Genomic DNA, 288358 nt, shown 5'->3' on the forward strand with positions numbered 1-288358 from the left:
TTTTATGACTAAAATCCATTGAAGCCCATGTCCCCTGTAAAAACACCTAAAATAATAAACAACCATATCCCTCATCTGTCATACGTGAAGATAATCCACTTGTCTCTTGACTAGTCTAGCAGTTCATAACTGATTAACTCTATTCACCTCACTGACTTCACTTCTAGTGTCAAAAAGGTCTTTTTTTTACAGGGGACATGGGTATCAGAGGGTTTTCTTCACGTTGGACAGATGAAGGATATGGTTGTTTATTATTTATTGTTTTTTTACAGGGGACATGGGCTTCAATGGATTTTAGGCGTAAAAGTGAGAATAACTTTTACACATTTATTTAAAAATAAACAAGCAGGGTGTTGAGTTATATTTCAAATAAAGGATGTTTATTCTTGTTGTGTAATTATTTTCAAACTTTACTATGGGGTTAGTAATAGGAGCATCTTATAGACCCCTCTCCATTACTAACCCCTGGGCTTGATGTCAGCTGCCAATACAAAGCTGATTTAAACCCCAACCTTATTGCCCCACTTGCCACGGGGCAAGTGGAAAGAGCAAGGCTAAGCACCAGATTTGGCACTTATTATAAATGCGCCATTTCTGGGGTGACCGAGTACTGATGTTGGTAGCCTGGAAGGGGGGAAGGGGGGTAATATCTTTGGCCACTTGTCAAGCCATTAATATCAACCCACAGCTAACTGTTTAGCCTTTGCTTGTTTGAATTTACAGAGTGACCCTAAGTCATTTTTTTTCTATGGATCCACGTAAATTCACTAGTAAAGACTAAGCAAACAGCTGTGAGCTGTTATTATTAGCCTGGGGAGCTTTGAGGATTTTGTCCCTTTTCCCAGATTATTAACATCAGCCCCCAGCCATTAGTTTTCCCTCTGCTGGTTATGAAAAGTACGCTGGAGCCCACAACATTTTTTAATTTAATTCTTTATTTTACACAGGAGGGACACAATGGGTGCTGAATACAACTCACATCTTTGTTGCCTAGTCGCGCTGCTCACAGGGAGGCCAGGTGACAATCATGAGAGCTGCCTTTGGCAGCCGGGGCCTGGAAATAGCATGAACTGTACCGTTTCTTCCCAGGTGCCAGTACGTGTCACGCTGATGACACACGGATGACATCTATGTGTAATGAGTGTGCACATGTGCGACACACATTTTGTCTGTGCTGCTGCCAAAAAACTGATATCTCTGGGGGTTTTCACACGGACACACGGTGCGCAACACCATTGATTACAATGGGTGTGCGTGTGTCCGTATTTGCAGTCATTAAAAAAACAGACCACATACGGCCATAAAAAATGGACATGTGAAGGGGGCCTTAAGGTGTTATACACCAGGGCTTCCAAGCAACATGCTCACAGCTAGGTTGTATTTCTGCCCAGCCACTACACTGATTTCCTGTACCAGTCATTGCATTGGTTGCCCATTCGCTACAAAATACAATACAAACTTATCTTTCTCACCCACAAAGCTCCCCACAGCTCTCCTCCCTCATTGACGTCTATCACCCTACCCATGTGCTTCGCAACTGATCTAAGACTAACATCCTCAGAAATTCAAACTTCCCACCTCCATCTTCAAAACTTCTCTTGTGCTGTGCCAGTTTTCTGGAATGCACTACCACGGACAATCTAATACCTAGCTACCACATTTTTAAAAGTGTTTTAAAAACACATCTCTTTAGACAGGCCTATCACCTCAGTTCACCATTTAACTCTCACCTGTTCCCTCTTTCTAAATTTTACCCAAAACATGGTCCCTCCTGTGTCCATATCCTGGTCCCTCTGTGTCCACACCCTCCTTGCACCCAATAGCACTTGGCAACTGTACCAAGACAGATATTTGCTTGCTACTGGATCATGCAGTTTGTTTAAATGCCCTATTTATTATAATGATGGCAGGACCATTCATGGCAAGCACTTCATACCTATTCTGTTGCCCTATTTCCTTATAGATTGTAAGCCTGTGATCAGGAACCCGGCTTCTTCTGTAACTGTTGGACTATGTGTTACTTTGTGATGTCATGTCTGTACATGCCCCCGCATAATTGTAAAGTCCTGGGGAATATATTGGCCCTATATAAATAAAATTAGTATTATAGGGCTCAAAGTGTGCATTGAAGTGGGCAGTCGACAAGAGACATTCGTCTTCTCTATTGGAATGGCATAGCAGTCTTTAAATAACCAGTACCATTTGCCTTAAGGTACCTTCACACTGAGCAACTTTACAACGAGAACGACAACGATCCGTGACGTTGCAGCGTCCTGGATAGCGATCTCGTTGTGTTTGACACGCAGCAGCGATCAGGATCCCGCTGTGACATCGCTGGTCGGAGCTAGAAGGCCAGAACTTTATTTGGTCGTCAGGTCGGCGTGATTCGTCCTGTTTGACAGCAAAAGCAACGATGCCAGCAATGTTTTTTCACGGAGCTAACAACCAGCGAGAACGATAAGTACGTCACTGGATCGCTCCTGCATCGTTCTGGAGTTGCTGTTTGACATCTCTACAGCGACCTAAACAGCGACGCTGCAGCGATCTAGTTTAGGTCGGATTGTTGTCTATATCGCTGGAGCGTCGCTAAATGTGACGGTACCTTTAGTATACCAGTGGACGGGTGGCTAGACATACACATTCACATTCCTTTTGTCTACTCCCGAGCCCCCCCCCCCCCTACTTTGAGCTCCCTTATTGCTAACTAAGCTGAATTTAGATATCTTAGTCTTTGTTTAGTTTATCTTTAAAAAGAAGTGCTGCCCATATACAAAGGGTGCTATTAGGTGATAAGTACAATCTTTCAGTGACAAGTAAAAGACCCCCTACAAATTATAGACAAAATGTCATTTACATAACAAAATTCAGTAAACTATATTAAAAATAATCCCTCAACATATAGCAGATTAGAGTTCAGCTATCAGTCTATATACACATAAAAGACCGCCTCTAGGTTCTAATGAAATCCACTGTCCATTTGGGTTGGTCAAGGAAGAATGTTTATTTCTAGGGAAAAAAAACAGAATTGTAGTAGTGGAAAACCAGTTTGTCCAATTGGGAGAGTGTTCTAGTAGCCATAGGCATGATTATCTTCGGTTGCCACCAACATAACGCCAATGCTAAAGACCTGTCAATCAAGAAATGCTATGTAATATGTCAGAGCAAGGGTGCTATTAATCGTAAATTAAGAAGGACACTTTCTACACATGTATACATATATGCAATAAATATACCGCAAATATTCCACATATTAGTGTAGCTATGTAGATAGATAAAGTATAACAGCATATATATTTATATGCTGTTATTCGCACTCACATCTACATACCTACCCATAGATAACAGCATATTACTTTATGCCGAAAACTATATGTGTGTATGTATATATGTGAAAAAAATATAATGTAATTTATACATCATATAGTCACAACAAAAGGAATAACATTGTTTTGAACTTTTGATTTTCAGGCTCCATATCTTACCATCCACTACTAGTTCTAACATGAGGCTACCATTATTTCATAAACAATCACCTTGGATATCTCATACATAAATTTGACTTGCAACTATATAGTATATGATTAGTTATGCAGATTACTGTCATGTCACTGCATGGTTACTGTTTTCTCCTAAAAATTAAAATGTTTTAATTTTGTTAGTGTTTTGTAAATCCACCTTTTGGCTTTCAACAATGCTTGAATCCTTGTGGGTATACTGTTGATCAGATTCAAACATGTCTCGACTGAAATCTGATCCCAGGACTCTTCTACACGTTCCCATAGTTGGTGTGCAGCGCCCCAGGGTCCTGGTCGTTGCAGTAATATCATTCTCCTCCAGGGGGTAGTGATGTTACGTTTGGAGGCAATAAAGGAGATCTCTTTACCAGGTATCACAAACATACAACACATTTCATACTCCAGTCCACCAGGGGGAGCTATGCTCCTACTTATTAGGGCACTCTTCACAGTTAGGTAAAACTGGTGGCCTGGAGAGGAAGTTAGGCAGTTGCTGGCTGAGCTTTGGCTCAGGTAGTTGGTCCTTGACAGGGGTGGGAGCCTGACAGAGGCCTAGACAGAAGGTCACGGAGCTGCGCCTGCCCGACGTGCGGCAGTTCCTAAGAAAGGACACAACAAGAGAACTGTAATAATAATAATAATCTTTATTTTTATATAGCGCTAACATATTCCGCAGCGCTTTACAGTTTTTTTTACACACATTATCATCACTGTCCCCAATGGGGCTCACAATCTAAATTCCCTATCAGTATGTCTTTGGAATGTGGGAGGGAGGAAACCGGAGTACCCGGAGGAAACCCACACAAACACGGGGAGAACATACAAACTCCTTGCAGATGTTGTCCAAGGTGGGATTAGAACCCAGGACTCCAGCGCTGCAAGTCCACTGAGCCACCGTGCTGCACTGTATTGTAGAGAGGGTGAAGAAGTCATAGCAGAGGAGTGGATACCAGAAGGAGTTCTGCCCTGCACATGAGGTGCAGGATCCCGGTAGCCGGAGCACCGAGGGAGCAACAGTCCTTTATGCCTTGCTCCAGAGACTGGCTGGACAGCTAATTGCAAGTTACTGATCCGCCCTATACCCAGGAGGCAAGGTGGCACCCACGAGAGGCCGGGGTATAATAGAGTCCCTGTAAAATGCCTCAAGCCACCGGTCATACGTATTTGTCCTATCCATCTGGGGGACAGAGAGAAAGAGATAACATCGATAACATCTACAACATCTGTGAGGACCTTATGAGAGGCTTAGCAGTAAGGTACTACAACACCAAGGTGCTAGAGGAAGGCTTCGGATTTCCACCTGGATAAGGGGACTCTGGATTTGCCTCCAAAGCGGTCGGACTCTACCTGCCCTGTGATCTGGTGCTCTAGACTGTGGATGCTGAAGCCTTCAGTAAAAAGGTAAAGAGACTGCAACCTTGTGTCCTCGTTCTTCACTGCGCCTCTCACCATCCACCATCTACACACTGGGAAGCCCTGGGGATACACTTCACCTGTGGGAAGGTATACCATCTAGCTGCCATAACATCACCCCAGCGGACCCCTTAGCAGCATCGGTCACCCTGACCGAATACCTCAGGTGGCGTCACAAACATATCCCTTTAAAGACCTTTCCCTTTTACATGGACGTCCCGAGGGCCACGGACAGGGTCAGCCACCGTGACATCCCCCTGAGAACCGAAGGACCCGGTACCAAGTACCCCACGGCCCTTGGGGGCGATCCAGGTGTATACTAGTTGACTCGCTTGGGTATGTATACAGCTTGTTCAATTGGGTTGAACATCCGGGGAATGTGGGGGCCAATGAAGCACTTCTACTTAATAGACAAATAAATGGTTCATTGTGTATCTCATTGTATGCTTCGGGGCTTTTTCATGCTGGAACACTATGTCATCCTTTTCATACCCATAGTACGCAAGGGGCTCCAAAGGGGGCATGACTACGTGAGCCCCAGGCACCCGTGGTAAGTCCCCTTGAACAGGGTCAGAATGGAAAGTCCAATAAATAGGACTGAGCTGTAATGCTGGATACAGCTGTGATTATATGTTATATATAGTAGTTATATAGAAAATGTTCAGCACAGCCAAAGGGAGGAGGTGCACGGTCATAGGTTTCCAAGCCTTAATGTGTAAGTTACAAGTGACTGGCACACTCCAGAAGTGTTGTGATGCAAAATGGGGGTTTATTTTACATACAGTAATCACAAACGTTTCGGTCGTTACTGGACTTTCATCAGTGTGCTAAAGGGAAATATATACAGAATAAACAAAATAAACAAAAGTATATACATCACATAGGAAGATTATCTTCCTATGTGATGTATATACTTTTGTTTATTTTGTTTTTTTGTTTATGTTTATTTTCTATATCTTGTTCCTTTTGTTTTATTTCCCTTTAGCACACTGATGAAGGTCCAGTAACGACCGAAACGTTTGTGATTACTTTATGTAAAATAAACCCCCATTTTGCATCACAACACTTCTGGAGTGTGCCAGTCACTTGTAACTTACACATTAAGGCTTGGAAACCTATGACCGTGCACCTCCTCCCTTTGGCTGTGCTGAACATTTTCTATATATCTACTATATATAACATATAATCACAGCTGTATCCAGCATTACAGCTCAGTCCTATTTATTGCTTTTAGTTACAGTACCAAGAAAAGCCGCTTCTTTACCTACATAACTGGATCTCGTAGATAATGAAGGGATTGAGATGACCAAAGGCTATGGAACCTCATTCTGATGCTCCATAAACTATGCCTACAGCCACTTTTGGTTCTGCTGCGCAGCATGAGACACGGTGACTCTGAAGAGCGGTGACATCAGTAACGTCACCACCCTTCAGATATTCAGGGTCTTGCGCTGAGCTTGGCGACTGTGAATAGCGGTATTGTTACTACCGTCACCGCTCTTCAGAGTCGCTGGATCTCACCAGGTCTGGGCCAGTAGTGGGGGTGTCTGATAGACACCTCTCCATTACTTACACCAGGGATTGATAGCAGCTGACATTACGCAGCTGACATCAACCCTAAAAATCATTACACATACCAGAATTAAATGCTCTGGCGGCTGGGAAAAGCAGTAGAGTTAGCGCTATTCCCAGGCGCCGGGTGCTAACTACAACTGTCATCATCCCTGCCTGGCCTCCCTGCGAAGCATTTCTGCTGAATTTACATGCGCTAATCTCAGGCCGCTAAACGAGTGTGATCGACAATAGTGAAGTCGTTCGCTTGTTTCCCGGCCTTTTTACACCAACTGAGAAAGAATGATGGGGACAGAACAATCACAATTAGATCAATCTGTCCCCATAGAGCAGGGGTCCCCAACCCGTAGCTCGCGAGCCACATGTGGCTCACCTGCTCCAGGCATGTGGCTCGCCGACGGTCACTGAAAAAAAGTCCCCAAGGAGCCGCCCCGCCGGCTGTAATACCCGCCCCGCTGCGTATAATACCCGCCTGCCACCTGCTCCTGCTATGTGGGGAAAGGAGCCGCCCCGCCGGCTGTAATACCCGCCCCGCTGCGTATAATACCCGCCCGCCACCTGCTCCTGCTATGTGGGGAAAGGAGCCGCCCTGCCGCTTGCAATACCTGCCCCGCCCCTTGCAATACCTGCCCCGTCCTGCGTCAGCAACTGCATTCACTCCTGCGCAGTGGAGCGGGTCCCTGTGATCTGTTAGTCGCACAAAGTCTCGCGAGACTTCACAAATCTTGCAAGACTTTGTACTGGACTGGCCGGGTTCCTGCACCATTAATCGCTGCAATGTCCGGGTCTGTGTGACATTCAGATACCGGTACTTCAAATGCTCCTGGACTCCATATTATGTGCACTGGCCTCCAAATGTGCAGGGAGCCTCATTATCTCTGGAGCCTGTCACATGACCGCCATTCGCACAATATTAGTTTATGGCGCAGGGTCACCGGTAGTTTCGTTGGATGTAAATATAATGACATTACCTGTCCTGTAGGATTCCGGGATCACAGACAAGACGTCTGCATTTCATATAATCTCATCACCCCCATCACCCCCCAATATCCAGTGCTGAATCGCGTATTAGGCTACTTTCACACTAGCGTCGTGCACTGCACATCGCTATGCGTCGTTTAGGAGAAAAAACGCATCCTGCAAAATTGGGGCAGCGGATGCGCCGGAGAAATGCATCCACTGCACCCGTTGTGTGGCGCATCAAACGCTAGCGTCGGAACCTCGGCCCGACGCAATGCGACGGGCCGAATCCAACGCTAGTGTGAAAGTAGCCTTTGCCACACGTCGCAACCGTGGTGCGACGGTTGCGTCGTGTTGCGGCGGACCGTCGGCTGCAAAAAACGTTACATGTAACGTTTTTTGCAGCGTTGTGTCCGCCATTTCCGACCGTGTATGCATTCTGGCTCTCAACCAACTTTCATAGCGGAATGTGGCTCTCAAGGTAAGAAAGGTTGGGGACCCCTGCCATAGAGTATCATGTTATCAGCAGCACATCTACAGTTTACACCGGCGATGTGCTGCTGAGAACAAGGATTTCTGTTCCCACATAAACAATCCAAGCACTCGATGAATAAGCAGCATTTTGCTTGTTTAGTATAGTACACCCCATAGTCCTCCATATATTATAATGTGCACCTCAGTCCTCCATATAGTATAATACACTCCTTAGTCCTCCATATAGTATAATACACTCCTCAGTCCTCCATATAGTATAATACACTCCCCATAGTCCTCCATATAGTATAATACACTCCTCATAGTCCTCCATATATTAAAATATACTGCAATTTCTCAATATAGTATAATACACTCCTCAGTCCTTCATATAGTTTAATGTACTGCCACAGTCCTCCATATAGTATAATACACTCCTCAGTCCTCCAAATAGTATAATACATTCCTCATAGTGCTCCATATAGTATAATGCCCCGCCATTGTCATCCATGTAGTACAATTCACTTCCCATAGTATAATGCACCCCATAGTTCTTCATATAGTAATGTATTCCCCATAGTCCTCGATACAGTATAATGCAGCCCACATATAGTACAGTGATGCCACCCCAGAGTATAATGCAGCCACCCCACAGAATATATTGTAGCCCCTGAGTATAATGTAACCCCCCAGAGAATATAATGCAGCCCCCTCATATAGTATAATGCAGCCCCTGCATATATAATATGCAGCCCCCCATAGAATATTATGTAGCCCCTCCATAGAATATAATACGGCACCCCATAGAATGTAATACAGCCCACCTCCCCATAGAATATAATACAGCCCCCATAGAATATTATGTAGCCCCCATAGAATGTAATACAGCCCCCCATAGAATGTAATACAGCCCTCCCCATAGAATGTAATACAGCCCCCCATAGAATGTAATGAAGCCAGACCCCATAGAATGTAATGCAACCAGCCCCCATAGAATGTAATAAGTCCCCCCACAGAATGTAATACAACACAGCCCCCATAGAATGTAATGCAGCACAGCCCACATAGAATGTAATGCAGCCGGCCCCCATAGAATGTAATGCAGCCAGCCCCCATAGAATGTAATAAATCCCCCCATAGAATGTAATACAGCACAGCCCCCATAGAATGTAATGCAGCACAGCCCCCATAGAATGTAATGCAGCCAGCCCCCATAGAATGTAATGCAGCCAGCCCCAATAGAATGTAATAAATCCCCCATAGGATGTAATACAGCACAGCCCCCATAGAATGTAATGCAGCACAGCCCCCACAGAATGTAATGCAGCCAGCCCCCAAAGAATGTAATAAATCCCCCCATAGAATGTAATACAGCACAGCCCCCATAGAATGTAATGCAGCCAGCCCCCATAGAATGCAATCCAGCCAGCCCCAATAGAATGTAATAAATCCCCCCATAGGATGTAATACAGCACAGCCCCCATAGAATGTAATACAGCCCCCCCAATAGCCCCACAATCCAGTTATTACTCATTGATATATTTAAAAAAAAACAAAAAAAACACTTTCCTCACCTCTCCTCGTGTCCGCGCTGCTCCCGCCTCTGGTCTTAGCAGCTGCAGTCTGGCCACCCGACACACAGCAGGTGCGCGATATGAAGTCATCGCGCACCCGCAGTGTCAGAGGCAGAGCGGGGAATGATGGGAGATGAAGCGACAGCAGACTCTCTCTCCTCCATCATTGCATTCAACTGTACCCACGTCAGAAATGCCTGATGGCAAGCCGGCCCTAACTGAGCTATTAGGGAATGTAAGAACAACAGGTTGTATTTTGTACTATACAGGAAGAAAAAGATGTTTCCACCACCAGGAGCAAAACAGTAATAATGCAGTGACATGACAGATTTGTCAGAAAACCTTTAGTTGGAGTACCACAGTACAACACAAAACAAATGTGAGATAAGAACTGAGATGGGCTGAACCCAGCTAGTAATCACGCAGCCATAGGCCGGCTTCACACTCAGCGTATGAAAATACGGTCCGTATATTATGGCCGTAATACGCTGAAATGTCCCGAAAATAGTGGTCCGTAGCTCCTCCGTAGGCAGGGTGTGTCAGCGTTTTTTGCGCATGGCATCCTCCGTATGTAATCCGTATGGCATCCGTACTGCGTGGTTTTCTCGCAGGCTTGCAAAACCGACATACCGCTATAGAAATGATCCATGTGTCCCAAAAAGAAAAAAAAAAAAAATATATATATATACTGTCTATATATATATATATATATATATGTCAGTAGACACATATATGTATATATGTTAATATTTATTCCAGCGCTATACAGCTTGAAAGCCGGTAATTCAATTACCGGCTTTTTCTTTCTCCTTCCTAAAACCCGACATGATTTGAGACATGGTTTACATACAGTAAACCATGTCTTCTCTCCATTTTTTTTGCAGATTCCACACTACTAATGTCAGTAGTGTGTATCTGCAAAATTTGGCCGTTCTAGCTCTTAAAATAAAGGGTTAAATGGCGGAAAAAATTGGCGTGGGCTCCCGCGCAATTTTCTCCGCCAGAGTAGTAAAGCCAGTGACTGAGGGCAGATATTAATAGCCTGGAGAGGGTCCATGGTTATTGGCCCCCCCCTGGCTAAAAATATCTGCCCCCAGCCACCCCAGAAAAGGCACATCTGGAAGATGCGCCTATTCTGGCACTTGGCCACTCTCTTCCCATTCCCTTATAGCGGTGGGATATGGGGTAATGAAGGGTTAATGCCACCTTGCTATTGTAAGGTGACATTAAGCCTAATTAATAATGGAGAGGCGTCAATTTTGACACCTATCCATTATTAATCCAATTGTAGTAAAGGGTTAAATAAAAGACAAACACAATATTTAAAATTATTTTAATGAAATAAAAACAATGGTTGTTGGAGTATTTTATTCTACGCCCAATCCAGTCACTGAAGACCCTCGTTCTGTGAAAGAAAAAACATAATGAACCAACAATATACTTACCCTCCGCAGATCTGTAACGTCCAACGATGTAAATCCTTCTGAAGGGGTTAAAACAGTTTGCAGCAAGGAGCTTTGCTAATGCAATGCTACTCCTCGCCTGGGAGCCTGGGAGCTTTCTAGGTAATTTCCCACGATCTATGAACATCCAGCAGAGGGCGCCTCACCGCAAATGAAGCTAAATATAGCTCATTGATCTATATTTAGACTCATTCTCCGGGGTTTTGCAGCGAGGAGCAGCCTGCATTAGCAAAGCTCCTTGCTGCAAACTGTTTAAACCCCTTCAGAAGGATTTACATCGTTGGACGTTACAGATCTGCGGAGGGTAAGTATATTGTTGGTTTATTATGTTTTTTCTTTCACAGAATGAGGGTCTTCAGTGACTGCATTGGGCGTAGAATAAAATACTCCAACAACCATTGTTTTTATTTCATTAAAATAATTTTAAATATTGTGTTTGTCTTTTATTTAACCCTTTACTACAATTGGATTAATAATGGATAGGTGTCAAAATTGACGCCTCTCCATTATTAATTAGGCTTAATGTCACCTTACAATAGCAAGGTGGCATTAACCCTTCATTACCCCATATCCCACCGCTACACGGGAATGGGAAGAGAGTGGCCAAGTGCCAGAATAGGCGCATCTTCCAGATGTGCCTTTTCTGGGGTGGCTGGGGGCAGATATTTTTAGCCAGGGGGGGGGGGCCAATAACCATGGACCCTCTCCAGGCTATTAATATCTGCCCTCAGTCACTGGCTTTACTACTCTGGCGGAGAAAATTGCGCGGGAGCCCACGCCAATTTTTTCCGCCATTTAACTCTTTATTTTAAGAGCTAGAATGGCCAAATTTTGCAGATACACACTACTGACATTAGTAGTGTGGAATCTGCAAAAAAAATGGAGAGAAGACATGGTTTACTGTATGTAAACCATGTCTCAAATCATGTCGGGTTTTAGGAAGGAGAAAGAAAAAGCCGGTAATTGAATTACCGGCTTTCAAGCTGTATAGCGCTGGAAAAAATATTAATATATATAACATATATGTGTCTCACTGACATATATATATATATACCTATTCTATGTGTACACATTTATTCTACCTATTCTACTGTAAGCTGTCAGTGTGATATTTCTGTACACCGCACTGAATTGCCGGCTTTTCTCTCTAACAGCGCTGCGTATTTCTCGCAAGTCACACTGCTTGTCCGTGTGTAATCCGTATTTTTCACGCTTCCATAAACTTTCATTGGCGTATTTCTTGCGCAGTACGGTGACAAACGCAGCATGCTGCGATTTTGTACGGCCGTAGAAAGCCGTATAATACTGATCAGTAAAATACGGCAGATAGGAGCAGAGGCATAGAGAATAATTGTGCCGTATTTTTTGCGAGTTTTACGGACGTAGTTTCTGCGCTCTTACGTCCGTAAAACTCGCAAGTGTGAAGCCGGCCATAGGGAACCACATGAATATAATGCCCCGCTCAAACAAAAGGCAGGCCACACCTTTAAATGCACAGGGTGCAAACAAACTAAAAAATATATATATTCATGTAGTTTCTCATGGCTGTGTGTCTACTGGCCAAGTACAGTCTTTCTCAGCCTTTATCTCCATGCATGTCACTTGACAAACGGTAAGGTTTTAATATTAGAGGTTAGGGCAGTCCTAATTGGGGTCACCGTGATTTGGAGTGATGGCTTTTGCATTTTTTCATCAAAATTATGTTAACTACGTACCCTATATTATATTCATGCACTATCGCTGTTTATTCATTTACTGCAGAGTATTTTCTTTTTATGTTTATATTTTGGGTTTTCTCTGTTTAGTGGCAAGTGTGAACATGCACATCAACGTATAGCCCAGTTCATTTCTTTAGGTTTTTTTTTTTTTTTGCTGGGGCTCTGTATTCTGGAGTGATGAGACTGGGATAAATGTTTTTGGAACTTTATGGTGTTGCAAAGGGGAGGGATTAGTGATGAGCGAGTGTACCTCCGAGTATTCTTTAGTGCTCGCAGATTTAGTTTTCATCGCAGCAGCAAATTTTAAGCCACGCCCCTGACCACACCCATTCATAATTAGTCACACCCATATCCACATCCCAACCACACCCATTTAGCACTGCTGATCACATTGTTTCATAAACAATAATTATAAACAAAAAAATATGGCCACACAGTGCTCCATACTGTATAATGACCACACATGATGCTCCATACTGTATAATGGCCACACATGATGCTCCATACTGTATAATGGCCACACAGGATGCTCTATACTGTATGATGACCGCACATGATGCTCCATACTGTATAATGGCCACACATTATGCTCCATAGTGTATAATGACCACACATGATGCTCCATAGTGTATAATGACCGCACATGATGCTCCATACTGTATAATGGCCACACATGATGCTCCATACTGTATGATGACCGCACATGATGCGCCATACTGTATAATGGCCACACATGATGCTCCGTACTGTATAATGACCGCACATGATGCTCCATACTGTATAATGACCGCACATGATGCTCAATACTGTATAATGACCGCACATGATGCTCCATACTGTATAATGAACCCCACATGATGCTCCATACTGTATAATGACCCCACATGATGCTCAATACTGTATAATGACCGCACATGATGCTCAATACTGTATAATGACCGCACATGATGCTCCATGCTGTATAATGGCCCCACATGATTCTCCATACTGTATAATGACCGCACATGATGCTCCATACTGTATATTGGCCCCACATGATTCTCCATACTGTATAATGACCGCACATGATGCTCCATACTGTATAATGACCCCACATGATGCTCAATACTGTATAATGACCGCACATGATGCTCCATACTGTATAATGGCCCCACATGATGCTCCATACTGTATAATGACCGCACATGATGCTCCATACTGTATAATGACTCCACATGATGCTCAATACTGTATAATGACCCCACATGATGCTCCATACTGTATAATGACCCCACATGATGCTCCATACTGTATAATGACCGCACATGATGCTCCATACTGTATAATGACCGCACATGATGCTCCATACTGTATATTGGCCGCACATGATGCTCCATCTATATACATAATTGTCTAAGGGGTACTTCCGTCTGTCTGTCTGTACTTTTGTCACGGTTATTCATTCGCTGATTGGTCTCGGCAGCTGCCTGTCATGGCTGCCGCGACCAATCAGCGACGGCCACAGTCCGATTAGTCCCTCCCCTACTCCCCTGCACTCACTTCCCGGCGCCCGCTCCGTAATCCCCTCCGCTCACACAGGGTTAATGGCAGCGGTAATGGCCCGCGGTGTAACGCACTCCGTTACTGCTGCTATTAACCCTGTGTGTCCCCAACTATTTACTATTGATGCTGCCTATGCAGCATCAATAGTAAAAATATGTTATGTTAAAAATAATTAAAAAAACAAAAAACCTGCTATACTCACCCTCCGCCGCCTTTCCCACTCCTCGCCACGCTCCCGGGATCGCTCCATTGCAAGCGGCAGCTTCCGGTTCCGTCCCAGGGCTGGTGTGCGACAAGGACCTGCCGTGACGTTACGGTCATGTGACCGCGACGTCACCATAGGTCCTGCTCACACCAGCCCTAGGACAGGAAGCTGCCGCTTGCAATGGAGCAATCCCAGGAGCGTGGCGAGGAGTGGGAAAGGAGGCGGAGGGTGAGTATAGCAGGACTTCAACGGGCCTTCGGATGGTGAGTATATGTTTATTTATTTTTTTTTAAGTCTCTATACTACGTGGCTCTGTGCTGACCAATATACTACATGGCTGGGCAATATACTACGTGACTGTGCAATATACTATGTGACTGGCCAATATACCGTACTGCGTGGGCTGTGCAATATACTACGTGGCTGGGCAATATACTATGTGGCTGGGCAATATACTACGTCGCTGGGCAATATACTACGTGACTGGGCAATATACCACGTGGCTGGGCAATATACTACGTGGCTGGGCAATATACTACGTGGCTGAGCAATATACTACGTGGCTTGGCAATATACTACGTGACTGGGCAATATACTATGTGGCTGGGCAATATACTACGTGGCTGGGCAATATACTACGTGACTGGGCAATATACTACGTGACTGGGCAATATACTACGTGGCTGGGCAATATACTACGTGGCTGCGCAATATACCACGTGGCTGGGCAATATACTACGTGGCTGGGCAATATACTACGTGGCTGGGCGTTATACTACGTGGCTGGGCAATATACTACGTGGCTGGGCAATATACTACGTCGCTGGGCAATATACTACGTGGACATGCATATTCTAGAATACCCGATGCGTTAGAATCGGGCCACCATCTAGTACTGTATAATGACCGCACATGATGCTCCATACTGTATATTGGCCGCACATGATACTTCGTACCATATAATGGCGCCACATAGCACCTCGCACAAGCACGGCTCCGCTCCGTACACCTCGCACACACGCGGCTCCGCTCCGTACACCTCGCACACATGCGGCTCCGCTCCGTACACCTCGCACACACGCGGCTCCGCTCCGTACACCTCGCACACACGCGGCTCCACTCCATACACCTCACACACACGCGGCTCTGCTCCGTACACCTCGCACACACGCGGCTCCGCTCCGTACACCTTGCACACACGCGGCTCCGCTCCGTACACGTCGCACACACGCGGCTCCGCTCTGTACACCTCGCACACACGCAGCTCCGCTCCATACACCTCGCACACATGCGGCTCCGCTCTGTACACCTTGCACACACGCGGCTCCGCTCCGTACACCTCGCACACACGCGGCTCCGCTCCGTACACCTCGCACACACGTGGCTCCGCTCCGTACACCTCGCACACATGCGGCTCCTCTCCGTACACCTCGCACACACACGGCTCCGCTCCGTACACCTCACGCACACACACAGCTCCGCTCCGTATACCTCGCACACACACGGCTCCGCTCCGTACACCTCGCACACACACGGCTCCGCTCCATACACCTCGCACACATACGGCTCCGCTCCGTACACCTTGCACACACACGGCTCCGCTCCGTACACCTCGCACACACACGGCTCCACCACATCCACACTGTACACCTCCTGACCCCACACAAGGCAGCATACTTACCTCATCCTGCGTCTGCAGCACCATGTGGCAGCAAGTTGGCAACCAGCACAGGCAGCCGAGTCCTGCTGCAATCCACGGAGGTCCCGATCATGTGACCGCTGACTCCTCCCCTCCTGTAACCTCATCACAGGTCTTGTGCACAGAAAGCAGGCAGCCATACGGAAGGGTAAAGGCCCGGGGCATGGCTTAACACAAGGGGGCGTGTCGGTCCTGCTGTCTGCAGGTGCGGGATCAGAGCGTCCCGCGCTGGACAGCAGGGCAAAGGCTCAAAACCGGGACAATCCCGCACAATGAGGGACAATTGGGAGCTATGAGACAACGGAGCCTTTGGACTGGCTGGGAACGGCAGCAACACGGGACTGGCAGGATACGGCAGGAACACAGGACTCAGCAGGATACGGCAGGAACACGGGACTGGCAAGATACGGCAGGAACACAGGACTTGGCAGGATACGGCAGGAACACGGGACTGGCAGGACACGGCAGGAACACAGGACTTGGCAGGATACAGCAGGAACACGGGACTGGCAGGACATGGCAGGTACACAGGACTTGGCAGTACACAGCAGGAACACAGGACTTGGCAGGACACAGCAGGAACACAGGACTTGGCAGGACACAGCAGGAACACAGGACTTGGCAGGACACAGCAAACAGAGGAAGTAAGGAACACTGCGAAGATAACACGGATCAGAGCCAAGGAACCTAAGGGAATGCAGGCGGTTAACCAGCAAACGCAATAGACGCAAAGGCATCTAAGCAGGGCAAGCGCTGGGAAGAAGTACCAGACAGGCGCCGCCATATTGGAGGCGGAGCCGCCGGGTCACGACCTCCCAGCAGCCCCAGCGACGAAAGGAGCGCGTCTGCGCATGCGCGAAGCACAGGAGGGACGAGCGCCGGAAAAGCAGGAAGACAGAGAAGAGGAGGGAGCATCGGGAGCGCGCCGGCCGGACAGGTAAGTATGAAAAGGCGGCGTAACACTCCGGCTGTATAGTAGCTGTAAATCATTTAGCTGCCGCCGATGAAAACTAAATCTCCGAGCAGTCATTAATACTCGGAGACCACCCGAGCGTGCTCAGGAAAACCCGAGCAACGAGTACATTCGCTCATCACTAGGAGTCCACTTTGGAATTTCTGAAGAAGAACAGGGTGAAATTGACACAGTGGTCCAGTATATTTAAAAACTGTGGAGAATTCTGAAGATACAAGTTGAGCATCACTCTTCATCCAGCATCCAGCCTCTTGAAGAATGGAAAAAGATAGATGTTGCAATATATCGCCAACTTGTTTATTCCATACCTAGAAGATTTGGTGCTGTCTTTAAAAATAATGGAGGTCATAGAAAATACTAGATGTAGTAGTTTTTGATGTGCATAACTTATATATACCACATAACTGAATGGAGAAGACTAACCAGCACCTTGTATAACTCTATTCTCAAGCTAAAGAGGGACTGTACATTTTTTGTTTTAGAAAAAGAGACATATAGGGTAATATCAATCAGAAGCTCCATCTTTTTCTTCTGGTATGACCAGTAGCGTAGCTACTGGGGGGGCAGAGGGTGCGGTCCCCGTGCTCTGAGGGGGCCCACCCAGAGCTACGCTACTCTAACTGTATCGTGCACAGCGCGACAATACAGTTACAATCTGTGGCAAAGCAGGGAGATTCGATCTCCCTGCTCTGCCATCCAGCCGCTATGGGGCCCCTTGGCAGGCAGGGGGCCCGACGCCAGCAGTGGACCCCCCACCCGTCATTGCAAGTTCAACTGTATCGGCTAGATGCCGATATAGTTAGTAACATAGTTAGCATGGCCAAAAAAAGAAATCTGTCCATTCAGTTCAGCCTATATTCCGTCAGAATAAATCTCCAGATCTACGTCCTTCTAAAGAACCTAATAACTGTAAGATACAATATTGTTATGCTCCAGGAAGACATCCAGGCCTCTCTTGAACCCCTCGACAGAGTTCGCCATCACCACCTCCTCAGGCAAGGAATTCCAGATTCTCACTGCCTTAACAGTAAAGAATCCTCTTCTATGTTGGTGGAAAAACCTTCTCTCCTCCAGATGCAGAGAATGCCCCCTTGTGACCATCACATTCCTTGGTATAAACAGATCCTCAGAGAGGTATTTGTATTGTCCCCTTATATACTTATACTACTTATACATGGTTATTAGAGTGCCCCTCAGTCATCTTTTTTCTAGACTAAATCCTAATGTTGCTAATCTATCTGGGTATTGTAGTTCCCCTATCCCCTTTATAGTTGACCGCATTGGTGAGAGTGAAGAGTTATACTCCCTCTTCTATCAACCCCATTCTGCATCTGACGTCCCTGACACAGACAATGACAGGGGTCGTTATGATGCCACTATTCCGTGCCCGCGGTCCGGAGATGTGAGATATAGAGTCTGCCTATGGGGAGGGCATTATAATATAGCGTCTGCATATGGGGATTGCAGTATACTATAGAGTCTGCCTATGGGAGGCGCATTATAATATAGCGTCTGCCTATGTGGGAGTGCATTATACTATAGTGTCTGCCTATGGAGGGGTGCATTATACTATAGAGTCTGCCTATGGATGGAGCATTATTCTATAGAGGGCAGCGCGGTGGCTCAGTGGGCAGCACTGTAGCCTTACAGCGCTGGGGTCCTGGGTTCAAATCTCACCAAGGACAACATCTGCGAGGAGTTTGTATGTTCTCTCCGTGTTTGCATGGGTTTCCTCTGGGTTCTCCGGTTTCCTCCCACATTCCAAAAACATACTGATAGGGAATTTAGATTGTGAACCCCATCAGGGACAGAGATGAGCGCTATATAAAAATAAAGATTATTATTATAGAGTCTGCCTATGGAGGGGTGCATTATACTGTAGAGTCTGTTTATGGTGGAAGTGCATTATACTGTAGATTCTGTTTATGGGGAGGTGCATTATGATGTAGAGTATGTTTATGGGGGAGGTGCATTATACTATAGAGTCTGCCTATGGAGGGGTGCATTATACTATAGAGTCTGCCTATGGGGGGGTGCATTATACTATAGAGTCTGCCTATGGGGGTGCATTATACTATAGAGTCTGCCTATGGGGGAGTGGCATTATACTGTAGACTCTGTTTATGGGGAGGTGCATTATAATGTAGAGTATGTTTATGGGGGAAGGTGCATTATACTATAGAGTCTGCCTATGGAGGGGTGCATTATACTATAGAGTCTGCCTATGGGGGGTGCATTATACTATAGAGTCTGCCTATGGGGGTGCATTATACTATAGATTCTGCCTATGGGGAGGTGTATTATACTATAGAGTCTGCATATGGGGGTATGCATTATACAATATAGAGTGTGCCTATGGGGTTACATTTTACTAAATAGAGTATGCTCATGTGGAATGCATTAGAATCATAGAATCATAGAATGGTAGAGTTGGAAGGGACCTCCTGGGTCATCTGGTCCAACCCCCTGCTCAAAGCAGGATTTACTAAATCATCCCAGACAGATGTCTGCCCAGCCTCTGTTTGAAGACTTCCATGGAAGGAGAACTCACCACCTCTCGTGGCAGCCTGTTCCACTCATTGATCACCCTAACTGTCAAAAACTTTTTTCTAATATCAAATCTGTGTCTCCTCCCATTCAGTTTCATCCCATTGCTTCTAGTCTTTCCTTATGCAAATGAGAATAAAGATGAACCTTCTACAATGTCACAGGCCTTGAGATATTTGTAGACAGCTATTAAGTCACCTCTCATTCTTCTTTTTTGCAAGCTAAATATTCCCAAATCCTGCAACCGTTCCTCATAAGACGTGGTTTGCAGACCAGTCATCATTCTGGTCGCTCTTCTCTGAACTTGCTCCAGTTTGTTGATGTCTTTTTAAAATGTGGTGCCCAAAACTGGACACAGTATTCCAGATGAGGTATGACCAAAGAGGAGTAGAGGGCAATAATGACTTTGTGTGATCTAGACTGTATGCTTCTGTTAATACATCCCATACATTATACTATAGAGGCCTATGAGGAGTGCATTATACTATATGGAGGCCTATTGGGTGTGAATTATACTATATTGAGAATTATCTAGGGGGCCATCATACAGTGTGGAGATTACAGTGAAGGGGCCATCACACAGTGGTTACATGGTTAGGGGTCCACTCAGAAGTTTCACCCACCCTGAACCAAAACCCTAGCTACGCCCCTGGGTATGACCACTATTCTTAGACATGAACATTTGATCACTCCATACATGGTGAAATTATTAGGATATCAGAAAGGAAAGTACCACCATCTTCTGCATTCTTTGGGACGAAGCATAGCATTTTACTACCCTCGGTGGGGAAAAGGGGTGGAGGGCAAAAGCATATGTCAAATATTGTAATGTTTATCTATAGGCTTCTTTATAGAACTTCAAAAGAGTCAGGATAAAATGGCTGTCACAAAATAAAAACTGACAAAAATTACCACCAAAACCCATTAAAAAAGACCTCTAAACACATTTTGTATATCTTAGTTAAAATAATTTGGTAAAATATACATTTGCTGGGTAGGGGGTTACATGAAGAGTCAAGACAGATGTTGGAGAAACAAAGACTCAGGCATGTTAAATTTACGGTAAATATCTGATAATTTGTTCTCAACGGATATACTGTATTAATTTTCTCCAGAGGTGTCTAAAAGTGGCTTTTCCTCTCCCCAATAAATGAGTGTTTGTCTGACAGTTATTGAAGGTGTATGAGCACCTTTAGGAAATAGATCACTTGTGCTGACTGAGGTACAGTATAGACCAAACGTTTGGACACACCTTCTCATTTAAAGATTTTTCTGTATTTTCATGACTATGAAAATTGTAAATTCACACTGAAGGCATTAAAACTATGAATTAACACATGTGGAATTATATATTTAACAAAAAAGTGTGAAACAACTGAAATTATGTCTTATATTCTAAGTTCTTCAAAATAGCCACCTTTTACTTTGATGACTGCTTTGCACACTCTTTGCATTCTCTTGATGAGCTTCGAGAGGTAGTCACCGGGAATGGTTTTTCACCTCACAGGTGTGCCCTGTCAGGTTTAATAAGTGGGATTTCTTGCCTTATAAATGGTGTTGGGACCATCAGTTGTGTTGTGCAGAAGTCTGGTGGATATACAGCTGATAGTCCTACTGAATAGACTGTTAGAATTTGTATTATGGCAAGAAAAAAGCAGCTAAGTAAAGAAAAACGAGTGGCCATCATTACTTTGAGAAATGAAGGTCAGTCAGTCTGAAAAATTGTGCAGTCTTTGAAAGTGTCCCCAAGTGCAGTGGCAAAAACCATCAAGCACTACAAAGAAACTGGCTCACATGAGGACCGCCCCAGGAGAGGAAGACCAAGAGTCACCTCTGCTTCTGAAGATAAGTTTATCCGAGTCACGAGCCTCAGAATTCACAGGTTAACAGCAGCTCAGATTAGAGACCATGTCAATGCCACACAGAGTTCTAGCAGCAGACACATCTCTACAGCAAATGTTAAGAGGAAACTTTGTGCAGCAGGCCTTCATGGTAAAATAGCTGCTAAATAAAACTGCTAAGGACAGGCAACAAGCAGAAGAGACTTGTTTGGGCTAAAGAACACAAGGAATAGACATTAGACCAGTGGAAATCTGTGCTTTGGTCTGATGAGTCCAAATTTGAGATCTTTGGTTCCAACCACAGTGTCTTTCTGCGACGCAGAAAAGATGAACGGATGGATTCTACATGCCTGGTTCCCACCGTGAAGCATGGAGGAGGAGGTGTGATGGTGTGGGGGTGCTTTTCTGGTGACACTGTTGGGGATTTATTCAAAATTGAAGTCATACTGAACCAGCATGGCTACCATGGCATCTTGCAGCGGCATGCTATACCATCCGGTTTGCATTTAGTTGGACTATCCCTTATTTTTTTTAACAGGACAATGACCCCAAACACACCTCCAGGCTTTGTAAGGGCTATTTGACCAAGAAGGAGAGTGATGGGGTGCTACACCAGATGACCTGGCCTCCACAGTCACCAGACATGAACCCAATCGAGATGGTTTGGGGTGAGCTGGACCGCAGAGTGAAGGCAAAAGGGCCAACAAGTGCTAAGCATCTCTGGGAACTCCTTCAAGATTGTTGGAAGACCATTCCCGGTGACTACCTCTTGAACCTCATCAAGAGAAAGCCAAGAGTGTGCAAAGCAGTTATCAAAGCAAAAGGTGGCTACTTTGAAGAACCTAGAATATAATACATATTTTCAATTGTTTCACACTTTTTTGTTAAGTATATAATTCCACATGTGTTAATTCATAGTTTTGGTGCCTTCAGTGTGAATTTACAATTTTCATAGTCATGAAAATACAGAAAAATCTTTAAATGAGAAGGTGGGTCCAAACTTTAGGTCTGTACTATATATGTGCATTATATACAAATCTAGACAATGATGTAAAGAAAAATAAACTGATAGACATTTGCAATATGATTTTACATGAGGAAAATTTTAATGTGAAAACATTTCTCCTACTTAACTTTCTTTTTTACAGCAATTGCAAAGCTGAATTTTTACCAGATTTGTACTTACTCCATTACATAAGGTCCGGCTAACTTCATATCTTTAATATGACTCTGTAACAACCCAACAAACCGGTTGTTACAGTGGTATTGCCTTCCTCACGGGGAGGGTGATGCCATGCCTGGAAGCAAAAAGGATCCCTTTAACAGGTAACCTGTACACACAACACTGTTCTGTCTCAAGGCCAGAAGGGAGAACTCTAGACCCAGTTTCAGGGGAACTTCCCGAGATATATTCTGGCTGGAGCAGAAGTTAGGAAGTGAATCTGGTGAGAGAGGAGTGAGGAGTGGAGGGAGAGAGTCAAGAGGAGAGCTGGAGCCGTGCAGACACGAGGTTCTGCAGCTCCTGACAGGAGTCAGTCAGATTGTAGGTGACTGTGAGGGGAGAAGAAGCAAAGGAGAGGAAAGACATTGGAGAGGATCTGCGAGTGGGCTCCCTCCAGAATCAGCGCAGGAACCCGGACACCGGGAGTCCGAGGCTGTGTGGGACTGTATGCCCCACAGTAGAAACCGGAGGACAGGAGATTTCAAGTCACCTGTCTACAACTACACCCGAGGGCACAGCAGTATATAGAGCCCAGAGTCGCCGCAACTAGGGACTTCTGTAAGAAGGCTTGCATTGCCTGCCATGCGGGTACTGTCCTACATATAGGACAGAGAGGAGAGGACCTTGTGTGAAGCCTTAGGCAGCGAGGGATGCACATTACAGAGCAGAAAGGAAGGCTTCCAACCCCACCTGGTTAATCGGGCTTCAAATTGCTTCCAGGTTGGCTGGACCTCACCATTACCTGTTACCGGTACCCTGGACTGTGGCTGCATACTACCAGTAAAAGGTAAAGAGACTGCAACATTGTGTCCTCCAATTCTTCCCGGCACTACACTGTCTGTCATCTTTACCCACTACACCGGGAGCCCTGGGGATCAAGCTTCACCTGTGGGAAGCCATACCATCCCTGCTGTAATAACATCTTCCCCAGTGGACCCCTTTAAGTAGCATTGGTCATCCCTGACCGAATACCACAGATGGTGTCACGAACATTCTTTATTCAAAACAACCCATTTAAAGACCTTCCCTTTAACTTGGACACCCAGGGCCACGGACCGTGTCACTGCCACCGTGACTACCCCTTTAACGACCACCGGACCTGGGTACCTTACGGCCCTAGCGGGCGCTCCAACCCCCTTAGATTTTTTCTAAAGTTTGTAGTTGATATTAATTGAATTATTATATTATTATCTTAAAATGTTTTGCAGCAGGGTAGATTCAGACTTTTCAAGTAAACACATGATCCAAAATTCCCTTTATACTCATTTATATTTTTGGGTTTTCGCCTAGCTTTGGCTAAAAAAAAAAAAAACTCCATGAAAACTGCATTGAAGCTGCATGTGTGAGCCCATCCTCAGAAACATCTGTTTCTGAATGCTATAAGTGAAAATGTTACCCAGATGGAACAAAATGTGAGACATTATTAAAGAGGTTGTTCATTACTCGGACTACCCCTTCTCAATCACTATTATTATTATTATTATTATTATTTATTGTTATAGCGCCATTTATTCCATGGCGCTTTACATGTGAGTATTGCCTTATTGTAAAATAACACCTTATTCTCACCTCTATTATTATGGGCGCTGTTCCAGCGATGTCAGCACCATTGTTATGTCGCACAAACCCTGCAGCCAATTAGTGGACTCATCACTCTCACCTCCTTTGGATGTAACTGACATCCGGAGGAAGTCAGAGGTCAGAAGCAGCTCTTATTTCTTCCAGGTACCAGTTTTGTCCAAACGAAATGAGAGGGCAGCAGCGGCAGGGCCTGAGAGAGCAGGTGCCGAAATCGCTGGAACAGCGCCTGCACTGTAGTCGAGTATAGCTGTTACTATCTTATATTGTGAAAATATAGTGATTATATTGAGAAGGTGTTGTCCGAGTAGCAGACAATCCCTTTAATCAAGGCCTGAGAAGAGAATAAGGCTATGTATCTAGCTATCGCCCTATATCACTTCTCCCCTATGCCTCCAAACTACTGGAACAACACGTTTACCTTGAACTGTCCTCCCATCTCTCTTCTTGCTCCCTCTTTGACCGCCTACAATCTGGCTTCCGGTCACATCATTCCATTGAAACTGCCCTAACTAAAGTCACCAATGACCTCTTAACCGCCAAGAGCAAGCGACACTACTCTGTCCTCCTCCTCCTGGACCTGTCGGCTGCCTTTGACACAGTGGACCATTCCCTATTATTACAGACCCTCTTATCCCTTGGCATCACTGACTTGGCCCTATCCTGGATCTCATCATACCTAACAGACCGGACATTCAGCGTCTCCCACTCACACACCACCTCCTCACCTCGCCCTCTATCTGTCGGAGTCCCACAAGGTTCAGTCCTTGGGCCCCTGCTCTTCTCCATTTACACCTTTGGCCTGGGACAGCTCATAGAATCTCATGGCTTTCAGTATCACCTCTATGCTGATGACACACAGATCTACATCTCTGGACCAGATATCACCTCCCTTCTAACCAGAATCCCTCAATGTCTGTCCACTATTTCATCCTTCTTCTCCGCTAAATTTCTGAAACTTAACATGGACAAAACAGAATTCATCATCTTTCCCCCATCTCATGCGGTCCCCCCAATGAACCTATCCATTACAGTAAATGGCTGCCCACTCTCCCCAGTCCCACAAGCCCGCTGCCTCGGGGTAATCCTTGACGCTGATCTCTCCTTCAAACCACATATCCAAGCCCTTTCCACCTCCTGCCGACTTCAACTCAAAAATATTTCACGAATCCGTTCATTCCTCAACCATGAATCTGCAAAAACCCTAGTCCATGCCCTCATCATCTCTCGCCTTGACTACTGCAACCTCCTGCTCTGTGGCCTCCCCTCTAACACTCTCGCACCCCTCCAATCTATTCTAAACTCTGCTGCCCGACTAATCCACCTGTCCCCCCGCTATTCCCCGGCCTCTCCCCTCTGTCAATCCCTTCACTGGCTACCCATTGCCCAGAGACTCCACTACAAAACCCTAACCATGACGTACAAAGCCATCCACAACCTTTCTCCTCCATACATCTGTGACCTCGTCTCCCGGTACTTACCTACACGCAACCTCCGATCCTCACAAGATCTCCTACTCTACTCCCCTCTTATCTACTCTTCCCACAATCGTATACAAGATTTCTCTCGCGTATCACCCCTACTCTGGAACCCTCTACCACAACACATCAGACTCTCGCCTACCCTCGAAACCTTCAAAAAGAACCTGAAGACCCACCTCTTCCGACAAGCCTACAACCTGCAGTAACCACCGATCGAGCAAACCGCGGCATGACCAGCTCTATCCTCGCCTACTGTATCCTCACCCATCCCTTGTAGATTGTGAGCCTTCGCGGGCAGGGTCCTCACTCCTCCTGTACCAGTTATGACTTGTATTGTTTAAGATTATTGTACTTGTTTTTATTATGTATATCCCTCCTCACATGTAAAGCGCCATGGAATAAATGGCGCTATAACAATAAATAATAATAATAATAATAATGCTCCCACGATGAGCTTTTGGCAAGTTTTTGACACTGCAGAATTTCTGTACCATTTCTCTTTCTATTATTTAATTTAGGTTTCTTGCATTTTTATTGCATTTTGTAAGCTTTATCGTGTTTTTTTACGCTGCGTTTTTTGTCTTTTTTCTACCTGTGGATTTTCTGCACCTAATGCAAGTTTATGGGGAAAATCTGCACAGAAATCTCAGCGCTCCCATAGAAGAAATTGACATGTTGCGGAGTTTAGACACGAACCGTGGGTCAGTTTACATTGAGTAAAAATAAAAAAGCACAGTGGGCATGATGGGCAGGAGAGTTCTATAAATCCCATCCACTTTGCTGGAAATGTAAGACGCTGCGTTTTGACGCAGCAAAAAATATGCAGCATCAAAAATACACCAAAAGCTCATTGTGAGAACATAGCCTAATTCGCCTCTCCATCCACCTTTACCATTAATTCCCTGATCAAAGTGTTATTCCTGCCTAAACAAGGTGGATAGGTGTACCCACAATGATAACAATTATCAGCTATCCATCAAATAGGTGATAATTTCTTTAGGGTGGGATCCAAGGTTGCAAACTGTCCTGAAATTCCAGGACAGTCCGTAAAAATAGATAGATCTAAAAGAGTGCCCTATCTATCTTTAAATCTATTTATCCTTTAGAAGTAGAATTATTTCAATGTTCTGATAATTTGTGGAAATACATAACTTTTCATATTACCTGTTTGCTTTGTCCATTGCGATAGCCACCACATTTGACCAGCCATAATTACTATATAGTCGACAAAAGTAATAAAGGTTGGGAATGTAGTTTTACCAGTTTAACTGACCTAAAAGTTGGACAGGTGGATGATATAAAAGCCAAAATGTCCTAGCTTGATTATCACCCCCTAGTGTTAAAGTGAGTAAAAAACAAATGCGTTCTACAAAATGTACTACCCTTTCAGAGAAGAACATAATAATTTTATTTATATAGCAGAAACATATTTCACAGCACTATACAATTCAAAAGGATATATGTACAAGCAATATCAGACAATAGTAGAGATCCCAGAGTACAACTGACCATACACGTTAGATGGCTGTTGACAGGCCAAAATCGTTCATACCTGATTGACCTCTTCCCCGACAATCAGTTGTACTGGGCCACCATACGTATTAGACTGTTGCCCAAACCCGTTGATATGGGCAAACTAGGGCCCATGTCACCAGAACTTAAACTCTATAAGGAACCTGAACCCCATATAAGTCAACGGGGAGCCGAATTTTGGTGCTGTAAAATGGTAGTAGTAAGGGCTAGTGCAAAAGGAAACAAATTGGGGATGAGAGCAGGACAAACAAACGTGGATAGGAAAATGACTTAAAATAGCAGAGAATAAAGAAAAAAATAATAATCCTGAACCAGGAGGCGGAGGTCCAAGTGGAGCATTAGATCAGTGCTTGCATGTGTAGTTTACTATACTAGTTAATAAAGAAATAAATAAATGAAAAAACTGATGTGAGGTCTCCCTGTTTTTAATTACCAACCAAGGGATAGCAGACAACTGTGAGCTGAACTTCTAATACTGCTTGGAAATTGCCAATAACCAAGGATCTTCCCAGTCTATTAATATCAACTCACAGCTATCTGCTTTACTTTTGCTGGTTATAAAAAAATTGGGGACCCTGAAAAAATTAGTGGAGTTCTCCTATTCTTAATAACCAGCAAAGGCAAAGCAGACTGCTGGGGGCTGATATTAGTAGGTGGTGAAGGTCCATGGATGTTGGCCCCTTTACCAGCCTAATAATACCAACCTCCCCAGAAATGGCGTATCCATCAGATGTGCAAATTCTGGCACCTAGCCTTGGCTCTTGTTAATTGCCCTGCTGCGGTGGCAATTGGGGTAATGGTTTATGGGGTTGATGTCAGCTTTGTAATGTCAACTGACATCAAGCCCAGGGGTTGACTAAAACCAAAGTCAAACGAAATAAACGCACACAAAAGTCCTTTTATTTGTAAAAATCATCCCCTACAAGTTCCCTCTTTCCAGGACTTTCTCCTGACAGCACCACGACGAGGTAGTCCTGCTTATCCTTCATAGGGTCAGGAACGCAGAAATGGTTAAATAGCCCCTCCCCAACACCCTTCAGTGTTTTTCCATTTGTCATGTCCCTATCAGGGACAGATGCAGAAGAGGAGCATGCGCGAAGGTTTTCGTCATAGGCTTTACATACCTTGGAGCCTCGCTGACACTCTTTGAAGGAGACCCTCAGTATCCAGTTGAGCTAGGGGCTCCTGGGGATAGCCGCATCCCTCTCTAGAGGGCTCTGGACTTCAGAGGCCATGTCTGGGGAATCTGCTCGGGTAGGATTCTGGTGTATCACGCTGACACCTCGGAGGGTCCCTCAGCATTCAGTCAAACTGTGTGCTCCCGGGATTAGCCGCATCCCTCTCCAGAATGCTCTGGGCATCAGCTGCCAGTTTCAGTTCTCACGCGAGAATGGTCGGCTTCCGGCTGACAGCACGCGCTCCTGGGTAAATTTCCAGCAGACCACGTTATTGGTGGGCTGTTGTGAATTCGGTGGCAGAGCTCCCTCCTGTGGTCACAAGTGGTACTTCGGCTGATTCTCTCTGTGAGCTTCCGTTGGTGGAGGAAAGTGGTACTGCGGCTTCTGAGTTTCCTTCCTCAGGTGATGTGGTGAAGTCGTTAGGTGCTGCTCTATTTAACTCCACCTAGTGCTTTGATCCTGGCTTCCAGTCAATGTTCTAGTATTGGACCTGTTTCCTCCTGGATCGTTCCTATGGCCTGCTGCTCTGCATAGCTAAGTTCCGCTTTGCTATTTTGTTTGCTGTTTTTTTCTGTCCAGGTTGTCTATTTGTTTTTTCCTGCTTGCTGGAAGCTCTGGGACGCAGAGGGTGTACCTCTGTGCCGTTAGTTCGGTACGGAGGGTCTTTTTGCCCCCTTTGCATGGTTTTTGTAGGGTTTTGTGTTGACCGCAAAGTTACCTTTCCTATCCTCGCTCTGTCCAGAAAGTCGGGCCTCACTTTGCTAAATCTATTTCATCTCTACGTTTGTCTTTTCATCTTAACTCACAGTCATTATATGTGGGGGCTGCCTTTTCCTTTGGGGTATTTCTCTGAGGCAAGGTAGGCTTATTTTCTATCTTCAGGCTAGCTAGTTTCTCATGCTGTGCCGAGTTGCATAGGGAGCGTTAGGCGCAATCCACGGCTGCCTCTAGTGTGGTTGGAGAGGATTAGGGGATTGCGGTCAGCAGAGTTCCCACGTCTCAGAGCCCGTTCTATGTTTTTGGGTTATTGTCAGGTCACTGTATGTGCTCTGACCTCTATGTCCATTGTGGTACTGAATTACCTTATCATAACAGTACTGGAAGCCAAAAGTACTAATGATTCTCAATAGAGGGAAAAAAGAAGTTCTGAGACCTTTTTTTTTTTCTCTGCACTGTGTTTTGCCTTTTTTTTCCCCTAGACATTTGGGTGATTCAGGACACAGGTGTAGCGATGGACATTAAAGGTCTGTCTTCATGTGTGGATCAGCTCACGGCAAGAGTACAAAATATTCAAGACTTTGTGGTTCAGAATTCTATGTTAGAACCGAGAATTCCTATTCCTGATTTGTTTTTTGGAGATAGAACTAAATTTCTGAGTTTCAAAAATAATTGTAAACTATTTCTGGCTTTGAAACCTCGCTCCTCTGGTGACCCAGTTCAACAAGTTAGGATCATTATTTCTTTTTTACGTGGCGACCCTCAGGACTGGGCATTTTCTCTTGCGTCAGGAGATCCTGCATTAAGTAATATCGATGCGTTTTTCCTGGCGCTCGGATTGCTGTACGATGAACCTAATTCAGTGGATCAGGCAGAGAAAAATTTGCTGGCTCTGTGTCAGGGTAAGGATGAGATAGAGGTATATTGTCAGAAATTTAGAAAGTGGTCCGTACTCACTCAATGGAATGAAGGTGCGCTCGCAGCTATTTTCAGAAAAGGTCTCTCTGAAACCCTTAAGGATGTCATGGTGGGATTTCCTATGCCTGCTGGTCTGAATGAGTCTATGTCTTTGGCCATTCAGATCGGTCGACGCTTGCGTGAGCGTAAATCTGTGCACCATTTGGTGGTATTACCTGAGCTTAAACCTGAGCCTATGCAGTGCGATAGGACTTTGACCAGAGTTGAAAGGCAAGAACACAGACGTCTGAATGGGCTGTGTTTCTACTGTGGTGATTCCACTCATGCTATCTCTGATTGTCCTAAGCGCACTAAGCGGTTCGCTAGGTCTGCCACCATTGGTACGGTACAGTCAAAATTTCTTCTGTCCGTTACCTTGATCTGCTCTTTGTCATCGTATTCTGTCATGGCATTTGTGGATTCAGGCGCTGCCCTGAATTTGATGGACTTGGAGTATGCTAGGCGTTGTGGGTTTTTCTTGGAGCCCTTGCAGTGTCCTATTCCATTGAGAGGAATTGATGCTACGCCTTTGGCCAAGAATAAGCCTCAGTACTGGACCCAGCTGACCATGTGCATGGCTCCTGCACATCAGGAGGTTATTCGCTTTCTGGTGTTGCATAATCTGCATGATGTGGTCGTGTTGGGGTTGCCATGGCTACAAGTCCATAATCCAGTATTAGATTGGAAATCCATGTCTGTGTCCAGCTGGGGTTGTCAGGGGGTACATGGTGATGTCCCATTTCTGACTATTTCGTCATCCACCCCTTCTGAGGTTCCAGAGTTCTTGTCTGATTACCGGGATGTATTTGATGAGCCCAAGTCCGATACTTTACCTCCGCATAGGGATTGTGACTGTGCTATCGATTTGATTCCTGGTAGTAAATTCCCAAAATGTCAACTGTTTAATTTATCTGTGCCTGAGCACGCCGCTATGCGGAGTTATGTGAAGAAGTCCTTGGAGAAGGGGCATATTCGCCCGTCATCGTCGCCATTAGGAGCAGGGTTCTTTTTTGTAGCCAAGAAGGATGGTTCACTGAGACCTTGTATAGATTACCGCCTTCTAAATAAGATCACGGTTAAATTTCAGTACCCCTTGCCGTTGTTATCTGATTTGTTTGCTCGGATTAAGGGGGCTAGTTGGTTCACCAAGATAGATCTTCGTGGTGCGTATAATCTTGTGCGTATTAAGCGAGGCGATGAATGGAAAACTGCATTTAATACGCCCGAGGGCCATTTTGAGTATCTAGTAATGCCATTCGGACTTGCCAATGCTCCATCAGTGTTTCAGTCCTTTATGCATGACATCTTCCGAGAGTACCTGGATAAATTCCTGATTGTGTACTTGGATGACATTTTGATCTTCTCGGATGATTGGGAGTCTCATGTGAAGCAGGTCAGAATGGTGTTTCAGGTCCTGCGTGCTAATTCTTTGTTTGTGAAGGGATCAAAGTGTCTCTTTGGTGTTCAGAAGGTTTCATTTTTGGGGTTCATCTTTTCCCCTTCTACTATTGAGATGGACCCTGTTAAGGTCCAAGCCATCCATGATTGGACTCAGCCGACATCTCTGAAAAGTCTGCAAAAGTTTCTGGGCTTTGCTAATTTTTATCGTCGCTTCATCTGCAATTTTTCTAGTATTGCTAAACCATTAACCGATTTGACCAAGAAGGGTGCTGATGTGGTCAATTGGTCTTCTGCTGCTGTGGAAGCTTTTCAAGAGTTGAAGCGTCATTTTTCTTCTGCCCCTGTGTTGTGTCAACCAGATGTTTCTCTTCCATTCCAGGTCGAGGTTGATGCTTCTGAGATTGGAGCAGGGGCTGTTTTGTCGCAGAGAAGTTCTGATTGCTCGGTGATGAAACCATGCGCCTTCTTTTCCAGGAAGTTTTCGCCTGCTGAGCGAAATTATGATGTGGGCAATCGAGAGTTGCTGGCCATGAAGTGGGCATTCGAGGAGTGGCATCATTGGCTTGAAGGAGCTAAGCATCGCGTGGTGGTCTTGACTGATCATAAGAACTTGACTTATCTCGAGTCTGCCAAGCGGTTGAATCCTAGACAGGCTCGTTCGTCGCTGTTTTTTGCCCGTTTTGACTTTGTGATTTCGTACCTTCCGGGCTCTAAAAATGTGAAGGCGGATGCTCTGTCTAGGAGTTTTGTGCCCGACTCTCCGGGTTTATCTGAGCCGGCGGGTATCCTCAAAGAGGGAGTAATTGTGTCTGCCATCTCCCCTGATTTGCGGCGGGTGCTGCAAAAATTTCAGGCTAATAAACCTGATCGTTGCCCAGCGGAGAAACTGTTTGTCCCTGATAGGTGGACGAATAAAGTTATCTCTGAGGTTCATTGTTCGGTGTTGGCTGGTCATCCTGGAATCTTTGGTACCAGAGAGTTAGTGGCTAGATCCTTTTGGTGGCCATCTCTGTCGCGGGATGTGCGTTCTTTTGTGCAGTCCTGTGGGATTTGTGCTCGGGCTAAGCCCTGCTGTTCTCGTGCCAGTGGGTTGCTTTTGCCCTTGCCGGTCCCGAAGAGGCCTTGGACACATATCTCTATGGATTTTATTTCAGATCTTCCCGTCTCTCAAAAGATGTCAGTCATTTGGGTGGTCTGTGATCGCTTCTCTAAGATGGTCCATTTGGTACCCTTGTCTAAATTACCTTCCTCCTCTGATTTGGTGCCATTGTTCTTCCAGCATGTGGTTCGTTTACATGGCATTCCAGAGAATATCGTTTCTGACAGAGGTTCCCAGTTTGTTTCGAGGTTTTGGCGAGCCTTTTGTGGTAGGATGGGCATTGACTTGTCTTTTTCCTCGGCTTTCCATCCTCAGACTAATGGCCAGACCGAACGAACCAATCAGACCTTGGAAACATATCTGAGATGCTTTGTTTCTGCTGATCAGGATGACTGGGTGTCCTTTTTGCCTTTGGCTGAGTTCGCCCTCAATAATCGGGCCAGCTCGGCTACCTTGGTTTCGCCGTTTTTCTGCAACTCTGGGTTTCATCCTCGTTTCTCTTCAGGGCAGGTTGAGTCTTCGGACTGTCCTGGTGTTGATACTGTGGTGGACAGGTTGCAGCAGATTTGGACTCATGTAGTGGACAATTTGACCTTGTCCCAGGAGAAGGCTCAACGTTTCGCTAATCGCAGACACTGTGTGGGTCCCCGACTTCGTGTTGGGGATTTGGTTTGGTTATCTTCTCGTCATATTCCTATGAAGGTTTCCTCTCCTAAGTTTAAACCTCGTTTCATTGGTCCGTATAGGATTTCTGAGGTTCTTAATCCTGTGTCTTTTCGTCTGACCCTTCCAGATTCTTTTTCCATACATAACGTATTCCATAGATCATTGTTGCGGAGATACGTGGCACCTATGTTTCCATCTGTTGATCCTCCTGCCCCGGTTTTGGTGGAGGGGGAGTTGGAGTATATTGTGGAAAAGATTTTGGATTCTCGTGTTTCAAGACGGAAACTCCAGTATCTGGTTAAGTGGAAGGGTTATGCTCAGGAAGATAATTCCTGGGTCTTTGCCTCTGATGTCCATGCTCCCGATCTTGTTCGTGCCTTTCATATGGCTCATCCTGGTCGTCCTGGGGTCTCTGGTGAGGGTTCGGTGACCCCTCCTCAAGGCGGGGGTACTGTTGTGAATTCTGTGGCAGAGCTCCCTCCTGTGGTCACAAGTGGTACTTCGGCTGATTCTCTCTGTGAGCTTCCGTTGGTGGAGGAAAGTGGTACTGCGGCTTCTGAGTTTCCTTCCTCAGGTGATGTGGTGAAGTCGTTAGGTGCTGCTCTATTTAACTCCACCTAGTGCTTTGATCCTGGCTTCCAGTCAATGTTCTAGTATTGGACCTGTTTCCTCCTGGATCGTTCCTGTGGCCTGCTGCTCTGCATAGCTAAGTTCCGCTTTGCTATTTTGTTTGCTGTTTTTTTCTGTCCAGATTGTCTATTTGTTTTTTCCTGCTTGCTGGAAGCTCTGGGACGCAGAGGGTGTACCTCCGTGCCGTTAGTTCGGTACGGAGGGTCTTTTTGCCCCCTTTGCGTGGTTTTTGTAGGGTTTTGTGTTGACCGCAAAGTTACCTTTCCTATCCTCGCTCTGTTCAGAAAGTCGGGCCTCACTTTCCTAAATCTATTACATCTCTACGTTTGTCTTTTCATCTTAACTCACAGTCATTATATGTGGGGGCTGCCTTTTCCTTTGGGGTATTTCTCTGAGGCAAGGTAGGCTTATTTTCTATCTTCAGGCTAGCTAGTTTCTCAGGCTGTGCCGAGTTGCATAGGGAGCATTAGGCGCAATCCACAGCTGCCTCTAGTGTGGTTGGAGAGGATTAGGGATTGCGGTCAGCAGAGTTCCCACGTCTCAGAGCCCGTTCTATGTTTTTGGGTTATTGTCAGGTCACTGTATGTGCTCTGACCTCTATGTCCATTGTGGTACTGAATTACCTTATCATAACAGTGGGCGCGCCGGTGATGCGGCTTCCAGGGGCGTGTATACAGGGGATCATGTGACAGGCATGCAGCCGGGAAGTTTGTGCTGGATACTGGTGTTTCTCTCCTGCCATCCAGCATGCATTCCAGGCGGAGCACATGCAATACTGCCGAACACCTGCAGGGCACATCCATCGTGAATGGCAGAAGCTGGGGCTCGGAAGGATCTGACGACTCAGAGGTCCTGAAGCCGGGTAAGATGGATTACTTAAGGGTAAGGGACAGGTTGCAGCACTCTTACCTTACTATGGAGGGTGCTAGCCATTCTGACATCCAGTCCTTAGAGCGATCCTTCGATCATGTGAATGAAGCGTATTAAGTCACATTACTTGCCCTAGATCCAAATAGCCTACAGGGGTCTTTTCATATATTGTCTTTTAAGACAAGGAAACCCCTAGGCGGTCTACCTCAGTGACCAAAAGGAAGGCTAATAGATGTGCCATATGTCATGTCAGATTTCCGGAGAGCTATGGTAAGAAGCTCTTTGAGGATTGCATTAAGGAGAACAAGCCTCATTGCTAACCAGCATGAAAACCATGATTAGGGAAGAGGTACAGAGTACAGTTTCCACTCTAATGCCGTCTCAGTCCACTCAACCTAAAAGACCCAGGTGGGACGTGGACCCTAGCTCAGAGGAGAGTTGTCTCACTACTCGGATCCCTACATGGGTGAAGGCAAAAATTTCTCAATAGTGCTTCCTGAGGAAAAGAAAAAATACTTATTTTCCTCTGAGAACACGGATGTGCTCTTATAAGCTGTCAGAAGTGCCATTAAAAAAATCACAGTAATAAGCAAGTGCTAGTCAAAAGATGGAAAAAAACGGTATTTAGTTGATACTTTTTCTGCAAAAAAAGCATTCTAAGCTGCTCCACCAATCGTCAAGGTATACCCATATAGAGCAGTCCTACCTGGCAAGTGCTTGTCAAAAGATGGAAAAAAACAGGGTATTTAGTTGATACGTTTTTTTTTTCAAAATAATGTATGATAGCATAAGAAATAATGCTCGAGTGCAGCGAGGTGGGCTTTGGAGTTAAGATCGTGGACAAGGGATACCTAGTCCAAAAATAAATTATGTTTGATTCCCTTCTGTGGCCTATAGGTGTTTGGACCGGTCCTAGATGAGTTATTTGAGAAGGCGTCTGATAAAAAGAAAGGCTTCCCGGAAGAAAAGCTGAAAAGAATGCCGGCCTTTTGGAAAACTCGCTCTCATTCCAGACTGGACTATAGAGGGAAAGGGAAGTCGGGCAGGTGGAGCTACCCCAAGGGTGGCAGAGGAAGAGGCTCCCTTCAGGACCAAGTACCAAGACCCAGCAGACAATGATGCCAGGGGTGTCGGAGGGAGGCTTCAGTACTTCCTTGGAGTCTGGCAGAAAATTTACAAGAATCCGTGGATTCTGCAGACAGTCACTCAGGGGTACAAGATAGAGTTCACTCAGTTACCTCCCAGAAGATACTGTCTAACAACTACCCAGTCTCCAGCGGTCCACCAGAAACTCTTAAAGGACATAAAATAACTTATAGACTTGCAGGTCATAGTTCAGGTGCCACAGTCCCAACAATATCAGGGACACTATTCTAGTCTGTTCTCCATAAAAAAAGCCAGGAGGGGAGTACTGAACGATAATCAATCTGAAACCACTAAACCGGTGGGTGCTTAACAAACAGTTCAATATGGAGTCACTGAAGTCGATCATACCTCTGATAAAAAAAGAACTCTGTGATGAGCACGTTAGATTTGATTAGTGTCTACTATCACGTACCCATCCATACCTCGAACCAGAAATACCTCAGGATTGCAATAAAATATCGGGCAAAGATTCAGCATTTCCAATTTCGGTTTCTTCTGTTTGGTCTCTTCTCTGCACCCTGGATTTTCACCAAGCTCATGGTGGAGATAATGGCCTTCCTAAGAGAAAAAGAAAACCTCATCGTCCCATATTTCGACGACCTACTCCTGGTAGCAAACTCGCCAGAGCAAATGGAGTTGCATCTAACAATAACCATTAAACCATTACAATCCTGGAAAGTCTGGGATGCTTAATAAATCTAAAAAAATCAAGCTTCAGGCCAGAAAAAAGATAAGCGTTTCTGGGCATACTCATTCCTTCCACAGCACAAACAGCAAGCAATCAAGGAAGAAATGCAAACTATCCAGAAACTGAAGTATATTACAATCAGGAAAGCCATGAGAATCCTGGGTCTAATGACTTCATGCATCTTCAGCATCCAATGGAGTCAATTCCATTTGAGAGTCCTACAGCGGGAAATCCTTTCAGCCTAGGATGGCAAAGACGCCTCACTAGACAACAGGATGATATCCGAGGAGGGAAAGCAGTTTCTGTACTGGTGGACAAGGATAACAAACCTAAGGGAAGGAAGACCCTGGAAAATCTCACCATGCATAAGCATCACTACGGTTGCAAGCCACAGGGGTTGGGGAGCTCAAATAGAAGGGCGTTACCTTCAAGGAACATGGCCCGCATCAGTGCACAACAGCTCCTCAAACTACAGAGAACTCAGAGCAGTATGGGAGGCACTACAGAGATTTCAGTTACAGCTAAAGGATCAACACGTCAAAATTTTTCTGACAATTCTACCACAGTATCCTTCCTCCTTCATCAAGGAGGTCCGAGGCACCTTTACCTATAGGAGAGATCAGAAAGAATATTTTCCTGGGCAGCAGATAGTATCATAAGTCAGAGCAGTGCACCTGAAGGGCTCAAGGAGTCGGGTAGCAGATTTCCTAAGCATAGAAAAGGTTCAGCCTTCGGAGTGGTCTCTAAACGACAAAGTCTTTTGTCAGCTGACACAGCGCTGGGGTACCTCAGAAATAGATTTATTTGCCTCCAGGAAAAATGCCAAAACAATGCAGTCCTTTTCAATAAATCCATGAGACAATCTGATCGGGGTGGATGTTTTGGCTCAGAGCTGGGATATGGAGCTGGCATATGCTTTACCACCACTCGCATTAATACCAAAAGTATTGAGGAAAATCCAGGAGAGTAGGGTGGCTGTGATGCTAATATTTCCTTACTGGCCCAAGAGAAGCTGGTTTTCCCTATTGAAGTGGATGTCGTTAGAAGATCCGATTCTCATTCCATCAAGACAGGACCTTCTAAGTCAGGCCCACTTTTTCATCAGAATCTAAAAATGCTACACCTGTCAGCCTGGATCCTAAGAGGGAGATCCTGAGATCAAAAAGACTATCAGATTCAGTCATCCCTACAATCCAAAAGAGCAGGAAGCCTGTAACTTCTGCTATATACAGTGGGGAAAAAAAGTATTTAGTCAGCCACCAATAGTGCAAATTCTCCCACTTAAAAAGATGAGAGGCCTGTAATTGACATCATAGGTAGACCACAATTATACACCATAATCCAAATTATTATGCAAATTGGATTTAAGTGTCATAAAGATTTAATTGTTTTGTTTTCAAATAAACTCATGGATGGTATTGTGTCTCAGGGCTCAATGGATCACTGAAATCAATCTTAAACACATGTGCTAATTAGTTTTTCAGGTGATTCTAACTAAAGGAAAACTACTTAAAAATGATGTTCCACATTATTTAGCTGGCCAGTTTTCAAGTAATATGGGAAAGAAAAGGGATCTCTCTGCTGCCGAAAAGCATCAAATAGTGCAATGCCTTGGTCAAGGGAGGAAAACATTAGATATTTCCCGAAAATTTAAGCGTGATCATCGTACTGTTAAGAGATTTGTGGCTGAATCTGAGAACAGATGTGTTCGTGCTGATAAAGGCATAATGAGGAAGGTTTCTGCCAGGCAAGTTCATCGGATTAAGAGAGCAGCTGCTAAAAAGCCATTACAAACCAGGAAACAGATATTTGAAGCTGCTGGTGCCTCTGGAGTCCCTCGAACCTCAAGGTGTAGGATCCTTCAAAAGCTTGCTTTGGTCCATAAACTTACTATTCGGCCACCCCTAAACAGTGTTCACAAGCAGAAACGGTTGCAGTGGGCCCAGACATACATGAACACTAATTTACAAACAGTCTTGTTTACTGACGAGTGTCGAGCAACCCTGGATGGTCCAGATGGATGGAGTAGTGGATGGTTGGTGGATAGCCACCATGTCCCAACAAGGCTGCGACATCAGCAAGGAGGTGGAGAAGACATGTTTTGGGCCGGAATCATGGGGAAACAGCTGGTAGGTCCCATTAAGGTTTTTGAAGGTGTGAAAATGACCTCTGCAAAGTATATAGAGTTTCTGACTGACAACTTTCTTCCATGGTATAAAAAGCAGAAACGTGTCTTCAGGAGCAAAATCATCTTCATGCATGACAATGCACCATCTCATGCTGCAAAGAAAACCTTTGAGCCATTGGCTGTCATGGGCATAAAGGAGATAAACTCATGGTGTGGCCACCATCTTCCCCTGACCTCAACCCTATAGCGAACCTTTGGAGTATCATCAAGCAAAAGATCTATGAGGGTGGGAGGCAGTTCACATCAAAACAGCAGCTCTGGGAGGCTACTCTGACTTCATGCAAAGAAATACAAGCAGAAACTCTCCAAAAACTCACAAGTTCAATGGATGCAAGAATTGTGAAGGTGATATCAAAGAAGGGGTCCTATGTTAACATGTAACTTGGCCTGTTAGGATCTTTTGGAGTTAAATACCTTTTTTTTCAGTGAATGTGACCTCCTAATGCTGCAAATTCCACAAATGAGCATTTTCAGTTCTTTAAAACATATGAAATGTTTAGAAATTCTACTGTGCCTAATAATTTGGAACAGTGCATTTTGAGTTTTTATTCATTTTGGAGATTATACTGTTATCATTGGGAGGTTTCTTCAATAAAATTCAATGCATACTCTAACGGGTGATGACTTTTATTAGACTGACTGTCATTTGCACCGACCATTTAGGAAAATCCGAGAAAAATATAATTTGAATAATAATTTGGAACATGGTATAAGAGTCAAAATGAGAAAATAAATCCAGAAAATCACCTTGTCTGATTTGGCAAGATTTATTTTGCAAATTATGGTGGAAAATAAGTATTTTGTCGCCTAAAAACATGCAAGATTTCTGGCTCTCACAGACCTGTAACTTCTTCTTTAAGAGGCTCCTCTATCCTCTACTCATTATCTGTAGTAATGGCACCTGATTGAACTTGTTATCAGTATAAAAGACACCTGTGCACAACCTCATACAGTCACATTTCAAACTCCACTGTGGTGAAGACCAAAGAGCTGTCGAAGGACACCAGAAACAAAATTGTAGCCCTGCAGCAGGCTGGGAAGACTGAATCTGCAATAGGCAAGCAGCTTGGTGTGAGGAAATCAACTGTGGGAGCAATAATAAGAAAATGGAAGGCATACAACAAGACCACTGATAATCTCCCTCGATCTGGTGCTCCATGCAAGATCTCACCCCATGGGGTCAAAATGATCACAAGAACGGTGAACAAAAATCCCAAAACCACATGGGGGATCTAGTGAATGACCTGCATAGAGCTGGGACCACCGTAACAAAGGCTACCATCAGTAACACACTATGCCGCCAGGGACTCAGATTCTGCAGTGCCAGATGTGTCCCCCTGCTTAAGCCAGTACGTGTCCGGGCCCGTCTGAAGTTTTCTAGAGAGCATTTGCATTATCCAGAAGAGTTTTGGGAGAATGTCATATGGTCTAATGAAAACAAAGTAGAACGGTTTGGTAGAAACCAAACTCGTCATGTTTGGAGGAGACAGCATGCTGAGTTGCAGCCAAAGAACACCATACCTACTGTGAAGAATGGGGGTGGCAACATTATGCTTTTGGGCTGTTTCTCTGCAAAGAGACTAGAATGACTGATCCGTGTACATGAAAGAATGAAGGGGGCCATGTATTGTGAGATTTTGAGTGCAAACCTCCTTCTATCAGCAAGGGCATTGAAGATGAAACGTGGATGAGTCTTTCACCATGATAATTGTTCTGCCTTCCTCCACATATGATGCAGTGTGGATTCCAGCATACAGATAAACCTTTCATCCACTTCTCAATAAACAGACAGTATGGATTCCTAAGTCTATATTTATTGAGATGATAATGTGAACGATAACGGATGATAATGGATGACAATCGTAGTGGATGGTATTTATAATGGTAAAAACTACAAATAGAATAAACAGTGTATCAGTACTGCAGTTATAATATCTATCTAAGGCAAAGTACATGCAGCAACACTGTTCTGCTCTATACAGGAATGGATCTATCTGTATTCAGTGCAAAGAGCATTAACTAAACTAGAAGATACAGAGACTATACGGTGGCTGCACAGCTGATTCTAACACATACACAAATGCATTAGACTCTTACCAGGAACCACAGGTAAGGGGGTGATTGTAGTGAAGAGAGAGAGCCAGGACGCACATGTATCTCTTCAAAAAGCCCAGGAAACCATGTCTGCAAAACTCTTTCTCCTCGGAGAGCTGAGGGGGCGGTTCTGACCAGAATACACTGCTTACTTAAAGGAGAAAACACTCCTGTATGTAGAAACAGGATAAATCGCTAACTAATGACCTCTAACGGTTGTAACTGGTACTACGCTATGAATTTATTTTGCTGCTCATGAATGGGCAGAACAATAATGATCCTGTCATGATCCCAGTGCTGGGTTTCACCTGCACGCCAGGGGTTAATGTGTTGATCAGTGCAGGCTCTGACCTGCACACCTGGGGCTTGTTATTGGCCTCTCTTTGGTTCGGGGTGAGCTTCTTATAGTCCTGGGAAGCTTCAATCTCTGTCAGTTATACTTTTGCTATTGGCTGAGTGTGTTGACCTCTGTTTGCTTGTGCCTTGTGCCAGTATTGTAGCTTGCTTGTATGGTTCTGACTCGGTTCTGTTCCCTGGTGTGATTTTGCCTTCTGATTCTGTACTGTGTATCTGCTTCTCTGGTTTTCTGACTCCTGCCACGTCCCTGACTATTCTTTATTTCCTTGCTCCTTGTGTACTGCGTTTCCGTTCCCGTTTACTGACCTCGGCTTGTCTTGGATTGCGCCTCCCTCTGCCTCATCCTTTCCCTGGTGTCCGGTGACTCCCTTTCCCTTCTCCTGTACCCTTTGTTCCTGTAGTATCCTGCATACTCCTGCTACAGGACTCTAAGCCCCGCCCCCTGTTGTCACGTGACCACAGGTCCTTTCAGTACATTCACTACCTGGCGTTCTGCTCACTCCAGCTCAGCTGTTACGGTGTTTTCTTGCCCAGCTCTCGGGTGCTGTGAGTATAGCTGTCACAGGCTGTCTGAGACTCTGGGTTCTCACTGTCAGGGCAGCATAAACCACTGGGGAGTGCCACCTGGTGGTTTCTCCTGATAGATCCCAAGCATACCGCCAGGGCAATGAAGGAGTGGCTTCGTAAGAAGCATATGAAGGTCCTGGAGTGGCCTAGCCAGTCTCCAGATCTCAACCCCATAGAAAACCTTTGGAGGGAGTCGAAAGTCTGTGTTGCCCATCAACAAACCCAAAACATCACTGCTTTAGAGGAGATCTGCATGGAGGAATTGGCCATCATACCAACCACCAACAGTGTGTGGCAACCTTGTGAACTTATAGAAAACGTTTGACCTCTGTCATTGCCAACAAAGGATATATAACAAAATATTGAGATGAACTTTTGTTAATGACCAAATACTTATTTTCCACCATAATTTGCTAAATAAATCTTGCCAAATCAGACAAGGTGATTTTCTGGATTTGTTTTCTCATTTTGTCTCTCATAGTTGTGGTCTTCCTATGATGTCAATTACAGGCCTCTCTTATCTTTTTAAGAACTTGCTCAATTGTTGTCTGACGTTTTTCTCCACTATACATGTATCACTATATATATTTTTATATTATTCTATATTTATTATTTTTTATCATTCCTTTTCAGCATTATTCTTTATATATGCACATGCACTTATATTTCAACACCTTTTTTCTTTTATTTATCGATGTGTCTTTATATGTAATGTCTGCATCAATCTTGTCACGCAGTGCCTTGGGACTGTGGGCACTTACCAGGTCCTTAGAACTAAAGGTGCCTTTTGTCTATCCCTGTCCCAAGGATTAAGCCTGAAGGTGGAGACACCTGCCTTGCTATGCTCATAGCAAAACAGACAGGGATAAAGGAAAATAAAAATTATACACAAATACACTCACCAAACAACAGAGTGGGCACAGGGGAATTAAATGAATGTGAAACCAATGTGAAACCAAATAGGAGAGGATGAGGATGTGCACATAAACAAAACTCCAAGCAATACTCCAAACGCCAACATCATCCAAGAACAACACTTCAACTTCAAACCAGGCAGTAAGAACTAACAATGTAAATTCCTAAGTGCCAGAGGCCAGCATATATAGCAGAGTGGAATGGCAAATACTGAACAGCTGATATAATCCAGGTAGGAAAGCTCCAGGAGCTTCAACTGAACAGAATAACAACCCCTGCACTGCCAGCAAGGAAAAAAACTGCACTGTTTGATAAGATGGTGAATTACTTCTAACTAGTGCAGGAGTTTGTGAAACCAGATGCCGCTATCTTCTCGACTCACTCTGTTGCGCTATCCCTATGATAGTACCCCCTTCTAAGAGGGACCTCCAGAACCTAAGGGCCGGGTTTATCTGGGTGTGCCACGTGAACAGACTGTGAGGGGGGTCAGGGCCATAGTTGTGGCCCACAATGATAGCTGCTGGAGCACACCCTGGCCACCAGACACACACATACACTGTCCCATTTGCGGAGTACCTTCTGTAATGTTTCCACCATCAGGGTCCCCTCTGGTCTGCTCTGGGTTCACTCCTGCTGGTTCCACACAAAGAGAGACAGAGTCCAGTTTTAACTTATAAGAGACAACTTTACTTGAATTCCTGCGCAGTACGTCCATTTCAGTTACAGCAATCTCACAGAGAATATCACAGTATACATCCTTGTCTATTCCTGTGCTTTTCCATATTTCTTCTAGAATGCTCCCAGGTCATACCGTTTCGTCAGACACCACAGCGTTGCTTCTGTCCAGCTTTACTACTTTTAGATATTCCCTTGTCTGTTTTGCGCCAGACATAAGGGCATCAGCCCATGTAGTAAACTGACACATCTTGGTGCTGCCCTGCATTCCTCTGTTACTGTTACCTTCAGTTTCCAAGCCCTGGATGTCTGGGCTCCCAGCTTCAAACGTTACAGGGCCCACTGTGTTGCCCTGGCTCTAAGTCCCTATAAGACTGTCTGGGCTCCCTGGTCCTACTGGTCTCCAATCAGGAAATACTCCTGTCTTACCCACAGTAGACCCATCCTATGTTAACTACTTACTACTAATATGTCCCCATCATGTGGACTTACTGATCTACTGCACTTTCCCTGGCTAAACATACATTACACATATATGCAATATGCTAACATTATAACACCAAAATGAGAGTGGAGCATCCCATAATCTTGGTATACCCCTTACAAGACCAGACCAACCTAGGGCAGCATGGTGGTGCAGTGGTTAGCACCGCAGCCTTGCAGCGCTGGCGTCCTGGGTTCAAACCCCACCAAGGACAACATCTGCAAAGAGTTTGCGTGGGTTTCCTCCCACATTCCAAAGACATACTGATAGGGAATTTAGATTGTGAGCCCCAACGGGGACAGTGATGGTAATGTGTGCAAACTGTAAAACGCTGCAGAATATGTTAGCGCTATATAAAAATAAAGATTATTGTTATTATAACCTAATTACATGAAACTCACCTGCTGGTACCTACATTATTTCTTCAGGACCGTAACCCTTCCAGTGTACCAGATAGTGAAGAGACTGATAAACCTAGCGAGAATTTATAATGTTAGTTATCTGAAATTCCACATTCCCATCAACAATGACTGGGAAAGGTGGTGGTGGCGATGTTCAGAGAAAGTAATGTATTTTTTGAGTAGAGAATGATAAAACACATTATGAATCTTAAAGGTGGATGGCAAAGCAAGGTGAAATGCTACTGGATTGATACCGGCCACAATCTTATAGGTGCTTTCAACTTAATGTTCTTTGAGGACAACCACACCAAATAAACAACACCCTGGTCTGGATCCACAAAGGGTTTCCGATCAGCCACAGCCTTATATTTGAACCCCATCTTCTTCAAATTATAAAGAACACCTTGCCACACTGATGTAATAGAAGAAGAAAACCGTTCCTCCTCAGGTACTCCTGAAGAATGTTTCCTATTGAATGAGTAGAATTGAGGATGAAATCCATATGCCCCGAAAAATGGGGACTTGCCCATAGATTCATGACAACGGTTATTCACAGCAAATTCAGCTAGAGGTAAGTAAGGAACTCAATCCTTCTGATTCTCAGACGCAAAACACTTTATATGTCTCAAAATTCTGGTTTACAAGTTCAGTTTACCCATTAGACTGTGGATGAAAGGCTGAATGAAAATGAAAGATGAACCCCCAAACGAGCACAAAACGCTTTCCAAAGTTGGAAATCAATTGCACCCCTCAGTTGGAAAATATCAGAACGAATCCCATGTAACTACATGATTTCTTTGATAAAAATTTGCACTAAGGTCTTGGCATTAGGTAAAGTGAGTAGCGCAATTAAATGAGACATCTTGCTGAATCTGTCCACCACCTCCAATATAACAGTATTACGTGCCAATATGGGTAGATCAGTGATGAAATCTACTGACAAAATGATTCAAAGGGCTAATGGGAATCACTAAAGGTTGAAGAGTCCCACACAGACAAGTATGTGGGGTCTGTTCTAAGACTGTTCTAAGTCTGTTCTAAGTTTGTTCTGTTCTAAGACTGTTCTAAGACTGTTCTTCGCACACAAAAACTGCAGGCAGCTACATACTCCCGAACATCCTGATGCACCCCAGACCACCAAAAACAATAAGTAAGAAGATCTGTGGTAGCTTTATTACTAGGATGTCCATCCAAGACTGAATTATGATGCTCACTTAAAATTTTAAGATGGAGATTCACAGGAATAAACAGTTTGCCTGAAGGACAGGCAGAAGGGGAGTCCCCCTAAGCCTCTATGACCTTCCTCTCCAGATCAGAACATATAGTTACAATAACTACCTCTTTCTGTAATATAGGAACCGGTTCTCAATTCTGTCTTCCTCCCCAGAAAACAATGAGATAAGGCATCCTCTTTAATGTTCTTATCCCCCAGTCTTTATGTCACAAAAAAGTTGAATCTGGTGAAGAACAATTACCATTTTGCCTGTCTAGGTGTCAGACGCTTTGCAGACTCCAAAAAGAAAAAATTATTATGACTGGTGATTACCATGACTGGATGAACTGCCCCATCCAAAAAACGTTGCCACTTTATTGAAAAGAGTTTCCTATTACCAATGTCAAAGTTTTTTTCAGCGGATGACAGTTTCTTTGAAAAGTATGCACACGGACGCCATTTACTCGACGATGTGCCATGCGACAATACACCCCCAACCCAAGTTCAGATGTGGTAATCTCTACAAGGAATGGCTGAGCGACATCAAGCTGTATAAAAATCGTGGCAGAATCAAAACATTTCTTTAAAATATCAAATGCCTTACTGGATGGACTGTACCATTTGGAAAAGTCCATCCCTTTCCTGGTCGTATCTGTCACAGGGTTGACCACTACCAAAAGTCCAAAACCTAAAAACCTTTGTAAAACTTTTAAGTCTTCAAGACAATCCCAATCCAATACCGCCCGAACTTTCACCGATCCATGCGAAAACCGCTGGACGATAAGTAATAACCCAGAAAAGGGATCTCCTGACCTGAAAACATACAGTTATATGAAAAGGTTTGGGCACCCCTATTAATCTTAAGCTTAATGTTTTATAAAAATAGTTTTTTTGCAACAGCTATTTCAGTTTCATATATCTAATAACTGTTGGACACAGTAATGTTTCTGCCTTGAATTGAGGTTTATTGTACTAACAGAAAATGTGCAATCTGCATTCAAACAAAATTTGACAGGTGCATAAGTATGGGCACCCTTATCATTTTCTTGTTTTAAATACTCCTACCTACTTTTTACTGACTTACTAAAGCACTTTTTTGGTTTTCTAACCTCATTGAGCTTTGAACTTCATAGCCAGGTGTATGCAATCATAAGAAAAGCTACTTAAAGTGGCCACTTGCAAGTTGTTCTCCTGTTTGAATCTCCTCTGAAGAGTGGCATCATGGGCTCCTCAAAACAACTGTCTAATGATCTGAAAACAAAGATTATTCAACATACAGTGGGGCAAAAAAGTATTTAGTCAGTCAGCAATAGTGCAAGTTCCACCACTTAAAAAGATGAGAGGCGTCTGTAATTTACATCATAGGTAGACCTCAACTATGGGAGACAAACTGAGAAAAAAAAATCCAGAAAATCACATTGTCAGTTTTTTTAACAATTTATTTGCATATTATGGTGGAAAATAAGTATTTGGTCAGAAACAAACAATCAAGATTTCTGGCTCTCACAGACCTGTAACTTCTTCTTTAAGAGTCTCCTCTTTCCTCCACTCATTACCTGTAGTAATGGCACCTGTTTAAACTTGTTATCAGTATAAAAAGACACCTGTGCACACCCTCAAACAGTCTGACTCCAAACTCCACTATGGTGAAGACCAAAGAGCTGTCAAAGGACACCAGAAACAAAATTGTAGCCCTGCACCAGGCTGGGAAGACTGAATCTGCAATAGCCAACCAGCTTGGAGTGAAGAAATCAACAGTGGGTCAGAATGATCACAAGAACGGTGAGCAAAAATCCCAGAACCACGCGGGGGAACCTAGTGAATGAACTGCAAAGAGCTGGGACCAATGTAACAAGGCCTACCATAAGTAACACACTACGCCACCATGGACTCAGATCCTGCAGTGCCAGACGTGTCCCACTGCTTAAGCTAGTACATGTCCGGACCCGTCTGAAGTTTGCTAGAGAGCATTTGGATGATCCAGAGGAGTTTTGGGAGAATGTCCTATGGTCTGATGAAACCAAACTGGAACTGTTTGGTAGAAACACAAGTTGTCGTGTTTGGAGGAAAAAGAATACTGAGTTGCATCCATCAAACACCATACCTACTGTAAAGCATGGTGGTGGAAACATCATGCTTTGGGGCTGCTTCTCTGCAAAGGGGCCAGGACGACTGATCCGGGTACATGAAAGAATGAATGGGGCCATGTATCGTGAGATTTTGAGTGCAAACCTCCTTCCATCAGCAAGGGCATTGAAGATGAAACGTGGCTGGGTCTTTCAACATGACAATGATCCAAAGCACACCGCTAGGGCAACGAAGGAGTGGCTTCGTAAGAAGCATTTCAAGGTCCTGGAGTGGCCTAGCCAGTCTCCAGATCTCAACCCTATAGAAAACCTTTGGAGGGAGTTGAAAGTCCGTGTTGCCAAGTGAAAAGCCAAAAACATCACTGCACTAGAGGAGATCTGCATGGAGGAATGGGCCAACATACCAACAACAGTGTGTGGCAACCTTGTGAAGACTTACAGAAAACGTTTGACCTCTGTCATTGCCAACGAAGGATATATTACAAAGTATTGAGATGAAATTTTGTTTCTGACCAAATACTTATTTTCCACCATAATATGCAAATTGTTAAAAAAACAGACAATGTGATTTTCTGGATTTTTTTTTCTCAGTTTGTCTCCCATAGTTGAGGTCTAACTATGATGTAAATTACAGATGCCTCTCATCTTTTTAAGTGGTGGAACTTGCACTATTGCTGACTGACTAAATACTTTTTTGCCCCACTGTAGTTGTTCAGGGGAAGGATAGAAAAAGCTGTCTCAGAGATTTAACCTGTCAATTTCCACTGTGAGGAACATAGTAAGAAAATGGAAGAACACAGGTACAGTTCTTGTTAAGGCCAGAAGTGGCAGGCCAAGAAAAACATCAGAAAGGCAGAGTCGGTAGCGCATTAGTCTTTAACTACGCTAAAAAGGCAGATTTTGTACTTCTACTAGGGTAATGATGTACCTCTGTGTCTCAAAAATTTTGTATCATTTTATAATGATGCAAATGATGAATAAACTTCAGGCAACTGAATAAAAAATCACTACCACATTTTTGAGCAAACTGAAAAAATTAAAAGGACTAGCACACATAAAAAGGATAAAAAACAACAATGCATGCAATCCAAAATTTAAATTTTAAACAGGTGTAAAAAGAATAATGAATCGGAGCCAAAGTAAAGAAACTAATAGATGGTATAAATGAAGACTAGATCGTCTACAAATACCACAGCTTTATTAAACTGCATGAACAACTGCAATAAATCTGGCACATTTTAAGACTGCCTAGTCTAAGTTTACACTGTGTAAGAATTGGGAAGTTTTCAGAAATGTGCCCCGGTGTCTCTTTTTGTCAGTAGGTAGTTTTTTATATTTTTAAGGCAAGGTATTTCCTTCTTATTTCCACTAGATGGCAGTGCTGAACAAGGCTACGTCATGCATAAAAAGCAGAGCAGAGTGGAGTGCTGCGACCAGCAACCAATGAGCTTTTACATTTCACTTTCTATGATAAGATATAACTGTACGGCCGGGGTCAAAATTATGAGTGTGATGTGATAAATTTGCCTCAATACCCGGCGCTGCTGCCTGTACTCAGGACTGGAGTGTGTTGCTGCATGCGTTTCTATGCAGCTGAATGCTCCGGTTCTCAGTGCCGGGTATTGATGCAAGATGCTCGCTCGAGTTTCTCGCATCATACTCGCAAGTGTGACCCCGGCCGAAAGAAGTGATCTGACAAGTCTTCGAACTCTTTGCGCTGCTCTATAAGTGGTTGTGTGGGCAAAAAGAAAAGTTGCTCAGGGTCTTGGAGATGTAAAAATTACCAAACTGATATTCACCTACCGACACCTGTATGGATCCATCAAAGGGTTGCTCCGTCGCCTGCACAGACACAGGAAGAGGAGATGTCACCATTACATCAGCAGCCTGACCGCTGCGGTCTGTGATTGGCTGCAGCAGCTATGTGACATAAGCAGCACTTTATTCAATGCTAGTATTATTATTATTTTCTTTTTTTTTTTATGATGTGCTGTTCATGTCTGACCCATCCTCTTTTCTCAGGGAGATAAGCCATTGCTTGGAGTATTGGGCAGCCTCTTAGGGTACCGTCACACTATACGATTTACCTACGATCACGACCAGCGATACGACCTGGCCGTGATCGTAGGTAAATCGTAGTGTGGTCGCTGGGGAGCTGTCACACAGACAGCTCTCCAGCGACCAACGATGCCGAGGTCCCCGGGTAACCAGGGTAAACATCGGGTTACTAAGTGCAGGACCGCGCTTAGTAACCCGATGTTTACCCTGGTTACCAGCGTAAAAAAACAAACAAACAGCACATACTTACATTCCGGTGTCCGTCAGGTCCCTTGCCGTCTGCTTCTCGCACTGTGACTGCCGGCCGTAAAGTGAAAGCACAGCACAGCGGTGACGTCACCGCTGTGCTCTGCTTTCACTTTACGGCCGGCAGTCAGTGAGAGCGGGAAGCAGACGGCAAGGGACCTGACGGACACCGGAATGTAAGTATGTGCTGTTTGTTTTTTTTAACGCTGGTAACCAGGGTAAACATCGGGTTACTAAGCGCGGTCCTGCACTTAGTAACCCGATGTTTACCCTGGTTACAAGCGAACGCATCGCTGGATCGCATCGCTAGATCGGTGTGACACACACCGATCTAGCGATGACAGCGGGAGATCCAGCGACGAAACAAAGTTCCAAACGATCTGCTACGACGTACGATTCTCAGCAGGATCCCTGATCGCTGCTGCGTGTCAAACACAGCGATATCGTAACGATATCGCTGGAACGTCACGAATCGTACCGTCGTAGCGATCGAAATGGCAGTGTGTGACGGTACCCTTACTCCCCTCTTGTTATGAAAAACACCTGCATGCTCAGCCAAGCCGAGTGTGTATGTGTATGCAGGTTTGGGACACATAGCTGCTGTGATACTCCCAAAATGTACAGCTGCCCAAAAAAAAGGAAGTATATAGACCCAAATATAAAAGAGGATAATCTTTATTAAATGGTAAAATTAAAAAGAGAAATAGCTAAAATTTTTAAATTTACCCAGAGAGACAGATAAAGAGCAATGATGTCCAGCCCAGGCACAATCACAAATTAATATCAACATTTATACAGGTATATCGACAAATGGTGAATTTATACAGATATATCCACAAATGATGAATTTATACAGGTATGTCCACAAATGATGAATTTATACAGGTAAGTCCACAAATGACAAATTCATACAGGTAAGTCCACAAATGGTGAATTTATACAGGTATATCCACAAATTATGAAATTATACAGGTATATCCACAAATGATGAATTTATACAGGTATGTCCACAAATGATTAATTTATACAGGTATATCGACAAATGGTGAATTTATACAGGTAAGTCCACAAATGATGAATTTATACAGGTATATCTACAAATGCTGAATTTATACAGGTATATCTACAAATGATGAATTTATACAGGTATATCCACAAATGATGAATTTATACAGGTAAGTCCACAAATGACGAATTCATACAGGTATGTCCACAAATGGTGAATTTATACAGGTATATCCACAAATGATGAATTTATACAGGTATGTCTACAAATGATGAATTTATACAGGTGTGTCCACAAATGATGAATTTATACAGGTAAGTCCACAAATGATGAATTTATACAGGTATGTCCACAAATGATGAATTTATACAGGTGTATCCACAAATGGTGAATTTATACAGGTAAGTCCACAAATGATGAATGTATGCAGGTATGTCCACAAATGGTGATTTTATACAGGTATATCCATAAATGGTGAATTTATACAGGTATCTTCACAAAAGGTGAATTTATACAGGTATATCCACAAATGGTGATATTATACAGGTATATCCACAAATGGTGATATTATACAAGTATATCCACAAATGGTGATATTATACAGGTATGTCCACAAATGGTGAATTTAAACAGGTATATCCACAAATGACGAATTTATACAGGTATTTCCACAAATGGTGAATTTACTAGCTGTTTCCAGCCAGCTAACGCTCGGCACACTCATTGATATCTAATATAAACCTTGTGATATCTCTATCCTTATCAATCTGCTCAGGTGTTTGTTGTTGATAACCAATCCTACAATTTTGACGATATTGTTGTTGATCAGCTACTACATCGTTGTCCGGATTTTCCTGCGGCCTGTGAGATGGACCTGGCGACTCTTCTTGGCTCATTTTGTTTGGGAGAATGCGGATGCAATTAAATGTGCGTTTACCTTGGCTGAAGTGGTTGAATTACATAGAAAGGAAGTACTGCATGTGGCAATGTGGGGGGGCGGAGCCTCGTGTGGTAATGTGCGGGGATGGAGCCTCGTGTGGTAATGTGTGGGGACGGAGCCTCGTGTGGTAATGTGCGGGGATGGAGCCTCGTGTGGTAATGTGTGGGGACGGAGCCTCGTGTGGTAATGTGGGGGGACGCAGCCTCGTGTGGATATGTGTGGGTGCGGAGCCTCATGTGGTAATGTGGAGGGACGGAGCCTCGTGTGCTAATGTGTGAGGACAGAGCCTTGCATGGTAATGTGTGGGGACAGAGCCTTGCGTGGTAATGTGTGGGGACGCAACCTCGTGTGGTAATGCGTGGGGGCGGAGCCTCGTGTGGTAATGTGGTGGGGGCGGGATTATGTGGTAATGTGGTGGGGGGCAGGATTATGTGTGGTAATGTGGTGGTGGGTGGGATTATGTGTGGTAATGTGGTGGGGGCGGGATTATATGTGGCAATGTGGTGGGGGGTGGGATTATCTGTGGTAATGTGGTGGGGGGGCGGGATTATGTGTGGTGATGTGGTGGGGGGTGGAATTATGTGTGGTAATGGGGTACGGGGTGGGATTATGTGTGGTGATGTGTTAGGGGTGGGATTATGTGTGGTGATGTGGTGGGGGGGCAGGATTATGTGTGGTGATGTGGAAGGGCAGGGTTAATGTGTGGTGATGTGATGGGGGGCGGGATTATGTGGTGATGTGGTGGGGGGGCGGGATAATGTGTGGTGATGTGGTGGGGGGCAGGATTGTGTGTGGTGATGTGGAGCGGATTGTGTGTGGTAATGTGGTGTGGGGCGGGATTATGTGTGGTAATATGGTGTGGGGCGGGATTATGTGTGGTAATGTGGTAGGGGGCGGGATTATCTGTTGTAATTTGGTGGGGGCAGGATTATGTGTGGTAATGTGGTGGGAGGGTGCGATTATGTGTGGTAATGTGGTGGGGAGGTGGGATTGTGTGTGGTGATGTGGTGCGGATTGTGTGTGGTAATGTGGTGGGGGGCGGGATTATGTGGTAATGTGGTGGGGGGCGGGATTATCTGTGGTAATGTGGGGGCAGGATTATCTTTAGTAATGTGGGGGGGCAGGATTATGTGTGATGATGAGGTGGGGGGCGGGATTATGTGTGGTAATGTGGTGGGAGGGCGGGATTATGTGGTGATGTGGAGGGGTGGGATTATGTGTGGTGATGTGGTGGGGGGTGGGATTATGTGTGGTGATGCGCTGGGGGCGGGATTATGTGTGGTAATATGGTGGGGGGCGGGATTGTGTGTGGTGATGTGTTGGTGGCGGGATTGTGTGTGGTGATGTGGGGGGTGGGATTATGTGTGGTGATGTGGTGGGAGGGTGGGATTATGTGTGGTAATGTGGTGGGGGGGCTGGATTGTGTGGTGGTGGGGGGCGGGATTATGTGTGGTAATGTGGTGGGGGGTGGGATTATTTGTGGTAATGTGGTGGGGGGCGGGATTATCTGTAGTAATGTGGGGCGTGGGATTATGTGTGGTGATGAGGTGGGGGGGCGGGAATATGTGTGGTAATGTGGTGGGGGGCGAGATTATGTGTGGTGGGATGGCGGGCTTTATGTGTGGTGATGTGGAAGGGTGGGATTATTTGTGGTGGTGTGCTGGGATTATGTGTGGTGATGCGCTGGGGGCGGGATTATGTGTGGTAATATGGTGGGGGGCGGGATTGTGTGTGGTGATGTGTTGGTGGCGGGATTATGTGTGGTAATGGGGTGGGGGGCGGGATTATGTGTGGTGTTGTGTTGGGGGTGGGATAATGTGTGGTGATGTGGTGGGAGGGTGGGATTATGTGTGGTAATGTGGTGGGGGCGGGATTATCTGTAGTAATGTTGTGGGGCGCGGGATTATGTGTGGTGATGAGGTGGGGGGGCGGAAATATGTGTGGTAATGTGGTGGGGGGCGAGATTATGTGTGGTGATGTAGTGGGGGGCGGGATTGTTTGTGGTAATGGGGTGGGGGCGGGATTATGTGTGGTGATGTGGTGGGGGCAGAGCTACTGTGCAGGGGGCGGTATTAGCAAATACCTGTACAAATGGTGAATTTATACAGGTATATCCACAAATGATGATTTTATGCAGGTATGTCCACAAATGGTGAATTTATACAGGTATGTGCACAAATGGTGAATGTATAGAGGTATATCCACAAATGGTGAATTTATACAGGTATATCCACAAATGGTGAATTTATACAGGTATGTGCACAAATGGTGAATGTATAGAGGTATATCCACAAATGGTGAATTTATACAGGTATATCCTCAAATGATGATTTTATACAGGTATATCCACAAATCGTGAATTTATACAGGTACATGGGTACTCTGCACCAGGCTGTATTTGGTCACTGTGGACCAATCTATATTACGGGTACTTTCCACCAGGCTGTTAGGGCACTGTACACTGGGCTGTTAGGGCACATTGCACTAGGCTATTAATGCATGGTGTGCAAGGCTGTATTAGGTCACTGTGCACCAGACTGTATTATGGGTACTCGGCACCAGACTGTATTAGGTCGCTATTCAGTGCAGGCTTTCAACAAACTTTATTTGGCGTTTGGAATCGGACACTAGGTGCGCAATATGAACCCCGAACTTTATAGTTCGGTTATGCTCATCCCTACTAGAGAGGTATAAATTAAAATCAAACATGGCAGTCAGGTTTCATAGGAGAGATTTGCTAAAATAAGATAATGTTGACTATTGTACATCCCTCGAATCACAGTTCTTGTTTTCTTAATAAAAATTGTTTGTTTCTAATGCTACGGGAACGGGGTGTTGTTTATTGGAAAAGGAGATTAACCTTGTGCGATGGGGTGTACATAAAATGATGTGTGCCAAACTTTTATGCAAAATATTGCTGAAAATATTGCCATGAACTATACCAACCAATAACTGGTATATAATTAGACAAAGGTAACTAAAGATTAACTAAATTTATCAACCTCCATTAGTTACTGTTATAAATTTGGCACATTTAAAATCTGTCTTGTCTAAATTTGAGCTGTCTATATGGATCGTTAAAAACAATTAAGGGAACATTAAATCATATATGGGCAGTACGGTGGCGCAGTGGATAGCACAGCAGCATTGCAGTGTTCGCGTCCTGGGTTCAAACCCCACTAAGGACAACATCTGCAAAGAGTTTGTATATTCTCTCCGTGTTTGTGTGGGTTTCCTCCCACATTCCAAAGACATACTGATAGGGAATTTAGATTTTGAGCCCCATCGGGGACAGCGATGATAATGTGTGCAAACTGTAAAGCGCTGCGGAATATGTTAGCGCTATATAAAAATAAAGATTATTATTATTATATATTGGATTTCAATGAAACAAAGATTCAAGTTGAAAATCTTAATATAAATTGTGCAATTTATTGAGGACAAAATGACATATTAGCGGTTAATGGAAGTTGGCAACCAATTGAGGGCTGGATTCCAAATCACTCGAAAATGTAAGTAAAAAATGTAAATCACAGGCAGATCCAATTCCATCATAGCAGCTGATAATGTGACTCAGTGTTATGTAAACAGAGACAGAATAAGCAGCTTCACAGGAGCGCCAGGCTGGTGATGGGAGTTTTTTAGTGCAAATAGTACGCTGCAGCTCCGGCCGGATGCCTCAGAAGAGGATAAGACTGGATGAAGTAGAAATGGACCGGACAGCATTGCACGGCTAACGGACAGCATTGCACGGCGAAATTAACGCCATGCAACGCGTCCGTTAGCGCGCCCATTAACAGCAATGGGGACGCGCATCACTAGCGCGTGCCATTTTCGGCACGCGCTAGTGATGTGCCGGTGTTTTGTGGCGCGCCGCGGACGCTGCTTGCAGCGTCCGCGGGGCGCCCGAGGTCCGTTCCCCGCTCTCGCAGATCGGAGATCTGCGAGAGTGGGGACGTTTAACGCGACCCCATAAAACAACATTGCATTAGTGCAATCTGCTAGCGCTAGGCGCTAAACGGATTGCACTAACGCATTATGAACCTAGCCTTATCACTGCCACCTGAAGAAGACAGAACTATTCTGCTGAAACGCGTTGTGGAAATATTAAATGAAGACTTTTTAATACCAGCTGAACTGTGTCGCTTGCGCTCCATATGACCGGTCCACTTTTACTTCATTCAGTATTATGTAAGGCCCCCACCTGCTTGAATGCTGTCCCAAAAATATCTGTACATCTACCTGATGAGATGGCGAATAATGTTGTGAGGGATACTCCCCAAAGCTGGATCTGGGCATCAGTGAGCTCTTGGAGAGTCAGTGGTGTCTCTTGGCAGAATTAGATGCATTGATATATAATGTCCCACAAGTTCTCAATTGAATTAAGGTCTGAGAAAATTTAGAACCAGTCAGTGACATCAATTCATCATCAATGAAGTACTCGCACACTCTGGCCACATGGTGTCAGGCATTGTCAGGAAACCAGGGACCAGTGGACCAAGGGAAGGTCTGACAATGGCTCTGAGAATTTAATCCTGGTGCCTCAGCTGTCAGAGAGCCTTTGGCTATCACACTGAGCTTTGTGCAACACTCCAAGGATATGCCTCCCCAGGCCATCACTGACCAGCCACCAAACCGATCATGCTGGACAATGTCATAGACATCATAACGTTCTCCAGGGCCAGACCTGCCATATCTGGTGTTCTCTGCTCAATATTGATGCGCTGTTACCGAAGGTTCCACTACAATTTGATGAAAAACATCCATGCCACTGCCACTGAAGGTCATTTTGTAGGGCTCGGACAGTGTTCCTACCCTCTCAAAGAAGCAGATAGCGGTTCCGCTGCTGGGTTTATGCCCTACTATTGCCTGGTTCGAATCATGTAACTGTCAGTGTCCTGGTATCTGCTTCATGCTCTTAAGATTGGGAGACACAGCAATCCTTCTTGTAATGGCACATATGCATCCTAGAGGAGCTGGACTACCTGTGCAACCTAAGTGGGCTCCAGGTACCTCCTGATGCTGTGAGCAGGTTGCGGGATGCAGTGACGGACAGGAGGCAGAGTAAGGGTTAACAAGTATAACACTTTTACTGTAACGGGGTTAACTCCTCACAGTGAGGTGCAGGGTTAAACAGTGGATTAAACAGTTCAAATGGCAAAGGATATTGTGAGTTGAAGAACAACAGTTCAGATAACGTCAGTTCTGATGAAAGTCAGTGGTTCCTAGGTCCATGAATTGAATAGCGCTGACAACGGCTGGCACGGTGTCTTTTCCAATGGGGTCCTGTGGGCAACAATGCCCCATCTTCTGGCGGCAGCGGTTTATCTCCGGTACCTTCCGCTAGTCCATATGCTGCAGTGGCTGGCAAAGGTGTGGGCCACCGTACTGTACGAACCCAATGTGGCTATGCAAATATACACTGGCAAAGTCATGGTCTCCCGTGAGCTGGAAAGTAACATAGTAACATAGTTATTAAGGTTGAAGGAAGACTATAAGTCCATCTAGTTCAACCCATAGCCTAATCTAACGTGCCCTAACATGTTGATCCAGAGGAAGGCAAAAAAAAAACCATGTGGCAAAGAGTAAGCTCCACATTGGGGAAAAAAATTCCTTCCCGACTCCACATACGGCAATCAGACTAGTTCCCTGGATCAACGCCCTATCAAGGAATCTAGTAAATATACCCTGCAACATTATACTCTCAAGATAGGCATCCAGTCCCCTCTTAAATGTTAGTAATGAATCACTCATTACAACATCAAATGGCAGAGAGTTCCATAGTCTCACTGCTCTTACAGTAAAGAATCCGCGTCTGTTATTATGCTTAAACCTTCTTTCCTCCAGACATAGAGGATGCCCCCTTGTCCCTGTCTCAGGTCTATGATTAAAAAGATCATCAGAAAGGCCTTTGTACTGTCCCCTCATATATTTATAAATTAAAATAAGATCACCCCTTAGCCTTCGTATTTCCAAACTAAATAGCCCCAAGTGTAATAACCTATCTTGGTATTGCAGACCCCCCCAGTCCTCTAATAACCTTGGTCGCTCTTCTCTGCACCCGCTCTAGTTCAGCTATGTCTCTCTTATACACCGGAGACCAGAACTGTGCACAGTATTCTAAGTGTGGTCGAACTAGTGACTTGTATAGAGGTAAAATTATGTTCTCCTCATGAGCATCTATGCCTCTTTTAATGCATCCCATTATTTTATTTGCCTTTGTAGCAGCTGCCTGGCCACTAAATGTGAGTTTGTCATCCACCCATACACCCAGGTCTTTTTCATTGATGGTTTTGCCCAGAGTTTTAGAATTAAGCGCATAGTTATTCATCTTATTACTTCTACCCAAGTGCATGACCTTACATTTATCCCCATTAAAGCTCATTTGCCATTTATCAGCCCAAGCTTCTAGTTTACATAAATCATCTTGTAATATAAAATTGTCCTCCTCTGTATTGATTTCCCTGCAGAGTTTAGTGTCATCTGCAAATATTGAAATTCTGCTCTGTATGACCCCTACAAGGTCATTAACCCCTTTCTGACATTAGACGTACTATCCCGTCGAGGTGGGGTGGGCCCCTATGACCACCAACGGGATAGTACGTCATATGCGATCGGCAACGCTCACGGGGGGAGCGCCGCCGATCGCGGCCGGGTGTCAGCTGTTTATCGCAGCTGACATCCAGCACTATGTGCCAGGAGCGGTCACGGACCGCCCCGGCACATTAACCCCTGGCACACCGCGATCAAAGATGATCGCGATGTGCCAGCGGTACAGGGAAACTTCCCGCAGGGAGGGGGCTCCCTGCGGGCTTCCCTGAGCCCCCCGCAGCAACGCGATGTGATTGCGTTGCTGCGAGGGTCTTACCTCCCTCCCTGCTTGCTCCAGGCCCGGATCCAAGATGGCCACGGATCCGGGTCCTGCAGAGAGGGAGGTGGCTTCACAGTGCCTGCTCAGAGCAGGCACTGTGAAACCTGCAGTGCTGCATGTCAGATCGGTGATCTGACAGAGTGCTATGCAAACTGTCAGATCACCGATCTGTGATGTCCCCCCCGGGACAAAACAAAAAAGTAAAAAAAAAATTCCAAATGTGTAAAAAAAAAAATAAAAAAAAAAATTCCTAAATAATGAAAAAAAAAAATATTATTCCCATAAATACATTTCTTCATCTAAATAATAAAAAAAAACAATAAAAATACACATATTTTGTATCGCCGCGTCCGTAACGACCCAACCCATAAAACTGGCCCACTAGTTAACCCCTTCAGTAAACACCGTAAGAAAAAAAGAAAGAGGCAAAAAACAACGCTTTATTATCATACTGCCGAACAAAAAGTGGAATAACACGCGATGAAAAAGACATATATAAATAACCATGGAACCGCTGAAAGCGTCATCTTGTCCCGCAAAAAACGAGCCGCCAAACAGCATCATCAGCGAAAAAATAAAAAAGTTATAGTCCTGAGAATAAAGCGATGCAAAAATAATTATTTTTTCTGTAAAATAGTTTTTATTGTATAAAAGCGCCAAAACATAAAAAAATGATATAAATGAGGTGACGCTGTAATCGTACTGACCCGAAGAATAAAACTGCTTTATCAATTTTACCAAACGCGGAACGGTATAAACGCCTCCCCCAAAAGAAATTCATGAATAGCTGGTTTTTGGTCATTCTTCCTCACAAAAATCGGAATAAAAAGCGATCAAAAAATGTCACATGCCCAAAAATGTTATCAATAAAAACGTCAACTCGTCCCGCAAAAAACAAGACCTCACATGACTCTGTGGACCAAAATATGAAAAAATTATAGCTCTCAAAATGTGGTAACGCAAAAAATATTTTTTGCAATAAAAAGCGTCTTTCAGTGTGTGACGGCTGCCAATCATAAAAATCCGCTAAAAAACTCGCTATAAAAGTAAATAAAACCCCCCTTCATCACCCCCTTAGTTAGGGAAAAATTAAAAAAATGTATTTATTTCCATTTTTCCATTAGGGCTAGGGCTAGAGCTAGGGTTAGGGTTAGGGCTAGGGTTAGGGCTAGGGTTAGGGCTAGGGTTAGGGCTAGGGCTAGGGTTAGGGTTAGGGTTGGGGCTACAGTTAGGGTTGGGGCTAAAGTTAGGGTTAGGGTTTAGATTACATTTACAGTTGGGAATAGGGTTGGGATTAGGGTTAGGGGTGTGTCAGGGTTAGAGGTGTGGTTAGGGTTACTGTTGGAATTAGGGTTAGGGGTGTGTTTGGATTAGGGTTTCAGTTATAATTGGGGGGTTTCCACTGTTTAGGCACATCAGGGGCTCTCCAAACACGACATGGCGTCCGATCTCAATTCCAACCAATTCTAGGTTGAAAAAGTAAAACAGTGCTCCTTCCCTTCTGAGCTCTCCCGTGTGCCCAAACAGGGGTTAACCCCAACATATGGGGTATCAGCGTACTCAGGACAAATAGGACAACAACTTTTGGGGTCCAATTTCTCCTGTTACCTTTGGAAAAATACAAAACTGGGGGCTAAAAAATAATTTTTGTGGAAAAAAAAAAAGATTTTTTATTTTCACGGCTCTGCCCTGGGGGGTCTAGTTTCTAATATGGGGTCACTTGTGGGGGGTTTCTACTGTTTAGGTACATTAGGGGCTCTGCGAACGCAATGTGACGCCTGCAGACTATTCCATCTAAGTCTGCATTCCAAATGGAACTCCTTCCCTTCCGAGCCCTCCCATGCGCCCAAACAGTGGTTCCCCCCCACTTATGGGGTATCCGCGTACTCAGGACTAAGTGGACAACAACTTTTGGGGTCGAATTTCTCCTCTTACCCTCGGGAAAATACCAAACTGGGGGCTAAAAAATAATTTTTGTGGAAAAAAAAAAAGATTTTTTATTTTCACGGCTCTGCCCTGGGGGGTCTAGTTTCTAATATGGGGTCACTTGTGGGGGGTTTCTACTGTTTAGGTACATTAGGGGCTCTGCAAACGCAATGTGACGCCTGCAGACTATTCCATCTAAGTCTGCATTCCAAATGGAACTCCTTCCCTTCCGAGCCCTCCCATGCGCCCAAACAGTGGTTCCCCCCCACTTATGGGGTATCCGCGTACTCAGGACTAAGTGGACAACAACTTTTGGGGTCGAATTTCTCCTCTTACCCTCGGGAAAATACCAAACTGGGGGCTAAAAAATAATTTTTTGGGGAAAGTTTTTTTTTTTATTATTTTCACGGCTCTACGTTACAAACTGTAGTGAAACACTTGGGGGTTCAAAGCTCTAACAACACATCTAGATGAGTTCCTTAGGGTGTCTAGTTTCCAAAATGGTGTCACTTGTGGGGGATTTCTACTGTTTAGGTACATTAGGGGCTCTGCAAACGCAATGTGACACCTGCAGACCTGTTACATAGTAACATAGTAACATAGTTAGTAAGGCCGAAAAAAGACATTTGTCCATCCAGTTCAGCCTATATTCCATCATAATAAATACCCAGATCTACGTCCTTCTACAGAACCTAATAATTGTATGATACAATATTGTTCTGCTCCAGGAAGACATCCAGGCCTCTCTTGAACCCCTCGACTGAGTTCGCCATCACCACCTCCTCAGGCAAGCAATTCCAGATTCTCACTGCCCTAACAGTAAAGAATCCTCTTCTATGTTGGTGGAAAAACCTTCTCTCCTCCAGACGCAAAGAATGCCCCCTTGTGCCCGTCACCTTCCTTGGTATAAACAGATCCTCAGCGAGATATTTGTATTGTCCCCTTATATACTTATACATGGTTATTAGATCGCCCCTCAGTCGTCTTTTTTCTAGACTAAATAATCCTAATTTCGCTAATCTATCTGGGTATTGTAGTTCTCCCATCCCCTTTATTAATTTTGTTGCCCTCCTTTGTACTCTCTCTAGTTCCATTATATCCTTCCTGAGCACCGGTGCCCAAAACTGGACACAGTACTCCATGTGCGGTCTAACTAGGGATTTGTACAGAGGCAGTATAATGCTCTCATCATGTGTATCCAGACCTCTTTTAATGCACCCCATGATCCTGTTTGCCTTGGCAGCTGCTGCCTGGCACTGGCTGCTCCAGGTAAGTTTATCATTAACTAGGATCCCCAAGTCCTTCTCCCTGTCAGATTTACCCAGTGGTTTCCCGTTCAGTGTGTAATGGTGATATTGATTCCCTCTTCCCATGTGTATAACCTTACATTTATCATTGTTAAACCTCATCTGCCACCTTTCAGCCCAAGTTTCCAACTTATCCAGATCCATCTGTAGCAGAATACTATCTTCTCTTGTATTAACTGCTTTACATAGTTTTGTATCATCTGCAAATATCGATATTTTACTGTGTAAACCTTCTACCAGATCATTAATGAATATGTTGAAGAGAACAGGTCCCAATACTGACCCCTGCGGTACCCCACTGGTCACAGCGACCCAGTTAGAGACTATACCATTTATAACCACCCTCTGCTTTCTATCACTAAGCCAGTTACTAACCCATTTACACACATTTTCCCCCAGACCAAGCATTCTCATTTTGTGTACCAACCTCTTGTGCGGCAAGGTATCAAACGCTTTGGAAAAATCGACCTGTTGTGAATGGCAATTCAGTACCACAATGGACATAGCGGTCAGAGCACATACAGTGATCTGACAATAACCCAAAATCATAGAATGAGCTCTGAGACGTGGGAACTCTGCAGACCGCAATCCCTAATCCTCTCCAAACAACACTAGAGGCAGCCGTGGATTGCGCCTAACTCTGCCTATGCAACTCGGCACAGCCTGAGAAACTAACTAGCCTGAAGATAGAAAATAAGCCTACCTTGCCTCAGAGAAATACCCCAAAGGAAAAGGCAGCCCCCCACATATAATGACTGTGAGTTAAGATGAAAAGACAAACGTAGAGATGAAATAGATTCAGCAAAGTGAGGCCCGACTTTCTTAACAGAGCGAGGATAGAAAAGGTAACTTTGTGGTCTACACAAAACCCTAAAGAAAACCACGCAAAGGGGGCAAAAAGACCCTCCGCACCGAACTAACGGCACGGAGGTACACCCTTTGCGTCCCAGAGCTTCCAGCAACAAATTAGACAAGCTGGACAGAAAAAATAGCAAACAAATAGCAAAGAAGAACTTAGCTATGCAGAGCAGCAGGCCACAGGAATGATCCAGGGAAAAGCAAGTCCAACACTGGAACATTGACAGGAAGCCAGGATCAAAGCATTAGGTGGAGTTAAGTAGAGAAGCACCTAACGACCTCACCAGATCACCTGAGGGAGGAAACTCAGAAGCCGCAGTACCACTTCCCTCCACCAACAGAAGCTCACAGAGAGAATCAGCCGAAGTACCACTTGTGACCACAGGAGGGAGCTCTGCCACAGAATTCACAACAGTACCCCCCCCCCTTGAGGAGGGGTCACCGAACCCTCACCAGAGCCCCCAGGCCGACCAGGATGAGCCACATGAAAGGCACGAACAAGATCGGGAGCATGGACATCAGAGGCAAAAACCCAGGAATTATCTTCCTGAGCATAACCCTTCCATTTAACCAGATACTGGAGTTTCCGTCTAGAAACACGAGAATCCAAAATCTTCTCCACAATATACTCCAATTCCCCCTCCACCAAAATCGGGGCAGGAGGATCAACAGATGGAACCATAGCTGCCACGTATCTCCGCAACAATGACCTATGGAGTACGTTATGTATGGAAAAAGAATCTGGAAGGGTCAGACGAAAAGACACAGGATTAAGAACCTCAGAAATCCTATACGGACCAATGAAACGAGGTTTAAACTTAGGAGAGGAAACCTTCATAGGAATATGACGAGAAGATAACCAAACCAGATCCCCAACACGAAGTCGGGGACCCACACGGCGTCTGTGATTAGCGAAACGTTGAGCCTTCTCCTGGGACAAGGTCAAATTGTCCACTACATGAGTCCAAATCTGCTGCAACCTGTCCACCACAGTATCCACACCAGGACAGTCCGAAGACTCAACCTGTCCTGAAGAGAAACGAGGATGGAACCCAGAATTGCAGAAAAATGGCGAAACCAAGGTAGCCGAGCTGGCCCGATTATTAAGGGCGAACTCAGCCAAAGGCAAAAAGGACACCCAGTCATCCTGATCGGCAGAAACAAAGCATCTCAGATATGTTTCCAAGGTCTGATTGGTTCGTTCGGTCTGGCCATTAGTCTGAGGATGGAAAGCCGAGGAAAAAGACAAGTCAATGCCCATCCTACCACAAAAGGCTCGCCAAAACCTTGAAACAAACTGGGAACCTCTGTCAGAAACGATATTCTCTGGAATGCCATGTAAACGAACCACATGCTGGAAGAACAATGGCACCAAATCAGAGGAGGAAGGCAATTTAGACAAGGGTACCAGATGGACCATCTTAGAAAAGCGATCACAGACCACCCAAATGACTGACATCTTTTGAGAAACGGGAAGATCAGAAATAAAACCCATAGAGATATGTGTCCAAGGCCTCTTCTGGACCGGCAAGGGCAAAAGCAACCCACTGGTACGAGAACAGCAGGGCTTAGCCCGAGCACAAATCCCACAGGACTGCACAAAAGCACGCACATCCCGCGACAGAGACGGCCACCAAAAGGATCTAGCCACTAACTCTCTGGTACCAAAGATTCCAGGATGACCAGCCAACACCGAATAATGAACCTCAGAGATAACTTTATTGGTCCACCTATCAGGGACAAACAGTCTCTCCGCTGGACAACGATCAGGTTTATTAGCCTGAAATTTTTGCAGCACCCGCCGCAAATCAGGGGAGATGGCAGACACAATGACTCCTTCCTCGAGGATACCCGCCGGCTCAGACAAACCCGGAGAGTCGGGCACAAAACTCCTAGACAGAGCATCCACCTTCACATTTTTAGAGCCCGGAAGGTATGAAATCACAAAGTCAAAACGGGCAAAAAACAGCGACCAACGAGCCTGTCTAGGATTCATCCGCTTAGCAGACTCAAGATAAGTCAAGTTCTTATGATCAGTCAATACCACCACGCGATGCTTAGCTCCTTCAAGCCAATGACGCCACTCCTCGAATGCCCACTTCATGGCCAGCAACTCTCGGTTGCCCACATCATAATTTCGCTCAGCAGGCGAAAACTTCCTGGGAAAAAAAGCGCATGGTTTCATCACTGAGCAATCAGAACCTCTCTGCGACAAAACAGCCCCTGCTCCAATCTCAGAAGCATCAACCTCGACCTGGAACGGAAGAGAAACATCTGGTTGACACAACACAGGGGCAGAAGAAAAACGACGCTTCAACTCCTGAAAAGCTTCCACAGCAGCAGAAGACCAATTGACCAAATCAGCACCCTTCTTGGTCAAATCGGTCAATGGTTTGGCAATACTAGAAAAATTGCAGGTGAAGCGACGATAAAAATTAGCAAAGCCCAGGAACTTTTGCAGACTTTTCAGAGATGTCGGCTGAGTCCAATCATGGATGGCTTGGACCTTAACAGGATCCATCTCGATAGTAGAAGGGGAAAAGATGAACCCCAAAAATGAAACCTTCTGCACACCAAAGAGACACTTTGATCCCTTCACAAACAAAGAATTAGCACGCAGGACCTGAAAAACTGTTCTGACTTGCTTCACATGAGACTCCCAATCATCCGAGAAGATCAAAATGTCATCCAAGTACACAATCAGGAATTTATCCAGGTACTCTCGGAAGATGTCATGCATAAAGGACTGAAACACTGATGGAGCATTGGCAAGTCCGAATGGCATTACTAGATACTCAAAATGACCCTCGGGCGTATTAAATGCAGTTTTCCATTCATCTCCTCGCCTGATTCGCACCAGATTATACGCACCACGAAGATCTATCTTGGTGAACCAACTAGCCCCCTTAATCCGAGCAAACAAATCAGATAACAATGGCAAGGGGTACTGAAATTTAACCGTGATCTTATTTAGAAGGCGGTAATCTATACAAGGTCTCAGCGAACCATCCTTCTTGGCTACAAAAAAGAACCCTGCTCCTAATGATGACGATGACGGGCGAATATGCCCCTTCTCCAGGGATTCCTTCACATAACTGCGCATAGCGGCGTGCTCAGGCACGGATAAATTAAACAGTCGACCTTTTGGGAATTTACTACCAGGAATCAAATTGATAGCACAATCACAATCCCTATGCGGAGGTAGGGCATCGGATTTGGGCTCATCAAATACATCCCGGTAATCAGACAAGAACTCTGGAACCTCAGAAGGGGTGGATGACGAAATTAATCTATACAAGGTCTCAGCGAACCATCCTTCTTGGCTACAAAAAAGAACCCTGCTCCTAATGGTGACGATGACGGGCGAATATGCCCCTTCTCCAGGGATTCCTTCACATAACTGCGCATAGCGGCGTGCTCAGGCACGGATAAATTAAACAGTCGACCTTTTGGGAATTTACTACCAGGAATCAAATTGATAGCACAATCACAATCCCTATGCGGAGGTAGGGCATCGGATTTGGGCTCATCAAATACATCCCGGTAATCAGACAAGAACTCTGGAACCTCAGAAGGGGTGGATGACGAAATTGACAGAAATGGAACATCACCATGTACCCCCTGACAACCCCAGCTGGACACAGACATGGATTTCCAATCTAATACTGGATTATGGGCTTGTAGCCATGGCAACCCCAACATGACCACATCATGCAGATTATGCAACACCAGAAAGCGAATAACCTCCTGATGTGCAGGAGCCATGCACATGGTCAGCTGGGTCCAGTATTGAGGCTTATTCTTGGCCAAAGGCGTGGCATCAATTCCTCTCAATGGAATAGGACACTGCAAGGGCTCTAAGAGAAACCCACAACGCTTAGCATACTCCAAGTCCATCAAATTCAGGGCAGCGCCTGAATCCACAAATGCCATGAAAGAATACGATGACAAAGAACAGATCAAGGTAACGGACAGAAGAAATTTTGACTGTACAGTACCAATGGTGGCAGACCTAGCGAACCGCTTAGTGCGCTTAGGACAATCAGAGATAGCATGAGTGGAATCACCACAGTATAAACACAGCCCATTCAGACGTCTGTGTTCTTGCCGTTCAACTCTGGTCAAAGTCCTATCGCACTGCATAGGCTCAGGTTTAAGCTCAGGTAATACCGCCAAATGGTGCACAGATTTACGCTCACGCAAGCGTCGACCGATCTGAATGGCCAAAGACATAGACTCATTCAAACCAGCAGGCATAGGAAATCCCACCATGACATCCTTAAGGGCTTCAGAGAGACCCTTTCTGAATATAGCTGCCAGCACAGATTCATTCCATTGAGTGAGCACGGACCACTTTCTAAATTTCTGACAATATACCTCTATCTCATCCTGACCCTGACAAAGAGCCAGCAAATTTTTCTCTGCCTGATCCACTGAATTAGGTTCATCGTACAGCAATCCGAGCGCCAGGAAAAACGCATCGATATTACTCAATGCAGGATCTCCTGGCGCAAGAGAAAATGCCCAGTCCTGAGGGTCGCCGCGCAAAAAAGAAATAACAATCAAAACCTGTTGAACTGGATCACCAGAGGAGCGAGGTTTCAAGGCCAGAAATAATTTACAATTATTTTTGAAACTCAGAAACTTAGTTCTATCTCCAAAAAACAAATCAGGAATAGGAATTCTTGGTTCTAACATAGATTTCTGATCAATAGTGTCTTGAATCTTTTGTACTCTTGCCGAGAGCTGATCCACAAATGAAGACAGACTTCTAATGTCCATCGCTACACCTGTGTACTGAACCACCCAAATGTCTAGGGGAAAAAAAAGGCAAAACACAGTGCAAAGAAAAAAAAATGGTCTCAGAACTTCTTTTTTCCCTCTATTGAGAATCATTAGTACTTAGGCTTCCTGTACTGTTGTGAATGGCAATTCAGTACCACAATGGACATAGCGGTCAGAGCACATACAGTGATCTGACAATAACCCAAAATCATAGAACGAGCTCTGAGACGTGGGAACTCTGCAGACCGCAATCCCTAATCCTCTCCAAACAACACTAGAGGCAGCCGTGGATTGCGCCTAACTCTGCCTATGCAACTCGGCACAGCCTGAGAAACTAACTAGCCTGAAGATAGAAAATAAGCCTACCTTGCCTCAGAGAAATACCCCAAAGGAAAAGGCAGCCCCCCACATATAATGACTGTGAGTTAAGATGAAAAGACAAACGTAGAGATGAAATAGATTCAGCAAAGTGAGGCCCGACTTTCTTAACAGAGCGAGGATAGAAAAGGTAACTTTGCGGTCTACACAAAACCCTAAAGAAAACCACGCAAAGGGGGCAAAAAGACCCTCCGCACCGAACTAACGGCACGGAGGTACACCCTTTGCGTCCCAGAGCTTCCAGCAACAAATTAGACAAGCTGGACAGAAAAAATAGCAAACAAATAGCAAAGAAGAACTTAGCTATGCAGAGCAGCAGGCCACAGGAATGATCCAGGGAAAAGCAAGTCCAACACTGGAACATTGACAGGAAGCCAGGATCAAAGCATTAGGTGGAGTTAAGTAGAGAAGCACCTAACGACCTCACCAGATCACCTGAGGGAGGAAACTCAGAAGCCGCAGTACCACTTCCCTCCACCAACAGAAGCTCACAGAGAGAATCAGCCGAAGTACCACTTGTGACCACAGGAGGGAGCTCTGCCACAGAATTCACAACACAGACCATTCCATCTAAGTCTGCATTCCAAATGGAGCTCCTTCCCTTCCGAGCCCTCCCATGCGCCCAAACAGTGGTTCCCCCCACTTATGGGGTATCAGCGCACTCAAGACAAATTGGACAACAAATTTTGGGGTCCAATTTCTCCTGTTACCCTCGGGAAAATACAAAACTGGGGGCTAAAAAATAATTTTTGTGGGAAAAAATTTTTGTTTTATTTTTACGGCTCTGCATTATAAACTTCTGTGAAGCCCTTGGTGGGTCAAAGCGCTCACCACACATCTAGATAAGTTCCTTAGGGGGTCTACTTTCCAAAATGGTGTCACTTGTGGGGGGTTTCTACTGTTTAGGTACATTAGGGGCTCTGCAAACGCAATGTGACACCTGCAGACCATTCCATCTAAGTCTGCATTCCAAATGGCGCTCCTTCCCTTCTGAGCCCTCCCATGCGCCCAAACAGTGGTTCCCCCCACATATTGTGTATAATCGCACTCAGGACAAATTGGTCAACAAATTTTGGGGTCCAATTTCTCCTGTTATCCTCGGGAAAATACAAAACTGGGGGCTAAAAAAATAATTTTTATGGGAAAAAATGTTTGTTTTATTTTTACGGCTCTGCATTATAAACTTCTGTGAAGCCCTTGGGGGGTCAAAGCGCTCAAAACACATCTAGATAAGTTCCTTAGGGGGTCTACTTTCCAAAATGGTGTCACTTGTGGGGGGTTTCAATGTTTAGGCACATCAGTGGCTCTCTAAACGCAACATGGCGTCCCATCTTAATTCCTGTCAATTTTGCATTGAAAAGTCAAACAGCGCTCCTTCCCTTCCGAGCTCTCCCATGCGCCCAAACAGCGGTTTACCCCCACATATGGGGTATCAGCGTACTCAGGACAAGTTGTACAACAACTTTTGGGGTCCAATTTCTTCTCTTACCCATGGGAAAATAAAACATTGGGGGCAAAAATATAATTTTTGTGAAAATATATGATTTTTTATTTTTACGGTTCTGCATTATAAACTTCTGTGAAGCACTTGGTGGGTCAAAGTGCTCACCACACCTCTAGATAAGTTCCTTAGGGGGTCTACTTTCCAAAATGGTGTCACTTGTGGGGGGTTTCAATGTTTAGGCACATCAGTGGCTCTCCAAACGCAACATGGCATCCCATCTCAATTCCTGTCAATTTTGCATTGAAAAGTCAAACGGCGCTCCTTCCCTTCCGAGCTCTCCCATGCGCCCAAACAGTGGTTTACCCCCACATATGGGGTATCAGCGTACTCAGGACAAATTGTACAACAACTTTTGGGGTCCATTTTCTCCTGTTACCCTTGGTAAAATAAAACAAATTGGAGCTGAAGTAAATTTTTTGTGAAAAAAAGTTAAATGTTCATTTTTATTTAAACATTCCAAAAATTCCTGTGAAGCACCAGAAGGGTTAATAAACTTCTTGAATATGGTTTTGAGCACCATGAGGGGTGCAGTTTTTAGAATGGTGTCACACTTGGGTATTTTCTATCATATAGACCCCTCAAAATGACTTCAAATGAGATGTGGTCCCTAAAAAAAAATGGTGTTGTAAAAATGAGAAATTGCTGGTCAACTTTTAACCCTTATAACTCCCTAACAAAAAAAAATTTTGGTTCCAAAATTGTGCTGATGTAAAGTAGACATGTGACAAATATTACTTATTAAGTATTTTGTGTGACATATCTCTGTGATTTAATTGCATAAAAATTCAAAGTTGGAAAATTGCGAAATTTTCATAATTTTCGCCAAATTTCCGTTTTTTCACAAATAAACGCAGGTACTATCAAAGAATTTTTACCACTATCATGAAGTACAATATGTCACGAGAAAACAATGTCAGAATCACCGGGATCCGTTGAAGTGTTCCTGAGTTATAACCTCATAAAGGGACAGTGGTCAGAATTGTAAAAATTGGCCCGGTCATTAACGTGCAAACCACCCTTGGGGTGTTAAAAAGAAGAGGGCCCAATACTGACCCCTGTGGTACCCACTGCTAACTGCAACCCAGTCCGAATGTGCTCCATTAATAACCACCCTTTTCCTATCCCTGAGCCAGCTCTCAACCCACTTACACATATTTTCCCCTATCCCCATTATTCTCATTTTATGTATCAACCTTTTGTGTGGCACCGCATCAAAAGCTTTTGAAAAGTCCATATACACTACGTCCACAGGGTTCCCTTGGTCCAGTCTGGAACTTACCTCTTCATAGAAATTGATCAAATTAGTCTGACATGAACGGTCCCTAGTAAACCCGTGCTGATACTGGGTCATGAGGTAATTCCTCTTCAGATACTCCAGTATAGCATCCCTTAGAATGCCCTCCAGGATTTTACCCAGAGTAGAGGTTAAGCTCACTGGCCTATAATTTCTGAGTTCAGTTTTTGTCCCCTTTTAGAATATTGGCACAATATTTGCTATACGCCAGTCCTGTGGTACAGACCCTGTTATTATGGAGTCTTTAAAGATTAAAAATAATGGTCAATAAATGACTGTACTTAATTCCTGCAGTACTCGGGGGTGTATCCCATCCGGGCCCGGAGATTTGTAAATTTTAGTGATTTTTAGATGCCGCCGAACTTCCTGCTGGGTTAAGCAGGCGACATTTAATAATAAGTATGAGCTGGTAAGGTGAGTTGCAAAAGTCTGTCCAGTACTCGGTTCTCTCTTTGTGGCACGTGCGCTGTACTCACGGTCATGAAGCACACGGCACCTCGATCTCTGTCAGCTACTGGGCACCCTGCACTTTTCTCTCCATGTTGCGCGCTGCCTGCTCCCGCCAAGACTGAAGCACCAACAACCACTGGCGTGCTGCTTCTCCGGCAGGTAGCTGCACCCGATCTCTCTCTGGTAGCATGCACACAGCACTCACTAGCCCGGAATGTTCCACACCTCACTCCGTGGTGACCAATGGGCACCCTGCACGTCTCTCATCGCAGTCTCTGTCAGCGGTGGTGGTGCTTGAGCATTGGCTGCGCTGTATGGATGCTCTGCGACCACAGCACTCACTGGTCCCTGCTGCACACTGTCTGCTCCCACCAAGTCTCTCTCTGAGCTGCTGCTGAGCGCATGGCTCCCCTCAGCGCAGCCATCCTCCTGCATACACCAGGGGATCCTCTCAATGCTGCCGCTTGCAGCGCCGGTACTCTGTGTGAGGGATGGGGCGCACCGCTTACTTGACTGCGTGCTCTCTGTTCCCGCCAAGTCTCTCTCTAAGCCACCGGGTCTGTCTGCTGCAGTCCGTCGCAGCGTTGGCGGGTCGGGTGCAGAGCGCACTGCCTCGGGTTGGCTCTAAACTGCCCTGCTTTGCGCGCTTTCTCCTTTATATTCCCGCACCCCTTGGTCAGGAGGAAGGTCCACCTCACACAAGCTTCCCCCAGGCAACAGAGGAAGGTCCACCTCGCTAAAACTTCCTCCAGGGAACAGGGGATGCAGCCTTTTCAGTTCCGGACCCGGCACGCAGGTACCCGCGGTGCTGTCGTCCCCCTTACTATGCTACCAGTAGTGATCAGGACACTAGCAAAACTAGAGAATAATCAGGAAGAATAATTCTCTATGGCCACTACCTGCCAAATCATTCCGTTTTTGGGGTCTGTCTTGCTACTGCATCTCCAGTGCAATTGTTGTTACTTTTACTTTTATTTGTTTTATTTGCACCACAATGGGTGACATTGATTCACAATCAATTATATTTCCTAGATAAACAAATGGACACTTTGCATTAGGGCAGTCTCACACGTCCAGATAATTCCGGTACCGGAAAAATCGGTACTGGAATTATCCGTGTCTGTGTGCCGGTGCGTTTCTGTGGCACATCAGTGTGGCACACGTGCGGCATACGTGTGCCGCCCGTGTGCCCACTGGGTACCACACGCACCGTGCGGGAGACAGCGCTAAAGTTTAGCGCTGTCCCCTGCATCTGGTGCTGAAGCTGCGATTCATATCTTCCCTGCAGCAGCGTTTGCTGCAGAGAAAATATGAATAATCGTGTTTAAAATAAATATCCATGTGCCCCACGTGACCGCTCATACAGTAGAAGATGCGGCCAGGAGAGGAAGCAGCGCCAGCCAGCGAGGGAGCCGAGTGAGTATTTTAACAACAGCGGGGGGGGGGGGGGGGCGCACATGGGGTGGGAGGGGGGTGGGCACATGGATATTTATTTTAAACACGATTATTCATATCTTCTCTACAGCAAACGCTGCTGCAGGGAAGATATGAATCGCGGCTTCAGAACCAGTGGGGGGGACAGCGCTTAATGTAGCGCTGTCTCCTGCACGGCACACGGACTGCACAATGACAATGGTATGTGTTTTACACGGACCCATTAAAGTCGCGCTCCCACGAACACTGACTTGTCTCCGTGTTTGGCACACGGAGACAAGGTCCGCAAAAAATCAATGACATCTACACAGGTGCATTGATTTTAATGTGTCTACGTGTGTCAGTGGCTCCGGTACGTGAGGAAACTGTCACCTCACGTACCGGAGCCACTGACGTGTGAAACCGGCCTAAGGCCTCATTTGGACATCCAATTTTCTCATAGAAATGCTATCCATGGTTTCAGAGATATGACTCATACCTGTGATAGTCTATGGAGCCATTCACATTTCCGTGATTGTTCACGTAAAATTGTGGAGACATGTACGATTTTGATCCGAGGTCAGGTCAAAATCAGCAATACAAGTCTATTGGTCAGTGACAAGATCGATTCGCACTCAGATGATATCCAAGTGCAGTCCGATTTACAGAAAGTGTCACATAGGAGAATGTGGAGAAACCTTTTTTTCCCCACGTATGAGAAAATCTGATGACACTCGGACCACACGCTGATCAGAATAATTGTTCATTTTTCTTGTATGTGGAAAAATCATAAGTGTGAATGAGCCCTTATACTGCGACAGGTAAGTCTTCTATTAAGTTGTTTGAGCTGTGTTTAAGGGTATGTGCATACGTTCAGGTTTTTTCATGTTTTTTTCACGATAAAAATGCTATAAAAACGCATTAAAAATGCAGACATATGCATCCTATCATTTAGAATGCATTCTGCAATTTTTGTGCACATGATGCGTTTTTTTCCATGAAAAAAAAGCAGCATGCTCATTAATTTTGCGGTTTTTTTCGTGTTCTTCACGCTATTCTATGCATTGGGAAAAAAACGCAGAAAAACGCAGAAATGTCCGTTTTTTGTCAGGAAATTTCTGCAAGAAATCCTGACGTAACCTGAACATGTGCACATACCCTTAGACAGGCTTAGTAAATCCACCTCAATGTCTCTGACTGCGAGATTCTAATGATGGATCTGCAATTGTCAAAAATGTTCTCATTCTTCAGAATGACTGTAAATAACATGGGACTTGTCAGTCTAGACTCTGCTTGCTGCAGAACGTAGAAAGCTGAACAGGACAGATTTAGTTAAGTATAATCTCTTCAGTTATTTCAGATATTTTATTGAGCTCAGTAATACAAAGGCTTATATATACTAATGTATTAATGTATTGTATTGCATTTTTCTACTGATTTAACCACGTACAAGTGGAAATTCACAGTAAGGTGGGACATCACCTTTCACCAATATCCTAAGACTTTTTGATTTATGGGTTCATTTGTTAGGAATAGATTTGTGGATTAAGGCTAGGGCTACATGGAGACTTGTAGACATTGAAGTCTAATGACGAGTGTCCACCTACAGAAAGTCCAACACACTGGGAGACATTTCCTACCCTGTATCGCAGTATATTGCAGAAATAGAAAATCATTACATCCATTGTTGCAATGTGTCGCTGTGATACCTGCATTTTCCCATTTTTATACAGTAAATGGGTGATGTAGGAAGACAAGTAAATATATTCTGCCTGTAAGTGACATTATTATTAATCACCAGTAGGTGGCGCAAACACATTACTTAGGAATATGATGCTGTATAGCCATAACATTAGCACACAAGTCCACTTAATGATGGGGTCATTTATTGAAGAAAAAGAAAAAGTACTCACCAGTAGTTTAAAAGGAACAGTGTTGCTAAAATATTCTTCGTGGGGCTTATTTACCCCAGGATGTAACTGGCAGAGTCACATAGTTCTCAATCACTTTTCTGAATACAACAGTAACAGAGAGGTTTTATCAAATATTTGCACAGTGTAACATAATAGAGCTGTCCACTACTTGGACAACCCCTCTCTTAAATACGGTAGTCCACGAATAAAGGGCTGCCACGTTAACACTTCCTCAGAGGCGACTGAAGCAGCTGCTGATTGGCTGCAGTGGTCACGGTGGAAATAATTTCAAGCATGTCCTGGGTTGGGAGACCAAAGCTGACCTTGATGGCACTGGTTTGGGAGGTACTGTATGTTATTTTTTATTTTACTCAAGGGTCTACAACATCAAACTGCCATACTTCATTTATTTTGCATTAGTTGCCGTGAGTCCGGGTCCAGTTCACAATTTACCTATTGGAGATGCAGACACACTAGGGCCATTTTATTCTTTAGGAAGCACGGTAATCGTTTATATTATATTTTTGGAAAGTGGGAGAAAACTGAAGAGCCTGATGGAAATCACACAAATACGGGGAGGACATATAGACTTTATGTAGATTTTGTCATGGTTTTCAGATTCAAACCAATCCAGTCTCTATTCTGGTTCAATAGTTATTCACCAAAGGGGCCAAGTAGGTAAAGGGGCACATTGCTACCCTGAGAACAGCCTGGCACCATCTATAAAAGGGTTGCTCACTACTCAGACAACCCCTTCTCAATCTCTATGTTTTATCCAGTAAAATAATAAAACCTATGCTCACCTCTAGTGCCGCCACGGATCCAGTCGTGTTGACACTGGCTCTCATGGGGGCTTGCGTGAAATTGTTAAGTCACAAGATCCCTGCTGTCAATTAGTGACCACAATAAATATATGATGAAAAGCTATCAATTATAAGATGCCATACTGTCCAGCCAAAAAATGCCCCAGGAAAAAGTAATGTATATTAATCAAAAAAACTATATATAGGGGATCAATCCGGAATACATATAGGGCAGGCACCAATGTCAAAACAGCCGCAGCATAACATCAATATTAATTTCCTGTGTCCATAATATAAGGGTGTTATTACTGCTGAGACACACCTCAAGCTGTATAGACCAGTTCTTCCTGGGAAGCGATTGCTGTAATCATATAAGCAGTCAGGACAGCCAAGAGTATCTTTATTACCTCAACATAGGGTGAGAGAGCTACAGCACTGGACTCATTCCCCTCCCCTACCTCACTGCATGAGGAAGCTACAGTTCTGCTTAGGTGAAGACACTGTGTGAAGAGAAGTTATCTGTGAAGAGACTTTCATATACAACATGTTGATGAAGTATTGCATGAAGAGACGTGATTCTGTATGATGAAAAGAAGCTTGAATAAAACCCCCGTGATAACCTTCAGCTCAGAATCGTATCATAGCTGTGTGCCTGTAAATCGTTACCTCCTCTCTACTGTGAAAAATTATAATTAATGATCGCACTGAGTGCTATTTCCCCAGGATTCCAAAAAGAACTCATGCAACAGATACTTAGAGCAATAAAAGAGTTTATTAGCTAGGGGTGATATATATTGCTTACACAGGGGCCCCCTTCTCTTTGTGTCTGTCTCTAGTCTTTGCATTGATTTATTAAGGGCAACCCAGCTGCAGTCATCCATATATCTGCTATGAGAAATGCCTTTTTCACCTATAAAACCAACAGAAGAATGACAGTTTTCTATTAACCATTAACTAGGGTAGGGTTGTTTTATGTATCATAACAATGACAAAGTAACTATTTGTATGCTGTATGTTCAGCAAGAACCATAACCTGTTTGTCAAGAGGTCCCAGCTCCAATACAAAAAACTAACTATATTACACCAGGTATTCATGATGTTATACTTCTATAGTAGTATCCAGTCCTGAGGACCCTGGAATGAAAGATAAAGGTAGGAAATGTAAAATTGGGGCACGCTATAGCCTATGCATGTGCACTTCAGCTCCATTCAAGATGGCCTCTGTAGAGTCCAGTTCTTGGGATCACTGGAGATTATAGTGGGCAGACTCCCCGCAAGTTATCTCCTATTTAAAGCACCACTCCCACATTTTGTTTTGTTCATCGCTGGAGTGTTGCTTTAAATGTAAGCCCCCTACCCCAATCATATACTTACCCTCTAGCATCTACACCATTTTTCACCAATACTCCAGTTCTGCGGCGCCATTTTGTGAGCGCAGCTTCTGACTGGCCAGAAGTCAGGAGCTAAATACATACAAACTCTCAATGTAAAGGTACCTTCACACTGACCAACTTAACAACGATATCGCTAGCGATCCGTGACGTTGCAGTGTCCTGGATAGCGATATCGTTGTGTTTGACATGCAGCAGCGATCTGGATCCTGCTGTGACATCGTTGGTCGGAGCAGAAAGGCCAGAACTTTATTTCGTCGCTGGATCTCCCGCAGACATCGCTGAATCGGCGTGTGTGACGCCGATTCAGCGATGTCTTCACTGGTAACCAGGGTAAACATCATGTTACTAAGCGCAGGGCCGCGCTTAGTAACCCGATGTTTACCCTGGTTACCAGTGTAAATGTTAAAAAAAAAAAACACATACTTACATTCCGGTGTCTGTCGCGTCCCCCGGCGTTCTGCTTCCCTGCACTGTGAGCGCCGGCCGGCCGTAAAGCACAGCGGTGACGTCACCGCTCTGCTTTACGGCTGGCGCTCACACAGTGCAGGGAAGCAGAATGCCTGGGGATGCGACAGACCCCGGAAAGTAAGTATGTAGTCTTTGTTTTTTTTTACATTTACACTGGTAACCTGGGTAAACATCGGGTTACTAAGCGCGGTCCTGCGCTTAGTAACCCGATGTTTACCCTGGTTACCCGGGGACTTCGGCATCGTTGGTCGCTGGAGAGCTGTCTGTGTGACAGCTCTCCAGTGACCACACAGTGACGCTGCAGCGATCGGCATCGTTGTCTAGATCGCTGCAGCGTCGCTAAATGTGACGGTACCTTTAGTCTTTGAGAGTCAGAACAAGGTTCTCATATACTTACATTTTTTAGTGTCCTCGGCTCACTCAATGAAACACTGGAGGAGCAGGTCACAAGCTGAAGGAGACAGACTAGAGAGGCGGCAAAAATATATGAAAACTCTGTAAGGTGACAACGGGCAGGGGACTTGGCTTTGCAGCACCACTCCAGGTGTGAAATAAAAAATACCAACTGCAGTGGCGCTTTAAGCTAGTCCAATGGATAGGGTATGACATGCAATTTTGGGAAAACATTTTTAATTAAGTTGCCAGACCAGACACCAACACCAAACATGACCCCAAAATAAATTCAGACCAGAATCCACTACATGCTTTTCCCCCTCACCACAGGGCTTTTAGTCCCACCACACTTATGATCCTTATCCCCTTAACGACCAGAGGTATTTTCGTTTTTGCATTTTCTTTTTTTGCTCCCCTTCTTCCCAGAGCCACAATTTTTTTATTTTCTATGAAAATGGCCATACGGGGGCTTGTTTTTTTGCAGGACAACTTGTACTTTTGAATGACATGATTGTTTTTAACATATCGTGTGCTGGAAAACAAGAAAAAAATTCCAAGTGCGGTGAAATTGCAAAAAAAAGTGCAATTCCATACTTTTTTTTCAGTGGTGAAACAGCTGACATGTCCCGGGAAAGATGTCGGCTCATTGCTGGAGCCCACATCAAAGGGAGGGTGTCCGACATTGGCATACTATTACGCCCAACATCGGAAAGGGGTTAAAGTGGCTGTCTCAAGTTTGGAAGTTATTCCCTGTTGCATGTGACACGCCCGCCAGGGCAGTGGGGTTACTCAGTACCAGGTCCGGTACTTAAAGGGGGATGTCACGGTAGCAGCGACCTGGTCCGTGGTCCTGGGTGCCCATGTTAAAGGAAAAGTCTTTAAAGGGATTTGGTGAATAAAGTTTATGTTCGTGACGCCACCTGTCGTATTCGGTCAGTGGGGACCGACGCTGCTTAAAGGGGTCCTCTGGGGTGATGTTATGGCAGCTAAGATGGTATAACTTCCCACAGGTGAAGTAGGTCCCCATGGCTCCCGGTATATAAATGAGGATGGTGAATGGTGCAGTAAAGAACGGAGGACACAGGTTTGCAGTCTCTTTACCTGGTTTCCTGGAGACTTCAGGTATTCACAGTCCAGGGCACCAGATCACAGGTACAGGCAGGGTGCGGCCGGCTTGGAAGCAAGTTCGGAGTCCCATTTACCAGGTGGAGGTGAAAGCCTTCCTACCAGCGCTTTGGTGTAGTCCCTCGCTGCCTGTGGCTTCTATCAAGCTCCTCACAGTTCTTTCTGTCCTCCATAAAGGTGGGACACAAACCCGTATGATAAGTGGCTCAAGCCTTTTTACAGGGTTTCTATCACGACCCGAGCTCTATGCGCCACTGTGTCTCCTAGGTATTAGGGCGGACAGGTGACATGAAGTCCAGCTGTCCTGCTGGTTTCTGCTGTAAGTCTTGGAGTCCCTCACAACCTCAGTCTTCTGGCTACCAGGATCTGCGCTCTGCAGGGAGGTAGCCCAATCACAGCTGTCCTCCCCAGTTGTCACTTGCCTGTGCTTCGCTCTTCTGCACGCTCACTACAAATCTGTTCTTCTTTCTGTATTATCTCTGTCCAAGAGCTGCAGCTCTTTTTCATGGCTGCACTGTCCCTCAGTCCTTTATCTCTCTTTCTGCCAGGAGCTGCAGACTCCCACGTCTGCTCAGCTATACTCCTTCCATACCAACTCCGCCTGAGCTGATGTTCCTTGACAACCTCCTCTCTGGTATTCCCTGACAGGAACTAACTCTCTGACTGCCTTTCCCTCCAGACCAGAATATATTTATATAAGGGAGCCACCCACAAGCTGGATCAGAGCTCCCCCTTCTGGCCTGGAGTGTGAACATGTTGTATGCTTGTGTTTACCTGGTGAAATAGATCTTCCTTCGCCTCCAAGCGTGACATCACTCTCCGCGTGAGGAAAGTAATGCCACTGTGACAACCAGGACTCTGGGGTGTCACACATGGATAGGGGATAGCTTCCCGATTGCTGGGGGTCCGACCATTGCAACCCTCATCAATCTCATGAACAGCGAATCTTAACAATGGTACAGTGGCAACCAAAACTTTTGCATTTCTTTTAAAAGTGTGATTACTTCTGTCTGGGTGTTGTGATGCCATTTTCCTGATGATGAATTGAAAGTGCATGAAGTTGTCATTATGCAAGACCTTATTTTTAACCAAAATGTTTTAGAATACAGGTATGTTCATTTATTAAAGAAAACTGACTGCCAAACGTTTTGCATATACTATTTATTGATCACAACAGAGTAATTCATTTTTTACAATGCCATAACTTAGTATTTTGTAATATAACCACTTGCTTTAGTTACTGCACCTGATTGAAGCCTCTATAGTATTCAAGACGTGTTGAGGAATCTTGATTCATTCCATATGCAAATCTGAAAACAATTCAACTTGTCACCCTAACTGGTCCCAAACGTGCTCTACAGGTTTTTTTTTTAATAAAGTAAATTTTTATTAATTTTATAACAGTTACACATACACAAATAACATTCTTAACCAAAGGTGTTTACACTCATCCCCAATCCCCTGAATCCCCCCCCCCAACCCTAAGATTTGTTATTCAGAATACCATATCATACACATACAACCATACAAAACAGAATAGATCAGGCCGGTCAAGACCTTCCAAGCCGAAAGGCACACAGCTGATTGGCATTTGTAAACGCAATTTGTAGTGATTCCATAGCAACTACACATCTAACTAGATCCTATCAAGGTTGATCATTGGTTAACTACAAGCCAGGAACCCCATAGTTTATCAAAATATTTTCTTCTATCCCTTTTGAGGTATACCCCTTTTTATAATGATATGAGGGACTCAGCTTGATTAATAAACTCTCAGACTGTTGGGGAAGTTGCAGAAATCCAGTTTTTAGCAATCAGTTTTCTAGCCATGTATAGTAATCGAGCTATGGCAAGTTACCCGGTCTCAACAGTACACAGTTCATCTACATATCCCAGTATGCAGGTGAGAGGATTGCTAGTCACCGCACACCCATAGGCTAATTCTATAGAGGTTAAATCAGGTGATTGGCTTAGCCATTATAACAGGCGAACATTTTTCTTTGTTAACCAATCTTTCACTAAATTGGATGTGTGCTTATGATCATTGTCTTGCTGAAATTTCAAGCCCCTGCCTACTTTGGTTTTACCATGTGGCAGCATTACATTGTCCAGTATATACTTTTACAAGGTATCTTTTCTATTTCCATCAATTCTATGCAGAGGGCCAATGGCAGAGGCAGAAAAGCAGCCCCAAACCATTACATTGCCACCACCATGTTTCACTGTAGGTGTTTGGTACCTTACATCATTGCGTTTTCCAATTGGGCAGTATATATAGTGCTTACCTTCATGTTGTGAATTCCGCTCTTGAGCTCCCTCCGGTGGTTGTAAGTAGCATTTTTGTGAGTTCTGCTCTTGGGCTCCCTCCTGTGGTTTTGAGTGGTGTGGCTGCTTCTTGGAGTTAGCTTCTGCAGCTGTTTTCACTGATCGTCTTTCTGGCTTGGCTATATTAGTCTGGCTTTATCCCTCATTCAATGCCAGTTGTCAATTGTTCCAGCCTGGAGTCATTGCTCTTAGGATTTTCCTGACACTCTGACCAGTTCTGCAAAGCTAAGTCCTTGCTTGTCCTTTTGCAGTTCACTTGTTGTGGACTTTGTTGTTCAGCACTTTCTTTGTTTTGCTCATTTGTCCAGCTTATCAGTATGGATCTATTCAGCTAGCTGGAAGCTCTGGGCAGCAGAGTTTGCCCTCCACACCTTTAGTCAGGTGTGGAGATTTTTGCATTTCTCTGCGGTGGACATTTTCTAGTTTTTTACTGACCGCACAGCGTTCTGTCCTGTACTATTTCTTTCTAGCTAGAAGTGGCCTCCTGTGCTAAATCTTGTTTCATACTACGTATGTCATTTCCTTCTCCTCTCACAGTCATTACATGTGGGGGGCTAATCTATTCTTTGGGGATTTTTTCTGAGGCAAGATAGTTTTCCTGCTTCTATCTTTAGGGGTAGTTAGCTCTTAGGCTGTGACGAGATGCCTAGGCAGAGTTAGGAGCATCCCACGGCTACTTCTAGTGTTGCGTTGAGCTTAGGGACTGCGGTCAGTATAGTTACCACCTGCTCAGAGCTAGTCGCATGTCGCTCCCTAATCACCAGACCATAACAGTACAACTGGCCAAAAATAAGCTGAATGCATCTCAAAAGAAGGAAAAGAAAAAGAGTTCTGAGCCATTTGTTTTTTCTTTAGTTTGTTTTGTCTTTTTCTTTCCTCTTACTCTCTGGGTGATTCGGGATTTGGATGCAGGCATGGATGTTCAGGGGTTGTTTTCTCGTGTGGATCAGCTTGCTGCAAGAGTACAGAGTATTCAAGATTATGTTGTTCAGACTCCGGCCTTAGAGCCTAGAATTCCTACTCCTGATTTGTTTTACGGGGATAGATCTAAGTTTTTGAACTTTAAAAATAACTGCAAATCGTTTTTTGCCCTGAAACCCCGTTCCTCTGGTGACCCCATTCAGCAAGTAAAGATAGTTATTTCTCTGCTGCGTGGCGACCCTCAGGACTGGGCATTCTCACTTGAGTCAGGGAATCCGGCATTGCTCAATATAGATTCATTCTTTCAATCGTTCGTGTTATTGTATGACGAACCTAACTCTGTAGAGCATGCTGAGAAAACACTATTGGCCCTGTGTCAGGGTCAGGAAGCGGCAGAATTACACTGCCAGAAATTTAGAAAATGGTCTGTGCTCACTAAATGGAATGAGGACGCTCTGGCAGCAATTTTCAGAAAGGGTCTTTCTGAAGCCCTTAAAGACGTTATGGTGGGGTTTCCCACGCCTGTAGGTTTGAGCGAATCTATGTCTCTGGCCATTCAGATTGATCGGCGCCTGCGCGAGCGCAAAGCGGTGCACCATATGGCAGTGTCCTCTGGGCAGAGTCCTGGGCCCATGCAATGTGATAGGATTTTGACTAGAGCGGAACAGAGGGGATACAGATGTCAGAATGGGCTGTGTTTTTACTGTGGTGATTCTGCTCATGCTATTTCTGATTGCCCTAAGCGTATTAAGAGGGTCGCTAGGTCTGTTACCATTAGTACTGTGCAGCCTAAGTTTCTCCTGTCTGTGACCCTGATTTGCTCATTGTTATCTTTTTCCGTCACGGCATTTGTGGATTCAGGCGCTGCTCTGAACTTAATGGACTTAGAATTCGCTAGGCGCTGTGGTTTTTCTTTACAGCCTTTGCAGAGTCCCATACCCTTGAGGGGTATTGATGCTACACCATTGGCCAAGAATAAACCTCAGTATTGGACTCAGCTGACTATGTGCATGGCTCCTGCACATCAGGAAGATTGCCGTTTTCTGGTGTTGCATAATTTACATGATGTTGTTGTACTGGGTTTTCCATGGTTACAAGTACACAATCCAGTGCTGGATTGGAAATCAATGTCTGTGACTAGTTGGGGTTGTCAAGGGGTACATAGTGACGTTCCTTTAATGTCAATTTCCTCTTCCCCCTCTTCTGATGTTCCTGAATTTTTGTCAGATATCCAGGATGTATTCGATGAGCCCAAGTCCAGTTCCCTTCCTCCACATAGGGACTGTGATTGTGCTATTGACTTGATTCCTGGCTGTAAGTTCCCTAAGGGCCGACTTTTCAATCTGTCTGTGCCAGAGCATGCCGCCATGCGGAGCTATGTTAAGGAGTCTTTAGAGAAGGGGCATATTCGGCCGTCTTCGTCACCATTGGGAGCGGGATTCTTTTTTGTTGCCAAGAAGGATGGCTCCTTAAGACCCTGTATTGATTATCGCCTTCTTAATAAGATCATGGTCAAATTCCAATACCCTTTACCTTTGCTCTCTGATTTGTTTGCTAGGATTAAGGGGGCTAGTTGGTTTACCAAGATTGACCTTCGGGGGCATATAATCTTGTTCGTATTAAACAGGGTGACGAATGGAAAACTGCATTTAATACGCCCGAAGGCCATTTTGAATACCTGGTGATGCCTTTCGGGCTTTCTAATGCTCCTTCTGTATTTCAGTCCTTTATGCATGATATTTTCCGCAATTATCTTGATAAATTCTTGATTGTGTATTTGGATGATATTTTGATTTTTTCCAATGATTGGAGTCTCATGTGAAGCAGGTCAGGATGGTATTCCAGATCCTTCGTGATAATGCTCTATTTGTGAAGGGGTCTAAGTGCCTGTTTGGAGTTCAGAAGGTCTCTTATTTGGGGTTTATTTTTTCTCCTTCGTCTATAGAAATGGATCCTGTTAAGGTCCAAGCCATTCATGACTGGATTCAACCCACATCTGTGAAGAGCCTTCAGAAATTTTTGGGCTTTGCTAATTTTTATCGCCGTTTCATTGCCAACTTCTCTAGTGTGGTTAAACCCCTGACCGATTTGACGAAAAAAGGCGCTGATGTGACTAATTGGTCCTCTGAGGCTGTTGAGGCCTTTCAGGAGCTTAAACGCCGATTTACTTCTGCCCCTGTCTTGCGTCAGCCGGATGTTTCTCTTCCCTTTCAGGTTGAGGTTGACGCTTCTGAGATTGGGGCAGGGGCTGTTTTGTCACAGAGGAATTCTGATGGTTCCTTGATGAAGCCATGTGCCTTCTTTTCCCGAAAGTTTTCGCCTGCGGAACGCAATTATGATGTCGGCAATCGGGAGTTGTTGGCTATGAAGTGGGCATTTGAGGAGTGACGACATTGGCTTGAGGGAGCCAAGCACCGCATTGTGGTCTTGACCGATCATAAGAATCTGATTTACCTTGAGTCGGCCAAGCGGCTGAACCCTAGACAGGCTTGGTGGTCCCTGTTTTTCTCCCGTTTTGATTTTGTGGTCACATATCTTCCAGGATCTAAGAATGTTAAAGCGGATGCCCTCTCTAGGAGTTTTTTGCCGGATTCTCCTGGAGTCCTTGAGCCGGTTGGCATTCTTAGGGAAGGGGTGATTCTGTCTGCCATCTCCCCTGATTTGCGGCGGGCGCTTCGGGAGTTTCAGGCTGATAAACCTGACCGCTGTCCTGTGGGGAAGCTGTTTGTTCCTGATAGATGGACAAGTAAGGTAATTTCTGAGGTCCATTGTTCTGTGTTGGCCGGTCATCCTGGGATTTTTGGTACCAGAGATTTGGTTGCTAGGTCCTTTTGGTGGCCTTCCTTGTCGCGGGATGTGCGTTCTTTTGTGCAGTCCTGTGGGACTTGTGCCCGGGCTAAGCCTTGCTGTTCCCGCGCTAGTGGGTTGCTTTTACCTTTGCCCGTCCCGGAGAGGCCTTGGACGCATATTTCCATGGATTTTATTTCGGATCTTCCTGTGTCCCAGAGGATGTCTGTTATCTGGGTGGTTTGTGACCGGTTCTCTAAAATGGTCCATTTGGTACCTTTGCCTAAATTGCCTTCCTCCTCTGATTTGGTTCCATTGTTTTTCCAACATGTGGTTCGTTTGCATGGCATTCTGGAGAATATTGTGTCTGACAGAGGGTCCCAGTTTGTTTCCAGGTTTTGGCGGGCCTTTTGTGCTAGGATGGGTATTGATTTGTCTTTTTCTTCGGTGTTCCCTCCTCAGACAAATGGTCAAACTGAGCGAACTAATCAAACCTTGGAGACCTATTTGAGATGCTTTGTGTCTGCTGATCAGGATGATTGGGTGACTTTCTTGCCATTGGCCGAGTTTGCCCTTAATAATCAGGCTAGTTCGGCTACTTTGGTTTCGCCTTTCTTTTGTAATTTTTGTTTCCATCCTCGTTTTTCTTCAGGGCAGGTTGAGCCTTCTGATTGTCCTGGTGTAGATTCTGTCATGGACAGGTTACAGCAGATTTGGACTCATGTAGTAGACAATTTGACGTTGTCCCAGGAAAAGGCTCAACGTTTTGCTAACCGCCGTCGGTGTGTTGGCCCTCGGCTTCGTGTGGGGGATTTGGTCTGGTTGTCCTCTCGTCATGTTCCTATGAAGGTTTCTTCCCCTAAGTTCAAGCCTCGGTTTATTGGTCCTTATAAGATTTCTGAGATTATCAATCCTGTGTCTTTTCATTTGGCCCTTCCAGCCTCTTTTGCCATCCACAATGTTTTTCATAGATGTTTGTTGCGGAGATATGTGGTGCCCGTTGTTCCTTGTGTTGATCCTCCTGCCTTGGTGTTGGTTGAGGGGGAGTTGGAATATGTGGTTGAGAAAATTTTGGATTCTCGTTTTTCGAGGCGGAAGCTTCAGTATCTTGTCAAGTGGAAGGGTTATGGCCAGGAGGATAATTCTTGGGTTGTTGCCTCTGATGTTCATGCTGCCGATTTGGTTCGTGCTTTTCATTTGGCTCGTCCTGATCGGCCTGGGGGCTCTGGTGAGGGTTCGGTGACCCCTCCTCAAGGGGGGGTACTGTTGTGAATTCCGCTCTTGGGCTCCCTCCGGTGGTTGTAAGTAGCATTTTTGTGAGTTCTGCTCCTGGGCTCCCTCCTGTGGTTTTGAGTGGTGTGGCTGCTTCTTGGAGTTAGCTTCTGCAGCTGCTTTCACTGATTGTCTTTCTGGCTCGGCTATATTAGTCTGGCTTTATCCCTCATTCAATGCCAGTTGTCAATTGTTCCAGCCTGGAGTCATTGCTCTTAGGATTTTCCTGACACTCTGACCAGTTCTGCAAAGCTAAGTCCTTGCTTGTCCTTTTGCAGTTCACTTGTTGTGGACTTTGTTGTTCAGCACTTTCTTTGTTTTGCTCATTTGTCCAGCTTATCAGTATGGATCTATTCAGCTAGCTGGAAGCTCTGGGCAGCAGAGTTTGCCCTCCACACCTTTAGTCAGGTGTGAAGATTTTTACATTTCTCTGCGGTGGACATTTTCTAGTTTTTTACTGACCGCACAGCGTTCTGTCCTGTACTATTTCTTTCTAGCTAGAAGTGGCCTCCTGTGCTAAATCTTGTTTCATACTACGTATGTCATTTCCTTCTCCTCTCACAGTCATTACATGGGGGCTAATCTATCCTTTGGGGATTTTTTCTGAGGCAAGATAGTTTTCCTGCTTCTATCTTTAGGGGTAGTTAGCTCTTAGGCTGTGACGAGATGCCTAGGCAGAGTTAAGAGCATCCCACGGCTACTTCTAGTGTTGCGTTGAGCTTAGGGACTGCGGTCAGTATAGTTACCACCTGCTCAGAGCTAGTCGCATGTCGCTCCTTAATCACCAGACCATAACACCTTCACTACCAGATTGAACATGGATTCAACCGACCACAACACCTTAGACCAATCTGTATCTTTCCATTGGCTGTGTTCTTTGGCAAACTTAAGTCAGACCTTCCAGTTCTTGGCAGAGATGAAAGGCTTCTTGACAGGAACTCGTGCCTTCAACCCTTTTGCTCTTAGCCGTCACACCACAGTTTCGCAACTCACTTTGACCACATATTCTTTGATTATTTCGTGCAAAATCTGTACAGCACTTTTATGGACATCAGATACGGACTTTTTCATAATAATGTGATAAACTTTGGAGGAAGTTTTCCATTGCCGTCACGTATCATACATGACACTTGACTCTGAAAACAGTTGAATTCCATAGCTCATCTTTTTGGCTTTTGCCTGACATCACTCTCAGAATAATAAGCTTCTTGACATCTGGTGATAATTTTGTCTTTGTCTCTGCATTGTTTTAAGTGAAAAATACAAATAACAACAAAAAATTTAGGCAAAATTCGACTACCCATGACAAAATATGCAAATGATTTGGTCCAGCATATGTTGAAAATTAACACATAATAGGATAAAACAATGTCAAACACAATTTTCTTCCTTATAGCTGACAACCATTTGCTTCCGGTTTACTAAAATCACCAGGAAAATGGCATCACAAAACCAGACAGAAGCAAAGTAAAAAATGCAAAACTTTTGGTTGCCACTGTATAACATGCTTACCTCCACTGGATTAATTCCTATGGGAGGGCTAAAGACCAGCCAAGCACAGCATGCGGCTATCTCCAGAGGTTCCATTAAAAATGAATCACGTGTAGTGTTGAGCGATACCTTTTGATATCCAGAAGTATCGGTATCGGATTGGATCGGCTGATATCCAAAAAATATCGGATATCGCCTATACCGATACCCGATGCCAATGCAAGTCAAGGGGACACAAATATCGGAATGTAAATAAGTCATTTCTGTCCTTCTACATACTGTTCCGGAGGGGGGGGAAGAGTGTGGGCGGTGCGTGGGTAGATACTGTGCGTGTCTGTGTGTGCGGGCGGGGTCTGTGCGGGCCTGCCGGGGATTTGTACGGGCATCTCGGGGGTCTGTACGGGCCTGCCGTGGCTCTGAGCGGCCTGCCGGGGCTCTGTGCGTGTCTCCTGGGGCTCTGTGTGGTCTGCCGGGGCTCTGTGCGGCCTGCCGGGGCTCTGTGCGTGCCTGCCAAGGCTCTGTTCGGGATGCCGGGGGTCTGTACGGGCCTGCTGGGGGTCTGTGCGGCCTGCCGGGGCTCTGTGTGGCCTGCCGGGGCTCTGTGCGTGCCTGCCGAGGCTCTGTGCGGCCTGCCGGGGCTCTGTGCGGGCCTGCCGGGGCTCTGTGCGGCCTGCCGGGGCTCTGTGCTTGCCTGCCGGGGCTCTGTGTGGGCTGCTGGGGCTCTGTGCGTGCCTGCCGGGGCTCTGTGCGGCCTGCCGGGGCTCTGTGCGTGCCTGCCAGGGCTCTGTGTGGCCTGTGGGGGCTCTGTGCGTGCCTGCCGGGGCACTGTGCGGGCTGCCGGGGCTCCGTGCGGCCTGCCAGCCTCTATGCGGCCTGCTGGGACTCTGTGTGGCCTGCCGGGGATCTGTGCGTGCCTGCCGGGGCTCTGTGCGGGCTGTCGGGGGTCTGTGTGTGTGTGCAGGCATCGTCCGATGTATGTAGTATGTATGTATGTATGTAGTATGTATGTATGTAGTATGTATGTAGGCCCGCACAGAGCTCCGGCAGGCCACACAGAGCCCCGGCAGGCCGCACAGAGCCCCGGCAGGCAAGCACCGAGCCCCGGCAGGCCGCACAGAGCCCCGGCAGGCCGCACAGATCTCCGGCAGGCCACACAGAGCCCCGGCAGGCTGCACAGAGCCTCGGCAGGCTGCACAGAGCCCCGGCAGGCCACATAGAGCTCCAGAAGGCCACACAGAGCCCCGGCAGGCCGCACAGAACCCTGGCAGGCCGCACAGAGCCCCGGCAGGCCCGCACAGAGCCCCGGCAGGCCCGCACAAAGCCCCGACAGGCCGCACAGAGCCCCGTCAGGCACGCACAGAGCCCTGGCAGGCACGCACAGACCCCCCACGGTTACGCACAGACCCCACCCGCACACATGCAGTCTCCGCCCACGCACCGCCCACACTCCATTATAGTGCATCATTGCACTATAGGAACTTCCAATTCCGGTATCCCGAGGCCTTAGTGGAACTGTAAGACACTTGGCAGAACCGGAGGGCATAAGATCATACAGACACTGCCCACACCACACCTGAGACGCAGCAGCACCTGAAGAGCATGGGGCATGATAGAGTCCCTGTAAAAAGGCTCAAGCTGCCCGTCATGCAGGTACCTGTCTCAGGACAGGGGGAATAGAGGACTCTGCAGGAAGCTTCAGGCAGCAGGGACCTTATATACAGCAAGCGCTAGTTGGAAAGGCTCACAGACCTCTACTGGAACAAGGGAACCCTCCATTGCCTCTGGGCCAGCCGGACTATACCATCATCTATGCCTGGTACCCTGGACTGTGGCCTCCTAACTACAGTAAACCAGGTAAAGACTTACAACTTGTGTCCTTTACTCATTTACCGGCAACCGTCATCACCATCATAGACTTAAGACCCCTGGAGACCCGGCTTCACCTGTGGGAAGCGTAACACCCATGCTGCCTCAACATCCCCCAAGGGGACCCCTTCAATGCAGCGTTGGTCCCACTACTGACCGAAAACCACAGGTGGTGTCACGAATAGACTACATCATACCAAATCCCTTTAATTGAGTCCCAGGGCCACGGACTGGGTCGCAGCCACCGTGACATCCCCTTTAATAGCCGACTGGACCTGGTGCCGAGTACCCCAGGTCCTGGTAGGGGTGACTCAACTTTGGCGTCATGAACAGGATATCGTGCCTTGGCATCGCAGGGTACTGTGCGACATGGATTACAATGGACTGTGTTATACTGTGTGAGGTTGAAATATGGCCACCATTGCTGCACCACGAGGTGGATAAAGTAGGAATAAGATGTGTTGCCATGGGTGGAGTTCAAGCACTGGCGCGAAAGCTGGATCCACCCCCTACAGAGACTGTAATGCTAAACAAAGATGTCCGTCACCAGAACGGGTCCGCCCCCGTAGGGAGCTGGGGGGAAAGTGCGGGAGGCACTGCAGAAAAAGCCCTGGACATGTGAGAGAGAAGCACGTGGAACAGCGTGGCAGCAGGATGGCTGCACACTACTTGGTTAAGACCCCGGTGGACAGCGGAGATGTGCTGCCAGAACTAGCAGATACCAGAACTAGCAGATACCCTGAAAGATGTCCCTGGTCCGCAGCAGCAAGAAACCTCGGACCTGCAACCAACTCTGGACCCGGAGCTCCTTGCCGCAGAGATGGAGGAGCTGGCCCAGCAACTCATGAAGACCCAGTTGACAGCGGTGGCCGCCTGGAAAGAATCTCTGGTCCAGAGAATGATGACCGCCCGATCGCAACATCAGTACTCACCAGCCCCACCCCTAGCCCCGGCGGAGCCTGCACCTTTGACTTCGGTGGAGCCGAAAAGCAACACGCTGCGGGAAAGAAAGACGCCGACAATGAACCTAGACCTCACGACTGCTTCTCCGACGGAGCTGGAAAGTGGGTCCCAACCAGAAAGCGAGACGCCGAACACAGAGACGACTACGCCACAGCACCAGGCCCTGCAGCCCGCGGACCAGGCGCGGCAACCAGACATCCTGACCCCAGCAGAGGAAGCAAAGCAAGACACCAGCAAGTTAAGTATGTTTACTACCCGGTAGCTGAAGACACCTTAGTGGGACCACTAGCACCCCCACCAGCTTTAATGCTTAGACAAATAACAACGGCCATAACCTGGGATCGCATGACTGATGTATGTCACTCATTAACTGAGCCAATGACCTCTGTATCATCGCCCCTGAAGGCATGTAGACCTAAAGAGACAGTTCATTGGAAGCACCCCAGTACAGACCTTATGGGGTTTCCAATAGAGGCCTTATCCGCAGCAAATGGAGTGCAAGTGACTGACAAGGAGGACTATTGTAAACAACAGATCCTTAAACTAGCAGCAGAGGAAAGGCAACGCCAAACTAAATGGGAGGCCATGGAACAAAAGAACCTGTTAGCCAATGCCCAATCCCGCACCATTAAACCTGCCAGTAGATCTGGAACTGTAGTCTCCTTCAATTTGGACAAAGGATGGGGATTTATAAGGGAACAAATCGGACAAAGGGAACTGTTTGTCAACCGCAGGGATGTGGAATCTCACCTCTTAAGGGTACACCCTGATCGTGATTTATACCCTGGTGACAGAGTGACTTATTCCCGGCACCACGGAGAAAAGGGATACTATGCCCTTCATGTTAAATGGTGCCATGGACAGAATAATTACACCTGTGTAGCCACTGAAAGTGGAACGCAAACCCAAGCTACACAAACCCCAAATGCTGAACAATTTTCAACAGAGTCACCAGTTGTGACACCCATTAATGGACTTCCCCAGTCAGGAAGCTGTACGCATCAGGACCTGACCTGGAAGAAGCAGAAGTAAAGGACATTCACCTGCGTGAACTAACTGCTGTATATATATGTTGTTTTGATGTTTGTTTCTTTATAGTAAATATGGATAACTGTTTCCTTGGAAACTGCTTTCCCGAATAGTTTGGCACCTGTCTCGGTGCCCCTTTTTGCTTAGTTATTGCATGCATGTTTCAAAATTTAACATGTAGGGCCTGTTTTTCTTTTCCCAGTCCGGGAGTACAGACATTGCCCACACCACACCTGAGACGCAGCAGCACCTGAGGAGCCCGGGGCATAAAAAGGCTCAAGCTGCTCGTCATGCAGGTACCTGTCTCAGGACAGGGGGACTAGAGGACTCTGCAGGAAGCTTTACGCATCAGGGACCTCATATACAGCAAGCGCTAGTTGGAAAGGCTCACGGACCTCTACTGGAACAAGGGAACCCTTCATTGCCTCTGGGCCGGCCAGGCAATACCATTATCTGTGCCTGGTACCCTGGACTGTGGCCTGCTAACTACAGTAAACCAGGTAAAGACTTACAACTTGTGTCCTTTACTCATTTACCGGCAACCGTCATCACTACCTTACACCTTAGGACCCCTGGGGACCTTGCTTCACCTGTGGGAAGCGTAAAGGTACCTTCACACATAACGATATTGTTAACGATATCGTTGCTTTTTGTGACGTAGCAACGATATCGTTAATAAAATTGTTATGTGTGACAGCGACCAACGATCAGGCCCCTGCTGGGAGATCGTTGGTCGCTGAACAAAGTCCAGAACTTTATTTCGTCGCTGGACTCCCTGGAGACATCGCTGGATCGGCGTGTGTGACACCGATCCAGCGATGTCTTCGCTGGTAACCAGGGTAAACATCGGGTAACTAAGCGCAGGGCCGCGCTTAGTAACCCGATGTTTACCCTGGTTACCATCGTTAAAGTAAAAAAAACAAACACTACATACTTACCTACAGCTGTCTGTCCTCCAGCGCTGTGCTCTGCACTCCTCCTGTACTGGCTGTGAGCGTTGGTCAGCCGGAAAGCAGAGCGGTGACGTCACCGCTCTGCTTTCCGGCCGCTGTGCTCACACAGACAGTACAGGAGGAGTGCAGAGCACAGCGCTGGAGGACAGACAGCGGTAGGTAAGTATGTAGTGTTTGTTTTTTTTACTTTTAGGAAGGTAACCAGGGTAAACATCGGGTTACTAAGCGCGGCCCTGCGCTTAGTTACCCGATGTTTACCCTGGTTACCGGCATCGTTGGTCGCTGGAGAGCGGTCTGTGTGACAGCTCTCCAGCGACCAAACGGCGACGCTGCAGTGATCCGGATCGTTGTCGGTATCGCTGCAGCGTCGCTAAATGTGAAGGGGCCTTAACACCCATGCTGCCTCAACATCCCCCAGGGGGACCCCTTCAATGCAGCGTCGGTCCCACTACTGACCGAAAACCACAGGTGGCATCATGAATAGACTAGATCATACCAAATCCCTTTGAGTCCCAGGGCCACAGACCGGGTCGCAGCCACCGTGACATCCCCTTTATTAGCCGACCGGACTCGGTGCTGAGTACCCCAGGCCCTGGTAGGGGCGACTCACATGTTTTGGGATTAAAGCGCCAGAAATAAATTCATTCAGCACAATAAATGGAATATATTCTTTTTGTCATTGATCCACAGGTAGCTAACATAATTCATTCACATATATATTCTCCCCATACATTTTCTTTTTTCCCTGATGCTGTGATAGCAGTGTTTATCACTGGACGTAGATCTGGCGATTTATTCTTACGGAATATAGGCTGAACTGGATGGACAAATGTCTTTTTTCGGCCTTGCTAACTATGTAACGATGTTACTACCGTATGTTACTAGTGACTGAGAAATACATTAATTATTGTTATTTGTTTAATCGTTGTTTAAGGTTGGATAGTCTCTTACACACATCTCTGTATAGGCACTCATACACATTATTATTATTATTATTATTATTATTATTATTATTATTATTATGCCATTTATTCCATGCCATGTGAGGAGGGGTATACATAATAAAAAACAGGTACAATAATACAATAATCTTAAACAATACAAGTCACGACTGGTACAGGAGGTTGAGAGGACCCTGCCCGCGAAGTCGTCCAAAGCCAGTTGTCTAATATGTATGGAGGCTTCCTGACCCTTACCTGAAAAAAGATGTCAGAGAAGAGGATTCATCCTGGAACCGGTTTTCTCATAGAGAACCCATGAGTGCTCCACTGAGCCAAATGGTCCTGTGTATGCGGGAGTCAGTAGGGATAGTTGTCGGGCGAATGATAGTTTGATCGACAACTGTGTATGAGGGGTGCATCATGAAAACACTCTGCTCACCATATAGTTCTCTGCATGGAACTATATTCTTCCCTAGCAATGTTCCTTTCAGTGAAGAATACCTCCATAATGCTACATGCGGTGGAACATCAATTTAAAAACATCATTGTGGCATAAATTTTTATGGTTGTCATATTACGGATCTGTTGGAGACACTTCATATAGTTCTGAGCATGAACATTGACACTCAAACTTATTTGTTCAAACAATTTTTGTCAGGATTAAAAATTACTAGATTTAATCAGTGATGACAACATTTCAGTGAAATTATGAAATTAAACATGTCTCTCCCCTACTCCTTCCTCACTGAGTCAATGTCAGGCAGGTTGTTGTTCCCACTGCCACCTTCTGTTCCCCCTTTTACAGCACCCTACACCCTTGTATCTTCCTTCGCCTCCTCTTCCATAGAGGCCTTTTAAACTTGTATCTCTCCACTGCTAGGCTATGTGCCCATGTTACGTTGTTTATGCTTTTTTGCCAAGTTTTTGCCGCAGCGAAAATGCTTAAAAAACGCATTCCCATGCAATCCTATGGGATTCTGCAGTTGCTGTGCCCATGCTGCGGATTTTCCCGCTGCGGAATCGCATAGCGGTAAAATCTGCAGCATGTTCATTATTTCTGCGGAATCGCGGCGATTTTGATGCCATAGGATTGCATTGAAGCGCTCACTTTACGTATGTGGCTATGCCCACCAATGCGCAAAGTGAGCGCTTCATGTGCAGAGTTTACCCAGGGTCTGCAGGAGAGGAGTCTCTCCTCCAGGCCCTGGGTACAATATTCCTGTCAAAAAAAGAAGTAAATAAAAAATATGGATATACTTACCTTCTGATGGCTCCCGGAGTCCTCCGCCTCTCAGCGGTGCATGTGGTGGCTTCAGTTCCCAGGGATGCATTGTGCGAATCACCTGAGATGACGTCGCGGTCACGCGACCGTAACGTCACAAAGGTCCTTCGCGCATTTCCGCAACATTTCTGCAACGTGGGCACATAGCCTTAATCTTATCTTGCCCAGGCCCTTTTGCACAAGCTGATAACCTGCAAACCACTGTTTCTAGAAATGGGCATTCCCGGTGTCTTTTGAAACCTGAAGTTTCATTACTTTTTGACATGTGGAAAAAAAATTGAAGGATGATTTCTGCAGCTTCTTCAACCACAAGGTCCATGAAAAACGGACAGCACATGAATGGTATGCAAGTGTTGTCCAGTTTTTTTAATGGCACATAGACTTGTATTGGCGAATTTGATCTGACATTGCAATCAATATCAGGCAAGTCTTCATGCTTTTTTGCGGACCACTCAATCCGAGGATAAAATTTAACATGTGAACCCACTAATAGACGATAGGTGAAAGTGTGATATGTGAAGATCACTGATAGCACTTGTACAAGGAAAACTGAACGAGCCCTTAGCCCTGGCTTTTTTATGGTCAGCATAGTTTGGGCATTATTTCAAACTGCCATAAAACAGTCATGAAAAAGAGATGTAGTGCAAAGGAAATCGAGGGTGGGGGTGTTGATATTTTTTTTCAGAAGCCCATGGAATATAAAAGCAGCGTCCTGGGTGTTTGCTTTGCTCTATAACTCATTGGTACTAGTTTTGATAAATCTGTCTTATTGTTTCCACTTGTGATCAGATTATCTCTGATGAATTTGTGATCATCGATCCACAAACAAATAAAACTGATGCGTATATAAGCTCTTACATTTCAGTCTCTGCTAGGAGAGACCAGGAACTGAGATAATAAAACTATTTTGAATACAATGACTTCTTGGATTCAATGGTTAATAAAGAGGGCAAACAAAGGCCAGGTATCAGCAGAGGAAGAAGATCATTAACTGGTTAACAATCATGAACTATTCACTCTTGACAAATACTTCACAAGGAGTAAACCCCATTGGCCTCAATATGCACACAATCCCAAATACAACCACACACACACACACAGTGACACACATACAGTTATCTAGACAAACAGAAATCCTACAATTGTATCTGTGCAAACAACCTCCAAGGCAAATACCCACCCAGCGGTGAGCGTGCTTCCAGGCCCAAACCATGAATATGTGCGCACCATGTCTGTCCACAGCTCTCCGGAAAATCATTTTTTGATGTGATAACATCTGTTTAGTATTGTAGATCAGTATGAGGTTGGGGTCACACAAGCGATGATTCTCTCATGTGAGAGAATCGGGCCGATTATGCTAAAGACGCTCGACTTTATCTCTCATCCAAGTTGGATCCAAGTGTCAGTTTACTGCTATGCGATCCTCTCACATGAGAGAATCATGTCACAGGTGCAGAAAGGACAGAACTAAATTTCCTAATTTCTCCTTTGTCTGTGTCTGTGTCTGCAGAAATTGGACTGCGCACAGGTGTCATCCGAGTGCAGCCTGATATTTTACATGCATCCATAGACTTGAATGCTTGCACGTGGTCCAATCTGCAGAGCCACTGGCAGCATGCTGCAAATTTTTTTCTGAGGCCGAGGTCACACTAGCGATGAATACGGACGAGTACTATGCGATAAAACATCGCATAGCTTTCGGACCGGTATTCATCTATGGGGCAGGTGACATCACTGTTTTCTTTTTGCTCGGCCGAGTCTCGGCTTACTTGCACCCATATGAGCCTATGGGCGCGAGTGAGACAACAAATATCACTCGGATATCATCCGAGTGATGGGCGATATACTCTGACCCCGGCAATGGAGAAGATGGAGATGCAGATGCATGTCACTTGGCTCCCGCTCGCAGCAGAACAGGAGCCGAGGGTCATTGGCATATCGCATCCGATGCCATGTATTGCTACGCAGCCGCACGCTCCTCTCCTGAGTGACATCGGCCGGGTATTAACATGCGAGACTCGGCCGTATTTCTCCCATGTGTGATCCCGGCCATAGGCTATGTTCACACGCAGCGTGTTTGCTGTGTTTCTTTTATGCAAATTAAAAGCTGCTTTTTACAGTACCAGCAAAAGTTATGAGATTTTGACTGAATTGGAAAACTGCTTTTTTTAAACTGCAGCATGTCACTTCTTTCAGCGTTTTTGCTGAATTTTTTCACCCGTAGGAAGCAATGAGTAAGTTCAAAAAAGCGGTAAAAACACAGCAAAAAACATTGCAAAAAACGTAAAAAAAGGTACAGCAGAACGTGAAACTCATTTATTTTTGCGATTTTTCTCAAGTTTAAACCAAAATGTCTTGGTCTCCTGACCTGAGAATGGCAATTTAGATTAGTATAATTTAATTAAATTAATGATATGTGTAAAACTAAACATTGCCTGAGCAATTCAATGGCTGACCAGTGTGTAAAACTAAACATTGCCTGGCCAATGTGTCAAATACAACAATACCTGACCAACTCAAGGGCAGGCCAATATGTGTAAAGCCTCTTTCACACGTCAGTGGCTCCGGTACGTGTACTGACAGTTTTCTCACGTACCGGAGACACTGACACACGTAGACCCATTCAAATGAATGGGTCTATGCACATGTCTCTATGTTTTCACGGACCGTGTGTCTGTGTGCAAAACACGGAGACATGTCCGCTTTTCTCCGGCAGCACGTACCGCAATACGTCCCGCACACGTGCACACGGAGAACAGTGTGCACTCTCCTCCGTGTGCACGTTCTACCCGCAGGAGAGACAGCGCTACGGTAAGCGCTATCCCCACTGCGTGTGGTGCTGAAGGCGGCATTCATCTCTTGTCCCCTGCAGGAGACAAGAGATGAAAAATCAAGTTTTTTTTTTGTTTGTGTTAAAAATAAAGTTTTGGGGGTCACCTCCCGCCTCCCATCCCCTGTGCGTCCGCCCGCTTGCAGAAAAATACTAACCCAGCTCCCGCGATGTCTCCTCTCAGCGCTGGCAGCAGGTCCTGTGTGAGCTGTCACATGGTACCGCTCATTAAAGTGATGAATATGTGCATATTCCTCCTCACTAAACTTCATTAATTTATAGTATAATTTGCAAAATAAGCATTGCCATCTAAATAAAGCCAAATTAATTCACTGAAATATTCATCCAGTAATTAATGCCGTTTTTGTGTGTTTATAGGTGGCTTCATGGACTTACTAGACCTCGTCTTACTGCCCGTGTATGGATTGCCTCCTCTAATCACGCCATACTAGCTGCAAATCCAGCTTTTCTAATATTTGTACAGAATTTGGGTAGCTTGAAATTATAAATGGGGGGTGCGGCTGCAGGGGTTCCGCAGAGGAAAGCCCCTCCCGGCACCCAGTGCTGCTGCCCTTGAATTGAGCCTGCTAATCACGCTGAGATTAGACTCATTAGACCCACCGTCAGCTTCCCCGCTTAGCATGGTAATCCCCTCCGCTCCCCCAGATAAACACATTCTTTCAGGGCTTACACAATATTTACTGGGGGTGACCGCAGAGTCCTCAATGCGAGTCTTGTTTTACATGTTCTTTTCCATTTGCATCTGAGTGCTCAGTGAGGAGGTAGGAAATTCATTGGGAGATGCGGAGTCAGCTCACGTAATGTTGGTTTAACTTTGTCACAAGGTATAAATAATGTATCATGATCTTGTTCTGGGTCTCAATGATTGTTGATTTATCAGTTTCATTGTTACTTTTCTGCCTGCTTCATTTCCTATCCATGGTACCAATTTCACATGGTATCTTAATGTCTTCTATACAAGAATTGTAACATATTGTCATTATTTGAAATGTAACTATAAGTATTGCTATTTCCATCACTTATCTACAGACAGAACAAACGCCCAAAATCCAATCCATGTACTCTTCTGGTGTAGGTTCCTGTACTGTGTAAATCAGCCGCACCACTATATCTGATTTATGACTACCTAGTCTTTATGTAAAGTGTCTATGGCCTTGAAGCCTTAAAGTAGACAGCAAGATGTGATGACTCCAAAATTTGCTAAAAGGCCCATAAAACTCTCATTATTCCCATGCGTCCATATTTTACCATTTATAAAAAGTATCAACATAAGGGCAAATAAAGAGCTTAAAAGGGTTGTCCGGGATAAACTTTTAGTTAACCAAAGGCTTGTAGATGTATAAAATAATAGACAGAACGGTATCTTATTCTCACTAGCGTTGCCTCTCTGATGGTCTTCAGGTGATTGTTGACAGTCTGCAGCGGTAACATCACATCAACACCGCATGTGACCGCTGCAGCCAAGCCCTGGGCTCAACAGCTCTGCCCATGTAGATGGTATGAACTGCTGAGCACAGATGACATGACGTCACCACTGCAGCTTATCAACAATGACAGGAGCAATGGCTGAGAGACAACATTGGACCGGGGGAGGGTGTGTAACAGCTCAGTTTATTACTTGATTTGTCTACAAGTCTTTGGTAACTATAACTAAAGTTATTCTGGTCTTCGCTTTTTAATAAGAAATCTTTCAGGAAGTTTACTTATGCCACATATTGCCCAGATCTCCAAGGATATAGTGAGCCATCTTTCATCAATATTGAACTTATTGGTGATGAACGTTGAGTCCACATTAGGGACAGAATGATTAGCTTGTAATATGAACACTAAAGCAGAACTTTCATCAAATTTAATGATACAAACTCTATATATTAAATGATTTACTTAAAGGGGTTGTCAGGCCTTGGGAGTACAAATCTGGAGTCACTCCATGAGACTGCAGTCTTGTGAATCCTCACTGTGTGCTGTGAGGATTCTCCGGTGCCAGGGCTGGTCGACTTGCATACTTCCAGTCACATGCAGACTAGACGTGTTCAGCGTCGTTCAATACACTTGCACTGAGTGAGGCCGCGCATGTCTAGTTATCACGTGACCGCATGTATGCAAATTGCATACTTGTGGTCACATGCCCTCCACTAGTGGCACCAGCATCAGAGAATCTTCTATCCTGCACATAGAGTGACTGCAAACTTGTACCCCAAAGCCAGAGAACCTCTTAAAATGTAACATATCTTAGATCTGATGAGTCTTGTGTGCTTCATTTTAAAATCTTTTCCAGAATGACTATATAATCCAATGGGAAAGTTTTCCTCATCTAATATTGCACTGAGCATTTTATGAGTGTAACTATTTTAAAATTGTATTAAAATATATAATTACATTAAAATTTTAGTTTAAGGACAAATACAGTTATTCTAACATCGATTTTCAAAGTAAATACCCCAGCCTCCTCGGGCCCAATAGATCTTGTTTATACTGGTACAATACACCTATTTGTAAAAGCTCTTCACAAACATTTGTGAGAAAGTCTAAGAATGTGTATTATGCATGGTATCCAGCCATGTTTAAAAAGACTTTTATGTATTTCTCTCTGATATGACATGCCCATTATACAGGATTCATCTATATGAATAAATTGCACACATTTGATGAACCATTTTCATAAATCTTTTAGCATTTTTTAATCATCTACATTCAATATTTTATTGTGAGTTTTGTTGCACTGAGAATGGATTGAACAGACACAAAAATGTATGGAAGCAGAAGAAGTTCATGATCTAACACTATAAGGCTGGGGTCACACTATCAGTATTTGGTCAGTATTTTACATCAGTATTTGTAGCCCAAATTAGGAGTGGGTGGTAAATCCAGAAGTGGTGATGTGTTTCTATTATACTTTTCCTCTGATTGTTCCACTCCTCGTTTTGGCTACAAATACTGACCAAATACTGACCAAATACTGATAGTGTGACCCCGGCCTAAAGATTACTACAGTTCCACCATAGCACTTGCCAGATAATCTTCTTTCCTTTTTGTTGGTGGCTTAGCAGTCTGTACTTTCTGATAATAAATCCTTGTTGTACATTTAAAAAAAAAAAAACGTATTTTCTGGCATATAAGACTACTTTTTAACCCCTGAAAATCTCAAAAGTCGGGTATCGTCTTATACGCCAGGTGTCGTCTTCTAGGGCAGATGCGGAGTAATCTGCGGTCACCGCATATTGTGGGGGGAGCGGTCCCAATGACGAGGTGAGGGGGCGCCTCACCGGGAAGGTGTAAGTGAAGCAGAGGCAGACAAGGAGATAATAGCATACAAGGGCGAGCCAGATGAGTGAAAGAGGAGTGTTTTTCTAGGCACAGCATCGCGCTCTCTCTTTTTTGCATACCCCTGGCATCCCAGACGCTGACAGTTTGCTTCACTTACACCTTCCTGGTGAGGCGCTCCCTCACCTCGTCATCGGGACCACTCCCCCCCCACTATATACTTCGACTGCAGATTGCTCCGCACCCACCCTATAAGACTACACCCGGCATATAAGACAACCTCCAACTTTTGAGAAGATTTTATATTTTAACTGGAAAAGTTGGGGGTCGTCTTATACGCCCAGTCGTCTTATACGCCAGAAAATAAGGTATATTTGACTTAGTTACATATCAAAGTTTCTATCAGTGGGGCCCAGGGAGTAGAATCTCTCACTGATTGCTGGAATGAAGGGTCAGAAGCTCTAAGTCGAGTTAGCTGAGGACAGGTTCAGTTATTTTTGTCAGCCAAGCACTGCTCTCCGTTGATACTGAGCACTTTGGGCCCTTCATTTCAGTAATCAATTGGGGTCTTACCACCTAGAACCCTGCTGATAAATACTTTTGACATATTAAAAGTTTTTTTTAAGTGACAGTTATTCTCTAAAATCAGCTCTCCATGACCTGACTTATGCTAATCTGCGGAGGAAGGACTGCTGTGGGGAGAAGAGAGGAGCCGTCTGAACCAATGATGAGACAGGAGGTGTGTCTCAGACAACCACAGAGTCCCTGTAGGCAATGTAGCTAAACTGTAGTCACAGATATCCACCAATGGAGCTCAACTAAAAAGCAGGGAAGCAGCAAGGTCTGTGACAAATAAGACTTAACGACATTTTCTTATCTTACAAGTGCACAATGAATAGAACATGGACCCCCCAAGACAATGAACCATACTTTTTGGGCTGCCAATTTTATATTTCATGCTTCCGATGGATATTTTTAATGTAGACATTTATACAGAATCTATACATTTACTGAGTGAAAATGACCAGTACTGATAAATTATAAGTTGGTTTATTAACAGTAGTAAACACATTAAATAAGATTGTTAAAAAGATATTACATCCTGTTTGAACATTCAACGTCTCACATCTACAGGAAGCTGGAGCTTTACAATGACCAAATTAAATTACAATTTATAAGTAGAAAAATATACTCTAAGAATGATTGTGCAGCAGCCTTGTTAAAGCAGATTTCCTTTGGAATGTTACAATAAGACATGATCTAAAAAAATATACTTTTATTCAAGGAATCGACAACTCCCTGGAAGACTACACTTCCCACCTTATGTATTTTTAGTAATAGCGTGTTGCTTGAGTGAGATCTGCGGTATTTTCTAAATTCAACTCTCAACCAAGGAGAATATTAACTAAAAATATGTTATAAGGGAACTCCACCCATATATGTAAAAACAGATTGTGTATATTGTCAGCAGGAAAAAAAAAGTCAGAGAAGGAGCGGACACCAACAGAAGAGGCCCATGTGCAAGAACAACATATGGACATTTGGCAGTCCCATAGCTCATCATAATGCACAATTCCAATTCTGGGCAAAGGTTTTTTTAATCCTAAAATAGTAAAACAATAGTTTTTCCAATATATTTTTCTTTACTGTTTTAGCACTAGTAATCTGTCTCTATCCATGTCACTGTATGTGTGCATGCCAATATGATGGCATGGATGACACCGAGCATAGTGCAGAGTCAGGGACCAGACTGCTGATGCCTGAATGGCATAAAAAGAGTAAGTGGTCATGATTATCTAACTATTTAAGGCCATAAGGTAGCCATACACATTTGACAGAATCAGGTTGATAGATGACTAAATGTTGAACAAACAATCATCTGGTACATTATCATTACACAGACCCAGCCATACACATTTTAGTCTATATTGGCTTTTACTGTCGTTCAGACTGGCCATTCAGATTCAATGACACTGGGCAAAGGATGATGGTTCATTCTTGAAACATTTAGAAGGAATTTTGAGAACATTTTTTTTTATCTTTCATTGATTAGCTACAACCGAATGAAAAATTGTTAAAACAGACTACTTTATTTCCAGATGATGACAGTCTGACATTGGTTGATACTTTCACTTGTAACTTTTACCTGATTAAAATTTTGATCAACTTTACACTAATTTTGTTCGGCTAGCGTCAACAACCAGTAAGCGTGGAGCAGTGGCTCTGGTCTGAGAAGTAAATATAGCATTTTCTTACTACCCCACCTTGTGCCCATTCAGATATTCTAAAAGCCCTTTAATCAGAATGTATTTTGGAAAATTGTACAACTTTTTATTAAACACAGAATAAGCTCCATTTGCTGAAACTGTAAGGCTAGGTTCAGATTGCGTTAATGGGACCGCGCTAACGAACAGCGTTGCACGGCGAAATTAACGCCGTGCAACACGTCCGTTAGCGCGCCCATTAGCAGCAATGGGAACGCGCATTGCTAGCGCGTGCCATTTTCGGCACACGCTAGCAATGTGCCGGTGTTTTGTAACCCGCCTCGGACGCTGCTTGCAGCGTCCGCGGCGCGCCCGAGGCGCGCCCGAGGTCCGTTCCCCGCTCTTGCAGAAAAAGACATTGCGTTAGCGCAAAAAACGGATTGCCCTAACGCAATCTGAACCTAGCCTAATACACTTTTAAATTCAATGTGTGATTGTCAGCACCCCTAAGCCACTGTAAGACATTGCCAGCTGGACAGAAAATGTTCATATCCAACTTAGGATGTCTATTTGTATTGGCATAGACTATCGTGTCAAACATATATGATAAGTCAGCTACCTTTCTTTTTTTAATTTCAACTACCCTTTTCAATACAACGAGATTCTGCAAAAAGCAAGATCCTGGATATGTAGGGTGGTGTTACTCAACATATATGCCAAAAGTAGTGCCCAAACGTGGGCACTGTCTATTTCATCAGTCAATCACTTTAATGAGTAAGAAATGTGCTCAACTCAGTTGTGATCTCCCTTATGTCACTCCTATTGGCAATATACAGAGAAAGCCCACCAGAATTAGCCACTTGGGGTAGAAGGATTTTTAAATCTGCTCTTTATCGTGGTATGATTGAAGCAAAAATCTATTTTTTTCTTTCACCAAATTTTTCAAGATGAACTGGACATACAATATAATAGTAGCTGGGAAATTAAATAAAATGTTTCTGTTTTATTTTTATTTTTTCATTTCGCCTCTACTATATGGAGATATGAGCAATCAAAATATTTGGCACCTGATGAGTTAACTTTAGTTAAAGGGAACCTGTCACCAGGTTTGACTGATTTGAGATAAGACCACCACCTTTCAGGCCTGATACACAGCATTCTAAAATGCTGTAATTAAGCCGCCAACCTGACCTGCAAGACAAGAAAAAGACCTTTGAATATAGTCACCTGCGGGGCGGTCCGGTCTGAGGGTTGTCGCTGGTCTTGGTCCGACACCTGCCTTCTTCTTGTGATTCTGTCCGCCTTGTTGCTTCACATGTATGATGCGTCCCTACATCATCCACAGTATCCCTGCATCACATTTCTGCGCATGCGTACTTCTCTGCAGTGCGCAGGCGCCAGAAAACGTCAAAGAGCCCCGGCGCATGCTCACTACAGTACTTTACACCTGCACAGGAGCGTGATACCAGGGAAACTGTGAATGACATAGGTACACGTCATTCAAACAAAGCAAGAAGAAGGATGGCATTGCAAGAAGAAGGGAGGTGCTAAACCAAGACCTGCGACACACCATGGTAACCGCTCCGCAGGGAAGCATAATAAAAGGTCTTTTTCATGTCTTACAGGTCTGGTTGGAGGCTTATATGTAGCATATTATAATGCTGTATATCAGGGATGAAAGTTGGTGGTCTTATATTATATTGTCCAAACCTGGTGACAGGTTCCTTTTAAGTCAACTAGGTGTTATTGGACCCTTTTCACTACGGGTGTGTATTTCTTTACTTCAGCTGGTATGAGTTGCTATCTCATAACACCCACTTGGACTTAACAAATGTTAAATTATTAGGTGCCAAATATTTTGATTTAATTCTAATATATGTGCAATAGAGAGGCGACGTTAAAAACAAAACAAAAAAGTTTTTTTCCCCTCTACAGTCACTATTACATTGTGTCCAGTTCAACGTGAAATTTTTTTTGAGTGATCTTCTTTAAATGGGTTGTCCCAATATGACAAGTTATCATCTATCCACAGAATAAGACACTACTTGCTATCACTGCTGATCTGATTACTGGGACTGCTACTGCTCCCAAAAATGGGGCATTGATGCACACCACCACTCCATTCATTATTTATGGGATTGCCAAAGACAGCTGAACCCAACCTTCAAATTGATGCAACCCCTTTAGGTTAGGAATATAATTGAAACCATTAGTGATGAGCGAATATACTTGGTACTCAAGATTATCCGAGCACGCTCGGGTGTCCTCCAAGTATTTGTAAGTACTCTGAGATTTAGTTTTCAGCGCCCCAGCTGAATGATTTAATAATAATATTAATAATCTTTATTTTTATATAGCGCTAACATATTCCGCAGCGCTTTACATTTTGCACACATTATCATCACTGTCCCCGATGGGGCTCACAATCTAAATTCCCTATCAGTATGTCTTTGGAATGTGGGAGGAAACCGGAGTGCCCGGAGGAAACCCACGCAAACATGGAGAGAACATACAAACTCTTTGCAGATGTTGTCCTTGGTGGGGTTGAACCCAGGACTCCAGCGCTGCAAGGCTGCAGTGCTAACCACTGAGCCACCATGCCGCCCATTTACATCTGATAGCCAGCATAAGTACATGTGGGGGTTGCCTGGTTGCTAGGAAATCCCCACATGTAATCAAGCTGGCTAACAGATGTAAATCATTCAGCTGAGGTGATGAAAACTAAATCTCCGAGTACTTACAAATACTCGGAGGACACCCGAGAGTGCTCGGGAAATCTCGAGTACAGAGTATATTTGCTCATCACTAGAAACCATGAAAATTTATGGGTGTTGTTCCCTTATAACAATTTTGATTGAATCACAATAACTATATATACAACCGGTCTGTAGACAGCGTTTAAGTAAAGGCATTGAGTTTTATTGCCCTGTAGCACCCCTAGGAATACTGCATTACACAAGTTCTATGAAAATCTTCAATTGATTAGTAAATGTACAAGAAGATCATAGCAGTTACTGAAATCAAATTAATAAATAATCAGTGCACAATGACCTTTGCAAAGGTGTTCATTCACCTTGTCTGGCCAACAGGTATGTATCCTGACATCTCCAACTATATGAATGCTCAGCTCGGTTGAACATTCATGTGTTCTCTATGAGGAGAGCGAAGTAAGTCACTGCCAGACTCACATGGCAGTAGCTTATCTGCGTGCAAAGCAAAAGGATAAGGTGAATAAATTCAAAAGCACCCAATCCTTCAAACTCAAAGGCTTCCATTCACATTAGATGGCAGATTCGACTGACTTGTCTAATGTGTATGGGGGACTTTTATGCTTCTAGCTTAGTAGATTTAGGCTTGTGGTTGAACACATTTTGCCTCTCTGGTGAAATAAAAAGCTAAATACATGAAGTTATGCCAAGCCAGTCAAAGAGGGAAGACATACATATAAGTAGACGATCATCTCCTTAGTAGTGCAGTCTACAGCCAGTGAAATTATATAAAGTCAAGTTTTTAGACCTAATTTCAAATCAGTGCTAGTTGCATATTCCATACTTTGAAATATGAATGTGATCTGCAGCAAATTGTATAGCAATACCTTTGACTGTAATAGCAAAATAAGACACATTCTCCTCTATTACTGATCAAACTTTGACTTTTTGACATCCTCAAAGAGCTCCTTTTTTGCACGACCATTATATGTTATCCATAAAGGTAATTTGGCAGGCTTGATAAGCAATTTTCATAAAGTCTTTGAGATGCTGCTTGTCTGTCTGAACAAGATGGTCATTATTTAGCAGTTTTATGACATAGAAACTTCTGAAACTGAAGTCCTTCAAGCCATGGAGCATGTATTGAATTTTATGCTTTGGCAGCATACAGGAAGCATGGGAAAAAGAGTCCCTGTAGGTCTATGAGACCCCTCTGAAGCAGCATTTTTAAAATAACCAACCTAATATATGCCACTTCATGGCATCTCCCACCAAAGAATTTTCTTGGCCAGCACATAGAGAAAGTAACAGTACCAATGAATTCCATCACTGTCTACAAATTCGGGAAATATTGAGAACATGTTGTATAGGAATCTCAAAGGAGCAAATGAGCTATGTGCTAATTCATGCCACTCAATAATTGCATAGCAGGATGTTAGAATGCCATCTACCAGTAATGTACCATGGGTAGTCAGTGGAGCAAAAACTCCAATTTCTTCTTGTACAGACACATTCATCACTTTAGATGGTACAAGCTGAGTGCCATTGACATAAATTTGAACATATTCTCCCACCTGAACACGATGGGCATAAATAGGCATAAAATCCGCAGGTGGGTTTTTGCTCACAAAAAGTAGATGGTGTGGTGTTAACCGTAGCCTATAGGGATGTCCTTCAGCTTCTATAACAACAAAGGTAGCCAGTTTTTCCTGGTCTTTGTGCAAATATAACAAGACTTCTGTTGTTGTCACTTGTCCTGTCTCATCTGTAGTAAGGATTTTATCACCAAGCTGAATTTCCGAAAGAGATTTTCTTTGACCGCCAGCTAGGGTAACCATGGCAGTGCCAGGAAAACAGCCACCAGAACGGACTGCTAAGGAATTGTCTGTAAAAGAACATAGAGTAGATATCAGAACATATTTGGAAGGTACAACTTATAAGAAAAAAAATATAAAAATGATGAGAAAAGCAGAAACCTGACACAAACAAATATTGCTAAAACAGAACAGTCATGTCATCTATTACAGTATGGAGACTCCTCTTTACATCCTGTGTAGTTACGCCCCAGATGTCCTCTCAGCACATTTGTATTCTCATTTATGTTACTGTTTGAAACATAAAGTATTATTTATGTAAGAATGTGTCAGTACTAGAGATGAGCAAATCGATTCGATGTGAATTGACTTTGTGTTGAATTTCATTAAATTGACTACTGCAACATCCTTTTCTGTGGCCTCCCTGCTAACACCCTTGCGCCTCTCCAGTCTATCCTTAACTCTGCTGCCTGACTAATTCATCTCTCTCCTCGCTACTCCTTCGCTTCCCCCCTCTGCAAATCTCTTCACTGGCTCCCATTCCCTCAGGGTATCCAGTTCATATTACTAATACTGATTAATGGCTTCCAGTACCATCTATATGCTGATGACACTCAGATCTACCTCTCTGGCCCAGATGTCACCTCTCTGCTCTCCAGAATCCCAGAGTGTCTATCGGCCATATCCTCCTTCTTCTCTCGCTTCCTCAAGCTCAATGTGGACAAATCTGAACTCATTATCTTTCCTCCATCATGCATATCTTCCCTATCTGATCTATCTATCAAAATAAATGAAATCACACTTTCCCCTGTCCCCAAAATCCGCTGCCTCGGAGTAACCCTTGACTCTGCCCTGTCCTTCAAAACACACATCCAAGCTCTCGCCACCTCCTGTCGCCTCCGACTCAAAAATATTTCCAGAATCCGTCCTTTCCTCAACCCACACTCTATCAAAATGCTCATGCATGCCCTAATCATCTCCCGCCTCGACTACTGCAACATACTCCTCTGTGGCCTACCTTCTAACACTATCGCACCCCTCCCGACTAATTAATCCCTCTCCTCGCTACACTCCTGCTTCACCTCTTTGCAAATCCCTTCACTGGCTCCCAATTTCCCAGCGTATCCAGTTTAAACTACTAACACTGACCTACAAAGCCATCTATAACCTGTCTCCTTCATATATCTCTGAACTAATCTCCCGATATCTTCCCTCACGCAATCTCCGGTCCTCCCAAGACCTCCCTCTCTCCTCCACACTTATTCGCTCCTCACTCAACCGCCTCTAAGATTTCTCCCAAATATTCCCCATTCTCTGGAATTCTTTGCCCCAACACATTTGACTATCAACCACATTTGGATCCTTCAGACGGAACCTGAAAACCCACCTCTTCAGGAAAGCCTAAAGCCTGCACTGACCCCGCTGCCTCCTCACCACCACTACCGGAGCTACCGCCTCACCAACACCAGAGCTCCTGCAACCCCCCAACCTATTATCTACTTCCCCACCATCCTGTAGAATGTATGTGTGGCACCCCAGGAGTTTGGGTACCACAGCTGTGCTGCCTTCCTCTTGGGGAGGGTAGTGCTATGCCAGGAGACAAGTGAGATTCCCTTTGGCAGGTTATCACACACACAACACCTTCCAAATCCAGGCCAGGAGGGGGAGCTCAAAACCCTGTTTTAGGGCAGCTTCCCTGGATAAAGATCCTGGTTTGGAAGCGGAGTCAGGTGAGTCTGTACAGAGAGTTTGTGAGAGAGGACAGACAGGAAGGGAGCAGAGAGGAGATACAGGACTCCAGGAGGCTATGAGAAGGCCTCCACGGAGTCAGTGCGCAGTAGCCGGGTACAGGGAACCCGAGGCTTTTGTGGACTATAAAACACAGAGCAGAACCGGAGGGCATTGAATTACATGGACTTTGCCCATATCTACCTGTGGCAGGGCAGCACCTCGGAGCCTAGAGTCACGGTGAAAGGACCCCAGTAGGCACGGCTCAAGCTGCCTGCCACACAGGTACCTGTTCCTGGACAGGAGAACGAATAACAACTTTGCTTAGGATACTTAGTGGCAGCAGGGACCTCAGAGACAGTAAGCGCATAGTGGAAGGCTCCTACCTGACCTGCCAAGGGGATTCCACTTGTCTCTGGACTACCCGGACTTCTAATTCACCTGTTGCTGGTGCCCTGGACTGTGGCCTGTCACCCACAAGTAAACCAGGTAAAGACTTACAACCTGTCTCCTCCATTTATTCACCGGCCTTACCATCTATGCCACACACCATAGGACCCCTGGGGACCCCGCTTCACTTGTGGGAAGTGTAACATCTGGGCTGCCGCAAAATCCCCCAGGGGACCCCTCTAATGCAGCGTCTGTCCCCCTATTGACCGAACTTCACAGATGGCGTCACAACAAACTTTGAACATTTAATGTTGATGCCCAGGGCCACGGACCGGGTCACAGCCACCATGACATCCATCTTTGCGACCGGACCTGGTACAGAGTATCCCACTGCCCTGTGGGCGCGTCATAAGCCCACAAGGGCAGGGTCCTCGCCCATCTTTATCAGTCTGTAATTGTTAGTTTGCTTACTGTAAGTGATATCTGTAATTTGTATGTAACCCCTTCTCATGTACAGCACCATGGAATCGATGGTGCTATATAAATAAATAATAATAATTTCGCAGTTACTGTTGAACTTGAATAATTTGCAAATCGATTTACAAGAATCGGCCCAAAAAATGCTCAGCACCTTTTTACACAATTCCAAAGAGTGCATCAGCCAGAGAGAGCTCACATGATCTTAGGTACAGCAGCATGGGATTCTTTACAACAATCACATCACATAGCGCAGTCAATAAGGAGGGACTATCAGAGCCACTATAAAAGCTGAAGCGGAGTATGCAACAACTATTTTAGACAGTTAAAGGCTATAGAGTGGACCTTACAGTGCATTAGAAATAGGGATACAAATTTGTTTAAACATTGGACAACTCCTCCAGAGTGTAGTCTGTGAATAATATATAGATTTAATTGATATGAGGAAAGAGAGTTAAGAGAAAAGCCAACAGCAGAAAACATAGAGTGATTTATTAGTGATATACTAAAGGAGGACTGGCACATTTTCCTGCTGCCTGTGATTTACATATTTTTTCTTCAAGTGCGTATTACAAATTTTAATGTTCTTATTTTTGCACACTTGTTTTACTGGTCAAAGTGTACATCAGTACACTCTACACCAATACAGTGACCAGTTGCAGGTGCTGGCTTTTGGGATGTTGTTGCGTTCCTTTTTGAGAAAAGGAATTGAAATGTTAAAAAAGTAGGAAAGAAAAATTTAAAAATCAATACATTTACGGTAACTTTTTGCATACTTCTTTCATCAGTCCAATAAGCCAACTGTACACCCCACAACAATAGCACGGATTGTTGGCGCATTTTGTTTTCTGGGCATGTACTGATGAAGGTAGCATTTTTTATTATATCCTTATTGTCGAGGAGGGGTGTAGTATTTAAAAAATAGAAATATTTTTAAAAAATCTGTACACTTTTTGCATACCTGTTTGGACAGTCCCGCTTGAGAATTGTACACATCACAACAATGCTGTGACTTTTTGCTGCATTTTGCTTTCTGGACATGGGCTGTGTATCTATTACACATTTTTTATTAAATTCTTTTTTTGGAATGGGGATATATTTTGACAAAAAATGTATTAAAATAAAAATCTACATATTTAAATGTGGAGGTCTATTTTTGAACACCTTTTTACCTGTTCAAATTTTGTGACCTATACATACCACACAACACAGGGCTGTTGTTCCATTAGGCTTTTGGACCATCACATGTACCTACCTAGCATTATTTATACAGTCATTTTTGTCAAGGGTTGAATGACTGTGTTTGAAAAATTTTGGAGATGTTATTTAGACTTATGTACAAAACGTATGAAAAAAATAAGTGGAAATGGCAATGGATGGGGTAGTGTGGAAAAAAACATATCACAGCGAATAATGTGGAAGCCACTAAAAGCAGCACCACCAGTGGCACCAGTCGCACGGGCAAGTGCACTATGAAACGCAGCTCACACTTGGTTTTCTTTGCTTCTGGCAAGTGTATTAGTGGGGAGGAAGTGGAAGACTTAATAGAATATATGTCCCATCAGTTATCAAAGTCACAGCAGGATGATATTACCTCTGACAGTGACACCATCAGTTTGAGACGATGATACTGTTTGTGGAGGAGACTCAAAAGTACCTGAAAGCACCTGCTACGTGCAGGTATCTCGCATGAGAGAATTCTTTTCCACATTGCTGACAGATTAATCTCTGTTAGTCTGCAGGCTTTGCAGGAGGAAATAAGCTGTCGATGTCTAGTTTCAAATAGACGAAGAGCTATGTCTCCATCATGACATGAAGTGATATTACTTGTTCATTTGGGAAAAGCAAGCTGTCCAGCAATCTGACAAAGGCTCAAGTTTTACCCATACTCACACTCATCTTTCTGGTAGCTAAAGTAGTACCTGGACAATGTCATGATCACCAACATCGTCAGCCATAGCTACTGCTTATCATACTCCCACTACTCCGTCTCTATCACACTGCAAGATATCTATTCCCAATTATGTGTCGAGGAAACAGACATACACTTCCAGTCATCCATTTGTGTGCCAACTCAATGCCTATCTGCTCAACTTTCTTTTGTTGCAATCACTGAAATACCACTTAGTGAAGTCCACTGTCTTTTGAGAAATAATGGTGTGCTGTCAGCCTCACTGAAAGATGCTCACTTGCCATTATTTCATGTAGAAAGGGGTGGATGCATTGTGCTTTCACATGCAGGATAATGTGGCAGTTCACTCTCTTGACTTATCTTTGAGTTGGAAAGTGCACTGCACCAAAAACACGTGGTGCAGCAACTATGGACAGAGACAATTTATGTCTTTCACAATCCACTGGGTGAATATTTTGAGCAGCAGCAAAGCACCACCACAACCAGGACACATAGTAAAACCTTCACTGTTGGACGCTCCATCTTTTCCAACCTCCAGGTGGCAATTGTATATCTCCCTCTACAACTCTTCCTCATTGTTGGGGTCATAGATATGACGCCAACACAGCCCTCAGTATTTTCATTTGTGTGAAGGTAAGCCCAAGCAAACCAAATTGTCTCCAGAAGCGTGGAAAACCTTACATTTGTTAAAATGAATCAAGCATGGATCAGTTCCAATTTTCTTTTAACTACGGCAGATGATAATGATTAAATCAGCCATAGCATATACCTGCCTGTCCGTTTTCTTTTACACTGTTTTGTTAGTGTTAAGGTTGATGGTCCCGGCAGCACTGCCCATTCAGAAATCTCCTGCCTGTTCTGATATACTGTATACTGTACTGCTGCTGCCAAGGTTGGCCAAACACCCGGACATTTCCTTGCCTGCCTCATCCAATTCTATACTGTGAGGCTTCTGAAGTTGCCACTGCCACTATACAGTTACGACAGGGACAGCCACACATCCTTTCTATTGTGTTTTATAGCTGTACTGTACTGCTAGGGTTGCCAGTGCCGTACATTCAGTGCCGAACATCACCTTGCCTGGCCCATCCTATTCTATACTGTCCTATTATGCAGTTAGACAGCCACAACAACCCCACATCTCCTGGCTGCCCACTGTGTTCTATAACTAGATTGTACATCTGGTGATGGGGCTGCAAGTGCTCGCCCTACACTGCCAGACATCTCCTTGCCTGGCCCTTCATATTCTATACTATATGCTTGTTGTCACTGCCATATCCATTGCTACAGTTGACAGGCACACCCCCTGCTTGTCCATCGTATTCTATAGCTATATTCTACTGCTACAGGGAATCCTTCAGGGTAAATAAACATGAACCTGCTACCACAAAGGGGTTAATTTTTGCATGTTTTGTTGAGAAGCCATTGTTTCTTCTCTCTCCAAACAGTGAACGTGTGCCCGCTCCCAAAACAGAAATAATTTACAGAGATAATTTATGCATAGCTTTGTTGAGAAACCATAGATTCTTTACTTTCAAAACACCAAACCTGTTCTTTATCCATTAATAACTGAATCATTTTTGCACATCTTAATTTAAAACACATTGTTTTGTTAATTTTGCATACAGGAAAACCTGTTTCTAATCTCAAAATAGGGATAATTTTTGCACAGCTTATGAAGAAGGCATTGCTTCTTTTTCTCTTTGTTGACCCCCAAAAACAATATTTTTTGGAATTCTTGTAAAAAAAAAAGCTATAGCTTCTACATTTAACAAACAGCAAATCTCTTGCTACTACCCAAACAGGGATAATTTTTGGACAACCAGGTGTCAAAAAGCCATAGCTTCTTCAGTGTACAACGTCTGTTAAAGGGCTCGAAAGGGGTTTAATATAGTTCTAGGAGAACTCGGACTTTTATACATCTTAAAGGCCTTACATTACTTGCGATTTGTGGCCAATTAAATAGCTAGAAATTTAATTGTTTTGGAAATTTATATGAAGCTGGTCAATTTAAATTTCAAAAGAGTTGATCATCTCTACTCAGTACCTGTTATCTGTACTTACATGTGCTGTCATTGCATTGTATACCAATATTCTATCACAAAATCAATGGAAAGTGATGTGCAAAGTTAGCATTCATTTTCATGAGGATTTAACCTATATGTTATTCACTGGCCTCATAGATCTGGTGCCATACTTGCCAGTATCACCACTGAAGCCAGTTATAAGTGGCAGCGGTTATGTGAATGATGTATGGCAGGAATTAAGTGACAAAGGTTTTTTTTACAATTCTATCTACTGTCCTTCGCCTGCTACTATGAATTTTAACAACACTGACATTACAATAAAATTAACTTCTAAGTAAATGACTCGCCATTGTCTTTACTTTTTATGTCTTAATTTCAACAGGTGAGCGTAAAAAGAGAATCTGAGAGGTAATTAGGTGAACACAATTGTGAGAAATAAGAAGACACAATGTGACATGTGGAATTAAGAAGAAAAGAGAAGAAGTAGGGTGACAAAATGGTGGTAACGTGTGAAGATGTGTCTACACCGAATAAAGCAAAATAGTCTCATTACACTCAGTACACACAATGTAGTATTAATAAGGTTTCATTGTTGTATAAGGAAGAGATACAACCTCGTGAAGGTAAATCCTCCCATTATCCACTGGACTGGAACAAGTAATAAATACAACTACATCCACCTACTGCTACATTTTATTTCTAGGAATCCAGCAGTGTAAATTCTCGAGTGTTTTACTGTTATACTTGGCAAGTACTTTTTTTATTTATTTTTTACAATACGAGTCCCTGTTCTTCCACATGTTTCTAAAGACCTCAGCTGACCATTTCCTTTAGAAAATACTGCAACAATAATTACATGTTAACAAAAACCTGAAATCATATTCATGCTATCCAAACCATGTGCAACATGAATCAGAAGATATCTGGGATACTGCAGTTGTGTATGTTTAGGCTGTAGGTTGAACTCGAGTCTACTTTCAGGCTTGAAAAGCTAGGCATCTCTGAGACAATGCAGTGTTTCAGTGAAATCATACTTTGAAAAGCGGGCCAGTGTCTACACGTCTTGGATGACTAATCTAAGACAAGTCCTTGTCAACTTCTCCTCTCCACCATGCTCCTCTACACTGACAGGTCTGTCAATATGTGTGTGTGTTTAGGGAGGGACCTGTCAGTCAAAGATATGGGGAAAAGCCAGGACACATAGTCCTCGGCCGTATTGTCAAACTATGCTTTCTTTAATGTTGCAGAATTCCAGAGTAAAAAATACATGGCTACAATAATGCAGCTAGCATCTGATTCATACTGCCCTTGGTTTAGGCAACATAAATCAAATGACAGATTACTTTTAAAGATCAACCCACCAAACTGCACATGTAGGCTTGAAGGTCTTTGAAAGATAAATCAAACAATATCTTTATATCTTCTATTTGTTACAGAATTCCCAATAAATCATTATTTTAATCTATATGCAAATGAGACATTAGGTGCACTGGGGGTGTGACAGAGCACTTCCCAAGCCTCTCTGATTTCCTTGCCTGGTGCAAGGTGGTTTGTCATGCCCAGAGCACTAAGGCTGGTTTCACATTTGTGGTTGTGTCCGCAGCGTTTCGGCCACAAACATAAACGCACGCAAAATGCATGCAAGCGCAGCATTTGTTATCAGCATCAGCTTCTGCATGCGGTAAAAAAAACACAACTTTTGCATACATTATCATGCGTTTTGCATGTATTTGCGCTTTTTATGCGCATGAGGTGTTATGGAGAAAAATGTAGATAAACAGACACCAAAAATGGGACATCAATGGGCGTGTCTCATGGGATTTCTTTATATAGACACTTTGTGTTAGAATCTGTTTTGTTTTGACCATCCACCATTTTGTTGTGGTTTTCAGGCTGCTGGTATTTTCCCCTGGTGCTGGGTTGCCTTGGTCAGGTGATTATATCACCCTTTATTACCCAGCACCTGCCTCCCATTCCTTGCTGAACAACAGTGTTAATCCGCTAGAGTTCTGGCTAGGTGCTTAGACAGCTTTCTGTGTTTGATATTTAGCAGTTCTGGGATCTCTGGTTCTGCTTTCTTTTGTTTCTGTTCTCAGTTTCTTTCTGCAGCCTTCTCTGTGGTTCCTATTAGGAGGTGGCCTGTTTTTTGTACCCAGTCCTTAGATCTTTCAGGGACCTCCTTCTCCTTATCTGTAGGTCTTCACTGAGTTTAGACTAGGATCATTGATGGGTCTATTCGCAAGGAATGGGTCGCCCACTCCATCGTAGGGTTTCAACCTAGTCTTAGTGCAGGGTCAGCTTTCCCCCCATCTCTCCTAGTTCTGTGCTGCAGTTTTGTAACAGTTTGTCCAGCCACACATATAAAAAAAAAAATTCCCAGATTCTTTCAATATGTGCAGCGTCCAGGAACTTGCTCAACGCTTGCAAGGGTTAATTTTGGAAGTAACCAACCTTCAACAGCACATGAGTAATTGCGCTGGAGCATGCCCTGAAGAACCTAAGGTAGGATTACCTGAGTATTTTTCTGGTAAACGCCAGGAGTTTTTTACGTTTAAAAATGCATGTTTACTATATTTTCGGCTTAGACCCATATCTTCAGGGAGTGAATTACAGAGTGTGAGGATTATTATGTCTATATTGCGAGGTGAACCCCAAATCTAGGCGTTTTCGTCACATCCTGAAGATCCTTGTTTGACATCAGTAGAAGCATTTTTTTCTGCAATGGGGTTGTTATATGATGATCCTGATCGGGTCACATCAGCCGAGGCAGAGCTCATACGGCTTAAACAGGGCTCTGTGGATGCTGAGAGGTATTGCACCCTGTTCAGATGATGGTCCGCAGAGGTCAGGTGGAATGACCCAGTGCTCAAGAGTCAGTTTTTAGCAGGTTTGAGTGAAAGAGTTAAAGATTTGCTCATTGCATATCCTCCACCTGATACTTTGGAAACTGCTATGCAGTTAGCTATCCGTGTGGATAGAAGATTATGAGACAGGTGGAGTGAAGAGAAGACTTTTATAATGCTGGACCCAGTCTCACAGGATAGCCCCGTCGACAGCGGGGAACCGATGCAACTTGGGGCGATGTCTCGTTCTCAGGAGAGGGAGAAGAGGTTCGCTAAAGGGCTATGCTTGTATTGTGGTAAGGCTGAACATTTTATTAAGCAATGTGAGGTTTGCATAAGGAAAGAAAAAAAAGGTCAGTAGGAGTAACACTCCAGTTCATATTGCGTTTTTACGGTCAGCAGGAGTTTTTTTTTCTGGTAATACCACCTATCATGGTCATTCCATTGATTTTCAGGTAATGGTGGATGGTGGTTCTACACTTAATTTGATTTATCAACAATTCCTAGACAGATATAAGTTTGATTCTGAACCATTGTCATCTCCTATTCCTGTTGTGGTTATTGATAACACTCCTCTGGAGATGGGTGTATTTCTCGAAAGGTTTCCGGGTTCCTACTTATTGTTAATCAGGAGTGTATAGACTTGTTTGTTCTTGCTAAATTACCTTGCCCAGTCATCCTGGGTTTACCCTGGTTAAAAATGCACAATCCTTTGCTGGACTTGTCATCTATTACTATAAGGTCCTGGGGTCAGGGGTGTTATGGTAATTGTTGTAAGAAGGAGCTACCTGAAGCCATTCAGGATTTCTGGAGGGTATTTTCGGAGGTCAAGTCGCTAGCTCTACCACCCCATAGAGATTACGACTGCGCTATTGAGTTTGATCCAGGTGCCACACTTCCTAAGGGTACCGTCACACTATAACATTTCGATCGCTACGACGGTACGATTCGTGACGTTCCAGCGATATCGTTACGATATCGCTGTGTCTGACATGCAGCAGCGATCAGGGATCCTGCTGAGAATCGTATGTCGTAGCAGATCGTATGGAACTTTCTTTCATCGCTGGATCTCCCGCTGTCATCGCTAGATCGGTGTGTGTGACACCGATCTAGCGATGCGATCCAGCGATGCGTTCGCTTGTAACCAGGGTAAACATCGGGTAACTAAGCGCAGGACCGCGCTTAGTTACCCGATGTTTACCCTGGTTACAAGCGTTAAACTAAAAAAAAAAAACAGCACATACTTACATTCTGGTGTCCGTCAGGTCCCTTGCCGTCTCTGCTTCCCGCACTGTGACTGCCGGCCGTAAAGTGAAAGCAGAGCACAGCGGCTGTGCTTTCACTTTCACTTTACGGCCGGCAGTCACTGAGTGCGGGAAGCAGACTGCAAGGGACGTGACGGACACCAGAATGTAAGTATGTGCTGTTTGTTTTTTTTTAGTTTAACGCTTGTAACCAGGGTAAACATCGGGTAACTAAGCGCGGTCCTGCGCTTAGTTACCCGATGTTTACCCTGGTTACCCAGGGACCTCGGCATCGTTGGTCGCTGGAGAGCTGTCTGTGTGACAGCTCCCCAGCGACCACACTACGATTTACCTACGATCACGGCCAGGTCATATCGCTGGTCGTGATCGTAGGTAAATCGTATAGTGTGACGGTACCCTAAGAGTTGTTTATTTAATCTGATGATTCCCGAGAGTGAGACCTTAAAGGAATACCTACAGACTAGTTTAGCTGCAGGTCATATAAGACCCTCTAAATCCCCTGTGGCTGTAGGATTCTTTTTTGTCAAAAAGAAGATGGGGGCCTTAGGCCGTGTCTGGATTTTTGGGAGATTAATAAGATCACTGTGCGCAATCCTTACCCATTGCCGCTGATTCCGGATTTGTTTAACCAACTAACCGGAGCGAAGTGGTCCTCTAAGATTGACCTTCATGGGGCATATAATTTGCTGCGGGTAAAGGAGGGCGATGAATGGAAGACAGTCTTTAATACCCCGGAAGGTCATTTTGAGTGTCTGGTGATGCCTTTTGGTCTTACTAATGCCCCTGTGTTTTTTCATTAATTAACTGACCCACAGGGGTCAGTATTGGGCTCTTCTTTTTAACATATTTCTTAATGACCTTGTAGGGGGAATACAGAGCAGAATTTCAATATTTGCAGATGACACAAAACTCTGCAGGGTAATCAATACAGAGGAGGACAATTTTATATTACAGGATGATTTATGTAATCTAGAAGCTTGGGCTGATAAATGGCAAATGAGCTTTAATGGAGATAAATGCAAGGTCATGCACTTGGGTAGAAGTAATAAGATGTATAACTATGTGCTTAAAGGGAACCTGTCACCTGAATTTGGCGGGACCGGTTTTCGGTCATATGGGCAGAGTTTTCAGGTGTTTGATTCACCCTTTCCTTACCCGCTGGCTGCATGCTGGCCGCAATATTGGAGTATGAAGTTCATACTCTGTCCTCCGTAGTACACGCCTGCACAAGGCAATCTTGCCTTGCGCATGCGCAGTATGCTTTGCCTAACTGCGGGCAAAGACGAAAAGCATTAGTGCGCATGCGCTGGCGCACTATGTCCCGGAACACAGCAAAATACTTTTAATTATTATATGAAATTCATAAAGAATTTTTCTGTGATTGCTAAACCTATAACTGATCTCACCAAGAAGGGTTCTAATACTGTCCAATGGTCCTCTGAGGCTGTTAATGGTTTTGAGCATTTCAAGGAGAGGTTTAGCTCTGCTCCTGTTTTGATCCAGACCGATGAGACCAAGCCATTTCTGGTAGAGGTTGATGCCTCTTCAGTAGGGGTGGGGGCAGTTCTGTCCCAGGAGGGAGAGGATGGGGTGCATCCCTGTGCTTTCTTTTTTTAAAATTTTCGGCGACTAAGCTCAACTATGATATTGGGAACAGAGAGTTGCTGGCTATTAAACTCGTGTTTGAGCATTGGCAATATTTTTTGGAGGGGGCCAGACATCCAATACAGGTTTTTACTGATCATAAGAATCTGATATATCTGGATGCTGCTAAACATTTGAATGCCGGTCAAGCTAGGTGGGCACTATTTTTTTGCTTGGTTTCATTTCTCCGTCACATATATCCCTGGGACAAAGAATGTTAAAGCGGATGCTTTGTCTCGTAGTTTCTCTCCAGCAGTTAATACTGAGAAGGAGGAATGTATTTTGCAGAGAGGGGTGGTGGCAGCATTGGGTTCTGAGTTGGAGAGTAGCATCCTAGAGGCCCAGAATGCTGCACCAACTAACACTCCGTATGGAAAATTATTTGTGCCTAGAGCCTTGCAGAGAGCTTTGTTTGCTGAATGTCATGAGTCCCGGTTGGCGGGTCATCCAGGGATTTCGGAAACTAGAAAGTCGATCGGTCGAAGTTTCTGGTGGCCAGGGTGGCAAAGAGAAATCATCAAGTGGGTGCATCAGTGTACTGTGTACGCTAGGTCGAAGGCCTCACATGCCCCGGCTGCAGGGTTGCTGTGCCCTTTGGAGGTTCCTAGTTCGCCATGGTCACATCTTGCTATGGATTTTATCACCGATCTGCCGGTCTCTGAGGGTTTTTCTGTCATCTGGGTTGTTGTGGACCGGTTTAGTAAGATGTGTCATCTGGTCCCGCTCAATAAATTACCCTGTGCCAAGACTCTAGCTAAGGCATTTGTGAAAGAGATTGTCAGGTTCCATGGGGTTCCCACAGACATTGTTTCTGATAGAGGACCACAGTTTGTGGCTCGCTTTTGGCATGCTTTTTGTGACAGATTAAAGGTTCATTTATGATTTTCGTCAGGTTATCATCTGGAATCTAATGGACAGACCAAATGGAAGAACCAGGACGTCGAGCAGTTTTTGAGATGTTTTGTAGCAAACAATCAGGAGATGTGGTCGGATTATCTACCACTAGCTGAGTTTGCTCTTAATAATCATACGTCTTCCTCGGCTGGGTGTTCTCCTTTTTTTTTTTTGCTGTACAGGGAGGCATCCATCTTTTGGTCCATTTTCTAAGATTGGGGCAGTGGTGCCTGAGGAGGAAAGTTTTTCTGGAAATTTGGACAGGGTTTGGACCAATGTACGCCATAATCTGAAAGAGGCTAATAGGAGGTCAAAGAAATATTTTGACAAGAAAAGAAGGGAGGCGTTGTTTGCAGTTGGGGACATGGTCTGGTTGTCCTCCAGGAATCTGCGTTTGAAGATCCCTTCTAAAAAACTGGGGCCTAACTTTGTAGGACCCTTCAAAGTGGTCCAGGTGGTCAACTCGGCAGAGGTGAGATCAGACATCCCCTCTTCCTGGAGAATTAATTCAGTTTTTCATGTATCTTTACTGAAGAAAGTTGACACACCAGATAAAGAGACTATGCCTACAGTTCCTCCAGTTGATGAGGATGGCGAGTTTGAGATTTCATGCATTTTAGATTCCAGGTGGCACAGAGGAAGTTTGCAGTATCTCGTGTCCTGGAAGGGTTTCGGAGGATCCTCGTAAAAGAGGAGGTACTGTTAGAATCTGATTTGTTTTGACCATCCGCCATCTTGTTGTGGTTTTCTGGCTGCTGGTCTTTTTCCCCTGGTGCTGGGTTGCCTTGGTCAGGTGATTGTATCACCCTTTATTATCCAGCACCTGCGTCCCATTCCTTGCTGGACAACAGTGTTAATCCGCTAGAGTTCTGGCTAGGTGCTTAGACAGCTTTCTGTGTTTGATATTTTGCAGTTCTGGGATCTCTGGTTCTGCTTTCTTTTGTTTCTGTTTTCAGCTTGTTTCTGCAGCCTTCTCTGTGTTTCCTATTAGCAGGTGACCTGTTTTTTTGTACCCAGTCCTTAGATCTTTTAGAGACCTCCTTCCCCTTATCTATAGGTTTTTGCTGAGTTTAGACTAGGATCGTCGGTGGGTCTATTCGCAAGGAATGGGTCACCCACTCCATCGTAGGGTTTCAGCCTAGTCTTAGTGCAGGGTCAGCTTTCCCCATCTCTCCTAGTTCTCCGCTGCAATTTTGTAAAACTTTGTACAGCTGAAATATTCAGATTTTGCTCCTGTATCCTGCTTCACGATGTATCTTCGCATGGAGAGCTTTTATTTCAACCTGGATTTGGATCTAAAGCTGTTTCTTGCCTTTGCGTTTGCTTGTGAGCAACAAAGAAACAGAGAAACACGGATAAGAACACGGTGTTTTTGTTTTTGGAGACACCCCATTATCGAAGTCCGAGATAGCCATGGAGCCTACCACACCCTATACAGCGAGCTCTATGCCAACCCGGAGAAATTTGAGGAATATACAATGATGTCTCAAGAGACCTTCCGGGATTTGTTTGGTCGTGTCCGAGGAGCCATCAGGAGACCGGACACTCAGCTCCGTAGAGCGATTCCTGCTGAGGAACGTCTCCTGGTCACATTAAGGTACGTAATATTTCTAAACAAACGCCTGTCATAATTATTATTGTTCTGCCATGTATTATTTGCTTCTTCCTTTATGTGTGTTGCAAAACCCCATCATAAATATTATTGTTTATAATTTTTTTATTTCTTTTGTTGGCAGATTCCTGGCTACTGGAGAGAGCTTATCATCGCTCCATTTTCAGTACCGGCTAGGAATTTCCACCTTGTCTGGAATAGTTGCGGACAACTCTCAAAGCCTGTGTGGTTCTGCATAACTACATAATGGCTAAAGAGCGACCCAACATTGAACTTGATGAACCAGTTTCAAACCCCTTGCCAGATTAACAGCATCACCCTCTGTGGTCAAAAGTAGAAGTTGCCCAAATGAGGGACCAATTTTCTGACTACTTGGTTTCTGATATCAGACGTGTGGCATGGCAAGATGGAATGGTTTTAATAAAATGTTCTGTTGTGTTTGTGTATGTACCTGTAATGTTAAAATTTTCTGGTAATGTTTTGTGTAACAAAAAAACCTGTTTTGAATCCTGCACCGAGTGCCCTCTGTCTCAACTCAAATCCACTTATGATGTCAGTGCTATGATAGGCAACTTTCGATTTGATCCAGCGTCTCTTAAGTCTGCAGTATCTATTGGACGCAGAATGAAGAGTCGATGGAGGTAATACAAGGCATACTGTATCTATACTCACCAGGCCAGGTGTCAGAAATAGTTAATTCAGGATGCTGGGTTTTGTGCATCCTGAAATCATGTCATGATTAAGAGAGCTTATTCTCCAGAAACGTGTTGAGATTCACACCCATATGGTTTGTGCTGAAGTTTGTATCCTCTCTGTTACAAGTTTGTGAATAAAGAAACCTTTTTTCATGGATTCGGTGAAGCTGGACATTTTCTTCTTCTGCTTTTACTTACATAGGGAATCCAAATCTGACATGTTCCCTTTAAAGGAGTTTCCAGTACTATAACTTGGTTTGATCATAGGGGTCTAACTCCTGGGTCCTCAAATACTTATATATATATTACATTTTACAATGAACTTTCAAAAATATAATTTTAGATACACAGAATTCATAGTTTCCAGGTTTTATATTTCATGAAAGGATACCTGCTTTCACAGAGACATGAATGTGTGCTTTTGACTCGTAGTACACCCAGTCAAAGCCAGCTTCAACTGCAAGGCGGGCCAACATGCCGTATTTGCTTTTATCTCGGTCTGAGGTTGTAATGTCAAGTGCACGTCCTTCGTAGTGAAGAGAATCGTGGGAATGGTGGCCATCCTCATCCCATCCTTCGGTAACCCGCAACCTCACGCCTGGCCACATATTCATCACAGAGATAGCCAATGCATTCACTCTGTCCTTGCAGCGCTGAAAGTAAAACAAACATAATAGGTCAACAAATGCTTATTAATTCTTTATGCAACTTACATTTTCTAATTTTTAGTTTAAACATATCATATGTCATCCATATGAAATATAGTGTAAGGTTGTTTTTAATTAGAGCTGGAATCTACCTGCCTGTAGGGCTTGACCCTGGAGAGGCAAGTCTAATAGAGCAAGTTCACCTAAAAATGATACACCTTGTAGTTGGTTGGCACATATTAATAGGCCAATTTGTGTACTTCAATTTCATAAGTATAGTCCATATTGTAGTAATATCTCGTATACTCTATGTTGGCATCTATTCTGGCACACATAGAGCATTGCTGTATGCTTTGGTTTGTGCTGTATGCTTTGGTTTGTGTATATTGCATCCTGCACATTTGCTTAATCTCTCAGGAGGTGCTGGTTGATATGAGCGAATATACTCACTGCTCGGGTTTTCCCGAGCATGCTCAGGTGGTCTCCGAGTATGACTCGGAGATTTAGTTTTCATCACCTCAGCTGAATGATTTATGGCTACTTGCCAGTTTGAATACATGTGGGGATTCCCTAGCAACCAGGCAACTCCCACATGTACTCAGCCTGGCTAATAGCTGTAAATCATTCAGCTTAGGGGATGAAAACTAAATCTCCGAAAACTAACAAATACTCGGAGATCACCTGAGCGTGCTCGGGAAAACCCAAGCAACGAGTATACTCGCTCATCACTAGTGCTGGTCGGATTTGTTTTTTTTACATATAACTAAACCAGAATACAAATAGTGAGTTATGGATACAGTGAAATACTCATAGTAATTTGTCAACTGCACTTTTTAATACAGTTTCATTCCTCTGAAAGGAAACTCTAAATCCATTCATCAGTCATTTTTTGCCTAGTAATCCTGCTTTCGCTTTATTTTTTACTTCATTATTTTCCAGTTATCATCCATGAAAAATATGTACATTTTTAACTACAGATTAATAAATGGTTTCATTTATGAACTCTGTAGCAAAATGTTGTGCCCAAGCAATTGCCCATCCTCCACGAGTCACCCACGGGCACAGCCAGTTATCTCTGGTATGCTTGCTCTGCAGCCAGTATCCAGGGACAATCTTGTGTTTTGAGACGATAACTGGCACATAAAATTTGTCATGTCAGCTCTACTAGATCTGCACACATATGAAATGTATTCAATATACTAATGGTGGGTGTATTACATTTTGTTCTTTACAATTTTCTCCATGTATTTCATTATTGTATCTAGTTAGGGTTACAAATAGCAAGACTGGATGTCAGGAAGCTGAAACAACCCATCAACAGCAATGAGAAGAACATGAATGAACTGAAAGCACCTCGAATGTTTAAGATGATGATAAGCTACGGCAGAGTTTTCCAATTAGCTTCCTAGCAGAGGGCATCTGTATTGTGATACCAAGGGGTATTAGCATAATTCAAGAATCTTTCAATCGCCGGCACTAAACTTTTAGACCTGGATAATATAGTAGACATTTTTGCATTTGGCATTATGGCCTGCTTTGTAGAGCTGGGCTCTTCACGAGTTCTAAATTTCAATGCCACTCTACATTGTAAATGAACTTTGGCAATTTTTTTTTTTCTTGTTATGAAATTGCTGTGAGTTTTATTCTTATTTTTCGCTTTAAGAAATTACATGGGTCAACACAACCTCTTATAGCCAAATGAAATTCACAAGCTAAAAATGAGCGAAAGACCTGAGGCTATCAAAACTGTTGAAGATTGGCTAGAGTTTGCCTGATGTGGAGCTATAAAGCCAGGTGCACACGTTGCGGAAAGTGGTGCGGATTTTTCCGGACTGATTTGGGGAAATCCGCACTGCATATTTCCTGCAGATTTACCGCGATTTTTTTGCGGATTTTGTGTAGATTCCATCTGCGGTTTTACACCTGCGGATTCCTATTATGGAGCAGGTGTAAACTGCTGTGGAATCCACACAAAGAATTGACATGCTGCGGAATAAACAACGCTACGTTTCCGCTTTTTTTCTGCAGCATGTGCACTGCGGATTTTGTTTTCCATAGGTTTACATGGTACTGTAAACTCCGGGAAAACTGCTGCGAATCCGCAGTGGCCAATCCGCTGCGGATCCGCAGCAAAATCCGCAACGTGTGCACATACCCTACGAAGTACAAAGGTAGCAGCTGAGCCCAGGACAGGACCTGATTGAATAGGTGACCCTTATCAGTTATCACATAACAAGACACTATAATTACAATTACTGAAGGTAGGTGGGGTCCTTTTATAGATGAAAAAATTGGATTGGGGTCCAGGACCTTTGATTATGCTTTTCAATAGTTCAGGCTGATTTTGGTGGAGATGCACTGAGTATTTTCTACCCTGTGTGGCTTCTAAGTAGCCTTCTAAGGGCTTTCAGGAGAAAAACATGCCATGTCAAAAATCATGTCATAGCACAATAAATTGAGTGCACTCTGATAACTTGAGGTGCCATACACCTGATAGATCTCTCTCCCAGCCATTCCATACACATGAATTCTCAACACAATGAGTTTAGATCACTCTAATAACTTGAGGTACCCATACACCTTAGCAGCACCTTAGATAGCTCTCTCCCGGCCATCACATACATGTGCACGCTCATCTTGACATGTCTTTTCAATGGGAACAGAGATCTAAGCTGATGCCAGGTTTCTCTAGTAGCAACTAATCACCTGTGGGAACCAAAGGATCAGGCACCGAAATTCAACATACCCATCCTTCTTTCCACTGACATCTGTCTGGGAGCCTTGGAAGACCCTGTGGAACACATTAGATGATCCGACAGTCCAGCATGAATAACTTAATCTGTATGGAGCTCTAACCACAGTCCCCAAATCTGAACAAATACAACACTTCTGGAACATTTAGCTGAAAATGAGATTCACAACTTGAAAGTGAAGTGCATGAATGTGCAGCAACATGAATTATGTGAACATGGATCAGAACCTCTCAGGAATGTTGCCAAGACCTTGCTGAATCCGTGCCATAAATAATTCAGGGCAAAAACCATTCAACCCACTGCTAGAAAGTTGTACCTCATATATATCGTTGGACTATATTAGTGTGTACATGCCCTCATTAGGTAAAGCTGTTTACATGACTTTTGATCACTTTGTATAACAAAGAGGGGACTCATTTTATGAGCCGCTGAAGCCTTTATTTCATAAAATAATGTGGCCATGATAGCCTGAATGGAGCCAAGCTCCCTGTCCCATCACTCCCAGTGCTCACACACTACGGCTCAATGACTCCACTTTAATAGCTGGTCATTAATTTACTTGTTTCCATGCAAATTTCTGATTTGGAATGTTGAAAATCTAAAAACTTTGAAATTTTGCTTCCTGCAACTCTCCCACTAATCACATTCTTCATGAGAAACCCTACACGAAACGTACAATGTTTATGTTCCACAGAAAATTTACTGCAAAACCAGGTCATAGCTATGGTGAGGTGCTTCATTTGCCACTTTAATAAAACTCTCTTTTGCAGATTTTGATGAAGAGAAGCCATATATAAATGTATCGTGTGTGACATACATCGAGGAGTGCAGGCTCCATGGTGAGTTCAACAATCCCAAACTGTTATTCTTCATTCTTTTGGCCAAAGGTGGCCATACACATTAGATGAATGCTTCCTATACCTGTATTCTGAAAGAGGAAACGTTGTGGTGATGGCCATTAGTGTTTCACTTCCTTCTTTCTATTCAGAATATTTTGGAGCAGTGTTTCGCTTTGTTGCTTACCCCATGTGCAGGGCTTTGCAGTAACTTAGGTTCCCATGGTTATGACCACTAACAAATAACTATCACTATATGAGTGGTCACAACCATGGATACCTACGGTAAGTTACTGCAATGCCCTGCACATGGGCTAAGCGACGCAACTAATCCGAAGAACTATACTACATTACTAATTGGAAGGTATTTGATACACAGGTATTTTACTACACCTTCCACATATTGGGATAGGATCTTTGAGATGGGAATACCCCTTTAATTACAAAAGCAGTGTGTCAAATAAAGGCTATAGTGCTATGTCTAAATAAAAAAAAAAACTGTTTGTTGCCCATAGCAACCAATCACAGAGGAGCTTTATTTTTCAAGAGCGGAATACAAAATGTAAACTGCTCTGTGATTGGTTTATGTTTTACAATTTAGAAAGTATTCAAGACTTTTGGAAATGTAGGTTTCTGGCACATACCAACTTTGTGACGTGTATAAACACGACGCTTAATAGAAAACTAATATTAAAATTATTTAAATGGATTTTCCAGGTTTATTTCTTAGGATAAGTCATCAATAACTGGTCAGTGAAGGCCCAATGTCTGGCACTCACACTGATCAACTGTTTTTAACTGTGGTGCTGCCAAATTTAAATCGTGAACGGAGCAGGAAGAGCACAGCTCTATTCACTAACTGGTGGCTGTTCCCAGGTGCTGCTGCAGGTCAGCTCCTATTCACTTCAATAGGAGTTGAGTTGCAGTTTATGATTAAGGCCATATCAGTGTATAGATCTGTGCTGTTCCGGATCTTTTCACTGCTTTCACTTGGCCGCCATTGGAGCTGGTAACAGCTGATTTATGGGGATGTCAAGCCACAGACCCCAACAGATGTGATATTGCTGAACATCTTATACAAGAAAAAACCTTCACTGAGGATTTTAAGGCTATGTGCATCACTGCATCCCTAAACGAAAGTCGCTGCAAAACACTTTTGAACAATAGCTTTTGCTACTGACATCGATGCACATGTATGTACTGTCTCGGACGTGATAATGTAGACTATAAACTGGTGTTTCTTAAAAACCTTACGTGATACAGACTTTCACCATATCAAAATCTATAAGATACAATAAAATTTTCTCAGGGGACAAGAACTTCCCTGAAATTTGTTGCGCAGTGTAATCCGTGTTTTTAGAATTATAACAGAATATTATAATGTTTTGCATCATTTCTCAAAAACCTTACCTGATAGGAAAAATCTGAAGTCATTTCTAAAATCAGCATGAAAAAATCTATCAGGAACACTCAAAATTGTCCAAGGGACAAAACCTTTGTAACACAGTGCTATATAGAAAAATGGTTAAAGTGCATTTACTGTACATAGCAGATTCTGTCAGGAGACAACAGGCTGATGTCGTCCATGCTGCGGGTGGCGTTTAACTGTGCATTAGAAGACAGATCCTAGTATTAGAATGAAGAAAGACGGCAGCACTCACCAATCTTCGCAAACAGGTTCCTTTATTATAGCAAATCTTCACGGCACGGGGGTGTATTTACATAAGATTGTGGCAGCCGAATGACGGCCGTTTCGCGCCCACCTGGCGCTTCAACGGGTTCAATGAGTGGACGGATGTGACGCCTGAAGTAACGCACAACACCGGCGCTCCTCCCCCACGCCAACATCCGTCCTCTCACGGTACAAAAACTTATTAATGACTTATTAAGATGCGGAGCTATGTGGATAATGCGGACAGGTGCCACGGGCCCTGCGGGACTTAATGACAAAATCGATATGTCGATATTTTTGTGAGCGGCACACGAGAATTGGTCTCAGTACAAACCGCCGGCGAGCCTGTAATAGTCAATATGGGGGATTTGTAAGTAATATCTCCAGTAGGCTATATCTTGTTAATGTGTATGAGGAAGTGCAGTAGGATGTATGATCACGTGAGGATTCGAGTTGCCTGGAAAGGCTTTGACACTAAGGTGGACTTGGTAAGTTACTCGCGTTATATAAAACTCATAAATCCTGAAGTTTAGATAAACTGCATAGGTTAATGTTCATGCCAGTAACCATAGGTATTGTTTTTAACTAATTTTAATTGTTTGATAAGTTTTTGTACCGTGGGAGGACGGATGTTGGCGTGGGGGAGGAGCGCCGGTGTTGTGCATTACTTCAGGCGTCACATCCGTCCACTCATTGAACCCGTTGAAGCGCCAGGTGGGCGCGAAACGGCCGTCGTTCGGCTGCCACATTCTTATGTAAATACACCCCCGTGCCGTGAAGATTTGCTATAAGAAAGGAACCTGTTTGCGAAGATTGGTGAGTGCTGCCGTCTTTCTTCATTCCAGTATCGATGATGGTTGTCTTTTCTGGTTAAAGCACCCGAGATCTGCAGGCTGGCTGTGGTATGGCAGTTTGACAGGTTCATGACCTGTTGAAGCGGTGGTGCGGTCGGCTGTTTTCTGTCCCGTTTATTTATAGAGCCTAGTATTAATCTGTAGCCAGCATGGGACCCAGCGAGGTATATTCAAGAGCCGAGCCTAGGTGGCACAACTAGAGTCATTTTTTCATATAAAGGAGATACACTTAAAGGGGGACCTATCACCAGGTCACAAGTGGCCAGTTGTTGCTCTTATTTGATTTCAGTAGCTCCTAAGTGTTTATTTTTTTTCCCTCCGGCATACAGTTTCAGAGATTTGGGCTTTATTATGTAGCTAGCCCAATATGCTAACATTTATGGTCTTTACAAAAGAGGCGTTGCTCACATGATCCTCTGGGGGCGTACTCATAGGTTGTTCTGCATAATTACCCTATGAACAACGCCACCTTGGTACTAACCATAACATTTTGCATATTGCGTGACATAAATAAAAAGGCCAATATCTCTGGAATTGTAAAGTTTATTTCAAAAGAAAGGAAAAAAGAATACTCAGGCAGGCAACGGGGGCTGAAATATCAGCAAAAACTGCAAATGTTTGTCCTCATAATGGGTTCTCTTTAAATTTAATTTCAACAAACTTTACATAAAACAATTTTAAACACAAATATATTAAACTTTGTAATATATCTTATCAGAGAAATATGCTTCTTCCATCTCCTGCTCCCTAAGATCACCAGCTACTCCAAATGACAGCTCAAATTAATCTTGTTTTAGACAATATAGACTTCCAACTCACTGTGGGATATTAAAACTTTCTTTTGAAATTTATGGACAAGGTTGGGGGTAGTAACAGGTAAAGAGACGTACTGTGTTGCTTCTTTAAATGAAATATTTATCTCACTCTAAAGCTGGATTCACAGCTAAACTGCTCAGTACTGCTATATAATGTCCTCCATAATGCTGCTGCTTCTGAATGTGTGCTACATAGAGACCGCAAACAAAGAATCCCTCATCCCTGTGTGTGCAATGTATGGAAGATATCATAGCTGCTAACCTCAACCCAATAGCTTAGTCATCTGAAAAATCATTAAAAATACCAGGTACAAGTCATATAATGGCCAGAAATAGTTCTTTACTCCTAACGTACAAATTTATCACAGCTTATGCCTTTAGTATGCTAGGAGATTCAAGAGAACACAACCGCTTAATAAATATCCAATGTACAACCAAATTAAAAATACATTAAAATAAGTTAAATAAACCTTGAAGATTGCAAAGCTGATATTATATGTTTGGTCTCTGGCTATGAAATAGTTGTTAGCAGACACAGCACTGATAACTGTAACCATGTGTGTATGCTGCTTGCCACTAGGAGGACACTAAGTAAACACAAATCTCCTTTTCTCCTACGCCTCATTGGGGGACACAGGACCATGGGACGTCCTAAAGCAGTCCCTGGGTGGAGAGCAATTGCACTGCTAAAACCCTATGTACCACTGGCTTACTGAGGTACCGCTGTCTGCAGAATGCGCCTGCCAAAGGCAGCGTCTGCCGAAGCCTGGGTATGACCGTGATAGTGCTTTGTGAAAGTATGCAGACTGGACCAAGTCGCAGCTTTACAAAGCTGTTGTGCTGAAGCCTGGTGCCGAATGGCCCAAGAAGCACCGACTGACTGAGTCAAATGCGCCTTAATCCCTGCTGGGACATAGGTGTTCCTGACGCGGTAGGATTCTTGAATAGTGGAGCGAATCCACTTGGCTAGAGTGGCCTTTGAGGCGGGTAGACCTTTCCTATGTCCCTCCGGAAGCACGAACAGGACATCCAACTTACGGAAGGGAGCCGGGCGAGATATGTACCGCCGAAGAGCTCTAACCACATCCAGAGTATAGAGAGCTTTCTCGATACGATGGGTTGGTGTCGGACAGAGTGACGGCAAGACAATGTCTTCATTTAGATGAAAGGAGGAGACGACTTTAGGTAGGAAAGAGGGAGAGGTTCTCAAGACTACCTTGTCTGGGTGAAAAATCAGAAAAGGGGGTCGGCAAGAGAGGGCCGCCAACTCAAACTCTCCTGATTGACGTAATCGACACGAGAAAGACCACCTTCCATGAAAGAAGGGTGAGAGAGATGTCCTGCAATGGTTCGAAAGAGGCCTCCTGAAGAACTCCGAGAACCAAGTTAAGATCCCATGAAGCCAAAGACATTCTATAGGGAGGGACCACCCGGGAGACTCCTTGGATGAAAGTCTTAACCGGCAGTCTGGAAGCGATCTTTCGTTGGAATAGAACAGACAATGCAAACACTTGTCCCTTGAGTGAGCTTAGGGCAAGTCCTGACTCTAAACCTGATTGGACAAACTCCAGAATGGATGGAATGGAAAACACCAGAGGAGAATGTCCATGGGCATTGCACTATGAAAAGAAGACGTGCCAGGTGCGATGATAAATGCGCATGGATACGGGTTTCCTAGCGTGAATCATGGTAGAAGAAACCCCTGGAGAGAATCCGGCTTGGGCTAAAATCCAGGATTCAACGGCCACGCCATCAAAGACAGGGCCCCGGAGATCTGGTGGCAAATCGGGCCCTGTGAGAGAAGATCCATGCGATCTGAAAGCCGCTAGGGGACATCGGTAACCATTTGGATGAGTACAATGCTCGGCACGGCCAGTCCGGCGCAACGAGGATCACCGATCTCCCCTCTGCCCTGATCTTCTTGATGACTCTCGGGAGCAGAGGAAGATATGTATGGCAGCTGGAACCGATGCCACGACAGGACCAGAGCATCTGCCCCGATGGTGCAAGGATCGCGGGATCGAGCAATGAACTGGGGACCCTGGTTGTTGAGCCTCGAGGCCATGAGATCCACATCCGGCTTCCCCCAGCGAAGACAAATCTGCTAGAAGACTTCTGGATGGAGGGACCACTCGCCCGAGGCAAGACCTAGGCGACTGAGGAAGTCCGCTTCCCAATTCTCCACACCCGGTATGTGGATCACTGAGATGAGCGAGTGATTGGTCTCGGCCAAGCGCAGGATGTGGGAGACTTCGAGCATGGCTGCCCTGCTGCGGCTTCCTCCTTGCCGGTTGATATATGCCACGGCTGTGGTGTTGTCGGATTGGATTCTGATGGGATGACCTGCGAGAAGATGGTGAAAGTTGCGTAAGGCAAGTGTGATCGCTCCAAGACACTGATTGGAAGATGCGACTCTCTTGTGGATCAACGACCTTGTGCTGTGTGGTGATTGAAAACTGCGCCCCAGCCCAAAAAGGCTGGCATCGGTGGTCACCACTAACCAACGCACAGGGAGCAAGGACTTCCCTTGGTTCAGGGAGGACTGTAGCGTCCACCACCTGAGGGCCTGGCTGACCTGTGGGGACAGGCGAAAACAAAGGTCGAGGGAAAACAGACTCCTGTCCCAGCTAACAGCAGTGCCTGTTGCAGGGGACAGATATGGAACTGCGCAAACGGAACGACTTCCATCGCCGCAACCATTTTCCCAAGGATGAGCATCGCAAAGCGAATGGAGTGAGGGACTGGGAGGGAGTGCTTGCACGCTCCCTGTTGTAAGCACAAGACCTTCTCTGGAGGGAGAATGACTAACCCATGGGAAGAGTCCAAAATCATGCCCAGGAAGCAGATTTGCTGAGTCGGCACTGGAGATGATTTCTCGAAGTTGATTTTCCAACCCAGGCGAGAAAGAGAATCCACAGTGATACTTACAGACTCCTCGCAGGCAGAATGGGACGGACCCTTGATTAAAAGGTCGTCCAGATGACTACCAATCCCCGAGCATGAAGAATTACCATGACGGCCACCATGACCTTCGTGAAGACTCTGGGGGCAGTGGCGAGTCCGAAGGGCAAGACCACAAACTGGAAGTGTTCTTCCTGGACTGCGAATCGCAGGAACTGCTGATGAGAGGGACCATGAATAGGTTGGAGTAAAACTCCTTGAACCTTTGGTCTCGAGGGACCAGAATGATGACACCATCCCTTTAAAGCACCTGTAAGGCCTGAAGAAGATGTGACACCCTTGCTTTGGGGGGAGAAGACTGGAAGAAGCGCGGAGGGGGGATGGAAAACTCAATTTTGTATCCGGAAGACACAAGCTCTCTGACCCACTCGTCGTGAACGACGAGAGACAATTTTGACGGAATGTCGGTGTTCGCCGGACATGTCAACGAATCATTGTGTAGAAGGTTTAAGGGATGCGGATGCCTTAGGGCCAGAAGGTCTCGGTCTGGGTTTCCAGGAACGGTTTGGTCTGTATGAGACCTGGGGATTTCTGTTTTCCCGCTTTCCCGAACCAGGGGAGGAGGAGGACCAACTGGAGTTGTTACGAAAGGACCGGAATCGAAACTGCTGTTGATTCCGAAAAGGCCGGGCAGGTTTTTGCGTTTGCAGCCTCTTGCGCTGTGCAGTTAGCCGCATCTATGGAAGTGTTAACTACGAAATCTCCGGCCTGAGCTATCTGGTTAGCTAGTCTGGCCGCCTCTGGGGGAAGATTAGTGCCGTGGACGGTAGAGGTTAACACCTCTGCCCAGGCAACCATTGCTTTAGCCACCCAGGTAGCGGCAAAGGATGGAAGGAGAGCTGCTCCTGAAGCCTCAAAGACTGAGCGAGCCAGGTAGTCAATTTGACGGTCAGATGGATTTTTGACTGATGAACTGTCGGACAGAGATAAGACTGTTTTGGATGCGAGTCGCGATATTGCAGGATCCACAGAAGGAGGGAGAAGCAACTCTTTCATAAGGTTCTTGGAGAAAGGATATTCAGCTTCCATGGCTTTTTGAGCCGTAAATCATTTCTCCGGGTGTTCCCTGTGCTTTTGGACAATGTCCTGAAACTCAGGGTGATTAGCAAATATCTTTTGAACGCGTTTAGTCTTTTTAAAAGACACAACGTGTTCCTGAGTGGATACCGATTCCTCGTCCACCATTAGTGTTTTGTTGACTGCCTCAATAAGGGAGTCAAGCGTCTCCTGACTGATAGAGGAGTCTTGGGTTAAAGATTCCTCTGACTCGTACTCTGAGTCATGTACGCTGCGACCCTCAGGGGGAGCGAGAAGATGAGCTGACAGATACTGAAGCTCGAGCATGGACGGGAGATGAGGGTAGGGTTCTTTTTCTGGCACCTCAAGAATCCCGTAGGACGGTACGCCCGCTGTGGTCGGACGGCCCCGCACCGACACCAGATTCCATCGCAGCCGATGGAGGTGAGTTCTGGCTTAAGGAGGACCCTCGGAAAGAGTCCAATGCCTTGACCAAGGAATCCATTGAGCGTGACAAGGATGCGGCCCACTCAGGAGGGTTAGGCTTGATGGGGTTGGTGGAGACATTGGAGGTGGAGGCAGAAGGCGGCTGCGCACAGGCTGGGTCACAGTTCTGGCACAAGGGGGTATTGTGGGCACGTGGCAACACAGAATTGCAAGCAGCACATGAAGTAAAAAAACAGTGTGCTTTTTATTGCCCCTTTCAGCCTCCTTAGATTGAGACATAGTGTATGTAAGCTGCTAATAGCAGGGCTATGGGTGCAGAGAAGGGGTTAAGCTTTTCTCTATGGAGTGGAGCAGCTTGACCGTGAGTAATACCCACGGTCCTGTCCTGGTGTCCCCAGGGAGGAAGAGAGGGAAGTAGCACTTTCGGCTGTATTTCCCTGCAGCAGTGGAGTCCCAAGATGGCGCCCGAGATTTGCAGGGCTCTTTACGTTCAGAGCGAGAAGCGCCTGAGTAGTGGGCGGGTCTCCGGCGGTGGGCGGGATTTTTGAATTGCAGCCTAGTCCGGCTGAAGAAGCTGGGGACTAAATTAGTGGAGCCGGCCGGCGGAGCACGCTGGCGGCAGCGACGGAGCGCCTAATGATCGCCGCTGGCATCTAGCCAGCGGTACCTCTCCCCAGGGACCCGGACCAAATCTTCCCACGCCGGCAGCGTGAGGAAGAGTAGTACTCACCGAGGAGGAGCCACCTCCAGCTCAATCGATCCTCCCTATGCCGGGGGATGGAGAGCGTCCTGACGTGTGCTTGCCTTCTCAGGGGACTTACAGCTGTGCCTGCCACAGGGGACTTGCTTATGTGCCTACCGCAGGGGGCTTACAGCTACTGTGGGGACTACATGACACCAAGGTGAGGGCTTTAGTGTGGTGGAGACCGGGAGATGCACATAAGAGGTATACTCTATGTGCTCGCCATCTTACAGGGGGAGATCGGGACCGTATAGGAACCGTCGCCCTAGAGTATATTAGGCGTGCCCCAAACGTCACAGGAGAAGAGGTACGGGGAGGTATACTTGCCGTGCTCGCCTGTTGATGGTTCGGGGGAGAGCGGACCCTGAAAAGCGGACCCTGAATCCGTCGCCCCCTTCACTCCGTTAACTAAAAAATAAAAATTTACAGAAAAATAAAAATAAAGTAAAAAACTTTGGGGTCCGAGAACAGACCCAAGTGCCTCCTACAGACACTAAGCAAGAACTGGGTCATTACTGGCCAGTCAAGGGGAGTATACTGCAGAGGAGGAGTTAATTCTTTGTGTTTACTTAGTTTCCTCCTAGTGGCAAGCAGCATAACACCCCATGGTCCTGTGTCCCCCAATGAGGCGTAGGAGAAACAAATTTGATAATTCTCACAGAGACACAATTAGCATAAAAAAAGCTCAGAGTAATACAATGTATTTTATTTACTTTATTTTTAAAAGCTAGTCCTTTTGTGCCACTTATCTCAGGATATCTAGAGCCAAGACGAGAGGAGCCAACAATGAAGGTCCCTATTGAATGACTGCAAGCCAAGATCTTAAAAACCACTGCTACAGAAAGAATATTGAACAATTTTACAACTTTTCACTATACTTTTTGCTGAAACTTCAGTATCGTTTCACTGGGAAAACAAAGGTGGTTTGGCTTTGGAAGACTGGAAATTCTTGGCCAACAGGGCAAGCAGATGATTGGCTCAGAGTACTATAAATACTAGTAATCTAATATTATGGAAATAAGTCTACAATTAGCCAAAGAACTTGTGTTCCAGAGGGGCACTAAGAAATTCCAGAGCAGTCATGTATTGCTTCTATAGATGCCTAGATTTCTACACTTAAAGGGGCCAAAATACCATTATTACCCATGGCCCGTACTCTTCCAAGTATTTTGGGCTTCCTCTGGAACTTCAGTCTTTTACCTCAAAACAGCTGGCAGCAATACTTTATAGTATTCGCAAGACAGTCAAAGGAAACATTCAACCAAACCCACAATAAAGGTAATGACTAGATTGTACTGCTCATACCGATGTAATATGGGCACTCGTATGCTATTGGTTATTGGCTATGGTTAATATAAATGTACATATATTGCTTCAGAGAAGAGTGCAAAGTGCTTTTAACTGCTGAAGCCCTAGGATACAGGGGCACCAAGGACAAAATTGTAGACCTACACAACACTGGGATGGGCTACAAGACATAGGCAAGCAGCTTGGTGAGAAGCAACAACTGTTGGTGCAATTATTAGAAAATGGAAGAAACACAAGATGACTGTCAGTCTTCGTCGGTCTGGGGCTCCATGCAAAATCTCGCTTCATGGGGTAAGGATGATTCTGAGAAAGATCAGAAATCAGCCCAGAACTATACAGGAGGACCTTGTCAATGACCTCAAGAGAGCTGGGGCCACAGACTCAAAGATTACAGTTAGAAACACACTACGCTACCATGGATTAAAATCCTACAGGGCATGCAAGATCCCCCTGCTCATGCCAGCACATGTCCAGGCCTGTTTGAAGTTTGCCAACGACCATCTGGATGATCCAGAGGAGGCACGGGAGAAGATCATGTGGTCAAATGAGACCAATATAAAACCTTTTGGTATCAAATGTGCTCGCCATGTTTGGAAGAAGATGAGTACAACCCCAAGGACATTGTCCCACATGGAGGGGTAAGCATCATACTTTGGGGCTGCTTTTCTGCAGGGGGGACAAGACAACTGCACCATATTGAAGGGAGGGTGGATGAGGTCATGTATCGTGAGATTTTGGCCAACAACTTCCTTCCCTCAGTAAGAGCATTTGAGATAGGTAGTAGCTGGGTCTTCCAGAATGACAATGACCCAAAACACACAGCTAGGGCAACTAAGGAGTGACTCTGTAAGAAGCATTTCAAGGTCCTGGAGTGGCCTAGCCAATCTCCAGACCCCAACCAATAGAAAATCTTTGTAGAGATCTGAAACTCAATGTTGCCCAGCGAGAGCCCCGAAATCTGAAAAATCTGGAGAAGATCTGTATGGGGAAGTAGGCCAAAATCCCTACTGCAGTGTGTGTGAAAACTTGGTCAAGAACTATAGGAAACGTCTGACCTCTGTGATTGCTAACAAAGATTTCTGCACCAAATATTAAGTTCTGTGTTTCCAGTGTATCAAATACTTATTTCATGCAATAAAATGCAATTTAATTATTTAAAAATCATACAATGTGATTTTATGGTTTTTAGATTCTGTCTCTTACACTTGAAGTGTACCTAGAATAAAAATTACAGACCTCTCCATTCTTTGTAGGTGGGAAAACTTGCAAAATTGGCAGTGAATCAAATACTTATTTTCTCTAATGTACATACCTCAAGCTCATCAAGCTGAGACACACAAATTGATTTTTGTGGCTTAACTACCAAAAACAATTTACATCCTCACGTAATTAGCACAGCTCAAAGGTCGATGTTAAAAATGAGACATGCGCTCCCTGCCATCAATAAATGTGTTTATAGATTTGATGAAAATCTTCCGAAGAGTAAGATACATGTAATAAAATACAAGGTGTAGTGGATATCACAGACTGGTATAAATAAGGATTGTGTTTTTCCTTTGTAATTGCCAATGTAAAATGTCAATGGTGTTCTATCATTTCAGGGATACTATATATACGCTTTCTATAATGCCGAAAGTTCACGATAAAATTTTAAATGTTCGTGAAATTGCTCAGTGGAGGTATTTACTACGAATCAATTATTTTCTTAAAAAGTGAAAAATCTTAGAAAGATGCATAATTTCTTTGCATCATGAAGACAAACCATAGTTTCCCAGCACAGCATGGCTATTGATCACCCAACTATGCAGAAACTGCAGCATGGCCCAATTAACTGGGAAATAAGAACATATGAAACCAGGAAGGGAATGCAGCAATATATGAGCATTAACTCCCATTTATTCTCTCAATGCCAATATTTTGTACAATGGGCATACCACTATAAATAAATAGCCATATTTTTCTATTATGTACAAAAATACCAACTTTTTTTGCTTTGCAGTAGTTGTTCTCCTAATTAGATATTTTGTAAATTATCACTGGTTATCGATAGGCTGATAAAATGGCAGTTGATCTTCAGTTTCTGAAAAGTTATATCAAAGTTGAGTTTACACTCCTTGTTATAAGTTTATAAACAAAGATTGATACACAGAAATATGTATATTTCGGTGTTGTAAGTAAAAGTAAGTAAAAGAAACAGACGAGACAACACTGATAACAAGTGTAGTTGGAATGGTAGACTTATTACGGTGTGTCAAGATCGAAACTTCGAACACAGGACTACTACTCAACACAAAAATAAGCAAAGATATTGACTACTGTCTGGTACGACTGCTATACATTTGAGATGGACAGCGATGAACAGGAAGTTGCAAAAGACTTCAACCTACTCGGAGCAATTATCACTCAAGATATCGCGACAACACCGAAAGTGAATAGCAGAATAGCTGTGGGCAAATCAACAATGAAGTCACTGGACAGGGTCTTCAAATCAAGGAACATGTAGTTGGTGATGAAGACATGGCTCGTACATAGTCAGTTCTTTTCTGAAGTAACATATGGAAATGAAACCTGGACGATAAAGAAACAAGACAGAGGAAGAAGAATTGACACCTTCAAAATGCTGGAGAAGAATATTATCAATACCATGGATAGCAAGAAGAACAAACAATTACATCTTGGAACAAATCAAGCCAAACATGTCACTTGAAGCAAGCTACAACTTGCCTACTATGGACACATACAAAGAGAGAAATTGATAGAGAAGGACATCATGGTCGGAAGAATAGAAGAAACAAGACGAAGAGGAAGACCAGCAACCCAATTGCTTGATACCATCAAAATAAGAGAAAAGAATGCCCTGGTGGATCCATCTAGACTTGCACAAGATCGAACTTCCTACAGTTCATTCATCTATCAAGTCACCAAGGCTCAAGATCGAGCCAAAGGCAGTTAAAATAATAAAATAATAATAAGTAATAGAAATATAGATTTCAAACTTTGGCTATTGCTTTAACTTCAGAGTTACTAATATATTGCCACCCTTACATGATGTGTGGAAACAAGACATTTAGACTTTGCCCCAGGGTGAGATATCAAACCAAGTGCCTAAACAAACTGCAGCCAAAACCAAAATAAAATTCCACTTTTGATTGAAAATTTACTATAATACAATTGACTAATGCAATGAAAGACGTAAACTTGTAATGTACAGAAGGCCAGAAAAAAATGATTTGACTTTGGTTCAGAGATCACAAAGCTGAGAAAGATTTTCTCAGCGAATAAATATTATTCAGCTTTTTTAACCACCAAAAATGTAACATATCAACACGTTGGATAGCTTCTAGTTGAAGTCATTCCTCCAAAGGCTATCTCTTCCCGCTTTCCCGTACACAAGGTAAAGGTCTGGTAAGACGATTTTGTGATGTAAAACGACCGCCAATAGGTAAATAGTTACTGATTGGAGGTTTTTTAATATACTGTTCACAGACAGACAACGCTAAAGCTGGCAGTGAATGATCTGTAATATACGTAGGCTGCCATTATTCTCAGCAGCGCAGGTTATTGTTTACACCAAAGTACAGCCAAGAACGATTATCTTTTGTGCAAACCAAAAGATCATTTCACCCAACGAACGAGCATTTTGTTCATCTGTCGGTTGAGTTTAAACTGCAAGATTTTTGTGAAATGAGCATTCTGAAGAACACGTGTTCATGATAATCTTGCAATGTAAATGGATCAACTAAAGGTACCTTCACACATAACGATTTCGTTAACGATATCTTTGCTTTTTGTGACATAGCAACGATATCGTTAACGAAATCGTTATGCGTGACAGCGACCAACGATCAGGCCCCTGCTGGGAGATCGTTGGTCGCTGGGAATGATCAGGACCTTTTTTTGGTCGCTGATCACCTGCTGTCATCGCTGAGTCGGCGTGTGTGACGCCGATCCAGCGATGTGTTCACTGGTAACCAGGGTAAATATCGGGTTACTAAGCGCAGGGCCAATGAAGTTTAACAAATCAAACAAGTAGTAGAATTCAAAAAGTCCTAAAAAATATTCATCAAAATAACTTTTTGAAAAACATCCATAGTGTCCTGGCATTGGGTGCTGATAACTGAATAATTTTGAGAGTTTATGGAAAAATAGAAAATGAATCATAAGTAACTTTTCTAAAGCATGTATAGTGTTAACAACAATGTGACTTTGTGAATGCAAACAATTCGGAACAATGGCATTACCTGCCTTGGACAAATATTGCAGCACAATAACATCTGTCTCCCTTTATTTGAAAATTAACAATTTCTTATTTTCTGTCAGAGGCCTCTGAACAGGGCGGTAAAAAGGTAAGATGGGTGTTGGTTAACTGTTTGTTGACATCAGGTTTATCTAGCTTTGTAGAGGAACAAAGGGCAGTTCTAAGTCATTCCAGCCCAACAATATGTTAAAGTTCATAGTATAAAGGGGGTGGAAGTGGGTGGGGGTTGTTTTAACGCATGAATCTTATTTTCACCTTATAATGCAACTTATTTAATATATATTTCTCTTTTCACAAATGGTGCATCAAACTTAATTAATTTAGAAAATTGCTATTTTACTGGTATTCTACTGGTACTACACGAAATGAATGCATGAGAACGTGTGAGAAGTAATGTAGCTACTAGTGAGGATCAACAGGGGCCCACTTAGATAGAGAGGCCCAAATGGAGAAACCTCCACTCTTAACTTTATCATAGTGCAAAGAAAACGATACAATTAAACCTTGAAGTAGAGCCGGGAGCTATGTACTCTTTGTTTTACCACTCTTAAATCAAGGAGTAATATTTCTTTTGTTTGGGTACTCAGGGAATTATTAATTGTAAAGGTGGATCACAAAGGCATTATTACTTTGTGGGGGACTAATGGGGCATCACTACTCTTTCCAGAATTAGCACTAATTTTAAGTGGACTCAGTGCCACATTACTTTTGGTTTAGCGTTTGGGGCTCAGGGAACATTATTACTATTTGTGGGGCACTGAGGGTCCATCTTATTCTTTATGGGCACTTGGGAATTTATTAATTGTTAAGGGGACACTTAAGGGTATTAATATTTTAGAGGCATTCAGGACAATACACATTTTTATGTCGGCAGTTAAGGGGCATTATTACTTTACATGGGGCACTCAAAGTACTATAACCATCAAAGAGCACACAGGGTATCATTACTTTTAAGAGGGCAAAAGAGGATACTTTGTATGGTCCTCTCAGGGGGCATTAATATTTTTAAGAAGCAATTTTACTGTCTAAAGCACACTAGAGGGATATTATTAATATGTAAGGGGCATATTTGTGGACATTATAAGTGGGGTACTAAGAAGAGCACTGCTACTGTGACACATCAGGAGCAGAATATGGACACATAGAAGAGCAGCAGACTCACCATTGGGGTATCAGCATGATGGAGAGCTTGTGTACAGTAGGTTTTGAATATAGAGGAAAATGCACTGGAAATGTGAGAAGTAAATTGTGTCTTTGTTGTAAAGTCTGCAGACTAGTTGTAACTAGAAGAAGTTGTCATGTCGGTCTGGCCCACGGAAAAAACGGTAAAAGTGAACGATTCCATCAGAATGAATGTCAGTTGTATTTTACTTTACCAATCTGTGCTGTAATCTCTTATATGTTCTGCAGAACTGGTATCTACCACGATATAGTCACTGTATTGCAATTATATATGTCTTGTTCTTTGCACCGTATTTTTTTGAGCAACAGCTGCTGTCATCTGCTGAAGTGCCTACTAATGCCAACTAAAGTTATTGTGCATCTCTGTGGTTATAAACTCAGCTAAGTTACTAGTTTAGATGCCCACTTATATGCATTTACCCCACGCCCTGTCTTGTGATCCCCAAGCTGCACCTCCAGCCTATGGGTTAATATGTAGTACTACACAAATATAGCATGCACTAATATTTAAACATATCCATTAAATGTCAGGGTAATAAAAACACCCAGCCACTGGTAATTACTGCCTCACAAAGCAGGCCATGTTTTGGCCCCAATATAATCAGCATTTTGATATTTTTACTAACAAAGTATTAGTTCATATAATTTTTTAAAAACACAAGTCCATTAAAGAGGTTGTCCACTACTTTATTGTTGATAAAGTCGTTAGGTTAGGTCATCAATGTCTGATCGCACACCAGGTATTGGAAACTTTGACGTGCACCCGGTCACAAGGCGAGGTGCTGGTAGAATGAGATGTGTGACCCCTAATACAAAGTAAGAGAATCCACCGCACACTCCTGGATTAGATGATGCAAAATGTGTGAATTATCCGTTAAATCTGTCAGATAATACTCAGTTTCTTCCTGAAAATGATTGCAATCACAAATTCTTTGTTATTATTATCTTCATTTAATTTGTCTTAAATGAAAAAACACAAAAAGAATTGTCCTAAAGCCAAATTGGATATAATTCCACACCAAACATAAAAAAGGGGGTGGACAAAAGTGTTGGCACTGTTCTAAAAATCATGTGATGCTTCTCTAATTTGTGTAATTAACAGCACCTGTAACTTACCTGTGGCACCTAACAGGTGTTGGCAATAACTAAATCACACTTGCAGCCAGTTGACATGGATTAAAGTTGACTCAACCTCTGTCCTGTGTCCTTGTGTGTACCACATTGAGCAGGGAGAAAAGAAAGAAGACCAAAGAACTGTCTGAGGACTTGAGAAACCAAATTGTGAGGAAGCATGAGCAATCTCAAGGCTACAAGTCCATCTCCAAAGACCTGAATGTTCCTGTGTCTACCGTGTGCAGTGTCATCAAGAAGTTTAAAGCCCATGGCACTGTGGCTAACCTCCCTAGATGTGGACGGAAAAGAAAAATTAACAAGAGATTTCAACGCAAGATTGAGTGGATATTGGATAAAGAACCTCGACTAACATCCAAACAAGTTCAAGCTGCCCTGCAATCCGAGGGTACAACAGTGTCAACTCATACTATCCATCGGCGTCTGAATGAAAAGGGACTGTATGGTAGGAGACCCAGGAAGACCACACTTCTTACCCCGAGACATAAAAAAGCCAGGGTGGAGTTTGCCAAAACTTACCCGAAAAAAGTCTAAAATGTTTTGGAAGAATGTTCTGAGACAAAAGAAGAGCTTTTTGGGCAAAGGCATCAACATAGAGTTTACAGGAGAAAAAAAGATGCATTCAAAGAAAAGAACACGGCCCCTACAGTCAAACATGGCGGAGGTTCCCTGATGTTTTGGGGTTGCTTTGCTGCCTCTGGCACTGAATTGCTTGACCGTGTGCATGGCATTATGAAGTCTGAAGACTACCAACAAATTTTGCAGCATAATGTAGGGCCCAGTGTGAGAAAGCTGGGTCTCCCTCAGAGGTCATGGGTCTTCCAGCAGGACAATGACCCAAAACACACTTCAAAAAGCACTAGAAAATGGTTTGAGAGAAAGCACTGGAGACTTCTAAGGTGGCCAGCAATGAGTCCAGACCCGAATCCCATAGAACACCTGTGGAGAAATCTAAAAATGGCAGTTTGGAGAAGGCACCCTTCAAATATCAGGGACCTGGAGCAGTTTGCCAAAGAAGAATGGTCTAAAATTCCAGCAGAGCATTGTAAGAAACTCATTGATGGTTACCGGAAGCGGTTGGTCGCAGTTATTTTGGCTAAAGGTTGTGCAACCAAGTATTAGGCTGAGGGTGCCAATACTTTTGTCTGGCCCATTTTCGGAGTTTTGTGTGAAATGATCAATGTTTTGCTTTTTGCTTCATTCTCTTTTGTGTTTTTTCATTTAAGACAAATTAAATGAAGATAATAATACCAAAGAATTTGTGTTTGCAATCATTTTCAGGAAGAAGCTGAGTATTATCTGACAGAATTGCAGGGGTGTCAATACTTTTGGCCACAACTGTAGTGTAGCAACAGGAGAAAAAAACAAAAAATATTTATAGATGATAATATTTACAAGTACTGGCATGGTCTAACCATGTATACAGCTCTGGCAAAAATTAAGAGACCACCACATCATAACCCTGTCATGGGCAGCCCAATCTTCAGATCTGAACCCCATTGAAAACCTCTAGAATCTAATCAAGAGGATGATGGATAGTCACAAACCATCAAACAAAGAAGAACTGCTTACATTTTTATGCCAGAAGCAGTGTGAAAGACTGGTGGAAAGCATGCCAAGACGCATGAAAACTGTGATTAAAAATCAGGGTTATTCCACAAAATATTGATTTCTGAACTCTTCCTGAGTTAAAACATTAGTATTATTGTTTCTAAATGATTATGAACTTGTTTTCTTTGCATTATTTGAGGTCTGAAAGCACTGGTTTTATTTTATTTTATCCATTTTTCTTTGTCAGAAAAAAAATAAAAAATGTATTGCTTGGAACTTTGGATACATGTTGTCAGAAGATCTAATATATAATTGCCTAGAATACTACTTCCTGTAATTTGTGCCAACTTCCGTGGCTTTGTCCGGAGCTAATGTCCGGAGCTAATGTCCGGAGCTAATGTCCGGAGCTAATGTCCGGAGATTAATTTGCATAGAATACTACTTCCTGCAATTTCTGCCAACTTCCGTGGCTTTGTCCGGAGCTAATGTCTGGAGCTAATGTCCGGAGCTAATGTGCGGAGCTAATGTCCGGAGCTAATGTCCGGAGATAAGTGACGTCAACAGTGTCCAGTGTCTGATTGGTTGCCGCCTGCTGCGAGCGACCAATCAGAAACGTGCCGTACTGTGACACACTCCGCCCGCCATTTTGGTGTGATTTTTGAATTTTTACCTCACAGCAAGTTTCTACTGCGTGGAGGCGGGCCCAGTGACGTTGCTCTTCAAGCTCCTGCCGAATTTCGTCAAAAAAATGATAATACCATTTATCAAAACTATATATATTTAGTTGTGAAGTGGTTCAGTGACATTTTCACACCAATTTTGAACTTTTGTTTGGTGTTTTCTCCATATACTGCCTATTATTTTTGTTCTTTCTTACTATTATTTATTAATTGTATTATTCTTACATTTGAATAAATAAAGTATATATGGATTCTAGACTCCCGATTTTTTAGAATCGGGCTGCCATCTAGTTATAGAATAAAAGAACAATTTACATTTTACTCAAAAATATACCTATACAGAGAAAAATCAGACAAACTGAACATTTTGTAGTGGTCTCTTATTTTTTGCCAGAGCTGTACATTCCAGGACCTTTATACACTCTTTCTAAGATTGCTCCTTTCTCACAGCACCTTCCATAAGTTACCGAGCCAGCGACAGCACAAGTATTCCACCCAAAATGGATATCTCTAACCTTATGACCATTTTTACATGTGCCTGCTAAATACCTGTCTTTCCTTTACACTATCTTTTACACAAAAGGTTCTTTTACATTTACTATGTTTTTTGCGGCCCGTTATTGCGGGCCTTTTTTGCAGGCCGTATCGCACCAATTTTCAAGGTCTGCCGCAATATCGGACAGCAAAAACTTGCGGATTGCCGTTTTTCAGGTTCCCAATTCTATAGCAAAAGTATTAGGAAAAAAAATGGCTGGGGCCGTGTCCGTAAGCCCTGAAAAATATCGAGCAAGCTTGATATTTTTTCACGGCTGTAAATACGGCCCTCATGGCGGAACGGCGTACGGTGCTCCTACCATTTCTCGCAGCCCATTTTTGCGGCTCCATAGAAATGTATCGGGGCCACAAAACCACGGCAAGTATAAAAGAAGCCTTATTCTGAAAATCGGGACCTTTTTCATATATCACATGTGTAATCCTATCATGCAACTATCAAGTAAGCTGTGAATGTTTGTTTTGTTCCATGAATAATGCCATACAGGCTATCCCCCGAGAGGGGCCCTCTAGCAGCCCTATGCCCCCTTATACATATACCCTTGGAGTTATAACTATCTTCTTGCTTGATATATATTTGCTCATACATTTATAAATATTATTTGTTCAGCTGCTACACTGTCATTAACCCCTTTCTGCCATTGGACGTAATATTCCATCCATGTGGGGTGGCCCTAATTCCCAAGGACGGAATAGTACGTCCAGTGCGATCGGCCGCGCTCACGGGGTGAGCGCGGCCGGGTGTCAGTTGCCTATCGCAGCTGACATCCGGCACTATGTGCCTGCAGCGCTGTAAGTGCTGTAAGTGCTATGCCAACTGTAAGATCAGCGATCTGTGATGTCCCTCCCTGGGACAAAGTAAAAAAGTTAAAAAAAAAAATTTCCACATGGGCAAAAAAAAATTTAAAAAAATTCCTAAATTAAGAAAAAAAAAATGTATTGTTCCCATAAACACATTTCTTTATCTAAATAAAAAAACCAAACAATAAAAGTACACATATTTAGTATGGCTGTGTCCGTAACGACCCAAACTATAAAACTGTCCCACTAGTTAACCCCACGCGATCAAAAAGACATATAAATAACCATGGTACCACTGAAAACGTCATCTTGTCCCGCAGAAAACGAGCCACAATACAGCATCATCAGCGAAAAAATTAAAGTTATAGTCCTCAGAATAAAACGATGCAAAAATAATTATTTTTTCCATAAAATAGTTTTTATCGTGTAAAAGCAACAAAATATAAAAAAATGATATAAATGAGGTATCGCTGTAATTGTACTGACCCAAAGAATAAAACTGCTTTATCAATTTTACCAAACGCGGAACGGTATAAACGCCTCCCCCAAAAGAAATTCATGAATAGCTGGTTTTTGGTCATTCTGCCTCACAAAAATCAGAATAAAAAGCGATCAAAAAATGTCACGTACCCGAAAATGTTACCAATAAAACCGTCAACTCGTCCCGCAAAAAACAAGACCTCACATGACTCTGTGGACTCAAATATGGAAAGATTATAGCTCTCAAAATGTGGTAATGCAAAAAATATTTGTTGCAATAAAAAGCGTCTTTCAGTGTGTGATGGCTGCCAATCATAAAAATCCGCTAAAAAACCCGCTATAGAAGTAAATCAAACCCCCCTTCATCACCCCCTTAGTTAGGGAAAAATTAAAAAATTTAAAAAATGTATTTATTTCCATTTTCCCATTAGGGTTAGGGCTAGGGTTAGGGTTAGGTCTAGGGTTAGGCTTAGGGCTAGGGTTAGGGCTAAGGTTAGGGCTAGGGTTAGGGTTGGGGCTAGGGTTAGGGCTAGGGTTGGGGCTATGGTTAAGGCTACAGTTAGGGTTGGGGCTAAAGTTAGGGTTAGGGTTGGGGCTAACGTTAGGGTTAGGGTTTGGATTACATTTACGGTTGGGAATAGGGTTGGGATTAGGGTTAGGGGTGTGTCTGGGTTAGAGGTGTGGTTAGGGTTACCGTTGGGATTAGGGTTAGGGGTGTGTTTGGATTAGGGTTTCAGTTATAATTGGGGGGTTTCCAATGTCTAGGCACATCAGGGGCTCTCCAAACGCGACATGGCGTCCGATCTCAATTCCAGCCAATTCTGCGTTGAAAAAGTAAAACAGTGCTCCTTCCCTTCCGAGCTCTCCCGTGTGCCCAACCAGGGGTTTACACCAACATATGGGGTATCAGCGTACTCAGGACAAATTGGACAACTTTTGGGGTCCAATTTCTCCTGTTACCCTTGGGAAAATACAAAACTGGGGGCTAAAAAATAATTTTGTGGGAAAAAAAAGATTTGTTATTTTCACGGCTCTGCGCTATAAACTGTAGTGAAACACTTGGGGGTTCAAAGTTCTCACAACACATCTAGATAAGTTCCTTGGGAAGTCTAGTTTCCAATATAGGGTCACTTCTGGGGGGTTTCTACTGTTTAGGTGCATTAGGGGCTCTGCAAACGCAATGTGACGCCTGCAGACCATTCCATCTAAGTCTGCATTCCAAATAGCGCTCCTTCCCTTCCGAGCCCTCCCATGCACCCAAACGGTGGTTCCCCCCACATATGGGGTATCAGCGTACTCAGGACAAATTGGACAACTACTTTTGGGGTCCAATTTCTCCTGTTACCCTCGGGAAAATACAAAACTGGGAGCTAAAAAATAATTTTTGTGGGAAAAAATTTTTGTTTTATTTTTACGGCTCTGCATTATAAACTTCTGTGAAGCCCTTGGTGGGTCAAAGTGCTCACCACACCTCTAGATAAGTTCCTTAGGGGGTCTACTTTCCAAAATGGTGTCACTTGTGGGGGGTTTCAATGTTTAGGCACATCAGTGGCTCTCCAAACGCAACATGGCGTCCCATCTCAATTCCTGTCAATTTTGCATTGAAAAGTCAATCGGCGCTCAATCCCTTCCGAGCTCTCCCATGCGCCCAAACAGTGGTTTACCCCCACATATGGGGTATCGGCGTACTCAGGACAAATTGTACAATAACTTTTGGGATCCATTTTCTCCTGTTACCCTTGGTAAAATAAAACAAATTGGAGCTGAAGTAAATTTTTTGTGAAAAAAAGTTAAATGTTCATTTTTATTTAAACATTCCAAAAATTCCTGTGAAACACCTGAAGGGTTAATAAACTTCTTGAATGTGGTTTTGAGCACGTTGAGGGGTGCAGTTTTTAGAATTGTGTCACACTTGGGTATTTTCTATCATATACACCCCTCAAAATGACTTCAAATTAGATGTGGTCCCTAAAAAAAATGGTGTTGTAAAAATGAGAAATTGCTGGTCAACTTTTAACCCTTATAACTCCCTAACAAAAAAAATTTTGGTTCCAAAATTGTGCTGATGTAAAGTAGACATGTGAGAAATGTTACTTATTAAGTATTTTGTGTGACATATCTCTGTGATTTAATTGCATAAAAATTCAAAGTTGGAAAATTGCAAAATTTTCTAATTTTTTGCCAAATTTCCGTTTTTTTCACAAATAAACACAGGTGATATCAAAGACATTTTACCACTATCATGAAGTACAATATGTCACGAGAAAACAGTGTCAGAATCACTGGGATCCGTTGAAGCGTTCCAGAGTTATAACCTCATAAAGGGACAGTGGTCAGAATTGTAAAAATTGGCCTGGTCATTAACGTGCAAACCACCCTTGGGGGTAAAGGGGTTAATGTATCTGATCATCTGCAATTGTTTTCAATGAACGATTCTCATGTATTAATAAACGCCAATAAAGAAGACAAAAAATGGATAAATATATAGTGTATAACTAAAAATAATATTTAGCTAACAATTTTACCATATAAGAAATCCATACAAAGATAGGGGTTTGTTGAAAAATACAAAATATTATGAGTCATATAAACATATAAATACATGTAGACAAGGTAAGACATGAGAAAATTGACAGTAAAAATGTGGTGTGGCTAGATGACATAAAACAGCCACACTAGTGAGAAACACATAACGGTCCTGAACAGCATGCCTGCAGCATATAAAGGAATAGAGTGATCAGTGCTATAGGGAGGAAGACCGTATGAAATAACTAAACAAGTATAAATCAGACCGGCAAAGTACGTCCTCTAGGTAGCACGGTCAGAAGTTATTATAAATGTCAATGAGTCCTAGATGTATACAGGTAGTTACTAGAAAATTATCATACCTTGGGACATGGTAATACTGCGATGCAGGTGTGTCTGGCAGGACAGAATAGAGCCTCGACCCGCGTTTCACCGCCTTGGCTTCGTCCGAAAACACCCAAGATACTTGGGCAACACCCGAGCATGCTCTGATAACACGTTATCCGAGCACATTCACTCATCACTAGTGAGTACTAGACCTACTGTAGGTCCACTATTACACGTGGTCAAAAAGAGACGTACATTTTCTGACCATTACAGCAGAAAGCTCAAATGTCCCTGGGAAAATAGGGTGCTCCCGATGGACTGTGATAAAAGATAAAATCCACTACCTTGTGGTCCTGATTCTGAACACTGACTATTTAGCAAAGTTAAAATACAGCACTTTTTGGCTATGGCAGCCATTCAGAATGTATACACAAGAATATCAAACTACATTAGCAAATATAGATATCCTAATCAAAGGGGCGATGTTACCACCAGAAGGAACGGAACACATTTTATACACAATTGTTAATAAAAAATAACTTAAAACATATAGAAATAGAAAGAAAAGACACTTCATAAGGAGTGCCACATTTCCCCAGTGACTTTCCAGCTATCCACCATATTTCTATTCCTTGGATCTTGTCTGAAGAAGAAACTAGAAGCCAACTGGGTGGGCTGTACATGATACTTTTGAATACTTTTTTTTAAGTGCTTTTTTTGCATGTATCAAGGAGTTGTGCCCTGTCGTTGCTCAGCCAAAATAGCTTCGGATTTTAACACTCTATTCTTGAATGTTGGCTCCAAATACAGTCATGGCCAAAAGTATTGACACCCCTGTTTTTCTGTTTTTCTGTCAGAAAATACTCATTTTCTTCCTGAAAATGATTACAAACACAAATTCTTTGGTATAATTATCTTCATTTAATTTGTCTTAAATGAAAAAACACAAAAAGAATTGTCCTAAAGCCAAATTGGATATAACTCCACACCAAACATAAAAAAGGGGGTGGACAACAGTATTGGCACTGTTTGAAAAATCATGTGATGCTTCTCTAATTTGTGTAATTAACAGCACCTGTAACTTACCTGTGGCACCTAACAGGTGTTGGCAATAACTAAATCACACTTGCAGCCAGTTGACATGGATTAAAGTTGACTCAACCTCTGTCCTGTGTCCTTGTGTGTACCACATTGAGCAGGGAGAAAAGAAAGAAGACCAAAGAACTGTCTGAGGACTTGAGAAACCAAATTGTGAGGAAGCATGAGCAATCTCAAGGCTACAAGTCCATCTCCAAAGACCTGAATGTTCCTGTGTCTACCGTGCGCAGTGTCATCAAGAAGTTTAAAGCCCATGGCACTGTGGCTAACCTCCCTAGATGTGGACGGAAAAGACAAATTGACAAGAGATTTCAACGCAAGATTGTGCGGATGTTGGATAACGAACCTCGACTAACATCCAAACAAGTTCAAGCTGCCCTGCAGTCCAAGGGTACAACAGTGTCAACCCGTACTATCCATCGGCGTCTGAATGAAAAGGGACTGTATGGTAGGAGACCCAGGAAGAACCAACTTCTTAACCCGGGACATAAAAAAGCCAGGGTGGAGTTTGCCAAAACTTACCTGAAAAAGCCTAAAACAAATGGAAGAATGTTCTCTGGTCAGATGAGACAAAAATAGAGCTTTTTGGGCAAAGGCATCAACATAGAGTTTACAGGAGAAAAAAAGAGGCATTCAAAGAAAAGAACACGGTCCCTACAGTCAAACATGGCGGAGGTTCCCTGATGTTTTGGGGTTGCTTTGCTGCCTCTGGCACTGGACTGCTTGACCGTGTGCATGGCATTATGAAGTCTGAAGACTACCAACAAATTTTGCAGCATAATGTAGGGCCCAGTGTGAGAAAGCTGGGTCTCCCTCAGAGGTCATGGGTCTTCCAGCAGGACAATGACCCAAAACACACTTCAAAAAGCACTAGAAAATGGTTTGAGAGAAAGCACTGGAGACTTCTAAGGTGGCCCGCAATGAGTCCAGACCTGAATCCCATAGAACACCTGTGGAGATATCTAAAAATGGGAGTTTGGAGAAGGCACCCTTCAAATATCAGGGACCTGGAGCAGTTTGCCAAAGAAAAATGGTCTAAAATTCCAGCAGAGCATTGTAAGAAACTCATTGATGGTTACCGGAAGCGGTTGGTCGCAGTTATTTTGGCTAAAGGTTGTGCAACCAAGTATTAGGCTGAGGGTGCCAATACTTTTGTCTGGCCCATTTTTGGAGTTTTATGTGAAATGATCAATGTTTTGCTTTTTGCTTCATTCTCTTTTGTGTTTTTTCATTTAAGACAAATTAAATGAGGATAATAATACCAAATAATTTGTGTTTGCAATCATTTTCAGGAAGAAAATGAGTATTATCAGACAGAATTGCAGGGGTGTCAATACTTTTGGCCATGACTGTAGGTAATGCACTTAGTGCTGTTTTTTCGCTTCTCTTTCTTTTTTTCATTTCTTGAAGGACATTTCTCTAACAATATCACATTCTCTCACCATTGTCATGGTTTATGGATGCAAAGTTTGTGAACCATGGAACAGACCCTAGAAACCATGTTCTTTTAATAAGGGAAATGTAATGAACTCCACACAACTTGCTGAACATTATGTATGTCTATATACAGCTCTGGCAAAAACTAAGAGACCACTGCAAAATGTTCAGTTTGTCTGATATTTCTCTTTATAGGTATATTTTTGAGTAAAAAGTAAATTGCTCTTTTATTCTATAAACTACTGACAACTAGGGTTGAGCGAAACGGGTCGAAATATTTCAAAAGTCGCCGACTTTTGGCAAGGTCGGGTTTCATGAAACCCGACCCGACCCCAGTGTGGGGTCGGCCATGAAGTCGGCGATCTTTTGAATCTGGAATCGGAATTCCGATACCGATTCCCGATATGTTTAAGATATCGGGAATTGGTATCGGAATTCAGATTTAAGTGTAAAATAAAGAATTAAAATAAAAAATATCGCAATACTTACCCTCTGACGCGCCCTGGTACTAACCGGCAGCCTTTCTTCCTTAGAATCAGCCTTCCAAGACCTTGCGGTGACGTCGCGGCTTCTGATTGGTCGCGCGGCGGTCACATGGGCGGCCGCGCGACCAATCACAAGCCGCGACGTCACCGAAGGTCCTGGAAGCGCTGATTCTTAGGAAGGACCTTCGGTGACGTCGCGGCTTCTGATTGGTCGCGCGGCGGTCACATGGGCGGCCGCGCGACCAATCAGAAGCCGCGACGTCACCGCAAGGTCTTGGAAGGCTGATTCTAAGGAAGAAAGGCTGCCGGTTAGTACCAGGGCGCGTCAGAGGGTAAGTATTGCGATATTTTTTATTTTAATTCTTTATTTTACACTAAAATATGGATCGCAGGGCCTGAAGGAGAGTTTCCGCTCCTTCAGACCCTGGGAACCATGGAAACCCAATGCACTGCATTGGGTTTCGAGTTTCGGCCGACCCCGACTTTTTTATAGGATCGGCCGATTTCACTCGACCCGACTTTTGAAAATGTCGGGTTTCGTGAAAACCGACCCGATCCTATAAAAGCAAAGGTCGCTCAACCCTACTGACAACATGTCTTCAAATTTACAAGCACTAAATTTTGCATTTATTTTCAGAAAATTAGAAATGTTCAAAATAACAAAAAAATACAAGTGCTTGCAGACCTCAAATAATGCTAAGAAAACAAGGTCATAATCATTTAGAAACAACAATACTAATGTTTTAACTCAGGAAGAGTTCATAGATCAATATTTGTGGAATAACCATGATTTTTAATCACAGATTTCATGCGTCTTGGCATGCTTTCCATCAGTCATTCACACTGCTTTTGAGTGACCTTATGCCACTCCTGGTACAAAGATTTAAACAGTTCTTCTTTGTTTGATGGCTGGTGACTATCCATCTTCCTCTTGATTACATTCCAGAGGTTTTCAATGGGTTCAGGTCTGGAGATTGGGCTGGCCATGACAGGGATTTGATGTGGTGGTCCTTCATCCACACCTTGATGACCTAGCTGTGTGGCATGGCACATTGTCCTGCTGGAAAAACCAGTCCTCAGAATTGGGGAACATTGTCTGAGCAGAAGGAATCAACTGTTTTTTCAGGATAACCTAGTATGCCGCTTGATTCATACATCCTTCGCAAAGATTAACCTGCCTAATTCCAGCCTTGTTGAAGGATCTCCAGATCATCACCGATCCTCCACCAAATTTCACAGTGGGTGCAAGACACTGTGGCTTGTACGCCTCTTCAGGTCTCCATTTAACCATTAGACGACCAAGTGTTGGGCAAAGCTGAAAATTAGACTCATCAGAGAAGATTACCTTACTTCAGTCCTCTATGGTCCAATACTTATGGTTTTTGTCAAACTTCAGCCTGGCTCTCCTTTGGTTCTCATTGATGAAAGGCTTTTTTCTAGCTTTACATGACTTGAGCCTTGCCTCTAAGAACCTGTTACAAACTGTTCTTGCCGTGCACTTCACCCCAGCTGCCATTTACCATTCCTTTTGTAGGTCACTTGATGCCATCCTGCAGTTGCTGAGTGACATTTGAATAAGATGACGGTCATCCTGGTCAGTGGAGAGTCGTTTTCGCCCTCTGCTGGTCTTTAGCTTTGTTGTGCCCAATGTCTCCTGCTTGACATTGTTGTAATGGACTGCCGTCTTAAAAATTTTAAGGATAGAGGCAACATGACGCTCACTGTGTCCCTCTGCTAGTAAAGCCAGAATTGAGCCCTTCTTTTCCTCACTCAAGACTTTTCTTTTCAACTCCTTTGGCATGGTTAACAGCTATTTTTTTTCATTCATATTACTTTTGCAATATTACTAGCACTTGTTTTGCCATCCAGCTTGTCCTATCACAAGAGGATTGTGAACACCAAAGCAGGGTTTTTTTATACTTTCCTTCGCTAAATAAGATTTGGTTCACGTGATCACCTAATCAGAAGCACATTAAGTAGAATGAGGTGTACTCTGGTTGGAATTCAACTGACACTGGAATGGAATGGCTGTCAGACATGTAGAGAAGCTGAATTTTACAAAACTGTGCAGTGGTCTCTTAATTTTTGCCAGAGCTGTATATGTATATGTATATATATATATATATATATATATATATATATATATATATATATATATATATATATATATATATATATATGTAATTGTATACACCTAGAATCAGATTACTAGTCCTGTAAGTCTTATACTGTAAATCACCATCACCATCGTCACAAAAATAAAAAGTTTTGGAAAATCTTTGTTTTCTGTATCTTTTTTGGCATTTGATTCTGATAAAACTCGGATACCAAGAATCCTAAAAGTTTGGGTAGAACTGAACAAAACCATTGACCTAGCCTTTAGTGTATCTACTATGGCAAACCTTGAATTTTTACGTGATGGATATAATATGTCTGAGATCGGGCCTTTAGCCCCATGCACTGTCATTACTATATACAGTAGCTCATTCTGTGATCTCATGCTACTGGAGAAGAAACTAATGTACAATCGTGTAATCTTATTTTAGAATGGTTTCACAGAAGAGTATCCTGTGTATAAGACCAACACTCCATTTCCTTCTCAATAAAACCTCTTTGTTGATATATTTCAAAGATCCATGTGCCCGTGTTTTTCACAGTGTGATTGGCTGTTGTGTCTTCTCGTTTGATACCCAATCTATAACAAAGGAAGCAGAGGCATTGGGTGCTCTTGCCATTTCTTCAAAAGAGCGTAGACTGAACTCAAGCAGTGGTGACTGCAACTTTCTTCCTACTCTCTCCAAACTGCCACAGAAGAATGACAGAAGCTTCCTTTTACTTCTGTATATCTTCCTTCCTCCCATCATCATTAACAAACTTTGGCCTTCACAAGGTCATTGTGTATGGCATTCACAAAGGCAATATGTATATATGTCCAGGAAATGTAGGAATTAATTAACAGGATGTTACTAATTCGAGGTGTGTCCCGACATATTCTGCTACTGACCTGACAGTACCAGACTGTATAAAAACACGCCCATTTATCAAGAGAAAAAGAAAAAATTATATTAATGAAGGATAACATTTAGAAGAGACCTGTTGGGGGTGGTTACAGGTCCTTACATTGTGGCTTTGGAGTATGTTCAACCACAAAGGATAAAATACATATGGGGACTTATAAAACAAATTTATTTCAATGATATCTGTGGTTATGACCCTAAAAAATCTGACCCATCTGCTTCTCATCTTTAGATTCCACATTTTTGATAATTACTATCAATTTTATGGAAGTAACAGATGTTGTCCATTGCAAGAGTCAACTCAAAATAAGATCTTTGCACTTGAATTTCTTTGGACTCCATAGCTCTAAACCAGCCATACATACATTAATAGTTCACATTCATTACTGATCTGTGCCCATCTGTCTATAGACTCTCTCCCCTCCATTTCTCCCTATTTCCCTCAAAGTCAGTTGCACATTTCCTCACTTAGCTGTCCCTACGTGCCCTCTTGTTGAAAAGTTTGCATGAATGAAGTTCCTTTTGCCTAGATTATTCTTGAATGTTGGCCAGTGACCAGATATATAAAGTGACTAAACAATATCAACTAATATTTTGGCCCATTCTAGCCATTTGTCTAAAAATTGGACCATGAATTGGAAGAAATGAGGGCATTTTTATCAATATTGTCTAATTCTTAGGCAGTGCAAACTTAATACCCCCATATATAGATGGCTGTCGGCTGAACAATGCTTCAATTGATCGTTTGGCCGCAGCCTCCAATGCACAGGAGAGCTCATTCGGTCCAGCGCTCCTGTGTTCTCAATGAGAAAGATGTCAATATAAATCTCTTCGGCAGCTTATCTCTGGGAGAACAACATGATTGCCAGTCCAAATTCTGACATGCCTGAGCAAGTTCTCCCCTAATAATCGTTTGACCAGTGCCACAATACACATTAAGAGTGTCTTCAGAACCTGATGATATTGGTGGATGCGACCGTCATTGCTCTAATGTATATGGAAACTAAACCTGTCAAAAACTGAACTCCTCGTGTTCTCTCCCTCTACTAACCTACCTTTGCCTGACATTGCCATCTCCGTGTGCGGTTCCACCATTACTCCAAAGCAACATGCCCGCTGCCTTGGGGTCATCCTTGATTCTGACCTTTCATTCACCCCCTACATCCGATCACTGGCTCACTCTTCTTACCTGCATCTCAAAAACATTTCTAGAATTCGCCCTTTTCTTACTTTCGAGTCTGCAAAAACTCTGACTGTTTCACTTATTCATTCTCGTCTGGACTATTGTAACTCTCTACTAATCGGTCTCCCTCTTGCAAAACTCTCCCCGCTCCAATCTGTCCTGAATGCTGCAGCCAGGATCATATTCCTCACCAACCGTTACACCGATGCCTCTACCCTGTGCCAGTCATTACACTGGCTACCCATCCACTCCAGAATCCAGTACAAAACTACTACCCTCATCCACAAAGCACTCCATGGCTCAGCACCACCCTACATCTCCTCCCTGGTATCAGTCTACCACCCTACCCGTGCCCTCCGCTCCGCTAATGACCTCAGGTTAGCATCCTCAATAATCAGAACCTCCCACTCCCGTCTCCAAGACTTTACACGTGCTGCGCCGATTCTTTGGAATGCACTACCTAGGTTAATACGATTAATCCCCAATCCCCACAGTTTTAAGCGTGCCCTAAAAACTCATTTGTTCAGACTGGCCTACCGCCTCAATGCATTAACCTAACGATCCCTGTGTGGCCTATTTATAATAATAATAAAAAAAATAAAAAAAAAAAGGTTCCTCGCATCATGTTCTCATACACTGTATGCAGTATTAGCCCTCTGTGTCTGTACTGCTACATACTTAGGCTGTTAACTGGTTCATGCAGCTTTACATGAACACCTGAGCCTTACACTATAGCTGGTCCGAATAACTAAAGCAATTGTTACCATCCACCTCTCGTGTCTCCCCTTTTCCCCATAGTTTGTAAGCTTGCGAGCAGGGCCCTCATTCCTCCTGGTATCTGTTTTGAACTGTATTTCTGTTATGCTGTAATGTCTATTGTCTGTACAAGTCCCCTCTATAATTTGTAAAGCGCTGCAGAATATGTTGGCGCTATATAAATAAAAATTATAATTATTATTATTATTATATGGAAGGCAATAAACTAGACAGTTTTAAATATGTCAGATTCAAAGAAACTTGTGGGCAGGTCTTTCCTTGGTATCTCTGGCTTAGAGCACGAAAATAAGACTCTGCCTACAGTCCCGCAGTGGATCACATGCATCTCATTAACTGAAAACTTCTAAGGGTATGTGCACACGATGCAGATTTAGTGCAGAATTAGTGCAGAACTGCAGCGTTTTTGTCTGCAGCAGAAACGCTGCAGAACTGCACTGTGATTTACAGTATAATGTAAATCAATGTGAAAAAAAAAAGCTGTGCACATGGTGCAGAAAAATCTGCGCAGAAATGCTGCAGATTTCAAAGAAGTGCATGTCACTTCTTTTGTGCAGTTCTGCAGCGTTTCTGCACCCTTCCATGATAAAAATCTGCAGTGGTAAAATCTGCACAAAAACTGCACCAAAACTGCACAAAATCTGTAACAAAAATGCACAAAAACTGCACCTGCGGATTCTGCCAGGAGATGCAGATTTAGTGCAGAAAATTCTGCACCACATTTCCTACATGTGCACACAGCTGATTACACAAGAACCACAAGACGGATTTTTTAATTCCAGGTATCGTTTTAATCAGTTTAACACTGCCAAACTGACAATGTCTGTAGTTTACTTAGCAAAAATCCTACTGACAGTTTTGCTTTAAAGCCGGCATGTGAGCGTTGCCTAATTTCATTAGCATTGGTATAACCAGGCTGGAGGAGTTATTGCTGATGGCACAGTGCAGTAGCCACATAGTGAGTAGAGCTTATGCAGGTGGCAACATACAGTAATCCAAGTCCTGAGTGCTGTGAGGATACCTGCTTTTCTTCCACTGCCAGAGTTTGTACTCCCAGTGCATAGTAATTGAATACAGAAAAGCCAGACAAGTAGATTAAGGATTAAAGTGAACCTGACAGCTAATAATGCTGCACAAACCACGGGCATCATGTATCAGACACTGGTTGTATGATTTCAGCCAGGTATGTTTGAGTCTGGAACACTACGGCTTTTCAGAGAAAAACATACTTTAAAAGTCGCTGTGGACTGAGCCGCACTGAAGACCAGTTGGACAGGCAGGTCCCTGGCAGCTTCTCCGTGCTCACTGCTCTGGATTTACAGGTCTTCAAGACAGAGACCAGTGCAGTGCAGTGGCCGGGGAGAAGCTGCCGGAGGCCTGCCTATCTGACTAGTCCCAAGGTTGGTTCAGTCCCCGAAGGTTTTTAAAGTACCGTATGTTTTTCTCTGAAAATGCTGCAGCGTCTCAGAATCAAACATACCTGACTGAGATCATACAGCTGGTACCTGTCGAATTGGCCACATGTATCAGCTGCCAGGTTCATTCTCATTTATACACTTAGGCTACTTTAACACTAGCGTTTTTTTTAATACGTCGCAATGCGTTTAGGGGGAAAAAACGCATCCTGCAAAGTTGTTTGCAGGATGCGTTTTTGCCCCATAGAGTAACATTACCGACGCATTGCGACGTATTGACACACGTCGTAACCGTCGTGCGACGGTTGCGCCGTGTTGTGGCGGACCGCCGGGAGCAAAAAAACGTTAAATGTAACGTTTTTTGCTGCCGACGGACCGCTTTTTCTGACCGCGCATGCGCGGCCGGAACTCCGCCCCCACCTCCCCGCACCTCACAATGGGGCAGCGGATGCGCCGGAGAAATGCATCCGCTGCACCCGTTGTGCGGCGCATCAAACGCTAGCGTCGGAATCTCAGCGACGGGCCGAATCCGACGCTAGTGTGAAAGTAGCCTTACATGTATGTTTTCTACAGGACTGAAGCAAAATTGCTTATTAAAGTGATTTACAAAGTTAAATGACTTTCAATGCTAAAAAGAAAACTGGGAAAGTTTATTTACTCTGCTATCTCTGGTTTTTTTGCAGAACTTTCCAAAAAAATCTACCACGTTGAAAGGCAATAAAAAGAGTTCTATATACCACCATGCATTGTAATAAATGTTTCTATTCTAGCAAACCCAGAGTAGTTTGTTAATGTGGGAATACATGGTGTGGTGTAGAGTGGGTTACTGTACATGATGCAGCTGCAGTCCATTGAATAAGCCTTATGTTGCCTTGTTATCCTATTGTAAACTGGCATCACCTCCTCCTACAGTCAGCCCGTTCAGTGTCTGTCTGCCACATATCTTTCTGTGTAGTCCCTTCCAGTACATGCGGCCAGAACGGGCGGAATGTTGATGGATGTTGATTTTTTGATAGTTCAGAGTTATTCTGTGCCGGAACAATGGCGTTTGTTCTGTGTGACTTTCTGAGCCGGCCGCAGGTTTTGTCCTTCGGTTTCTGAACTGCATTTCACACATCCTCTTGTTATCCTCCCACAGACAGGAGATGCAGACATGAGGACAGTGACCTTCTGCTTTCCATTGTACAGGCAGAAAAATATAACAGAATCTTAGACATGAAAAGTCCAATGTAGAGAACAAATTCTGATTTAAATTCCAAAATATAAGGAATGTGATCCAGAGTAGAATATTACCAGCCGATAAAGAGTTAATTAAAGAATCCACACATTAGTTAGTGTGACTGCACCTTTAAGCACATTGACCTAGGAAAAAAGGTCTGCATGTGGAATGGTACTTGGACTCCTTGCCAAGCCCAAACAATAGCCATTTCCATTCTCCAAATGACTTAACAGGGTGAGAATTTGCCAGCACAGAGTTCAGAAGCAACATACCAGCTAGCTCCGCAGCCTGCCCACAAAAGAGCTTTTCAGAGACGTCACTGCTGTCAGGAAGCGGGGCAAACGGAGAAAAGGGCAACGTGGGACTAAAGAGAGATCACTGTGCCCTGTGTGCGTCCTTTCCCTCTAGCAGGCACAAATGAATCGTTGTAGACACCTCTCCCATGTCAACCTGAACTCCTTCACAATGTGAGTTGCAGAATCATCATGTCTGCTGTATCGCATGTGCCATATACTCATGAATGCGGCACATTATTAGGGATAGTGTGTTATTGACACTGCAGTATATATAATATATAGAGGAGTTTTCATAGTATTGATATCCACTCAATTCATTTGGATGTAAAAGGACTGAAGGAAAAATTGCTGGCACCTATTCACACTAGTTTGGATGTGCCAGTCGTTTTTCTGTCATTTCTATGTTAGCTTACTGACTGAGCACTCCTCCCTTCACCATCTGGTTTCTAATTACATCTAATCACACTTGGTTCTGGCCAACCCATATGTAGGCTTTGCTGAGAGAGGTGTCCATATTCACCCAAGCATACAGACATTAGCCTTCGGTAAGTGTTCACATTTGGACAGGGAGGTCAGGTACCCATCAGTTTTTTAATGAGACCACCTTGACGATGGTTGATGGGCGCACACTATTTGGCCAAATTCTGTCCTATGCGTCTGGCAAAAGCCATTTTGCCATTCATATTTCATGTATTTCATATTTGACGTGTTTTGGCACGATAGAGTGCAACCTTTTTTGTATATTATATATGGAGGTAGCTGCTCCTGGTATGCACCTATTCACACTAGTTTGGATGTGCCAGTCGTTTTTCTGTCATTTCTACACTAAAGCTATGGCTGGGGTGAAGATATTATTGAAGCTGAGTGGGCACGATTACCTCACCGGTAGCTTGGACTAGTTTGGGGAAATAGACACCCCGCTGGAGCAGTTTTATATAATTAACATATCATGAGCGAAGAAACAAATATGTTTTTGCCGCTCATAGCTCCAGAGTTTTTTCACAACAGACACTTTAAATTAATATTTTTCTCACATGGTCCTTACCTGCTAGCAGCAGTGGCTCCTCTGCCTGCTACTCCTACCATACCCAATACATTGCCGATGGCTCACAGCTATCACTCCCTAATTCCTCATACAGGGGAATGCTTAGCTCCTGTATCCTGCTACCAGACTCCTCCATCAGTCGCTTATCTCACAGAGAACAAAAAAATCGGTTGTCGGAAATCCGATGTGCTTCTTCCCCAACATCACCTTCTGTTCATGGAGAGCTGGGAGGCCCACATACACATAAGACTGTTAGAGAACTCAGCTCATATTTGTGGGTTCGGCTAACATTACTCTAATGTATATGGGGCCTTAAATATTCAGAAACCTCTTTTCTCACCATAAAAACTTCTTTGAGTTATTGCAAATACTGGACTGGGATGGGGAGATGCTGCTTCAGTCCTTCTCCCTTATTGTGCGTGTGAGACTGCATGCTGTGAGAGAGGAGAAGGAGCAGCTGATGGAGAAGTCTGAAAAGCTAGGGCACCTGGCATGTCTCATATAACAGGCTGCTAACATGGCACAGAACACGCATGGATGGGCACATTTCTTTCTGTAGGCAAACTTTCAATTTGGTCGATGAAATATCTGCATTATTATGGGTAATAATGAAGGCTGGGATTCAACCCCCGCCCATCCCCCTGTTGAATTTGTTGATAAAAATAATTTTCTTTAAGTTGTAGGTCACTAAGCCTGAGTTCAAAAACACACAATGATTGTGATCTGTCATTGATTAATGGACAATGAGGTGACTGGATGGGCACTGACTACACCTGTTAAGGTACCGTCACATTTAGCGACGCTCCAGCGATATAGACAATGATCCGACCTAAACTAGATCGCTGGAGCGTCGCTGTTAAGTCGCTGTAGAGATGTCAAACACAGCAACTCCAGAACGATGCAGGAGCGATCCAGTGACGTACTTATCGTTCTCGCTGGTTGTTAGCTCCGTGAAAAAACATTGCAGACATCATTGCTTTTGCTGTCAAACATGACGAATCACGCCGACCTGACGACCAAATAAAGTTCTGGCCTTCTAGCTCCGACCAGCGATGTCACAGTAGGATCCTGATCGCTGCTGCGTGTCAAACACAACGAGATCGCTATCCAGGACGCTGCAACGTCACGGATCGTTGTCGTTCTCGTTGTAAAGTTGCTCAGTGTGAAGGTACCTTTAGAAAACTATTAGTCCATGTGCACATATTCAGTATTTGGTCAGTATTTTTACATCAGAATTTGTAAGCTAAACCCAAGAGTGGGTGATAAATGCAGAAGTGGTGCATATGTTTCTATTACACTTTTCCTCTGATTGTTCCACTCCTGGTTTTGGCTTACAAATACTGAGGTAAAATACTGAGCAAATACTGAGCAAATACTGAACGTGTGAACGTGGCCTTAGGATTTTTCCTTTCTACAGTATTTTTAGACATCTAGAACTGAGACCTGCTGCACATTACTGTCAGCCTTAATGATTTGTGTAACAAAAAAGAGCCAAGAAAAGAGAAAAAAACAAATTGAAATCCTGGTATTCACATGCCATATTATGAATTCCACTGGAGTTACACAAAGTGCTATAAAGTGGCACTCAACAGTTTCACAGTAATCTGAGTGGCACAAGACGTTCGGGCCTTCTTACTGTAACCTAACAGGATGGAAGAGAACTACATAACTTATATATAACCTAATCCAGAAAAGTCTGGCTAGAGGTTTGGTTCCTGATAACATTTCAGCAGTACCTGCTCTGGATGACTTGTCAGGAAAAAGTGTGGAAATATTTGACATGAAATCTATTATTAAAATGTACACTCATACTCCTGTATTGTTCTGGACATTCCTATAAATTCTAATATCTACTATATAATTGTCTAAGGGTCACTTCCGTATATCTGTCTGTCTGTCCTTCTGCCACGGTTATTCATTCACTGATTGGTCTCGCCAGCTGCCTGTCATGGCTGCCGCGACCAATCAGCGACGGGCACAGTCCGGAAGAAAATGGCCGCTCCTTACTCCCCGCAGTCAGTGCCTGTCGCCCGCATACTCCCCTCCGGTCACCGCTAACACAGGGTTAAAGCCAGCAGTAATGGACCGCGTTATGCCGCGGGTAGCGCACTCCGTTACCGCCGCTATTAATCCTGTGTGTCCCCAACTTTTTACTATCGACGCTGCCTATGCGGCATCAATAGTAAAAAATGTAATGTTAAAAATAATTTTAAAAAATAAACCTACTATACTCACCCTCCGTAGTCCGCTGAGCCCCTCCTGCCAGCCTCCATCTTCCGCTGCAGTTTCCGGTGGCAAAGATGGTATGGCAGAAGAACCTGCCATGACGTTACGGTCATGTGACCACGACGTCATCACAGGCCCTGCGTGCCTGCGCGACAAGGACCTGCCATGACGTCACGGTCATGTGACCGCGACGTCATCACAGGCCCTGCGTGCCTGCGCTAGAAAGACCTGCCATAACGTCATGGTCATGTGACCGCGATGTCATCACAGGTCCTGCGCTCTGATACCAACTCTGGGACCGCAAGCTGCCGTGGACTACAAGGGGCCTTCGGAAAGGTGAGTATATGTTTATTTTTTATTTTTTCACCTGTGACAAACCTGGCTGGGCAATATACTACGTGACTGGCCAATATATTACGTGGCTCTGTACTGTATACTACTTCGCTGTGCAATATACTACGTGGCTCTGTGCTGTATACTACGTCACTGGGCGATATATTACATTACTGGCCAATATACTACGTGGCTCTGTGCTGTATACTACGTCGCTGTGCGAAATACTACGTAACTGGGCAATATACTGCGTAACTGGGCAATATACTACGTGGTTGGGCAATATACGACGTGACTGGGCAATATACTACGTGACTGGGCAATATACTACGTGGCTGCGCAATATACTACGTGACTGGGCAATATACTACGTGACTGGGCAATATACTACGTGGCTGCGCAATATACTACATGACTGGGCAATATACTACGTAACTGGTCAATATACTATGTGGCTGCGCAATATACTACATCACTGGGCAATATACTACGTCACCAGGCAATATACTACGTGGCTGGGCAATATATTACGTGGCTGGGCAATATAATACGTGGCTGCGCAATATACTACGTGACTCGGCAATATACTACGTAACTGTTATGAACAGGTGATTCAGAACCACAATGGACCTAGTGGTTAAGAGCACACAAAGTGACCTGATAGTTACAAACATAGGACGAGCTCTGAGACGTGGGAACTCTGCTGACCGCAATCCCTAATCCTATCATACCACACTAAAGGTAGCCGTGGAGCGCTCCTGACCAAAAACCTAGGCGCCTCGGCACAGCCTGAGAAACTAGCTAGCCCTGAAGATAGAAAAATAAGCCTACCTTGTCTCAGAGAAATTTCCCAAAGGAAAAGGCAGCCCCCCACATATAATGACTGTGAGTAAGATGAAAATACAAACACAGAGATGAAATAGATTTGAGCAAAGTGAGGCCCGACTTACTGAATAGACCGAGGATAGGAAAGATAGCTTTGCGGTCAGCACAAAAACCTATAAACAACCACGCAGAGGGGGCAAAAAGACCCTCCGCATCGACTAACGGTATGGAGGTGCTCCCTCTGCGTCTCAGAGCTTCCAGCAAGCAAGAAAACCAATATAGCAAGCTGGACAGAAAATATAGCAAACAAAAAGTAACACAAGCAAAACTTAGCTTATGCAGGGCAGACAGGCCACAAGAACGATCCAGGAGAGAGCAAGACCAATACTGGAACATTGACTGGAGACCAGGAACAAAGAACTAGGTGGAGTTAAATAGAGCAGCACCTAATGACTTAACCTCGTCACCTGAGGAAGGAAACTCAGAAGCCGCAGCCCCACTCACATCCACCAGAGGAAGCTCATAGACAGAACCAGCCGAAGTACCACTCATGACCACAGGAGGGAGCTTGACCACAGAATTCACAACAGTACCCCCCCTTGAGGAGGGGTCACCGAACCCTCACCAGAGCCCCCAGGCCGACCAGGATGAGCCAAATGAAAGGCACGAACCAGATACGCAGCATGAACATCAGAGGCAAAAACCCAGGAATTATCTTCCTGACCATAACCCTTCCACTTGACCAGGTACTGGAGTTTCCGTCTCGAAATACGAGAATCCAAAATCTTCTCCACTATATACTCCAACTCCCCCTCAACCAGACTCAACCTGCCCTGAAGAGAAACGAGGATGGAAACCAGTATTGCAGAAAAACGGCGAAACCAAAGTAGCCGAGCTGGCCCGATTATTAAGGGCGAACTCAGCCAAAGGCAAAAAGGACACCCAATCATCCTGATCGGCAGAAACAAAACATCTCAGATATGTTTCCAAGGTCTGATTGGTTCGTTCAGTCTGGCCATTTGTCTGAGGATGGAAAGCCGAGGAAAAAGACAAATCAATGCCCATCCTAGCACAAAAGGCTCGCCAAAACCTCGAAACAAACTGGGAACCTCTGTCAGAAACGATGTTCTCCGGAATGCCATGTAAACGAACCACATGCTGGAAGAACAATGGCACCAAATCAGAGGAGGAAGGCAATTTAGACAAGGGTACCAAATGGACCATCTTGGAGAAGCAATCACAAACAACCCAAATGACCGACATTTTTTGAGAGACGGGGAGATCCGAAATAAAATCCATAGAGATATGTGTCCAAGGCCTCTTTGGGACCGGCAAGGGCAAAAGCAACCCACTGGCACGAGAACAGCAGGGCTTAGCCCGAGCACAAATCCCACAGGACTGCACAAACAAACGCACATACCGCGACAGAGACGGCCACCAAAAGGATCTAGCCACCAAATCTCTGGTACCAAAGATTCCAGGATGACCAGCCAACACCGAACAACGAACCTCAGAGATAACTCTACTCGTCCATTTATCAGGGACAAACATTTTCTCCGCTGGGCAACGGTCAGGTCTATTAGCCTGAAATTTTTGCAGCACCCGCCGCAAATCAGGGGAGATGGCAGACAAAATTACCCCCTCTTTGAGAATACCCGCCGGCTCAGACAAACCCGGAGAGTCGGGCACAAAACTCCTAGACAGGGCATCCGCCTTCACATTTTTAGAGCCCAGAAGGTACGAAACCACAAAGTCAAAACGGGAGAAAAACAGCGACCAACGAGCCTGTCTAGGATTCAACCATTTGGCAGACTCGAGATAAGTCAAGTTCTTGTGATCAGTCAAGACCACCACGCGATGCTTAGCTCCTTCAAGCCAATGACGCCACTCCTCGAATGCCCACTTCATGGCCAGCAACTCTCGATTGCCAACATCATAATTGCGCTCAGCAGGCGAAAACTTCCTGGAAAAGAAGGCGCATGGTTTCATCACCGAGCCATCAGAACTTCTTTGCGACAAAACAGCCCCTGCTCCAATCTCAGAAGCATCAACCTCGACCTGGAACGGGAGCGAAACATCTGGTTGGCACAACACAGGGGCAGAAGAAAAACGACGCTTCAACTCTTGAAAAGCTTCCACAGCAGCAGAAGGCCAATTGACCACATCAGCACCCTTCTTGGTTAAATCAGTCAACGGTTTAGCAATACTAGAAAAATTATTGATGAAGCGACGATAAAAATTAGCAAAGCCCAGGAACTTTTGCAGACTCTTCAGAGATGTCGGCTGAGTCCAATCATAAATGGCCTGAACTTTAACAGGGTCCATCTCGATAGTAGAAGGGGAAAAAATGAAACCCAAAAATGAAACCTTCTGAACACCAAAGAGACACTTTGACCCCTTCACAAACAAAGAATTCGCACACAGGACCTGGAACACCATTCTGACCTGCTTCACGTGAGACTCCCAATCATCCGAGAAGACCAAAATATCATCCAAGTACACAATCAGGAATTTATCCAGGTACTCTCGGAAGATGTCATGCATAAAGGACTGAAACACTGATGGAGCATTAGAAAGCCCGAATGGCATAACCAGGTACTCAAAATGGCCCTCGGGCGTATTAAATGCTGTTTTCCATTCATCACCTTGTTTAATACGCACAAGATTATACGCACCACGAAGATCTCTTGGTGAACCAACTAGCCCCCTTAATCCGAGCAAACAAATCAGACAGCAGCGTCAAGGGGTACTGAAATTTGACCGTGATTTTATTTAGAAGGCGGTAATCAATACAAGGTCTCAGCGAACCATCCTTCTTGGCCACAAAAAAGAACCCTGCTCCCAATGGCGACGACGACGGGCGAATATGACCCTTCTCCAAGGATTCCTTTACGTAACTCCGCATAGCAGCGTGCTCAGGCACAGACAAATTAAACAGTCGACCTTTAGGAAACTTACTACCAGGAATCAAATCGATAGCACAATCACAATCCCTATGCGGAGGTAGGGCACTGGACTTGGGCTCATCAAATACATCCCGGTAATCCGACAAGAACTCTGGGACCTCAGAAGGGGTGGATGATGAAATAGACAGAAATGGAACATCACCATGTACCCCCTGACAACCCCAGCTGGACACAGACATTGATTTCCAATCCAAAACCGGGTTATGGACTTGTAGCCATGGCAACCCCAACACGACCACATCATGCAGATTATGCAACACCAAAAAGCGAATATCCTCCTGATGCGCAGGAGCCATGCACATGGTCAGCTGGGTCCAGTACTGAGGCTTATTCTTGGCCAAAGGCGTAGCATCAATTCCTCTCAATGGAATAGGATACTGCAAGGGCTCCAAGAAAAACCCACAGCGCCTAGCATACTCCAAGTCCATCAAATTCAGGGCAGCGCCTGAATCTACAAATGCCATGACAGAATAGGATGACAAAGAGCAGATCAAAGTAACGGACAAAAGAAATTTCGACTGTACCGTACCAATGGTGGCAGACCTAGCGAACCGCTTAGTGCGCTTAGGACAATCGGAGATAGCATGAGTGGAATCACCACAGTAAAAACACAGCCCATTCTGACGTCTGTGTTCTTGCCGTTCAGCTCTGGTCAAAGTCCTATCGCACTGCATAGGCTCAGGTCCATGCTCAAATAATACCGCCAAATGGTGCACAGTTTTACGCTCACGCAAGCGTTGACCGATCTGAATGGCCAAAGACATAGACTCATTCAGACCAGCAGGCATAGGAAATCCCACCATGACATCCTTAAGGGCTTCAGAGAGACCTTTTCTGAAAATTGCTGCCAGCGCACATTCATTCCATTGAGTGAGCACAGACCACTTCCTAAACTTCTGACAATATATCTCTACCTCATCCTGACCCTGACACAGAGCCAGCAAATTTTTCTCTGCCTGATCCACTGAATTAGGTTCATCATAAAGCAATCCGAGCGCCAGAAAAAACGCATCAATATTACATAATGCAGGATCTCCTGGCGCAAGGGAAAATGCCCAGTCTTGAGGGTCGCCACGTAATAAAGAAATAATGATCTTAACTTGTTGAACTGGGTCACCAGAGGAGCGGGGTTTCAAAGCCAGAAACAGTTTACAATTATTCTTAAAACTCAGAAACTTAGCTCTATCTCCAGAAAACAAATCAGGAATAGGAATTCTTGGTTCTAACATAGAATTCTGAACCACAAAGTCTTGAATATTTTGTACTCTTGCAGTGAGATGATCCATACAAGAAGACAGACCTTTAATGTCCATCACTACACCTGTGTCCTGAACCACCCAAATGTCTAGGGGAAAAGAAAGACAAAACACAGTACAGAGAAAAAAAAAATGGTCTCAGAACTTCTCTTTTCCCTCTATTGAGAAGCATTAGTACTTTGGGCCTCCAGTACTGTTATGAACAGGTGATTCAGAACCACAATGGACCTAGTGGTTAAGAGCACACAAAGTGACCTGATAGTTACAAACATAGGACGAGCTCTGAGACGTGGGAACTCTGCTGACCGCAATCCCTAATCCTATCATACCACACTAAAGGTAGCCGTGGAGCGCTCCTGACCAAAACCTAGGCGCCTCGGCACAGCCTGAGAAACTAGCTAGCCCTGAAGATAGAAAAATAAGCCTACCTTGCCTCAGAGAAATTTCCCAAAGGAAAAGGCAGCCCCCCACATATAATGACTGTGAGTAAGATGAAAATACAAACACAGAGATGAAATAGATTTGAGCAAAGTGAGGCCCGACTTACTGAATAGACCGAGGATAGGAAAGATAGCTTTGCGGTCAGCACAAAAACCTATAAACAACCACGCAGAGGGGGCAAAAAGACCCTCCGCACCGACTAACGGTACAGAGGTGCTCCCTCTGCGTCTCAGAGCTTCCAGCAAGCAAGAAAAACCAATATAGCAAGCTGGACAGAAAATATAGCAAACAAAAAGTAACACAAGCAAAACTTAGCTTATGCAGGGCAGACAGGCCACAAGAACGATCCAGGAGAGAGCAAGACCAATACTGGAACATTGACTGGAGGCCAGGAACAAAGAACTAGGTGGAGTTAAATAGAGCAGCACCTAACGACTTAACCTCGTCACCTGAGGAAGGAAACTCAGAAGCCGCAGCCCCACTCACATCCACCAGAGGAAGCTCATAGACAGAACCAGCCGAAGTACCACTCATGACCACAGGAGGGAGCTTGACCACAGAATTCACAACAGTAACTGGCCAATATACTACGTGGCTGCGCAATATACTACGTCACTAGGCAATATACTACGTAACTGGGCAATATATTACGTGGCTGGGCAATATACTACGTAACTGGCCAATATACTATGTGGCTGGGCAATATACTACGTGACTGGGCAATATACTACGTAACTGGCCAATATACTACGTGGCTGCGCAATATACTACGTCACTGGGCAATATACTACGTGGATGGGCAATATACTACGTGGCTGGGCAATATACTACGTCACTGGGCAATATACTATATGGCTGGGCAATATACTATATGTCTGGGCAATATACTATGTCACTGGGCAATATACTACGTGGCTGTGCAATATACTGCGTGGCTGTGCAATATACTACGTGGCTGGGCTATATACTACATGGCTGTGCAATATACTACGTGGGCTATGCAATATACTAAGTGGCTGGGCAATATACTATGTGGCTGGGCAATATACTACATGGCTGTGCAATATACTACGTGGGCTGTGCAATATACTACGTGGCTGGGCAATATACTATGTGGCTGGGCAATATACTACGTGGCTTTGCAATATACTACGTGGCTGGGCAATATACTACGTGGCTGGGCAATATACTACGTGGCTGGGCAATATACTACGTGGGCTGTGCAATATACTACGTGGACATGCATATTCTAAAATACCTGATGCGTTAGAATCGGGCCATCATCTAGTTTTCTAATATTTATCCACATTTTGGACACCATTTGTTTTATTTTACGGTGACTATTTGCGCTGTCACATGATCTCAAAGTAATTTATTTCTAAAAAGATTAAGATTAGGCACACTAAAATCCAACATATCGAACACATCTGCTATTGGGATATAAACAGGACATCCCCATGCACATAAATGTTCAGCTGGTCCAGCCGAAATCAGTGTATGAGAATTTCTAACAATTCTACCCTTGTGGGTAAAACTCCTCAATTCTTAGACTTCATTCACTAAAAAGGCACAAAAAATAATTAGTCATTGGATTAAGAATATACATTCCAAAATATTGAAGTTGCATCACTAAGGATGAAAAGTCCTGAAACTCTGGAAATCACAGTATCAATAGACATGTTAATCATATGCAAATGATGAAAAAATTAAACAAAATGTTAAAAACATCTCAATTTATTCAGTATTGAGTATCAATGCCACACACAGAAATGCATGCACTTAACCTCACTGACAGAATGCTAAGGTGTGCTTTAATGGCCGCTTGAGGAATGTTTTGGCAAGCTGAATGCACTTGGGGTAGCAAATCATCAAGATCAACTGCTGGCAGCTCTCTTTGCAGTTGACGATTAATGACGTTCCATATGTGCTCGATGGGAGAAAAGTCCGGAGACGCTGCATGCAATGGTAGCACATTTAAGCCTCATAGGCTCCTCACAGTAGCACATACAACTTGCAGGTCTGGCATTGTCATGTTGAAAAACGGCTCTTGGGAGACTTTTCAAAAATGGCAGCACCACTGGTTCCACCACCAAATCAATGTAACTCTGAGCTGTTGGTATATCTCAAATGCAGACAAGAGGGGTCTGGCTACCGTATGTTATGGCACCCCACACCATAATCCCTGGAGTAGGAATGGTGTGATGTTTCATTTTGAAGGCCTCTTCATGGCATTGCCCAAGTACTCTACAAACCAATCGCTGCATTCAAGATAAAAGCAGGACTCATTGCTGAAGAAGCTAGATCTCCATTCCAGTTTTCATTGTTCCATTTTGACCTCCGGTCTCCATCTGCAGATCAATGGACAACGTCATGAAGAGGCCTTCACGAGGGAAAGTCACACTGGTTCTACTTCCAGGATTATGGTGTGGGGTGGTATAATGTTCGGTATCCAGAAACCCCTTTGTCTTCATTACAGATACATTAACAGCTGGGGGTTACATTGATTTGGTTGTGAAAACAGTGATATGGCCATTTCTTTCAGGTGTCTCAGACGCAGTTTTGCTATTGTGAGTAATCTGTATGGCTATCACGGCCAGCAGCGTCTCCAGACTTGTCTCCCATCAAGCTCATCTTGGACATCATTGGTCAGCAATTGCAAAGGGAAATCCCAGCAGAGGATTTTGATGATTTGCCCTAGTTCATTCAGAGCTGCGACACATTACTGAGTCAATCATTAATCACCTCATTGATAGGCATGTAAGAACATGTATTTAATTGATCATACTCAATACTGAATAAATCAAGATGATTTGAAAATTTTGTTTCCTTTTTTTATCATTTGTATATTATTTGTATATTATTAACATGTCAAGCCATCCTGTGATTTCCATAAATGAATCACTTTTCCTTCTAGAAGTTGCAAGTTCAATGTTGAGGAGTGTATTACAAGACCCCAGGCTTTCTGTACAGTAAACTTTTTTGAATTACATTCTATTTAATGGGTAAATCTAACCTTACACCTATGCTATAAATTTTATTTGTGTAAAATAAAAATGGAGGACTTTGCAAATAGCTTTGATTAGAAATATTCAACAAATTTTGTCCACAACTAACATGCAAACAATATGTCTTCTAGAAGAAGTAATAGTTCTCTTGGTGCCCAAAGCGACGTCTACAGAATGCATTTCCCCTCACCGTTGGGTCCACGCTACAGTTGAGATATTTATAAAATTTGTTCCCGAGGTAAGCCATGTGAGAGAATTGGGCTGATTATGCTAATGACTCCCGGCTCAAACTCTGTCAGTGTTTGATTCAAGTGTCACCTTACTGTGACCAGATTATCTTCCATGAGAGTGGAGAAGACCTAGAACTTAATTTCTTTATCTTCTCCATTCTCTGTGTCCATGGATGTCAGACTGTATTCAAATGACATCTGAGTGCGGTACCATGTTTCACATGCACCCACAGACTTGTATGGGTACGCATGGCCCGATTTGCGAAGCCACTCACAGCACGCTCATGGTAAATCATCATGAGAAAAAAAATCGCTGATCTACTCTGCCCCATAGTATAACATTGGGCTGAATGCTATCTGATAACGCATCGGATAGAACTCGGCCATGTTATACACTAGTGTGAGCAAGCCTTTAGTGAAACATAGATGCTAAACTGACCCTTTCACTGTCAACATCTGTACTCTAAGTGAGTATGGTATGATACCAATGCAGCTAAAGGCAAGACATTAAGGAAAAGCAAAGATTTTGAAGCCACTTACATGCAATTGTGACGCCCAGGAGACCGGGGTACCCAGCACCGGACCAATGGGGTCTGTCTCCTAAGCGGGATGTCACGGGTGGCTTGACCCAGTGCTGTGGCCTCAGGCAATGCACAGTGTAAGGGGTATCGTGAGGGGACAGGCACTTACTTGATCAGCAGCAGGTTCTCCCAGCGGTGACGATCCCGATCCTGGATAGATGGCTATTGTCCAAATGAAAGACTGAGGCACTGAAACGTTTAACCAGTTTACTTTAACATAAAGGGATTTACAACCAGTCCTGTCAACGGAGTCTGTATAGGAACTCTGAGTTACTTTGACCCTGCCGGGGTCTTCGCCTCTTATTGTACGCAATTTCTGTGTGGCCCTGCTGCTGTATGTGAACTGGCTGCCGGCCCAATCTGTCCCCTCCAGGTCCTGGTTCGACGGGCAACCCGAGCCCTTTTATCGACTTACCCCCTCCGGGAGTACCGCTAAACTCTGTGTCTGTTGCTGCATCCGGCCCTAGTGAAGCTGATATCACCTCACGTTTTTCCGGTTGCTGTATTATATATAATGAATACAGCCACGGATCCGGTATCCGTCTTTGCGCGTGTTCTGGGTAGTGATTAATGCTACCCGGTTCTCACAATATCCTTTTTCTCTGTCCCTTTTCTCCTCAGGCCGGTGATTTGGGCCTGGAAACCGTCATAGGGCTGTTAGAAATTCAGCTGTATGACCTCTCACTTTCAGCTCCTTAGCCCAACTGCCAGTTCTTCTCTCAGACCAGAATGGATCAAGGGGAGTCTCTGGAGCTCCCCCTTCTGGCCGGAGGTGGTAGTGCAGTCTTGCTATTTTAGTATTTGTATTTACTGTCAGTAACTATTTTTGTGGCAAATACCCCTAGGGGTGCCACACAATATTTTGTAGTAATAAAGAAAAATTCCCTAATAAATAAAATAAATAAATAATTTTTAAAAGTTTAGTCTTTAAGGTAGGAATGATTGACCATCTAATAAATAGGGAGGGTCCCAATAAGAAAGATTAGGCATGATGGCTTTCCATATTCTTAATCTTCAGTTCTCATTGGAGAAACAGGTGCTTCTCTCAAAATTAGAATATCATCAAAAAGTTAAATTTATTTCAGTTCTTCAATACAAAAAGTGAAACTCATATTATATAGAGTCATTACAAACAGAGTGATCTATTTCAAGTGTTTATTTCTGTTAATGTTGATGATTATGGCTTACAGCCAATGAAAACCCAAAAGTCATTATCTCAGTAAATTAGAATACTTTATAACACCAGCTTGAAAAAATGGTTTTAAATTCCAGGAAGAAAAATATTTTTCACCATCAGGAGCAAAACAGTAACAATGCAGTGACATGACAAGAATCTGCATAACTAATCTTATGCTAAATAGTTGAAAGTCAACTTTATGTATGAGATATCCAAGATGATTGTCTATAAAATGATGGCAGTCTCACGTTCGAAGCAGTAGTGGATGGTGAGCTAAAGAGCCTGAAAGTCAAAAGTTCATAACAGTGTTAGCCTTTTGCTCATCACTGTAAAACCATGAAATTGATTATGGAACATTTTATCAATAATTAAATTTTCTTTGTAAAATATAATTGGAAATGTTTATATAATATGCTATGAACTCCTGTACTAGAAATAATACTATCACTTATGGGATTTAAATACTGAACACAAATACATATCAGATATCTGTCTGTGTGATCACAGTGCACAATGTTGTATGTTACGATGTAGCGATCGCTATTCAACCATTTCACTCATGATTCTCATCCTATGTAACCATTTGTCTAACGATGCTAATTGTGAGTTACGATCACATCGTTCATTGTTTAACCCCTTTCTGACACCTGGCGTAATAATACACCAGTGTCGGACACCATCCCTTTGATGTGGGCTCCGGAGGTGAGCCAACATCTTTTCCGGCACGTCAGTTGTTTTGAACAGCTGACAGGTGCCGCTAACAGCCACGGGAGGAATCGTGATCCTCCTGTGGCTGTTAACCCATTAAATGCCACTGTCAAACTCGGACAACGGTATATAACACGCGCTTGGTGACCCATCGATGATCACAATGGTGAACGTGGGTCACCAATGGGTTGAGATGACAACCAGAGGTCTCCTGCAGACCACTATGGTTGTCACTGCCGGATTGCTATGTGCGCCGCCCGGTGGTAAGTGAGTAATTCTGCTACATACAGGCGATCTGGTCATTGTCTGCTCGTATGTAGCAGAGCCGATTGGGTTATGGCAGCTTCTAGTCTCCCATGGAGACTATTGAAACATGCCAAAAGTAAAAAAAAATGTTGCTAAAAATATGAAAAATGTAAAAAAATATAAAAGTGAAAATCGCCCCCCTTTTCACCCCTTTCAAAATAAAACAATAAAAAAATCAAACATACACATATTTGATATTGCAGCAGTCAGAATTGACCGATCTATCAATAAAACAAAAGGATGAACCTGATCGCTAAACGGCGTAGTGAGAAAAAAGTCAAAACGCCAGAATTACGTCTTTTTGGTCGCAGCGACATTGCATTAAAATGCAATAACGGGCGATCAAAAGATCGGATCCACACCAATCTACAGAAGGAAAAAAATTCTGTTTAAAGTAAAATACAAAATTATCTGATATTCACATGCATAGCCATCCACAGAAGTCATGATCATGTGAGTGGCACAGTAAATAATAAGAGTACATTCTAATATTATATATCAGTTAGCAAAATAACTGTAACACTAGTGGGTGTGGAACCACTGCGCCATGGGCCAGACTTACCATAGAAGGGCATAACTTAATGACAACCTGGTTTTTTACCAGAGCTTCTGATGGTGAGGATAGGTGGCCGAATGTAGTCACCAGGTACCACTCCAGGGCAGTCCCTGGGTCTGCAGCAGCTGACCAGAGGATCAGAGGCATGGGTACGAGGTACAGGAAGACAAAGGTAAAGATGTGGTTAGATAATCCAAGGTCAGGGCAGGCAGTACAAGTTCAGTATACAAAGCCGAAGTCAGAAGCAACGAGATTAGGAAAAATGGTAAACAAGCCGGGTTAATAACAGGAGAGACAGACAAACATGCACCCACATGAACCAGAGACAAGCAACTGAAAACAAAAGATCGAGCAAGGAGTTGTGGGAGGAGCTGCCTAATAAACCTCCTGCTGCCTAGGGTTATTCTATTGAAGGTAAACCCTGATAGACACAGCAGGGTTAAATTCCTGCAGGATCTGATCTCGCCTCCCTATCGCCAGGTGGAGATTCTCTAGGCGCAGAGCTGGCAGTGAGCACAAGGCAGCTCAGGGAGATGGTCTGATGCTGGGGAAGCAGAGTGGTAGACGCATTGAGTAGGGAGACGATGAGAAGGTGTGCAAGGCATCAGTGTGACAATGACGTTCTTATTCTTTGTTATAATCCTAAAGACTCTAGTGGGATCTCATTACAATTGGTGGAGTTAAACAACATCTATGAGGAAGAAGAAACATCATGGCCAAAAGTGTTGGCACCTTTGAAATTGTTCCAGAAAAATGCAGTATTTCTCCTGGATAATGATTTAATTACAAATGTTTTGTTATACACAAACTTATTTCCTTTATAAGTATTGGAACACCACAAAAAAATAGGGAAAAAAAGGCAATTTGGACATAATTTCATACAAAATACCAAAAATGGGCCAGACAAAATTTGTGGCAATTTGCCAAAATTGTGGGTAAACGACTTTGTTTCCAGCATGTGATGCTCGTTAAAACTCACCTGTGGCCAGTAACAGGTTAGGCAATATGAAAATAACACCTGAAACCAGAAAAAAGGGAAGAACGTGACGAAATCTGTGCAGTGTGTGCCACATTAAGCATGGAAAACCGAAAGAGAAAATAATTGTCTGAGGACTTGAGAACGAAAATTGTTGAACAATATCAATAGTCTCAAGATTATAAGTCCATCTCCAGAGATCTTGATGTTCCTTTGTGTACGGTGCGCAAAAAGATTACAACCCGTGGCACTGTAGCTAATCTCCATGGACATGAATTGCAGATAAATATTGATGAAAGGTTGCAATGCAGAATAGTCTGGATGGCAGATAAACAGCACCAATCAAGTTCCAAAGAAATTCAAGCTGTCCTCCATGCTCAGGGTACATCAGCTTCAGGGCAAATTATATGTCGTCATTTGAATAAAATGAAACGCTATGGAAGGAGACTCAGGATGAACCCACAGCTGACACAGAGACATAAAAAAGCTAGACTGCAGTTTGCTAAAATCTATGTAAGTCAAAATCATTCTGGGAAAACATCTTGTGGACAGTGAGACCAAGATAGAGCTCTTTGGTAAAGCACATTATTCTACCGTTTACTGAAAATGGAATGAGGCCTACAAAGAAAAGAACACACTACCTATAGTCAAATATGGTGGAGGTTCAAAGATGTTTGGGGTTATTTTGCTGCCTCTGACACTGGGTGCCTTGACTGTGTTCAAGGCATCATTAAAATCAGATTACCAAAGGATTTTTGGTCACAATGTAATGTCCAGTGTCAGAAAGCTGGTTTGCATCCTAGGTCATGAGTTTCCAGCAGAACAAGGACCCCACACATTTGAAGAAGCACCCAGAAATGGATGGAAACAAAGCGCTGGAGAGTTCTGAAGTGGCCAGCAATGAGTTCCGATCTCAATCCCATGAACACCCATGGAGAGATCTTAAAATTGCTGCTGGGAGAAGGCACGATTCAAATACGAGAGACCTGGAGCAGTTTGCAAAAGAAGAGTGGTCCAATATTCCATATGAGAGGTGCAAGAAGCTTGTTGGTGATTATAGAAAGTGATCGATTACAGTTATTTATTCCAAAGGGTTAGCAACCAAATATTACGTTGATGGTATCAACAATTGTTTCCGGACCATTTGGGGAGTTTTGTGTGAAATTATGTCCCATGTGCCTCTTTTTATCTATTTTTTGTGTTGTCCCAATACACAAATTAAATAAACGTGTATAAGAAAATGTGTACCGTATTTGCAATAACTTTCTTGGAGAAATACTTCATTTTCTGGAACAATTTCAAGGATGCCAACACTTTTGGCCATGACTGCATAGTATCATACCACTACACCGCACTATAGTGCATAGTAAGGAGCTTAACATCAATGATCATGAGAATGCAGTTATTATAGTAATAAAATGAAGAAATCAACATTACTAGAGAAAGATTCGTCGGTGGTATTTTCGGCACTTCCACGTTCTGTGCTGGATGAGTGTCTGCCAGTCATCCTTTGTGTGTAATATACATATGGACCTGAAGCAAAGAGAAAAACCCCTGCCCCCATCACCACCTCAGCAGCAGTCAGACCAGTGCAGGTATCAGTGTAACGAGGACAGAGATCAAGGTGTGCAGCAGAAGGAAATTCGAAGGATGGGGGGGACTTTGTTGTCTAAAGGGGGTGGTGCTTTGTGAGTTCAAGGAGTGCTGCAGGGTCAGCAAAAGTTTATCACCCATAAAAAGAAAAAAATAAATAACACTTCAAAATCCTTGAAATTACTGCCATTCCAGTGGGCAGGGAAGAATGTCAGACACATCTCAGAGAGCGAGGGATGCATTTTGGGGTGGTGGCAATCTTCTAATCTAATCTGTGATGCAGATATATGCTCACTAAACGTTACAATATAAATATTGTGTGATAAAACAATGCTACATATGCCCAAATACCTTCCCACCTACAATATTTACTAGTTTTTACAACATTACCACTATAATATTTCTATGGGTGTGGATATAAATAAATATACAGTGGCATGTAAAAGTTTGTGCACCCCTGGTCAAAATTACTGTTATTGTGAAAAGTAAAACAAGTGGAAAGAGAGGAGAAATGATCTCTGAAAGGCGTAAAGTTAAAGATGACACATTTCTTAGGCTGTAGGATACATATAAACAGTAGTTATATACACACATATATATATACAGTACAAACGAAAAGTTTGGACACACCTTCTCATTTAAAGATTTTTCTGTATTTCCATTACTATGAAAATTGTACATTCACACTGAAGGCATCAAAACTATGAATTAACACATGTGGAATTATATACTTAACAAAAAAGTGTGAAACAACTGAAAATATGTCTTATATTCTAGGTTCTTCAAAGTAGCCACTTTTTGCTTTGGTGAATGCTTTGCACACTCTTGGCATTCTCTTGATGAGCTTTAAGAGGTAGTCACCGGGAATGGTCTTCCAACAATCTTGAAGGAGTTCCCAGAGATGCTTAGCACTTGTTGGCACTTTTGCCTTCACTCTGCGGTCCAGCTCACCCCAAACCATCTCGATTAGGTTCAGGTCTGGTGACTGTGGAGGCCAGGTCATCTGGCGTAGCACCCCATCACTCTTCTTCTTGGTCAAATAGCCTTTACACAGCCTGGAGGTGTGTTTGGGGTCATTGTCCTTTTGAAAAATAAATGATGGTCCAACTAAACGCAAACCGGATGGAATAGCATGCCGCTGCAAGATGCTGTGGTAGCCATGCTGGTTCAGTATGCCTTCAATTTTGAATAAATCCCCAACAGTGTCACCAGCAAAGCACCCCCACACCATCACACCTCCTCCTCCATGCTTCACGGTGGGAACCAGGCATGTAGAGTCCATCCGTTCACCTTTCTGCATCGCACCAAGTCACGGTGGTTGGAACCAAAGATCTCAAATTTGGACTCATCAGACCAAAGCACAGATTTCCACTGGTCTAATGTCCATTCCTTGTGTTCTTTAGCCCAAACAAGTCTCTTCTGCTTGTTGCCTGTCCTTAGCAGAGGTTTCCTAGCAGCTATTTTATCATGAAGGCCTGCTGCACAAAGTCTCCTCTTAACAGTTGTTGTAGAGATGTGTCTGCAGCTAGAACTCTGTGTGGCATTGACCTGGTCTCTAATTTGAGCTGCTGTTAACCTGCAATTTCTGAGGCTGGTGACTTGGATAAACTGTTAGGAGTCGAGTTTCCTCTGCTGCACAGGGGGAATCTCGATCCGTCTCCGCTGCGGTCTCCCATTCTCCTCCAGCCGCAGTGGAGTCTGCTCAGCAGGGACGTCGATCCCAGCGTCTCGCTCAGTCTGACTCTGTGCTAAGAGTTGCTGCTGCTTCTCCAGTCTCTGCCATTAAAGTCAGTGCTGGTCAGCAGCGAGCGGACTTCTCTGGGACTAAGTCCTTGTCTGCACGCACTGAGCATGCCCAGGGTAAGATCTCCCGTTGGAGATCGAGGGTCATGTGCTCAGGCTCTGCAGCACATTCCATTGGTCCTCTTGGCAGGTCTTGGAAGGGCAAAAGTGCTGTAGCCACTTCCTGTGCTGCAACAATATAAACTGCGCATGACCGCACGGCCATGCGCTAGTATTGTCTCATAATGTTATATGTGTGTGTGTAGATGAATGTATGTCGATGGATGAAAGCTCCTAAATATCCCTCCCTAGAGTTGTTGTCTGCTAGCGGATGTTGGTAGCTATCTAGCGCCCGACTAATCATCTGCACGATACACACATTACAGCGTCCTCTTGCTGTGTCCGCCTGTACGGCGCCGTGCGCTTGCCTTGCGCTTTCCATACCCAAGCCAGTGTGGTTGGTGGCGTCCGTCAGTGCGGCATTGCTCGCACTTCTGTGCATTTATATATTTATACTTCGTTTCCTTACACACCCAGTTGTGGTGTAGTGCCAGCGAGGGTCTAATCGGACTTCAATCCCAGTTGGGGTTAAGTACGCTGACTACTCGCTCGCGCTTTAGGTGCGGTACCGCGATCCTGTGACTCAACAGGATTGCTCCCTTCACGCTGGGTGAGGTTGAACCCACGTGTATATACTTTAGTGTACCGCCATATAGTCTGTATTTACTAGCAGCAGGTTTTCACCTGCACGGTGGACCCCGGACTGCGAACGCATCTATATCACCTTTCTTGGTGCGTTCCGCCAGTCCTAACAGAATACTAGCGCCAGGGTCTGGCTAGTAAATGATGGACGATCAGCGTTCACAGCGGTACATCCAGCAGCTGGAGGGAAGGTTGGCGGCTCTTGAGCGTTCAACCTCAGCTGTGGATGTCACTGCTGTCGCTGTTCAGGCTGCTAGTGTTGCTGCAGCTACCTTGTCCACTGCCACTCCTGTCCCGACTCTAACTCGCCTCCCGCTTCCAGAGAAATTCTCTGGTGACAGTAAGTCTTGTAGGGGTTTCGTGAGTCAGTGCTCTATCCATCTCGAGCTTCTGGCCTCTCGTTTCCCTACAGAGCGGGCTAAGGTGGGATTTATAGTGTCTCTTCTGTCGGACAGAGCGTTGCAGTGGGCTATGCCGCTATGGGAGCGTAGCGATCATGTGGTGCAGAGTGCTCCGTTGTTTCTGAGCACTCTGAAACAGGTCTTTTTAGGACCTCGTGTCACCCATGATACGGCGCTCCAATTGTTGGCATTGACTCAGGGCTCGTCCTTGGTCAGTCATGTTGCCGTCCACTTCCGCACCTTAGCATCTGAGCTGGAGTGGTCGGATAAAGCCCTCATTCCAATATTTTGGAGGGGGCTGGCTGACCACGTTAAGGACGCCCTGGCCACTAGGGAGATTCCCGCCACACTGGAGGAATTAATTACTCTATCCACTCGTATTGATCTCCGTTTTCACGAGCGGAGGTTAGAGCGAGCCCAGTGTAGGCAGAGGTTTCGGCTGGCTCCCACCTTTGCCAAACCTTTGGAATCTCCAGACCAGGCTCCTGAGCCCCATGAGCCTGTGGTAGAGTCTCGAGCAGGATCTAAGTCCCGGACCGCTTGTGCACTCCAGATTTGTCATCTTTGCCAACAGTCTGGACATCTTGCCTCCAGATGTCTCCAGCGGTCGAGGAAACGTCAGCGTCTAGTGGTAGTTGGTGGAGGTGCACTAGACACGGCGACGTTTGCCTCCAAATTGTCCTTTAAGGGGACAATAACATTGGGCTCATCCTCTCACTCGGTGGAACTCTGCGTGGATTCTGGGGCGGAGGGCAATTTTATGTCTTCAGCCTTCGCCCAACATCACGCAATTCCTCTGGTCATGCTATCTCAACCAGTAACGGTACGAGTGGTGAATGGGTCGACACTGCCCACACAGATTACACATCAAACTATCCCTTTTACTCTGTCCATGTCACCATCTCATCAGGAGATTATATCTCTACTCGTCATTCCTGAGGGAATTGATGAGGTTCTCTTGGGGATACCTTGGTTACGGTACCACTCTCCTCACATCGAGTGGTCCTCAGGCAGAATTCTGGGATGGGGTGAATCTTGTGGGAACAGGTGTCACCGAGAGTGCGTTCAGGTTACTACTACAGAGGTACCCGCAGATCTCTCCTCTCTCCCCAAGCAATATTGGTCTTATGCAGACGTATTCTCCAAAAAGGCAGCGGAGACTCTTCCGCCCCATCGCCCCTATGACTGTCCTATTGATCTCTTGCCTGGTGCTGAGCCTCCCCGGGGTCGAGTCTATCCATTATCTCTCCCGGAAACGGAGGCAATGTCTCAGTACATCCAGGAAAATCTGGCAAGAGGGTTCATCAGGAAGTCAGTGTCACCTGCTGGGGCAGGGTTCTTTTTCGTGCAGAAGAAGAATGGAGAACTACGTCCATGCATAGACTACAGGGGTCTTAATGCTATCACAGTTAAGAACAAGTACCCTTTGCCATTGATATCTGAGCTTTTCGATAGGCTTCGGGGAGCTAGAGTGTTTACTAAACTAGATCTGCGGGGTGCTTATAACCTGATTCGCATCCGTGAGGGGGACGAGTGGAAAACGGCATTTAACACCAGAGATGGGCACTATGAGTATCTGGTGATGCCCTTCGGGCTCTGTAATGCACCTGCCGTTTTCCAAGACTTTGTCAACGACATCTTCCGGGATATGCTTTTCACCTCGGTTGTAGTCTATCTGGATGATATTCTCATCTTTTCTCCAGATATTGACTCCCACCGGAGAGATGTTGGCAGAGTCTTCGACCTCCTACGGGCAAACTCTCTTTATGCAAAGTTGGAGAAGTGTGTGTTTGAGCAGGAGTCCTTACCTTTCCTGGGCTATATCATCTCCGCCCAGGGATTGGCTATGGATCCTGCCAAACTACAGGCTGTGATGAACTGGCAAGAGCCCCATTCTCTTAAAGCGGTGCAGCGCTTTATGGGGTTCATAAACTATTACCGCCAGTTCATTCCCCACTTCTCAACTCTGGTAGCTCCCTTGGTAGCCCTCACCAAGAAGGGAGCGAATCCCAAATTGTGGTCGGAAGAGGTCTCCAAGGCCTTCACTTCTATTAAGTCCCACTTTGCTAGCGCTCCCATCTTACATCGTCCCGATGTGGATAAGCCATTCCTACTGGAGGTGGATGCCTCGTCCGTTGGTGCTGGAGCAGTCCTCTACCAAAAGGATGCTCAAGGTCGGAAGCATCCATGCTTCTTCTTCTCCAAGACCTTCACGCCAGCGGAGAGGAACTACTCCATCGGGGACAGGGAGTTGCTAGCAATGAAGTTGGCCTTTTCGGAGTGGAGACACCCTCTGGAAGGTGCGCGGTTTCCCTTCCAAGTTTACACGGACCACAAAAATTTGGTCTATTTGCAGACAGCCCAGCGGCTAAATTCTCGCCAGGCCAGATGGTCCCTGTTCTTCTCCCGGTTCCACTTTTCCCTTCATTATCTCGCCGGGGAGAAGAATATCCGTGCTGACGCTCTCTCTCGCTCCCTTATGTCAACTGAGGAGGAAGAGGAGCCTCGGCTCATTGTCCCTTCCGAGAGCCTGAGAACCGTAGCGCCGGTTTTGCTAGAGTCTGTGCCTCCGGGCAAGACTTTTGTGCCCATTAATTTGCGACCGGAGGTTCTCTCTTGGGCTCATTCGTCCAGAGTGGGTGGACACTTTGGGACAAAGAGGACATCTGAGCTACTGGCGAGGACGTACTGGTGGCCGCATATGGTCCGGGATGTCAGGGATTATGTTCTGGCATGTGTCTCCTGCGCCAAAAATAAATCTCCGCGTCAAAGGCCAGCTGGTTTGCTCTATCCCTTGCCGGTGGCAGATAGGCCCTGGGAGATGGTCGGGATGGACTTTGTTGTGGGTTTGCCCAAGTCTTGCGGCTGTACCATCATCTGGGTCATCACCGATCATTTCTCAAAAATGGTGCATTTGGTGCCGCTGCCGCGGTTACCTTCTGCACGGGCCTTGGCAGCGTTGTTCATTAGACATATCTTCCGCCTGCATGGTATGCCAGACAAAATTGTCAGTGACCGGGGTCCCCAGTTTGCGTCTCGGTTCTGGAGAGAGCTCTGTCGTCTTCTCAGTATTGAGTTGAATCTCTCTTCCGCTTATCATCCCGAGACGAATGGGTTGGTAGAGAGGGCCAACCAGACCTTGGTCACATACCTGCGACATTTTGTTTCAGCCAGGCAGGATGACTGGGCATCCTTGCTATCATGGGCAGAGTTTGCACTGAACAATGCCGTAGCCGACTCCACTGGACAAACCCCATTCTTCCTCAACTATGGTCAGCATCCACGGGTACCTGTGCCTATGCCCGTGTCTTCCGCCGACTCCAGGGTGGCAGACTGGGCTGTGGAGGCACGGGATATTTGGGACCGCACTCAGGATGCCATTCGGGCCTCTAAGGAGAGAATGAGGTCCTCCGCCGATGCTCATCGGCGCCCCCCTCCGACCTTTGCTCCTGGCGACTTGGTGTGGCTCTCCGCCCGTAACATCAGGCTGCGAGTTGAGTCCACTAAATTTGCTCCTCGCTACTTGGGCCCATTCAAGGTCCTCGAGCAGGTTAATCCTGTGGTCTATCGTTTGGCCCTTCCGCCACGCCTGGGTATCACCGACACCTTTCATGTGTCCCTCTTGAAACCCGTGTATATGTCCCGGTTTTCCGAGTCATCTGCTGGGACATCGGGTTCGTCTACGGACGATTATGAGGTGAATGCTATTTTGGGGTGCAAGGTGGTGCGTGGTAAAAATTTTTATTTGGTAGACTGGAAGGGTTATGGCCCCGAGGACAGGTCCTGGGAGCCTGTTGAGCACATTCGGGCTCCGCAGCTCATTGCTGCCTTCGAACGTAGCGAGGCCCAAGGAGGGGGGGGCCCTAGGAGGGGGGGTAATGTTAGGAGTCGAGTTTCCTCTGCTGCACAGGGGGAATCTCGATCCATCTCCGCTGCGGTCTCCCATTCTCCCCCAGTCGCAGTGGAGTCTGCTCAGCAGGGACGTCGATCCCAGCGTCTCGCTCAGTCTGACTCTGTGCTAAGAGTTGCTGCTGCTTCTCCAGTCTCTGCCATTAAAGTCAGTGCTGGTCAGCAGCGAGCGGACTTCTCTGGGACTAAGTCCTTGTCTGCACGCACTGAGCATGCCCAGGGTAAGATCTCCCGTTGGAGATCGAGGGTCATGTGCTCAGGCTCTGCAACACATTCCATTGGTCCTCTTGGCAGGTCTTGGAAGGGCAAAAGTGCTGTAGCCACTTCTTGTGCTGCAACTATATAAACTGCGCATGACCGCATGGCCATGCGCTAGTATTGTCTCATAATGTTATATGTGTGTGTGTAGATGAATGTATGTCGATGGATGAAAGCTCCTAAATATCCCTCCCTAGAGTTGTTGTCTGCTCGCGGATGTTGGTAGCTATCTAGCGCCCGACTAATCATCTGCACGATACACACATTACAGCGTCCTCTTGCTGTGTCCGCCTGTACGGCGCCGTGCGCTTGCCTTGCGCTTTCCATACCCAAGCCAGTGTGGTTGGTGGCGTCCGTCAGTGCGGCATTGCTTGCACTCCTGTGCATTTATATATTTATACTTAGTTTCCTTACACACCCAGTTGTGGTGTAGTGCCAGCGAGGGTCTAATCGGACTTCAATCCCAGTTGGGGTTAAGTACGCTGACTACTCGCTCGCGCTTTAGGTGCGGTACCGTGATCCTGTGACTCAACAGGATTGCTCCCTTCACGCTGGGTGAGGTTGAACCCATGTGTATATATTTTTGTGTACCGCCATATAGTCTGTATTTACTAGCAGCAGGTTTTCACCTGCACGGTGGACCCCGGACTGCGAACGCATCTATATCACCTTTCTTGATGCGTTCCGCCAGTCCTAACATAAACTTATCCTCAGAAGCAGAGGTGACTCTTGGTCTTCCTTTCCTGGGGCAGTCCTCATGTGAGCCAGTTTCTTTGTAGCGCTTGATGGTTTATGCCACTGCACTTGGGGACACTTTCAAAGTTTGCCCAATTTTTCGGACTGACTGACCTTCATTTCTTAAAGTAATGATGGCCACTCGTTTTTCTTTACTTAGCTGCTTTTTTTTTGCCATAATACAAATTCTAACAGTTTATTCAGTAGGACAGCTGTGTATTCACCAGACTTCTGCACAACACAACTGATGGTCCCAACCCCATTTACAAGGCAAGAAATCCCACTTATTAAACCTGACAGGGCACACCTGTGAAGTGAAAACCATTTCCGGTGACTACCTCTTGAAGCTCATCAAGAGAATGCCAAGAGTGTGCAAAGCAGTCATCAAAGCAAAAGGTGGCTACTTTGAAGAACCTAGAATATAAGACATATTTTAAGTTCTTTCACACATTTTTTTGTTAAGTATCTAATTCCACATGTGTTAATTCATAGTTTTGATGCCTTCAGTGTGAATGTACAATTTTCATAGTCATGAAATTACAGAAAAATCTTTTACTGGAAGGTGTGTCCAAACTTTTGGTCTGTACTCTATATATGTACTACATTATATATAGGCTTTTATATTTTGAAAATTACAAAAAGGAAAATGGGTGGATGCAGGTTTGGGCACCCTGCATGGATAACTGGTTAGCGCCCCTTTTAGAAAGTGTCACAGCTTGTAAATGCCTTTTGTAGCCAGTCAAGAGTCTTTCAATTCTTGTTTGAGGGATTTTCTTTTATTCTTCCTTGGAAAATTCTTCCAGTTCTCTGAGATTCCTGAGTCATCTTGAATGCGCTATTTTCTGTTCTAGCCACAGATTGTTCAGATCAGGGACTGTGAGGGCCATTGTAAAACTTTCAGCTGGCTCCTTTTGAGGTAATCTATTGTGGATTTTGACGTGTGTTTGGGATCATTATCCATTTGTAGAAGCCATCCTCTTTTCAACTTCTGCTTTTTTTTTTACCGATGGTTATATTTGTATCAAGAATTTATTGAAATTTAATTGAATCCATTCTTCCCTCTACTCGTGGCATGTTGCCCATACCATTAGCTGCAACACAAACCTCAAAGCATGTTTGATTCACCTTTATGCTTCAAGGTTGGCAAGATGTTCTTTTCCTGAAATTCTGTGACCTTTTTTCTACACACACCTTTGATCATTGTGGCCAAAGAGTTCTATTTTAACCTTATTTCCATAGGACTTGTTTACAAAATGCATCAGGCTTGTTTAGATGATCTTTTGCATACTTCTGGGGCTTTATTTTATGGTGAGGAAGCAGGAAGGTTTTCTTCTGATGACTCTTCCATGTAGGTCATATTTGTGCAGGTGTCTCTGAACAGTAGAACAATGTACCACAACTCCAGAGTGTGCTAAATCTTTCTGAAGGTCTTTTGCAGTCAAGCGGGGGTTCTGATTTATATTTCTATCAATCCTACAAGCAGCTCTCACTGAAATTTTGCATGGTCTTTCAGACCTTATCTTGTTCTCCACTGTTCCTGTTACCTGCCATTTCTTAATTACATTTCAAACTGAGCAAAGGGCAACTTGAAAAAGATTTGCTGTCTTACTATAGCCTTCTCCTATTTTGTAGGCCTCCACCATTTTCATTTTCGGAGTGCTAGGCTTAAGGTACCTTCACACTGAGCGACTTTAGAACGATAACGATAGCGATCCGTGACGTTGCAGTGTCCTGGATAGCGATATCGTTGTGTTTGACACGCAGCAGTGATCAGGATCCTGCTGTGAGATCGCTGGTCGGAGCTAGAAGGCCAGCACTTTATTTCGTCGCTGGATCACCCGCTGACATCGCTGAATCGGCGTGTGTGACGCCGATCCAGCGATGTCTTCACTGGTAACCAGGGTAAACATCGGGTTACTAAGCACAGGGCCGCGCTTAGTAACCCGATATTTACCCTGGTTACCTAAAAAAAAAAAACACCACATACTTACATTCCGGTGTCTGTCGCGTCCCTCGCCGTCAGCTTCCCGCACTGACTGTGAGGGCCGGCCGTAAAGCAGAGCACAGCGGTGATGTAACCGCTGTGCTTTACGGCCGGCGCTCACAGTCAGTGCGGGAAGCTGACTGCGAGGGACGCGACAGACAGCAGAATGTAAGTATGTAGTGTTTTGGTTTTTTTAGGTAACCAGGGTAAATATCGGGTTACTAAGCGCGGCCCTGTGCTTAGTAACCCGATGTTTACCCTGGTTACCCGGGGACCTCGGCATCGTTGGTCGCTGGAGAGCTGTCTGTGTGACAGCTCTCCAGCGACCACACAGTAACGCTGCAGCGATCGGCATCATTGTCTAGATCGCTGCAGCGTCGCTTAATGTGACGGTACCCTTAGAAGAACTCATGGCTGTTGTTTTTGGCACAAGGTTAGAGGAGGCTGGGTTTTCAGAAAGCTAGGAAATTTGCATCACCTGGCATTTCCTAATGATGATAGTGGACAAGCCAAGCCATACACCTAACAGGCTAATTAAGTCTGAAAACTTGGTTGAAGTTATCTGAACACACAAATCTCCGAAAGTGGCCAAAGTATTGCATCAATCCTCTTTCCTTTTTGCAATTTTTAAATTAAAAAAAAAATGTAAAAAATGTAAAAAATGCCACTGTATGTATATATATATATATATATATATATATATATATATATATATATACACACACACACACACACTCACACTCACACTCACACTCACACTCACACACACACACACACTGGGTGCGGAAATTAAAATTTTTCACTCTTTGTTTCATTGCAGCCATTTGGTAAATTCAAAAAAATTCATTTTTTTCTCATTAATGTACACTCTGCACCCCATCTTGACTGAAAAAAACCCCAGAAATGTAGAAATTTTTGCAAATTTATCAAAAACAAAAAACTGAAATATCACAGCTCACAGTGCATGTCAGACCAAATGAGAATCATGAGGTCAAGGGAACTGGCCAAGGAGCCCAGAGACAGAACTGTGGCAGGGCACAGATCTGGCCAAGGTTACAAAAGAATTTCTGCAGTACTCAAGGTCCCTAAGAGCACAGTGGCCTTCATAATCCTTAAATTGAAGATGTTTGGGACCACCAGAAGTCTTCCTAGACCTGGCCGTCCAGCCAAACTGAGCAATTGTGGAAGAAGAGCCTTGGTGAGAGAGGTGAAGAAGGACCCCAAGATCACTGTGGCTGAGCTCCAGAGATGCAGTGGGGAGATGGGAGAAAGTTCCACAAAGTCAACTATCACTGCAGCCCAATCAGGCCTTTATGTTAGAGTGACCCAACGGAAGCCTCTCCTCAGTGCAAGACTTATAGTTTGCTAAAAAAAACCCATAAAGGACTCCCAGACTATGAGAAATAACATTCTCTGGTCTGATGAGACAAAGATAGACCTTTTTGGTGATAATTCTAAGCGGTATGTGTGAAAATCAAAACAAAGCCGCAAAATGAAAAACACAAACAAAAAAACAGAAAAAACCTGGATATTCACAAATTGGTGCATCCTTGGGAACAATTTCCAAAAACTTGAAAACATCACGTTCATCTGTTCAATACATAATCTGGAGGTTTGAACCCCATGGGAGCATGCAGACATCATGGAGGAGACATGTTCTGTCCCTTGGGATGTTCGTGAATGAGACAAGCTGATCCAAGAAAGAGTGCAAACAACATTGTGAAGATTCTGGGGTAAACAGGTAGAAAAGTATTGACAAAGACAGTAAAACTTATGTTGACATAACCTGAGAAGCGACTCAGTAAGAAGCCACTGCTGTTAAACCCCCATAGAAAAGCAAGGTAACAATCTGAAACTGGACATAGACACACAGATCTTAAGGTAACTTCACACATAACGATTTCGTTAACGATATCGTTGCTTTTTGTGACGTAGCAACGATATCGTTAACGAAAATTGTTATGCGTGACAGCGACCAACGATCAGGCCCCTGCTGGGAGATCGTTGGTCGCTGGGAATGATCAGGACCTTTTTTTGGTCGCTGATCACCCGCTGTCATCGCTGGATCGGCGTGTGTGATGCCGATCCAGCGATGTGTTCACTGGTAACCAGGGTAAATATTGGGTTACCATTGTAAAAGTTTAAAAAAAAAAACAGTACATACTCACATTCCGATGTCTGCCACGTCCCCCGGCGTCAGCTTCCCACACTGACTGTGTCAGTGCCAGCCGGCCGTAAAGCAGAGCACAGCGGTGACGTCATGACGTCACCGCTGTGCTCTGCTTTACGGCCGGCGCTGACACAGTCAATGCGGGAAGCTGACGCCGGGGGACGCGACTTCGGCATCGTTGAAGACAGTTTCAACGATGCCGAAGTCTTTCCCCTGATCGTTGGTCACTGGAAAGAGCTGTCTGTGTGACAGCTCCCCAGCGACCACACAACGACTTACCAACGATCACAGCCAGGTCGTATCGCTGGTCGTGATCGTTGGTAAGTCGTTTAGTGTAATGGTACCTTTACTTTCGGGAGAAATGTCCCCTGGAATAATGAAACAAAACTGGATCTGTTCAGTCCTAAAGCCCATTGTTATTTATAGAGAATAATTTGGAAGATTGCAAGCTGAAGAACACCATGCCAACCGCTAAGGCTACTTTCACACTAGCGTCGTTTTCAATACGTTGCAATGCGTCCCCATAGACTAACATTAGCAACGCATTGCGACGCATTGACACACGTCGCAACCGTCATGTGACGGTTGCGCCGTGTTGTGGCGGACCGCCGGCAGCAAAAAACATTACATGTAACGTTTTTTGTTGCCGACGGTCCACCATTTCCGACCACGCATGCGCGGCCGGAACTCCGCCCCCACCTCCCCACACCTCACAATGGGGCAGCAAATGCGCTGGAAAAATGCATCCGCTGCCCCCGTTGTGCGGTGCATTCACTGCTAGCGTCGGTACGTCGGCCCGACGCACTGCGACGGGCCGAGTACGACGCTAGTGTGAAAGTAGCCTAAGTATGAGGCAGGCAGCATCATGTTGTGGGGGGTGTTTTGCTGCAGTAGGGGTTGGTGTACTTTGGACTTTACCAAATAGATGGTACTAGGAAAAAAAGAAAATAATATTGAGATAGTGAAGTGATATTTCAAGACATCAGCCAAGAACTTAAATTTTGGGCTCAACTAGGCCAATGACCCTAAATATATTTCCAATCCAGTGGCAAAATAACTTAAAGGGGTGATCCAAAATACAATAATTTTCATCCTAATCCCTGTCTATTTAATGCAATAATCTAAACTATGCTCTAATATACTTTAAATTAAAAATTACCTATTCTTCCCTAATTACTCTATCTGTTTTTTCCTACTTCCTTCTTGATGATGCTTCATTTCAGAATCCCAGTGCATGATCACTGCCACAGCCCCTGCCGCCTCCTTGAAACGAAGCATCAGTGACGTTTGTTTCAGGGGCCATGTTAGTCCCTGGACGATGTGCACTGTGCAATGTGCACAGTGACAGCACACTCTCTCTCTGGCTCAGATCAGCAGTAACGAGCCGACAACAGAGCACAATGTCAGTACACATTGATTCAAAACCCTGCGTGCAGACACCAGCACTGCCCCGCAAGTGTCACTACATGGTTCTGATTGGCAGACAGGGATCAGTAATGTGGCGATGATTGAAAGGGTATTTCAATTGTGGGGAGAATAGGAGAGTACTGGTCTCTGCACACCATGAATTCTGACAATGTGCACTGACAGTGCGCTCTGTTGCTAGCTTGCTACAGCTGATCTGAGCCAGCAAGATAGCATGCTCTCATTGTGCATATCACACAGTGCACACCATGCAGGAACTAGCCTAGCTCCTGAAACAAAGGTTAATCATGACACTTTGTTTCAAGGAGGGAGCAGGGGTTGCGGCAGTGACTCCAGCCTCTGCCCTCTGATGATGCTTAATTTGAGTATCCCAGCATGCACTGGGATATTCAAACAAAGCGTCATCAAAAATGAAGAAGAAAAACAGTTAAATAATGTAGATAGGGAAGGATACAGCGTTTTAAATTCATGAATATTAGAAAATAGTTTAGATTATGACATTAAATAAATATAGATTTAGGATGAAAATTAATTTGCATTTTGGACCACCCCTTTAAGGGGAATTTTACCCAGAAACCAATTACATGTAGATTATAAGAACACAATTGAAGCCATACCTTCATGAAACAAAAACGCTGCTCCGTTACAGAACAGTCCTCTTTCAGAGGGATATGCAAATAAGGTCGCAAGTGTTCTGGGTTGGATGGAGCACTTCCACAACCTCAGCACTCAGCTCCATTCTCAGATGAACTCTGCCTTCCAGTAGGTGATTGTTAGCTGCTAGTCACTGCTATATAAAAATATGTAAATTTATATATGGATGCACTGCAGATTAATAAATCTCCAAAAATAAAAGCATATTTGGCACTTTGTAACTAATTTGAAGATCTCTTGGTAATCTGACGGGCCAGGTAGTCATTACCCAGTATCTTGTAAAATCCACTTAATCTCAGATTAACCTATCACCAGCTACTCTTAACTATTAGTAACTACTGTATGTACCAATCAGCGGTTATTTAAAAGCCCAGTTAGACAGACAGCATGTCTGTTGCACACTGAATGATCTGTAATAGAATGTTTAGTGTGCACAGACTGACATTGTTCTTGGCGACGAAGTTCCTACTTACACAGAACGATGTTATGGGTTCGTACAATTCGAACGCTCATTTCGCCCAATAAGCAAACATTTTGCACGTTCGTTGGGTGATTGGCAATCAGTTAAGACTGGATTTTTATCATAAATGAGTGATCATGGGACGATAATTGCGCAGTGTATATGGATCTTTAGGCTTTGTGCACACTTACATAAGTTTTCACAACATTGCTACTGTAATATGTGCATGTGTTAAATTTTGCTTTTCCAACTTGTAATTATTACATGATCCATAGCATTATAGAGCTCAAATTCATTTGCTAAAAACACGGACGAGTGCACTCTGACCAATGTTAATCTAGGAGTCCTTGCTCATCTGCGATTTTTTTCTCAGCTCAGATCGGATTGAGAAAAAAAATCACAGCATGTTGAGATTGTTCTCGTATCTCGGACGAGACTCGCCAATGCAAGTCTACGGATGCAATGAAAACATCACACGACATCTAGACCATGTGAGTGCCGTCCAATTTTAACACACCCATCTCCTTGAAAATCCGACATTTCATCAGAAGCGTACAGTAAAATCGCTGTGTGACCCGACAGAATAGAATAGATATATCTACATAGAATAGATATAAATATGTCAGTGACATATATAATTAGTACAGTGCTTGTGTAGCTTACTGTACATGTTTTTAATTAATAAATGAATAATTTTCTGTATGATGTGGGATCCCCTGAAATTTTATTAACCAGCAGAGGGAAGTGGACAGCTGGGGGCACATGTTTATAGCTTAGGAATGGGTTAATACCCATGGAGCTTCCAAGCCTATTAATATCAGCTCACAGCTGTATACTTAGCCTTTACGGGTTATTAAAATGATGTGCTGTCCCCCTATAATTGACAGCCGCAGGTTGATATTAATAGGCTAGGAAGGGGACATGAATATTGCGCCCCTCCCAGACTAAAAACATCAGCTTTCATCCACCCCAGAAATGGCGAGTCCATAAGATGCGCCCTATCTGGCACTTAGCCACGCTCTTCCCAGTTGCCCTGGTGTAGTGGCAAGTGGAGTGATATATTGGCGTTGGTGTCAGCATTGTATTGGCAGCTGACATCAACCCCAAAGATTAGTAATGAAAAGGTGTCTATAAGACGCCCCCATTACTAATTCCATAGTCAAATAGAAAAAAAAAAAAATAACACCCAGAACAAAGTTCTTTATTTGAATTAGTGACAGAGACTCCTTTATTGAATCTAAATTTACCAAAAAAACTTATATACTCACCTTTACAACCAATCCATTGAAGCCCATGTCCCCTGTAAAGGAGTTTGAAAAAATAAACAACCATATTCCTCACATGTCCAATAAGAATATAATAATCCAAATGTCCCACAACGTGTCTAGCGCTGCTGCATATAGATGGCAGGCTGAATTGCTGCATGATGTGACTATATAGTCTACATCCAGCAGAGACACTGAGCAGTGCATGCTTGCTCAGCTCAGTGCTTCACGGTGAATTAGTTTCACCTCACTGACGTCACTGCAATTGTGAGAAATTTTTCATACCGTTAGAACTTTTCTCATGGTGACATCAATGAGGTGAAAGTGCTGAGCAAGCATGCACAGCTATGCATCTCTGCTTGATGGCAGGCTGTATAGTCACATCATGCAACAATGCAGCCTGCCATCTAGATATAGCAGGGCTCCTCTGTCAACAGGTGAGGAATATTGTTATTATTTGAATTCTGTTGCAGGAGACATTGGCTTCAGTGGATTGGGCGTTGAAGTGAGCACATGTGTTTTTCGTAAATGTAGATTCATTAAGGGAGTCTGTTTTATTATTTCAATTAAAGGACTTTATTTTGGGTGTGTGTTTTTTATACAATATCACTATAGGGTTAGTAATGGGAGCGTCTTATAGACGCCTCTCCATTACTAACCTCTGGACTTAATTTCACCTAACAATACAAATATGACACCAACCCCCGCAACTATCACCCCACTTGCCACCGCATGAGGGCATGTGGCAAGAGCGAGTCTAAGTGCCAGAATTGGTGCTTCTTATGGATTCGCCTTTTCTGGAGCGGCTGAGAGCTGATGCTATTAATCTGGGAGGGGGACAATATCCATGGCCCCTTTCTAGTGTCACGAGTGTGTCACATAAACCTGGGGGTAGAAGATCACTGCATATTGTGAATCGCAGGTCTTCCATTAAGCTTGTGTGTGTGGGTCCCATATTAAATTAATTTGGATTCCTTTAGTGCTGAAGAGGTTTCTTTGCTGGTCAGAAACTTGCAGCTCTACTTTCAGCTGTTTCTGATAGGGTTATTGCCAGTGAAAGCTTTGCTTCCTAGCTCCTTCAAGACACTTTGCTGAATTGGAGGTCGTTGTTGCTACTAGAGATATCTGCATGCTGTTTTTGGGGTGAATGTTTTCCCCTTAATTATTTTTCCCATTTGGTTAGTATCTGCCTATTTTTCCCTATATAGCTCCCTACGCTTGGTGAGGTTTTTTTTGTATGTAATTTTGTTATCCCTGTTTGTCTGACGTGTTTATACAATAACATATCTGTCCCAGGCCTCCTGGGGAAAGGGACATATCAGGGTATAACAAAAGAATAGTAAGGTCAGAGACTTGGGCTTTTCTACCATCAAGAGTACCCAGGGGCAGGGATAGTTAGGGTCCCAGTTCCAGGGACAGTTTGATGTCCCACTTCCTTACCGAAGACCGTCACAGAAGGACACCTAGGCTATTAAAATCAGCATGCAGCTCTCTGCCTAGCTTTTGCTGGTTATTAATTATAGAGGGACCCTACATCATTCTTTTTTTTTGGGGGGGTCCTCCATTTTAATAACCAGGAAAGGCTAAGTATACAGCTGTGAGCTGATATTAATAGCCTGGGAAGCTCCATGGGTACTACCCTCCTCCATGGCTATAAACATCTGCCCCCAGCTATCCGCTTTACCTCTGCTGGTTAAAAAAGTGGGAGATTCCACGACATTTTATAGGATTACAAAAGAGTCTTTCCTTTTATTATTCACCAGGTGAGACAGGCGTTGGGAGACCCCATTTTGAAAATAAGTGAGGGTCCTGTGATGGATATCCTGTAGATATGCCATAAATGTTTAAGATGGAAATACCCTTTTATGTCAGCTCCATTTGTTGTAAGTGGAACCTAGTTGGTCCACACTGAGTTCCATTGTCATTGTAGGGAGAGTGCTGTAAGCAACCAAATTTGCAGTTTCTGGGCTTCCCAGTTTCGGACACGTGCATTAAATCGCACAACTATAGACGTGTCTTTCTAAGATTGTTTGGCTTTAGATTTAGTCTAACAACACAAATGCTGAGTTTATTCCTAAATTATAAGAAGTACAATTTCTATCATAAAGGAGTACAGAGGATAAAGAGCCTTCCAGCTACTGGATGATGTGTTGGTTACTTAGCCATGAATGTCTGTGCGTCTGTCTACAGCTGTATGTGATATGAAGGTGAATGGACAAATAACCCACCAGTGAATATGCATTTCCAAGAGTACGAATTCATTCTGATGATAATGGTTAGATTTTTACGGAAGATCGTGGGTTAAGACGCCGCCTTCTTCACAGCATAATAGAGGTTTAACATAAGTGTACGTTACTGCCTTATACCAGTAGAATAAAACCCTGATGCCAATAAATACCCTGAGCGGATTTCCTGGTCACGGTGGGGCTGAGGATTACATACGGCACCCAGCACCGATCTCTAGTGACGTGACACATTCCCGAAAGGATCATGAACAGAGCTGATCCTATTTAAACCAGAAGCTTGGACTACAGTTTATAGGAGGTGGTGGGGAAAGGGTGATGTGAAAAAGGGGCAGCGTGTCCTAATAATACATATTAAGAAGTCAAATAGGGTCTTGTGTGCAAGTGTTTATCTATATGAAACCTGGAAGCTCTTTTTAAAATTGCCCAATTTCATCTATTTTAAAAAAAGAGAAACTGGAATAAGATCTTAGATGTATTAAATAGTGTTTTCATACTGTAGAATAACAGAAACAGCAAAATGAACAAGGCCAATGACATAGGGCAGGGGTGTCAAATTCATTTTCACCAAGGGCCACATCGGCATTATGGTTGACTTACAAGGGCCGCTTGTAATTATAAGGGCTCATGCAAACATCCGTGCAACAAGGTTCAAGCCCAAACTGCAATGCACGCACAAGACAAGGGCTATAAGAGAGCTGTCCCTGGGTAGTAGGGCTATAATACAGCCATCCATGGGTAGTAGGGCTAAGAAAGCTGTCCCTGGGTAGTAGGGCTATGAGAGCTATCCCTGTGTAGTAGGGCTAAGAGCGCTGTCCTTGGGCATTAGAGCTAAAAGAGCTTTTCCTAGGAAGTAGGGCTAAGAGCAGTTTGCCTAGGTAGCAGGGCTAATAGAGCTGTCCCTGGTAGTAGGGCTAAGAGAGCTATCCCTGGGTAGTAGGGCTAAGAAAGCTGTCCATGTGTAGTAGGACTGAGAGAGCTGTCATTGGGTAGCAGGACTGAGAAAGTTGTCCATGGGTGGTAGGGCTAAGAGCGCTGTCCTTCAGTAGTAGGGCTAAGAGAGCTGTCCCTGGATAGTAGGGCAAAGAGCGCTGTCCCTGGGTAGTAGGGTTAGTAGCGCTGTCCCTGGGTAGTAGGGTTAAGAGCATTGTCCCTGGTAGTAGGGCTAAAAGCACTGTCCCTGGGTAGTAGAGATAAGAGAACCATTGGTAGTAGGGCTAAGAGGGATGTGTCAGATCTCCAAGAATCCAAGAAGGACTGCTCCTTATGCTAAGTACTAGGTGAGTCTGCTCTGATTAAAAAATTGAACCACATAAAAGTGCTGACTGACTGCGTGCACTGCGTTCATCTTTTTGTGCTGGCTGACACTGCGTTCACCTTTTGTGCTAGCTGAGTATAAGAGAGCTGTCTCTGTATAGTAGTGCTATAAGAGAGCTATCCCTGGGTAGTAGGGTTATAAGACATCTGTCAATGGGTAGTGGGGCTAAAGGAGAGCTATCCCTGGGTAGTAGGGCTATAAGACAGCCATCAATGGGTAGGAGGGCTAAGAGAGGCGTCCCTGGGTAGTAAGGCTAAGAGAGCTGTCTCTGGATAGTAGGGCTAAGAGAGCCGTCCCTGGGTAGTAGAGCTGATCGAGCTGTCCATGAGTGGCAGGGCTAAGAAATATGTCCATGAGTAGTAGGACTGATAGAGGTGTCCTTGGATAGTAGGACTGAGAGAGTTGTCCATGGGCAGTATGGCTAAGAGCGCTGTCACTGAGTAGTAGGGCTAAGAAAGCTGTCCCTGGATAGTAGGGCAAAGAGCAATATCCCTCAGTAGAAAGGAAAAACATTCCGAAAAAGTGCAGTTCCACAATAGTTTGTTAGATTTTTTACTTACCATGTTCACTAAATTCTAAAACTCACCTGCCGTTATAATTCTACAGGTCAGTATGAGTAGACAGATACCAAACATGTATATGTTCTTTTTTTGGTGGTGAAAAAAAATCCAAAATGGCGTCATTTTCAGAGTCCCGTAGTGTCTCCAGTTTTCGTAATCTGGAGCTGGGTAAGGGCTTATGTTTTGTGCACCGAGCAGGGTTTGTGATGCACTCCCGGCGCGCTCGTGACAAACATGTTAAGTAGGGTATAATGGGTGTAAATAAAAGGCCATATGCTATAAAATGATACCGCTGCAAACAGGGAACCTGCACAGGAAAGTGGGGAAAAGTAAGGGGGCAGCAAGACATGGACACCAGAAGGGAAGGCTAAAATGCAGGTATGTAAATGACCCTTCTGAAAAGATTTCAAGCTGAACTATTAGGAAGCTGACATAAAAATGTACCATCATATCTCATGGAAATGCACTTCTCCAAAATAAGCCACTGAAGGAGCACTACACCTAAGAGACTGAGCTTCTAATAGCGAGGCCATGCTCACACAATGCATTCCTGATGCGCTTTTACAGCAAATTTCCAGAAATACAATAAAGCGGGGTTTTTTAAAACACAGCAGAAAACACATCACAAACGCATTGTGTGAACATCTCTTACAGCTCATAAAACAACCTCTAATATACAGGTGCTTCTCACAAAATTAGAATATCATCAAAAAGTTAATTTATTTCAGTTCTTCAATACAAAAAGTGAAACTTATATTATATAGAGTCATTACAAACAGAGTAATATATTTCAAGTGTTTATTTCTGTTAATGTTGATGATTATGGCTTACAGCCAATGAAAACCCAAAAGTTATTATCTCACTAAATTAGAATAATTAACAAAAAACACCTGCAAAGGTTTCCTAAGCGTTTAAAAAGGTCCCTTGGTCTATTTCAGTAGGCTTCACAATCATGGGGAAGACTGCTGACTTGACAGATATCCAGAAAGCAGTCATTGACACAATCCACAAGGAGGGTAAGCCACAAAAGGTCACTGCTAAAGAAGCTGGCTGTTCACAGAGTACTGTTTCCAAGCATATTAATGGTAAGTTGAGTGGAAAGAAAAACTGTGGTAGAAAAAGGTACACAATCAACCAGGATAACCGCAGCCTTGAAAGGATTGTTAAGAAAAGGCCATTCAAAAATTTGCAGGAAATTCACAAGGAGTGGACTGCTGCTGGAGTCATTGCTTCAAGAGCCACCACACACAGAAGAATCCAGGACATGAGCTACAAGTGTCAAGCCACTCATGACCCATAGACAATGCCAGAAGCGTCTTAACTACACCTAGGAGAAAAAAAACTGGACTATTGCTTAGTGGTCCGAGGTGTTGTTTTCAGATGAAAGTAAATTTTGCATTTCATTTGGAAATCAATGTCCCAGAGTCTGAAGGAAAAGTGGAAAGGCACACAATCCAAGCTGCTTGAGGTCTAGTGTGAAGTTTTCACAATCAGTGATGGTTTCGGGAGCCATGTCATCTGGTGGTGAAGGTCCACTGTGTTTTATCAAGACCAAACTCAGTGTAGCCGTCTACCAGTAAATTTTAGAGCACTACATACAGCCCTCTGCCGACAAGCTTTTTGGAGATGGAAATTTCATTCTCCAGCAGGACTTGGCACCTGTCCACGCTGCCAAAAGTACCAATGCCTGGTTAAAAAATAACAGTATCACTGTGCTTGATTGGCCAGCAAACTCGCCTGACCTTAACCCCATACAGAATCTATGGGGTATTGTCAAGAGGAAGATGAGAGACACCAGACCCAACAATGCAAACGAGCTGAAAGCTGCTATCAAAGCAACCTGGGCTTCCATAACACCTCAGCAGTGCAACAGGCTGATCGCCTCCATGCCACACCACATTGATGCAGTAGTTTATGCAAATGTAGCCCCAACCAAGTATTGAGTGCATTTACTGAACATACATTTCCGTAGGCCAACATTTTGGATTTTAAAATCATTTTTCAAGCTGGTGTTATAAAGTATTCTAACTTATTGAGATAATGGCTTTTGAGTTTTCATTGGCTGTAAGCCATAATCATCAACATTAACAGAAATAAACACTTGAAATTGATCACTCTGTTTGTAATGACTCTATATTATATATGAGTTTCAGTTTCTGTATTGAATAATTGAAATAAATTAACTTTTTGATGATATTCTAATTTTGTGAGAAGCACCTGTAATTCACACATAGAGATGTTAGGGTATGTGCACACGTCCGGATTTTTCGCGTTTTTTTTTGCTGATTTTCCCGATAAAAACGCTATAAATCCGCATAAAAAACGCTCAAATTATGCATCCTATCATTTAGAATGCATTCCGCATTTTTTGTGCAGATGTATGCGTTTTTTTCCGCAAAAAAAACGCAATCCGCAAAAAGAATGGCCATGCTCATTCTTTTTGCGGATTTTCTGCGGATTTCATGCATTCAGGAAAAAAAAAAAAAAAAAACGCAAAAAATCCGCAAAAAATCCGCGCAAAAAAACGCAAGAAAAACGCGAGAAAAACGCGCGGAAAAAAACGCGATTTTCTGGCATATTTCTCCGGATTTTGTCAGGAAAAAAACCTGACGTGTGCACATACCCTAAATGTATTTTGAGGTCTGAGTACTGGAGATATAAGCTTAGATATAAAAATAGGTAGATATTTGAAGTATAGTGTGAACAAGCTCTTTAGGCCACTTCACAAACATGGAAAATTATCCAAAAGGTCAGCTAACTGAATCTTATTTATTTATCCACCCAGCTTCACAATAGGGCATTGTGCAGGCAATTGGTGTCCATATTGGTTGCAAATTGCTAGCGGTAATATGGGAGCAAATAATGGATAAATAAGACTGTAAATATACTTATCTACTGCCCACCATGGGAAGAGTACTGATGTTCTGACTTACTAACTGGTATGAAGGAGTTTAATGTTTGAAGTCTTATTTTAGGCTTATATTCAAGATTATTGTAATATCTATGGTAGATGTGAAAATCAGAATATAATTTATTATTATTCTAATCGGCTTGAAGACCATGGCCCAATTGCTGAACTGGAGAATTTGGCTGAGGGCTCATTTAGTTTTTCTCGTACAAGTTCTATCCATGTTTTTCATAGCTATAACTCATATCTGTCATAGTCTATGGGGATGTTCACATGTCCATGTATTTTTGTGGCCTGTGTGGTCTGCACAAAATCATGGAGACATCTTCAATTTTGATCGGAGTCTTCGATCAAACTTGCCAATGGAACTTGGATGCCGTGCGTGTGCGGTCTGTTTTTCACTGACTGTTTGATAGGCAAATCTTGAGAAATCTCCAATTGTTTTCATAAGAGAGAAACTAAAACTGACCAAATTCTGATGAAAATCTGATAAAAAAAAAACACTGATATAAAACAGACCAGAAAAATCTTGTTGGTATGAATGGTCATCTTAGGGCTCCTACAAACACGTGTGTGAGAGATCGTCCAAGATTCATCCACAAAACTTTTCATCAAATTTTCCTCTGTGCCCATTTTTTTGCAATAGTTTTCATACATCTACACTAAAAAAATGTACATGATCAAATAGTTTCCTAGGTTTATAATATAAATCTATCCGTAAAAATCAAATAGCACTCGGATGTTGTGTGTGGGATCCATTTCTTTTTTACGCACCTATAGACTTGAATGCGTGAGTCTAATCAGAGACTCGGAAGAAAGTTGTACATAATGTGATTTTTATCTCAAGGACAGGTAGCCTGAGGAAGAACGTTAATAACATGGGTCAGTGTCAGTGTGCTGTCCGTGTGCAATCTGATTGAAAATTGGACAGCACACATACAATTTATACACTCGTTGGCATGAGCCCTTAAAGGGAACCTGTCACCTGAATTTGGTGGGACCGGTTTTCGGTCATATGGGCGGAGTTTTCGGGTGTTTGATTCACCCTTTCCTTACCCGCTGGCTACATGCTGGCCGCAATATTGGATTGAAGTTCATTCTCTGTCCTCCGTAGTACATGCCTGCGCAAGGCAAGATTGCCTTGATGAGGTTTTACATACAGCAATTCTCTATGTCATTTACACATCGTTTTCAAAGGAAATAGTCTTCAAAACTTATATAATATATATATATATATAATAGATAGACAGATAGAATAAAACTGGCAATTCAGAAGCCGCGTAGTGTAAAATCACTGCAGGAGTCGACAGGATAGAAGAGATGGATCACACACAGTAAAAACAAATAGAATAGGTAGATATATAGATGTCAGTGACACATACAATTAGAACAGTGTGTGTGCAAATTACAGTACATGTATTTAATTAATAAAAGATTATTTTTCTGAAAATATTTTCACATGGCGCTCGCATTGACATCAGAAAGGTGAAGTGAGTTCATTGGCTGTGAACTTGCAGGACGTGTATGACGGTACCGCGATCAGGAGAACTTTCTCACTCTCGCGGTGCCCTCACATAGGTAATAGGAGTTCACAGAGAGACACAGCACATGGTGCTCAGTGTCTGCTGGATGACAGGCTGCATGGTAGCATCATGCAACCATGCAGCCTGCCATCTAGATGTAGCAGAGCTAGACCCGTCATGGGACAAATGGATTAGCAGCATCTCTGCGGAAAGGTGAGGAATATTGTTTTGTTTTTTTTAACTCTTGTGCAGATGACGAGGGCATTGGGGGAATGGGTGAGATTGTAAGTATGGTTTAATTAAGATAATTAAAGGAGTCTGTGTCATTCTTTCAATTATTTATTTCATTGTACTATTTGTCACAGACATCTGTATATCTATTCTATCTATTCAATTCTAACCTGTCACGCTGTGGTTATACTGTATGCGGCACATGAATTGCCGGCTTTTCAAAGGATATCGGTGTGTAAAAATCGGACCGCACTCGCATGGTCCGAGTGCTGTGTGATTTTTTTTTCTTGCACCCATTGACTTCTATTGCAGGATGCAATCCGATTTCCAATCGCAGCATGGTGCAATTTTTTTCCAGTGCAATCGCGATCTGATTCGAGCTGGAAAAAAAACCGCAGATGATGACAAAATGATAGAATAACATCGACCCGAATGCAATCCGATTTTTATCGGATTGCATTTGTCTGATTTAATCGCAAGTGGCAATGAGCCCTTAGCTAAACACAAATTTATAGTTTTCATCTATAGTGCGCTTTTTCATGATTTTCATCACTTGTGAGATGGCTTGTTAGTTCTATATAAAGGCAGCAAGCTAGCAAATTATTGCTGATTATTCAATCACTTACATATTTACAAAGGAAAACAGGAATGTTGGCTCCATGTGATAATTGTTAGGGGTCGAGTTCCTGCCTCTGCACAGGGGGAATCTCGGGCCATCTCCGCTGCAGTCTCCCATTCTTCTCCTGCTCAGCAGAGACGTCGATCCCAGCGTCTCGCTCAGTCTGACTCTGTGCTTAGAGTTACTGCTGCATGTCCTGTTTCTCCCATTGAAGTCAGTGCTGGGCAGCGGCGAGCGGACGTTTCTGGGGCTAAGTCCTGCTTTTCACATTCTGAGCATGCCCAGAGTAAGATCTCTCAGTGGAGATCGAGGGTCACATGATCAGATACTGCAGCTAAGGTCCTTGTAGCTGCTAGGACTAAATCCTGCTTTGCACTCTGAGCATGCCCAGGGCGAGATCTCTCAGTGGAGATCCAGGGTCACATGCTCAGGTGCTGCAGCACTCCATTGGTCCTTCTTTGGAAGGTCCTAAACATGCTGCAGCTATTTAAGCCTCGCATGGCCGCACGGCCATGCGCTAGTATTGTCTTTTGTAAATGTGTGTGTGTTGTGAGTGAAAGTCGTTCTTTAAAATCCCCTCCCTATTGTATGACTGCTCGCGGAAGGTGGGTGATTGCTACCTAGCGCCCGACTTAGCCATCAGCACGGTACACACATTACAGCATCTTATTGCTGTGACCGCCAGTGCGGCGCCGTGCGCTTCCTCTGCGCTTTCCTAACCCAAGCCTGGGTGGTTAGTGGCGTCCGCCAGTGCGGCACCGCACGCACTCTCGTGCCTCTAAATATATTCTCTTGGTGTGGTACCGCGGCCCTGTGATTCAACAGGGTTCGCTTTCTTCACACTGGGTGAAGTTAACCCAAGTGTGTATTCATATTGTACCGCCATCTCGTCCGTCTCTACTAGCAGCAGGGTTTTCACCTGCACGGTGGACCTCGGACGGCGAACGCACCTAATACCATTACACCTTAAACTTGGTGCGTTCCGCCAGTCCTAAAATAATACTAGCGCCGAGGTCTGGCTAGTAATGACGGACGATCAGCGTTCACAGCGGTACATCCAGCAGCTGGAGGGAAGGTTGGCGGCTCTTGAGCGTTCAACCTCAGCTGTGGATGTTACTGCTGTCGCTGTTCAGGCTGCAAGTGTGGCTGCAGCTACCTTGTCCACTGCCGCCCCTGTACCGACGCTATTTCGCCTCTCGCTACCAGAGAAATTTTCTGGTGACAGTAAATCCTGTAGGGGTTTCGTGAGTCAGTGCTCAATACATCTCGAGCTTCTGGCCTCTCGTTTCCCTACAGAGCGGGCTAAGGTGGGCTTTATCGTATCTTTATTGTCGGACAGGGCGTTGCAGTGGGCTACGCCGCTGTGGGAGCGTGACGATCATGTGGTGCAGAGTGCTCCGTTATTCCTGTGCACTCTGAAACAGGTCTTTTTAGGACCTCGTGTCACCCATGATACGGCGCTCCAACTGTTGGCATTGACTCAGGGCTCGTCCTTGGTCAGCCATTTTGCCGTCCACTTCCGCACCCTAGCATCTGAGCTGGAGTAGTCGGATAAGGCCCTTATTCCTATATTTTGGAGGGGGCTGGCTGACCATGTTAAGGATGCCCTGGCCACTAGGGAGATTCCCGCCACACTGGAAGAGTTAATAACAGTGTCTACTCGTATTGACCTCCGTTTTCACGAGCGGAGGTTAGAGCGAGCCCAGTGTAGGGAGAGGTTTCGACTGGCTCCCACCTTCGCCAAACCTTTAGAGTCTCCAGTCCAGGCTCCTGAGTCCCATGAGCCTATGGTAGTGTCACGAGCGGGACCTAAGTCCCGGACCGCTCGTGCACTCCAGGTTTGTCATGTTTGCCAACAGTCAGGACATCTTGCCACCAGATGTCTCCAGCGGTCGAGGAAACGTCAGCGTCTAGTGGTAGTAGGTGGAGGTGCACTAGACACGGCGACGTTTGCCTCCAAATTGTCCTTTAAGGGGACAATAACATTAGGCTCTTCCTCCCACTCGGTAGAGCTCTGCGTGGATTCTGGGGCGGAGGGCAATTTTATGTCTTCTGCCTTCGCCCAACGTCACGCAATACCCCTGGTTATGCTACCTCAACCAGTAACGGTACGAGTGGTGAATGGGTCGACACTGCACGCACAGATAACACATCAGACCATCCCTTTTACTCTGTCCATGTCACCATCCCATCAGGAGATTATATCTCTGCTCATCATTCCTGATGATGGGGATGGGGATTGATGAGGTCCTGTTGGGGATACCTTGGTTACGGTACCACTCTCCTCACATCAAGTGGTCCTCAGGCAGAATTCTGGGATGGGGTGAATCATGCGGGGGTAGGTGTCACCGAGAGGGCGTTCAGGTTGCTACTACGGAGGTATCCGCAGATCTATCCTCTCTCCCCAAGCAATATTGGTCGTATGCAGACGTGTTCTCCAAAAAGGCGGCGGAGACCCTTCCGCCCCATCGCCCCTATGACTGTCCGATTGATCTCTTGCCTGGTGCTGAGCCTCCCCGGGGTCGAGTCTATCCATTATCTCTCCCGGAGACGGAGGCAATGTCTCAGTACATTCAAGAGAATCTGGCAAGAGGGTTCATCAGGAAGTCAGTGTCACCTGCTGGGGCAGGGTTCTTTTTCGTGCAGAAGAAGAATGGGGAACTACGTCCATGCATAGACTACAGGGGTATTAACGCTATCACCGTTAAGAACAAGTATCCTTTGCCCTTGATATCTGAGCTTTTCGATAGGCTTCGGGGAGCAAGGGTGTTTACCAAACTAGATCTGCGGGGTGCTTACAACCTGATTCGCATCCGTGAGGGGGACGAATGGAAAACGGCGTTTAACACCAGAGATGGGCACTATGAGTATCTGGTGATGCCCTTCGGGCTCTGTAATGCCCCAGCCGTTTTCCAAGACTTTGTCAAAGACATCTTCCGGGATATGCTTTCCACCTCGGTTGTAGTCTATCTGGATGATATTCTCATCTTTTCTCCAGATATTGACTCCCACCGGAGAGATGTTGGCAGAGTCTTCGACCTCCTACGGGCAAACTCTCTTTATGCTAAGTTGGAGAAGTGTATGTTTGAGCAGGAGTCTTTACCGTTCCTGGGCTATATAATCTCCGCCCAGGGATTGGCTATGGATCCTGCCAAACTACAGGCTGTGATGGACTGGCAAGAGCCCCATTCTCTTAAGGCGGTGCAGCGCTTTATGGGGTTCATTAATTATTACCGCCAGTTCATTCCCCACTTCTCAACTCTGGTAGCTCCCTTGGTAGCCCTCACCAAGAAGGGAGCAAATCCCAAAGTGTGGTCTGAAGAGGTCTCTAGGGCCTTTTCTTCTACTAAGTCTCATTTTGCTAGCGCTCCCATCCTACATCGTCCCGATGTCGATAATCCGTTTATAATGGAGGTGGATGCCTCTTCCGTTGGTGCTGGAGCAGTCCTCTTCCAAAAGGATGCTCAAGGTCGGAAGCATGCGTGCTTCTTCTTCTCCAAGACCTTCACACCAGCGGAGAGGAATTATTCCATCGGGGACAGGGGGTTGCTAGCGATGAAATTGGCTTTCTCAGAGTGGAGACATCTCTTGGAGGGGGCTCGTTTTCCCTTTCAAGTTTTCACAGACCACAAAAATTTGCTATATTTGCAAACAGCCCAGCGGCTAAATTCTCGCCAGGCCAGATGGTCCTTATTCTTCTCCCGATTCCACTTCACCCTCCATTATCTCGCTGGGGAGAGGAACATTCGAGCTGATGCCCTTTCTCGCTCTGTTGTGTCATCTGAGGAGGAGGAAGGAGAGCCTCGGCTTATTGTTCCTTCTGAGAGCTTGAGAACCGTGGCTCCGGTGTCGCTTGAGTCTGTGCCTCCGGGCAAGACTTGTGCCCATAAATTTGCGACCGGAGGTTCTCTCTTGGGCTCATTCCTCCAGGGTGGGTGAACACTTTGGGACAAAAAGGACATCTGAGCTGCTGGCGAGGACGTACTGGTGGCCGCATATGCTCCGAGATGTCAGAGATTACGTTCTGGCGTGTGTCTCATGCGCCAAAAATAAGTCTCCTCGACAACGGCCGTCTGGGTTACTCTATCCCTTGCCGGTGGCAGACAGGCCCTGGGAGATGGTCGGGATGGACTTTGTAGTGGGTTTGCCCAAGTCTCGCGGCTGTACCGTCATTTGGGTTATTACCGATCATTTCTCGAAAATGGTGCATTTGGTGCCGCTCCCACGGTTACCTTCTGCACGGGCCTTGGCAGCGTTGTTCATAAGACACATCTTCCGCCTACACGGCATGCCAGACAAAATTGTCAGTGACCGGGGTCCCCAGTTTGCGTCTCGGTTCTGGAGAGAGCTTTGTCGTCTTCTCAGCATTGAGTTAAATCTCTCTTCCGCATATCATCCTGAGACGAATGGGTTGGTAGAGAGTGCCAATCAGACTCTGGTCACATATCTACGACATTTTGTTTCTGCCAGGCAGGATGACTGGGCATCTTTATTACCATGGGCAGAGTTCGCCCTTAATAACGCTGTAGCCGACTCCACTGGTCAGACTCCTTTCCTCCTTAATTACGGCCAGCATCCGCGGGTTCCTGTGCCTATGCCCGTGTCCTCTGCTGACTCCAGGGTGGCAGACTGGGCAGTGGAGGCACGGGACATTTGGGACCGCACTCAGGATGCCATTCGGGCCTCAAAGGAGAGAATGAGGTCCGCCGCCGATGCACATCGGCGCCCTGCCCCGACCTTTGCTCCTGGCGATTTAGTGTGGCTCTCCGCCCGTAACATCAGGCTGCGTGTAGAGTCCACTAAGTTTGCACCTCGCTACTTGGGTCCCTTCAAGGTCCTTGAACAGGTTAATCCTGTGGTCTACCGTCTGGCCCTTCCTCCACGCCTTGGTATCACCGACACCTTTCATGTGTCCCTCCTTAAGCCCGTATACATGTCCCGGTTTTCGGAGTCATCTGCCGGGACATCGGGTTCGTCTACGGATGATTACGAGGTGAACGCTATTTTGGGGTACAAGGTGGTACGTGGTAAAAAATTCTATTTGGTGGATTGGAAGGGTTATGGCCCTGAGGACAGGTCCTGGGAGCCTGCTGAGCACATTCGGGCTCCGAAGCTCATTGCTGCCTTCGAACGTAGCGAGGCCCAAGGAGGGGGGGGTAATGTTAGGGGTCAAGTTCCTGCCTCTGCACAGGGGGAATCTCGGGCCATCTCCGCTGCGGTCTCCCATTCTTCTCCTGCCGCAGTGGAGCTTGCTCAGCAGAGACGTCGATCCCAGCGTCTCGCTCAGTCTGACTCTGTGCTTAGAGTTACTGCTGCGTTTCCTGTTTCTCCCATTGAAGTCAGTGCTGGGCAGCGGCGAGCGGACGTTTCTGGGGCTAAGTCCTGCTTTTCACATTCTGAGCATGCCCAGAGTAAGATCTCTCAGTGGAGATCGAGGGTCACATGATCAGATACTGCAGCTAAGGTCCTTGTAGCTGCTAGGACTAAATCCTGCTTTGCACTCTGAGCATGCCCAGGGCGAGATCTCTCAGTGGAGATCCAGGGTCACATGCTCAGGTGCTGCAGCACTCCATTGGTCCTTCTTTGGAAGGTCCTAAACATGCTGCAGCTATTTAAGCCTCGCATGGCCGCACGGCCATGCGCTAGTATTGTCTTTTGTAAATGTGTGTGTGTTGTGAGTGAAAGTCGTTCTTTAAAATACCCTCCCTATTGTATGACTGCTCGCGGAAGGTGGGTGATTGCTACCTAGCGCCCGACTTAGCCATCAGCACGGTACACACATTACAGCGTCTTATTGCTGTGACCGCCAGTGCGGCGCCGTGCGCTTCCTCTGCGCTTTCCTAACCCAAGCCTCTAAATATATTCTCTTGGTGCGGTACCGCGGCCCTGTGACTCAACAGGGTTCGCTTCCTTCACACTGGGTGAAGTTAACCCAAGTGTGTATTCATATTGTACCGCCATCTCGTCCGTCTCTACTAGCAGCAGGGTTTTCACCTGCACGGTGGACCTCGGACGGCGAACGCACCTAATACCATTACACCTTATACTTGGTGCGTTCCGCCAGTCCTAACAATAATATTCTCCCTATCATCACCCTGTATAAAAGGCTCTTTATAAAAGGATTAAGAACATAATGCACATAAATTGATAATGATATCAATCTTCTGATCCAATCTTCTCCATAATGTTCAAGTTCAACAGGTCATCATCCATTTATCAGCCAGACTAATCATGATACCGTACTAAGTAATAAAAAATAGCAACACTCTGCAAACTGAATTCTTCAGATTGAAAGATACCTTATTAACATATATCCACAAATAATGCAATCCAGGATGGCAGTGGAAAAGATACAACATTTTAGGATATTTTCTATTTACTCAATCAAATACAGCATGGACACCATATATACCCCACGAGGCATAAACACACAATTTTTATTACATTTAGGTGGTTGTGATAATAATAATTTGGCTCAAAGCTGCAGTAACATCTGCCAACACCTCCGCACACTTCCCCTCCTCTCACCATGCGGGGACGCGGCTTACTCATTGCCTGTGGCCGCGAGAGTATCCTCCTGAGCTGCCTCCTCCTTCTCTGTGCACACCGCTCTGTGCGTCTGCGCAGTCTCCTGCTCTTAAAGGTGCAGCGCACACGTGATAAAATTCCCCCAGCTAAAATATGGCAGGCATTTAGTTAATGTGATCCCATGCAAGGTGTTTCCTTGGAGGCATCTTGTATAAAAAGGCTCCCTCCCAAAAAGGGAAGTGCCTGAGCAACCCCTATAGTTTAGTCTTAGTGGTGTTGGTGTGTGCAACTGTATGTTGCCCAGTCCCCCATCCCTAGTCTGAAAAAGTTATTCCCGTATCCTGTGTTCCCGTTGGCTTAGTATAGTTTGTCTGTGTGCCTGTATCCTAATCCTGCGGTACCTATATCCGTTCTCCTGGTCCCGATGAGGCCAGCTCCAGAACTGTTTCCTGATAACTAGGTGTGTGAACAAGAACCTATCTTCAATATCCAAGTAGTCTGTACAGTCTATCAGTCTCTGTTACCGGCTTATCAGTGACCTCGATCATGTCTCCCTGTGTCAGCGAACTCGATCCCTGGGATCCGCAGCTGCAGTACCGCCGCCTGCCTATGAGTGGTACCTGGGGGCTACCTGCAGCCCAGTCTGTATCCACTATCAGGAGCTCCAGCAAACACCAGTTAGCCGCTTAGCTACGCCCCTTTCTAGGCAGTTCAGGCTCTATGGCACAGTGGATTCATAGCCACATGTGCCACCTGCAGGCGTGACAGCTGCTGCCTGATTTGTTACTGAGGATAATTTTTCTACTTTTCATTTTCAACAGTTTTTTGTTTCATTATATCTTCAAATTACATATAATGATAGCATATAAAAGGATGAACATGAGAGGCTCAATTCATCATTTTTTTTTTCGTGTCAATGAATTCATCATTTGCAGATTTTTTAAATGAATTTATTGCAGCAAATTTTAATTAATTTTTTTCAAATAAAAAAAATGTTCTTTATTTATGTCCCTAATATTTTGTTACTTTTTAGTGTAATTAGTCAATTATTCTGATATAATATCTAAGTATTTCTGCAAAATTACTGGCATACATAAAATCACTCCAGGACTACAAAGAGTTTCATGATCTTCCAAAATCACTGTCTTAGAACAACAGCCCATACTTAGGGAAATCACAGAAAGCCAGCTGCAGCAGAGGAAGAGGAGATCTGCACACCATTAAAGGGCTAATTTCAAATTGTCCTTTGAGCAGTCCAGAACTATACACTCTCCTTTTACTTACTGGTTGTTTGGGGGTGGGGATGGGGGCATGAGTGACAGTTCTGGGGAGAAGCTGCATTCAGCTTCTACACATTAAAGGTCTGTCAGTACTTGCTCTGAGTCACTATATATACATATAGAGATAACAGGGACCTTGAACACGCACACATTTCAGGAAAGTGAGAGCCCTGGTGAAAACTGCTATGGGATGCTGGGTGAAGTGCCAGGGATTGTGAATATACAAGACTGAGCCATGAGCTGAGTGGGGAAAGGGGGGGGGGGGGGGGAGCCGCTAACTGCTATATAGAAATGGGCTGGAGAAAATGTTAAGAGTAAACTTTGCCCCTGGAATGTATAGTCGAGCTCCATGGAAACCAGCTTTACACTATGTAGCGTAAAAACTCTTATTGAAGGTGTATAACAGCTGATAAAAAAAGCAAGTCAACTGCAAACTTGCTTTTCTCATACTGTTTAAATAAAGCAATTTAGTATCTTGAGCATACCTCTTTAATGCTGAGTTCAGACAGCCGTATTTTCGATAATTGTGATGTCTACATGCTCAATGGAAAGCACACTGATTCAATAATAACCCATGTGCTTGTGTATAACAGTGATTATTCACACAGACCAGCAGTCCGTTGGAAAAAAAAGTGCAGAATGCGCTAGTATGTTCCATTTTTTCATACAGACCAGACTAGTGAATGCTGTCGGTGTGTCTGGCTTGTTTCTTTTTTTTCATACAGCCATCAAAAACCAGAGTAAGGGAGTAGCAGAAGCTGCAGCCCACAGCAGATGAGTATTGCAGGCTTGGCGCTCCAGCTTCCATACAATGACACCCAGATACTTTCTGCACCCACTCCTGACGCTCTGCTGTAAGCTGCATTTTCTCGATTTGCAGTCAAGTCAACATAACCAATGTGTGAATATTAAATCAAAGCACAACTTTGAAATCTGCAGCATCTCAGTTTCTCTAGTGGCAAATATGCTTCGATTTGCATATTTTCCCCATAGCTTGGAAAGATATGTGGAAAATCCGCAGATAAAATGCAAGAGCGTTTTTATTCCATTTTTGTAGTGGAAATGAAATAAAACACATTTAATTTGCACAGTTTTATCAAAGCAAGGTTACTGAGCGAAAAAAGAAGTTTCCAAAACTTTTTAGCTTTGCTTAATACATGACACTCCGAAAAGAGAAAAAATCTGCAGTGGAAAAAACGCACTTGAAAATTTGGTTAAAAAAATTGGGAGTAACTTCATGTAGGTAATTGGGGCGGAAATGCACATAATACTCATGGTGGATACCTAAGGCCTCATTCAAGGCCGACGTCAGCACTCGGCGCTCCCAGGCAAGTGTCGGGGCCCTGAGCAGGAGGGGGTCCACTCGCCGTCGGGGACACCATCGTGCTCTGGGGACCCAGTGCCTGTGTCCGCTTTCCAAGGGCCCCGGTACTTGTGATACTTACCTCTCCCCGCTCCACCGCTGTGGCGCCTTCCGCATCTCCTGACTGTGACGTTCAGGTCAGAGGGTGCAATGATGTCACTAGTGTGCACCCTCTGCCTGAACAGTCACTGCAGAGAGCCTGAAGACAGCTACGCTGAGGAGTCCAGAGCAGAGCAGAGCAGCGGCCAGCAAGGAGAGGTGAGTATTTCGTTTTGTTTTTTTAATGTTTGAAGCAATATATGGGGAGCATTATATACTGGATTATTATATTTGGGGCCCATCATACACTGAAGCATCATATATGGGGCCCATTATACACTGGAGCGCATTATATATGGAGCATTATATATGAAGCATCATATGGGGCCCATTATATATTGAGCATCATATGGGCCCATCATACAGTGGAGCATCAAATATGGAGCCCATTATTTATTGGAGCTACTGCAACCCTCGACCTACTGTCCCCTTCCCCATAATCCTGTAGATTGTAAGCCTGCAAGGGTAGGGTCCTCGCCCCTCTGTATCAGTCTGTCATTGTTAGTTTTGTTTACTGTAAGTGATATTTGTATTTTGATGTAACCCCTTCTCATGTACAGCACCATGGAATTAATGGTGCTATATAAATAATAATGGAGCATTATATGGGCCCATGATACACTGGAGCATCATGTATGGGACCTATCATATACTGGAGCATCATTTGGGGCCCATTATATATGGAGTATCATATAGGGCCCAATATATATGGAGCGTCATATGGTACCCATATATATGGAGCATTATATGGTGCCTATTCTGTATGGAGCATTATATGGGGCCCATCATAAACTGTATTGAACATTATAAGAGACCAATTATGTATTGAGCAATATATGAGGCTCATTATACTGTATTTAGCAATATATTGGGCTCATTCTTTATGGAGCATTATATGGGGCCCATTATACTGTATGGAACATTATATAGGGTCCATTATTATGTATGGAGCAATATATGAGGCTCATTTTTCTGTATGGAGCAATATATGGGGCTCATTATTCTGTATGGGGCGCTATGTGGTGCCCATAATACTGTATGGAGCAATATATGGGGCACATTATTCTGTATGTAGCACTATCTGGTGCCCATAATGCTGTATGTAGGACTATACTGTCTGGTTTCTGAGCTACTGCAGAATTTACAATAGATATCACTCATGTAATGGAAGAAATTAAATCTTTGGCAATGTACTATACCTATATTTCTCTGCCGTATTGGTGCATCGTGAATCCTGGAATGTGTTAAAGGGGCCCGACGAAAACCTGGAGCCGGCCCTGGCCTCATTCATACTTCTAATTTTTCAACGTATGAGAAAAACGGACCCATTATTGTGATGAGACTTTGGTCAGTTTGATCAGAATGTGGTCTGAGGGCTATCCACTTTTCTCACAGAGAAATAAAAAAAAAATTTCTCCATATTCTCCATTCTGACAGTCTGTGAAAATCGGACAGAACTTGGATGTCATACAAATGTGGTTTGATTATTTTAATGGACCCATTCACACACACTGCCGATTTTGATCCGGCTCTCAGATTAAGGGCTCGCTCACACGAGCGTATAACACAGACGAGTGCTGTGCGATAAAACATCTAAACATAGTACCCAGTGTTATTCTGATTCATCTCAGATCTGCGACTATTTTCTCATGTTGATTCGGCATGAGAGAACAAGCGCAGCATACTATGAGTGCATCCAAGAATCTGATCGCACTCATCCATGCAAGTCAATGAGTGTGTGTGAATTGGACTGTCATCCCAGTGCAGTCTGATTACTGCGGATGCCGGCAATTCAGGAGATGGAGAAATTACTTTCTCCGTCTCCTCTGCACCTGTGCTGCGATTCTCTCATGTTAGAAAATCAGAGAAAATCAGAGCACAGAGCACTGACACTTGGCTCAATCTCTGACAGACTTTGAGCTGAGTGCGATTTTAATAATTGGCCCTAATTTTGTCGCACGAAGCAACAAACACTCATGTGACTCCTGTCAAAAATTGTACATGTCTCTGATATGTTCCGTGGACTACTCAATCCAAGGAAAAAAAAAATTGGGCATGTGTACAGTCTCATAGAATATCATGAGTACGAGTGCTAGCTGTGAAAATTGACATAGCACTCGTACGTGAAATTCGGAGTTGTGAATGAGGCCTGAATCTCACAAGATCGCACTGCTGATGCCGCTCTAATTCAGTCCACACTGACAGATTGCCTTAGGTTCATGTTCCTTCAACACCAGGCGGTAGAGGTCCCTTAATTGTCACTTTATTGAACAATTATTGTATAAGTTGCCAAAAGTAATAGCGATGACTAAAGGGGAACCAGGCACCTGGGGCTAGACATTGGCACCAAGACTGGTCATGTGGCCAAAGATTGCTATATGCCCCTGCTATATCACAGCATAATTCAGGTGAATGAGACCGTGGCAAAACAAGTCACAAAAAGTTTGACCCAGTTGGATTCTTTAGAACTTGCTTGTTGCAGTAAACTCGGGATGGCAATGCAGTAGCACATCACGATTTTGTTTGCGCAACCTTTGTCAAGGCCAAAGTTGCTCTCTAGTCCTGCCATAAAAAAATACTGCTCAACTGTCAGGAGCAAGAAGCAATAAAAGAAAAAAAGGCCATCTAGCACCATTGTAGTTAAAGGGTTAAAAAAACTTTGACATTTTATTTTGAACACACTTAAAAGTCCTTAACAGACAGTAGTGAGACCGCTAAAGGGGCGCAGCTATTCATAAATGTGATGGGCAGGTGTAGCCAGCCCCTATCTCGTCCATGTCCGCTCATGCCACTTCCTATTGGCATAGCTGGCCTAAACTGTTGCGTAAGCGCCAAATGGAGCAATATGTTTACTCACAAAACTCTGGAGTAAACACTTTAGGGCCGGTTTCACATGTCAGTGGCTCCGGTACGTGAGGTGACAGTTTCCTCACGTACCGGAGACACTGGCACACGTAGACACATAAAAATCACTGCATCTGTTCAGATGTCAGTGATTTTTTGCGGACCGTGTCTCCGTGTGCCAAACACAGAGACATGTCAGTGTTCGTGGGAGCGCACGTATTACACGGACCCATTAAAGTCAATGGATCCGTGTAAAACACGTACCGCACACGGACGTTGTCCGTGTGCAGTCCGTGTGCCGTGCAGGGGACAGCGCTACATTAAGCCCTGTCCCCCCCACTGGTGCTGAATCCGCGATTCATATCTTCCCTGCAGCAGCGTTTGCTGCAGGGAAGATATGAATAATAGTGTTTAAAATAAAGATCTATCTGTCCCCCGCCCCCCCCCACCCCCTGTGTGCCCCCCCCGCTGTTCTGAAAATACTCACCCGCCTCCCTCGTTGGCTGTCGCTGCTTCCTGGTCTGGCCGCATCTTCTCCTGTATGCGGTCACGTGGGGCTGCTCATTTACAGTAATGAATATGCGGCTCCACCTCCCATAGGGGTGGAGCTGCATATTCATTACTGTAATCGTGGTGAGCCGGACAATTGCCCTACAAACACATGTGGATTGGGAAATTATCAATGCCATCAGCCCCCTACATATAATAAACTAGCACCCTGTAGTGTTTTTCATGCAGCACTACAGGGTATTTTTAGCCTTATTTAACCTATTAAAAACCAGAGTGAGTTTTTTTTTTTACAGATGGGAGAAAGAGGGAAATTTTTGAGTTTTTTTTTAAATAAAGGACTTTTGTGTGCTTATTTATTTTAACTATAGAGTTAATAATGGGGGTGTCTGACAGACGCCTCTCCATCACTAACGCCTGGGCTTGATGTCAGCGCCAGTTGCTGACATCAACTCCAAAGCCATTACCCTGATTGCCAAAGCACCAGGGAAATCGGAAAGAGCAGAGGCTAAGAGGCAGAATTGGTGCAATTGTGTCACCATTTCTGGGGTGGCTGAGGGCTGGTGTTATTGAGCTTAGAAGGGGTCTATATCCATGGACCTTTCCAGCCTCTTAAAGGGACACTGTCACCTGAATTTGGAGGGAACAATCTTCAGCCATGGAGGCGGGGTTTTTGGGTGTTTGATTCACCCTTTCCTTACCCGCTGGCTGCATGCCGGCTGCAATATTGGATTGAAGTTCATTCTCTGTCCTCCGTAGTACATGCCTGCACAAGGCAATCTTGCCTTGTGCAGGCGTGTACTACGGAGGACAGAGAATGAACTTCAATCCAATATTGCAGCCGGCATGCAGCCAGCGGGTAAGGAAAGGGTGAATCAAACACCCAAAAACCCCGCCTCCATGGCTGAAGATTGTTCCCTCCAAATTCAGGTGACAGTGTCCCTTTAACATCAGCCTGCATCGGTCTGCTTAGCCTTTGCTGGTTATTAAAAATAGGGGGAATAGGTCCCCCTATTTTTTATAACCAGCAAAGGCAAAGCAGACATCTGTGGGCTGATATGAATAGACCGGGAAGGTCCAGGGATATTGGCCACTTCCAAGCATAATAAGATCAGCTCACAGCTATTTGTTTTCCCTTAGCTGATTATAAAAAATAGGGGACAATGTTGTTGTTTTATTAATTATTCATTTATTTCCTTAACATGGTTATACAGCCCGGGTCATGTTGTCAATAGGCTTTATTCGTCTGACGAACCCATACAGTATAACAGACTTCTGTTTAGAAGTCCGTGTTTGGAGGATCAGCACTGGACACTACATGCCCGGTACGAACCCTGAGCTTTACCGTATGGGCTTTCTCAAACCGTATGGCGGATTGAAGAAAAAAATTAAAAAAACGGCATACTCAGAGAGTAGCAACACAGAATAACAGCAAATGCTGGCCACTTTTGACCTGGTGACATGTCCTCTTTAAGCACATGTTCACCTTTGAACACACTATACACTTCACACACAGATAACGTGTATAACAAAGTTGGGTAACTTTGTAAATACATTGAATTATATTCCAGGTACCAGAGTTGTAACATAGTTTCAGTATAAGATAAATAAAGGATTGAATTTACAAAGCTATAAACTTTTTATATAGACTATATTTTAATATATACTAAAATGATGTATGAAGGTGAAGGAAACCTTTTTTGCCAGTATTCTGATTAAATTTTGATATGAAAACCTATTAAAGGTGTTGTCCGGTTTCAATCAATAAGTCTGTAGTCACGCTGTGTGACTGCAGACTTATGAATCCCCCAGGGCAAGCACTGTGCACTGCGGGGATTCGCCAGTGTCTCAGCCGGGACCGGGGGATATGTATGCGTTATACAAACTCCTGATCAGTGGGTGGGCGGCCTCGCTCTATACAAGTGTATGGAGTGAGGCTGCGTCTACTGGCCAGGAGTATGTATATCTCATACATATTCCACGGTCACAGGTCAGAGACTGGCGAATCTGCGCTTACACAGTGCAGGGAAGCTGACGCCGGGGGACGCGACAGACACCGGAATGTAAGTATGTAGTGTTTGGTTTTTTTTTTAACATTTACAATGGTAACCAGGGTAAATATCAGATTACTAAGCACGGCCCTGCGCTTAGTAACCCGATGTTTACCCTGGTTACCTGGGGACTTCGGCATCGTTGGTCGCTGGAGAGAGCCGTCTGTGTGACAGCTCCCCAGCGACCACACAACGACTTACCAACGATCACGGCCAGGTCGTATCGCTAGTCGTGATCGTTGGTAAATTGTTTAGTGTAACGGTACCTTAAGGGCTCGTTCAGTTTTTCTTGTATGAGTTCTATCCGTGTTCTTCATCTATAGACCTTGCACGTATTATAGCATATGGGACTATTAACATGTTCATGATTTTTGGCTGGCTGAGTGGTCCACACACAATCACAAAGACATGTCTTATTTTGATCCTAGTCTCTGATCAATTTAATCATTTCAGGTCTATGGATCCATGTAAAAATTGTACAGTACTCGAATGCCATCCATGTGCTGTCTGTTTTTCACGCACTATTTGAAAGGAGAAGCTTCAGAAACTTTCAGAATTGTTTTTTCATTTGAGAAAATCTGGTGGCGCTCTGATGAAACTGATCACAAACACTGATTAAAATAGAGCCATTTTTATGTTCAAGTAAAAATTGATGTCTGAATGAGCCCTTATCCATAGGCCACCATATGTATTACAAAATAAATGGGTCAGGCATAATTTAATTTTATGGGCCCACCTACAATCTAATTGACAAACTATTTTAAAAAAAAGTGAGCATGTATGGTCTGAATGGCTCAAAGTCGCTGGTAACAGTTACTATCCCTCTAAGGCCCCGTGCACATGAGTGATGTTCTCGCACGATGGTTTTTTGCGGAATGCACTAGTACCTGTGATATTCTATGGGGCTGAGCACAAGTATGATTTTTTCCCCAAACTGAATGGTCCACAACAAAATTTGGAGACATTTCCAATTTTGATCTAAGCATCGGATCAAAATCGGCAATGCAAGTCTATATGTCCGTGAAAAAATGGACATGACATCTGAGTGCAGTCTGATTTTCATGGACTGACATAATGGAGAAGATGGAGAAACATTTTTTTCTCTCCACCTGAAACCATTTTGATCAAAGTCTGAGGCCGGAGTCACACTACAGAAGAATACGGACGAGTGCTACGCGAGAAAAAAGTTTCTGAACATTTTCCCATGCTGTCAAGTTCACCTCAGGTCAGGCTCTGAGTCTGCGCATGCTCAGACTCACATTCAGAACATAGATACACCACAACAACGCTGTGGAACAGTGCACTCACAAACCTCAAGGGAACTCCCTGCATGTCCGATTTATCCTTTATGAAGTGACTATATGATTAAGACTCGGGAGGAGTCGAAACCTCAGTTCAGTTTCTGGTCGCTTTCTACATTGTGGAATCCTATGTTTAATGTGTATTCTATTAATTCTGCTCAGTGACGTCAGCGGTAGTCGGCCCCGCCTGACCTGAGGTGAACTTGACAGCGTGGGAAAATGTTCAGAAACTTTCCCATGCTAATGAGTTTATGTCCAGTCCGGCGGGGAGGCTGCGGAGGCAGCTTTTCATTCATTACACACAGTGGTTTACAGCCCGGCCGGTAGCATTGGCAGCACTCCCGGTTGTAAACTATTTAACCCCTTTAGATGGATTGCAGCGTGGGACTTGACTGTACAGTGGACAGGTATGGGAGATTGTTGCTCTTCTATTTTGGATTCTTTTTTACAGAAGAACAAGGGCTTCGCTTGGATTGAGAGTGCAATAAAGATGTTAAACCTGTGTGCTTAATTATTTCTTTAAAAAACTTTATTCTTAATGTGTGTATGTATTTTTTTAACCCATTCATACTATTGGATTAATAATGGAGAGGTATGTTATTGAGACCTCTCCATTATTAATCAGGCTTAATGTCACCTTACAATAGTAAGGTGACATTAACCCCTTACTACCCCATATGCCACTGCTACAGGGCAATGGGAAGAGAGAGGCAGATGCACCTTTTCTGGGGTGGCTGGGGGCAGATTTTTTTGGCCGGGGGGGGGGGGCAATAACCATGGTCCCTCTCTAGGCTATTAATATCTGCCCTCAGTCACAGGCTTTCCCTCTCTGGCGGAAAAAATTGCGCGGGAGCCCACGCCACTTTTTTACGTGAATTAATCCTTTAATTTAACACCTGCAGCTCCAAAATTTTACACACACACACACACTACTAACATTATTATTGAGGGACATTTAAAAATCTAACGGATATGCAATGGTTTACTATATGTAAATCATGTGTCATATCCTGTTGGGTTCGGTAACGATTTTACAGAACCCGACAATTGAATTATCGGCTATTCTGCTAACTCTCTATGAAATATAAAGATATATATACTGTATATATATACACAGTATATATATACAGTGGGGCAAAAAAGTATTTAGTCAGTCAGCAATAGTGCAAGTTCCACCACTTAAAAAGATGAGAGGCGTCTGTAATTTACATCATAGGTAGACCTCAACTATGGGAGACAAACTGAGAAAAAAAAATCCAGAAAATCACATTGTCTGTTTTTTTAACAATTTATTTGCATATTATGGTGGAAAATAAGTATTTGGTCAGAAACAAACAATCAAGATTTCTGGCTCTCACAGACCTGTAACTTCTTCTTTAAGAGTCTCCTCTTTCCTCCACTCATTACCTGTAGTAATGGCACCTGTTTAAACTTGTTATCAGTATAAAAAGACACCTGTGCACACCCTCAAACAGTCTGACTCCAAACTCCACTATGGTGAAGACCAAAGAGCTGTCAAAGGACCCCAGAAACAAAATTGTAGCCCTGCACCAGGCTGGGAAGACTGAATCTGCAATAGCCAACCAGCTTGGAGTGAAGAAATCAACAGTGGGAGCAATAATTAGAAAATGGAAGACATACAAGACCACTGATAATCTCCCTCGATCTGGGGCTCCACGCAAAATCCCACCCCGTGGGGTCAAAATGATCACAAGAACGGTGAGCAAAAATCCCAGAACCACGCGGGGGGACCTAGTGAATGAACTGCAGAGAGCTGGGACCAATGTAACAAGGCCTACCATAAATAACACACTACGCCACCATGGACTCAGATCCTGCAGTGCCAGACGTGTCCCACTGCTTAAGACAGTACATGTCCGGGTCCATCTGAAGTTTGCTAGAGAGCATTTGGGTGATCCAGAGGAGTTTTGGGAGAATGTCCTATGGTCTGATGAAACCAAACTGGAACTGTTTGGTAGAAACACAACTTGTCGTGTTTGGAGGAAAAAGAATACTGAGTTGCATCCATCAAAGACCATACCTACTGTAAAGCATGGTGGTGGAAACATCATGCTTTGGGGCTGTTTCTCTGCCAAGGGGCCAGGACGACTGATCCGGGTACATGAAAGAATGAATGGGGCCATGTATCGTGAGATTTTGAGTGCAAACCTCCTTCCATCAGCAAGGGCATTGAAGATGAAACGTGGCTGGGTCTTTCAACATGACAATGATCCAAAGCACACCGCCAGGGCAACGAAGGAGTGGCTTCATAAGAAGCATTTCAAGGTCCTGGAGTGGCCTAGCCAGTCTCCAGATCTCAACCCTATAGAAAACCTTTGGAGGGAGTTGAAAGTCCGTGTTGCCAAGCGAAAAGCCAAAAACATCACTGCTCTAGAGGAGATCTGCATGGAGCAATGGGCCAACATACCAACAACAGTGTGTGGCAACCTTGTGAAGACTTACAGAAAACGTTTGACCTCTGTCATTGCCAACAAAGGATATATTACAAAGTATTGAGATGAAATTTTGTTTCTGACCAAATACTTATTTTTCACCATAATATGCAAATAAATTGTTAAAAAAACAGACAATGTGATTTTCTGGATTTTTTTTTCTCAGTTTGTCTCCCATAGTTGAGGTCTATCTATGATGTAAATTACAGACACCTCTCATCTTTTTAAGTGGTGGAACTTGCACTATTGCTTACTGACTAAATACTTTTTTGCCCCACTGTATATGTGTGTCTCACTCACTATATATATATATATATATAGACTGTATATATATTTTCACGAATATTTGAGGCAATGGATCCATTATATGTCCATTTTACAAGCAGGCGAGAAAATCTCGCCATACGGGTGACATACGGATACTTTGATGCGGGAAATCGCATCCTTGCACTGCACATGGATGACATATGGATCACTGTTCATGAAACATTTGTACGATTCTTGTCCGTGAAAAACGGACCGATTTTTTTTATATGTTGTGTGACTTCAGCTTGATCATGTGGAGAAAATGGTTCTATGAGAGCCTTGTTTTTAGTCACATTGAGAAGTGACTTCCGGTCCACCCAGCAAACACTGGAGTGATCTGGTTGGTCACAACTCCAGTCAACGTAGTGCAGAAGAGGCGCTGTGAACAACAGAAGATGGCGAGTGGTAACTACTTTTCTAACCACAGGAAATATACATTACTCATACCTATCTGGTGGTGAAATAAAAAACCCATAGTGGTCATTTAACAGTGATGTGACTTGCCGCTTGTGGGCCCAATTCATAATCTCCAACAAGGCCCCCAACTATCAAAGTTCTTTAACAGTATGGTTCTCTGTAGAGGAAAGGAGGCGAGGAGAGAGTGGATAGAGGCAGAACTCCTCCTCCCCCTACAGTCCACATAGAATCTTATCAGTGGCAGCTGCCACCTCCTATCTCAGTAATGGGAGAGTCTGTCTTCGCTGAATACAGATTTTATCTCAGAATTGCGAATTTTGATAAAGACAATTCTGTCCAAGAAAGAAGCAGATTTCTCTGATAACATATATTACTATGTTGTTTATTTTCATCTTTTCTATTTATTAATAAAAATTAAGTTGATGGTTACTCTGTGGGATATGTGCCCACGGTCAGTAATTGGCAGTGCTTTGGATGCAGCACATGTCCGCTGCGTCCAAAGCGCTGCTGGCTATTGAATGCAGGTGATTCCGCATGTGTTCATTGTACCGTGTGGAATTACCGCGACTAATATATTGTATGGGTAAGATTTATCTTGTGGAGGCTCGCGTATCCGCAAGATAAATAGACATGCTGCAGTCTGGAAAGACGCGCTGCATGTCCATCTCCGCGGGTGATCTGCGGGCGTCCCTGGATACATAATGGGCATGGGATTTCTTGAAATCTTATCCACTATGCTGTAACATCTGGCCACTGCGGGTTGGACACTGCGGAAGTACACAGTGTCCAACCCGCAGCGTTTACCCTGGTAGGTGGCACTTAATGACATAAACACACCTTAGGCTAAGGTCACATCAGTATTTTGAGCTTTGCATGTATTTTGGAAAATAGAGCATGGCACTTCTTTTCAGCGTTTTTCACCCATTGACTTGAATGGGTGGTGAAAAAAACGCACCAAAAACGCAAGTATCATGTCTTGCAGCGTTTTTGTGCCAAAACTTCATTCTTTGGAATAGAACTTTTTTTTTATACTAAACTTTATCAGCATGCACAAGAGACAAATCTAGCATGCAAAAACCGCACAAAACACGCACAAAACACGCATCAAAAACGTGAGACGAAAATAAGGAAAACATGATTTTTTCTGCAGCTTCTTTCCTGCCATGAGATCAGGTTTTGTTGCAGGAAAAAAAACGCTTAAAAAATGCTGAGTGTGAGCATACCCTGACAATTATGCCTCTGCCAGAGATGTCACTCCAGCAATGGGCCGGAATATATTTCTAGGCGATATTTATTATGCCACTACGGAGGCATCACTATTGGTGGATCAGATTTGTGCTTTTTCCTGCCCGGTCTCGCCATCGGCAAAACTGCAAGATTTTTTGCACAACTTTGACTTGCGCAAATATTTGAAGGTGTTTTACCCCAGAAATGTCCTCATGATTTGGGGCCAAAGTTTTTGAGCCAGTGTATGGCAATGATAAACCTTGTTGTAGCCCCTATCCAGCTCCATATCTGCTGCCACACATTATAATATAATCCTCCTCCTCTACAGGACTAGTCGTGTCCTGAAAGGGTTAATGGCCGTAGTCAGTAATAATGCTATCACAACACATGCTGAGAGGAGCCTGGAGCAGCGAAAAGGAAGAAAGAATGACATCAACGATAATCGAAAATCATCTCACAAGAAGAACATAACGATCGTATGTGCCGCGGCTCTGCGGGCAGCCCTGGCACCTGCCGGGTACACACCTCACTCATCACTCGGTCTGCTCTCGTGTTCTCCTCATCCTTGAAGATGATGTCTGGGTTGTAGTTCAGAACCAGCTCCCGGAACCGCTCGGAATCTCGGCGGATTTTGCCCTCCGTCTTCCCGCTGGCCCCCAGGGTCTTCTCTGGCACGTTGGGCACGAACTGTTTATAGCGGAGGGGCACCAGCTTCCGGAGATACCGGCGCCGGCCCACTGGACCCCGGCCAGGACCACAGCACCTCACCGGGACCAGAAGGAGCCAGAAGCAGGCAACCAGGACCAACCCCCGGGCTGATGGCATCTCCTCGATCACAGCGGCATGGTGGGCATCCCAGCTATGGCACAGCTCTGCAGTGTGATCAGTCGGGCATGGAGCAGGTGAGCCCACATCGGGCGAGGAGGACTGCTGCTACCGGGCACCTGTATGGCAGGACTGCAGCTCATCACTGCCCGGGGCACAGTCCTAGGTAACCAGGGGGCACGTGTGGCACACTGTCCTGACGGCAGAATGATTGGAATGTCAGTGATGTCAGGTTATAGACTCCCCCAGAGAGGTGAGTGGCCACCTGCCACCTCCAGCATGGGCACACGCCTGCCCCCCGTCCTCAGCACAGCATGCCGGCTCTGCTCTCTGCCTGCCCCCGGCCATCGCCTGCCTGATATAGGGAGCAGGACCGGGCACTGTCCCACCCCGGGGCCCGCCTCCAGCCCGTGCCCGGCTCCCTCCAGATCATCCGACAGACCACGGTCCGAAAGTCGCCGCACGCCCCCTCTTGTGGCCAGTGCCTCACCCCTGCCCTTACCTGCAGGCAGTTTAGGTGTTAATTTCTGTTATAAATAGTTTATTGTTAATGTAAGCCATCTCATTGTTTGATTGTTTTTTTTGTTTGTTTGTTTTTATCAGAATAGCAATTTTTTTTTAATTAGTATCATGTATATCATATATATAACGTATTCTTTTGTTTGGAGGGTCAGGGGTTAAAAAAGCTATTTTAAATAATAAGAATAGTATTATTATATTATGTGTCACCATATTCTGAGAGTTATATTTTTCTATTTTTCTTAGGGTACGTTCACATTAGCGTTGCGCCGCCCTGCGTCGGCGACGCAACGCGCGACGCATGTTAAAACGCGCGCAAACGCGCGCAAAAACGCGCGCGTTTTGCGACGCGTGCGTCGTTTTTGACAAAAATCGGACGCACAGAAAATGCAACTTGTTGCATTTTCTTGCGTCCGACGCTAGCGTCGGAAACGACGCACGTGGCGAAAAACGCCACCCAAAAAACGCACGCGTCCCCTATGTTAAACATAGGGGCGCGTCGCCGCTGCGTCGCCGCTGCGTCGCCGACGCAACAGCGGCGCAACGCTAATGTGAACGTACCCTTACTGATGTGGTTGTACAAGGGGCTTCCTATTTGCAGGAACAGCTGTAGTTCTCATTGATATCATTTGGTTTATAAAACAGTTTGATCAGATGTTTTTTAATTTTTGGAGATCACTGCAATGAAGGTCTTATTCACACGAGCGTATACATGGACACGTGCCATCCAATGTTCTATCGGATAGCACTCGGACCAATGTTATTCTATGGGGCAGTGCAGAACTGCTTCCTTTTTTTTTAATACTGATTTGACATGAGGAAAAAATTGCAACATTTGCAGCACAAATCGGATGCCACTCGCCCATTCAAGCAGAGGTGTAGCTAGGGTTTTGGTTCGAGGGGCGAAGCTTCTGAGTGGCGCCTAACCAGGTAACCTTGATTACAGCTGGGTGACGCACCCTAATAGTGGAGGAGAACCTCAGCAGATGACCGCGCTGTTACTGAAGATAATCTTTATTCAAAGACCAACATGGATATTACCGCCATATGGTCAGTGGTAGATACCACTCCTACAGAACATATATCACTGCACAGTTACAGATAATAATCTTTATTTTTAAATAGCGCTAACATATTCCGCAGCGCTTTACAGGTTACACACATTATCATCACTGTCCCCGACGGGGCTCACAATCTAGAATCCCTATCAGTATGTCTTTGGAATGTGGGAGGAAACCGGAGTACCCGGAGGAAACCCACAGAAACAAGTTGTCATGTCGCTGCAAGGCTGCAGTGCTAACCACTGCGCCACCGTGCCGTCCACAAATGTCTTACTGCTGACGTTCTTTCTGATGGAATCGTTCGCTTTTCCCATGTGGCCCAGACCGACATGACAACTTCTCCAGCCAGGACTCGGCTGTAGAGAATATAACAAAGACACGTTTCACTTCTCATATTCCAGCCCCATCACCATCTATTCCCAACCTGCACAAACTCCTCATCCTGCTGATACCCCAATACTGAGCCGCTGCTGCCGTATGTGACCCTATTACTGCACCTGATACCCCAATACTGAGCCGCTGCTGCCGTATGTGTCCCTATTAGTGCCCCTAATACCCCAATACTGAGCTGCTGCTGCCGTATGTGACCCTATTACTGCACCTGATACCCCAATACTGAGCCGCTGCTGCCGTATGTGTCCCTATTACTGCCCCTGATACCCCAATACTGAGCCGCTGCTGCCGTATGTGACCCTATTACTGCACCTGATACCCCAATACTGAGCCGCTGCTGCCGTATGCATCCCTATTACTGCCCCTAATACCCCAATACTGAGCTGCTGCTGCCGTATGTGACCCTATTACTGCACCTGATACCCCAATACTGAGCCGCTGCTGCCGTATGCGTCCCTATTACTGCCCCTGATACCCCAATACTGAGCCGCTGCTGCCGTATGTGTCCCTATTACTGCCCCTGATACCCCAATACTGAGCCGCTGCTGCCGTATGTGTCCCTATTACTGCACCAGATACCCCAATACTGAGCCGCTGCTGCCGTATGTGTCCCTATTACTGCCCCTAATACCCCAATACTGAGCTGCTGCTGCCGTATGTGAGCCTATTACTGCACCTGATACCCCAATACTGAGCCGCTGCTGCCATATGCGTCCCTATTACTGCCCCTGATACCCCAATACTGAGTCGCTGCTGCCGTATGTGACCCTATTATTGCCCCTGATACCCCAATACTGAGCCACTGCTGCCGTATGTGTCCCTATTACTGCACCTGATACCCCAATACTGAGCCGCTGCTGCCGTATGTGTCCCTATTACTGCCCCTGATACCCCAATACTGAGCCGCTGCTGCCGTATGTGTCCCTATTACTGCACCAGATACCCCAATACTGAGCCGCTGCTGCCGTATGTGTCCCTATTACTGCCCCTGATACCCCAATACTGAGCCGCTGCTGCCGTATGTGTCCCTATTACTGCCCCTGATACCCCAATACTGAGCTGCTGCTGCCGTATGTGAACCTATTACTGCACCTGATACCCCAATACTGAGCCGCTGCTGCCATATGCGTCCCTATTACTGCCCCTGATACCCCAATACTGAGCCGCTGCTGCCGTATGTGACCCTATTATTGCCCCTGATACCCCAATACTGAGCCACTGCTGCCGTATGTGTCCCTATTACTGCACCTGATACCCCAATACTGAGCTGCTGCTGCCGTGTGTGTCCCTATAACTTGCCCCTGATGCCCCAATACTGAGCCTCTGCTGCCGTATGTGTCCCTATTACTGCACCTGATACCCCAATACTGAGCCACTGCTGCCGTATGTGTCCCTATTACTGCACCTGATACCCCAATGCTGAGCCGCTGCTGCCATATGTGTCCCTATTACTGCACCTGCTGTGTAGTTCTCTGTTCCCTCTAAATTCTAAAGCACCCCTGTATAATATAGTAATGCTGGGCACAAGTGCTCTAGAAAACAGAGCCCATATTTTGTCCCCTAGAAAGTAATATTGCCATGTGTGCTCTTTTGATAGTCACAGTAACCTGAGTTCCCCTATAACAATAAGTGTCCAATTTACATTTAATAATGTCCCAAGTCTGCCCCTGCACAGCTCCCCTATACACAGTATGATGCTCTCTTATACACAGTATAATGCCCCCTCACTGTATAGTACCACCCACACAGTATACTGACCCCTTAGTAGCCTCCAAACTGTTTGATGGCTCCAACGCTGTAATCTCCACACTGTATGCCCCTCTAGATAGCCTCTTTACAGTATAATTAACCAGATAGTCCTCAATATAGTATAATGCACCAGATAATCCTCAATATAGTATAATGCACCAAATAGTCCTCAATATAGTATAATGCACTCCCCATAGGCCTACTCTATATTGTATAATGCACTCCCCATAGGCAGACTCTATAGTATAAGGCAGCACCGCATGGGCAGACCCTTAAGTATAAGGTAGCACCCCACAGGCAGACCCTGTAGTATAAAGCAGCACCCGTATTGGCAGACCCTGTAGTATAAGACAGCACCCCTATAGGCAGACCCTGTAGTATAAGGTAGCACCCCTATAGGCAGACCCTGTACTATAAGGCAGCACCCCCATAGGCAGATCCTATAGTATAAGACAGCACACCCCCATAGGCAGACCCTGTAGTATAAGGCAGACCCCGTAGTATTAGGCAGACCTCCTCCCAAGGCAGACCCTGTAGATTTAGGCAGACCCCCCCATAGGCAGACCCTGTAGTATTAGGCAGACCTCCTCCCACAGGCAGACCCTGTAGCATTAGGTAGACCCCCCATAGGCAGACCCTTTAGTATTAGGCAGACCCCCCATAGGCAGACCCCCCATAGGCAGATCCTGTAGTATTAGGTAGTCCCTGTAGATATAGGCAGACCCCCCATAGGCAGACCCTGTAGTATAAGGGAGACCCCCCACAGGCTGACCCTGTAGTATTAGGCAGACCCCCTATAGGCAGAACAGGTAGTATTAGGCAGACCCCCCTTAGCTAGACCCCCCATAGGCAGTCCCTGTAGTATTAGGCAGAACCTGTAGATTTAGGCAGACCCCCCCATAGGCAGACCCTGTAGTATTAGGCAGACCCCCTATAGGCAGACCAGGTAGTATTAGGCAGACCTGTTGTGAATTCTGTTATCGAACTTCCTCCTGTGGTCATGAATGGTACTTCGGCGAGTTCTGTCCATGGACTCCCTCTGGTGGCTGTGAGTGGAGCTGCTGGTTCTGAGGTTCCTTCCACAGGTGACTTAGTTTATTCTTTGGCTGGCTGCTCTATTTAACTCCACTCAGATCGTTACTCCATGCCAGCTGTCAATGTTCTTGTACTGGTTCAGTTCGCTCTTGGATCTTTCTGGTGACCTGTCTACTCCAGCAGCAGCTAAGTCCCTGCTAGTTAATTATTTGTTCATTGTTTTCTTGTCCAGCTTGCTATCATGATTTTGCCTTGCTAGCTGTAAGCTCTGGGATGCAGAGTGGCACCTCCGCACCGTGAGTCGGTGCGGGGGTCTTTTTGCACACTCTGCGTGGTCTTTTTGTAGTTTTTGTGCTGACCGCAAATATACCTTTCCAATCCTCAGTCTGTTTAGTAAGTCTGGCCTCCTTTGCTGAAACCTGTTTCATTTCTGTGTTTGTGACTTTCATCTTAACTCACAGTCAATATTTGTGGGGGGCTGCCTTTTCCTTTGGGGAATTTCTCTGAGGCAAGGAAGGCTTTATTTTCTATCTCTAGGGCTAGTTAGCTCTTAGGCTGTGAAGAGGCGTCTAGGCAGAGTTAGGTACGCTCCACGGCTATTTCTAGTGTGTGTGATAGGATTAGGGGTTGCGGTCAGCAGAGCTCCCACTTCCCAGAGCTTGTCCTGTGTTAGTTTAACCATCAGGTCGTTCCGGGTGCTCCTAACCGCCAGGTCCATAACAGTACAGCTGGCCCAAAGTGTTAATGCATCTCAATAGAGGGATAAGAGAAGTTCTGAGACCATTTTTTTTTTCTCTGCAGTGTGTTTTGTCTTTCTTTTCCCCTTAACCTCTGGGTGGTTCAGGACACAGGTGTAGATATGGACATTCAAGGTCTGTCCTCTTGTGTGGATCATCTCACTGCAAGGGTACAAAACATTCAAGATTTTGTGGTTCAGAATCCGATGTTAGAGCCTAGAATTCCAATTCCTGATTTCTTTTCTGGGGATAGATCTAAGTTCCCGAATTTCAAAAATAATTGTAAACTGTTTCTTGCTTTGAAACCTCACTCCTCTGGTGACCCCGTTCAACAAGAAAAAATTATTATTTCTTTGTTGCGTGGTGACCCTCAAGACTGGGCATTTTCCCTTGCGCCAGGAGATCCTGCATTGCGTGATGTAGATGCGTTTTTTCTGGCGCTTGGATTGCTTTATGATGAACCTAATTCAGTGGATCAGGCAGAGAAAATCTTGCTGGCTTTGTGTCAGGGTCAGGATGAAGCGGAGGTATATTGTCAGAAGTTTAGAAAGTGGTCTGTGCTTACTCAGTGGAATGAGTGTGCCCTGGCGGCAATTTTCAGAAAGGGTCTTTCTGAAGCCCTTAAGGATGTCATGGTGGGATTTCCCACTCCTGCTGGTCTGAATGAGTCTATGTCCTTGGCCATTCAGATCGATCGGCGCTTGCGTGTGCGCAAAGCTGTGCACAATTTGGCGGCAATCTCTGAGCATAGGCCTGAGCCTATGCAATGTGATAGGACTTTGACCAGAGCTGAACGGCAAGAACACAGACGTCGGAATGGGCTGTGTTTTTACTGTGGTGATTCCACTCATGCTATCTCCGATTGTCCTAAGCGCACTAAGCGGTTCGCTAGGTCAGCCACCATTGGTATGTACAGTCTAAATTTCTTTTGTCCGTTACTCTGATTTGCTCTTTGTCGTCCTATTCTGTTATGGCATTTGTGGATTCAGGCGCTGCCCTGAATTTGATGGACTTGGAGTTTGCCAGGCGCTGTGGTTTTTTCTTGGAGCCCTTGCAGTATCCTATTCCATTGAGAGGAATTGATACTACGCCTTTGGCCAAGAATAAACCTCAGTACTGGACTCAATTGACCATGTGCATGGCTCCTGCACATCAGGAGGATATTCGCTTTTTGGTGTTGCATAATCTGCATGATGTGGTCGTTTTGGGGTTGCCATGGCTGCAGGTTCATAATCCAGTATTGGATTGGAAATCTATGTCTGTGTCCAGCTGGGGTTGTCAAGGGGTACATGGTGATGTTCCATTGCTGTCAATTTAATCTTCCACTCCTTCTGAAGTCCCTGAGTTTTTGTCGGATTACCGGGATGTATTTGATGAGCCCAAATCCAGTGCCCTACCTCCTCATAGGGATTGCGATTGTGCTATTAATTTGATTCCTGGTAGTAAGTTTCCTAAGGGCCGACTGTTCAATTTATCTGTGCCAGAGCACGCCGCTATGCGGAGTTATATAAAGGAATCCTTGGAAAAAGGTCATATTCGCCCGTCGTCATCACCGTTGGGAGCAGGGTTTTTTTTTGTGGCCAAGAAGGATGGTTCTTTGAGACCTTGTATTGATTACCGCCTTCTTAATAAGATCACGGTCAAATTTCAGTACCCTTTGCCGCTGCTGTCTGATTTGTTTGCTCGGATTAAGGGGGCTAGTTGGTTCACCAAGATAGATCTTCGAGGGGCGTATAATCTTGTGCGTATTAAACAGGGCGATGAATGGAAAACAGCATTTAATACGCCCGAGGGCCATTTTGAGTACCTGGTGATGTCATTCGGGCTTTCTAATGCTCCTTCTGTGTTTCAGTCCTTTATGCATGACATCTTCCGAAAGTACCTGGATAGATTCATGATTGTAAATTTGGATGATATTTTGGTCTTTTCGGATGATTGGGAGTCTCATGTGAAGCAGGTCAGAATGGGGTTCTAGGTCCTTCGTGCGAATTCTTTGTTTGTGAAGGGGTCAAAATGTCTCTTTGGAGTTCAGAAGGTTTCATTTTTGGGTTTCATTTTTTCCCCTTCTACTATCGAGATGGACCCTGTTAAAGTTCAGGCCATTTATGATTGGACTCAGCCGACATCTGTGAAGAGCCTGCAGAAGTTCCTGGGCTTTGCTAATTTTTACCGTCGCTTCATCGCTAATTTTTCTAGTGTTGCTAAACCGTTGACTGATTTGACCAAGAAAGGTGCTGATGTGGTCAATTGGTCCTCTGCGGCCGTAGAGGCTTTTCAGGAGTTGAAGCGTTGTTTTTCTTCTGCCCCTGTGTTGTGCCAGCCAGATGTTTCGCTCCCGTTTCAGGTCGAGGTTGATGCTTCTGAGATTGGAGCAGTGGCTGTTTTGTCTCAAAGAAGTTCTGATGGCTCGGTGATGAAACCATGTGCCTTCTTTTCTAGAAAGTTCTCATCTGCTGAGCGCAATTATGATGTTGGCAATCGAGAGTTGTTGGCCATGAAGTGGGCATTCGAGGAGTGGCGACATTGGCTTGAAGGAGCCAAGTATCGCGTGGTGGTCTTGACGGATCACAAGAATTTGACTTATATCGAGTCTGCCAAACGGTTGAATCCTAGACAGGCTCGATGGTCGCTGTTTTTCTCCCGTTTTGATTTTGTGGTTTCGTACCTTCCGGGCTCTAAGAATGTGAAGGCTGATGCCCTGTCAAGGAGTTTTGTGCCTGACTCTCCGGGTGTTCCTGAGCCGGTGGGTATTCTCAAAGAGAGGGGTAATTTTGTCTGCCATCTCCCCTGATTTGCGGCGGGTGCTGCAGAAGTTTCAGGCTGATAGACCTGACCGTTGTCCAGCGGAGAAACTGTTTGTCCCTGATAGATGGACTAGTAGAGTTATCTCTGAGGTTCATTGTTCGGTGTTGGCTGGTCATCCTGGAATCTTTGGTACCAGAGATTTGGTGGCTAGATCCTTTTGGTGGCCTTCTTTGTCACGGGATGTGCGTTCTTTTGTGCAGTCTTGTGGGACTTGTGCTCGGGCTAAGCCCTGCTGTTCTCGTGCCAGTGGGTTGCTTTTGCCCTTGCCGGTCCCGAAGAGGCCCTGGACGCATATTTCCATGGATTTTATTTCAGATCTCCCTGTCTCTCAAAGGATGTCGGTCATTTGGGTGGTTTGTGATCGCTTCTCTAAGATAGTCCATTTGGTACCCTTGTCTAAATTGCCTTCCTCCTCTGATTTGGTGCCATTGTTTTTCCAGCATGTGGTTCGTTTGCATGGCATTCCGGAGAACATCGTCTCGGACAGAGGTTCCCAGTTTTGTTTCGAGGTTTTGGCGGTCCTTTTGTGCTAAGATGGGCATTGATTTGTCTTTTTCTTCGGCTTTCCATCCTCAGACAAATGGCTAAACCGAACGAACTAATCAGACTTTGGAAACATATCTGAGATGCTTTGTTTCTGCTGATCAGGATGATTGGGTGTCCTTCTTGCCTTTGGCTGAGTTCGCCCTTAATAATCGGGCCAGCTCGGCTACTTTGGTTTCGCCTTTTTTCTGTAATTCTGGTTTCCATCCTCGTTTCTCTTCGGGGCACGTTGAGCCTTCGGACTGTCCTGGTGTGGATTCTGTGGTGGACAGGTTGCAGCAGATTTGGACTCATGTGGTGGGCAATTTGATATTGTCCCAGGAGAAGGCTCAACGTTTCGCTAACCGCCGGCGCTGTGTTGGTCCCCGACTTCGTGTTGGGGATTTGGTTTGGTTGTCGTCTCATTATGTTCCTATGAAGGTTTCCTCTCCTAAGTTTAAGCCTTGTTTCATTGGTCCGTATAAGATTTCTGAAGTTCTCAATCCTGTGTCATTTCGTTTGGCCCTTCCAGCTTCTTTTGCCATCCATAATGTGTTCCATAGGTCGTTATTGCGGAGATACGTGGCGCCTGTGGTCCCCTCCGTTGATCCTCCTGCCCCGGTGTTGGTCGAGGGGGAGTTGGAGTATGTGGTGGAGAAGATTTTGGATTCTCGTATTTCGAGACGGAAACTCCAGTACCTGGTCAAGTGGAAGGGTTATGGTCAGGAAGATAATTCCTGGGTTTTTGCCTCTGATGTTCATGCTGCCGATCTAGTTCGTGCCTTTCATTTGGCTCATCCTGATCGGCCTGGGGGCTCTGGTGAGGGTTCGGTGACCCCTCCTCAAGGGGGGGTACTGTTGTGAATTCTGTTATCGAACTCCCTCCTGTGGTCATGAATGGTACTTCGGCGAGTTCTGTCCATGGACTCCCTCTGGTGGCTGTGAGTGGAGCTGCTGGTTCTGAGGTTCCTTCCACAGGTGACTTAGTTTATTCTTTGGCTGGCTGCTCTATTTAACTCCACTCAGATCGTTACTCCATGCCAGCTGTCAATGTTCTTGTACTGGTTCAGTTCGCTCTTGGATCTTTCTGGTGACCTGTCTACTCCAGCAGCAGCTAAGTCCCTGCTAGTTAATTATTTGTTCATTGTTTTCTTGTCCAGCTTGCTATCATGATTTTGCCTTGCTAGCTGGAAGCTCTGGGATGCAGAGTGGCACCTCCGCACCGTGAGTCGGTGCGGGGGTCTTTTTGCACACTCTGCGTGGTCTTTTTGTAGTTTTTGTGCTGACCGCAAATATACCTTTCCAATCCTCAGTCTGTTTAGTAAGTCTGGCCTCCTTTGCTGAAACCTGTTTCATTTCTGTGTTTGTGACTTTCATCTTAACTCACAGTCAATATATGTGGGGGGCTACCTTTTCCTTTGGGGAATTTCTCTGAGGCAAGGAAGGCTTTATTTTCTATCTCTAGGGCTAGTTAGCTCTTAGGCTGTGAAGAGGCGTCTAGGCAGAGTTAGGTACGCTCCACGGCTATTTCTAGTGTGTGTGATAGGATTAGGGGTTGCGGTCAGCAGAGCTCCCACTTCCCAGAGCTTGTCCTGTGTTAGTTTAACCATCAGGTCGTTCCGGGTGCTCCTAACCGCCAGGTCCATAACAGTACAGCTGGCCCAAAGTGTTAATGCATCTCAATAGAGGGATAAGAGAAGTTCTGAGACCATTTTTTTTTTCTCTGCAGTGTGTTTTGTCTTTCTTTTCCCCTTAACCTCTGGGTGGTTCAGGACACAGGTGTAGATATGGACATTCAAGGTCTGTCCTCTTGTGTGGATCATCTCACTGCAAGGGTACAAAACATTCAAGATTTTGTGGTTCAGAATCCGATGTTAGAGCCTAGAATTCCAATTCCTGATTTCTTTTCTGGGGATAGATCTAAGTTCCTGAATTTCAAAAATAATTGTAAACTGTTTCTTGCTTTGAAACCTCACTCCTCTGGTGACCCCGTTCAACAAGAAAAAATTATTATTTCTTTGTTGCGTGGTGACCCTCAAGACTGGGCATTTTCCCTTGCGCCAGGAGATCCTGCATTGCGTGATGTAGATGCGTTTTTTCTGGCGCTTGGATTGCTTTATGATGAACCTAATTCAGTGGATCAGGCAGAGAAAATCTTGCTGGCTTTGTGTCAGGGTCAGGATGAAGCGGAGGTATATTGTCAGAAGTTTAGAAAGTGGTCTGTGCTTACTCAGTGGAATGAGTGTGCCCTGGCGGCAATTTTCAGAAAGGGTCTTTCTGAAGCCCTTAAGGATGTCATGGTGGGATTTCCCACTCCTGCTGGTCTGAATGAGTCTATGTCCTTGGCCATTCAGATCGATCGGCGCTTGCGTGTGCGCAAAGCTGTGCACAATTTGGCGGCAATCTCTGAGCATAGGCCTGAGCCTATGCAATGTGATAGGACTTTGACCAGAGCTGAACGGCAAGAACACAGACGTCGGAATGGGCTGTGTTTTTACTGTGGTGATTCCACTCATGCTATCTCCGATTGTCCTAAGCGCACTAAGCGGTTCGCTAGGTCAGCCACCATTGGTATGTACAGTCTAAATTTCTTTTGTCCGTTACTCTGATTTGCTCTTTGTCGTCCTATTCTGTTATGGCATTTGTGGATTCAGGCGCTGCCCTGAATTTGATGGACTTGGAGTTTGCCAGGCGCTGTGGTTTTTTCTTGGAGCCCTTGCAGTATCCTATTCCATTGAGAGGAATTGATACTACGCCTTTGGCCAAGAATAAACCTCAGTACTGGACTCAATTGACCATGTGCATGGCTCCTGCACATCAGGAGGATATTCGCTTTTTGGTGTTGCATAATCTGCATGATGTGGTCGTTTTGGGGTTGCCATGGCTGCAGGTTCATAATCCAGTATTGGATTGGAAATCTATGTCTGTGTCCAGCTGGGGTTGTCAAGGGGTACATGGTGATGTTCCATTGCTGTCAATTTAATCTTCCACTCCTTCTGAAGTCCCTGAGTTTTTGTCGGATTACCGGGATGTATTTGATGAGCCCAAATCCAGTGCCCTACCTCCTCATAGGGATTGCGATTGTGCTATTAATTTGATTCCTGGTAGTAAGTTTCCTAAGGGCCGACTGTTCAATTTATCTGTGCCAGAGCACGCCGCTATGCGGAGTTATATAAAGGAATCCTTGGAAAAAGGTCATATTCGCCCGTCGTCATCACCGTTGGGAGCAGGGTTTTTTTTTGTGGCCAAGAAGGATGGTTCTTTGAGACCTTGTATTGATTACCGCCTTCTTAATAAGATCACGGTCAAATTTCAGTACCCTTTGCCGCTGCTGTCTGATTTGTTTGCTCGGATTAAGGGGGCTAGTTGGTTCACCAAGATAGATCTTCGAGGGGCGTATAATCTTGTGCGTATTAAACAGGGCGATGAATGGAAAACAGCATTTAATACACCCGAGGGCCATTTTGAGTACCTGGTGATGCCATTCGGGCTTTCTAATGCTCCTTCTGTGTTTCAGTCCTTTATGCATGACATCTTCCGAAAGTACCTGGATAGATTCATGATTGTAAATTTGGATGATATTTTGGTCTTTTCGGATGATTGGGAGTCTCATGTGAAGCAGGTCAGAATGGGGTTCTAGGTCCTTCGTGCGAATTCTTTGTTTGTGAAGGGGTCAAAATGTCTCTTTGGAGTTCAGAAGGTTTCATTTTTGGGTTTCATTTTTTCCCCTTCTACTATCGAGATGGACCCTGTTAAAGTTCAGGCCATTTATGATTGGACTCAGCCGACATCTGTGAAGAGCCTGCAGAAGTTCCTGGGCTTTGCTAATTTTTACCGTCGCTTCATCGCTAATTTTTCTAGTGTTGCTAAACCGTTGACTGATTTGACCAAGAAAGGTGCTGATGTGGTCAATTGGTCCTCTGCGGCCGTAGAGGCTTTTCAGGAGTTGAAGCGTTGTTTTTCTTCTGCCCCTGTGTTGTGCCAGCCAGATGTTTCGCTCCCGTTTCAGGTCGAGGTTGATGCTTCTGAGATTGGAGCAGTGGCTGTTTTGTCTCAAAGAAGTTCTGATGGCTCGGTGATGAAACCATGTGCCTTCTTTTCTAGAAAGTTCTCATCTGCTGAGCGCAATTATGATGTTGGCAATCGAGAGTTGTTGGCCATGAAGTGGGCATTCGAGGAGTGGCGACATTGGCTTGAAGGAGCCAAGTATCGCGTGGTGGTCTTGACGGATCACAAGAATTTGACTTATATCGAGTCTGCCAAACGGTTGAATCCTAGACAGGCTCGATGGTCGCTGTTTTTCTCCCATTTTGATTTTGTGGTTTCGTACCTTCCGGGCTCTAAGAATGTGAAGGCTGATGCCCTGTCAAGGAGTTTTGTGCCTGACTCTCCGGGTGTTCCTGAGCCGGTGGGTATTCTCAAAGAGAGGGGTAATTTTGTCTGCCATCTCCCCTGATTTGCGGCGGGTGCTGCAGAAGTTTCAGGCTGATAGACCTGACCGTTGTCCAGCGGAGAAACTGTTTGTCCCTGATAGATGGACTAGTAGAGTTATCTCTGAGGTTCATTGTTCGGTGTTGGCTGGTCATCCTGGAATCTTTGGTACCAGAGATTTGGTGGCTAGATCCTTTTGGTGGCCTTCTTTGTCACGGGATGTGCGTTCTTTTGTGCAGTCTTGTGGGACTTGTGCTCGGGCTAAGCCCTGCTGTTCTCGTGCCAGTGGGTTGCTTTTGCCCTTGCCGGTCCCGAAGAGGCCCTGGACGCATATTTCCATGGATTTTATTTCAGATCTCCCTGTCTCTCAAAGGATGTCGGTCATTTGGGTGGTTTGTGATCGCTTCTCTAAGATAGTCCATTTGGTACCCTTGTCTAAATTGCCTTCCTCCTCTGATTTGGTGCCATTGTTTTTCCAGCATGTGGTTCGTTTGCATGGCATTCCGGAGAACATCGTCTCGGACAGAGGTTCCCAGTTTTGTTTCGAGGTTTTGGCGGTCCTTTTGTGCTAAGATGGGCATTGATTTGTCTTTTTCTTCGGCTTTCCATCCTCAGACAAATGGCTAAACCGAACGAACTAATCAGACTTTGGAAACATATCTGAGATGCTTTGTTTCTGCTGATCAGGATGATTGGGTGTCCTTCTTGCCTTTGGCTGAGTTCGCCCTTAATAATCGGGCCAGCTCGGCTACTTTGGTTTCGCCTTTTTTCTGTAATTCTGGTTTCCATCCTCGTTTCTCTTCGGGGCACGTTGAGCCTTCGGACTGTCCTGGTGTGGATTCTGTGGTGGACAGGTTGCAGCAGATTTGGACTCATGTGGTGGGCAATTTGATATTGTCCCAGGAGAAGGCTCAACGTTTCGCTAACCGCCGGCGCTGTGTTGGTCCCCGACTTCGTGTTGGGGATTTGGTTTGGTTGTCGTCTCATTATGTTCCTATGAAGGTTTCCTCTCCTAAGTTTAAGCCTTGTTTCATTGGTCCGTATAAGATTTCTGAAGTTCTCAATCCTGTGTCATTTCGTTTGGCCCTTCCAGCTTCTTTTGCCATCCATAATGTGTTCCATAGGTCGTTATTGCGGAGATACGTGGCGCCTGTGGTCCCCTCCGTTGATCCTCCTGCCCCGGTGTTGGTCGAGGGGGAGTTGGAGTATGTGGTGGAGAAGATTTTGGATTCTCGTATTTCGAGACGGAAACTCCAGTACCTGGTCAAGTGGAAGGGTTATGGTCAGGAAGATAATTCCTGGGTTTTTGCCTCTGATGTTCATGCTGCCGATCTAGTTCGTGCCTTTCATTTGGCTCATCCTGATCGGCCTGGGGGCTCTGGTGAGGGTTCGGTGACCCCTCCTCAAGGGGGGGTACTGTTGTGAATTCTGTTATCGAACTCCCTCCTGTGGTCATGAATGGTACTTCGGCGAGTTCTGTCCATGGACTCCCTCTGGTGGCTGTGAGTGGAGCTGCTGGTTCTGAGGTTCCTTCCACAGGTGACTTAGTTTATTCTTTGGCTGGCTGCTCTATTTAACTCCACTCAGATCGTTACTCCATGCCAGCTGTCAATGTTCTTGTACTGGTTCAGTTCGCTCTTGGATCTTTCTGGTGACCTGTCTACTCCAGCAGCAGCTAAGTCCCTGCTAGTTAATTATTTGTTCATTGTTTTCTTGTCCAGCTTGCTATCATGATTTTGCCTTGCTAGCTGGAAGCTCTGGGATGCAGAGTGGCACCTCCGCACCGTGAGTCGGTGCGGGGGTCTTTTTGCACACTCTGCGTGGTCTTTTTGTAGTTTTTGTGCTGACCGCAAATATACCTTTCCAATCCTCAGTCTGTTTAGTAAGTCTGGCCTCCTTTGCTGAAACCTGTTTCATTTCTGTGTTTGTGACTTTCATCTTAACTCACAGTCAATATATGTGGGGGGCTACCTTTTCCTTTGGGGAATTTCTCTGAGGCAAGGAAGGCTTTATTTTCTATCTCTAGGGCTAGTTAGCTCTTAGGCTGTGAAGAGGCGTCTAGGCAGAGTTAGGTACGCTCCACGGCTATTTCTAGTGTGTGTGATAGGATTAGGGGTTGCGGTCAGCAGAGCTCCCACTTCCCAGAGCTTGTCCTGTGTTAGTTTAACCATCAGGTCGTTCCGGGTGCTCCTAACCACCAGGTCCATAACACAGACCCCTCTTAGCTAGACCCCCCATAGGCAGTCCCTGTAGTATTAGGCAGAACCTGTAGATTTAGGCAGACCCCCCATAGGCAGACCCTGTAGTATAAGGCAGACCCCCACAGGCAGACCCTGTAGTATTAGGCAGACCCCCATAGGCAGACCAGGTAGGATTAGGCAGACCCCCCATAGGCAGACCCTGTAGTATAAAGCAGCATCCCTTTATGAAGACCCTGTAGTATAAGACAGCACCCCTATAGGCAGACCCTGTAGTATAAGGTAGCATCCCTAGAGGCAGACCCTGTACTATGAGGCAGCACCCCCATAGGCAGACTCTGTACTATAAGGCAGCACCCACATAGGCAGACCTGGTACTATAAGGCAGCACCCCCATAGGCAGATCCTATAGTATAAGACAGCACCCCCCCATAGGCAGACCCTGTAGTATAAGTCAGACCCCGTAGTATTAGGCAGACCTCCTCCCAAGGCAGACCCTGTAGATTTAGGCAGACCCCCCATAGGCAGACACTGTAGATTTAGGCAGACCTCCTCCCACAGGCAGACCCTGTAGCATTAGGCAGACCCCACATAGGCAGACCCCCCTTAGCTAGACTCCCATACGCAGACCCTGTAGTATTACGTGAACAATACAATCCAGGACAGCACAGCTGGGCGCGGGATGCGCCGCTGACCCCCGGACACAGGACAGAGCAGGACAGCTCCACATGCTGCGGCCCACCCTAAGCAGGATCCCTCTATTTATGCCACAGGAGCATTCACTGGACCCATTAAAAGGACATCTTTATATGCTGCGGCTGACCCTAAACAGGACCCCTCTACCTATACCACAGGAGCAATTATTGGACTTACTATAAGGTTATGCCTTAAAAGGACCATTGTCTTGTCTTCTATCACTGCCACTCCTATGTCTGTGTATCAAAAGAGTTGAGTAACCCCATGAATAAGACCCGGGAGGGTCGAAAAGTCGGGTTTCTATCTATGAATTATCACAGTGGCAATTGTTGACTTGTTTTCTTAAATAAATCTGGCATATACCTTTTTGCATCATACCAGTTTCGAGTGTGCGGTATTTTTTCTTCTACTATCGACCCTGTAGTATTAGGCAGAACCTGTAGATTTAGGCAGACCCCCCATAGGCAGACCCTGTAGTATAAGGCAGACCCCCATAGGCAGACCAGGTAGGATTAGGCAGACCCCCCATAGGCAGACCCTGTAGTATAAAGCAGCACCCCTATAGGAAGACCCTGTAGTATAAGCCAGCACCCCTATAGGCAGACCCTGTAGTATAAAGTAGCACCCCTATAGGCAGACCCTGTACTATAAGGCATCACCCCCATAGGCAGACCCTGTACTATAAGGCAGCACCCCCATAGGCAGACCCTGTACTATAAAGCAGCACCCCCATAGGCAGATCCTGTACTATAAGGCAGCACCCCCCATAGCCAGACCCTGTACTATAAGGCAGCACCCCCATAAGCACATCCTGTAGTATAAGACAGCACGCCAAAATCATATATAACTACCCTAACTATAAAACACTTTTTATTATTAAAAACCAAGGCAAACTAAAGTGACAAAAACTCAAACAAAACAAGTGCTCAAACAAAAAATACCCAAAACCTAATGGGGAAAACTAGACAACCCTAGCTCCAACGTCTACAATTGCCCCTTCCTGGCTGCGGAGGTTGACGCCCTAGGGGGGAACGTTGTGGCGCCCCTGCTCCATGATGGCTGACCCTAAAGGCCCTGATATACCCTACAGCCACTAGTGAGAGCCTCTACCCACAGACTAGAGGATCCTCTATTACTAAACAGAGAGCAATCTGTGCTAGGGAAGAACTAGGTCCCCAATGAGTATAAAAACAATGTATGAACACATGGCGAAATATAATGAAAAAAATAGATGATACCGTTCTATCGGTGTACAGTACTGTTCCAATAAAGGTGGTTTACATACATACGTCATGAATATCTCACATTATGGAGCAGAAATAACCAGACCACCTATACAATCCACACACATAAATGCAGTTCGGGATCCCTCTTTCCTTTGACCTGATATATACGTCAATTATACAAATCCCCTGCAGGTAAAACTGATACTGATATCACACACGACCTGCATAAAAAATCATAATATGTGGAATACATAAATACTCATCTCTGGATGTATCAGCGGTAATTCATCATTCGCCGTTACTAATTAGCGCCTAATGTGGGATATTCATGACGTATGTATGTAAACCACCTTTATTGGAACAGTACTGTCCACCAATAGAGCGGTATCATCTATTTTTTTCATTATATTTTGCCATGTGTTCATACATTGTTTTTATACTCATTGGGGACCTAGTTCTTCCCTAGCACAGATTGCTCTCTGTTTAGTAATAGAGGATCCTCTAGTCCGTGGGTAGAGGCTCTCACTAGTGGCTGTAGGGTATATCAGGGCCTTTAGGGTCAGCCATCGTGGAGCGGGGGCGCCATAACGTTCCCCCCTAGGGCGTCAACCTCCGCAGCCAGGAAGGGGCAATTGTAGACGTTGGAGCTAGGGTTGTCTAGTTTTCCCCATTAGGTTTTGGGTATTTTTTGTTTGAGCACTTGTTTTGTTTGAGTTTTTGTCACTTTAGTTTGCCTTGGTTTTTAATAATAAAAAGTGTTTTATAGTTGGGGTAGTTATATATGATTTTGACTTTTGTTCCCCTGAATTATTATACATATTTTCATAAGACAGCACGCCCCCATAGGCAGACCCTGTAGTATAAGGCAGACCCCATAGTATTAGGCAGACCCCCCATAGGCAGACCCTGTAGTATTAGGCAGACCTCCACTCCACAGGCAGACCCTGTAGCATTAGGCAGACCCCCATAGGCAGACCCTGTAGTATTAGTCAGATCCCCCATAGGCAGACCCCCTCATAGGCAGACACTGCAGTATTAGGCAGACCCTGTACATTTAGGCAGACCCCACCATAGGCAGACCCTGTAGTATAAGGCAGACCCCCCCACAGGCAGACCCTGTAGTATTAGGCAGACCCCCATAGGCAGACCAGGTAGCATTAGGCAGACCCCCCATAGGCAGACCCCCCATAGGCAGACTAGGTAGTATTAGGCAGACCCCCCTATAAGCAGACCCTGTAGCGTTAGGCAGACCCCCCCATAGGCAGACCCTGTAATAAGGCAGCATCCCTTAAAAAATAAAAATATACTCACCTCTCTTCTTCCTGGTTCCTGCGCTGCTCTGAGCTCCCGCTTGTCTCCTGACAGTGGGCGCCGGGCAGTGACGTCATCGTGCCCCCTGTCAGCGTCGCCAACGTCAGACGCTGACAGGGGGATGATGGGGGAAGGAGCTCAGCGCTCCTTCCCTTATCATTGCGGTCAGTTGTACCGGCTATATGCCCCCTGCGATGACAGGCGGGGGGCCCACTGCTGGCACCGGGTCCCCCCCGCCTGCTCAGGGGCCCCACAGCGGCTGGCGGCAGAGCAGGGAGATCGATTCCTGAAACAAAAAGAAGGTAGATTCCAAAGAAACCCAACTGCTCAAAAAAACACAGCGTGCAGTAAAATACCACATTCTAGATATCACTGGATGAAATATTCCAGTTGCAAATCTTTATCAATTATATAGTGGAATGCGTTGAGAACAATAACATAAAAATGATCAATGTAAATCAAAATTAATATCCCATGGATGTCTGGATTTTGAATGATACTCAAAATTAAAGTGGAAAATCAAATTACAGGCTGTGTGAGTGAAAATACCTCACGACAAGGAAATGATGCTGATTAGTGTGTGTGGCCTCCACGTGCCTGTATGACCTCCCTACAATGCCTGAGCATGCTCCTGATGAGGTGGTGGATGGTCTCCTGAGGGATCTCCTCCCAGACCTGGACTAAAGCATCCGCCAACTCGTGGACAGTCTGTGGTGCAACGTGACGTTGGTGGATGGAACGAGACATAATGTCCCAGATGTGCTCGATTGGATTCAGGTCTGGGGAATAGGTGGGCCAGTCCATAGCATCAATGCCTTCATCATGCAGGAACTGCTGACACTTCATCCACTTGAGACCTAGCATTGTCCTGCATCAGAATGAACCCATGGCCCAGTGCGCCTACATATGATATCACAATAGGATGGAGGATCTCATCCCGGTACCAAATGGCAGTCAGTGTACCTCTGGCTAGCACATGGAGGGCTGTGCTGCCCTCAGAGAAATGCCACCCCACACCATAACTGACCCACTGCCAAACCGGTCTTGCTGGAAGATGTTGCAGGTAGGGTTGAGCGAAACGGGTCGAACATTTTCAAAAGTCGCCGACTTTTGGCGAAGTCGAGTTTCATGAAACCCGATCCGACCCCTGTGCGTGGTCGGCCATGCGGTACGCGACTTTCGCGCCAAAGTCGCGTTTCAATGACGCGAAAAGCGCCATTTCTCAGCCAATGAAGGTAAACGCAGAGTGTGGGCAGCGTGATGACATAGGTCCTGGTCCCCACCATCTTAGAGAAGGGCATTGCAGTGATTGGCTTGCTGTCTGCGGCGTCACAGGGGCTATAAAGGGGAGTTCCCGCCGACCGCCATGTTACTGCTGCTGATCTGAGCTTAGGGAGAGGTTGCTGCCGCTTCGTCAGAAGCAGGGATAGCGTTAGGCAGGGTCCATTAACCACAAAACCGCTTGTGCTGTAGCGATTTCCACTGCCCAACACCACCTTCGGTGTGCAGGGACAGTGGAAGCTCCTTTTTTTTTTTTTTTCCTCAGCGCTGTAGCTCATTGGGCTGCCCTAGAAGGCTCCCTGATAGCTGCATTGCTGTGTGTACGCCGCTGTGCAAACCAACTGCTTTTTTCAAAGCACAAATCCTCTTGTTCCTTCCTTTCTGCACAGCTATCTTGTTTGTTTGTCCACACTTTTTATTTAATTTGTGCATCAGTCCACTCCTTATTGCTGCCTGCCATACCTGGCTGAGATTACTGCAGGGAGATAGTAATTGAAGGACAGTTCCTTTTTTTTTTTTTTTTTTTTTTGTGGGAGATTAAGATTGACATTTCTGCTAGAGTGCCATCTCTGTCTGTGTCATCTCTCACTCAGTGGACCATAGAAAGCCTATTTATTTTTTTGCTTGATTTGGGTTCCAAAATCTACCAGAAAAAATCACAACATCAATCAGTGGGAGAAAAATATTGGCCTCAGGGCTTGTGTGCCACTCCTTACTCCTGTGTGTGCCATCTCTCACTCAGTGGGCCATAGAAAGCCTATTAATTTTTTTGCTTGATTTGGGTTCTAAATTCTACCTGAAAAAATCAATAAATCAATCAGTGGGAGATTAATATTGGCCTTTGGGCTTGTGTGCCAGTCCTAAGCGTGCCATCTCTCTCTCTCTCAGATAGTGGGCCATAGAAAGCCTATTTTTTTTATTATTTTATTGGGTTTATAAATTTTCCCTGGAAAAAAAAAAAAAGTGGGAGATTAATATTGGCCTCTGGGCTTGTGTGCCAGTCCTGAGCGTGCCATCTCTCTCACAAATAGTGGGCCATAGAAAGCCTATTTATTTTTTGGGTTGATTTGGGTTCCTAATTCTACCTGAAAAAATCAATCAATCAATCAGTGGGAGAAAAATATTGGCCTCAGGGCTTGTGTGCCACTCCTTACTCCTGTGTGTGCCATCTCTCACTCAGTGGGCCATAGAAAGCCTATTAATTTTTTTGCTTGATTTGGGTTCTAAATTCTACCTGAAAAAATCATTAAATCAATCAGTGGGAGATTAATATTGGGCTTTGGGCTTGTGTGCCAGTCCTAAGCGTGCCATCTCTCTCTCTCAGATAGTGGGCCATAGAAAGCCTATTTATTATTATTTTTTTTATTGGGTTTATAAATTTTCCCTGGAAAAAAAAAATGGGAGATTAATATTGGCCTCTGGGCTTGTGTGCCAGTCCTGAGCGTGCCATCTCTCTCACAAATAGTGGGCCATAGAAAGCCTATTAATTTTTTTGCTTGATTTGGGTTCCAAAATCTACCTGAAAAAAAACACTAAATCAATCAGTGGGAGATTAATATTGGCCTCTGGGCTTGTGTGCCACTCCTGACTCCTGTGTGCGTCATCTGTCACTCAGTGGGCCCTAGAAAGCCTATTTTTTGTTTTATTTGTTTTCTAAATTCTCCCTGAAACAATCATTTTATTTTCTTTGGTTTCTAAATGATTCCTGAAAAAAATCATTTTTTTTGTATTTTTTTTTCTCTCAAGTCTCCCTGAAAAAAAAAAAAAAAAAAAAAATCTGTGGGAGATTCATATTGCCCCTTCTGCTTGTGTGCCAGTCTTGACTCCTGGGTGTGCCATCTCTCTCTCTCTCCCCAATTGTGGGCCATAGAAAGCCTATTAATTTTTTTGCTTGATTTGGGTTCCAAACTCTACCAAACAAAATCACTAAATCAATCAGTGGGAGATTAATATTGGCCTCTGGGCTTGTGTGCCACTCCTGACTCCTGTGTGCGTCATCTGTCACTCAGTGGACCCTAGAAAGCCTATTTTTTGTTTTATTTGTTTTCTAAATTCTCCCTGAAACAATCATTTTATTTTCTTTGGTTTCTAAATTATTCCTGAAAAAAATCATTTTTTTGGTATTTTTTTTTCTCTCAAGTCTCCCTGAAAAAAAAAAAAAAAAAAAAAATCTGTGGGAGATTCATATTGCCCCTTCTGCTTGTGTGCCAGTCTTGACTCCTGGGTGTGCAATCTCTCTCTCTCTCCCCAATTGTGGGCCATAGAAAGCCTATTAATTTTTTTGCTTGATTTGGGTTCCAAAATCTACCAAAAAAAATCACTAAATCAATCAGTGGGAGATTAATATTGGCCTCTGGGCTTGTGTGCCACTCCTGACTCCTGTGTGCGTCATCTGTCACTCAGTGGGCCCTAGAAAGCCTATTTTTTGTTTTATTTGTTTTCTAAATTCTCCCTGAAACAATCATTTTATTTTCTTTGGTTTCTAAATTATTCCTGAAAAAAATCATTTTTTTGGTATTTTTTTTCTCTCAAGTCTCCCTGAAAAAAAAAAAAAAAAAAAAAATCTGTGGGAGATTCATATTGCCCCTTCTGCTTGTGTGCCAGTCTTGACTCCTGGGTGTGCCATCTCTCTCTCTCTCCCCAATTGTGGGCCATAGAAAGCCTATTAATTTTTTTGCTTGATTTGGGTTCCAAAATCTACCAAAAAAAATCACTAAATCAATCAGTGGGAGATTAATATTGGCCTCTGGGCTTGTGTGCCACTCCTGACTCCTGTGTGCGTCATCTGTCACTCAGTGGGCCCTAGAAAGCCTATTTTTTGTTTTATTTGTTTTCTAAATTCTCCCTGAAACAATCATTTTATTTTCTTTGGTTTCTAAATTATTCCTGAAAAAAATCTTTTTTTTGGTATTTTTTTTCTCTCAAGTCTCCCTGAAAAAAAAAAAAAAAAAAATCTGTGGGAGATTCATATTGCCCCTTCTGCTTGTGTGCCAGTCTTGACTCCTGGGTGTGCCATCTCTCTCTCTCTCCCCAATTGTTGGCCATAGAAAGCCTATTAATTTTTTTGCTTGATTTGGGTTCCAAAATCTACCTGAAAAAAATCACTAAATCAATCAGTGGGAGATTAATATTGGCCTCTGGGCTTGTGTGCCACTCCTGACTCCTGTGTGCGTCCTCTCTCACTCAGTGGGCCCTACAAAGCCTTTTTTTTTTTTTTTCCTAAATTCTCCCTGAAACAATCATTTCATTTTATTTGTTTTATAAATTCTTCTGTAAAAAATAATTTTTTTTTAATTTTTTTTTTTTCTGAAGTCTCCCTTTTAAAAAAAACAAACACAAATCAGTGGGAGATAAATATTTACATTTGCGCTTCAGTGACAGTCCTGCGTGTGTGCCATCTCATTTGTTGCCAACAACAACAGAGTGTGTAACATTGTGGCTGATTTTCGTTGTGGTCTCACCCACCTGTAAAGGGGTAGCTAAATCATACTGAAGTTATAGCTCACCGTGTAAGTTGTGTGACAGCAACAAATACCGTTCGTTTGTTAACGTTTTTAAAACAATGAGGAAGTCTGGTGGAAGAGGTCGTGGCCGGGGGCGTTCATTGTCAGCTGGTAATGAGGGTAGTGGTAGTGGTGGAGCATCAGCTGGTCGTGGGAAAAAAAATATTGCACCTAAGTCTGGAGCTGTGGAGCCAGGTTCGTCGTCTGGCTACACAAGGCCTCGAACGCTCCCTTTTCTGGGAGTAGGAAAACCGCTTTTAAAGCCGGAGCAGCAAGAGCAAGTTTTGGCTTATATTGCTGACTCAGCCTCTAGCTCTTTTGCCTCCTCTCGTGAAACTGGTAAATGTCAAAGCAGCGCGTCGTTAGTGGATGTTCACGGTCAGGGACAAGTCGCTTCCTTGTCCTCTTCAGCAAAAACAACAACAGAGAAGAATGCAGCAGGCGACACAACGGGTTACTCCATGGAGCTCTTTACACATACCGTCCCTGGCTTAGAAAGTGAAGCAGTTAACAGTCCATGCCCATTACAAGTTGAATCTGACATGGAGTGCACTGATGCACAGCCACAGCCAGACTACTATCCTGGTCCTTTGACTCAGACCACAACATTGCCATCGCAGGGTGCTGATCAAGAATCAGACCCTGATGAGACTATGTTGCCCCATCACGAACGCTATACCACCGACCGCCACGGTGACACAGACGAAGTTGCACACGAGCTACAAGAAGAGGTAATAGATGACCCAGTTCTTGACCCCGATTGGCAGCCATTGGGGGAACAGGGTGCAGGCGGCAGCAGTTCTGAAGCGGAGGAGGAGGGGCCGCAGCAGGCATCAACATCGCAACAGGTTCCATCTGCCGGGCCCGTATCTTGCCCAAAACGCGTGGCAAAGCTAAAACCTGTTGGAGGACAGCGTGGCCATCCGGTTAAAGCTCAGTCTGCAATGCCTGAAAAGGTATCCGATGCTAGAAAGAGTGCAGTCTGGCATTTTTTTAAACAACATCCAATTGATCAGCGCAAAGTCATCTGTCAAAAATGTTCAACTACCTTAAGCAGAGGACAGAATCTGAAAAGTCTCAATACAAGTTGCATGCATAGACATTTAACCACCATGCATTTGCAAGCCTGGACTAACTACCAAACGTCCCTTAAGGTTGTAGCACCCTCGGCCAATGAAGCTAGTCAGCAACGCAACATCCCTTCCGGCAGTGTAGGGCCACCATTTTCCGCAACACCTGCAGTATCTGTGCAGGTTTCTTTGCCAGGCCAAAGCCGTCAGGGTCAGGGAATCACCAGTTTCGTAGTAGGAAACACTGCATCTAGGGCACCGGTGGCAACAATACCATCTCCCACCGTCTCTCAGTCTGCCATGTCCACCGGCACTCCCGCTAGTTCCACGATCTCCAGCTCTCCAGTCCAGCTCACCCTACATGAGACTATGGTTAGAAAAAGGAAGTACTTAGCCTCGCATCCGCGTACACAGGGTTTGAACGCACACATAGCTAGACTAATCTCGTTAGAGATGATGCCCTACCGGTTAGTTGAAAGCGAAGCTTTCAAAGCCCTGATGGACTACGCTGTACCACGCTACGAGCTACCCAGTCGACACTTTTTTTCCAGAAAAGCCATCCCAGCCCTCCACCAGCATGTTAAAGAGCGCATCGTCCATGCACTCAGGCAATCTGTGAGCACAAAGGTGCACCTGACAACAGATGCATGGACCAGTAGGCATGGCCAGGGACGTTACGTGTCCATCACGGCACACTGGTTAAATGTGGTGGATGCAGGGTCCACAGGGGACAGCAAGTTTGGGACAGTTCTGCCTAGCCCACGGTCTAGGAAACAATTGGCTGTAGCCGTTCGCACCCCCTCCTCCTCCTCTTCGTCCTCCTGCAGAAGCGAGAGCTCGTCCACAGACCGCAGTCGCACAACCACTCCATCCGCAGCTGCCACTGTTGCACACCAGGTCTCCCATTATGGGGCAGCTACTGGCAAACGTCAGCAGGCTGTATTGGCTATGAAGTGTTTGGGCGACAACAGACACACCGCGGAAGTTCTGTCCGAGTTCTTGCAGAAAGAAACGCAGTCGTGGCTGGGCACTGTAGATCTTGAGGCAGGCAAGGTAGTGAGTGATAACGGAAGGAATTTCATGGCTGCCATCTCCCTTTCCCAACTGAAACACATTCCTTGCCTGGCTCACACCTTAAACCTGGTGGTGCAGTGCTTCCTGAAAAGTTATCCGGGGTTATCCGACCTGCTCCTCAAAGTGCGTGGACTTTGCTCACATATCCGCCGTTCGCCCGTACACTCCAGCCGTATGCAGACCTATCAGCGTTCTTTGAACCTTCCCCAGCATCGCCTAATCATAGACGTTGCAACAAGGTGGAACTCAACACTGCACATGCTTCAGAGACTGTGTGAACAGAGGCGGGCTGTTATGTTTTTGTGGGAGGATACACATACACGGGCAGGCAGTAGGATGGCAGACATGGAGTTGTCAGGTGTGCAGTGGTCGAAGATTCAAGACATGTGTCAAGTCCTTCAGTGTTTTGAGGAATGCACACGGCTGGTTAGTGCAGACAACGCCATAATAAGCATGAGCATCCCCCTAATGCGTCTGCTAATGCAAAGTTTGACGCACATAAAGGATCAGGCGTCTGCAGCTGAGGAAGAGGAAAGCCTTGATGACAGTCAGCCATTGTCTGGCCAGGGCAGTGTACAGGACGAGGTAGCGGGCGAAGAGGAGGAGGAGGACGAGGAGGATGATGGGGATGATTATATTTTTAATGAGGAAGCTTTTCCGGGGCCACTGGAAATTGGTGGCGCGGCAAGGCCGGGTTCTGGTTTTTTGAGGGACACAAGTGACGTGGATTTGCCTGAAACTGCCCCTCAACCAAGCACAACCGCAGATTTGAGAACTGGAACTTTGGCCCACATGGCGGATTATGCCTTACGTATCCTCAAAAGGGACACACGCATAACTAAAATGATGAATGATGACGATTACTGGTTGGCCTGCCTCCTTGATCCTCGCTATAAAGGCAAATTGCAAAATATAATGCCACATGAGAACTTGGAACTAATATTAGCAACCAAACAATCAACTCTTGTTGACCGTTTGCTTCTGGCATTCCCTGCACACAGCGCCCGTGATCGTTCTCACACGAGCTGCAGGGGCCAGCAGACCAGAGGAGTTAGAGGGGCAGAAATCAGAAGTGGCGTTGGCCAGAGGGGTTTTCTGACCAGGTTGAGGAGTGATTTTGCTATGACCGCAGACAGGACAGGTACTGCAGCATCAATTCAAAGTGACAGGAGACAACATTTGTCCAGTATGGTTACAAACTATTTTTCATCCCTTATCGATGTTCTCCCTCAACCGTCATTCCCATTTGATTACTGGGCATCAAAATTAGACACCTGGCCAGAATTGGCAGAATATGCATTGCAGGAGCTTGCTTGCCCGGCAGCTAGTGTCCTATCAGAAAGAGTATTCAGTGCTGCAGGTTCAATACTAACAGAAAAAAGGACTCGTCTGGCTACCCAAAATGTAGATGATCTAACCTTCATTAAAATGAACCACAACTGGATTTCGAAATCTTTTGCCCCACCTTGCCCGGCTGACACCTAGCTTTCCTATGAAAAGGTCTTGCCTGTGGACTATTCTGAATGCCTTTTCCAATCTCGTAATTTTCAGCACCTGATTGTCCAGCATACGACATGTTTACACCTCACTAAATGGCCAAACTCCCCACACGGGGCCGTGGTATCGACACTTGGCGACAGCACCCGTGAGAGTGCAGTTTGTCTGAAGAGGTGGGTGAGCCCGCTTTTGGTCGACGGCACTGCCACTGGGTCCCTCCTAGTACAATAAAGTGTCTCTGGCGGTGGTGGTGCGCACCCAACGTCAGACACACCGTTGTAATATGAGGGGCCCTGGGCCTGTACCGCCGGCCACAAGACAGTTTCCCCCCACCCCAGCTCAAACAGTTCTCTACCACTTGCAAAATTATCTCACAGCTCCACCAATGTTTAGTCTATGCGCTGACATCCTTCAATGCCTGCCACTGACAATACCATTGTATTGACATTTTTGTTATGTTAGGCCTTCGATGCCTGTCTGTGGTCACTCCTTCCACTAGGCCTCCACTGACCACACCACTGCTGCCCGTGTACCCCTGGAACCAATTTAAAATTGCCTACAGCCATGTGTTATTATTTTAGGCCTTCGATGCCTGTCTGCGGTCACTCCTTCCACTAGGCCTCCACTGACCACACCACTGCTGCCCGTGTACCCCTGGAACCAATTTAAAATTGCCTACAGCCAGCCCAATTTTTTTATTTTAGGCCTTCGATGCCTGTCTGCGGTCCATTCTTTCAACTACTACTACACTGACCAGGTCACTGCTGCCCGTGTACCCCTGGAACCAATTAAAAATTGCCTACAGCCATGTGTTATTATTTTAGGCCTTCGATGCCTGTCTGCGGTCACTCCTTCCACTAGGCCTCCACTGACCACACCACTGCTGCCCGTGTACCCCTGGAACCAATTTAAAATTGCCTACAGCCATGTGTTATTATTTTAGGCCTTCGATGCCTGTCTGCGGTCACTCCTTCCACTAGGCCTCCACTGACCACACCACTGCTGCCCGTGTACCCCTGGAACCAATTTAAAATTGCCTACAGCCAGCCCAATTTTTTTATTTTAGGCCTTCGATGCCTGTCTGCGGTCCATTCTTTCAACTACTACTACACTGACCAGGGCACTGCTGCCCGTGTACCCCTGGAACCAATTTAAAATTGCCTACAGCCATGTGTTATTATTTTAGGCCTTCGATGCCTGTCTGCGGTCACTCCTTCCACTAGGCCTCCACTGACCACACCACTGCTGTCCGTGTACCCCTGGAACCAATTTAAAATTGCCTACAGCCATGTGTTATTATTTTAGGCCTTCGATGCCTGTCTGCGGTCCATTCTTTCAACTACTACTACACTGACCAGGGCATTGCTGCCCGTGTACCCCTGGAACCAATTTAAAATTGCCTACAGCCATGTGTTATTATTTTAGGCCTTCGATGCCTGTCTGCGGTCACTCCTTCCACTAGGCCTCCACTGACCACACCACTGCTGTCCGTGTACCCCTGGAACCAATTTAAAATTGCCTACAGCCATGTGTTATTATTTTAGGCCTTCGATGCCTGTCTGCGGTCCATTCTTTCAACTACTACTACACTGACCAGGGCACTGCTGCCCGTGTACCCCTGGAACCAATTTAAAATTGCCTACAGCCATGTGTTATTATTTTAGGCCTTCGATGCCTGTCTGCGGTCACTCCTTCCACTAGGCCTCCACTGACCACACCACTGCTGCCCGTGTACCCCTGGAACCAATTTAAAATTGCCTACAGCCATGTGTTATTATTTTAGGCCTTCGATGCCTGTCTGCGGTCACTCCTTCCACTAGGCCTCCACTGACCACACCACTGCTGTCCGTGTACCCCTGGAACCAATTTAAAATTGCCTACAGCCATGTGTTATTATTTTAGGCCTTCGATGCCTGTCTGCGGTCCATTCTTTCAACTACTACTACACTGACCAGGGCATTGCTGCCCGTGTACCCCTGGAACCAATTTAAAATTGCCTACAGCCATGTGTTATTATTTTAGGCCTTCGATGCCTGTCTGCGGTCACTCCTTCCACTAGGCCTCCACTGACCACACCACTGCTGTCCGTGTACCCCTGGAACCAATTTAAAATTGCCTACAGCCATGTGTTATTATTTTAGGCCTTCGATGCCTGTCTGCGGTCCATTCTTTCAACTACTACTACACTGACCAGGGCACTGCTGCCCGTGTACCCCTGGAACCAATTTAAAATTGCCTACAGCCATGTGTTATTATTTTAGGCCTTCGATGCCTGTCTGCGGTCACTCCTTCCACTAGGCCTCCACTGACCACACCACTGCTGCCCGTGTACCCCTGGAACCAATTTAAAATTGCCTACAGCCAGCCCAATTTTTTTATTTTAGGCCTTCGATGCCTGTCTGCGGTCCATTCTTTCAACTACTACTACACTGACCAGGTCACTGCTGCCCGTGTACCCCTGGAACCAATTTAAAATTGCCTATAGCCATGTGTTATTATTTTAGGCCTTCGATGCCTGTCTGCGGTCACTCCTTCCACTAGGCCTCCACTGACCACACCACTGCTGCCCGTGTACCCCTGGAACCAATTTAAAATTGCCTACAGCCAGCCCAATTTTTTTATTTTAGGCCTTCGATGCCTGTCTGCGGTCCATTCTTTCAACTACTACTACACTGACCAGGTCACTGCTGCCCGTGTACCCCTGGAACCAATTTAAAATTGCCTACAGCCATGTGTTATTATTTTAGGCCTTCGATGCCTGTCTGCGGTCACTCCTTCCACTAGGCCTCCACTGACCACACCACTGCTGCCCGTGTACCCCTGGAACCAATTTAAAATTGCCTACAGCCATGTGTTATTATTTTAGGCCTTCGATGCCTGTCTGCGGTCACTCCTTCCACTAGGCCTCCACTGACCACACCACTGCTGCCCGTGTACCCCTGGAACCAATTTAAAATTGCCTACAGCCATGTGTTATTATTTTAGGCCTTCGATGCCTGTCTGCGGTCACTCCTTCCACTAGGCCTCCACTGACCACACCACTGCTGCCCGTGTACCCCTGGAACCAATTTAAAATTGCCTACAGCCAGCCCAATTTTTTTATTTTAGGCCTTCGATGCCTGTCTGCGGTCCATTCTTTCAACTACTACTACACTGACCAGGGCACTGCTGCCCGTGTACCCCTGGAACCAATTTAAAATTGCCTACAGCCATGTGTTATTATTTTAGGCCTTCGATGCCTGTCTGCGGTCACTCCTTCCACTAGGCCTCCACTGACCACACCACTGCTGCCCGTGTACCCCTGGAACCAATTTAAAATTGCCTACAGCCATGTGTTATTATTTTAGGCCTTCGATGCCTGTCTGCGGTCACTCCTTCCACTAGGCCTCCACTGACCACACCACTGCTGCCCGTGTACCCCTGGAACCAATTTAAAATTGCCTACAGCCATGTGTTATTATTTTAGGCCTTCGATGCCTGTCTGCGGTCACTCCTTCCACTAGGCCTCCACTGACCACACCACTGCTGCCCGTGTACCCCTGGAACCAATTTAAAATTGCCTACAGCCATGTGTTATTATTTTAGGCCTTCGATGCCTGTCTGCGGTCACTCCTTCCACTAGGCCTCCACTGACCACACCACTGCTGCCCGTGTACCCCTGGAACCAATTTAAAATTGCCTACAGCCAGCCCAATTTTTTTATTTTAAGGCCTTCGATGCCTGTCTGCGGTCCATTCTTTCAACTACTACTACACTGACCAGGGCACTGCTGCCCGTGTACCCCTGGAACCAATTTAAAATTGCCTACAGCCATGTGTTATTATTTTAGGCCTTCGATGCCTGTCTGCGGTCACTCCTTCCACTAGGCCTCCACTGACCACACCACTGCTGCCCGTGTACCCCTGGAACCAATTTAAAATTGCCTACAGCCATGTGTTATTATTTTAGGCCTTCGATGCCTGTCTGCGGTCACTCCTTCCACTAGGCCTCCACTGACCACACCACTGCTGCCCGTGTACCCCTGGAACCAATTTAAAATTGCCTACAGCCAGCCCAATTTTTTTATTTTAGGCCTTCGATGCCTGTCTGCGGTCCATTCTTTCAACTACTACTACACTGACCAGGGCACTGCTGCCCGTGTACCCCTGGAACCAACATCAGAAAATATAAAAATAAGTATTTTGCTTACAAAAAAGAAAATACTGGTGAGATATCAAATGCAGACATTTTAACATTAAAAACAAACACACAACTAAAATCTGGTACAGTACTAAAAATGGCCACCAGCTACAATTACTTTCTCCTGCAAGTAGTTAACTGAAAGGTTTTTTAAATTGAAAACACACATATGGCATCCACCGAGTGTTGTCCTGTCACGTCTTCTTTATATTATTGCCGAGAAGATGCAAAACAATGAAAATAATAAAATCATTAATTACCAAAATAATAGAGAAAGTCAACACCACATTGCAAATAAACATTCATTCCAAATAAAGAAGCAGGGCGCGTCCGAGGGTGAGTATATACCTAATAAGAATATAATCACCCTCGGACGCGCAATGCTTATTTCCAACAGCCTTCCGTCCTAAGAATCAGCCCTTCCGTGGTGTAGAGAGACGTTGTGTTACACTCCAAGGTGTTCCCCAGGTTGCCTTTCCTGAGCTTCGATCTTCCGGCTCTCGTTTAGTAGTTCTTGGAAACTACACTGCATTAGGCCTTCAAATTGGGTATGGGGTGTAGAGAGAGGGTGTGTTACACTCCAAGGTGTTCCCCAGGTTGCCTTTCCTGAGCTTCGATATTCCGGCTCTCGTTTAGTAGTTGTTGGAAACTACACTGCATTAGGCCTACAAATTTGGTATGGGGGAAACATTGGCGCATCTGCGGTCCCTCCTTCCTCTAGGCCTCCACTGACCTGTCTACTGCTGCCCGTGTTCCCCTGGAACCAATTTTAAATTGCCTACAGGCAGCCCAATTTATTATGTTAGGGCTTCGAAGCCTGTCTGCGGTCCCTCCTTCCACTAGGCCTCCACTGACCTGTCTACTGCTGCCCGTGTACCCCTTGAACCAACATCATAAAATAAAAAAAAAAGTATTTTGCTTATAAAAAAGAAAATACTGGTGAGATATCAAATGCAGACATTTTAACATTAAAAACAAACACACAACTAAAATCTGGTACAGTACTAAAAATGGCCACCAGCTACAATTACTTTCTCCTGCAAGTAGTTAACTGAAAGGTTTTTTAAATTGAAAACACACATATGGCATCCACCGAGTGTTGTCCTGTCGCGTCTTCTTTATATTATTGCCGAGAAGATGCAAAACAATGAAAATAATAAAATCATTAATTACCAAAATAATAGAGAAAGTCAACACCACATTGCAAATAAACATTCATTCCAAATAAAGAAGCAGGGCGCGTCTGAGGGTGAGTATATACCTAATAAGAATATAATCACCATCGGACGCGCAATGCTTATTTCCAACAGCCTTCCTTCCTAAGAATCAGCCCTTCCGTGGTGTAGAGAGACGTTGTGTTACACTCCAAGGTGTTCCCCAGGTTGCCTTTCCTGAGCTTCGATCTTCCGGCTCTCGTTTAGTAGTTGTTGGAAACTACGCTGCATTAGGCCTTCAAATTGGGTATGGGGTGTAGAGAGAGGGTGTGTTACACTCCAAGGTGTTCCCCAGGTTGCCTTTCCTGAGCTTCGATCTTCCGGCTCTCGTTTAGTAGTTCTTGGAAACTACACTGCATTAGGCCTTCAAATTGGGTATGGGGTGTAGAGAGAGGGTGTGTTACACTCCAAGGTGTTCCCCAGGTTGCCTTTCCTGAGCTTCGATATTCCGGCTCTCGTTTAGTAGTTGTTGGAAACTACACTGCATTAGGCCTACAAATTTGGTATGGGGGAAACATTGGCGCATCTGCGGTCCCTCCTTCCTCTAGGCCTCCACTGACCTGTCTACTGCTGCCCGTGTTCCCCTGGAACCAATTTTAAATTGCCTACAGGCAGCCCAATTTATTATGTTAGGGCTTCGAAGCCTGTCTGCGGTCCCTCCTTCCACTAGGCCTCCACTGACCTGTCTACTGCTGCCCGTGTACCCCTTGAACCAACATCATAAAATAAAAAAAAAAGTATTTTGCTTATAAAAAAGAAAATACTGGTGAGATATCAAATGCAGACATTTTAACATTAAAAACAAACACACAACTAAAATCTGGTACAGTACTAAAAATGGCCACCAGCTACAATTACTTTCTCCTGCAAGTAGTTAACTGAAAGGTTTTTTAAATTGAAAACACACATATGGCATCCACCGAGTGTTGTCCTGTCGCGTCTTCTTTATATTATTGCCGAGAAGATGCAAAACAATGAAAATAATAAAATCATTAATTACCAAAATAATAGAGAAAGTCAACACCACATTGCAAATAAACATTCATTCCAAATAAAGAAGCAGGGCGCGTCCGAGGGTGAGTATATACCTAATAAGAATATAATCACCATCGGACGCGCAATGCTTATTTCCAACAGCCTTCCTTCCTAAGAATCAGCCCTTCCGTGGTGTAGAGAGACGTTGTGTTACACTCCAAGGTGTTCCCCAGGTTGCCTTTCCTGAGCTTCGATCTTCCGGCTCTCGTTTAGTAGTTGTTGGAAACTACGCTGCATTAGGCCTTCAAATTGGGTATGGGGTGTAGAGAGAGGGTGTGTTACACTCCAAGGTGTTCCCCAGGTTGCCTTTCCTGAGCTTCGATCTTCCGGCTCTCGTTTAGTAGTTCTTGGAAACTACACTGCATTAGGCCTTCAAATTGGGTATGGGGTGTAGAGAGAGGGTGTGTTACACTCCAAGGTGTTCCCCAGGTTGCCTTTCCTGAGCTTCAATATTCCGGCTCTCGTTTAGTAGTTGTTGGAAACTACACTGCATTAGGCCTACAAATTTGGTATGGGGGAAACATTGGCGCATCTGCGGTCCCTCCTTCCTCTAGGCCTCCACTGACCTGTCTACTGCTGCCCGTGTTCCCCTGGAACCAATTTTAAATTGCCTACAGGCAGCCCAATTTATTATGTTAGGGCTTCGAAGCCTGTCTGCGGTCCCTCCTTCCACTAGGCCTCCACTGACCTGTCTACTGCTGCCCGTGTACCCCTTGAACCAACATCATAAAATAAAAAAAAAAGTATTTTGCTTATAAAAAAGAAAATACTGGTGAGATATCAAATGCAGACATTTTAACATTAAAAACAAACACACAACTAAAATCTGGTACAGTACTAAAAATGGCCACCAGCTACAATTACTTTCTCCTGCAAGTAGTTAACTGAAAGGTTTTTTAAATTGAAAACACACATATGGCATCCACCGAGTGTTGTCCTGTCGCGTCTTCTTTATATTATTGCCGAGAAGATGCAAAACAATGAAAATAATAAAATCATTAATTACCAAAATAATAGAGAAAGTCAACACCACATTGCAAATAAACATTCATTCCAAATAAAGAAGCAGGGCGCGTCCGAGGGTGAGTATATACCTAATAAGAATATAATCACCCTCGGACGCGCAATGCTTATTTCCAACAGCCTTCCTTCCTAAGAATCAGCCCTTCCGTGGTGTAGAGAGACGTTGTGTTACACTCCAAGGTGTTCCCCAGGTTGCCTTTCCTGAGCTTCGATCTTCCGGCTCTCGTTTAGTAGTTGTTGGAAACTACGCTGCATTAGGCCTTCAAATTGGGTATGGGGTGTAGAGAGATGGTGTGTTCCACTCCAAGGTGTTCCCCAGGTTGCCTTTCCTGAGCTTCGATCTTCCGGCTCTCGTTTAGTAGTTCTTGGAAACTACACTGCATTAGGCCTTCAAATTGGGTATGGGGTGTAGAGAGAGGGTGTGTTACACTCCAAGGTGTTCCCCAGGTTGCCTTTCCTGAGCTTCGATCTTCATGCTCTTGTTTAGTAGTTGTCGGAAACTACGCTGCATTAGGCCTACAAATTGGGTATGGGGTGTAGAGAGAGAGTTTGTTACACTCCAAGGTGTTCCCTGTTGCGAATTCTGTGGCTGAATTCACTCCTGTGGTCACAAGTGGTATTGCAGCCTCTGGGCTTCCTCCCTCAGGTGTTCTGGTGAGCTCGTTGGCTGCCTTGCTATTTAACTCCACCTGAGTCTGTCTTCCTGGCTCCTTGTCAATGTTCCAGTGTTGGATCTGAGCTACTGCATCTTTCCTGTGGCCTGCTGCTCTGCTAGATAAGTGTTACTTTGTTTTTGTTTCCGTTTTTTCTGTCCAGCTGTGCTATTCTCTTTTGCTGGAAGCTCTGAGACGCAAAGGGTGCACCGCCGTGCCGTTAGTTCGGCACGGTGGGTCTTTTTGCCCCCCTTTGCGTGGTTCTGCTTTAGGGTTTTTTGTAGACTGCATAGTTCTCTTTGCTATCCTCGCTCTGTCTAGAATATCGGGCCTCACTTTGCTGAATCTATTTCATTCCTACGTTTTGTCTTTTCATCTTGCTAACAGTCATTATATGTGGGGGGCTGCCTATTCCTTTGGGGTATTTCTCTGAGGCAAGTCAGGCTTGTATTTCTATCTTCAGGCTAGTCAGCTCCTCAGGCAGTGCCGAGTTGCATAGGTAGTGTTAGGCGCAATCCACTGCTGCTTTTAGTTGTGTGAGGATAGGTTCAGGTATTGCAGTCTGCAGAGATTCTACGTCTCAGAGCTTGTTCTATTGTTTTTGGGTTATTGCCATATCACTGTATGTGCGCTGATTACTGCACACTGTGTTGCCTGATAGCACAGCATAACAGTACAAGGAGCCAAACCAATGATTCTCAATAGAGGGAAAAGGGAAGTCCTGACATCATTTTTTTTTTCCTCAGCTCTGTCTTCAGTTTTTTGTTTTTTTTTTTTTCCCCTAGACATTAGAGTGCTTCAGGACACAGCTGTGGACATGGATATTCAGGATCTGTGCTCCTCAATGGATAATCTCGTTATAAATGTACAAAAGATTCAAGATACAATTGATCAGAAATCTATGCTAGAACCAAGAATTCCTATTCCTGATTTGTTTTTTGGTGACAGAACTAAGTTCCTGAGCTTCAAAAATAATTGTAAGCTATTTCTGGCCTTGAAACCTCATTCTTCTGGTAATCCTATTCAACAGGTTTTGATTATTATTTCTTTTTTGCGCGGCGACCCACAGGACTGGGCGTTTTCTCTTGCGCCAGGAGACCCTGCATTGAGTAATGTTGATGCGTTTTTCCAGGCGCTTGGATTGCTTTACGATGAGCCTAATTCAGTGGATCAGGCTGAGAAAAATTTGCTGGCTTTATGCCAGGGTCAGGATGATGTAGAAGTATATTGTCAGAAATTTAGGAAGTGGTGAGTACTCACTCTGTGGAATGAATCTGCACTGGCGGCTTGGTTCAGAAAGGGTCTCTCTGAAGCTCTTAAGGATGTCATGGTGGGATTTCCTATGCCTGCTGGTTTGAATGAGTCTATGTCCTTGGCCATTCAGATCGGTCGTCGCTTGCGCGAGCGTAAATCTGTGCACCATCTGGCGGTATTGTCTGAGAGTAAACCTGAGCCTATGCAGTGCGACAGGACTATGACTAAAGTTGAACGGCAAGAACACAGACGTCTGAACAGGCTGTGTTTCTACTGTGGTGATTCCACTCATGCTATTTCTAATTGTCCTAAGCGCACTAGGCGGTTCGATAGCTCTGCCGTCATTGGTACTGTACAGTCCAAATTCCTTCTGTCCATTACCTTGATATGCTCTTTGTCATCGTATTCTGTCATGGCGTTTGTGGATTCAGGCGCTGCCCTGAATCTGATGGATTTGGATTATGCTAAACGTTGTGGATTTTTCTTGGAGCCTTTGCGGTGTCCTATTCCGTTGAGAGGAATTGATGCTACACCTTTGGCCAAGAATAAGCCTCAGTACTGGGCCCAGCTGACCATGTGCATGGCTCCTGCACATCAGGAAGTTATTCGCTTTCTGGTACTGCATAATCTGCATGATGTGGTCGTGTTGGGGTTGCCATGGCTACAAACCCATAATCCAGTATTAGATTGGAACTCTATGTCGGTAACCAGCTGGGGTTGTCAGGGAGTACATGGTGATGTTCCATTTTTGTCTATTTCGTCATCCACCCCTTCTGAGGTCCCAGAGTTCTTGTCTGATTATCAGGATGTATTTGAAGAGCCCTAGTCTGATGCCCTACCTCCGCATAGGAATTGTGATTGTGCTATCAATTTGATTCCTGGTAGTAAATTCCCTAAGGGTCGTTTATTTAATTTGTCCGTGCCTGAACACACCGCTATGCGCAGTTATGTGAAAGAATCCCTGGAGAAGGGACATATTCGCCCATCGTCATCACCATTGGGAGCAGGGTTCTTTTTTGTAGCCAAAAAGGATGGTTCGCTAAGACCGTGTATTGATTACCGCCTTCTTAATAAGATCACTGTTAAGTTTCAGTATCCCTTGCCATTGATATCTGACTTGTTTGCTCGGATTAAGGGGGCTAGTTGGTTTACTAAGATTGATCTTCGTGGTGCGTATAATCTGGTGAGAATCAGGCAGGGAGATGAATGGAAAACGGCATTTAATACGCCCGAGGGTCATTTTGAGTATCTGGTGATGCCGTTCGGACTTGCCAATGCTCCATCTGTTTTTCAGTCTTTTATGCATGACATTTTCCGTGAGTATCTGGATAAATTCCTGATTGTTTACTTGGATGACATTTTGATCTTCTCTGATGATTGGGAGTCTCATGTGAAGCAAGTCAGAATGGTTTTCCAGGTACTGCATGCTAATTCCTTGTTCGTGAAGGGATCAAAGTGTCTCTTCGGTGTGCAGAAAGTTTCATTTTTGGGGTTCATCTTTTCCCCTTCTACTATCGAGATGGATCCGGTTAAGGTCCAGGCCATCCAGGATTGGACTCAGCCTACATCTCTGAAAAGTCTGCAGAAATTCCTGGGCTTTGCTAATTTTTATCGTCGCTTCATCTGTAATTTTTCTAGCATTGCCAGACCATTGACCGATTTGACCAAGAAGGGTGCTGATTTGGTTAATTGGTCTTCTGCTGCCGTGGAAGCTTTTCAGGAGTTGAAGCGTCGTTTTTGCTGTGCCCCTGTGTTGTGTCAACCAGATGTTTCTCTTCCGTTCCAGGTCGAGGTTGATGCTTCTGAGATTGTAGCAGGGGCGGTTTTGTCACAGAGAGGTTCTGGTTGCTCAGTGTTGAAACCATGTGCTTTCTTTTCCAGGAAATTTTCTGCTGCTGAGCGTAATTATGATGTGGGCAACCGAGAGTTGCTGGCCATGAAGTGGGCATTCGAGGAGTGGCGTCATTGGCTTGAGGGAGCTAAGCATCGCGTGGTGGTATTGACTGATCATAAGAATCTTACTTATCTCGAGTCTGCCAAGCGCTTGAATCCTAGACAGGCCCGTTGGTCGTTATTTTTTGCTCGTTTTGATTTTGTGATTTCGTACCTTCCGGGCTCTAAAAATGTGAAGGCGGATGCTCTGTCTAGGAGTTTTGTGCCCGACTCTCCGGGGTTATCTGAGCCGGCGAGTATCCTCAAGGAAGGAGTCATTGTGTCTGCCATCTCTCCTGATTTGCGGAGAGTGTTGCAGAAATTTCAGGCTAATAAACCTGATCGTTGTCCGACCGAGAAACTGTTCGTCCCTGATAGGTGGACTAGTAAAGTTATCTCTGAACTTCATTGTTCGGTGCTGGCTGGTCATCCAGGAATCTTTGGTACCAGAGAGTTAGTGGCTAGATCCTTCTGGTGGCCATCTCTGTCACGGGATGTGCGTGCTTTTGTGCAGTCCTGTGGGATTTGTGCTAGGGCTAAGCCCTGCTGTTCACGTGCCAGTGGGTTGCTTTTGCCCTTGCCGGTCCCGAAGAGGCCTTGGACACATATTTCGATGGATTTCATTTCTGACCTTCCCGTTTCTCAAAAGATGTCGGTCATTTGGGTGGTCTGTGATCGCTTTTTTAAAATGGTCCATCTGGTGCCCTTGGTTAAATTGCCTTCCTCCTCTGATTTGGTGCCTTTGTTCTTCCAGCATGTGGTTCGTTTGCATGGCATTCCTGAGAATATTGTTTCTGACAGAGGTTCCCAGTTTGTCTCGAGGTTCTGGCGGGCCTTTTGTGGTAGGATGGGCATTGACCTATCTTTTTCCTCGGCCTTCCATCCTCAGACTAATGGCCAGACCGAACGAACCAATCAGACCTTGGAAACATATCTGAGATGTTTTGTTTCTGCTGACCAGGATGATTGGGTGTCATTTTTGCCGTTGGCTGAGTTCGCCCTTAATAATCGGGCCAGCTCGGCTACCTTGGTCTCTCCATTTTTCTGCAATTCTGGGTTCCATCCTCGTTTCTCTTCAGGACAGGTTGAGTCTTCGGACTGTCCTGGTGTGGATTCTGTGGTGGACAGGTTGCAGCAGATCTGGACTCAGGTAGTGGACAATTTGACCTTGTCCCAGGAGAAGGCTCAGCTTTTCGCTAATCGTAGACGCCGTGTGGGTCCCCGACTTCGTGTTGGGGATCTGGTTTGGTTATCTTCTCGTCATATTCCTATGAAGGTTTCCTCTCCTAAATTTAAACCTCGTTTTATTGGTCCGTATAGGATTTCTGAGATTCTCAATCCGGTGTCTTTTCGTCTGACCCTCCCAGACTCCTTTTCCATACATAATGTATTCCATAGGTCGTTGTTGAGAAGATACGTGGCACCTATGGTTCCATCTGTGGAGCCTCCTGCCCCTGTTTTGGTGGAGGGGGAATTGGAGTATATTGTGGAGAAAATTTTGGATTCTCGTGTCTCTAGACGGAAACTCCAGTATCTGGTCAAATGGAAGGGTTATGCTCAGGAGGATAATTCCTGGGTTTTTGCCTCTGATGTCCATGCCCCAGATCTTGTTCGTGCCTTTCATGTGGCTCATCCTGGTCGGCCTGGGGGTTCTGGTGAGGGTTCAGTGACCCCTCCTCAAGGGGGGGGTACTGTTGTGAATTCTGTGGCTGAATTCACTCCTGTGGTCACAAGTAGTATTGCAGCCTCTGGGCTTCCTCCCTCAGGTGTTTTGGTGAGCTCGTTGGCTGCCTTGCTATTTAACTCCACTTGAGTCTGTCTTCCTGGCTCCTTGTCAATGTTCCAGTGTTGGATCTGAGCTACTGCATCTTTCCTGTGGCCTGCTGCTCTGCTAGATAAGTGTTACTTTGTTTTTGTTTCCGTTTTTTCTGTCCAGCTGTGCTATTCTCTTTTGCTGGAAGCTCTGAGACGCAAAGGGTGCACCGCCGTGCCGTTAGTTCGGCACGGTGGGTCTTTTTGCCCCCCTTTGCGTGGTTCTGCTTTAGGGTTTTTTGTAGACTGCATAGTTCTCTTTGCTATCCTCGCTCTGTCTAGAATATCGGGCCTCACTTTGCTGAATCTATTTCATTCCTACGTTTTGTCTTTTCATCTTGCTAACAGTCATTATATGTGGGGGGCTGCCTATTCCTTTGGGGTATTTCTCTGAGGCAAGTCAGGCTTGTATTTCTATCTTCAGGCTAGTCAGCTCCTCAGGCAGTGCCGAGTTGCATAGGTAGTGTTAGGCGCAATCCACTGCTGCTTTTAGTTGTGTGAGGATAGGTTCAGGTATTGCAGTCTGCAGAGATTCCACGTCTCAGAGCTTGTTCTATTGTTTTTGGGTTATTGCCATATCACTGTATGTGCGCTGATTACTGCACACTGTGTTGCCTGATAGCACAGCATAACAGTTCCCCAGGTTGCCTTTCCTGAGCTTCGATCTTCCGGCTCTCGTTTAGTAGTTGTTGGAAACTACACTGCATTAGGCCTTCAAATTGGGTATGGGGTGTAGCGAGAGGGTGTGTTACACTCCAAGGTGTTCCCCAGGTTGCCTTTCCTGAGCTTCGATCTTCCGGCTCTCGTTTAGTAGTTCTTGGAAACTACACTGCATTAGGCCTTCAAATTGGGTATGGGGTGTAGAGAGAGGGTGTGTTACACTCCAAGGTGTTCCCCAGGTTGCCTTTCCTGAGCTTCGATCTTCCGGCTCTCGTTTAGTAGTTCTTGGAAACTACACTGCATTAGGCCTACAAATTGGGTATGGGGTGGAGAGAGATGGTATGTTACACTCCAAGGTGTTCCCCAGGTTTCCTTGCCATTGCTTCGGTCTTCCGACTCTCGTTTAGTAGTTGTAGAAAAGTACACTGCATTAGGCCTACAAAATGGGTATGGGGTGGAGAGAGATGGTGTGTTACACTCCAAGGTGTTCCCCAGGTTGCCTTTCCTGAGCTTCTATCTTCAGGCTCTCATTAAATTGTGGTTAAATGGAACAACTGCATTTGGCGTACTAGTTGGTTTGGGGCCTACTATCGGTGTCTGCCACTCCTTGCTGTTCTCCTGGTTTCCTGTCCTGAAATTCCATTTTCAGGCTCTCGTTAAGTAGTTGTTAATGTTAGACTGCATTTGGCCTACTAGTTGGGTTGGGGCCTACTATCGGTGTCTGCCACTCCTTGCTGTTCTCCACTGAACAAAGCTGTGCCGCCTGTTTACTACGGTTGCCAATTTTGAACTGCATTTCGACTACTTACTGATTTGGCCCTACTCTCTGTGTCAGCCTCTCATTCCAGTTGTCCTCCACTGCAATGCCCCCTGGTTATTCCTGTGTTACCAATTTTGAACTGCATTTAGCCCACTTTATTCTTTGGGCCTATATCTGTGTTTCCACTTCATCGTGCCCATTGCCCAGCCAGTGATAGATGAGTCTGCTGGTACATTGACCCATAACGCAACATTCCCCGTGCATGCTACACAACAACATTGTGACCCTGCTGAAAGTCAGGTTGCTCTTCCCGCATACCATACCACCTTACACGGGGACAAAGAGGAAGGTGCAGATGAAAGTGCAGGTTCCTTCATCAGGTGGGGGGAGGAATACTAGTTGGCGACGTCACTGGCACAGGGCCTCTCATAGTACGCAAAAGTGTTGCTGCCGGTGGGAGGCGCCCCCGCCGTGCAAACACACCGCTGTACTTTGAGGGGCCCTGTGCCAGTGCCAATGCCAACAAGTGGGCCCCCCCTGCTTGCTCAGGATCACAGCACTTGCAAAGTTGAAATACTTACCTCTCCCTGCTCCACTGCCGTGACGTGGTCCAGATTTCCTGGGCCCACTAATTACTTGAACCAGCCCTACCCCACACAACTTTAGCCAAATGACCCCCAATTTCAAATGCCTTCCAATTATTATAAGGTAAATTACGCTTGACAAGCTTCATTAAGAAGAATGGATGGTTTTGACATTAAAATGGGCACTCTAGGTGTTTTCCTGGCCCCCACTCACTGCCGACTATGCTGCCCCATTGACTTGCATTGGGTTTCGTGTTTCGGTCGATCCCGACTTTACGTCATAATCGGCCGATTTCACTCGACCCGACTTTTGAGATAGTCGGGTTTCGCGAAACCCGGCTCGACTCTAAAAAGGTCAAGGTCGCTCAACTCTAGTTGCAGGCAGCAGAACATTCTCCACGGCATCTCCAGAATCTGTTATGCTTGTCACATATGCTCAGTGCGAACCTGCTCTCATCCATGAAGAGCACAGGGCACCAATGTTGAATCTGCCAATATTGGTGTTCTCTGTCAATTGCAAATGCCAATCACCCTGCACAGTGTTGGGCTGTAAGCACATCATCCACTTGTGGAGGTCATATGCTCATACCACCTTCATGGAGTCTGTTTCTGACAGTTTGAGGAGACACATGGATGTTAGTGGCCTACTGGAGGTCATTTTGCAGGGCTATGGCAGTGCTCCTCCTGTTCCTCCTTGCACAAAGGAGGAGGTAGCGGTCATGCTGCTGGGTTGTTGCCCTCTTACTGCGCCCTCTATGTCTCCTGGTGTACTGGCCTGTCTCCTGGTATATGCTCCATGTTCTGGACACTGTGCTGTCAGACAAAGCTACCCTTCTTGCCACAGATAGGATTGATGTGCCATGCTGGATGAGCTGCAATACCTGAGAAACTTCTGTGGATTGTAGACACCACCTCATGCTACAAAAGTGACCAAAACAACAGCCAAAAAGGATGAGAACAGAGAAATGGTCTGTGGACACCCCCTGCAGAACCACTCCTTTATAGGGGTTGTCTTATAGGGGTTGTCTTGCTAATTGACTATCATTTCTACCTGTTGTCTGTTCCATTTGCACAACAGCAGGAGAAATTGATTCACATTCAGTGTTGCTTCATAACTGGACAGGTTGATTTTGCAGAAGTGTGATTGACTTGGAGCTACATTGTGTTGTTTAAGTATTCCCCATATTTTTGGAGCAGTGTATATATATTTACTAGCTATTGAACCCATTCTACGCCCGGGTGGCGAGCATTTATATTAGTATATGGTCTCCATCCTGTCATGTGCTGCACCATCCTGCGTCCCCATCCTGACATGTGCTGCTCCCATCCTGCGTCCCCATCCTGTCATTTGCTGTTCACATCCTGCACCCCCATTCTGTCATGTTCTGCTCCCATCCTGCGCCCCCATTCTGTCATGGGCTGTTCCCATCCTGCACCCCCATCCTGTCATGTGCTGCTCCCATCCTGCGCCCCCATTCTGTCATGGGCTGCTCCCATTCTGCACCCCCATCCTGTCATGTGCTGCTCCATCCTGCGTCCCCATCCTGTCATATGCTCCCATCCTGCGTCCCCATCCTGTCATGTGCTCCCATCCTGCGTCCCCATCCTGTCATGTGCTCCCATCCTGCACCCCCATCCTGTCATGTGCTCCCATCCTGCACCCTCATCCTGTCATGTGCTCCCATCCTGCACCCCCATCCTGTCATGTGCTCCCATCCTGCACCCCCATCCTGTCATGTGTGCACCCCCATTCTGTCATATGCTGCTCCTATCGTGCACCCCCATTCTGTCATGTGCTGCTCCCATGGTGCGCAACCATTCTGTCATGTGCTGTTGCCATCCTGTGCACCCATTCTGCTGTAATGTGCTGCACCCATTCTGCCTGTTCCTGTTTCCATTCTGCCATATGTTGCTCCCATCTTTCTCTCTCCGGCTCTACTGCCCGAGTGCGGGTGGCTGTGCTGGGGGCGGCTGTGCGTGGCTGTGCTGGGGGCGGCTGTGCGTGGCTGTGGCTGTGCGTGGCTGTGCTGGGGGGTGGCTGTGCGTGGCTGTGCTGGGGGCGGCTGTGCGTGGCTATGCTGGGGGCAGCTGTGCGTGGCTGTGCTGGGGGCAGCTGTGCTGGGGGCGGCTGTGCTGGGGGCGGCTGTGCGTGGCTGTGCTGGGGGCGGCTGTGCATGGCTGTGGCTGTGCTGGGGGCAGCTGTGCTGGGGGCGGCTGTGCGTGGCTGTGCTGGGGGCGGCTGTGCGTGGCTGTGCTGGGGGCAGCTGTGCGTGGCTGTGCTGGGGCGGCTGTGCGTGGCTGTGCTGAGGGCGGCTGTGCGTGGCTCTGGCTGTGCTGGGGGCGGCTGTGTGTGGCTGTGCTGGGGGCGGCTGTGCGTGGCTGTGGCTGTGCTGGGGGCGGCTGTGCATGGCTGTGCTGGGGGCGGCTGTGCGTGGCTGTGGCTGTGCTGGGGGCAGCTGTGCGTGGCTGTGGCTGTGCTGGGGGCGGCTGTGCGTGGCTGTGCTGGGGGCGGCTGTGCATGGCTGTGGCTGTGCTGGGGGTGGCTGTCCGTGGCTGTGGCTGTGCTGGGGGCGGCTGTGCTGGGGCGGCTGTGCGTGGCTGTGGCTGTGCTGGGGGCGGCTGTGCATGGCTGTGGCTGTGCTGGGGGCAGCTGTGCATGGCTGTGGCTGTGCTGGGGGCGGCTGTGCGTGGCTGTGCTGGGGGCGGCTGTGCATGGCTGTGGCTGTGCTGGGGGTGGCTGTGCATGGCTGTGGCTGTGCTGGGGGCGGCTGTGCTGGGGGCGGCTGTGCTGGGGGCGGCTGTGCGTGGCTGTGGCTGTGCTTGGGGCGGCTGTGCATGGCTGTGGCTGTGCTGGGGGCGGCTGTGCGTGGCTGTGCTGGAGGCGGCTGTGCTGGGGCGGCTGTGCGTGGCTGTGCTGGGGGTGGCTGTGCTGGGGTGGCTGTGCGTGGCTGTGCTGGGGGCGGCTGTGCGTGGCTGTGGCTGTGCTGGAGGCGACTGTGCTGGGGGCGGCTGTGCTGGGGGCGGCTGTGCGTGGCTGTGGCTGTGCTGGGGGCGGCTGTGCGTGGCTGTGCTGGGGTGGCTGTGCGTGGCTGTGCTGGGGCGGCTGTGCTGGCGCGGCTGTGCGTGGCTGTAGCTGTGGCTGTGCTGGGGCGGCTGTGCTGGTGCGGCTGTGTGTGGCTGTGGCTGTGCTGGGGGCGGCTGTGCTGGGGCGGCTGTGCGTGGCTGTGGCTGTGCTGGGGTGGCTGTGCGTGGCTGTGCTGGGGCGGCTGTGCGTGGCTGTGGCTGTGCTGGGGCGGCTGTGCTGGAGGCGGCTGTGCGTGGCTGTGCTGGGGTGGCTGTGCTGGGGCAGCTGTGCATGGCTGTGGCTGTGCTGGGGGCGGCTGTGCTGGGGGCAGCTGTGCGTGGCTGTGCGTGGCTGTGCTGGGGTGGCTGTGCGTGGCTGTGCTGGGGCGGCTGTGCGCGGCTGTGCTGGGGCAGCTGTGCGTGGCTGTAGCTGTGGCTGTGCTGGGGCAGCTGTGCGTGGCTGTGGCTATGCTGGGGGCGGCTGTGCTGGGGGCGGCTGTGCGCGGCTGTGGCTGTGCTGGGGTGGCTGTGCGTGGCTGTGCTGGGACGGCTGTGCGTGGCTGTGCTGGGGCGGCTGTGCGTGGCTGTGCTGGGGTGGCTGTGCGTGGCTGTGCTGGGGCGGCTGTGCGTGGCTGTGGCTGTGCTGGAGGTGACTGTGCTGGGGGCGGCTGTGCGTGGCTGTGGCTGTGCTGGGGGCGGCTGTGCGTGGCTGTGCTGGGGTGGCTGTGCGTGGCTGTGCTGGGGCGGCTGTGCGTGGCTGTGCTGGGGCGGCTGTGCGTGGCTGTGCTGGGGCAGTTGTGCGTGGCTGTAGCTGTGGCTGTGCTGGGGTGGCTGTGCTGGGGGCGGCTGTGCTGGGGCGGCTGTGCGTGGCTGTGGCTGTGCTGGGGTGGCTGTGCGTGGCTGTGCTGGGGCAGCTGTGCTGGAGGCGGCTGTGCGTGGCTGTGGCTGTGCTGGGGTGGCTGTGAGTGGCTGTGCTGGGGCAGCTGTGCGTGGCTGTGGCTATTCTGAGGGCGGCTGTGCGTGGCTGTGGCTGTGCTGGGGGCGGCTGTGCGTGGCTGTGCTGGGGTGGCTATGCGTGGCTGTGCTGGGGCGGCTGTGCGTGGCTGTGCTGGGGCGGCTGTGCGTGGCTGTAGCTGTGGCTGTGCTGGGGCGGCTGTGCGTGGCTGTGGCTGTGCTGGGGTGGCTGTGCGTGGCTGTGCTGGGGCGGCTGTGCCTGGCTGTGCTGGGGCGGCTGTGCGTGGCTGTGCTGGGGTGGCTGTGCGTGGCTGTGCTGGGGTGGTTGTGCTGGGGGCGGCTGTGCGTGGCTGTGCTGGGGCGGCTGTGCGTGGCTGTGCTGGGGCGGCTGTGCGTGGCTGTGCTGGGGCGGCTGTGCGTGGCTGTAGCTGTGGCTGTGCTGGGGCGGCTGTGCGTGGCTGTGGCTGTGCTGGGGGCGGCTGTGCTGGGGGCGGCTGTGCGTGGCTGTGGCTGTGCTGGGGGCAGCTGTGCGTGGCTGTGCTGGGGCAGCTGTGCGTGGCTGTGCTGGGGCGGCTGTGCGTAGCTGTGCTGGGGCGGCTGTGCGTGGCTGTAGCTGTGGCTGTGCTGGGGCGGCTGTGCGTGGCTGTGGCTGTGCTGGGGGCGGCTGTGCTGGGGGCGGCTGTGTGTGGCTGTGCTGGGGTGGCTGTGCGTGGCTGTGCTGGGGCAGCTGTGCGTGGCTCTGCTGGGGCGGCTGTGCGTGGCTGTGCTGGGGTGGCTGTGCGTGGCTGTGCTGAGGTGGCTGTGCGTGGCTGTGCTGGGGGCGGCTGTGCGTGGCTGTGCTGGGGGCGGCTGTGCGTGGCTGTGCTGGGGCGGCTGTGCGTGGCTGTGCTGGGGCGGCTGTGCGTGGCTGTCCTGGGGGCGGCTGTGCGTGGCTGTGCTGAGGCGGCTGTGCGTGGCTGTGCTGGGGCGGCTGTGCGTGGCTGTGCTGGGGGCGGCTGTGCGTGGCTGTGCTGGGGCGGCTGTGCGTGGCTGTGCTGAGGCGGCTGTGCGTGGCTGTGCTGGGGGCGGCTGTGCGTGGTTGTGCTGAGGCGGCTGTGCGTGGCGGCTGTGCATGGCTGTGCTGGGGTGGCTGTGCGTGGCTGTGGCTGTGCTGGGGGCGGCTGTGCTGGACGTGTAAAACAGCACAGCCAGTAAAAAAAAAAAAACACTACATACTTACCTTCTGGTGTCTGTCCCCCGGCGCTGTGCTTCTCTGCACTGACTGTGAGCGCCAGCCGGAAAGCACAGCGGTGACGTCACCGCTGTGCTCTGCTTTCCGGCTGGCCGGCGCTCACAGTGCAGAGAAGCACAGCGCCAGAGGACAGACAGCGGAAGGTAAGTATGTAGTGTTTGGTTTTTTTACATTTACACTGGTAACCAGGGTAAACATCGGGTTACTAAGAGCGGCCCTGCGCTTAGTAACCCGATGTTTACCCTGGTTAACAGTGAAGACATCGCTGAATCGGTGTCTGCAGGAGGTCCAGCGACGAAATAAAGTTCTGAACTTTCTGCTCCGACCAACGATGGCACAGCAGGATCCAGATCGCTGCTGCCTGTCAAACTGAACGATATCGCTAGCCAGGACGCTGCAACGTCACGGATCGCTAGCGATATTGTTCAGTGTGACGGTACCTTTAGACAGTCACATCGGGTAATGAATCGCAGTCCTCTTTAGAGATGGTGTAATTCATGTCCTAATTTAAATGGATTATCTTTCTTACAGTGCTGAAAGGGTTAAGGACTCTTTCCATGCTGGCTGAGACCTTACAGCCTGGTTGTTCTTAGCTGCAACTGCGTACCCTTTACTCCCTCTATATATACCAACTCTGGGCGTTTAGTCCCTGCCGGTGAAAGATTCATCTTCCTGTGCTGTGTGCTAAAGCTAAGTACCGTATTTTTCGGGCTATAAGACGCACCGGACGATAAGAAGCACCCCAAATTTTGGGGTGGAAAATAGCAGAAAAAAGATTTTTATAAGATGGGGGTCCATCTTGTCCGAATTTAAGGTATCTTACCTGAGGGCTGACGGTGGTAGTGCGGGGTCACAGGAGGCAAGGTCCCTTCCTCAGGAAGCAGGGGGCAGCAAAAGTGGGTCAATGTTGCAGTCCTGGGGTGCGATGCTGTGGGTCCGGTGTTGGCAGTGAGGCAGAGCATGGAGCAGGGTCCCTTCCTCAGGATGCCAGCGGCAGCAGAAGTGGCAATGCTGCAGTCCCGGGGTGTGGCCCTCGACTTCAGAAAAATGGCCGCCGAGATCTCAATCTGCGCATGCGCTGTCTCAGCCTCAGAATGATGGCCGCAGGGAATCCAGCGATACCCTCAGCTCTGCTTGCCGTGGACACCGTGCCTCACCACATTTCTGCCTCCGGCATCCTGAGGAAGGAACCCTGCTCAGGTGCACTCTGCACTGCCCACCGCCGACACCAAGCCTCAGCATTGCCACAGCACTGCCACACCTCTGCCGCTGCCGGTTTCGCTGCTACACCACTGCTGAAACCCGCCGGTAAGCATTCGTTTGGACTGTAAACTCCCCCCCCCCCCCCCCCCATTTTTCTTCCAAATTTTTTTGGGAAAAAGTGAATCTTATAGTCCGAAAAATACAGTATTTGAAGTTTGGAGTTAGAGTTGTAGTGTTCTGTAATTTACTGTTGTACGTTTATATCCTGGTCCCTTTGCCTATTCCCCGCCCTACTGTTGGTTAGTGCTTTTGGATGATAGATCTTTTCTGTTATCCCTGTTTTGTCTTTGTGTCTGGTTTACCTTTCATTTTTGTCCCATGCATCATGAGGTGAGGGAAGGGACAGATTAAGGTTTCTACAGGAACATAGTAAGGTCGGAGACTGGCCTCTCTACTTTTAAGAGTACCTCCAGGACAAGGATAGTTAGTTTTCCAGCTCCAGGGACAGTTTGAGGTCCCCTCATCCTTACCAAAGATCGGCACAGCATGACACATCACTACAACTTGCCTGTAGTGTGGAGTCTCACTATTCACGCTGCATAGACTGAACCAGTGCATCGGGGAAACAAAGCGAGGTGGGTAATGTTTGTTTTTTAATGTCAGTAAGTGTGGTGGACCCAATATTGTATGAGGGGCTATGGGGGCCATCATACTGAGTGGGGTGTTGTGGGGGCCATTATATTGTGTGAGGGGCTGTGGGGGCCATTATACTGTGTGGGGAGCTGTAGGGGTCATCATACTGAGTAGGAGCCTGTGGGGGGGACCTAAAATCATTTGGGGCTCCCATACTGAGTGGGTGGCTGTGGGGTCCCATACTAAGTGGGGGCTTCCATACTGAGTGGGGGGGGGCTGCTGTACCCTCAATCTGTGTGGGGCACTGGGATTTCTATGTGCGCCACTGCCTGTGGTGATCACTCCAACACAGCTGCTGTGCCCATGTGATCACCATGACATACATGAACAGCATATTGTGAGAGCTTCACTTATGATGTATATGTAAATCATGTAATGAAGGAGTTAAAGGGAATTTGTCAGTAGGGTCAGCCCTCTTAAGTTTTGTATATGGGCATGTACAGTGGGTACAGAAAGTATTCAGACCCCTTTAAATTTTTCATTCTTTGTTTCATTGCAGCCGTTTGGTAAATTCAAGAAAGTTCATTTTTTTCACATTAATGTACACTCTGCATCCCACCTTGACTGAAAAAACAGAAATGTAGAAATTTTTGCAAATTTAATAAAAAAGAAAAACTGAAATATCACATGGTCATAAGTATTCAGACCCTTTGCTCAGACACTCATATTTAAGTCACATGTTGTCCATTTCCTTGTGATCCTCTCCTCCTTGAGATGGTTCTACTCCTTCATTGGAGTCCAGCTGTATTTAATTAAACTGATAGGACTTGATTTGGAAAGGCACACACCTGTCTATATAAGACCTCACAGCTCACAATGCATGTCAGACCAAATGAGAATCATGAGGTCAAAGGAACTGGCCAAGGAGCTCAGAGACAGAATTCTGGCAAGGCACAGATCAGGCCAAGGTTACAACAGAATTTCTGCAGTACTCAAGGTTCCTAAGAGCACAGTGGCCTCCATAATCCTTAAATGGAAGAAGTTTGGGACCACCAGAAGTCTTCCTAGACCTGGCCATCCACCCAAACTGAAGAATCGTGGGAGAAGAGCCTTGGTGAGAGAGGTAAAGAAGAACCCCAAGATCACTGTGGCTGAGCTCCAGAGATCCAGTAGAGAAATGGGAGAAAGTTCTTGTAAGGTAAGGATTCTGGACTTTCCTGGTGTCTGTTCGCCCTGATCCAAGATGGAGTCTTGGATCTCGCCCTGTCATTGAACTTCCTGTCTGTCCTGACTATTTAAGTCCGGGTCTTGTGTTCACCTGTGCTTGAGTATTTTGTGCTGCTGGCTCCTGAGCATCTGCCTGTTTGCTGGCTAACTCCCTGCTTCTGCTGCTTACTACTCGGTGGTCTGCTTCACCCCATTCAGCTACCTCTCGCCTCTGGAACTGCTGCGACGTGCAGTACACCAGTGGAAGGATTTCCTTTGTGTACCAAATTTTTCCCACTGTTGTGCCTCTTTGCACAACCACACTAGGTGAGCAAGATTCAAGCTGTGCTTTTCTCTCCAAGAAAGATGTACTCATCTACTACGCTTAGATAGCGCTCTCCCTCTTTCTCCCATCGTCCTCTCTTTTCCAGGACATCATTCACATTGTAATGACCAGAGGTCCGAATATGATCCAGTGAGTCACAAACCAAGACCAAGGCAGAAATCTCCAACTGTATTTACTCAAAGGCAAAATAATCAAGGTAATATGGAGAATATTAAGGCAGATGCACCCCAAAGATACACTAGCTCAGCAGCAGCTGAAATCACTGTGCCACTCCAAGGTCTCCTGAGAACTGTATACTACAACAGACTAGTAAGAAATTTACCTAACAGGCAACTAAAAACAGGAACAAGTGTAAATTGAATGTAGTGTTATTAAGGGGAGGCCCTGGAATGGCACATTGAGTATAACTTACACAACTCTAATATAAGATACACCTCTAAAGTAACAACTTAACACTCTGAGCAGAGATACCCGGGTATCTATAACTATGGTACCGTATCCTGAGATAGATTTCCTCTCAGGCAGGAATCCGCACAGGCTGTAGCCAGTCCATATCTTCAGCGCCAATAAGTTACAGCAAGCTCCTCTTGTCTTGTCGGCCGATGCCGAGCCCAAACGCCGGGGACTTAGTTAGTGGTCTCACGATGTTGTCTCTGCTTCTGTAGCTCCTAGGAATGCTTCCACGACAATCCGTCCGTCTCTGTATCAGCCGTCTGTCCAGACTTGTTTCTCCACTCAATGCACAGGGAATCCACAGACTTCCAAATTCGTACTGGGTTCTTAGTAAAGTCTCAGTCTTTTCTTAGATAAAGGGTTAGCTCTTCTCCAGGAAACGTTAGCAACACAAGTCTCTCACAGAGTTAAACAAAAGGTTAGCTCTTCTCCAGGGGAACGTTAACAACAAAAAGTCTCTCAAAAGCTTCTTTTCCTCCAAAAACACTTGCAGTAAATCCACACACAGTCTCTTTTTTTAAGATCTCACAGCAGCTTCTCCTTTGCTTCCCGCCTTTTCTCTCTCAGCTCTCACTTCCTAGTTTCACTTCACACACGAGACACTGGACCCCACCCCCCAGCACACATTGTCTCTGGGAGTTTTGCACTGTCTGTCTTCTGCTGCAACAGGCAAAAACCACAGGGTCCTAGTGCCCTCTCAGTGGGACTACAGTTCACCCTCTTACATGCCACCCCACTAGAGGTTGGCATCCTCGACATACCTCCCCACTCAAATTCATCTTGAGCATATCGCTGAGGCGGTATTCCTGCCGTAGATCGTGTAGTTCTCCTGAGTCCTACATCAACAGGTGCGACCTTAGAGGGAGCTAGAGTCTCTTCCGTGGTCGTGTTAGTGGGCGTAAGTGGAGTTGTCTCCTCCTGCGGCTCGATGTCCTGTGATACAGCGTCAGGACCAAGCAGTTGACCTGATGCACTCTCCTCAACAACATCCTCCATATCCCCAACATTCTCATCACCCGAGGCCAGATCGGTCACAGGGGGCAAATAAGCAGGCGCAGGAGTAAGCACACCATCAAACTCAAGATCATTCAGAGCTTCCGCCCCTTGAAACATGGCCTCTGGCTCTAGGGGGGTAGGCGCCGAATCTTCAAACCAGCACCGCTGTAACATGTTACGATGCAAATTACGGGTTGGCCCCCCTGTCCCCACCGGTTCGACCTCGTACACTGGAATCTCAGGGTTCACCTGTTTTTTTATCAGATACGGTATCGCCTCCCATCGGTCACTCAGCTTTCCTGACCGTCGTTTTGTCCTCACCAACACTCTGTCTCCCGGAGAGAACAGCTCTGTTTGTACAGGTCGCGTGTCCTTATGGACCACCTGGCGAAGGCGGTCGCCCACCACCTGATGCACCACCCTCAACCGCCGCCGATGCTCTCGTACCCACTCGGATGCAGTCCGAAGGGGGCGGAGGAGGGATCTGGCATGTTCAAATCCTCAATGTCTCGGCCAGGTCTACCAAACATCAACATGTGTGGTGTGTAACCAGTAGTACTGTGCACCCTGTTATTGTAAGCCCACATCAATTCGGGGAGATACTCAGGCCAGCATGTCTGTTGCTGACTCTCTAAGGACCTCAACATTTGCAACAGGGTCCGATTAAAACGCTCACACGCCCCGTTACCCTGAGGGTGGTAAGGCGTTGTTCTCGACTGCTCGATACCATAGAGCTGGTGCAACTCTTTCATCAGCGTCCCCTGAAAGCAGGCCCCTTGATCTGAATGTATTCTCTGCGGACACCCGAACACTTGGAAGAAATGTCGGCACACTGCCTCAGCCGCCGACTTGGCCGTCTGATCTCTTGTCGGCACCGCTACAGCATACTTGGTAAAGTGATCTGTCATCACCAGGCAATAGGAGTACCCTGACGTAGAGTACCCTATCAACACGTAGTCAATCATGAGTAGTTCCAGTGGAGCTGAAGTCTTAATAGACTGTGTGGGAGCCCGCTGCTCAGGGCTTTTGTTGAGCCCACAAATTCGGCACTGCCGACACGCGTCGGCCACCATCCCTCTCAACTCAGGGCAGTAGAGGACTCGCTGCAACCACTGAAGTGTCTTTTCACTTCCAAAATGGGCCCCCTTCTCATGCGCCTCACGAGCGACCACTGGCCCCATCCCCACAGGAATTATCAGTTGGTACCGATGCTGCAGCTCCGATGACAGGTACACCTTACGATACAAAAGACCTTGTTCCACACACAATTTATCCCATTGTCGAAGGAGTTTCATTCCTTCCATGGACAACTGAGCCTTGTCCTCTGCACTGGGCCAGGCCTTGTTTTGTACCCAACGGCGCACAAGTGCAACGTCCGGACACTCATCCTGGACTCTTGTCCAATCTGAGGGTGTTTTACCCAGGACACAGGGCATCCCGGTGGCCACCCCACTTGAGTGTACCACACTTTGGAAGATAGGTATTTGCCCCAAAGCTGGAGTTTCAGTATCCTCAAGTTGTTCGTCAACATCTTCCCCGGATGACCCAAGGGGCACTCTTGACAATGCATCTGCATTGCCGTTCTCTCGACCAGAGCGAAATTTAATGCGGTAATTGAACTTGGCCAGTCTGGCGACCCACCGCTGCTCCAACGCCCCCAGTTTTGCATTCTCTAAGTGAGCTAGCGGGTTCTTATCTGTCATGACTAGCACCTCAGCTCCTGTTAGATACTCGGCGAAGCGTTCTGTCATTGCCCACACCAGGGCCAGCAATTCCAGCCGGAATGAGCTGTAGTTAGCCGGATTTCGCTCGGAGTCTCTTAAAGATCTGCTGCCATAAGAAATCACTCGTTCTCGGCTGTCCTGCACCTGTGCTAGTACTGCCCCCAACCCATGAAGACTACCATCGGTATACAACAAAAAAGGGGTGTCAAACCGGGCGTAGGCCAGCAATGGGGCACTCGTTAGGGCGGTTTTCACTCCATCAAATGCCTTTTTCTGTAGGGGCCCCAAGGAATGGGGCGATTTCGAGGACCCAGCGCTGTCCCTCTCAAAAGTTCATTCAAGGGACTCACCACTTGTGAGAATTTAGGCACAAACCACCGAGAGTATCCTGCTAGGCCCAGGAAGGCCCGCACTTCTCGCAGGTCACAAGGAGATGGCCACTCTTGTACCGCCTTAATCTTACTGGCTAAAGGTAGTACCCCATCCGGGGTCACCAGATGCCCCAAATATTCAATCTGGTTTCGTAACAGTTGACATTTTTTTGGCTTTATTTTCAGGCCGTAGCTCTTGAGCCGCCGGAGAACTTGACGCAGCTTCTCCAGATGATCTTCAAATGAGGTTCCGAACACCACAATGTCGTCTAGATATATCAGGACTGATTCAAAATTTAGATCGCCCAAGCAATGTTCCATCAGGCGTTGGAAGGTTCCCGGGGCGGTAGCGAGGCCAAAGGGCATCCGGTTGAACTCAAAGAGCCCCATTGGCAAGACAAACGCCGTCTTGGCCCGATCTTTTTCAGCCATTGGGACCTGCCAGTACCCGCTTGCCAAATCCAACGTTGAGAAATACTTGGCCCGACCCAGGGCCGACAGGGATTCTTCAATATGGGGTAAAGGATATGCGTCCCGTACGGTGTGGGCATTCAATTTCCGATAGTCCACACAAAATCGGAGTGTCCCATCCTTCTTGCGGACCAAAACTACAGGGGCCGCCCAGGGACTCCGGCTCTCTCGGATCACTTGGTTGTCCAGCATACTGGCCACCATGCTCTTCACCTCTTGATAGAGCGCCGGAGGAATTTGACGATATCTTTCTCTAATGGGTGGAGTATCCCCCGTTGGAATCTCATGCTCAATCGTCTGGGTACACCCGAAGTCCTCTCCATGTCGGGAAAAGGTCTCTTGATGTTCCCACAAAACTCTCTCCAACTGCTCCAACTGCACGGGGGTCAGCTTCTCCCGATCCACTCCCATCTGCTCCATGATCACATGAACATTCCATTCCTCCGTAGGAGGTTCAGTCCGGCCTACCTCGACCGCGAATGTCCAGGATGACTGTTGGTCTGGTCGCAATTCGAACCCTGCATTTTCCGGCACCTTCTCTGCCGGCACGAACAGTTCAGCCAGTATGGTCCCAGCGGGAATTGCAACAGCTTCATCTAAAACATTGATGCATCGGACCGGCACTCGTCCATTCTTCACAATCGCCAAAGACCGGGCCACATGTACCTTGGCAAATGAGGAACCCTCTCGGGCGGGCTCAAGTAGCACTTCAAGCCCATTCAATCTCTGTGCAGCTCCCACAGGCAGCATTAAAAGTTCCTCTTGTCTGGGTCCCAGCAGGATCGGGGCCCTCAAAGTCACTCGGACCCGGCCCACCCGGCCACCTGGGACCGCACTTTTCAGCAAGTCGCAACTCAGCACTAGACGGTGTAGAATTCTCTGTGTGGGTCGGTGTCTTGTTGCACGGGCCCAGTATCGGGGTCCTTCACTGGCATACATCTGGTGATTCAAATCTCGCAGCACGTTCATTCCGAGCGTCACTTCCATCCCTCTTCTAGGGGGGTGATCCACCAGTACTACCCCTTTCTGCCCCAGCTCTTGACCAAACATTTTTAGTTGCATCCACACGATTCCTTTGACTGACAATTGACCATTATTTGCGGCGGTCAGTCGTATCACTCGGCCATCCTCTGGAATCACTAGTCGACTGAAGTATCTCTCATATACTTCTAGAGGCATTATAGTACATTCGGATCCCGTGTCAACCAAGCACCTCATCTTCCGCCCTTCAAACTCTGCTTCTATCATTGGACTACATGCAAACAAATCTTGTTTATTCCGTCAAGGGCTTTGTGTGGGTGGGGCCGCTGCTGCTTGCCCTCTCATGGCAGCGGCCGGAAGTTTAAAGCCGGCGACGTGGTTTCTGGGGCTGTAAGCGCCCGGCAGTAACGCGAGATGTGTCCCTGGCGGCCACACTTCCAGAAGGTGATTGTTCCTCGTGGGCGAGGGCTTGACTCATTCTGATAGGACGACCTGGCCATTTGCGGGGTCACCGTTCCAGGGGGTGGGGCAGGAGGTTCCCGTGAGGGGGTAGAGGCGGGATCAACTGTCAGTTGAGACAATTTCAGCTTCAACTCCTTCACCTCAGCACGCAAAGCTTGTACCACGCTTACCAGCCCCTCTCCCCCCGACCCTGATGACCCACCTTCCTCCAGCTGGGCACTGTTCACTGAGCCCTCGGGAACATAGGCTGATTTCTCTTCCCTTTCCACTGCAGCTCGGTAAATCTGCCAGAAAGATAACTCTGGTGCAACCCGGGCCATTTCCAACAGTTTGTCCCGGAGAAGTCTATTTGCTAAACCGGTGATGAATTGGTCCCGGAGCAAGCGGTCTACCTCCCGGAACGCCCCCATGGCCCCCGGGTCTAGTCGCTGCATCTCATTCAACATCTCTTGCAAAATATTAGAGTACTGCATCAGGGACTCACACTCTCTCTGGGGACAATTAAAGAATAGGGACCGAAGCTGGGCCACACGCGCTCGGCCCCCCAAACTCCCCTCTAACAGTTCCAAAATCTTTTCTAATGTATCCCTCTCTGATTCTGGGCGCACCATCACCATACGCCTAATATCACCCTCCAGTGCATTTAATGCCAGCTCAGCGCGTAACGCGGGGGTCAAATTACACATGCGCAGAATACTCCGGATTCTCTCAGCCCAATCTTGCAACGCCATATTGCGCCCATCGTATTTCGGCATGTGCTGAAGTAAAGCCCCTACAGGCACATACCCTCCCGGGGTCGCCGCGGCTGCCAGGGGAACCCTAACCCCCGAGGAGGATGCGGATACAGCGGGGTCATTTCCACCCTCGCCCTCGTCCATGACAAACACTGTATCCTGCCGACTACGCCAAAAATGTAATGACCAGAGGTCCGAATATGATCCAGTGAGTCACAAACCAAGACCAAGGCAGAAATCTCCAACGGTATTTACTCAAAGGCAAAATAATCAAGGTAATATGGAGAATATTAAGGCAGATGCACCCCAAAGATACACTAGCTCAGCAGCAGCTGAAATCACTGTGCCACTCCAAGGTCTCCTGAGAACTGTATACTACAACAGACTAGTAAGAAATTTACCTAACAGGCAACTAAAAACAGGAACAAGTGTAAATTGAATGTAGTGTTATTAAGGCGAGTGTCATGATCCCAATGGCAGGGGATCACAAAAGGACAAGCACAAAAACAAAACAAGCTCTAGGGTGATGGAACCTGAGCTGACCGCGATCCTGAACCTAAACACACAACTAGCAGTAGCCGGGGAACGTGCCTACGATGATTCCTAGACGTCTCGCGCCAGCCGAAGGATTAACTTCCCCTATCAGAAGAAACACAGACCTCACTTGCCTCCAGAGAAACACCCCACAGAAATAGCAGCCCCCCACATGTAATAACGGTGAAATGAGAGGAAAGCACATACGTAGTTATGAAAATAGAATCAGCGAAAATGAGGCCCGCTAAAGCTAGATAGCAGAGGATACAAAAGTGAACTGCGCGGTCAGCGAAAAACCCTTCAAAAAACCATCCTGAAATTACTTGAACTCATGTGCCAACTCATGGAACATGAGGAGTAATTTCAGCCCACTAGAGCAACCAGCAGCAAGGAATCACATATCTGCAAGCTGGACTAAGACAAAAATTAAGCAAAACGTGGAACAGGAAAATCAAAACTTAGCTTGTCCTGAAGATAACAGACGCAGGGAGCAGAGGTAAAAAGACACGCTGATTACATTGATAGCCGGCGAGGAAATGACAAAAAAGCCAGGTTAAATAGGAAACTCCCATAACCTGATGGAACAGGTGGACACCAGAGACCGCAGAGAACACAAGTCACCCAGTACCATCAGTAACCACCAGAGGGAGCCCAAAAACAGAACTCACAACAGTACCCCCCCCTTGAGGAGGGGTCACCGAACCCTCACGAGAACCACCAGGGCGACCAGGATGAGCCCTATGAAAAGCACGGACCAAATCGGCAGCATGAACATCAGAGGCAATCACCCAAGAATTATCCTCCTGACCATAACCCTTCCACTTGACCAAATACTGGAGTTTCCGTCTGGAAAAACGAGAATCCAAGATCTTCTCCACAACATACTCCAATTCACCCTCCACCAGCACCGGAGCAGGAGGCTCAAGCGAAGGAACAACAGGTACCTCATACTTCCGCAACAACGACCGATGGAACACATTATGAATAGCAAACGATGCCGGGAGATCCAAACGAAACGACACAGGGTTAAGAATTTCCAAGATCCTATAGGGACCGATGAACCGAGGCTTGAACTTAGGAGAAGAGACCTTCATAGGAACAAAACGAGAAGACAACCACACCAAGTCCCCAACAAGAAGTCGAGGACCCACGCGGCGACGGCGATTAGCAAACTGCTGAGCCCTCTCCTGGGACAACTTCAAATTGTCCACCACATGACTCCAAATCCGATGCAACCTATCCACCACCATGTCCACTCCAGGACAATCAGAAGGCTCCACCTGACCAGAGGAAAAACGAGGATGAAACCCCGAATTACAAAAGAAAGGAGAAACCAAGGTAGCAGAACTAGCCCGATTATTAAGGGCAAACTCGGCAAGCGGCAAAAAGGAAACCCAGTCATCTTGATCAGCAGAAACAAAACACCTTAAATAAGTTTCTAAAGTCTGATTAGTTCGTTCCATCTGGCCATTCGTCTGGGGATGGAATGCAGACGAAAAGGACAAATCAATGCCCATCTTAGCACAGAACGTCCACCAAAATCTAGACACAAACTGGGATCCCCTGTCAGAAACGATGTTCTCCGGAATGCCATGCAAACGGACCACGTTTTGAAAAAACAGAGGGACCAACTCAGAGGAGGAAGGTAACTTAGGCAAGGGTACCAGATGAACCATCTTAGAAAAGCGGTCACACACAACCCATATGACGGACATTTTTTGAGAGACAGGGAGATCCAAAATAACGTCCATGGAAATGTGCGTCCAAGGCCTCTTCGGGATAGGCAAAGGTGACAACAATCCACTGGCCCGAGAACAGCAAGGCTTAGCCCGAGCGCAAACTCCACAAGACTGCACGAAAGAACGCACATCCCTCGACAAGGAAGGCCACCAAAAAGACCTGGCCACCAAGTCTCTAGTACCAAATATTCCAGGATGACCTGCCAACACAGAAGAATGTACCTCGGAGATGACTCTACTGGTCCAATTATCCGGAACAAACAGTCTTTCCGGCGGACAACGATCAGGTTTATCCGCCTGAAACTCCTGCAAAGCACGTCGCAAGTCTGGGGAGACAGCCGACAAAATCACCCCATCCCTAAGGATACCAGTGGGCTCAGAATTTCCAGGGGAGTCAGGCACAAAACTCCTAGAAAGAGCATCCGCCTTCACATTCTTTGAACCTGGCAGGTATGAAACCACAAAATTGAAACGGGAGAAAAACAGTGACCAACGAGCCTGTCTAGGATTCAGACGCTTGGCAGACTCAAGGTACATCAGATTTTTGTGATCAGTCAAGACCACCACACGATGTCTAGCACCCTCAAGCCAATGACGCCACTCCTCAAATGCCCACTTCATGGCCAAAAGCTCCCGATTACCAACATCATAATTCCGTTCAGCGGGCGAAAATTTTCTAGAAAAGAACGCACATGGCTTCATCACTGAGCCATCGGAGCTTCTCTGTGACAAAACCGCCCCCGCTCCGATCTCGGAAGCATCAACCTCAACCTGAAAAGGAAGCGACGTATCTGGCTGACGCAACACAGGAGCAGAAGAAAACCGGCGCTTAAGTTCCTGAAAGGCCTCCACAGCCGCAGGAGACCAATCAGTAACATCAGCACCCTTTTTAGTCAAATCCGTCAAAGGCTTAACAACACTAGAAAAATTAGTTATGAAGCGACGATAAAAATTAGCAAAGCCTAAGAACTTCTGTAGACTCTTAAGAGATGTAGGCTGCGTCCAGTCACAAATAGCCTGAACCTTGACGGGATCCATCTCAATAGTAGAAGGGGAAAAAATATACCCCAAAAAAGAAATCTTCTGGACTCCAAAGAGACATTTAGAACCTTTTACAAACAAAGAATTGGCCCGCAGGACCTGAAACACCTTCCTGACCTGCTGAACATGAGACTCCCAGTCATCAGAAAAAACCAAAACATCATCCAAATACACGATAATAAATTTATCCAGATATTCACGGAAAATATCGTGCATAAAAGACTGGAAGACAGAAGGAGCATTAGAAAGTCCAAAAGGCATCACCAAATACTCGAAATGGCCCTCAGGCGTATTAAATGCGGTTTTCCACTCATCACCCTGCCTTATCCGCACAAGATTATACGCACCCCGAAGATCAATCTTAGTGAACCATTTAGCCCCCTTAATGCGAGCGAACAAATCAGTCAACAATGGCAAAGGATACTGATATTTGACTGTAATCTTATTCAAAAGACGATAATCTATGCACGGCCTCAAGGAACCATCTTTTTTGGCCACAAAAAAAAACCTGCTCCCAAAGGGGACGAAGATGGATGGATATGTCCCTTTTCCAAGGACTCCTTAACATAATTCCGCATAGCAGTATGCTCTGGCACTGACAGATTGAACAAATGACCTTTAGGGAATTTACTGCCAGGAATCAAATCTATAGCACAATCGCAATCCCTGTGAGGAGGAAGCGAACTGAGCTTAGGCTCCTCAAAAACCTCCCGATAATCAGACAAAAATACCGGAACCTCAGAAGGAGTAGATGAAGCGATAGAAATCGGAGATGCATCATCATGAACCCCCTGACATCCCCAGCTTAACACAGACATTGTTTTCCTGTCCAGGACTGGGTTATGAGTTTGTAACCATGGCAGACCAAGCACTAAGACATCATGTAAATTATACAGTACCAGGAAGCGAATCACCTCCTGATGAACGGGAGTCATACGCATGGTCACTTGTGTCCAGTACTGAGGTTTATTCATAGCCAAAGGTGTAGAGTCAATTCCTTTCAAAGGAATAGGAACTTCCAGAGGTTCCAGACTAAACCCACAGCGATTGGCAAATGACCAATCCATAAGACTCAGGGCAGCGCCTGAATCCACATAGGCATCGACGGAAATGGATGATAATGAACAAATCAGCGTCACAGACAGAATGAACTTAGACTGTAAAGTACCAATGGCAACAGACTTATCAACCTTTTTTGTGCGTTTAGAGCATGCTGATATAACATGAGCTGAATCACCACAATAAAAACACAATCCATTTTTCCGCCTATAATTTTGCCGTTCACTTCTGGACTGAATTCTATCACATTGCATTATCTCAGGTGCCTGTTCAGAAGACACCGCCAAATGGTGCACAGGTTTGCGCTCCCGTAAACGCCGATCAATCTGAATAGCCATAGTCATGGACTCATTCAGACCTGTAGGCGCCGGGAACCCCACCATAACATCTTTAATGGCCTCAGAAAGGCCATCTCTGAATTTTGCAGCCAGAGCGCACTCATTCCACTGAGTAAGCACCGACCATTTCCGAAATTTCTGACAATATATTTCTGCTTCATCTTGCCCCTGAGAGAGAGCCAATAAAGCTTTTTCAGCCTGAATCTCTAGGTTAGGTTAATCATAGAGCAAACCCAATGCCAGAAAAAACGCATCCACATTGAGCAACGCAGGATCCCCTGGTGCCAATGCAAATGCCCAATTCTGAGGGTCACCCCGCAGGAAAGATATAACAATCTTGACCTGCTGAGCAGGGTCTCCAGAGGAGCGAGATTTCAAGGAAAGAAACAACTTGCAATTGTTCCTAAAATTCAGAAAACTAGATCTATCTCCAGAAAAAAACTCTGGGATAGGAATTCTAGGTTCAGACATAGGCGTATGTACAACAAAATCTTGTATATTTTGAACCTTAGCAGCAAGATTATTCAGGCTGGAAGCCAAACTCAGGACGTTCATGATAAACAGCTGAGGTCAGAGCCATTCAAGGATTAAGAGGAGGAAAGAAGCAGCCAAGCTGCAATTAAGGCTAGGCAGCAA

At 45.3% G+C, this 288358-nt stretch overlaps 1 protein-coding gene across 1 annotated transcript; it reads right to left on the minus strand.

The window, feature by feature from the left end:
* Positions 1–101889: 101889 nt before the first annotated feature.
* DHH (desert hedgehog signaling molecule) lies at positions 101890–226301 on the minus strand. Its single transcript, XM_069758350.1, has 3 exons — positions 225670–226301; positions 123325–123586; positions 101890–107517 (listed from the first exon to the last, which is right to left on the minus strand). The coding sequence occupies exons 1-3, from the start codon at positions 225967–225969 to the stop codon at positions 106889–106891; spliced, it is 1191 nt and encodes a 396-aa protein (XP_069614451.1). The 5' UTR covers positions 225970–226301; the 3' UTR covers positions 101890–106888.
* Between the last annotated feature and the right edge of the window lie 62057 nt (positions 226302–288358).

Source organism: Ranitomeya imitator, chromosome 3 (assembly GCF_032444005.1).
Source record: "Ranitomeya imitator isolate aRanImi1 chromosome 3, aRanImi1.pri, whole genome shotgun sequence".
Taxonomy (NCBI): Eukaryota; Metazoa; Chordata; class Amphibia; order Anura; family Dendrobatidae; genus Ranitomeya; species Ranitomeya imitator.

What these genes read in the sequence shown, in the direction of transcription:
- DHH (XM_069758350.1), bottom strand. Translation starts at nt 225,969, where the DNA reads ATGCCATCAGCCCGGGGGTTGGTCCTGGTTGCCTGCTTCTGGCTCCTT. An exon ending in CAGACCGAGTGATGAGTGAG is followed by an intron (nt 123,587 to 225,669) that starts GTGTGTACCCGG and finishes TTTTACTTTCAG; the next exon opens with CGCTGCAAGGACAGAGTGAA. An exon ending in TCATGTCTCTGTGAAAGCAG is followed by an intron (nt 107,518 to 123,324) that starts GTATCCTTTCAT and finishes GTTCTTTTACAG; the next exon opens with ACAATTCCTTAGCAGTCCGT.